Source organism: Lasiosphaeria miniovina (assembly GCF_030549165.1).
Source record: "Lasiosphaeria miniovina strain SMH2392-1A chromosome Unknown B0T26scaffold_6, whole genome shotgun sequence".
In the NCBI taxonomy this organism is placed as follows: Eukaryota; Fungi; Ascomycota; class Sordariomycetes; order Sordariales; family Lasiosphaeriaceae; genus Lasiosphaeria; species Lasiosphaeria miniovina.
The window spans coordinates 2,204,504-2,463,442 of NW_026848225.1; the positions used below are offsets into that span (position 1 = coordinate 2,204,504).

Genomic DNA, 258,939 nt, shown 5'->3' on the forward strand with positions numbered 1-258,939 from the left:
TCTCAAGCGGCCTCTACTAATTGCAGGAGTGACATGTACATTAAAAAAAGGGAGGTCAGGACCTAATTAGTTTACCGTCGTTGGGTTGGGGTTTGTAAATCGGGTTGGTCCAGGGTCCGCGTAAAGTGGATCTAGGTTCTCACCTGGCCACACCACAGAGCCTCCAACGGGCCCACCCGCGCCTAAGATCCAAAGGCATGCTGATGATCTGATCCATAAACTCGGCCATTAATTCGGGACAGTCATCCGGGTCATCGATCCGGGTCGTCAAACCGGGCCATGATCCCCTGCCCACCACCACCCGCCGCATTCATCTAGACCCGCTCTGTTTCACAACAGAATGCCTGGAATTGGAAGCCGCTCCATCGCAAAGAAACGGACTGTAAGAGAAGAAATGCTCAAATTCTTGAGACCCTAGGTACGCTTCGTTCGCACTCAACACCCAAGTACCAACCGGCTTAATCCACAAACGAAACCCGACTGCCCTAGGGCCACGCAAAAACGCCGTTCTGAGCTCACACCTGGCCGAAATCGCAGTAGTTTTCGTGATCCTGAATAACCCAAAACAAGTTTTCTGTTGCCCGCGCCGAGACGGAATGAATAAGATGTTAAAACTACAAACTATCCCAACATTTGACCCAACCGAAGCAGTTCAAGTATTCTGAAATCGAAACGCACCCGCTCCTGCCTGTTCTTCCCCCCTGCCAGCCCCAATAATCAGCAGGTCACAAAAAGTTGCCGAAATCAATCGTCAAACTTGATGCCGCCCAGGGCATTGGTATTAATGGGCCCGCCTCGGTAGCTGCCCTTCTTCTTCTTGTTCTTCTCCTTGGTGAATCCCTTGCCCTTAGTCACGATTAGGTCCTCGTGCGCCTTCTGGCCCCACTCATGGCCCGCATACGCATTGGATGCTAGGCGCGGGTCGACCTGGATGTCCTTGCGGACGCGCGAGAATGGCGTTATGGTCTGCTTGTCGCCGTCCCCCTTTTTGCCTCTATTGTTTGCCTTGATGGGGTCCGGTGGGAGCGGGGCGAACTTATCAACTGGAAAGAATTGAGGTGAGGTTTTGCCCAGTGTCGCCGACGAGTCGGACCCGTTAGTGGGAGAGGTATCCTTTTTCTTGGTATCGATCTTGGGCACCTTTGCCATCGAGCCTGAATCCGAATCCGAATCCGAATCCGAAGAAGATGAGGAGTCGCTGTCATCAGAAGATGAGTCGCTGTCGGGCAAGGGGACCTGCGCAGCCTTTTCGTCTGAGGCCGAAGACGATTCGGAGTCGGAATCCGATGAGTCTGACGAAGATTCAGAAGGCTCTGAAGAAGAGTCCGAGCTGGAGTCCGAGGCCGATTTTTTGACAATTTTTGGTTTAGTGGCTGTCTTGGCCCCCGAGTCCAAGTCTGAATCGGAGCTGGACGAATCCGACGATGAGTCGGAGGAAGAACCCAGTGCGGAGGCGACCACCTTCTGCTTCTTGGTCACTAGAACCTCATCCTCCGAGGACGATGATCTACTCTCAGAAGCAGCTTTCCGCTTTAGAGGATTTGCCGCGGCTGCCTTCTCAGTGTTGGTGGTTCTCGCGGCTTTAGTATCCTCCTTTTCACTCTCGCCGTCGCTGTCCTCACTGCTGCTCGATTCGGAGCTTGACGAGTCGTCGTCCTCTGCGACGTCCTCCATTTCTACGTCGGCATCTGCGTCGCTGTCGCTATCTGACGAGTCCGAGTTGCTGCTTCTGCTGCTGCTGCTGCTACTACTACTACTCTCGTCCTCGCTGCTGCTGACCTTGGTGACCTTCTCAACAGCCGCCTGTATGCTTGTTCCGCTACCGCCATTGAGGGACGTCTGCCAAGTCTGGAAGACAGTAACCAGAGAGGGATGGTCTACGCTGGAAGTCTTATCTGCCCCCTTTTGTGATTTGACCCAGCCCTTCTTGGAGCGCTGCTTTGTAAATGCGCGGTGGGCGTCGGTAAAATCGTTTTCAGTAAGGAAGGTTTCGACAAGGTCCATAAGATGCGCGGGGGGCTGCGTGGATGAACCAACCGACTTGCTAGCCTTCTCGGGTTTGGTAGCCTTACTTTTCGTGGCTTTCAGCTTCTTGTCCTTGATTGGCGCCATGGTCGTCGGCGTTGGGTCTTGTGAAGAGGACCCCAGATGTTTGCCTCGACTTTTGTCCTCGGCGGAACCTGGATTGTTGGAAAAGAGCCACGAGGGAGGCGAGGGCATGGGCAGGATATTCGTCGAGAATTACCCAGTCCTTCGAATATCGACTTCCTTGATGTAATGCGGAGACGGGAATCTTTCGCAGGATGGTGAAATCTCAATCCCTTCGTTCGAAAAATTCTGGGTGTTGGCTCTTTCCTTCGCCGCTGACCGCCTTAATTTTTTTCTGCCAGGAATCGACCTAATTGACCCTTGCATGATGTAGTGGGGCTCGTCTCTCAGACCCACCCTTGTTTTTGTTCCTGGGAGAGGCGGCCAGAAAAAAGGGCAAGTGGGGTTAACGTCCTTACCATCGCAATCAACCTGCTACGGCACCTTTAAAGAGAGATTCGTCTGAAGATGAGACGGAACCTTAAGCTGGCAAGTGCTAAAATCCTTTTAATACGAACATAAGGCACATGATTTGCTTTTGCGTGGACCTTGGGTTCGTTTGCCTTAGACTGGATTGTTTACCAAGTCGCAAGTCGGTGATGTAGTGGAATTGGGAAAATGGTTACGTCACTTTTCAACCCACCGGGTTGCATCCGGGTTGTAAGACTTTGCATAGCTTTATATTGGTACAGATCTCTGTTTTCACTGGGACGTTATGAGTGAGATATTTGGCGTTTCAGGATCTAACTCCATTTGAATCCCTCTATTGAGATGCTGTCTCGACATTGGATATCATATTGCCCACGCACCCCGAGAATCCTCTAGCTCTTTACCACATCGATCCCACACCTCGAGGCCCGTCAGAGCGGTGCTACCGAGCATAAGGACGCCGATGGGGCCTGGGGATAGAGGCGACCAACCGACGACAGATCCCGGGACCGAAATGTCCAACACGTCCGCCGTGAGTCGGCGTAGAATCTTGCGCGCCTCGTCTTTCTTCTCCTTTTTCTTCCTATTCTCCAGCTCCGTCGCTACGGCGCTGTCACTGCCCTTTTCATCTATTCCCTTCTTCTCCGACTTCGAGTCGGACACACGATTCTGAGCACGATACAACCCAACAAGCCTCAGCCCCCCAACAATAATCCCGCACAACAGCGAGAAGAACCAAAACCGGTTGGCCTCGACGCGAAGCATCGCTGCCCGCTCCGTACCCCAGGGGCCGTCTAGCCCCTCGACGCCGAGGCCTTCGATGAAGGTCAGGCTCTCGAGCAGCAGATACATGCCGTTGAAGGAGCGACTCGAGATGGCGAGCCACGTCTCGAGAGATTTCGCCGTCTTCCCGGCAGGGGAAGCAACGAAGGAAGTATACAGGGTCCATGCAGCGCCAAAAGCCTCGAAGAAGCGGAAGAGGCGGAAGTAGCGCCTCGTCAGCGCGCAGCTGGCGCGCAGGCGTTGGAGGACTTCAACCGACAGCAATGCCGGATAGCCTGCTGCTGCGGACTGGCCTGACGTAGAAGAGGAGCACCAGGCCGGAGAAAGGGTGCAGGCCACGGAGGACAGGCTAGACACTGTGTAGAGGGCAGCAGCGCGGGCAGGCGCGACAAAGATGAGCACCTGCGCCAGCGCCTGCAGCCATCGCAAGATGCGCTCGAGGCCAGCTGTGCGACGTTGACGCATTAGTATTCGTAGATATCACCCACACACACGCACACATAACGCCGGTCCTGATATCCTCCACATCCCAAGATGGTGGAGGAGGAAGGCCAAGGGGTATTAAAACAATAAAGGGTAATAAAAAGAGAACCAAACTCACTAGCATCCGTCACAAACTTGACAAACTGCTCGAAGCCGCCCACAGGCTCAACCATGCTCATCTGCACGGATTGAGACAATATCTGGGAGCCTAGCACCACGACAACTGCCTGCGTGAGGTGGTCTGTCCCTGGGCCCCTCAGTATGTCCACGCGTAATGTACTCGAACTTTCCCCTTTCCCTTTCCCTTCGAGTTAATTAAGACGCCGAGTCAATAGAGACCGAAATGATAAAAAGTTGTCATACAAAATATTGAGATATAAAACGATCGGCCGGTTGACTCTAACCAAGGTAATTAATCAACGGCTCGTAGTTTTCGTTTGGGCAGCTATTCGCAGGTTAGGTACAGTACTGTTACCTCACCTGGGTGCTCTAAATGTATGGAAATAAAATGCGGGGACATCTCATGCTTGGCATTCTGCAATCTGACCAACAACAACTTGCGACTCCTGTGCCCCATATCGTATTCCTTCACAGACATTCAACTAAGGATACAAATATTCATCAATTTATTGGACTCTCACCCCCCCTCTCTCTCCAAAATCCAGAACCATTTTTGCAGCGCGAGACAACTTGCAAAAAAGTTTAAATACAATGTAGCCCTGTAAAATCTGGGCCAGTCTACGGACCACGAGATATGCACAATGGTACATTACAGGCATTTTCTTCTCTTAAGGAAGCAAGCCCGCAATTCTCTATAGGACTCGCGGCAGTTGCCTTTGGGCAAAGAAAATGCGCCTACCCATTTCTATCGTTCATCCGTCTCTCACATTCCCGGAGATATCAGCTTGCCCTTCTCTCTTGCGTCATGCTCCCAGCCGCCAGATAGAGCTTCACCACCCGACTTCTTGGCAAAGCTTTGCATGCGCGCTTCGAGTTCGGGCCGGAAGTGGCGGATAAGTCCTTGGATCGGCCAGGCAAAGGCTTCACCGAGGGCTGCGGATTTGTTAGCAACCGGCCGGCATTTTCGTCGTTGGGTCAGGTAAAACTTACCACAAATAGTGTGTCCCTCCACCTGCTTCGTCAACTCCTGGAGCATGTCAATCTCCCTGTCGCGGCCGAGGCCCTTCTCAAATCGCTGCATGATCTGCTCGGTCCACTTGCTGCCTTCGCGGCAGGGCGTGCACTGGCCGCAGCTCTCGTGGCGGTAGAAGTGGCTGAGGCGCGAGATGGCGCGCACTACGTCGGTGCTCTTGTCCATGACGATGACGGCCGCTGTGCCGAGACCTGACTGGCTGTCCTTGAGGGCATCAAAGTCCATCAGCTGGTCATCGCATACGTGCTTCGGCAGGATGGGTGTCGACGAGCCGCCGGGGATTACGGCTAGCAAGTTATCCCAGCCGCCGCGTACACCGCCACAATGCTTGTCGATCAGCTCGCGCAGGGGGATGCTCATCTCCTCCTCAACCGTGGCCGGGTTGTTGACGTGGCCACTGATGCAGTACAGCTTCGTGCCCTGATTGCGCTCGCGACCGAAGCCGGCGAACCAGCTGCCGCCGCGTCTGCAGATGGTGGGCGCCACCGCTATCGTCTCAACGTTGGCCACGGTTGATGGGCAGCCAAACAGGCCCACGGCGGCTGGAAAGGGCGGCTTGAGGCGCGGCTTGCCGGGCTTGCCCTCGAGCGACTCGATCAAGCTAGTTTCCTCGCCGCAGACGTAAGCGCCAGCGCCGCGGTGGACGTAGACGTCAAAGTCGTAGCCAGATCCGCATGCGTTCTTGCCAATGAGCCCATCGGCGTAGGCCTCGTTGATGGCGTTCTGGAGAACGGCGGCCTCGTGAATGAATTCGCCACGGATGTAGATGTAGGCGGCAGAGGCGTTCATGGCGCGACCGGCTACCAGACAGCCCTCGACTAGCTTGTGGGGGTCTTTGCGCATAATCTCACGGTCCTTGCAGGTGCCCGGCTCGCCCTCGTCGGCGTTGACCACTAGGTAGCGCGGCTTGGTGTCCTTGTCCCAGTCCTTGAAGTTCATGAACGACTGTGGCGAGAACGGCTCAGTTAGTCAAAAAGGGCCAATTGATGCCGGACAACAGCGGCAACAGAGCTACGCACCCATTTGAGACCCGAAGGGAAGCCAGCTCCGCCTCGGCCGCGCAGTCCTGACGTCTTGATCTCGCCGATGATCCAGTCGTGACCCTTGAGCAGAATCTCCTTGGTCTTGTGCCAATCGCCCATCTTCTTGGCGTGCTTGAGGTCCGGGGGGTAGCGGCCGTAGAGGTTCTGAAAGATGCGGTCCTGGTCCTTGAGGCCACCATAGGTGCGCTTCGGGGCGGCCGTGTCCTGGACCGTCGCAAAGGAGCGGCGACCCGGGGCATGGTGGGCTGGAGTGGCCGAGCTCGTCGATGCCGATACGGCTACGGACGCGGCTACGGCCCGCGACAACGTCGACGACGCTGTAGACGCCCTGGCCGGCACCGTGCTTCGTGACAGCATTCTGGGCGGCTTGTGTCTGCTCGGCAGAGCAGAGGTGGGATGCCAATTGGCAGGCGAATGGGTTGGTGTTTTCTTTCGGAAGACGAGGTGGTCGAGTTGCTGCGGGTCTGGGCTCAATTCAGCGGCACTTTGGAGGGAGATTTGGATTCGGGCTGCGCTGATTGGCCTGCCGGCTGTGGCGAGCGGTTTTGTGTCGCATGCATGCAGCGAAACGAACTGGCTGCCAGCTGGCAAGTAACGCACTCGAGCTCTCCTCAGTGCCAGTGTGGGGAAGCTCCTGTATGTATAAGCTCGCTCGGTGGACCTGGAGCTCCCGTTCTGTCCCACCTCGCTCTAAGTAGCAGCCCAACAGTTGCGACGAGAAGAAGCAGGTCTTACCGCGACAGACCGCACTGCAGCGCACTTTCACGAGGAAGCTACGCCCCTGGCACCTCATGGACCGGGTATTGCACTTGCCCCCTCGTTGATAGACAGGCACATAAATCAACTCATCATTAACTGCGCTATCAATTGGAACCTGACCTTCGCGCTGAAGCTGTGAACGGGACAATGCGCTACCGCCTGAGCCGACCATCTTCAGCACCCCAGCGACGCCACCCACTCTCCCGATAAAGCAACCCGACGCAAATTCTTCAACAAGTTCTACACGTCTGTATTGCCCGGTTAGATTCAGCGATGGCAGCCCCAACCTCGACTTCTGCAAGCAGCAGCAGCAAGCGGCACTCGATTCTCCCGTCAGTGTCCCAGGCAGGCCCGAAGCCGCCGGTACAGTTCTCGTCATCCATCACGATCGCCGACTCGGCGCTGCTGACGGGATCGCACATGATTGTGGTCGGCTCTGAGAGTGTGATCCACCCTCGGGCGCGGCTGGATTCGAGCGGCGGGCGCATCACGATCGGCCGGCGGTGCATTGTGCACGAGCGCAGCATAGTCGGCGGCAACGCCGCGACGGTGACGCTCTCGCCGTCGCGAGGGAGCAAGACGTCCGACATGCTGCTCTCGCCGCTGCCGTCGTCCGCGGGGGTCACGCTGGCCGACTATGTGCTGGTGGACGTGGGCGCTGTGATCGAAGCAGGCGACACGGTAGTGGGCGAGGGCACGACTGTCGGGGTCGGGGCCAGGGTGTGCGCAGGTGCCGTTGTTGGAAAGGTAAGAAGACGACATATTACCTGGACCTGCTTGAAGGAACGATGTTGACAAAGAGAGCAGCACTGCACACTCACTCCACACACGGTGGTTGCGGCGGGCGATGTAGTGCCGGACTTCACCGTCATCTACTCTAAGGGCCTGCGCCGGAGAGACTTGCGCGGCGTGCCGGAGCTCAGGAACAAGGGACAGGCGCGCCAGATTGAGGTGCTACGGAGAATGATACCCAGTAATCCAGGAAAGTTCAGTAGCTAGAAATAGTTTTACTCGCAACTCTTATTTGAACAAGTGTAAAGTCTACATTGCTTTTCAATTTTGCGTCTCAATATTTCTGTCGCGCTGTTGAGGCCGATCAGGAAACCAGGGTATGGTGGTACAGGATTGCGGTTGTAGTCAGGACGGCCGTTAAGTGACAGAACCATTGGCACGTAGATACCCCTTTGACCACTGGTATGATACCATATGTAAACGCATTCGACAACCTCAATACACCATGTGGCTGGGACAAACGCCTCAGAGATACCTGATCTTCATCCATTCACTCGTGCCCAGCCCTAGGTTGAGTCCGTTTTCAGCCCACCACCTCCTCACCTTGGTCTGGTCACCAAGCGAGTCCTCGAGCGCCTCCTCGACATCCATCGTCTTGTACTCGACACGTCGGCCCTCGGTCATGCCCGGCAGCTGGCCATGGGCATACCTATGCCACCACTCGAGAACGGAGATGTGGGCGTGGTATGTAGCGTCGATAAGAATCTGGTTATCAAACTGTATCTTGTTATCGCCTCGTAACTCACGCCAGAGGTCTAGCACCTTGGTCTGACCCCAGCGGCTCGCCATTCTGCACACGCCGTCCTGGTTGCCGATGGGGATCCCGCTTTCCTCCCACCAGCGGATAACATCGACCTGGCCCCACTGCGCTGCGAGGAGAAGCGAGCGGCCAGGCTTGGGAGGGACGGCAGGGTCCTTTGATGCATCTCGCCACCACTCCAGAACGTGCAGGTGGCCCTTGGAACTCGCCATCTCAAAGGCCGTCTCTGTATACTTTAGTGGGAGCCCTGAGCGCCGCCACCACTCCAACACGTGGACAAAACCTCGCATGGACGCGCCGTTTATAGCCTCGGTGTCGTATTGCTTCTCGAGAAAGGAGGGCGACCTCGCCCACCAGTCTAGGATGGCGGTCCGGCCGTAGTATGCAGAGGCTTTGGTTGGTATCGTCTTGCCGTCAAAGCACTTGAAGATGTGAGGGCAGTTGGACTCGATGTACGAGAGCACACCCGTCAGGGAGAACTTGAAAATGAGGTGGACAGCCAAGGCGGACAGGTCCTGAAACGACGACGGCGCTTCCGCCAACTTCTTACAGATGACGTCGGTGATGGCCGTAAGGAGTGTCCATTCAAGCTCGTGCATGAAAACTTGGAGCGGGTCATTGGGGTCTCTGGGCTCGAGCCGCCAGCCTTCGCTTGTGGGCATGGGGAGATTCGTGAAGACGCCGAGTGACGTCGCCAGCTCCCAGTCGTTGGTATACTCCAAGATGATGCTCCATATCTCGGGGGGTAAGCTAGAGTTGGGCCGTTTACCGGCGGCGAGAGCGATTCTCTGCTGCACGGCGGCAAATTCCACGTTGTGGCCGAGCTTGAGGACGTCAGCTTGGTTCTTGACAATGCCTAGTAACTCGTTGAAGGCGTCCCACTCAACAACGCGCTTCGGGTTTGAGCCGTCCTCGAAATGCCAGAGAATAGGCGGCATAACCCTAACCCAGCCCCACTTGCGATGCAGCTTGCTCATCTGCCGCCTGGTGACGGGGTTCTCCCACATGTGCGTGGTCATACCGGGAATCAGGAGTATCCTCTTGGAGGCGTCCCAGCCCCTTAACACCTCGAGGAGCAGAGTGTCGGATATGCCGCACATCATCTTGGCCAAGGAGTCGGCATCGATGGGTGCGAGGACAAGCAGGTCGGCCCATTCTACCAGCCCAAAGGCCTGTTGCTGGCACGTCTCGATCTCCTTTGCGCTCGAGCCGTCAGCGCCGCCCTTTTTCAAGCTCCGATTCTGGAACACCATAATCTCCTGGGCCAACCTATGGGTCATGTCGTCGACGATAGCACGCGTGGTGATCTGTGAATCCTTCGAGAGGCGCACGGCAATCTTCTCTGCGCAGGCCACATCTTTGGGGCCGTTGGCCGCCACCAAGAGACGCAACTTCCGAGGGCGCTGTATCTCGTTGATAGACGGGGTTGAGGGCCCACGATCGAGGGCCAGACGGCGACTGGTCGTGGCGCTAGCCGTGGGGGAATCGGCGGCCATATTGGCAGAAAATCTATCTCTGCCCCAGACAGGGAGATGGCGGTTGGTTGGGGTTCTCGCCAAGCAATTAGGAGCAAGGCGTGCCTGGGCCGATCGAGGTGCGGCTAATCTGGCTGTCCGAACGAGGTGAGCTGCAGGCGTAACGTCTTGCTCCCGTCAGGCTTGAGGAGATGCGTAGAGAGTCGTGCGTCCCGGGCCTAGCAAAGGGCTCGATCGGTAGGCTGGCGGTCGATTTGTTGGGTCGCTACACTTGGGCTAGCGAGAGCACGCGATAGAAAATAGGAGAAGCTCGAACTGCGCCCGTCGCAATTCTGGGGCACTGTTGGTCTGCTGGAACTAGAGACTCGCGTCTTGGAAAAATTGACAAGTTGGCGGCAGAGAAGACGGTATCGCGGGAGGAACACGAGCTGATCTGTCGGTGAGCTGGAGGCGTGGATAGGTCAGGTTGGCGCTCGAATTCTTGGTCTGACGTTGCTGTTACCCAATGGCAAGCAGCGCAAAGCCAATCGCTGTGCGCTGTGCCACACCCCTGTCTCGGGGAATCGTGGTCTGTTAGCGTCTGCCAAGCCCTGCTCTCCAATGGGTGGGGTGAGCGGGGGTGGTGGGGGATCATCCAGATCTTTCCGCCTCATCACTGCCAACTTTCCAACGACACGCCTTAGGTAATCATTGATGCAGTCCAACTTCAAAAGACGCAGACAATTGATCGAAATTCTCCTTTTTCGAAACTTTGTGCTCCGTCTCTCTAGTACTGCTGCCAGTATGCAGCTGCCTGCATAGGCACATATACTGTCTCCAAATTCTCATTATGTCCTCCCTGACTTGCGGATACCAACATTCGATTCAATTGCAAAAAGACGGGGAGAATGCCGTGAAGCGGAATCTCGAGGATGTACTCTGACAAAAATGCCTAACTGGCTGTGAGTTTTAAACAGAGGAGGGAGAAGAACGAGGTTTTCTGCGGACGTGCTGGTCGCATGCGTGTTTCATCCGGGGCCGGAGTCCGCCGTTATGACTCGCAGGGACCCTCAACCCTTCGGCTTAGGGGTTCCGGACTGAGAGCGCAAACAGATTTCAGTGGAATGACTCGAAAAGCTCTCAACAGCTATGTCTTACGGGGAAGCAGACCGGCGGTGTACGGGCCAAGTCTTTTGACCAAGACATGTCTGTCACCGGGGCCTTGGCTCATCGGGGGACCAGAGAGTGCATATTCTAAGAGCAATGCGGCCTTTTAAATGTTTCGTGTGTTTTGTTAGGGCTAGCCTGGTGGGCTGGGTTTACTTGCGCTTCGCTTGGGAGCGAGGAGCGAGGAGCGAGGAGCGAGGCTCCCAGCTTGGTTTGATAGTTAGGTGCCCTCCACGGATACCTGCTCTAGGGCTGGAACAGGGCAGGTATTCGACCGCACACGGCCAGGGCTGAGATGCAAGGTAACCTGAGATACTGGGAACGCTCGGGAGGCGGCGTTGCCGGCAAGTTAGCCGTCAGATCTGCCGCCGCCGCAGATCAAAGAGAGCAGGTCCCGCAGTCGGATGCAGAGTCGGCTATGTTGCATGGTGCCAGTCGTGATGGGCAGTAAGGGCAGCTCCCGGTATTAGGTGTATGGATAATGTCCAGCTGTGACCACAACAGGAACAGGACCAATCGAATGAACAGCATGCCGCCCGGATCCCTCCCGATTTGCCCTTAGCACCCCTGCGTTTAAACAATGGGGAAACCGGGAATGCACAAAACAAGGTTTAGCTAGGTAGTAGACCCTGGTCTGTCTGTTACTATTGTTCCTAAGATTGTCATTCCTTTAGCCCGCTTCTAGATCAATTCAAGTTCTAGGTTCTGGCTCGCCTCACTTCTCTGGGTCCGGGGAAGGCCATTGTACAACAACACAAACTTGCTGCGACCGGGGAAGAGGAAAACACCATTCCGGCAGCAAAGAAGACGCAGAGTTGGACAAAAAATCCTCACGGGGTCTGTATTCAAGCTCATCTTATATATATTTTCTTGTCGCCTTTTCAACAAGCCCTCTTCCATTTCCACACCCGCTCCGAGCTTAATAGATCGGCCACTCTCCTAACCTAGCTATTCACTAAGACGCTGCTAAATACCTTTTACTTACGTCCGTAAGCTTCTCCCTCGGCCCAAGCCACCAATCATCTAGGAGATCAAGGTTTGGAGAAAAACTTTCTTGGTCCTCGTGCTTGTTGCGACACCCCCAAACCGACTCCCATTATCCAGACGAGTTTCCTGCTATTTGACGGCAAAGTGAGAGCAACTCCAAACTCACTAACCCGGGGACTTCTCGGAAAAGAAGGATTCCGAGAAGGCTTCTGGACTCCGGACACCACTTCATCCTCTTGTTGTGCTTCTCCGGTGCCGGGACGACGTCGTTAGGTGGATTAGCTCGATCCAACCTGCTACCTCCCACAACCGACCAACGCACACACAACAAAACATTCTCAGTTTCCGCGATGCACATTCAACAAGTTCTCTTGGCTTCCAAAATGCGGAAGTCAAACCGCGAGCTCGCCGACGTCGCGCGCGAGGCAGAGTTGGAGCAGTCCCTCGAATTCCAACGGTGGGATTCAATCTGGGAGGCCCACGAGTTCATCAAGGCCTTTGTCCAGTCTGGCTGGGCCTCGTACTCGTCCTCCATTACCATCGACTGCGACCTAACCCTAGACGACCTCCACCAGCTCGGCTACCTCCCCAGATCCCAGGGCACGCGGGCGTGCCGACGCCTTGTCCGGGTGCCCGTCATCAACGAAGAGATTGGGGTCGCGCTCTGGCAGAAGCTCAAGGCCATGGTCGCCGCCGTCGACGGGGCGACAAGTGAACCAGACAAGGCAGAGAGAGCAAAGACGAACGAGAGCCTCAGCAAGAGCCAAAACGGAAACAGTAGCAATGGCGAAGACGACAGTAAAGTTTCAGCCAAGATCGCCCGCGAGCGCCTGAAGCAGGAGGTCAAGGCCATGCGCCAGGAGCATAAAGAGGAGCGGAAGAAGAAGCAGAACAGTCGCCGCCAGTCACAAGACGAGCAACCAGCCGCCCGCCCACAGCCAGTCTGCGTATTTTGCCGCGAAGGCGGCACGGGGTCGTGCAAGATCCCAGCCGAGATCGTCGTGTCTCCAAGCTCTCCGCCCATGGCGCCGAAGCAATCCGGCAACCAGCAGGAAGCACGAAGCAGCACCAACTACCTGTCGCCAAAGCTCAGCCACAGCCAGCAGCAGCAGCAGCCACAGCAGCCCCCGAGACGGAGCGGCATCTTTCCCCGCCGCCGCAGCAGCGGCAGCCGCGCCGGCAGCCGCACCGGCTCCCGTAGAAACAGCTGCTCCGAAGCCCCCCAGGGCATCTTCTGGCAGCGCGAGGAACCTAAGACGAAGACGGCAGCAGCAACAGTGACAACCACACAGATATCGGCAGCGGCAATCGAGTCCGGCAGAGCGGCATCCGCAAGCTCTGCCGACGGAAATAACGAGAAGGACGCGAGCAGCAGTAGATGGGGCTCTACAGACGCTGGAGCCGACGCGGCTGAGGCAGCGCAGCAGCACGGTTCGCGGCTGGGAAAGCTGACGGACAAGCTGCGGTTTTCCAAGCTGGTCGGCAGCCTGAGCATGTTTGGCGAGAGCATCTCGTACGGTTACGGCAACCGCGTCTATCCCATCCGTGCGGCGGCCACGGCGTAAAAGAAAAAGAAGACAAAATGAAGTCTGGAGAACTTCATGACGGACATATTAATTTAAGCTACCGCGGCCTTTGAGTATTTTCCTTTCGGTTGCATGGCATGGGAATCGGTTGTAGTCAACCAAAGCGATCATAAAGAAACGAAACCAGAGTGCCAAGGGGGGGAGGGAGTTTATGACGAAGACGAAACAAAGACGACGAAGATGATCACCTCTGCAGCCGAGCAAGCGAGCGAGCCTTTGGACGGATGAATGATGAGAGTGGGTGTGGGGGCACGAAAAAACATAATAATAGGAACTTCATACCCCATGATTGCATTCCCACTTTTATTACCCCTTTCCCTTTTCAGCCTTGAGAGCCGGCCAGACACACCTTGGGTGACACCACACATCTGTGGTGATACAAGGGATACACATAGACACAGCACACACACACACACACACACACACACTATGCAGACTACCCAACGAATGACAAATTATGACTACACAGAGATGTCGCTTTTGATCTTGTTCTCTTGTCTAGCATGAAATATACTAGGTTCTCCTCCCAGTAGTAGATATTATTCTAACCCCAGCCCGTCAACGCTGCCTAGAAACTCGCCCTTGACGCCATGGAGGAGCGCCTCCACATTAATGCCAGTAAGATACTTCTCGCTGACGCCCGTGTTGATGCGCGTGGCGAGCATCTCGCGCAGGGCGGCACGCAGGGGGGCTAGCTCGGCCTTGGTGAGGGCACGGGACTCCTTCTCCTTGGCGCGCCGGCCGCTGCCGCGACCGCTCCACTGGCCGGCGTCCTCGAGCTCGTCCTCGTCGTACTCGACGCCGAGTTCGTCGGCGGCCGCCTTCATCCACGCGTCCTCCTTGTGGCCCTTCTCCTTGGCGAGGCTGGCGTCGGTGATCTTCTTGGACAGCGCCACGCGCTCGCGCAGCCGCGACACAAGCTTGCGGTCGATGTCAATGGTCTGCACGCAGTGGTCGCCGCTCTCGCCCGCGACCTTGCTAGCGAACCGCCCAATCCGCGAAGACCTGCCCGCCGACGCGTGCACCTTGGCTATGAGACGCTGCGTCGGCACTGCCTCCTTGGGCCCGCACAGCATGACGCTAATGCCTAAGCTGGACGCGCGTGCTGTGCGGCCGGACCGATGAACATAGTCGTCAGCCGTGCGCGGGACGTGGTAATGAATGACCAGGCCAATGCCGGGGATGTCGAGACCGCGGGCGGCCACGTCGGTGGCAATCATTATGGCCGACGAGGATGGGGCGGAGGCGCTGCCGGCCTCCTTGAAGCGCTCAATGGAGCGCATGCGCGCCTTTTGCGCCATGTCTGAATGCAGCGGGAAGGCGGGCAGGTTGAGATTCTGCAGGAGTGGAGTCAAGCGCCGCACCGAGTTGATGGAGTTGGTGAAGACCAGGGTGCGCTGGGCGGGCTGTAGCAGTAGCACGGCGTACAGGTACAGGTCTTTCTCCATTTCTCCACACTGGAGCAAGCCCTCCTTCAGCCCCTCTGCCATCTGCGACACGGGGTTGGCGTCGATAAACTTGGGCACCTCCTCTCCAAAGTTGAGCTTGGCGAGTAGGTACTCCATTGCATCGGAATCGCCCATCAAGTTGTCCTTGTTGACGCGAGCTTTGCCAGCGAGTTTTTGCTGCAGGTTCTTGTTGAAGGTGGCAGAGAAGACGAGGGTTTGCCGGCGGGGAGGAGAGTCATCAGTTTCTTCCTCTTCCTCTCCCTCTTCGTCGTCGTCATCATCCACCTCTTCCTCCGATGCTCCTTCTCCGCCATACCCGCCGCGCTCATTGGTTGTCGGGGGCCTGTCTAGAGCCTTAAGGATTTCCTCGGCCTCTTTGAAGAGCCCGTCCTTCAGGAGTCTGTCCGCCTCGTCAATGACGAGAAATCTAATATTCCTTAGCGACTTGAGGGTTGAAGTGCTTGTGCTCAGCACTTCCCACAGCCTTCCCGGGGTTCCGATGATGACGTCTGCCTTTTCAAGCTGCCTTTCCTGCTTCTGCATGGACAAGCCACCAGTAACAGAGCAGATATAAGGGGAGTTTGTGAGACCGAGACAGAGTTGTTTGAAATGGTCTTTAATCTGGTGGGCGAGCTCACGGGTGGGTGAAAGAATCAATGCAGTGGGATGGTGGTTTTTGTCACTGGGCCCCTTGGCTGCCATCCTGGACAGCCAGCTTTCGACGATTGGAATGCCGAAAGCCAGGGTTTTGCCTGAGCCGGTTGATGCTTTCCCGACAACGTCGTGGCCTTCCATTATTTCGGGAATGGAGCTCGACTGGATTGCGGTCGGCTTGGAGAATTTCATGCGAGCTAGAGAAGAAAGCATTTCAGGAGAGAGGTTGAGTGAAACCCACTCGGACATGTCGATGTCCTCATCATCGCTAGCGTCGGCCAGGTCCCCGGCCTTGGAAAACAGATCGGTTTCTAACTCGGGGTCGTCTTGGCCCTTGGCATTGGCAGGCTGTGCCTTTTTCTTTTTCTGGTCCTTGGTTTGCTTCTGGTCTTTGGAGGGCTTTTTGTCCTTTGAGGATTTGGGATCCTTGGACTTTTTCTGTTCCTTGGAACTAGCTTTCGCCGCGGTGCTTGCGGGTGCTGGTGTAGCCGAAGCATTTCTATTTGCGCCTTTCTCTCCCTCAGAAGCCACAGGAGAGTCATCAAAGCCAAGGAACTCGTCGCTCTCTGCAGCCGACTCCTTGGGGCCACCGGCAGCCATCTAACACGGTTGTGAGCACGCGGTGGGAATAGCAGCTCGCACGAGGGGGTGGGACTGACAAATTTAACAGTATCTCCCTCCTTGATTATCTCAACACCGTGGACCTCTTCCAAACCAAAGAAGCCCTCGGCATCATTAAACATCTCGGGCACATCGACCCTTGCCCAAGCGAGGGCATTGACGCTGAGGGGCTGCTTTGGCTTGGCCTTTGCAGCTTGTGTCTTTTGCCGCTTGGACTGCCTCGCCGGCGTCTTGGAACTCTTACGTTTTTTGTTGTCCGGACCCATGCTAGATTTTGTGGTCTGTGTGTGTGTGGCGGGTGTGGTATTTCTCAGTGTGTTGGTGAGATTCTGCCCCAGCTTGCTCGATGAGATCTTGGGCGACGAAAATTGCCAGTCGCCGACGCGAGGTTAAAGCCGTTCAGAACAGGGAATTCTGGCCCCCACCCTTACGCCTTGGATCCTACATTCAACCCTAACCCTCTACATCACGCTTGCAATTGCTTTTCTCACCGCCTGCCAAAAGCACGCATCACACGCTACCCACTACCATTGATTGGGACGTGGGGCTTCAACCACAATTCGACGAGGTGAAAGCTTCGTATTTTCAGCAACAGCCACCCACAGCGTATCCCGACAGCCGACTCGACTCAGAAACTCCAGAGATAGTTGCTGCATATCCGGGGAATATCGCACACACTGCCTAACTGGTGAAAAAGAAAGAAAGGATCCTGATTAGTGAATTTGGCTTGAAGTCGTCTGCTGCTGCAGAGCCCGTGGGACTGTGCTACCTACCACGCTCCAAATTTCTTTGCTTGTTTTGGCAGCTGAAAGAACGTCCACACTCCCGCACGATGGGGAAGTCATCAAAAGACAAGCGCGACGCCTACTACCGGCTTGCGAAGGAACAGGGATGGCGGGCGAGGAGTGCATTCAAGCTGCTCCAGCTTGACGAAGGTATCACGCACTGCATCCCATCTCACAGTGCCTGGCTGACAAGCTGCTAGAGTTCAACCTCTTTGAGAATGTCACTCGCGTCGTCGATCTCTGCGCCGCCCCTGGCAGCTGGTCGCAAGTTCTCTCGCGAGTGCTCATCAAGGGCGAGACATTCGGTCGGTCCGCATGGCATGACCGCGACGCCAAGTTCCGGCAGCGCATGCTCAAAGTCTCTGCTTCTGCTGATCAGGCAGAGGACAGCATCCGAGAGCAAGACGCGCCGTCATCTCCAGACGCCAAGCCGCGGAGGGATGTCAAGATCGTCGCCATTGACCTGCAGCCCATCAGCCCGCTCCCCGGCATCATCACGCTGCGGGCCGACATCACACACCCGGCCACTGTCCCACTTCTGCTCAAGGCCCTGGACCCCGACTACGTTCATGAGAATACCGTGAATCAACAGCAGACGTCGCACCCCGTGGATCTAGTCTTGAGCGACGGTGCTCCCGACGTCACGGGCCTTCACGACCTGGACATCTATGTGCAGTCTCAGCTCCTTTTCGCCGCCCTAAACCTCGCCCTATGCGTGCTCAAGCCGGGTGGCAAGTTCGTCGCCAAGATCTTCCGGGGTCGCAACGTGGATCTACTATACGCCCAACTCAAAATATTTTTCGAGAAGGTGTACGTTGCGAAGCCGCGCTCATCCCGGGCCAGCAGTGTGGAAGCCTTTATCGTCTGCATAAATTTCCAGCCACCCGAGGGGTACAAAGCCAGCCTTGAGGAGCCTCTGGGCTTTGGCAACCGTCTTCCAGAGATATTGGCAGACAAACAGGCACAACTTCCTATAACTGCCCCAACACCGGCCATGCAAAACTATGGCACAGGTGCATGGGATGCCGCCCCCGAACGGCCCCAGCTCTCATCGCAAATCACTGCGATACCAGATGAGGATGGCATCTATGATATCCAGGTCCAGGACCTGACCGTCAACCGCTTCCAAGACATTCGGTGGATCGCCCCATTTGTTGCCTGTGGTGACCTGTCCGCTTTTGATTCAGACGCGTCTTACCGTCTGCCGGATGACCACGTCTCTCTCGATCCCGTGCAACCGCCCACGGCGCCCCCTTATAAGCGCGCTATTGAGCTCAGACGAGCAAATGGCGGTGCATATGGCAGGAAACCTCTCGTGACTTGACAACTGCCCTTTGGCTCTGCTTTTCGTCTTTTAGACATCGAGATATCATCCTGGGAGAATTAAATCCCGAATTTCAGGCTATCTACACGTGCTGCCCTTTCTCTTTATCTACCGCCCATTAGTGCTTCCCACACCTTACATACCACTCACGAGCCTGCCCAGGTAGCTGCCTAGTGATGATTCTTGGGCGTGATAGCCACGCGACCGGGCTTCTCCATGATAAGGAGTCCCGAACCCGTCCCCTTTTCGCACACAATATTCATCCCGAGCGTCGACTCGTACATCTTCGCCGTTGTAGGGTTCCCCGCCATCAGCATACAGCGCCGCAGCCTCGGCCATGCGCACACCACCTCATCCAGACACATGGTCAGCCACTGGCCCAGGCCCCTGCCCCGGTGCTCCGGGAGCACATACACGTCCGTCAGCCACCCAAACGTTGCGTAGTCGGTGATGAGCCGCGCGAAGCCCACCATTTCCCCCGTCTTTCCTAGCGGCGGTGACGACGGATCTGATGCGCGCCGCGGTTAGTCACATACACAGTTCCCCCGTTGAACAGGTATGGTAAGAAGGAAAAGAAGAAGAAAAAAGGGGGGGAAAAAAACAAAAAAAAACGCGCGAGGGCTGCATCATGACCAGACCTTCGTTCCCTCCGTCCGCCGTCGTCTGCCCAATCACGTAGAGCCCAAAGCAAAGCGAATGCTCCACCGTCCGGCGCAGCTCGTCCTCGGCCAGCGGCTGCGCCCACCACAGCATGTCGGACGCAAGCGCGGCGCCGAGGGCGTCCAGCTGCACCAACTTGGGGTCCGTCGAGCATAGGTAAGTGGCGCCGTCGTCTTCGGAGTGCCGGGTCCAGCTTCTTATTTCGTTTTCCGGTGTCATTTTAATTCCTTTTTTGTGTCCTGCGTTGTGATTTCCGCGGTTGCTTGTCTTTTTCTTTACTGTCCCTGCTATCGTCCGTCAATATCTCTCGACTTCAGCGAAATGGCCTTTTAACACGAATGATGAGTGAGTCATCAGCCTCATGGGTCCTCCTCGCATTAACTAGCTAGGCTAGCAGCAGCCATCTGCCGCGCCAGCGGCTTTTCAGGGGAACTTCCCCAAACCTGCACGGCGTGATACTGACCTTCTATAACAGGACTAGACTGGTGCTGGTGCATTTCAACGTCAACACAACTCGCAACATCCCAGTGGATGATTGTCCCCGTCTTTGCCAGCTACCCCTTTTCCTCATGTCCTCGTCTGCATTTCTCTTTAATAAAGTCAAATTAAATGTGGCTATGGGAGATCAAGCAGATAAACTCCGTCGCGCTATGCAAGTCTCATATGTCCACATGAATACTCAGATCGGCTGTTTTGCTGTGGTTTCTCTCGTTGGAAAGTTTGTGGTCCTCCTTTGCCGAGGATATCCATTCAGTCACGGCATATCCCTTGTCCAATATCGGCCATTATTTTATCTCCCGGAGAGATCATGATAAGCTCGCTGGCGAGAATGGCGGGCGTTGAATGATGCTCTCCACTTTATCTTTAGACTTGTGCCGTCCAGTCACTCCCCCGCCTCTCTCTCTTGGGCTCCGGCGTTGTTCGCGTTTGTTCATCCTAGCTAGGCGCGGCACGGTGGGGTTGGGCTGTGCTCGGAGAGCTTCTTCTGTTTTGGGTTGTGTGCCACTTCCTTGCATCTGGTTTGGAGAGGCGCGGGTGGTCAACCTGATGGAGTCGACTGGCTTCTGACGAGTTAGCTTTTGCGCAAGGTCCGGTTGCTATATGGTCCAAGTGGTCAATGTCTGGAGGGGGTTCATTCGTAGCCCTCACTTACTCGGATATCCAGCCTCGCGCCAACCATGGCACGCATCGCGCAGTCTTTCTTATTCCCACTCAAAGAATGTTTCGCGGACCTCCTGCGCCGAGCCTGTGTACTCTCTTGGCCAATTTGTTGGTAAAATTCTGCCCCACCACGACTTGAAACTGAGCTGTTGGCCTGGCGGCATTCTTGTATTCACCCAGTTCAAGTGTGGCAACCGGCCGGTACCCTTGTGGTGCTCGCCGTCCTTGCGAAGCACCTGCATGTCTCTTACGCCGCAGAACAGGCCGCTGCGGCCGACGCGCTTCACCAGCCGCCATCCGCCGTCGAAGATCTCCTCCACGAACGGCTCACCCTCGGCCACGGTGCGGTACGGGTTGTCGGCGCGCGACGTGATTAGGCTCCTGAACTCCCATACAAAGACCCACAGACGCTCCCAGTACTTGACGAGCGGCAGCCACCGCAGCACCTTCTCCGTGTAAGCCACGCGCACGTAAGGGTTCATGACGATGCCAGTCCTATGGCCCTCGCTCCGCGCTAGCTGGCCCAGGTCCGCCGAGAAGAGGCAGCACTCGCAGGCGTCGTAATAGATGCCCGGCTCGTAGCGGAACCGCACAGGCGCCGTGACGTTCCGCGGCATGTCCGGGTCGATGACGTGGCCGTTCACGGCCGAGAAGGCGGGCGACGGCGGCTCGCACAGCAGGTTCTGGACGTATCGTGCCTGGACCGCCATCATGCCGCCCCAGCACGACCTGGCCGGCACCGCGTCCGACTGGGCCAGCACAGCCGCCCGCGAGCGGCCCTGGCCCCGTCGCCCGAAGAAGGGGTACGTGTTCTGGTAATAGGCATAGCCCTCGGCGTCTCGTAAAGCGTATATGTCGTAAATGTTTGACGGCCCGAACCAGTCGACGCCGCACGCCCCGACGTAGTCAGCGCGGCCGTTGCGCCCCTGGTTCGTGTTGAACAGCAGGTGGGCGGCGTCGATAGGCTCAAAGGCGATGTCGTTGAGGAACAGCACCTTGTCGTACTCGACGGCACCGCGCTCCTCGCGGAAGGCGTCGAGCGGCCGCAGCGCGCGGTTGCGCAGCTCCGACAGGAACGCCACGCGCTTGGTCCGCTGGCTGCCGTCCGGGAAGGTGATGTTGTGGAACTGCTCGACCGAGATGTGCTCCTCGCTGACGATGCTGTGGCGGCAGGGCACGCGCTGCTTCAGGTCGGCCAGCGCCGCTCGGCCCTCGGGCCCGCTGTCGTTCTCGTAGATGCTCAGGAAAACGTTTGGCGGCCCCAGCAGATCGATCAGCTTTATGAGCCGCTCACCCCATTTCCCGCCAGACAGCTTGCCGCCGCGGTCGTACAGGATGATGGAGATGAAGACCTGCTCGTTCAGGGGGTTGGCGCAGCCGACCTTGCGGCGGCCGGGGTCTTCGCATCGTCGCTCGAGCTCGCGGTAGTGTGGTGGTGGGCGCGTGTATGAAGGCACGAAGATGGGCATGAGGGCGAGCACCGCTACGACTATGATGGCGACATACTTGATGGCGAGCTGGACATAGCCCGACCTCCGAAGCGCGCGTAGACAGGAGATAGTCCACGTAGCCACGAGAGTGATGGGGTGCGGGGGGCTACGTGTTTCGTCTTTTTTGCTGAAAGGGAGTTGTGGTGTCATGGCTGGTGCACAGATTATACGATGTGGGTGAGCGAAGCTCTCTGGGTTCACCCCCCCTTTGCTCTCGCAGTTCTTGGCACAGGCTTACACGCTCGGATCTCGGTCTGAATCTTAAACTTAAAGTTTAACCAGCAGACAGAGCTTATTTCCGGGGCATGGATGGGGGATAGAAGATGTTAAAAGAAGACTAAGGAGGCGAATCGTCACAAGAGAAATGTAATGGCATGGGACGGAGGGACACACACACATACACTGGAGACGAGAGACTGAAAATGGGGGACCTGCGGGAAGGGGGGAATAGGAGTGGTAAAGGGCTGGGAATGTTTAAGGAGAGGGGGGGACGGGTCTGGGACGGGGGGTGGGTCATTGGCGACCTAAGAGGGTGTTGGACGATGATGACAACCTGCTCTTCGTGCTAGGGCCTAGTTTAGAGGCGTGGTATTTAGAGTCAATGTCAAGTAGTACGGACGTTGTTGGGACCCCTACTTAACCGTTCATGAGGCTAGCTTATGTGTGTGATGTGTGCGTGTGTGCGCGCGTGTGTGTCAGGGGGAGTGAGTGTTTGGTGCCGACCTGAAGCGTCGATACGCTAGCTCCGCCTCCCCCCCCCGTCTTTGTCAGTGTTGTGTTGTTTACACGGCCTCTCTCGCTTTCCGCGAACTTCGCGGCGAGGTCGTAGCAAGCCAGCCCACTCCTCTGGAAGCCCTGGATGTAGTTCGCTTCGGCCCTGGTTGGACGGGCGGGAAGATCGCGCCGCAACTGAGGAGGAAGCGCCGTACTATGGGATGGCCCTGCTCTGCCAGACCGCCGCCCATGGTCTCTGGCCCGTACCGTTCAAGGCCGTCTCCGTGAGGAGGACAATGGCCCGTATATACCTAAGGTTCTTCCTTGGGGGGGGGGGGGCTTTGTTGGTCGACGACGGGTCCGGCTTTGGGACCTCAGGAGCCTGTCATGACAGCAAGCGAGTTAGAAGCGAAAGGTTCATTCACAATGCTTCCCTCCATTAGATTATATGCCGTATATAGTAAAGTATAATGCACGGGCATGGTGCCCGAAAAACTCAAGACATGGACGAAACCTGGCCTCACGACGTTTCTCGACACCCTCCAAGACCACGGATCAGGCGGCCACACGAGTAATATTTGATTTTAGAATTGGCACGACATGGACTTTCGCGAAGAAAGCTGACTTCCGTTCAGGTCCGTCTCAGATTCTTCCCGCTTTGGGGGCGTTGGCTGACAAGAGTCGGCCGGCAGGAACGTTTGGTCGATCGTGGATTCCGGCCTTTGGGTACGGTACTATATTCGTACACTTTGTATCTGTCAGATTTGGATTCCGCCCTTGTCGGCACATTTCGAACTTGGGACGCTAATACTGATGGATAAACCACGGCCCAGAAGCTTATTCGAGGCTAATCATTGTTGGTCTGCACCTAGTTTTGAGCGGCACTGCTCTGCGAGGTGTGTATTGCCCGTGTACACGGTCTTTCGGCGCCAGGGCGGGTGTTATTCAGCGTTTGGACGTCTAGTCCCATCTTTTTGAAAAGCGTATTCCTAGCGGCGTAGTAGGTAAGGTACGTAAACTACTCGAGTATCTGATGCCAATTCCAACAGGTTTTTAAGTGTGATGGATGTTGGCTCTTTCCCCGGTGCCTTGACACGGAGGTTGCGCGTTTCCTTTGAGTTATCGGCTGTGAGTTATCGGCAACAACGAATCTACGTAAGTGAGATAGGTGCTCGTTCGCTCCTTCTGCAAGGCGCCACCTCTTCAATCCCGTTCCGTCTCTTGCAAGAAATCCAAAATGGGACTGGCAAACCAAAACGGGCTAGCAGCTACGGTTGTGTGACCATCTAGCTCAGAGACTGTTTCTAAAATGTGAAACGCCTAGCAAAGCAACGCTTAAGTGACAACCAACTCGACTCGGACTCAACGCAGCACTTTCTAAGCACGTAGCCTGCTGCTATTGGGCCGAAAAGATCTCTAAAGGAGAGGACAGTCGCATTTCGCATCATGTTCTTTCCCAATACTAGCCAGATATATCACTGGGACGCGCGTCCGAAGATGGAAGGCATTCTTGAGGCTTGGCATACATATATGATTTTGGAACGGGGTCGCTCACTGGGTGGCACCAACCACAAAAACACCCCCTTGTTCCCTACGGCCGGCTTTGTCAAGCAGCTTCATGCCCGGAAGCATCGCTGTTGGCGGTATTCCGCAGTGCGAGTTTGATAATTCCGAAAGGACTGAATGGCTGCTGGGTGAAAACAAGGAAAGAAGGGAATATGCGTGCCAGGGCCAGAGATTCGCAAACAGTGTCCATCATGATAGGAATCCGCTAACGCGTAATATGCGTTACGGTATTGTTCTCGAAAGAATAGAGATTTCATATTCGGTACTGTATGCATTACACAGCCTGTGTAGCTTGCAGGGCGTCCGTCAGGTCTAGCAACTACGGCTCTCGGCACCGCCTCCACGCGCTTTCGGCCTCCACGTTTTGACAGTTGGGGGCGTGGGTTTCTCCACCTTTTCAGTCTGATGAAGGTCGGCCCCACACTCTCTCATTTCTCCTGTTTGCGCTACACCAAAGCTCAACCTGCGATTGCGACTGTGACGACAGACCCTCTTCCAGCGTCCGACATGTCCTAGCCACGACCTTTTGCTATTGCCCCATCTATCCAGTCTTCCAGCGCACCTATATGTCAAAATCGAAGTAAAATTGTATTGTCTGGCCAGCATACAGCAGAGGGCAAAGCAGCATATCCCAACAGTCTTGGGGGCGGGCCTCAACGATAGACCATGGTGCCACGCAATGCCTATCGACTGCTCGTTATCGTGTCGGCTGTGGCTTTGACATACGTTCTATCTCCTTACCTATACCGCTTTGGCGACTACGTGCGGCAGACGAACCCGCTTTCAGGCCAGAAATGGATTGAGCAGGCTTTCCAGCCGACGGAGCCGGAGCTCGCGTGTCTCCGCGGCCAGTCTCCCGCCGCCGACCACAATGCAGCCGCCGTGCCCTCGATCGATCCTATACCCAACGTCGTGCACTTCATTTACGGACTCAAGAACCCGCTGAATAACCCCGGTGCCGGCCGCTTCGACTTCCTAAGCTACCTAGCAGTGCGAAGCGCAATCGTGTCGCTCCGGCCCGATGCCGTTTACCTCCACTACACCTACCTCGCCGACCCGCCATCGCCCAATGACGACGCCGACCCCCTGACGAACCCCTGGATCCGCCGTCTGTCTCCGCACATCAAGCTTGTCCACCACCCCCCCTCTTCCACCAAGGTTCAGTACGCCCATCTGTCCGACACGATGCGCCTAAATTTTCTCCTCAAGCAGGGTGGGATCTACTTGGATATTGATGCCTTCGCCTTGCGCTCTTTCGACAAGCTTCTCCAGCCGCCCCATCCGCATGACGTGGTGCTCGGTGCAGAGGGTGGCAATCGATGGGGTCTCTGCAATGCCGTTATCGCTGCCCGTGCCAACAGCAGCTTCATAGAACGCTGGCTGGCTTCGTACGAAAACGTCGACTTCAGCCGCGAGTGGAACTACCACAGCGTGCTGCTCCCCAAGGACATGGCCAGAGATCACCCCGAAGAGGTGTGCACCCTCCCCCCCGACGCCTTCTTCTGGCCCACGTGGACTTGGCGCCACATCGACTGGATGCACCAGCCCCTATCCCGCCAGCAGGCCATATTCTGGCAGGGCGAGATCGACCGCCACGGCGGAGGCCTCTTCGAGAACCAGCGCGCGTACCACGCTTGGGGTCAGATGGCCTGGGATCGCTACCTCAAAAAGCTGACCCCGGCCGTGGTGAGGACAAAAGACACGCGCTTCAACCTGTTAATGAGGCGGTTCATAGAGAAGGATCTATAGGACAGATGTTTTCTTCTGAAGCTCTCTTAACACCACTGCCGACAGACGATAGATTTAGCTCGGCCGCTCTAGGTTCATCTGGATTAAGTTGTAGCTTCCTGCACGCCGCAGATGTAAGATATGTACGCCACCAGGCCTTCAGCAGCCGGGACAGGACCACGGGAAACAAGGGTAAACAGGCGTTAGGGCGGTTTGCCAAAGGGATAAATTGGCACACGGGAAAAAAGGAATAAGTGCCCATGTTTGCATACGTTTTGTTACATTGTTCTCTCTTTTTATTTTTCTTGAAATCATATAGAAAGCGCTCCAAGTTCGAGTATCATACCTGGATCACGTTACCATTATACGTAGACTTTGTATGCTGTGCGAATCTGCATTCGCCTCATGTTCGGTTCTTTGGTCGGCTTGGGAGGAGGCTTGTGGATGTACATATATTGGAAAACGGACCTTCATTCATCAATCTTGGGTACTTGGTGGAACAAACAAACACATACAAGCACACACCGTGTTGAATTGTAGGTTATTCGTTTTGTATATGCTATATGGATGGATGTTTGTGTATGTGTGGGCTGGTTTGTGGCGTCTATACGATACACGGAAGAGAGAAAATCACGAGTAGGTTGGATACAGATTTTTACATGGAGTGATCGTAATACCACACTACTACTTGACTGAGTAAAACGGCAGCAATTAGGAGAACAATTCAACAAAAACACCGAAATAAAACAAATAAGGTCTTGTCTGCCACGCCCTATATTTGTATCCAGTAGATAGGTATCTGTAGGTACCTAGGTATTTAAGAAATACATATCCACAAAACTATATAAACAAGTGAAAACGATCATCATAACTTGAGGGGGTATCCGAGAAAGCCACTTGCATGCTACCGCTGAATGCTGTTATGACAACAAATGACCAACACATGCTTCTCCTTTTTTTGCAACAGCAACAACATTAAAACGTCTTCCAGACATCACATCTCTCTCACACACACCTCACCAGAACCACGAGTAGAGCCAGCCGAAAAGGCCGAGGCGCTGCGTGGTGTTTGGCTGGCGCAGGCGCTGCAGGCAGTAGGTGGCGTAGTTGCGGGTCTTGGAGCCGTCGCACTCGCAGCGGCAGCCGATGCCGCCGGGGCGGGCCGGCGACCAGTTGGACGGGTCGCCGTTGCCGCCGGCATTGAGCACCTCCGACGCGGGAAGCTGGCCGCCTGGCGCGTTGGCCGGGCACTGGTAGTACCAGTCGTGGCGGTAGCCGAGGTCCTCGAAGTGATGAACGCGCTCAGAGGGGACGAGCATGGCGAGAGCGAGGGCGTGGACAGGAGCGTCGCCCCACTGTGTTTGGAACGTCAGAAAAATATATCTTCAAAAGAGAAAAAGATGACAGGAACAAGGTCGGAGCCGGAAAAGACAAAAGATCAATGAGAAAATGCAAACACATACCCGCTCGTAGTAAAAGCCACCCGATCTCTCTAGGTGCTTGTACAGGTCTTGGTAGTTTTTGCTCCGGAAGAAGTCCAGGTTGGCAATCTCGAAATTGCTCCAGTAATGGCACATGTTCCACGCGTCGCCGTCGCGGTTGCGGTGGCTGAACCGGCCCATGAACGAGCGGAAGGGCCAGGGCACCCACGAGGGCGCCAGCATGGCGCGCCAGAGCGACGTGGTGGGCAGGTCGTGCTGCTCCTTCCAGTCGGCCACCTCGCGAAAGAGGCCCGGACAGGTGCTCGGCTCCTCGTTGAGGGCGATGGTGAAGCCGTAGACCTTGTTGTTGCGGGCCAGCTCGACGAAGGGGTCGTAAGTGATGGAGCAGTAGAAGTCGACGTCGGGCTCGATCCGCCAGTACCACTTGTAGTCGCGCAGGGCCTCGAGGTTGTAGAAGGCGCCCGAGTAGAAGCGGCACATGTGGTGGTAGGTCTCGAGGCCGGCATACAGGATGCCCTGGCGGCCCTGCTCGGCGATGCTGGACTGGGCGCTAGACGTGTCCATCCATGCCGGATAGGTCCACTCGGCCTTTGGTATGACCTCGAAGCGGGCGCCGCCGCTGGCCGTGGCGTTCATGGTGGCGATAAAATCGGCGCCCCATGGCTCGTCATTCAGGAAGACGATTGGGTAGTGGTACCACTGGTTGAAGTGGCGCTCAATGCTCTGCACCGTCTTGAGTGCCGCGGCCAGGTCCTTGTTGCGCGCCAGCATCACCAGCGCCGCCTTCTCGCGCGGCTGGTCCACGGCGGGCTCCTGGCACGACGTGGCAAAGGGCTCGTCCAGCTCGTGCTCGGGCTGCTGCACCGCCAGGTGGCTCCTGTGGAGGTACACCTCAAACAAGGCCGCCACAGCCACCAGCAGAAGCGGGATCCGGCAGAAGTGCGACACCCATCCTCGGACCGTGGACCGCGGCCACGCTTTGCGTCGCGGAGGCCCGCGGACGAAGCGCCGGAACATTGTGGTTTGGCGCAATCACGGCGGCTTCAGTGAGCCACCAAAGGTCCCGGGCTTCACCCTAGGGCGGCGACAGGCGCCTGGCGCAAGAGATGTTGTGGAGACCCTTCCCCCACCCTATGTTCTGCGAGACGGTTTTCTTTTTTCTTATTTGTTTTCGTCTTCGCTTTCTTTTCAAGCTTGCGAGACCGAGGACTTCGTTCCCTCGTTCCCCTCCTCTTCCTCCTCCAAAGCTTGACGTCTGCTTTGCGAAAGCGACAGGCCTGACCGTAAAAAATGACGGGCGACGAGGGGACTGTCGCAAGTCTGTCCGCTGGCGGCAGCTAGCTGAGGCGTCGGAACTGTCGGTATTCGCTTTGTATTGCGACTGACTAGTCGTAGCTAAGGTTTACCGTCGTTAGCATGGCGTCGTTTGCGGGGATTGGAGCTGGCTGTGGAAGAAATTCAATTGTATAGCTCGAAGTCTTGAGAGAGAAGGCTAGTTGTTACTCTCCCTAGAGCGGAGGCCATGGAGGTGTCCTGGTCTGTTCAGCCCTGTCCAATCTAGGATGCTGTTTTTTTCCCTTAGCTCCACGTCCAGCTGGGTGACATCTGGGTCCGCTAAAGGAGCTTCGCTGCAGCGCCCCCCCTGGAATTTAATGCGGCTCCTTCACTAAGCTGCATTCGGCCAGATACCTACGCGCAGATTCATTGTGTGAAGTGAGTGTGGTAAGGTGTGTGTAACAGTGGTAACGTCAGTACATATTACGGAGATTTGCATTTGTTATCGTATTAGAACTGACATTTCGGTATAGTATTGAACCAATATGTCAAGAGACTTACGTAGGCCCCCATTTTGATCCGTGACAGGAAGGCTAACCAAGATGGACCATATATACGGTTGCATTTATCCACATGAGCCAAAACACTCTTGGTAAATTCCTATTTCAACCACATGCAACGTTTTCCAATGTTTTCCAATGTTGAATTGTGCAAGAGTATTTGGGACCTCAACACCTGTACCTCGATTCCTAAGGCCACCTGACTCAACCCCGAGTCCTTCAAGGGATGCTCTTGCTGGGAAAATACCTGTGTTGGTTTGCTACCCACGTTTCCTTCATTTCTGGGGAGACGTAACCTGGGAAGTGAAGTGGGCGCTTCACGTAGTGTTTCCGAGAATGCTGAGGCAAACTGGTGGCACAAGCGTCAAGACGCAGGTCAATAACATACGGGGCCTGATATGGATTACAAGGTCAACACAGTACAGCACGATGACGGCAACTCCCTCCGCAAAAGCCTTACTCCGGCCCGGATGCAACGATCGATTGGTCGGGCAAGGAGATCTTAACCAAGCTTACCGAGACTAGCAAGTAATGAGCAGTTGACAACATGTGGAAATAAACGGCAGGCTGGAGAGGCGGGCTAGGTCCGAGAACCAGGCATGGCAAACACGTTATTGGCTCGACTATGGGTGCTTGAGCATGGCCCTTGTGTGTCGAGCATTTGTGTACGTTGCTGCGGTGCACCGCGCATTTCATTGGTCATGGCTGGTACTTCTAACCAAAAGGTCCTTGATTTTGTCAATTTCATTCGTTGAGAACTTTGGGAATTGGTGGTACTATTATGGCATATTCCATACCCACCCCCATACTACGGAGAACAGACGATAGAGGAAGCTCAACTGCGTGTGCTTCATAATGCTGTAGCACCTACTCTGCAACACGTACTCTTATATCAAACTAATGCATTGCCTCTTGGCCACGAAAGCCCGAAGCTGGCCCTAAATATTGACGCCAGCGGGGGCAGTGTACTCTGACGAGCAGTTTCATTGCCGTGGTTAGTCCGACCGAGTGTGCTCCCAAGGTACTGACCGAGGAGATATTAGGTTTCGTCTCAGATATTCTCTCGAAGAACACAGACGGGTTGTGTATTGTCAAGGAATAGACTGTGCCCAATCGAGGGTATAGGTCTTAATCAACTAACCAAGAAGAGGGATACCACATACACATCGAGTCCTTTCCCTCTCCACTAATTAGGTAGATAACGACAACATGCAATTCGGCCCCCAAACTCGGCCACATATCAGGGAAAGTCAGAACGTTAGACCTAACTCACACGTTACAAGATAGTAAAAGGACCAGAAACATTAAGGAATGACTAACTTACCTCTCTTCTTGTTGTCTAAACACTCTTGACATCATATTGTTACAAGGCGGCTACAAAAGCTGTATTTTAGTGATTGATCTCATCACATCTCTCTGTTCTCAGTGTTAGGCCAGAGCCCAGAGGTGGCAGAAACATCTGAGGTCAATATGAGCAGACATAATAGTTCTAGCCGGGATAACGGAAAGTCCAAAGATGGATAATCCGCTTGCTTGGGCTCCCCGAGCTAACTGATAACGACTAGACCAGAGACCACGCATTACATGGAACTCAAAGTAAGAAATGAATGATCTGCGATCTCTTCCTTACCGACCTACGGCGCGCGGAAATTGCGCCAGACTGCTCAATATGAGCCCGCGTGCTTCACTTGGCGCGCTCAACTAGCCACCGAGGCCCCGAAATAAAACGCGTCGTCGCGGACTGCACCTGTAAAATACGACGGCCGGCATCTCAGTAGTAGAAAGAGAAGCAGAAAACACACTGCGTTGGAATTGAGAAAAACGCTCTGAGTTGAGTGACCCCAAAGTGCGCGAGATCTTGCGGACTTTTTGCAGACCAGGTCAAGTTGAAGCTCGGAATAGCCTCAATCTCGAACCCCACACTGGGTTAATTTTTTTTTGGTCGTGTGGGGTCGCCATCCGCCCCAGAAAAACGGGTGTGGCTCGGCCGTTTTCCTGAATGGGGGTGGGGCAAAGCAGCGCGAGCCGCCTGTCGGGCCGGGCGCGCAAACTTCGGTGTAAGTGGACAAGCAACCTCCAAAGCTTTGCGAACCATCAGGTGCCTCTACGCGCAAATGCCATTTCCCATTCTGCTTCAACTCCAAATCGCTTTCCTACCCTCTCCGTCAGCTTGCGTAACACGGATTGGAGATGGGGGACAGGTTAGCGGCAATGCGCCGCAGTAGAGTATATGGGGTCAACGGCCCTTTTCTCTTTGCGCGGCAGGTTTCTGTTAGATGTCCTTTTTCTTGCTTTTGCGCCTTGGAGTTTCTTGTCTCATTCTGTCTAGCAAACCAAAGTTGGGTTGCCGATGTGAAGCCAAAAGAGGCGACTCGCAGTCTGTTTCATCTGCCACGTGTTAGGCCCCCTCCGTCCGAGACAAGCTGACCTACAGTCGCGCGGCTATGGAACTTCTGGGAGCTTAAACCACGGGGTCTAGAGCCCTCTAGAGCCCTTCGTGCCGTTTAATGGAGGACGTCTCGAGCCATGCGTGCAATTTCAGCGGCAAACGCAGTTGCTTTTGAAAACCAGGGCAGCAGCTCGTTGGCACCACGACTAGTCCTAGATATTAGGGTCTTGCTGGGGCAGGCCGTCCGTTGTAGGGAAAAGAGCGCGCGTGGAGGAGGCGTGGAGGAAGAGGAGAGGAAGAGGAGGTGCTCGGTGGTGGTGGTGTGGTAGGGTAGGCTATTGCTCACCCCAACCCCGTTGTTTTTCTGCCGCCCGCTTTGTTTTCCTTGCGACGTCTTGCCCTCACGACATCACCTTCCCCCCTCCTTGACCATTCCACTCTGCCAAAACGCGCTTTTCAAGCTCGAACCATCGCATACCTCATTGTCGCATTTGTTCCTGTAACAAAATTTTCGACTTCACTTTTGTCTCCATCCCGTAAGTCAAGCTCCAACCTAGCGACGAAGCTGGCGCCCGCCCGCCCCAGCCCGCCCGCCCGCTCGTTTCGCGCGCGCGCGCGCACCGTCGATCGCATTACGCCTTCGCAGCGCCCGCCGCGTCGCATCTTGTCCATCGGCCTCCAAAGTGATGCGCGCTTGGGTATTGCCACATGCTTATACGTGCGCACAGGCAATCGCTTCTAAAATAATCAGAAATGGCTCGCGAAGGAACACGCTCGGCCACTGGGCACTCCAAGCCTCGCGTATTCCCCGTTGTTGACACCGCGCCGGCTGTGAAGCGGACCAAGGCCAAGCCCGCCGCCCCTAAGAAGGTGGCAGCACCCAAGCCCGCCGTGCCCAAGGCTGCCAAACCCACAGGTGTCACTAAGAAGAAGGCCCCGAAGAAGGAGAGCGCCGTGGCGAAGAAGGTATGAGCGCTCCCGGCCTGATGTTGCCGCCGGCAGGCGAAACTTGCCTGCCTCCGGCGCGTCTTCAACCCCCTGAACCCCAGATCCCTTTGTTGACACAGATGCCAGGTCAAGGCTGTCGTGAAGAAGGCTGAGAAGAAGGTCGACAAGAAGGCTGACAAGGCCGAGAAGGCTGTCGAGAAGACCGAGAAGGTAATTTCTCCCTCCCCTTTCCCCCGTTACCCACCGCCTCCCTCTCACCCAAATCTTTTTTTTGTTATTGCGAATGCCCTCTCCTCGGGGCCTATTCTTGTGTGCCCACGGTGTCGAATCGTGCGGATCGTGCCTCCTAGACACCCACCTTCGCGCCTGTTGCTCCTCGCCCTAAGCAATTGTCCCTCCGCTCCTCTTCCCCCGCCCTGTCTCGCTTTTTTTTAGTCTTCGTTTTGACGGAGAAGGACTCTGTACTGACTCACCCGTTTACAGGAGGCTAAGCCCAAGGCGGCAACTAAGAAGGAGAAGGCTGCTGCCGCTAAGTAAACACGAGGCGGCGGTCGTTTTGCATTTTTCTTGTGTGTTGCGGACCGGGATGGGCGAGGTAGTTCGGTATGCTGTTGTCTGCACTTTGTAGCTCTCCTTTCTGTTTTGGTAGCTCGGGATTTTTTTGATCTCCTTTTTTCGTTGGTTGGATATCCTATATTCCGTATGACTGTAGCGTTGGATTTCTTGGTTTCCGGGAGGGGACGAAACACGGTCCTGCCCTTGTGTATGTATTGATGATGTTGGATAACGACGAGCAAGATATCGGGGTGTTTCTTTTGACAGCGTCTCCGCGCGCCGCCGCTTTTTGTTTTACCCTCCACGTGATGACGCCCGTTCGGTCCCTGGATTGGCATAGCAGGGAAGAATGTAGTGCCCCGCCCATGAAGTCTCAAACAAAGCCCGTAATTGACTGAGCATGGTAGATTGATTGCTTGACAACCAAACCAGGCCGTATCAGTCTGGCTCTATTCCGCACAAATACCAAAGTAGCAGCGACCGGTTTACTTTGGCATGTATGAAACTGCCGTTGTCACGATCCGGGCGTCGCAGGGGATTTTCTTGTTTCAGCCAAAAATAAAGCACAAAGAGCGTGCCCGACTGTTTAAATTAAAAAACTAGGTATCTTATATATCGGGAAACCGTATTCGTTGTTTGTTATCCTTTTTGCGAGAACCTATAGTGAATGCTTGGGGAGATACTATCCCTAGATTTGTTTCCCGTTGAGTTGAGCAAGTGTCACCAGGAGCTAGAAGAACCCTGCCGAGTCCAGACCTTCTCCATGGAAGGTTTTCTACAGTAGGGTGGAGCTACAGGGGAAGAGCCAGGGAGGTGGTCCGTACTACGGATACCCTCCCGTTGATGGTGTAAGAATTCAACCTGGAATGAGTCCGTACTCCCGGGTCGTTGGGTACTCTAGAAGACGCGCCTTTCGTCGTGCGCTGCCGCTCAACAACACAAGAAAGCGCAGCAGTTTAACGCCCACTAATCAGCTCAAAGCGTACTGGTCGGGGCTGCATTCGACCTCTAGGAGACTGGCTTTAGGCCCTTGGTACCCTGAAGATCCGCTAACGCACTCAATGGGCGTAGCAAGCGAGGTACGGAGCACGTAGAGCACCACCTAACCTTAACGTGGTGCGGGCGGAATGACAGGGCGTCGCGCGCCCCACGCCCCAGAAAAGGGACCCCACAATGAGAACCTTGGCCGTAAACGCAACGGCGGCGCATTTCATGTCGCGAACATCTCGCAAAAAAAAGTTCGGCCCTCGACTTCCACGTCAGGACGGGCCTCGACATGACTAGGCCGCATCCATTGACATTCCTTATCCGTAATGCATCTCATCAAGCCTTCTTGGCTGAGCCATAGTGGTGAGTGTATATATCGTCGCTACATTTTGCTGCCGCCCAAGCAATCGCGCGTTAGGGTCGTTCTGTATCTCCAAAGAGACACGCTTGCTAACATATCTACCATCGCGTCGAGCAGGCGAGCAGAAGGATTTCGAAGTCTACAGTTGCCACGTCTCTCCCGATGGAAAGCGCCTGGCTACTGCGGGCGGAGGTGCGCGAAACCCCGAATTGAGTTCCCCTCGAATGTGTCGTCGATTTGCTAAAACGAAACGAGGACAGATGGCCATGTTCGCGTTTGGTCGACCGAGTCCATCTACAACGCGAACGACAAGACATATACGAAGCCGCGCCAGCTCTGTAATATGAGCCATCACCTCGGTACCATACACTCCGTTCGCTTCTCACCCAACAACCGCTATCTCGCCTCGGGCGCAGACGACAAGATCATATGCATATACAAACTCGACCACAACCCGCCCTCGCACACCGCGTCATTTGGTATGGCTGCCTTGCCCGAGGACCGTGCAGGAAGGGACTACTGGTTGCTGGTTGACTGACCGAAAGTACAGGGACAAATGAGCCGCCCCCCGTGGAGAATTGGAAGACGCACAAGCGTCTAGTCGGCCACGAGAACGATGTCCAAGACCTGGCCTGGGCTCACGACAACTCGATTCTGGTTTCGGTGGGGCTTGACTCCAAGGTTGTGGTTTGGTCTGGACACACGTTTGAGAAGCTCAAGACGCTCGCTGTGCATCAGAGCCACGTCAAAGGCATTACGTTTGACCCGGCGAACAAGTATTTCGCCACTGCGAGCGACGACCGAACCATCAAGATCTTCCGCTTCACCCCACCCGCGCCGAATGCGACTCAGCATGACATGGTCAACAACTTCATCCTAGAAACCACCATCAACGCCCCTTTCAAGAGCTCTCCGTTGACTACCTACTTCAGGAGGTGTAGCTGGTCGCCCGATGGCAACCACATTGCCGCCGCCAACGCCGTGAACGGCCCCGTCAGCAGTGTCGCCATCATCGAACGGACGCGGTGGGACAGCGAGATAAACCTGATTGGGCACGAGGGTCCCACCGAAGTTTGCATGTTCTCGCCTAGGTTGTTCTACACAAAAAAGCCTACCGAAAGCGCAAATGGCCACAACCCCTCGGCGGGCCTGGTAACCGTCATCGCTAGTGCAGGCCAGGACAAGACTCTCAGCATTTGGAACACGAATACGTCCAGGCCGCTAGTCATTGTCCAGGACCTGGCTTCAAAGTCTATTTCGGACCTGGCATGGACACCGGACGGGCAGACACTTTTTGCCTCGAGTCTAGACGGGAGCATTGTCGCCATCAGCTTCGAGTCAAGTGAACTCGGCTGGGTTGCTAAGCCGGAAGAAAACGATAAGGCGTTGGAAAAGTACGGCGGTTCGAGGAAGGGCATGGGGTTTACCGAAGATGTTGACGGGCTCCATCTGGAGAACAGCAGCAAAGCAGGGGAGATGCGGGGCGCCGAGTCGAGGATGGGTGCCTTGATGGGCGACTTCCAGCCCACCCAGAAAGAGAACGGCAAGGACACTGGGGCCACTACCAACGGCGTGAAGTCGACACCGAGGAATGGCGAGACCAATGGCGATACGGAGCCGAGGCCGAGCAAAGAGAGCGCCGCCGAAGAGAGCGCTGCCAAGTCTACCGAAAGAATCGCGCAGCTTAAGGCACGCGTGACCATTACCAAGGACGGCAAGAAGAGGGTTGCGCCCCTCCTCGTATCCTCATCCGGTACTGGCCTGTCATCTTTACCGCAGTCACAGCTGGTTGGCGCAAGTTCTACAAAACCTGCGCAAAACGATGTTCCACAAACGGTTATAGACCTTACGAAGCCGTGGGAGGGACTGCCCAGGGGTGGAATAGCAGCGTTGCTTCTCGGCAACAAGAGGAAGGCCGCTGCCCTTGAGGGAGACGAGGACGAAGAGCCTTCGGGAAAGAGGACGGCTACCGGGTTTGTCCCCATCATGGTAAACGGCGTGGATGGCCTTGAACCCGCGCCCCTCTCCGCCCCCGCCCACGGCGTTGTCCCAACGCCAGACTTCATCCGGCCCGCCGTAATAAATCCCTCAATCGCCATTTCTCAGGTGAGGCTGGCCGTCCCTAAGATCAGGTCGCACATCCTGAGACCGCTCGAAAGGGGGGTTTTGCAGGGCGAAACCAGCCTGGAGGAGGCATCAAAGGTCCCAGAAAACATCATTCTGGAGGCCAGGAACCCCGGCCAAATCCGCGAGCCTTCGCGCATCACGGCTACCAAGCGAGGCGCTCTCATGTGGCAAGACTTTTTGCCGCGCGCCATCGTCCTTGTGACGGGGAATAAGAACTTCTGGGCCGCGGCATGTGAGGATGGGACTATTCACATCTGGACGCCGGCAGGCCGTAGGCTCACGAACGCCATCGTCTTGGAATCGCAGCCCGTCATCATTGAGTCGCGCGAACATTGGCTGCTCTGTATAACATCCTCTGGCTTGTGCCATGTCTTCAATGTTCAGACAATGGCCGCAGCTCACCCGCCTGTGTCTGTCGGGCCGATCCTCGAAATCGCCATGGCATCTCTATCGCCCCACGGCGCAACCCCTGCGCCTGGCATTACCTCGGCACACATCAACAGTATTGGCACCATCGTCGTGACGCTGAGCAATGGAGATGGGTTCTTCTACTCGTCAAGCATGTATACTTGGCAGCGACTGTCCGAGTCTTGGTGGGCGGTCGGAAGCCAGTACTGGAACAGCAACGATTCGTCGATCAGCGCGTTACAGACAACCGCCGTTGGTCCCGCGACCGTGTCAAAGAGCAAAGACATGGGCGAGGTCAATGTGTCTTCTGGCATCATTCCATTCTTAGAACGGCATACTACCAACGAGTTCCTGCTTAAGGGCCGCGCATACACGTTGCAGAGACTAATCAAGACACTGCTCTCCAAGGATGGCTTTGAGGGCTTTGAGAGCAGCGTCAGCATTGCGCATCTGGAGAACCGCATCGCGGGCGCGCTGTCTTTGGACTCAAAGGAGGAGTTCAGGCTATACCTCTTCATGTATGCCAAACGTATTGGTGCCGAGGGTCACAGATCCAAGGTCGAGGAGTTGCTCAATAGCCTACTGGGGGGGATTCTCCAGGACAAGAAGGGCGACCGCCTGATCGGTGACGGAAAAGGCTGGTTCAGCAAAGACGGCACCTTGTGTGGGTGGGACCGGAAGGATCTTTTGAAAGGCGTGGTTCTGATTCTAGGCAAGTTGGTCCCGTTGGCTAGGAGTCCGTTTTTATCATTGCATGCTAACTGTGTGTGTAGGAAAATTCCGAGACCTCCAGCGCTTGACTGTCCAGTATGCCAGAATCCTGGACATGACCGCGGGCGAAGACGAGGACGACGAAAACAGCAGCCGCAACGAAGAGATGGAAATCGGAGAGTAGAAGACAACCCCGTATCTTATTAGACACTGCAGAATAGGGTGAAGAGCAACGCCAAGTGGGTTGGTGGCCGACTGCTGCCCCCTCTCCAGACAACTTATCCCACCCCTACCTACCTCTCAGCACGTTCATCAATCCTCCGTCTGGGGTAGCCCTCCCTACCCCATCAACGATACACAAAATACCATTAGCAAAAGAATCCTATTTCCTGCGGATTGGGCCTGGGGATATAGGCGTATCGGGCGACTTTTTTTTTCCGGGTTGCGTTCTTTTATTTATCTTTAGCGTAGGCTATTTATGGGAAAGCGAACTAGAGCTTGGAGCTCGTGTATAAGTTATTCATGTTGTATCAGTAGAATTGAGCTTAAAGCTTAGCTAGTGCTCTTCGATACAGCCACGGCGCGTTTTAGCGGGTATCCGCAAGACAGAGCAGCGTCGTCTCGTTGTCTTCTCTCTTCCCTGAACAATGTCCTGTGAGATGCAAGATATCAGCTGAAAGTACCTGCAGAGGAGAATGGGGCCGTCTCCACCCCTTTTCTTCGAAAATACTCCACGGGGCAGCGTGCTGGAATACACGACCCGGCGTTTATAGTTTATGCCTCCGCCTACCTGCCTCTGCCTCTCCGGGTCGATTGCAGGAGGCTTGGAGTGGCTGTGAGATGTTAGACGTCACCTACCCGCGCCCTGGTGGCCCTTCTTCCAGTACATAGAATCTTCATTCCATCTCGGCCATTAGAAGCGCCCCAGGAATTCAACCTTTTAAGGTTTATATTCGATCCCAGCTTGGCTGTGCCGGGACATGGGCTTTTTTCCCATTTCACAGTGGACGTCTTGATCTCCGTCTCTCCTCGAGGTATAGCAGTAGAAGAATCTCGACTGCAGAGGCCAGGGAAGCCAGAACGCCTCTTTCTGCGGATATTTAGTCTGTCCCGCCACTCGTCCGGTCACAGTCCCAGTCTCTCGTGCCCGTGGTTGTCGGCGGCATGTGTGCCATCCCGTCCTGCTGCTCCTCTCTCGCGTGCTCATCAAGTCACGGCCCCCGGCTCTATTGGAGTCTTGTCTGAACCTTTTTTTCCTCGTCTCATTTCCACCCCCGCAATATTCCAACAGAATCCAAGCCTTCAAGTCACTCCTCCCCAAAGGACAGGGTCTACCTGATCTAGCAGTTTCCCTTCTTTCCACGTCGCCCCTTGTTCGGGACTCTCTTTGCCAGATTCTGCTGGACCAAGCGGGAAGCATTTTCCCGCCTCACATTCATTTCCTGCTTTACCCACTTGCCGCTCATTTGCCCATCACATCTTGCTTATCTTTGATTCCTCGTTATTGAAGCCGCTGCACAGGCTTTCCCTCTTTTTTACGGACCGAGCCCAAGAAGACTCGCCTTGACTCCAGGTGATAGATATATAGAAACGCACACACGCACGCACGCACGCACGCACACACACACACACACACACAAACACACGCACACACAGGCAGCAGAGAAAGACAGAAAGAAGAGACGGCAATGGGCACGATGACGGACACGCTGCCCGTGACCTACAGGTTCGAGGCCTGGTACTACGGCGACCCGAACGACACGGGTAACCGCGACCGAGCCTTTGTCAAGGCGCTCCAGAAGCGCATGCCGTCGAAGCGCTGGAATGTTTATTCAGTCAACATCGAGACCAATCAGAAGAAGGCCAAGAAAGCTGCTACCCAGACTGCTCGCAATGCTACCAAGGAGGGGGCCATGCCTAACGTCCCCTCGAAGGATGTTTTTCTCTGCCTCGAGGTATGTCTATGTCCCTGGTTATGTCTATACTAACCCGGTTTCACTTTATTTTCCACTTGCGTCCCCGGGAGAAAAGGAGAGCCAGAAGCCTGATAATATGTGATGCTCACACCCATTGATGACCGGCAGGTACATATGAGGACGGATCTGAAACGAGCAAAGAAGGCCGTCATCTACACCAACACCAGAGACGGCAAGTACCCCACTGCTGAGGGCAGGGCCTACGCCGAAGTATTTGACAAGCTGTACACCTACCTGGTCCCCTTTATTAGTGAGCCCAAGTTCGCGAGCGACGTCGGTCTCAACAAGCCCTTGTGCTGGAGCTTGTCGTCGGCTAATCTAGAGTGCAAGACAACCGGGGGACACCGGAGGTATGGCTTCCCTCTTCCTCGTTATCTATTCCCTAGGTTGCCACAGATGAGCTTGCGTGTCTACCTTCCCATCGGGCTTGACTAATTTTTTTTCTCTCCCCTCTCTTGCTGGTGACAGATGGTGCCTGATGCCGCCGGGAGAGCCGACTGACATGCCGGCGAAGAAGATTGAGAAGACTCTATACGACGTGAGTTTGGTCTCCTCGAGTCTCCAACGGCGAGAATGACCGAGTCAGGGGAAGAGCTAATATTTTCCCATGCAGCTCGCGAGAATCAACGTAAAAAAACGAGACAAAGCCCACAAGCTTTGCGGCGGCGGCGGCGTGCTAGAATGCATTGACAACCACCTCTACCGGCAGAAGCAGACGTACGACCTCCTGTCTGACCTGATGTCCAAGATGGTTTCCAGTAGTGAAGGTATGTATTTCTCCGCCTGATATCCTCGCAGCAGGCAGGCCTGGGCAAGCAAAACTGAGCACAGCAATCCTAACAAAAAAACAGTGACTCCGGAAATGGTCGAGGACAACGTCAGCGCCATCGAAGGCGTCGACAAGGCCCTGACGACCGTCGTGTCCATGTTCCAGCAACACGTCGGCAGGTCGCCGGCGCCCAGCAGCCGCTGCGGCGTGTTCCGCGCCGTGCAGAAGATGTTCCAGCCCAAGTTTGGCGCCATCGCCATTGACGACGATGTCATTGAGGAGCTCAAGAAGAGCAGTAAGCAGACTCTCCATTTTCCTCTATGAGCTATGTTGGAAAGAGGCGTTGGTCTGTTGACATGACCGCGTAAAAGCACGCCTTGAGCTGGGCCAACTCCAGCGCCTCGCGCCCGTCCTGGCCGCGCATGTCCGGCTGCAGAAACCGGAGAACTGGTATGTCTCCGTCCTGGTCTTCTTGGGCAGGAGCCTCGTTTTCCCCCCTTCCTTCCCTCGCCGTCTTTCGAACTTACCCCCTATTCTTAAACTTAACCATAAAACCACACAGGAAAAAACTAAAAGCCGACTGCGCCTCGGCGCTCGAGGGCGACGAGCGCAACGTGATGCCCGACAAGATGGGCATCTCGAGCAAGTGGCTCGGCGACATGGGCGAGCACGCAGCGGCGCTGCGCCTCGTGCGGGCCCACTACGACATCATCTATAACCGGTTGCTAGCCGACATCGAGGCCCTCAACAAGGCCGTCGGCGCCGAGTACGTCCGCCGCGGTGCCACGCTTTTTCGTAGTACTAGCACGCCGCGCAACGGCTGCCTCGTCGAGGCCCGGCTGCATGGCCTTGAGCCGAAGAGGAGCTTGTTTGCCGCTGCCGAGGAGTGTGAGAAGGTGTGAGTGTGCCGGGGGTTTGGGTGGTGGTGGCTTGCTGGGGTTGTCAGGCCATCTTAGTGAGTAGGGAGACTGACTCTGGCACGAAGCTGGGTGAAGTAGGAGGATGACTTATATCTTTCCGCCTTTCCTTTTTGCTGTTGCTTTAAAAATGTTGGAGCTGGAGAAAATGGTCTCGCTCTTTCCCGGTTTCTGGGGAGTTTGGCACTCATCGTTTGCCTCTCATCGTTTGCCTCTCTCTCCCACACCACATCATCATCGAGCAAGAGTTACGCGCTTGCGTTGCGGCAGCGGCGGTTGGTTCTTTGCTATAACCTTTTGGGTGTTCCCCTTACTCTTACGTTTACACGTTTCCTTTATCGACAGCCGTTCTTACTTTCACCGGCTTTGCCTTTGGAGGAAGCTGGAACCTCTAGTCCCTCATTATTTTATTTCTATCTACTCTTGCTCTACCCCAGTTCCAGTGATACTTGTGGGATTTGGTGTATTTGGTGTAGCATTTTTGCAGTTAGAGGTCTTATGACACCACCAGACTTGTGTGCCAGGGTTTCCGTGTAGTGACAATGGAATGAGCGAGCTTTGTGATCATGCCTACATACCTAAGGTACTTTGACTACGCAGCTTGGATGAGTGCATAGAAATAGAGATAGAGGGGAAAAGAAAACCACGTCCATTTCCACTAGTTATGTATCGTGATCTTGATGGCTTGAATTCTGCGAATATTCCCGAGAATTAGCACTCATATAAGTTACTTGTGTATGTACACCCAGAAGCCACTTCAATGGAGAATAATGGAACTAGTACATGCCGAGGGCTTAACTTGGATATGCTCTCGTGCTGTGACGAGTCTTGAACGGCTGTACGGTGGCAGCCATGTCATGCCTCTGGCGGATCTAACCGAAAAGACAAGAGAGCGTACAATCAGAAGCGCCTCTAACCGTGTGGTAGTTGCATCTACCATCGGTGCTAGTCTGATTTAATGTAGTGCGGACGGCATCTTCCCCAACACTAGCAGGCGAGGGGGCTTAGCAAGTTGCGTGATTATCGCAGGATTCCCCACTGCAGGGAGACGGAGAGAACTACGGAGCACAACTCCCAAATCTCGACATGTTGACGTCTCCTATTTGCGAATTGCCGCTGCCACGCCGCTGCCATGCCGCTTGGCAGAACCTTGCATACCAGAACCGAGGCTACATCTGGCCTCGAGATACGTGCGGCTTAGCCCGCGCAAGTTCCATCTGTCCAGGGGAGAGACCGCCTTGCTCGTTCTAGCGCGGTCAACAGAGATCAAGTACCAGGCCTGCCCGTACACCCTTGGTCGTGTCTCGTCAAGCCAGGTAAAACTATAGAAGCTCTCGCCCCGAGGCTGTTGCCGCCTGGGCACGCGGACCTGCGTCTGCGCCCGCCTTCCCCCCTCCCCTTCAACCGGCAGCCAAGATGAAAGTTAACACACTCTTCGCGGCTCTTGGCGCTGCTCACGCGCTCGCCGCCTCAGGACCCCAGCCTCCGCCGTCAGTGGCCACCAGCCGGCAGCCGTCAAAGACGATTCTGCCCGCGCTGTCAGAGATCCTCGCCGTGCAGGCCACGGCGCGGCCGGCTTCGCCTACCTCGGATGTCAAGGGCGTGGCCTTTGACCGCATCGTCCAGATATGGCTCGAGAATATTGACTTTGAGGTGAGCCGACGCCCGTCGTTTTGACTTTGTCGACACCTCGACAGCACCTCGTTACTCGCAAAAGCCTAAACAATACCCCGTGTAGGACGCCGAAAATGACCCAAACATGAGCTGGATAGGCGACCACGGCCTACTTCTCAGCAACTACTTTGCCGGTAAGCTCTACACTAGCTACAAGCCGGCCGTTGTTTGTTGCCCTGGACAACGCCTGCTTGTTTACATACTAACGAGCACAACAGTGACGCACCCGTCGCAGCCCAACTACGCGGCGGCCGTGGGCGGGGACCACTTCGGCATGGACCACGACGAGTTCATCAGTATCCCCGCGAACGTGTCGACGGTGGTCGACCTGCTGGACACGCGCGGCATCTCGTGGGGCGAGTACATGGAGGACCTGCCGTACGCGGGCTACGACGGCATGAACTTCTCCAACCAGGCCACGCTCGAGGACGACTACGTCCGCAAGCATAATCCGTTGATGTTGTACGATAGCGTCGCGCACAACGTCACGCGCACGCGCCAGATCAAGAACTTCACCGGCTTCGCCGACGACCTTGACGCCCGCACGATCCCCCAGTGGAGCTTTGTCACCCCTAACATGGTGCGTTTGGCGTGCTACTGGCCTGTTGTTGATATGGTTAGCTGAATGTCGTCAAACACAGACCAACGATGCCCACGACACCAACATCACCTTTGCGGCGAGCTGGACGCGCGGCTTCCTGGAGCCTCTGCTGGAGAACCCGTATTTCATGGAAAACACCTTGATCATCGTTTCGTTCGACGAGAACTGGCTCTGGCCGAAGCCAAACAGTAAGCCAAGCCAACCCCCCAATCCCCCCTTAAACAGCAAGCACTGACCAGATCCACCAGGAGTCTTCACGGTGCTGCTAGGCGGGGCCATCGATACATCACTTCACGGCGCCGTCGACGACATGTTCTACAGCCACTACTCGACCATCTCGACCGTGTCGGTCAACTGGGACCTGCCGTCGCTCGGGCGGTGGGACTGCGGCGCCAACGTGCTCGGGCCCGTGGCGGCGAAAGCCGGGTACCGCAACACAAACATATCGCTCGACAGGCTCCACTTCAACGCGTCGTACCCGGGCCCCGTCGCCGACTTCCAGCACACGCCTGGCTGGTGGCCCGCGCCCAATACGCGCGCCCGCTGCGCCTCTGGCCGCGGCGTCCTGCCCGCTGTTGCTGCCGTCTGGGGTGCCGACCAGCCCGGGTCGTATGATTACACGAACGTCTATCCGTACAACGGGCACGCCGGTGTTGACGTCGGTGGTACGCCTGTCGCGGGAAGCGCGGATGCGGCTTCTGATGGCGGCGGTCCTGAAATGAGCGAGAGCTCCCGTTGCCATCCTGCTCCCGTTAGCGCTGCAGGTGCTGCAAGGCAAGATACGGCGATTTTGGCTGCGCTGTTGGGTGTGGTTATGGTTGTAGTTGCGCTTCTGTTGTAGGTGAGCATTGTTTGGAGCGCGGGCAGTGTTTACTTGCGAATGTTTCTTCAGGGGAGATGGAATAGAAACTAGACAAGGTCATGACATCCTTTTTTCGTTTCTTTGGGGTCGGAGGGGCAAAGTTGGGAGCTGGCAACTTTCGCCATACGCTACTACCTTCTAATGCATCTGTCAGGCTGCTGGCTGCTTGTGTACATGCTAGAAACCTAGTACTAATTCTCAGTAGGAAGTAGCAGTTGATTCCACATGCCAGTCACAACTTCCATTTTCGCTCTTTCACTCCGCATGTCTCGACAGTCCTCATTCTACTTTATTCAGCCTAGTTAACAAGTGCTTCTCTCAAATCTGTGCAGTGACTGAAATGGCAATAGATTGAAGAACCGCTACCTGAGCGAAAAAGGGGGCGCTTCCAGCGCGCTCCAAGCCACAACAAATTTGCCATTTCACCACAACCCTCCGTGATTCAGACTCATTCGCAATCCCTCTTCAAACAGCTCAAGTGCCGGGATGAGCATTGCTATTAATTATTTGCCCAGAGTTGCAAGTTTGGCAGGCTATGTACGATTTTCCTATCATCTTGTGACCATCGGGATGCACCAGGAATATTACCATCAGCTTCAACTTCGAAGTACCCTCAACTCCCCTTGGGCTTTCCATCACCCTGATAATCCAGAGATCGAAGTAACCCACAAAGCCGTCTATTGATATCCTGTGCAACTTGCAGCGCTCGATTGGTTTGTTGGTGATGGGTAATGGATTGCTGCCTATGTTATTTCTATGCTCACTTCCGCACGCAAAAGTAGACAGCAGGTTCCCATACGGTCCCGAAGGAGTAGACTTGCTCTTAAAATAAATTCTCCGCTATTCATCTTGTTTCAATTCATGTTTGAGATCCTGCATCATAGACTATACCGGCCGACTTGGTAAAAATACGACTTTCTTTTAGCTCTGCGCAAAAGGGACGTGGTCAACACACATCCCATGAAATATCTCCCTCTGCTGAAACTTCGAACCTATTCTCTTAACCATTGGCATCAAAATAACGGATCTCAACCGGAGCGGTGTCATAAACCACCCGAGGAAACATGTTGGGGCTGGGCGATGTCTTTAAGGGGTACTGCGATGAAAGATCTTCTAGTGAAAACTACTTTGGCGAGGGGAGCAGTGTTGAGGCGAGAGAGTGAAGTTCTTAATCACGGCATCGGTTATATGGTTTATAACTACTATGAACTAGAGAAAGAAAAGTAACCATGAAGGTCTGAGGCCGCTAGGTCGAGACTTTGTCAAACACTTATTGGCCGAGACACTACTCTTCAAACAATAACCCTGATGGACGGTCTTTGCTGGCACATTTCGCACTTCCAAATGGTGGCTTTCCGCGGATGCGGAGTGGAGGCTGTCCGCAGATTCTGGCCGACTCCGATGGATTGGAGCCGTCAGCAAGTGAAACCCGGCCCGGGCCGCGGCGTCTGGGCCCCGAAAAGGTTGAGCGAGCGAGGCGACTTCCGGATTGAGTTGTACAAAGGCCGCCACTAAAACTGCCGGGTTTCCGTCCGTCCGATCAAATTCCGTGACCAGCAGTGTTACAAAAGCCTGAAGACTGACTGCTATCCCGATTGCGAGCCAAAGTCTTGTCAACTGGTCTCTGTTGAAACATGGGCTTGACAACTGCAGCAGGCCAGAAACGCCACCATGTCCACTTCTCATCGCCAAAACGAAGCGGTTAGGCTTGACGGAGCAGTTGCCAGTGTGAACTGAGGCTTTTTCAATGTCTTTGAAGTTGCAGGGCCGTCCTTCAATATTTGCTGCCTGAAAATTAACACACCGGCCAGGTTCGCGAGCATGCCATCAAGGTGAACTCCTGAGCGCAGTCAGCTCCAGGCAATAGCCAGCACCAGCACCAGCACCAGCAACAGCACCAGATTGCATTCTGAGGCAGCGAGCGACAAAGGAGGCAAGTTCCGTCTATTGTTTTCCGAAACACAGCATGACGCACCTGAAAACCGAGCAGTGACAAGGGGCGTTCGAAGCCGTCTTTGTGCGTATTTGGGACAATGTCATTCGCCTGGCTTGCCCCTGCCGCCTGCTCTACATTAAGAGCGCAAACAACAAAGAACCCGCCTACCATTGTTGTAGCAAATATCTATCACCCCAGACCTCTCTAGTTTTGCCCGCCACTTGAAGTAGCCGGGAAAGTAAGACCCATGCATTTTCTTTCCCAGACGGGTTTCTAGACGATCAGATTATCCTGTTTCTCTATTTTCGGAATGTTTTTCTCAAGAAGATCCCCAACACGCCATCACATCTCAAGCCCGTCGATCGGGCAAGCAAAAATTCTCATTCGAGACACCTATCGGTTGCTCCCTCGCATTGTCACGAGCGAAGCGAGACGAGAGAAACGCAGAAAACTCGACATGTCCTTCGTCAACATATCGCAGTGCGGGAAACAAAAGAGCGCGGCGCCACACCGGCACCACCTCCACACACACCAAGCCGCCAACAAGCCGCCAATACAGGACCTGGGCGACAACCTGATCCCGCCGCTGGTCATGCTCAGACTGAGCCTGTCCCGGCACCTCATCCGCAGCATGCTCGACCGCCGGCGCAGCCTCAAGGCCGAGGAGCGGCGCACGTTCGACGTGGCCGCGCAGGTCGAGACGGCGTGGGAGCTCGTCCGGGACGGCTACGCGGGCGAGTGCGCGCGCAGCCCCTTTTTCGCACGCCAGGCGCGCCGCGCTGCCGCTGCTGACCCGGCCGCCGCCGCAAAAACCGACTGCCGCGGCCACGGGGACGAGCAGCAGCAAATCGAGGCACGCCACTACATGCTGCACCGGCTGCAGCGGATCACGTGGGCCATCAAGGAGGTCGACGGGTTCGTCGAGGGGCTCACCGTGGACAAGTATGGCTACCTATCGCACTACCGGGCGCTGTCCACGCAGGCGGCGCTGCGCAGCCGCCGCACGCGCGATGTCGGGTCCCGCGCTCCTGCCAACAGGATGGACGCTGATATCTGGGCCGACGGCGTCCGCGTCGCCGTGCTGAGGGGCGAGCGCGCATGGCCGGGGCAGTGGTGCTTTGAGCAGTATAAGCGGAGGAAATACGAAAAGTAAGGGGGGGTCTGTGCCGTGCCCTTTACCATCTGTTAGAGGGAGCGAGTGGAGTGGGTTGTTTGGTATGTGCCATGCAGTGTTTGTTACGGAAGCCTCACTGCGTGACTGCAGCTCAGGGAGTGGCGATGGCATACCCTGGATGACGAAGAAACACGGCCGCGCCCTTAGGAGGAAGACAAAATGTGAGGGAGACTGCCGCAATGCCGGTCTCAGCCTGCGACAAAAGCAGTGGTGACAACAAATAGATAGATGCTGCCATAGACTGCTTGCCATAGGCTGCCACGTTTTGTGTTAGTTAGTCAGCGCAGGCAGCGGAGCGAGTGTTTTACTGAGTTTTATTCTCTAAGCAGTGATGATTGCCCCTCTCGCGGTTTGCAATAGACCAGAGTAGACCTAGACGGCCAACATTGCTGTTTTTTGTTTTGAGACAAGACTCTACACGGATCGGGGAGAGTCTGAGAGAGCCAGAGCCGCATTGAGAAGCGAACTTGAAGCCAGCTGTTTGGTGTCAACTCGCCGCGACTCATGTCAACATATAGACACAACACACCACTGGGTCAGCTCCATTGACATTAAGCGGCTTTGTTGTATTCTCTCGACTTCGTCTTCCTCCCCGGCGCCTTCACCCGGCCCAGTCCCGTTGTATCACAAGGACGCCGTAGAAGAGATGAGGTCGTTCTGGACGACGAACCAGAAATAAAACAACAAACAAGAAAAGTAAAAGATAGGAGAGGGCAGGTTTTGTGATATTGTCATGTCTAAAATGAAGAGAAGGCATTTTCCGTTTCTGGCCCCCTTTTTCGAGAGGTCAAAATAGAGGAGGAGGAACAGAACGCCGCAGTTTATGGAGTATCCATACGCAACCTGGAATAATGCTAGATTCGAGTCGCGCAGGCCAGCACTGCGCTTCATCTAGCCTGCGACAGCGTGCAGCAGCTGTGGATATCGTGTACAGTGGAGTAGGTATATACGTACTAGTATGAACAGGGGTTCGTTTTACGCCACGGGCGAATCACAAGCCCCTACATCGCCCAATTCGGCAGGATATGATGGACCAGGAAAATGCAGGGTTAGCCGTAGGCAGGGAGCGCCCCGAACCCAGGAGGATCTAGAAAAACCGCCCTAAAATAGCCTAGCCAATAGGAAATATTTGACCACTGCCCAAACATTCTTGGATCCATATTTGGTTGAATTCGACCTCAAAATCCGAATATATGACTGACAACAGGGCTATATGTCACGAATCCCTGTGGATTCCCTGTGGTTATGCACAAAGGTGGGGCATGCACTTTTGGCGCGAGCCAATCAGGAGCGTTCCAGGATTCCGAGCTCTGGAGCTCGGGGGCGCGGGACAGGTCCGGCCGGGCGGTGACCCGGACGCGGGACCACTGGACAACGGAACCACTGTTATTGGTTACGTAGATAGATATATACGACGATCGTGTCCACGGTCTTAGATAGTTCTTGCTTGGTTCTTCAAGCAAGCAATACACATTCACTGCACTCATACACTTTGAGTGGCATTCCGATTTGACTGTATTACCCGTGCGATAGGAGCTTGCCCTTTGTTCTATCTTCATAATTACCAACCCCAGCATTCTGTGGAGCCCGTGCTCCCTTACAGACAGACGACCCTAACAGTCGAGTGGTTTGTAATACTATATTTGATCGTTTATATTTGACGATATTTGATTTGGTGCTAGCGCTGAATCAAGCCGCCTCATTCATTACTTGGTCACCTGCCACCCCACTACACACACCTCCTTGACTTCCCCGCATGTTTCTTACTACTGTTATTTCGCTACCTGCCAAGACCATATTTGCTACTATCAAAGTGTATGAGTGCAGTGAATGTGTATTGCTTGCTTGGAGAATCAAGCAAGAACTATCTAAGACCGTGGACACGGTCATCGTATTTATTTAATTATGGCGGGCCAGTAAGAGCGCAGCTCTTACTTGCCCGGCAGGAAGGAGCTGCCTGGCGCCGGGCACTGCTAGCGTGCCGGGCCATTTGCGTGGTGCCAAGACCCTTCTTGGCACCGGGCCACCTCTGATTGGCCGTCCTTCCTTTTGCCTGGTGCCAAGAGCCCTCTTGGCACCGGGCACCGTCTGATTGGCTCTCGACAAGCGGGGCCCCCAGTCTTGCCTGAGGCGCCTGCCTTCTGCAGCTGGTCCAGTACGAACCAGGTTCGTCACAGAATGCCGATCTTGACAACGACTATATATCCTTTTTTCGTACTAGTATTCGCCTGGTATTACAAACCACTCGACTGTTAGGGTCGTCTGTCTGTAAGGGAGCACGGGCTCCACAGGATGCTGGGGTTGGTAATTATAAAGATAGAACAAAGGGCAAGCTCCTATCGCACGGGTAATACAGTCAAATCGGAATGCCACTCAAAGTGTATGAGTGCAGTGAATGTGTATTGCTTGCTTGAAGAACCAAGCAAGAACTATCTAGGACCGTGGCTACGGTCGTCGTATATATCTATCTAAGGAGGACCAATCAGAGTTCCTGACTCACATGCTCAGTCGTGCTCAGTCCTAGATGCACTGATCCCTACTGAGCTCTCCGCTCAGTGCGCTCAGTGGGTCTCGGCACTGATCCTACTGAGCTCCCCGCTTAGTGCGCTCAGTGGGTCTCGGCAATGGCCCCACTGAGCACTCCCTCATTGGATGCACCTTCGAGCGAGAGCCCCCCACCTTAAATGCTGTTCCAGCCAATCCACAGAAGGCGGGCAGCGCCCTCTGCACCTTTGAACCAGGATCGTAACACCTGGCCATTTAGATGCCAAGAAAATACAGTACATTAATAGAGAGAGCCCAGCTTACTAGGCGGCGAGAATATTACACCCTGGGCACAAGAGGAAGTAGGTAGATGGGTTCTTGGGAGAGGACCAGGCCAGGAAGGCATATAGGGCATGCCGTAATCTATACCAGGATGTGTATGCCCCGGTCGTCATCCCGGCGCCGGCACAACCGGAAGAGGCACCCCTCAGATGCCCGGGGACTCTTTTTATGGCTCACTACTACTACGACGCGCCTAAAGACCCCAACAACAAGGATAAACTGGCTAAATACCTCGCAGAGGGTGTCAGGCCGGTAAGTAACATACAATCTTGGTAGTTTAGTCGTCTGGATCGTTGGTCCCGGTTGCCCAAGATAGCTTTGGAATTAATGACGATTCTGTGAGGGTTTGGCCTTCCGGGCCCTCCCAAACGCACTGACCAATCAGATGCCAGCTAGAGGGATCCACCCGACTGACCAATGAGCTCGACCAGAGCACCACCTCGACACGCCCTGGAAGAGTCTCGCGATGGGAGGAGGCTTTTGAGATTCTTTTCCCTTTTTCCCTTTAGTTTAGAATCTTCGTCTTAGCGCCCAATAGAGAGTTCCGCCCTCATTCCAAGCCGGCCGTGACACAATTCTAAACTCTCAATTCTCATCGCTGGCTAGCGATCAATAAATACGTCAACCCCTACAAACAACCCACTACGTCGGCTGTGCACGACGATAAACCAGGCCACAGAAACCCCCAAACACAGCGTCGATGTCCAAGAAGAAAGATTACGGACCGCCGATACGCCAATCCGAACGCCTCTCCCAGCCGAAAGAGCTAAGCGAACGGGCCCAGGAGGAAGCGAACTTGAAGACCGAAGAGTCCGACGAAGAAGTCATAGCAACCCCCTCGAGCACAGAGCCAAACGAGCCAGTCACCAGTATAGAAGTCGACGCCCCGATAGACAACATGCCGGGAAACGAAACCCGCAGCGTATCGGGTGACCACGGCGCCCCGAGCGCCGAGGATTATCGAGTTCTGCTTGCTCAAGTGGCGGAACTCAGGGCGGAGGTAGCCGCCCGCACCGCCGACGGCGTCAATCGCCGGGCCCGAACTGTCACCCCCGCAGAGAGCGCTTTCAGTGGGGACAGCTTCAAACCCATTGGCTTCGCCGCCCTTCCCGCTTTCAAGCCCTACGGTCACGACCAGCACGCAGCCAACCAAACCTTCGACCGGAAGGCTCGCAAGGCCGGTATCGACCCTGGAGTTTTCAAGGGTGTTGACGGAACTTTCGATAAGTGGATCATAAAGGTGGCCGATAAGTTTGTGGAAGACGATACCACTTTCAAGACAGAACGTAGCCGCATGGCGGTTCTGAACTCTCTTACGGAGGGATCCCCGAACGACCTGCTGGAGAGTCGGTACAGCTCTCAAGAGATGCCCTTCCGCAACGTCGCCGAGATGGTAGCCACGTTGTCGACTGTCTACCATGATGACAACCAGGCCACTAAAGCCAGGACCGACCTAGCCAAGCTCAAGTACGATCCTGCGAATAAGGACGTGACTATCCATTCATTCATTGGGTTGGTCAATAGCTTGGCTGATAAGGCTAATATTGCCGAGTCTGAGCGCAAGACCCTACTCTATGAGCATATTCCCGCCCGGCTGGACCCCCGACTCTTGGGAGACTCAAAGAACCCGATAATCTCCTACGAAGCTTTTGCTAGCAGCGTCGCGGATGCTGCTCTAGCCCACCAGCGTGCTTGGGAGGAGAACCGAGAACGCAAACGAGAGAAGAGGGATCGCCGGACACGTTCGCCAACCACTCACAGCGAACGGACTTATATTAGGGAGTCTCGGTTTGAGAAGCCGACTCCCTAGCTAGCTACAACCAAAGTTCCCGAGGGTAAGAAGGGTGGAGGAAAAGACGATACTTGTTTCATCTGCCGTAAGGAAGGTCACTTTGCCCGTGACTGCCCCGAGCGGAAGACTATGGCCAAGATGATGCTAGACCTCGACCAGGATCCTCCTACCTCCTCGGAGTAGTCATCCTCGTCGTCTAACGAATCGGAAAACTGCTAGGACTGTCGGAAGTCTCCTCGACAGTCCGTATACCACGACTAGCTAAAGTGAGCAGATCGTCTGGATCAAAAACCTTCTTATTCCCTATTCAACTCCAATTAGAAGGAATTAGCCTCAAACCAAAGCTCTTTGTGATACCGGAGCAGATATCTATTTGTCAATGACCCCGAAGATGGCTAATAAGGCCGTGAAGCTACTAGGCGCCGTTCGAGAACAACTATCTAAGCCCATCCGCCTTAATGACTTTAATGGGGTGCTCGCCGCCAAAGCCACCCACCAGATCCGTCTCTCCCTGGAACTCGACGGACGGAGATTTCCACGACAGAAGTTCCTCATTATCCCCACTGCCGACGATGTTATTATCGGACAAGAATGGTTCATTAAATATCGCGTTGACCTTTTCCCCGCCACGCGAACCATGATCTGGCCTCAAGATCTACCAGCGCTCGCCAAGTATTCGCCCACCGTTACTATTCCATGCTAGACTAGTTTGCTCGACGTACAGGCTCAGGCAGATGCGGTACGTCGCGACCGCCTAATAGCTGAGGACGAAAGGCAAGCGAGGGTCACCAAGATTATCCAGCGCCCTTTGAGAACGATAAATCCAGTTTTAGCGCCCATCGCCCTTTCTAGCCCCAGAGACCAGGACAAGTCCCCCGTGGTCAATATTGCAGCTCTCTGTAGGCAAGTGGAAAATGACCCCCGGCAACCTAGATGGGCTTGACAGAACATGCCTGATACACCTATTTCTTTGAACGTCGTTGCGCCTCGTCCAAACTGGCAGAGCCACGACGGACAGCCGATTCCTTTCCCTGCCGGCGAAGATTCCGAACACGTCAAAAGAGTTCGCGATAAACTCCCAAAGGAGCTCGCCCATCTCGAAGGCTTCTTCTCCAAGAAAGCTTCGACCGAGCTGCCGCCGAGCCGTGAAGGGTTCGACGTAACCCTAGACTTGGACCGACCTTTGGAAGGGAAGCCCAAGAGGTTCTATACACCCGGTCACCTTCTCCCTCTGGAAAAAGAGACGGTAGACGAGCTTCTACGGATTGGATTCGTGGAACCCTGTATGGAGGAGACAGCCGCTTCGACGCTATTTGTACCAAAGAAGGGTACCGAGGAGAAACGTTTCTGTGTGGATTACCGATGGGTCAACCAGTTCCTGAAAGGACGCCAGTTCCTCGCACCCGATATCCAAGGAACGCTTTCCAACTGCCGTAACGCCCGCCGCCTGACCAAGATCGATATTATCCGAGCTTTTAATCGTCTACTAGTCCACCCCGACTTAAGATTCTTGACGGCCTTCAAGACCCGCCAAGGAACCTTCCAGTGGAAAGTCCTACCGTTTGGACTCAAAGTCGACCCTGCTTGGTGGCAAGCCTTCAACGCTCAGCTGAACGAGCTCCTAGACAACTTTGCCAGCGCCTACGCCGACGACGTTCTCATCTATACTCAGGAGAACGAGCCACACTTCGCACACGTGGAGGAGGCCATCTATCGTTTGTATAAGGCTGGTCTACAGGGAGACATCAAGAAGTCTAGCTTTGACGTGGAAGTCATTGACTACCTAGGGTTAGTCCTCGAAGCTGAGAAGGGCGTACGTATCGACCCGGAGAAGATCAAGGCCATCCAGAGCTGGAAGTTTGAGGACCTACGTTCTATACGCGCCGTCAAGTCCTTTTTGGGCTTGTGCAGCTATGTCCGAGTCTTCTGCCACCACTCTAGCGATGCCGCCGAGCCCCTGTCCAAGCTATTGAGGAAAGGTAGTGAATTTATAATGGGACCCGAGCAACAAGCGGCCTTTGAGAAACTGAAGAAGCTGGCCACCGAGGCCTCAGTCCTCGCCTTCTTCGTCCCCGGCCGCCCGACGCGAGTGGAAACGGATTCTTCACGCAACGCCACTGGAGGCGTGATCATGCAACAACAGCCCGACGGAGTCTGGAGACCCGTGGGCTACTCGTCAAAGAACATGACTCCGGCCGAACGTGCGTATCCGATCCAGGATCAAGAGTTGCTCGCCGTGGTTAACTGTTTCAAGGATAATGAACCTTCTCTTCTCGGCCAGGAGTTCTTCGTGGTCACGGATCATAAAGCCTTGATCTACTGGTCTACTAAGCGGTTGCTGTCAACCCGTCAGGTCCGATGGTCCGATTTCCTAGGCCAGTTTGATATCACCTTCCAGTACCGCCCGGGACAAGAAAACGTGGTTGCCGACGCTCTATCACGTAAGACCGTCGACTCGCCTACGGTTAAGGCACGAGAGGAGGAAGATCGAACGTTCCCTTTGATCCCAGTGGAACGTATCCAACCAGTCCTAGCGCCTATCTCCCGAGCGGTAGTGAATCCGGATATGCCTCGCGGCGCTGACCTGGTAGACCTGATCCAAGAGGAAAACAAGAAGCAGAGTCTGGGCGTGGATAACGGTCGTCTCGTGGTACCGGAAGTCACGTCCGACGGAGCGGTATATCTACGAACGGCCCTAATCGGAGAAGCCCACGAGCCGCCTATCTTCGCACACCCAGGCCAGAACAAGACTATCGCGCTCCTCAAGAAAGACCTTTGGTGGAGTACCCTCCGACGGGATGTCAAGAGGTATATCAAGAACTGCCGAAGCTGCCAGAGGAACAAGACCCGTCATGAGAAGACCCCGGGCCTCTTACACCCTCTGGAGGTGCCGAATGAAGTCTGGAGCCAGGTAGTCGTCGACGGAAAAGATATGCCGAAGGATCGTCACGGCTACGACTACGTTTGGGCCTTTATTTGCAAGTTCAGCAAGATAATGGCTACGCTCCCTGGACACAGGAACGATACCGCACCGGATCTGGCGAAGCGCTACTTCCACAAGGTATACCGTTTCTTTGGTATCCTGGCGGTCTGGATTAGCGATAATGCAGGACCGTTTATCTCGGAATTTCTGGAAACAATTAATAAGCTGACCGGGACCAAACACCGTCACGGCAGCTCTCGCCACCCACAGACGCAAGGCGCCGTGGAGATCACCAACGCGGATCTAGACCAACGAATGAGGCCTTACCTTACCAAGTACCAAGACACCTGGAGCGAGTACCTACCGGCACTCGACTTCGCCCATAATGTGTCCTAGCATTTGAGCATCGGCATGGCCCCGTTAAAGGTCGCGTTGGGAGCCACCCCACGGAACCCCCTCTATATTGATATCCTAGACCTCGATACCTCGACCGACCCGTAAAAGAAAGCATTACAGCTCGTCACCCAGACCAAAGCGGTACAAGACCTAGCAAGGAAGAATGCCTTAGAAGCTCAAGCGGCCCAAGCCGTCCAAGCGAACAAGAAGCGACGTCCCGTCGACTTCACTATTGGAGACTTGGTATACGTGAGCAAGAAGGGTATGAGGACAGAGGCCCCGAGTACGAAGTTGGATTCACAGTGGGCAGGACCGTGGAAGATCGTGGAGGAACGAGGACATAGCTTTGTGCTGGATACTCCGCCCTATGTCAAAGGCACGAACCTCTTCCATGCAGATCGGCTACGTAAGGCTAATGACAGTCCCCTACCCCAACAGGCCAGCTTACCGGAACCACCTGAGGAGATCAACGGGGAGCCAGAGTGGGAAGTTGAGAGGATTAATGCCTCTCGACTGTTTGGCCAACGAGAGACCCTACAATACCAAGTTGCCTGGAAGGGGCACGACCCCGACGATACTTGGTATAAGGCAGAGAATCTCAAGAATGCAGCTATGGCGCTAGATAGTTTTCATCGAGAATACCCCGAGGCCGCAGGACCTCTAGTGAGGCTGCGTGATTGGATAAAGGCAGCAGCAGAAGACGAATATCCTGAGGACCACGAAGAGGACAACAAGGCAGAGCACAAAGGGTATAAGGCAAGGCAAAAGAGGAAGTATACTAGAAGGCACGCTTAAATCCGATCTTCAAAGCCACGACCACCGTCTGACGGCAGCCGCGGCTTGGAGGGGGGTAGTGTGAGGGTTTGGCCTTCCGGACCCTCCCAAATGCACTGACCAATCAGATGCCAGCTAGAGGGATCCACCCGACTGCCCAATTAGCTCGACCAGAGCCCCACCTCGAGACGCCCTGGAAGAGTCTCGCGAGGGGAGGAGGCTTTTGAGCTTCTTTTTCCTTTTCCCTTTAGTTTAGAATCTTCGTCTATAGCGCCCAATAGAGGAGTTCCGCCCTCATTCCAAGCCGGCCGTGACAGATTCCGTCGATATCAACAGACCCGGAGAGGGCATTCAGCGGAGGAAAACTCGTCATTGACACACAGAGACATAGTATGGTTGACGATACCTTCAAAAACATCATGTATTTGAAGAATTAGGTACGAAAATGAGCTTTCCCGGGCTTCAGGTTTTCTTTTCCATCTCAGGGGACCATTTTGAAGACTTTTTACCTATTTGTGGCGGAGCGGAAGATGCCGTCAAACATCACCAAATAAGACCCACTCAATCAAATCGAGCCTGAAGCCAGTCAAATATCCGGTTTTCGTGGTCAACTGCAAACAAATATGGCCTCATATTCGAGTTTTTTGAGTTGTTGCCAGCGCTGGCTTGATTGAAGGTGCTGAGAAATCAACTGGGACCTGACTGGTAATAATGCCCAATTGGTGGGATTTCGGTTTCTCAAGACACAGACGCAGCAGCCCATTCGGTATGTAAAATGTGCATGTGAAAGCCAGGCTGGCCCGTCTAGTTTGCGAAGTGCAATGATGCCCGAGGCGGCAACGCCATGATGTTTCCCGGAATGAATCAAGAAAGAGCCGATGATGGAACCGTGGATCGAACCAGGAGACGACAGCGGTCAAGCAGCAAGTGTAAAACCCTAACCCTAGATCTAGTGCATCATGCAGCAACATCCTAGCTCAGCTCCCGCAGCCTCCCCGCACTTTCTCTTCCACCCGCACCCCAACTGCCCAACAAGAAACATGCGGGGAAGTCAAGGAGGTGTGTGTGGTGGGTGGCAGGTGACCAACAACATTCGTCGTCAGCCGCCGTCGCCGCCGCAGACGTTGCGACAGACAGCTCGGTTTCGAGAAAACAGATATATTCTGGTAATTCCATTGCGCACTCTTCTCCTACCTCTTGCTGCTGCTTGTTGTGACAACGATAAATTCTAATTGGTTTTCTGACCCTGCCCTGCTTCTCCGTCAAGTGGGTTGATTCCCCGTCATCTGCAGCCAATTGCCAGCTCCATATTTCCATCGTGAAAGTCACTGGGTATTTTGTCCATCGAGGTTGTATCCAATGTCAGCGGGAAACACGGCCCTGGGTCCTGGGCCCAGGCCTGGCCCTTTAGGAGAGGTTCATATCCACCCGCAGTCGACGCCAGACTGGAACAACCTCAAGGTCATCCATCGGAACACGCTTCCGCCTCGCAGCCACTTCTTTCTGTACGAAAACGCCGAGGATGCCCTCTCCCGCGATGTGTCTCGGTCCAAGAGCCAGCTTCTCTCCAGCGACTGGTGGCGCTTCAGTCTTTCCAAGTCCCCCTTCGAGGGCGATACCGACTTCTATACCCGGTCCTTTTCCAGCCTGCTTTCCGATCCTAGCTGGAGCAGGGCCACTGTCCCTAGCATGTGGCAGCGCGAGGGCTTTGGGAAGGGCCCGCAGTATACCAACATCAACTTTCCCTTTCCCGTCGACCCGCCTCGTGTCCCCATTGATGACAACGAGTGCGGCCGCTATGTGACGCGTTTTGAGCTCGGCCCCCATGACCAGGACCACCAGCTGAGGCTGCGCTTTGAGGGCGTTGACTCGGCTTTTACCGTATGGGTCAACGACCACCAGGTCGGCTATTCCCAGGGATCACGGAATCCAAGCGAGTTTGATATCACCAGTTTCGTCAATTTTGACGAGCCCAACCTGCTGTACGTCGAGGTCTACCAGCGATGCGATGGGAGTTATATAGAGGATCAAGTACGTTCATTCCCATGGTTGTCATGCTTCCCTTATCAATGCGCGAGAAAGGACTTACCCATGATAGGACCAATGGTGGCTAAGCGGAATCTTTCGAGACGTCTGGCTACACAAGTTCCCAAAAACTCATTTCGAGGACGTGCACGTGCAAACCATCTTAGACGATGACTACAATGACGCGAAGCTGCGCGTCGATGTTCAACTCAGCAATGACGCCAACGTCAAGTTACGGCTTCTGGATTCCGGGGGCGATGAGGTTGCCAGCGGAACCAAGTTAGGGAAGGGGACCTTGACTTTTGTACTGCCCATAAAAAACCCTCGCAAGTGGACGGCCGAAACCCCCTATCTCTACAAGCTGGTTCTGGAAATTCCGGGCTGCGCGCTGGCCGAAAGGGTGGGCTTCCGCCGCACCGAGCTTATTGACGGTGTTTTTAGCGTCAATGGGAAACCCGTCAAACTCAGGGGCGTCAACAGACATGAGCACCATCCAGATGGGGGACGGACGGTGCCATTTGAGTTTCTCAAACATGACCTCTTGCTCATGAAAAAGCACAACATCAACGCGATCCGGACGTCTCACTACATCAATGACCCCCGCCTCTACGAGCTCGCCGACGAGCTGGGGCTGTGGATCCTGGACGAGTGCGATCTCGAGTGCCACGGCTTGTTTGTCGTGGGGGGTAATGGTACAGGATTTGCCTCTGACAACCCCGACTGGGAAGAGGCGTATGTAGATCGCGCGCGCCAGATGGTCATGCGCGACTTCAACCGCCCGAGCATCATTCTGTGGTCCCTGGGGAACGAGTCCGGCCACGGCCGCAACCACGCCGCCATGTACAAGTTCATCAAGAGCGTCGATACGAGCCGTCTCATCCACTACGAGGCCGACTGGAATGCCGAGTCGGCAGACATCATCAGCAGGATGTACTTTTCCGCCGGCGACATGGAGGGCTTCGGAAAGGAGCGTTCCTGGGACAAGCCCGTCGTCTTGTGCGAGTACGTCCATGCCATGGGGAATGGCCCCGGTGCCATCAAGGAGTACATCGATATGTTTTACAAGTATCCTCGCCTGATGGGAGGTTTTGTATGGGAGTGGGCAAACCACGTAGGTTTTTTTTTTTTTATTTCTTGTTTACCGTCGTAAACTTTGCAAGGTGCCCTGCAATCTTCAGTCGCTGACATACTCCCAGGGACTGAGGACAAAGACTGCCGACGGTATAGAGTACTTTGGGTACGGCGGTGATTTTGGAGACGACCCAAACGACTACAATTTTGTGTTGGATGGGCTTTGCTTTTCGGACCACACACCGACACCTGGTTTGACCGAGTACAAAAAAGCCATCGAGCCGGTCCAGACCTGCGGAGTCGAGGGCGGCGACAGGGTGCGCATCGTTAATAGATACGACTTTATCAGCCTCGAACATCTCACTGCCAGATGGAGCATTGTCGCAGACGGTCTGGAGATTCCGGGCGGTAAAGTGGAAATTCCAAAAGGTAGCACAGTTCGCTCAAGTTTACTCAGCACTGCTCCTCGCTGACCCGAGTCTACAGATATTGAGCCCCACGCCGAGGCGCTGTTGACGATCAAGGGACTTCCAAAGACTTACCCACCAGATTCTCACCTGAATCTAGAGTTTACCCTTGGCAAGCAGACGAACTGGGCTGAAGCTGGCCACCTCATCGCCACCGGCCAAGTTCAGCTTTCGCCGCCGTCAAGCCTGCAATTTCTACATGAACTCGGCGCACCTGAGGGAAAAAGGCCAACGGCAACGCTTGTCAACCCAACTCTGTTGTCAATATCGGGCAGCGAAGGGTCGCGATGGGAATTCGACCTTGCAACAGGCTCGCTGTGCACCTGGACGCGCGCCGGCCGGGGCTCAAAGTCAAACGTCCTCACGGAGCCGCTGAGGTTCGACCTGTACCGGGCACAGACGGACAACGACCACGGCTGCGACTTTGGGCGCAACTGGGACGACCGACGGCTGCACCAGGCCAAAGACCACGTGGTGCAGGTAGCGTGGCAGCAAAAGGCCGACGACGGCGTCGTCGAGATCACAGTGCGCAGCCGCATCGCACCGCCCGTGCTCAACTGGTCGCTCGAGACGACGGCCGTCTACCGCTTCACGGGCGACCGCATCGCGATCCGCGTGCGCGGCAAGCCCACCGGCAACCTGCTCCCGCGGGCTTGGGCGCGCTTCGGCCTCGCCACGGCCCTCGCCGGCTGCGCGCGCGCGCGCTGGTTCGGCCGCGGGCCCGGCGAGAGCTACCGCGACAAGAAGCTCAGCCAGCGCGTCGGCACCTGGGACGCGCCCGCCGCCGACCTAGCTACCGACTACGAGTTCCCGCAGGACAACGGCAACCGCACCGATGTGCGCTGGGTCGAGTTTCTCGGGGGCGCTGACGAGTCACTGCTGCTGCTGCGCGCGCGCTACGGCGACCTGGACGGCGCCAGCTTCCAGGCCCTGCCCTACACTGCGCGCGACCTCCAGGAGAGCAAGCACCCGTTCGAGCTGGCGCGGCGCGGGCGCGACGACACGGTCGTCCATCTGGACTGGATGCACCACGGCCTCGGGACAGGGTCGTGCGGGCCGGAGACGTTGCCGCAGTACACGCTGGATGCGTGGCGTGAGTTTGATGTCAGCATCATTTTGGAGTAGGGAGGCGTGGAAGAACATGACGGCAGAGAGGCCAGGTATTTTTTACGTGTCGCTTGCTTAAGAACTGAATTCTTATGCTATTTTGAGGGTGTATTTCGAAAGCAACGTATTGTATTTTCCTTGCATGAAAGTACATTGGCATTGAGGAATATATACGATATTCCCCAGAAAAACAGCTTGATGGTATAAACTCTCATTTGAACACCCATCCACGCCCTAAATCCCAGCGCCCGTCAAGAGTTTACTTGAAGGAGAGAGCATACGCTATGATCGTAAATAAAAAAAAAACCGGGTAGGTAGGCAGGTAGGTAGTGATACAGCCCCGTCTCTCGTCCTCAGTCCGTTCTGAAAATCCAAATGTGATGTGAACCCCAAACACCATTCCAAACCAAAGATGCAACACCGCCAGTGTATGATAGGTATATATATTTCCCCCTCCTAAGTGGAAAGAAAAAAGGGGGGGGGGGGGGAGGTTTCGACGCCGTTCCCAAACTCCTTGACATGACCGTACCTAGTTAACGCTTGAACGCGACCTAATCACTGACCAACCAATAACCAATAAACAATATTGTTTCTTAAAAGTAAATAAAAGAAAGACAAAAATATGCTAGATGCTGAAAAAGTTGAAGCAGGAGAAATGAACGCAAAATAAACCAGATAAAGCAAGTAAAGCACAGCCATGCAATTCGCGTGAACGTGTGCGCAATGTAGTGCAGTGCAATGCAATGTGCATGTGTATCCTTTTTATTCCACTTTGAACCAATAAACAAGGGGAAAATACACATTACGTGAATAGGGCATATTTAAGGGCCGATGAATGACAAGGAGAGCGGCAAGAGTAATGATGGCGACGGGGCTGGTAGTAATTATGGTTGTGCTTGACAAGAATGCGGCGTTTCTAACGCCCTCCACCATTGCCGCCACCGCCAACCCCGAATTTATGGGCCCATCTGGTCAACCTCGAGCGAATGCCTCTTCCCTCCACGTGTTGGGCCTTCTCATTTCCTCCCCCGTTGCTGCTGCTGTTGATGCTGCTGCTGAGAGCAGGGGTGGCGGTGGCTGGCGTTGTGCCTTGTTTAGGTGGTGAGTATGCGGCCTCCGTCGGTGGGAGTGGTGGTGTGGATGGCCCCTTGTTAGGCGGGAAAGAAGCTGTTGCTGCCGACATTGGCGGCGAATCAGCCTTTGCGCCGAACACGCGCGGAGCCGAAAAGCTCCTCCGCTTGCCGCTGCGGTCGGGCGACTCCTCGGACTCGGATGTCGTCTGCATGATCCGGCGTTGCATGAATGCGGCGCCGGTGCTGGTGGCGCGGCGTTGGATGGGCCGTGGGGTGAAGGGTGCCGGGGATGTGAGAGCAGGGGTGTATGAGCCTTGCGTACCCGGCTGTAAAGGCAGGGAATACCGCTTCTTGACACCGAGCTCAGGCACTGTTTCCGTCTCGGATAGTTGGGGCGTCTCGCCGCCCGCGCTGGGTCGGCTCATGCTACCCCGCCTGCTGGCCCGTCGCGGCGAGCACACCTGCGGCGATTGAGCTTCGCCGTGGTAGTATCCATGTCCGTTGCCGGACTTATAGGTGGGAGACCACCCAGAACGCAGCGCTACCCACATGGCTGTCACGGCGATGAGCATCTTTGTCACATCGTCGATGTTGTGCACGGTTCGCTCATATTCGGGTTCCGCCGGAGTCATGGGCAGTCCAGAATCGCTTTCATAGTCTGCTGTCGAGCCTTGAGACAGCCGCTGAGGCAGCCGCTGAGAGGCCGCGCCGTTCGAAGCGCCTTGTATTGATGTCACAGCTGTCATTGAGAGGGGGCGGCCACCGGTTCTGATTGCAGGCGGATACCGGCCATAAGATGAAGAAACTGACGTGTAAGTGTCCTGAACCTCGAGAGTAGAATGTGTTAGAGTTGCCATGACGGGATGGCGACGTGACAGAGGATTGATAACGCTGAATGTGAAGCGGGAGTCCGGCACGCTCGCAGCTGGTTTTGTTGCGGCCCCGCCGCCATCTACAGATGCGCCACACGATGAGGCAGCCTGCGCACTCCTCCGAGCCCAGCGAGCCGTCGTTGTCTCGCCTTCGGCGCTGATGCTGACGAAATCGTACGACCCGTTCGCAAGTGGCCGGGCTAACCAGACTGACCCGTCATCCAGCACAATCTCGGCGTCGTCCGAGTGCTTTAGAGGGCTATAGACCGCCACCAACCTCCTCTTCTCCAAATCTTCGTCGCCGTCGTCTTCGCCATCGAGTATGGAGTCGTTATCATCCCTCCGCACGAGAACGAGATCGTCATATCCAAGCTGCCGCTTGACACCAAATATCCCTGGGAATCGCTTGGCCAGACGGGGCGCTATCACAGGGCCGGCAATTCGCGACGAGGGAAAAATCTCGAGTATAGGGCGCGAACGTCCGTCTTCAGACATTTTTTGGAGCTGCAGCAATAGGCGGGGCAGAACCTTTTGGATGACTTTGGTCTTGCCTAGTATCTTGGGGGTAGGATATCCAAGGAAATACATGACGCTCTTGCGCTGTACGCGGCGTCTGCTGCGGCGGCGGCGAGCGGACCCCCCTATTGTGCCATCAACGGACATGGTAGTATCGCTGAGCTCGGACTCGGAGACCACATCGTCGGGCATCACGGGCACGTGGATATCTTTCACCTCGGGCTGACGAAAGCGAACAACGGACTCTGTCGCCCGGGGTATGTACTCTGACGCCGGCCGAGTTCGGAGGGCGGGTGCCGGCGCAGGCTGACCATCGACAGGCGCGGTGCTCACACGGGTCTTGGGGGGCCCAAGGGCGGATAAGAGAGGAGACCGTAGGTTGTGAGCTGGTTGAGGGGGGGAGGAGATTGGAGGGCGGTTGGAGTATTCATGGCCATGAAGACTCGCTCCCGAATGGAGAAACATGCCTCAACGAGGGCCCGCGGGACGAGCTCCGAAGGCTGGTGAGGTAAAGGAAACAACGATTGGGATGCGGAGCCCAGGTGATAGACGGATCGGCAAGAAGATTAAAGTCGTGGCAGAAAGCGCGAAGGACCAGCTTCGTTCCGCCTCGGTTCGAGTCTTTGAAGGACCCGGCTTTTTGAAGTTGGGGGGCTCGGGAAGGGAGGCGGAACAACAGCGCTGCCACCCGACCTGGTTGTTTGGCTATTTGATTATTTGGTGGTGGTCAACTTGTGTCGGGTGGGAATGCGATCGACAAACAGACAGCCCTTGGTGGGCTTATGGGGCTATTTTGGCCCAGTGGCAATTGCCGGACAAGGCGCCTCAAGGCCGTCGAAGGACTTAGAAGGTTGCCATGAATCGGTCGTGAATTATAATGTAGCCTGGTGGGTACGTAAGCTGGGGGGTTTGGTTGTTGGCGGGATCTGCGAGCCGGGCGTAACGGAGCTCTCCGAGTGGATGCGGTCACACGACGCCAAAGCTGCACTTTCTTCTTGGTCCAAATAGAGCCGACGCGGGTGAGGAATTAATCAGAAATGTCTCGGTCGTGATCGGATGAGGCCGGCGTACAATGGATATCGCAATCTGTCGTCCGTGTGTCGTGGGGTTGTAAAAGAGTGTAGCGAAGAGAACGACGGGAGAGGTTGTTGGTGTTCTGTTCAGCATATACAGCTGCAAGACGAATATCGAAATAAGGGTGGAAGAGCGGCAGAAAGGAGATGGAAGCCAAGCTCAATTTATTTGGCCGACGAATCCGTAAGCCCAGGCTGGAAGGGAGACAGGGTGTTGGCGCAAAGGCCAACTAAATGGTCGCCAATGGGAGGCCAGCCGGTGAACGTATGGCGGACGCCTGAGCGACCCCTCGATGCCCACGGGCGAGTGACTTCGTGGCCCAGCACTCAGCACCCAGCAAGCCTCCTTGCCTTGCCTTGTGGTCGGTGGAGCCTGGCGGCTTGTTAGTGCGCAGTAGTTCAGCACGCTTAGCCTGCGAGGTGCTCCTGCCCTTGGTTAAGGTAGGGAGGGTATGGATGGTGAGGTAGGGGGGAGGGGGAGGCGCGGCCGCGGCAGATCCTGGCAGCTGGAACGGTGGAGCACTTGTCAATCAGGCGCCGATGATTTAGGACTGGGATAATGGATACCCTACCTACCTACGGAACAATCCGACGCGGTAGGCCAGAACGACTGACTAGACGGGAACAATTGCCAAAATGCACCTCCAACTTGGGAGGTAATCATCAAAATAGGCACCTCGCACTCGCATTCGTTCTCCCAGCTGGTTTCCGAAAGTGCCACGCGGTACCCTGCTTGCAACGACCAAAAGGATGACCAGCAGAACCTCAATGACGCTGGCTTGAGGATCGGGCTTGGCGTCGCGACCAGAGTTACTCTGAGCAGATAGATACCTTGCAAGACAGTGACCGAGCCGGCACCTTATATCACAGGAAGATCTCGGCAACAGGGCCGAGTGGGTTCGATGGAGACGTTAGAAGACCGAAATATTTTCAGTAGGGGTTCTTTAGGCGGTTTTGAGGCGCCGAAAGACAGCCAAAGCCCTGAGAGAAATCCCGAGGGGTGGAGCTACCTTCAGCCTCGGCTGAGGGAGAAAACCACACAACAGAAAAAAATCGGTCTGAATGCTTGGCTGGTTCTTGTGATGTTTTTGAAACTACAGGGAGACGGCGGTGAGGAGAGTGGGGATTGATTGTTGGGTTTGTTTGCGAAACCAATGACCTGAAGAACCACCACGCCTTGGGTCGTGGCGGAGGGTCGGCGCTGTCGAGGCGGTCACGTATCTGGGTCCTCGAGCCAAGACCTAGGTCTTATTGCTGTGGTTGGGCCGTGGTGTAGATCAATGGGCAGATAAATAGGCCATCAAACTTCATACGTCGAGGAGTGCAAACTGCTATTATGTATCATGTATGTGGGTTAATTGAAGTCACGGCCGGCAGTCTTCTCTTTGTCCCGGCATGTTCGGCTTCGATGATGTCTTTTCGATGCGCGAAAAAAGAGAGACCGTGATCGAGTGAAGTACCTAAGAAAGGTTTAGGTCGTCTATGATCGCTCGCTTGTTGCTCATTCATTCGTCAGTACACGTAGATCCGCAGGTTTGCTGGCTTGCTTTTGTGCTTGATGACTTGATATCTTGCCATGATCCATCCGTTGGTCTCGCCTTGGCGCGCCAAATGTGTCCTGGTCGGCCTGCAGGGGTGTTGAGTGTGTCACCGCGCCGCCTCCGACCCAGGTCTACCCCTCCACCCCTCGCCCGAATCGGGGCGAATGGGAAACCCGAAGCCCGTCGGATCGGACGCCGGAGGTTTTTTGCGCCATCCGCGAGCGTGCCTGACTAATTCAAGCCTGCTGGCCAGACCGTCAGAAATTTGGTGTTTAGCTTGCATGCTGGCGAGTTGCGACCGCCTCAATTCAGATCCCGCGCGGGTGCTTTTCTCATCAATTCCGTAGTTCGAATTGCCGCTGACACCCCAATCCGTGCGTTTCTGGGTTTGACTACCAACGCTACTAGACGGGCAGTTAATCGTGTCATGCCGTTGGTACCAGGCTGTCTAGCTGTCAGCTGATGGCTGTGCGCTCGAGCAATCATATCAGGCCAGGCGTAGGATTTACTGCTGGGTTTGTGTGATTCCGAAGATGATTGACCGGATTACCCCATGACGGTAATCCATGGCGATAGGGCTGATAGGTAATCCTGAAAGTGCTGCGAGGGCGCGGCTAGGGATCGTTATTTGCTGTGCCCATGTACATACTTCGTACAGACGAGACAAACGTAATCCGCAATTACGCCTAAATGACTCCATACTCCGCTGGTCTTGGCAGCTTATTGCAGTTCTCAAGTTTGCAGTCTCGTCGAGGTTGTTGAAACTATTCGTGGATGTACTACGTATACTGTCTACGTTTTAGCTATCAGAAGCACTCCAATACCGTAAGGCAGGTAGTCTCGGTGCCATACTTGGAGGAATGCAAAGGAGGATCGCGATTGGGTGCGAAAGACAAAACCTCACAGGTATCGGGACAAGTGTCGGCTGATGCGCGTTTCTGGAAATTGAAACACGCTCCCACCCAATTGCAACCCATGCAAACTCCGCAGCACTTTGCAGCTCCCACAAAGTTATAACAAAGTTACAACCACGTGCGGAGGTGTTTTTGGAGCCCAACTCACCAACTGCATTCGCCAATTCCACTTGACGAAGGGAAGGGGTGCTCTCATGACTGTTCCAGTGGGAACTCCGCCTGCAACATGGAAGTCCGCCCTGCAGCGTTGGCTCTGCTGCCGCTACAACTGTTGATAATCGGGAACGTTTGTTTGGTGGTTTCGAGACGGCGGGGGGGGGGGGGGGGGGGGGGGGGGGGGACCCCGGAAACAAAATGTTATGTACCTAGGTACGTACTCACCGTTCCGCTAACGGCGGGAGACGGCGGAGGGGGCCACCCACGCCGAGTGACAGAACAAGCTAAAAGTTACATGCAACAACCCGGTGCATCCCGATGCGCGTCGCACAACGTCCATCAATCCGAACCACGACGAGCAGGCCAGGCCAGGCCAGAGAGACCAGACCAGACCGGACCACGACGCGACCCCTGACCTAGCCAAGCAACCTAAATAGTTATTTTCAAAATTAGAAACAGGACGAAAACCGGAAGATCCAGTCCAGTACTGTACAGAATTATCCAGTCAGAAAGCCCGGGTCGTACATACCATACCCACCAGTCGTCGTGGTCGTCTGGTTAGGTTGCGGTTCCTACCAATGACCTGAGGTGTGACCGCCGCGATGCCTCACCTTACCAACGCCGACGACAATATCAACAACGCCGCCAACAAGACGAACAGCAAAGACAGTCGCAAGGCTCACAGCAACAAGAAGCAAAGTATCAGCATCGGCCCCTCTCTGGTCCTGATAGCGGTCTTTGTCTCCTGGAAGATCTTCCTCTTCGCCATCGCGGCCGGCAGCTACGTCGTCGGCAATGCCTATGACACCTCTGGGAGCCTCGCACTGCTGGGGACCACCAATTCTGGCCCCGACCTCGGCAAAAACAGCACTGGTATCCACAGTCTCACCCTCGCCGGCAGGCTGACTGCGCGGCTGACCAGCTGGGATGCCATCTATTTTGTCAGCGTTGCCCATCGCGGCTACCGCTTCGAGCAGGAGTGGGCTTTTGGTACCGGCCTGCCTCTAACCATTCGAGCTATCGTACAAGGTGAGGTTTTTTCTTTCTTTCCCTCCTCTATGGCGCGTTATTTTCTATCTTGTCGCCAAGACGCAAGCTTGAACGTGACCGATCGATGATGACTTGTTTGTCCTCGTTGCTGTGCCTGCCCGCTTGACACCCCCTACCCACACAACACACAACTCGTACCTCAGACCCCCCCGCATATCATCTCCATTCCGGTCTATCCCCACCATCGTCCAACAAGAAACCAGTCCAAACACCGCTGACTTCATTATCATAAGCTCTGACTAGACTTGGCTTCCTCGGCCGGCAGCATGCCGCCCTCGGGTTCCCTGGGGGTGTGCGAGGCGATGTTGCTCTTACCAATGGCCAACTGCTGCCAGAGGTTATAGTAGGGGTGGTCCTCGCCAACACGGCTCACCTGCTATCGGTGCTCGTGCTGTTTCGTCTGGGCCTGCTGATCTGGCGCGACCGGACGTTCGCCCTGGTGGCCGCCCTCCTTCATGTTTTGTCGCCCGCAGGCCTGTTCCTGTCGGCCCCCTACGCCGAGAGCCTCTGCTCCCTGCTGTCCTTCACAGGCTATCTGCTGTATGCTAAGAGCTGTCGTGTCTCGGACGAGGCATCATCGCCAGCAGCCGCGGCCGGGGGTTTCCGAGGGGACGCCTACGTGGTGCTGGCCGGTGTCGCCTTTGGCCTCGCGACCGCCTTTCGCAGCAATGCCATCTTGAACGGCATCCCCTTTGCTTGGGAAGTGGTGCAGCTCTTGCTCGCACTGCTGCTCCGCCGTCCGTCCGAAACCGTGCTGCCACTGGCGCGCCGGCTTCTCGCGTTGGGCGTCGGTGGCGTCTGTGTGGCCGCTGGCTCGCTTGTTCCCCAGGTTGTGGCGTACCTGCGCTTCTGCTCTCTTGCTTCCGGCGCTTCCGGTAGCGCGGTAGACCCACCTCCTTGGTGCCATGCCTATCCTCCCAGTATCTACACCTTTGTCCAGAAGCACTATTGGTACGTATGGTGCGGTGCGGTAGGCCTGATGACTCGATTCTACACCAAACTGAAGATCTCTAGCCCCCTCTTTCTCACTCTTTCTCACTCAACTATGCATCACGCAGCCATTGATTGGAGTTCGATTGCTGCACCACAATGAACGAAAGATTACTGAACACCTACTGACACTTGTTTCGGCGCTTCGCGCAATTAGGAACACTGGTTTTCTCCGCTACTGGAATCTCCCGAATGTCCCGCTGTTCCTGCTAGCTGCCCCCATGATCGTGGTCCTCACCAGATCTGGACTGGACCAGTTCCTATCACCATCGCCATTACCGGCGCGATCGCTTCCGGCAGTCGGTCCTCGGAAGTTGTCTACTAGCGAGAAGACACCTGCCGACGCCCTCCTCCACTCTGCGCGCTTGACCACCCTCGTTCGCTCCGCTGCAGCTGCCCAGCTCGTGCTCGCCGTGCTCGCCGTCCTCATGTACCACGTGCAAATCATCACGCGTATATCGTCGAGCTACCCGCTTTGGTACTGGTGGCTGGCGGGTGCCTTGATGCGCGGCGACAAGGCTGGCAGTCAGACTGTCATGTTTATGGTTACCTATGCCGCGGTCCAAGGGGCTCTGTTTACCTCGTTCTTGCCACCGGCATAAAGGGGTCCAGAGTTCCGAGGCAATCTGGCATATATAATGTAAGTATGTACACACATTTGTGATGAGGATATTGTCTAGATTGCTCTCTGCATACACGTGTTAGACACGGAAGGTTTATATATTACAAATTAACATTCTAGAACTCCTATCTACTAGTTTCCTGCTTCAGCCTGTTCATCTCTGCACGTACACCATGACTCCATTCTATGCATGCATGCTTTCTTTCCCTACTGTCCCTTTCCGTGTCCTTTTCTAGTGTCTTTTCCCAGTGGCAATTGACGGAAGTGCTTTTGGTAAAAACTGCAAGGGGTATCTCTAATAACCAAAAAGAAAAAAAGAAAAGAAAGGCCAATAGTTCCTAATAACTCCGATCCGTCACCCTTTATGTAACCGCCTATTCAACGCTGGATGCTATATGCTGTGTGTATGATGCTTGCTTGGCGTGGATATTGGTGAGTGAGTGTGAAAAGCTAATTCGGCGATAGGTGTTGGTGAGTGGATGTGAGAGGATAGTTCGGCCACATAAGAGGTTGTGAGCCGGCTGGGTGGGTGGGGGTTTTCCCCTCCCCCTTTTCTGTTCCCCCTAGAGCCGAAAAAGACACATCACCCCCTGCTTCAGTTTTCTCCAGGCTCATTGCACGACCTGCCTGGGCGTCACGAGTACTTCGTTAGTACGCAGAGCCCAGCCGGCGCGGGCGAGCCAGAACAGGGCAAACGGCGGGGTCGTCAGCAGCGAGAGCAAGCCTCCCAGGATGAGCTTGAAGACCTGGGGCACCCAGGTCTTGTCGTAGACCCAGTCGCCGCCCGAGCGGGTGCCGAAGGCCGTTAAGACGCCGACCGATATGGGCCACAGCAGGGCGAAGCTAGGCACTGCCACCAACAAGGCGCGCAGGACCTGAGACGCCATGAAGCCCAGCCAGTGCGCCGCGGATCCCGGACGCGCCGTCTCCGTCTTCCGGTCCAGGAACAAAAACCACCGCGCTGGTCGCCACTCGGGCGGCTGCAGGAACCCCACGGGCGCTACCGCCCCCTTGGCCAAGTCCCGGTTCACAAGCACCAGCTCGATCAGCCACGTGATGATGCACTGCACGATGATGGTCACGGCTGCATCGCCCGCCAGCGTGTTGGGCAGCTGGAAGAGCCGGATCGGGTGCCGCTCTGTATCTTGATTGGTGTACATTGCTACGCGGGTATTAGCCTTTGAGGATGTGAGATATATAAACGGGTGTGAGTGTGTGAAAGTGGGATTGCAAGTGAGAAAGGGGAATCAGTTGCGTGACAGAGAATGAAACACAACAGCACGCGGCGCCAACTAACAGGCATGAGAGAAAGAGAGCAACTCATCGTGAGGCAGAACTCTGACTAACAACGAATCCAGATGTCTCTCGCCACACACCCACCCCACATGAGACAATAAGAGAGAGAAAAAGAGCTCACCATAAGCAATGGCAAAATTAATGCCCCCTGAAAGCACCATGGCACCAATGCCATCGATAATGAAGATGTAGAAAAATTGATGGCGCGTCATGGCGTCGGTGGGTTTTTGCAGAAGCAGCGGTGGCTCTTCCTCGTGGTCGTCATTGTGAGTGGCAACTATGGATGGGGGGGGCTCAGGCCGTACCGTTGCTGACGACGCAACCGACGACACACCCCTCTCGAGATCGCGACCCTGGTCGTCGTCGGTGGCCGCCGGGGTTGCGTCTCCTTCTCCATCGGATACGGGGCCGGCGCCGGCAGTTGTGGCAGCAGACGCTACGAGCGATGCTGGCTCTTGCTCTGGCTCCGTCGCTGGCGCTACCGGCGCCTTGAAGAACGGGTTGCGGCTCCACTTCATGGTGGATAATGGGCGGGCAGTCGGACTGACGGAAAATCTCTTTTCGTTTTTTTTTTTTTTTCGATTCCTTCCCAATGTTCGGTTGGCGGTCAGGCGAGATTATACCCAACTAGATTTGAGCATGCAATTATATCGTGCGTGCGTGCGTTGCGTTTGGCTTGACGCAAGGCGACGTGTGGTGCGCAGTGGCATGCGGCGCCACAAAGTATTCCGTGAGGTGCTGAACCCTAAGTGACGTGAGACAAAGGCAAGGGCAACGCGGTTGCACAAGGAAATGTCAATTGCCTTGGATACCTGGGAGGCGGGCAAGGTATTTCCTTTCTGAAGCTCAACGTGGGGTCTTTGTCTTCAATTAAGCATGAAACCCAACGAAAACCAGTTTTAGGTACCTAATTACCGGATGAGAAATCCCCAGTGGAGGCAATCGAAAAAAAAAAGGGCGTAGGGTAAGCAAGCGATTAAAGCAGGCCCCGAGTTTCAACGGCGGCAGCCAAGACAACAATAAATATTGGACGCACGCAAGCAAGGATTGACGACTCCCGAGAGGGAAATGGAATAAAAAGGAAGAGAAAGAAGAAAGCCAAGAAATTGAAAATCAAAAGCAAAAAGGAAGAGGAAACAATGAGAGCGCGACGTGGTTCGATTAGTGGTCGCCCCAAGGAACCGGAGCGGAAGGAGGCGCGGTTAGTAAGTGACAGTCCGCCGGACCCCTTCAAATTGAATTATTAAATGGAGATCCATCTCGCTTCCCCAGGGCTCCCGCCGCTCGCGGTTCGATTCGGGAAGCTGCTGAGCTTATTCAGTTGCGCTAGCCCCATTCTGACCCTAGCGCATCCGTCATCGTCACCTCGAGATTAAGGCTCGCCATTTACATTGAAAACTCTTCTGCAAGAGTGCTTTGTTAAAGTTATCGATATAGCATGTCAGCCGGGCTGTACATGTGGAGCTTGAGGTTGTGGATCGAACGCAGAGGGAGGTGTTCGGGGACATTGGCACGCCGAAGGCAAGGTAGGTACGGAAAATAATGTTGAATTACATAGGATTTCCAGGAGTCGCTGTTCTGTAATGCGGGCCAGGGGACAGCGGGACACTGGGAGCCTGGGATGTACTTTAGGTATTCCCGTCAAGGAAGCGGCGCCTATAGTCCAATCACGGAATGATAGGTTGTGGGCGCGGCACTTGGCACTTGTGAGGAATAATGAGAATGGATGTATTCTAAGTAGAAAGAAAGGCCTCTAGGATTCTATAGTAGGTGCTCTAAGATCTACGGCCTAAAATGGTCAAACCATATGCACTAGATTTGCTGACGGATTTGCCTGGTGCCTTACCTTGATGCCCCACACTTACCTTACCTGCCTTATCGAACCCCACACTTCTAGCGCTCTTCACCATACCGCCTGACCTGTGGTGAATCCTGCAACAACACCCCCACATTGCATGAGACCTAAAAACTCTGCTTTCCCCTCGACGCTTCTATCAGTTCAGCCGTAGACTGCGCGCTGAACATTGCTTGCTAAACGCTGCTTTTCGGTTTCTTTCCTTGGCTTGGGCGTATTGGGGCACTCGCAGAGTCGACGCCTTGGCCAAGAGCCACCCGCTGCCTTCTTAGGTAGGTACCTTACCTTGACTACCGGAAACAGTCGCCTGCCAGAACCGTGAATTCTCGCCCAAATAACCCGACTCTCTTTCTCAGTTGTTACTGCTGCGTACTACTCCAACACATTCCTTTCCTTCTACGAAGTAAAAAGGGCCTTGCATATTTAAAGATTGAGAAAGAACGATTGTTAACTCTTTTTAGCATCGCCCGAATGTCTAGCTCTTCGCAGTCCGGGAAGCCGGGCCTCGCCAAGCTAGACCTCGATGCACGAGCCTCAGAGCTCAAGCAGAGACTTCTCGAAAGTCGTGGCCAGAGCCAGTCGGCGGCCCGCTTCAACTCTTCTTTGTCTGCCAATGATGCTGCCAGAGTGACTGCCAGTGCGCCTACCCCGTCACGCAGGGCTCAATCTAATACCTCGGCGTCCAAGCTGGGGGAGCAGCCGACCGTCGCTCACTTTGTGCCCCATCAGATACCCCAAAAGCCGCGTCAGATGTCGCTTCGAGCTGATGCGAATGATATTGCAGCACTAATTTCTTCTATATCCGCCAATACCCCTACCGTATCGGCTCGTACTGAGGACAATGGTGCGGCCAAACAGGAGGCCAAACAGCAGGCCAAACAGCCAGTCAACCCACAGCCCAGCTGGAACAAGAATCCCACGACAGGTTCGGCGTCTTCGCACACGGCTTCTCCGAAATCGGCTGCTCCACCATCTCAACCGCGCCGCTCTGCGCCTGAACGTCCGGTACTGACCCTTAAAGTGGACGGCCAACCCCTTGCCCGGGACAATAAAAATCACAACCAACCGAAGCAGTCGTCTTCTTCCACTTATCAAGAGGGCGAGGCCAAGGCAGACCGCCCGAATGGAGACGGGCGTTCGGGCTATGAGACGCCTCTGCCCACCCCGAAGCAAGACACCGCTTTTTCTACAGGTGATATCAGGGAGAACAGAGCTCGACCTGATTCTGCTGGCACGAAATCAAGCGCACAGGTCTACAAGGCAACCGCAACCGGACAGCATAATTCGACCAATAGCAATGGAGCCCGCATAGCCGATAAAATTACCGGAGGAGAGAAACAAGTTCAGAAAATGCCCGTCGCGACAACTAACCATATATCCGCCAGTGAGGCCTTGGAGCGGGCTCTTGAGCTTGATAAAGAGCTCGGCGATTGGCTTGTTCTTACAGACTACTATGATGTTGAGTCTCGCACACGAAAACTCGAACGTCACCGCAAGGTCAAGGCTCTTGCTGCCGAGAAGTTGAGAATTGAAAAACAGGAACAAGAATTGATGGAAGAGGAAATGCTTGAGATGGGCATTCGGCGACCAACCGCCGGCCACTGTATAAACACGATGCCTGGCGCTGTTCAAGGCTATAACAGCCCTAATATCCCCACCACAGTGATCGCAGAGCCTGTGGCGACAGAACTTGCGGCGACAGAACGTACGGGAGCACACTTGAAGGAACAGGCGCCCGCAAAACCAGCAAATATTCTCGACCAGAAGTCACAAATCATTCCGGAAAAGAGATATTATGACGAGACTGGAGATAACGCCCATAAAGAGAAGCAGGCCCGAATGGAAGAAGCACCCACCCGTCCCAAAGAAGTCAATGATGGGTTCGGGGGAGGTAACCAGCGAGAGAGGGATTTGCGTCAAGACTCTCGCCATGAGTTCCGTCACGAGAATCGCAATGAACTCCGCTATGAGCCACGGTCGTCAACGTTTGACAGACGCCCTTCTCGCTTCGGAGGTCATTCCCCGCGTCGATATAATCACCCTCCACCCTATCAGAGCCGGAGCCGGAGCCGGAGCCGGAGCCCACCAAATCGTCCCCGCAATTCCTCGCCTCTACGTATCTCGCGTCCATATGGCCCGCGAGGCCGTCCTGATCATGGCGAATTCCTCGACTCATTTCCCAAGTATGACAGTTACAGAGGAGACGGCGGCCAGTATCCGCCTTTGCCCCGTGAGCTTCGTCAACGCGACAGTGGACAGTTTTCTCCCCCAAGTCACAAAGCCTTGGGTCCAAAGGGAGGTCAGTCCTATCTACCTTCCCGCCGCTACTAGCTCTTTGAGTCCTCTGCCCCATCGAGCCGGCAGAATCGTAAATTTTAGAGTAATGTCAAAAAAGACAGCGGCCCGTAAGGCATTGACTTCACGTCTGACTCCGAGTGGATTGCCGCAAAGACATACGCTGTGCCTTCCGAGCCGCTAGCCTTTGTAGGAACTCAAGATCTTCTCCTATCCTGACAGACTATTTCCGTCAATTGCGCGAACCCGTTTTGAATGCTTGTTAATGTTCTGCCAGACGCTCGGTTCTTCATTGTCAAATCGTTCAACGAAGACAATGTCCTCAAATGCATGGAAGATGTGAGTATATACACTGAGTTCGCCCACCTCAAGAGTACAACCCGTGTTACCTACGTGGTGGGGGTGGGCTGGTCTGCTGTCGTGAGACATGGATGCTAAAAATCCGGTCTACAGGGTGTATGGGCAACGCAGGTACAAAACGGACAAGTCCTCACCAGTGCTTTTGCCAATTGCAGAAACGTCATCTTATTCTTCTCGATAAACAAATCGAAGGCATTCCAGGGATACGTTAGTTCATACCCTTCCGTGTTCACGGTTGGGGCCTCCACTTTGCTCACAACGGACTAAATAGGCACGAATGGCTACTGCCCCTTCTCCAGACACGCCTCGGCCCAAGTGGATGAACGGGATACACTGGGATGTGTCCCCTCCATTCCGAGTCGAGTGGCTGAGCAAAGTGCCATTCGAATTCTTCCGCGCTGGGCATCTCAAAAACCGATATAACGAGTACCTCCCAGTCCTCGTTGGCAAAGACGGCCAGGAGATTGAGGAAGAGTGCGGCCGACAGTTGCTGCTCGAGATGGAGCAGTTTGCCGAGGCCAAGGCTGGCGTGGAAGCGGCTCGCCGCGGAGCCAAGAAACCCATTAAGCGAGGATAGTATGGAACACTGATAGAATCGTGCCCGGTTCCGTGCCCGGTTCCGCCGCGGGTTTGTCCACGACCACAGCCGTCAAAAGCAGATTTATCAAGCCCCTTGACATAACGGCGCCCTAGATCGAGCGAATAAATATATAATTCATAGCAGCCAGACTTGATAGAGCGAGAACCTACTGGCAGCAGTAGTATATACGAAAGTCTCCCAGCCGATTAGGACTCATCTATCGAGAGGTGAGAGGCTGTAACTTGCTTCCGAACTGTGTCGCCAGCGGCCTGAACGTGCACGCTCGATTAGCAGCCTCGAGTTTTATTTACTGCCCAGTCCAGCCGGTTCGCCAACCATGGTAGATTTGGTGCACGGTGCAAGTGGGACTACATTGTTTGGTAGCGATTTTGTGAACCGCGCTGCCGGGTCCGGATTCAGGGCGGCTCTCTCTTCTCTCTGGTAACTCTGAAAATCCGTGCCCGTTTCCGGCCAAGGAGGTTCCAATCGAGGTGGAATCGAATCTGCCCTCTCCAGATTGCTCTCAGGTCGTTTCTACAATGAGTGCAACACCACACGGAGATGTGGGCAGGGGTGTTCGGATCTAAAAAAAGAAAGAAAAAAAAAAAAGGAAATCAGATGAGCGATGACGCGGACCTAGTCGTCTTGTCTCCACGTGTTGGTGTTGGTGTTGGTGTTGGCGTTGGATGTTGGACGTTGGCGGGCCTCGAAGCGAGCCTGTTATTAGCCCCTTACATACGGATTCTTCCTCATTTAAGGAGAGTTCTGGGGAATGTTGACCTTGCCAAGGTTGCCCCTGAACTCCCCGCACCAGCGAACCCCCCACTTCGGACCCATCACCGACTTCGCTCTTGTTTCAGGCGACGAGCCTGGCGATAATCTGATGCGAGGCGCTAATACGGTAACGCGAGCCTTTGGTTTTGGCCTGCCCAACAGTGGACGAAGAAGGCTCCTCGGGTCATGCCATGCCATGATCCATGCCTCGCATCCATCCTTCCCAGCGGCAATATGGCATGGCATGGGTTGATGATTTTGATTGTGATCTTGGCGACCCCTCTCGTTCTTCTCTCTGCTTTGTTTCTTATGTCGCTTAGACTTGCCCTTGGCGAGGCGAATGACTGACTTCAAGGCTTCTAAGTTGTCCGCAGCGCGATGTTCCTCCACCATACGTGCATCCCCTGTTTTGGTCGCCAACAATGTCGTGATCCCTACTTATCCTAGACCAGGTACAGCTCCGCGCGCTTCTTGGTTTCGCTGAAACGGTTGGCTTGGTCTGGCGTCTCTTCACCTACTGCGTATCTCCCTGGGTCGTTAGTGATCTTGTCGTGTCTACAACGGGCCCTGTCTACCCTGTCGGCGAGATGGAGTCACGGCCGTGTCATCCGCAAGGCATGGCAAGGTGCTTTTCTAACTCGTGGCATATAAGAGGCTGCTCAAGCCCACGGTTGGGTGTCAACTCTCTTCTCAACCATCTGGCGAGACCATTCATTCACTTCTTTCGGCTTTTTTCGTTGTCTACATTCATCCGCTCACTCGCATTTCCATTGACTGGAGACTGTTTTGTTCCTATCTCTTCTCTCCATACCACTGTCCTTTCGAAGCCTCCGCTCTTTTCCGCTAGCCGGCCCTGTTCAACCTGACAGACACTCGACCTCGACCCGATATTTCCCAACATCAGTTCGAATAAACCAGTCGTCCAAGATGTCTTCCCTGTCACTCAAGACCCTCCTGGCTGCTTTTGTCGGCCCCTCCCTGGTTGCTGCCCACGGACACGTCAAGAACATCGTCGTGAACGGCCTTTCATACCAGGCTTTCGACCCGTCAACCTTTCCCTACATGCAGAACCCGCCCAAGGTCGCCGGGTGGACTGCGGCAAACACCGACAACGGATTCGTCGGGCCAGAGTCCTTCGCCGCTGGCGACATCATCTGCCACAAGAGCGCCACCAACGCTGGGGGCCACGCCGTGGTTGCCGCTGGAGACAAAGTCTTTATCCAGTGGGACACCTGGCCGGAGTCGCACAAGGGGCCCGTCATTGACTATCTGGCCAACTGCGGCGTGGCTGGCTGCGAGACAGTCGACAAGACCGCGCTCCAGTTCTTCAAGATCGACGAGGTCGGCCTGGTCGACGGCACGACGGCGCCCGGGACCTGGGGGTCGGACCAGCTGATCAAGAACAACAACTCATGGCTCGTCGAGATCCCTCCCACCATTGCCCCGGGCTTCTACGTCCTGCGCCACGAGATCATCGCGCTGCACAGCGCCGGGCAGGCCAACGGCGCCCAGAACTACCCGCAGTGCTTCAACCTGCAAGTCACGGGCGGCGGCAGCGTCGCCCCCGCCGGCGTCAAGGGCATGGCCCTGTATACGGCCACGGACCCGGGCATCCTCGTCAACATCTACACCCCGCTCGCAAGCTACAAGATCCCCGGCCCAGCCCTGATCGGCGGCGCCGTCAAGATCGCCCAGGGCTCGTCCGCCATCACCGCGTCGGCCACCGCCATCACCAGCTCGGCGGCGGCGTCGCCCGTCGTCGCCACCACCACCGCCGTCAAGCCCACGACGTCGTCCTCCACCAGCAGCAGCGCCGCCGCCGTGGCACCGACGACCGCTGCTTCGGTGCTAGCGACCACCAAGCCCGCCACGACAGCTGTTCCCCAGACGACCGCGGCTGCGGTGCCGGCGGCAACCACCAAGCCCGCCACTACCAGCAGCAGCTCGACTTCGAGCAAGCCTTCGACGCTTTCCACCTCCACCAAGGCCACGGCAGTGACCACCAAGGCCGCGGCAGTGCCGACGCCCGCAGCGCCTGTCACCGGCGGCGGGAGCTGCAAGGGTGCGCCTGTAACTGGGCAGAAAGTCCGCGTCCACCCGCGCGACATTGCGGCCAGCTAGGCAGGCTTGTTTTTCCCATGTCCCTGCTTTGGGAAGCGAATGGGGGTCGGTTACTTGGCTGGCCGCTTGTGGTTGGTTCCCGAAGCTGTATGTATACGGTGTATGTTCTTGTTTGGCGGCATCTCTTGGACAAACCACTTCTGGACAGATAGAAGGGATTGGAGATTTGGATTCACTTCTTTCCTTTTATTGTTATATTTTACTCTTACTCTTCTTCGTACTTGTACATACTTAGTTTGAAACCCGAATCTATATCTTGTTTTGATGGGATTATTGTTTCTTGTTCATATCATCCTTCTTGAGGGATGGGACGCTTTCGATTTGTTTCTATTTCCTGCCTCGCCTGAGACTAGAGAAATCGCCAGCACTCCAGAATAATAGATTGTAGATGAGCGTGTAGAAGAGTCTAAGATATGGTAGGTTACCGCCCCAATCAGGTATTGAGGGAGGTCACATCAACGGGTAAGGGGACTTTACCCGCAATATCGAGATCCGCCAATCACTCGCTACTCCCCAAGCCGAAGCAATACCCGCCATCTCGGTTCCTGGTGAGGAGTTGAACAACTATTACGGGTCAAGGGCGAGCGGGGGAGGGGCCGGAATAAACAGATCGCGTGTTATGCGTACCTGGTTTATTCTCCGAGGGGTTAAATGTGGACGATGCGAAACGACGTGCAACAAGATCTCTCGCGTGGTCCATAGAAATCTACCGGACATGGCAGAAACATGAACCACCACGCACATCATGAGACGAATCGTCGCAATTCTCCCACTGTTTGCCCCCGTGCTCGCGGCGAACCGAACCGTCGCGCCCCCTGGATGCATCACCGTGTCCAAGTCTGGCGGCGAGGCCCGGCGCTCCTATAGCACCATCCAGGCCGCCGTCGACGCGCTGTCGACGGCATCCGCAGACGCGCAGTGCATATTCATCTCGCCTGGGACGTACACGGAGCAGGTGCTGGTGCCGGCTCGCCGAGCGCAGCTGAGCGTGTACGGGTCGACGGCGGACACTGGCGGCTATGCGGGCAACGAGGTGACTATCACGAGCAGCAAGAGCCAGGCCGACGGGCTGTCCAACGACGGCTCGGCCACACTGCGTGTCAAGGCGGCCGGCTTCCGGCTATACAATGTCAATATCAACAACGGCCACGGGCGCGGTAGCCAAGCCGTGGCGCTGAGCGCCTCTGCTGATAGCGCCTACTATGGCTGTGCGTTCACCGGCTACCAGGACACGCTGCTCGCCGACACGGGCACGCAGCTGTACGCGCGCTGCCTGGTCCAGGGGGTGACGGATTTCATCTTTGGCCAGCACGCGCCGGCGTGGTTTGAGAAGTGCGATATACGCGTGCTTTCCGCCTCGATGGGATACATTACAGGTGAGCAGACACGTCTTCTTGAAGGGGGGTTGATGGGATGACTGACTTAAGCCCATCCATGGGGGGACGGCAAACTAGCATCGGGGCGGAGCTCCTCTTCGGACCCAAACTACTACGTCTTCAACAGCTGCAGCATAGCGGCTGCGGCTGGCAGCAATGTTGCCGACGGGGCCTTCTATCTCGGCCGCCCGTGGCGGGCGTATGCGCGTGTCGTTATGCAGAAGACGTCCATGACGAGCGTCGTTAACCCAGCGGGCTGGCGCATATGGAACGCTGGGGATGAGAGGACGAGCAACGTGCTCTTTGGCGAGCACGCCAACACGGGTGCCGGAGCAAAGGGCACCCGCGCGCCGTTTGCCACCAAATTCAGCTCGGCCGTCGCCATCGAGACGGTTCTGGGGAGTGGGTTCACTGGCGCAGGCTGGTTTGACTCGGCTTATCTGTGAGTGTACTTGGGGCGTGATCTTCAGAATTACGAGACGCCCCCTTTTTCTCTCGCGCAAATGGTGAACAGTTGCAGCTATTCCAGACGAGAAGTCGTATACGTGATCTCGTTTACCCGGTACCCTATGTGAATTCCAGAGATCGAGTATTTTAGTGCCTGTTTCCTCTGAACAGGGAACTGTGTGATCTCGCAACTCAAATTCGCTGGTGTGTACACAATGGCTGCTTCTGTCTGCGGGATACGGGGCAGAGCCGAGTGTCAAGGCCAGAGAACGCCAGGCCCGAGACAACATGTGGTGTGCAAAGTGGCCGTGATAAGACACGAGAAAAGGACGACGATTGAATCCATGTCATGAACCCCATTACTGCCGATTTCTCCGAGTCTTCTCATCATTCCTATTATTAGCAACGGTCCTGATGGAGTTCAAATGATCAATCACCAAACGTGCCACGCAGGTCCACACATCTCATGCAGGCCTTATCCGTGCTTAGATTATGTCGCGAGACTGAATAGAGGTGAGGGCCTCCGAAACTAGACAAAATACATTAGTAAGACTTACATGACAGTTGTCCCGATTGACAAGCTGCGTGTTGTCTGGGGATTGTTTTGCCCCCACACCGCCAGGGAGGCGCAATGAGGGGGCAATGGCGAGGCTGAGTGTTTTTCCTTCCTTTCCTGGCCATTGGCAATTTTGCCAATCTAAACCAGCTAGTGGAAACTAGAAAGAACAAATTGGATGGATTTATAGCTTTTGAGCCTCTTTGCTTGGGCACTGCCTGGTTTCGCTGCCCGCGGCCCACTCCATCCAAGCGGACAGGTAGGTGGGTAAAACTGGAAGGCGGATGAGATGGAGCCATTAAGGAGGTTGCACCGCTCCTTCCTCCTAGGTCGCCTTCAATTTTGCGTAGCACCGTCTCGCTCGTGGTAGGTGCGGCCTACTTCTATGGTTCATGGGGAAGCGGCATTGCGCATTTGGGATTCGAGAGTTATTTTTGTCAAGTTCCATCTCTGACCTGCGTCGATGAAATCGTGGACCTGATGTTAAGCAAAGACGAAATAATCCTTTCCCAACTCAAGTTACACGAAACCCCTCGGCTTGACCACCCTCGAATCTAACGCAGAATTTACGAGTGATGACCGCCTATTGTGGCTGGAAAATTAACATGATGTTTTCGCAGACCCATCGTTTCACAGTGTTGTTCCATCCGCCTTTTTCCGCCTTCATGTTTCCCGGTTTCGCCTCTCCCGCTCATGGCCCGGTGGAAGTGAGCCCCGATGAGGCAGATAGTCGGAAATGCAGGAGGCTGAGATCGGTCGTGCAAGGCCAATCTAGCCAACTGATAAAATGTTAAACTGAGGTGTGAGGCGCGAGGCGAGGGAGCCAGGAGTTAGTCGTGGCCAAGCGTCTTTCCCACTATAGCCAAACATAGGTACTGTACAGATGGAGGCTTCTATGCGTCTGTCTGCAAGTTGGCGGTGGTTTGGCTTTTTTTTTTCGGCGGGCTGTATCACTCAATGGCTAGATCTCCCACCAAGTTGATTCACCGTCTACAACATGTGCTCCCGCTCAGTTGAGGATCGAATCAAAGGTGCCTACAGGACCTCCCCTCTCCCCCCCTCCCCCCCCCTTCCCCCCCTTTTCCATGACTTTGCGCTCCCTGGTGGAAATGGACAATCGGTATTGAGCCTTTGCGTTATCCAACAGTCTGTTCTGGCCTACTGCTGTAATATCATTTCTTTATCATTCTAAGTCCGACTTCCCAGCCACAGTTAATCTCTCCTTCGTTCTCTCATCTTTTCCACACGTCGTTACCCATCTAGCTGGGCTGAGATATGCTGGAGTCTAAAGTCTGGCCTTAAACTCTTGTTACGTTGTCCCTCACTGCACCGAGGGTGCAAAAGGTTATTACAAACTTACACAGCCTCAGATCAATCCAGTATATTTTATTTCGCCAATATTGTTTATTTCGCCATATCCGCCATCTCCGAGTCTTGCCTGCCACGCCATATTACAACGCCTCGCCTCTCTCCTTCCAAACCGAAGTCAAAAGACCATGCCCGTGGTCAATATCCCAGCTGGCCCCAGCCCGACGGCCCCCCCTAGATTCCTGATTTGGGAGCACACGAGCGTGGAAGCACCTCCATCAGAGCCACGAAACTCTCCTCTGACGCGCTCAAATGCTGTCCACCACAGGCCGAGGAGTTCCAGTACCTTGGGAGAGCTGCTTGCTGCAACAAACCCCCTAGAAGGACGGCCCAAAATTGTCTCCCCGAGAGTAGTACCGTTTTCAGCATCCCAAACAAGGGGTCAGGGAGACGTCCGCCACGAGATTAAAGATTACCGCCATGATCAAAATCACCCAGGCCGTCGAACATGGGACAATCTTTTTGACGGTTGTTATACGGGGATCCATGAACCATTTTGCCAACATCTGCAGGGTCAAGGTGTCAGGCAACCCCCCCAGGGCTCATCCTGGCCCGTTCAAGAGGAAAGCCGGCCACGTGTTGACAGCTCCCCGGAGTCTAAGAAAAACCATTGCACGTTTCGGTCACGGGGCGATAATTTGCGAAAAGAAAACATGTTACTTAGAGCTCAACTGATCGAACGCAACATCGATCTCAAACATCTTCGGGAAGAAAGTGTTTCTCTAAAAAGAGAAATCAACAACAAAAAGGACAAGCTTCAACAAACTGATGCCATCTTGGAGGCATTGGCTTTGGAGTTCACAAATCTGAAGCAAGGAGACATGATGGACCACGCAGCTATCGCAGGAGACGTCACGCTGCAGCTGAGACAGCTTAAGAGTCTGTATTCGTCTATCGGGAGCGCCTTGACCATCCGAGGAGTTCTTACCCTTCAGATGCTTCAACTCGGGCCGCCAAACTCGCAAGCACTAGAGCGACCCCCTGCCAACCAACTCACGAGCCATCACGGTAACCTTGATCACGTCCTTACGCTAGACCGAGCAGTTAGACTCGCGGATCGCCTAAATGCCCACCCGGAGCTCCTAGCATCTAGTTTAACGTCGATCAGAGTCTGCTCGCTCTGCAACGCTCCCAAATTCCTGAGTGCGCCGGTCCTGCTCGCCCCTTTCTCGGAACCCCCTAAGAAAGACCCCAAGACCTTCAGTGAATTTAGCTCATCACCTCACGGGGAAACAACATGTTGTTTGCAGTTTATTTGCGACTCATGTTTCCTGCCATCGGTCGTCTCAAGCATTACAACAGATTGGTGGGACAACATCGACTCCGACTGTTGGATAAAATGCCCCTTTCCCTCCTGCCGTTCGACTCTCCCAGTACAATACAATGTTGAGCTCGCGACTCTGCTGCGTAAATTACGTGACGCCCAGGCCCTTCACCATATCATGCAGTTCGAACGCGCCACACGCTTGCGCATGAAAATTGAGGGCATCGATCCAACTCCAACGGCCGAGGCACTTGGTCGTGCAGCAGATTTACACAAGCAGCTAATTGATCATGGTTTTATGCGCAGTATATTTGACCTCAGCCAGCCCCCTAATATTGGAATCGAGTCCATGTCATTAGACTCGGCCGATGGACGCCGAATTCTAAGAGTACCAATTCTCGTCGGCCTCTTCAACCAGCACAATCCAGCCTCTGACGCAACTGAAGCACCCCAAGATGGATCCAATTCCGTACAGCGTGTACTCCGAGAGTGTATGGTTTGCGCAGAGACACTACTAGATGTTACGGACGGTACTCTCGAAGAGGAGGCTCTGTGGGAAGCGGCCATCGATGGATTCCCCGGCGACTGGGCATGGCAGTCTCGACCATTTCCACCCCAATCTGTCCTCTCAACATGCAGCGCTCGACATCCCCTCAACGTTTGCCGCACTTGCATAGGGCAGCATCTTGCGTCGCAGTTGGAGACTCGTGGCCGTGCCGGCTGTGAGACTTTAAGCTGCCCCTTACCGGGTTGCAGTCACCTTTATTCGCACAGCGAGATCCGCACCCTTGCGTCAGCTGAGACGTTTGCCATGTACGACAAACTACGATTGCTGTCGCACTTGGCAACCCTACCCAACTTTCGTTGGTGTCTGCGCGAAGGATGCGGGATGGGCCAGATACACGACATTCCGCCTGACATGGGCGAGAATGTTGCCGTGCACCGACGGCGCAACATGATCCTGTGCGACAGCTGCGGCTTCGAGATGTGCTTCGGTCACCAGATCCCCTGGCACCACGGGCACAGCTGTGCCGAGTACGACACGTACCAGGCCACAGGCGACCCGGCTATCGAGGCGACTCGGCTCTGGCTGAGCACCCACACCAAGCCATGCCGATGTGGCGCTCCGGTTGAGAAGAGAGGGGGCTGTTTCCACATGACGTGCCGGTCGTGCGGGTTCGAGTTTTGCTGGGAATGCCTGGCCGACTGGAATTATATCCATACAATAGACCCGCTGACGGGAGATGCGAGGTACGAAAGAAGGGGCCACAACCCGGGGTGCTACTTCCGCGAGGACTCGGCTCCGCAGGCAACTAGGGTTGCAGGAAATACGGTAATAGAGGCCATTGGGATGCTCTAAAGATGCCAGATCGTGCCTAGTAAGGCATAGAGGGCCCGCTTGAAGGGCGTAACTATCACGTAGATCAAAGAAAAAGACCAATTTCTGCAGCAGGTACTCCTTTGAGCTGGTGATATCGCCCTTATACTATGCATGCACGGTTATCGTGTGCCTCCTCGAGCGCCATGTGTTGTTCGTGCCTTTTCGCAGGCCCCCATCTCTTCCCAAGAGCGGGAACTGAGGTATTAGTAGGGTAAATTCCGCACACTGTCCATGCTAACCACTATAACTGCAGCCCGATGACTACTATTAACTGCCGTGTGGGCAGCGTTGGGAAGCTGAGACGACTGAGTGGTACGTCCAGGACAAAGTTGGCAATATCACGGTTCCGCTGAGTGAAACAACTATACTCTGCCCCGTGTCGATTAATTCTCTAATTGACTACTGGGCTGCTGTCTATTTTTCTCGTATTTTGCCTTTCCAGGGATGTATAATTAGCTAGTTCTCCAAGAAGCTTTCTTATTACTTCTCTATTTGTAAGAGTAGAGCTGATGTATTAGTTTAAATATCCTCGAGGCCAGTTGAACTGTCTTGGGCATTCTTCTGCATGTACTGAACGGTTTCTGTATCTTTTACAAGAGGTTAGCTTGGTCACGAGTTGTCCAAGGTACCTTGGTTAGGACTGTTCTTCAGCCTCCGTTAGCTACCCTCGGAGTTCCCGACTAAGTAATGTGTCACGCGCATTCACAGGGCAACGGAAATGAAGCATTTGATGCGGGGAGGTAAGGCTTGAATTGTCTGAAAAGGTCTAATCTCTTGTTTCCTTTGGCAGGGCCAAAAGTCTCTTTTTTATAGTTATGAATAGTGGCAAAAGCTGATGGCGAAGAATCACATAGCAGCTTCTAGATATTTCTTGCTCACTAATCCCAATATTGTGACATAATGGTTATCATCACACAGTCAGTTGAGATAACAGAGAATTTCTCGTTCATAATCAAACAACTACCTTCACGCTGCAATTCCTGTTTACAGCTGATCAATATGCAGCACATAATCAAAAGCAGATTGGTAGATCAAGGTTCTCCTTTTCCTTACTTCTTTGGCCCATTTTTTATGTTTTCACTCATTCTCTCCCTTCCGTGCAGGTAGACGGGTTTGTCTCCGGCCCCTGGGAGGCTCAATACCTTGTGAGACACGAAGTCTCACATGTGCTACACTGCATATTAGCTGGTCATCATGTCCATAGTGTCAACCATTAATTATTTCGCAACAATTTTCTGATTTGGGCCGACAAAGCTGCAGTGGAACGACTGGACAGGGGTAATATCAAAAGAGATAGGTACCCATTAGCCAACTTAGTCTAGAATAGTTCTTGTCACTGACTGTTAATTACCTAGTTATAACTCGAGAGTCTTGAGCTTGCTTTCTCGTCTTTGATATGCTCGCGATATCTGAATTACACATGAATCTCTATGCATATATTCTCAAAGGGTAAATCCGTCTAGGTGGTATCTAGAACCCCGGCTTAGTACTTAGGTAGGCTTTTATTTTCAGTCTGCGTTGCCATCGTCGAAAGCGCTCATCCAGCATTAGATAAACAAAAGCAATACCTCTCGTTAACTGCCCGTCGGTATCATCCGGCTCGTGGCGTCAGCTTATCGTGCCCGCATTCTAGATCTTCTACTACCTAGTTCTCCTGCTTCTTCATTTCATTCTTTTTGAAATCAAGAAACCGAAAATGATTTTCATGTTTTGATCAAGCTAGTTAGGTAGATTAGATAACATTCTTAGTTGATATTCATAACATAGGACAGTAGCATTTAATTGGCGCCATGGCCTCAGAGAAATATCACCACTTTCATCAACACCAGCTGTCATTGAAGTCTCGGCATGCACCACTTCAGGTTTGGGTATGGTCAACATCAACGCCTTACATAAGCAATTCTCCGGAGGCTAGGCGCCGTCAATTTCTCTACCGTAATTATCGTGTTTCTTCCTCCGTCCTGCAATCCTCAATTTGTTTCTCGTACATGATCGGGTTGACTTCTCGGCCTTACTTTGCCTTGCCTCCCCCTGAAAAGATGAGCAGATTTCCGCCCCCACCCTTCCCTCCTTCTCGTTTCAAAACAGACAAGGAAACGTGAGGGAGAAGATAAAAAGGAAAGCAGGGAAAACGGTTGGTCCAAGCTTGGGTGTGGCTGCCGAAAGCCGAAGAAAAAGAAAATTCCCGGCAGGTGGCAGCCACTAGCCAACGTTAGTGCTTGTTGAGCTGTCATTTTTATTTGCTTCTTCGCCCACCACTGTCGAGTCCCGAAGCGGAAAAGAAGCAAGGAACAGGGTACGAGGGAAGTGGGGGGTTCGCGAAGTGAGAGCGGAAGTGTTGCAGTGCTACGACGGCATTCTCCAGAATGGGAAGCAAAAGCGAGATCGAATGAACGGCAGGTCTGTGCGAGATGAGGCTGGCTGGACAAATGGAAGGAATGAAGCCTCGCGATTCTCCAAAATAGCGGGCAGGGGCGAGGCAGTTTCGAAGGCAAGATCGGAGAAGCTCGGGCACCTGGCAAGGTTTTGCGGGGGTGGGTGGGATGCAAAAAAGTCGAGGTGGGGTGTTTCTTCCTCATCTCCCTCCTCCTCCTGGAGTCTGACCACCAAAAGGAACAAGACTAGAAGAAAAAAAGAGCTCGTCGCAGATTTCTTGTGTACGCGATCTCGTGAGCACTTGGGTATCTTTTACGAGTTATTAATAAGACTCTTATTATTAACTCTGTATGTAAGATGGTTCAAGTGACTCGAGTGCATTTCGTCCGGAGGTTTGCATGTACTAACTGTACTGTACGGATACCTGAAGACGTGAGTGATGGTGACATCAATACTCCGTATGCCTCTATAAAAATAAAAAAAAAGAGCCAATTTGATGCGCCTTCTTTCTAATCACATCTGGCACTTAGCTCCTGGTTAGTCTAACCAGTTGTAGCTAGAACTAGAGATAAACGTCGTCCCTTCTGTCGTGCGAAGGTCCGGAAGCAACTCGCATCGGGATTCGGAAAAGTCGGGAAGCACACGGTTATGCCCAATCGAGGCCGGTTTCGCTGCTCACGAAGCAGAATCTGGAAAGACGCAACCCTAGGTTGGCAGGCAGTTCTGGTTTCTCCGGACAGATGCGGAGTTGTGTGGGCAATACTCACTGCTACCGACTTATCCGCGCGCCCAAAAGAGAACTCACACCATGCTGGACGGTATCTCACCGCAACACTGCACACTGTCCCGCCTTCACCAAGTGCACCCTCCAGCTCCGCCAGCGATACCAGACCGCTCAGCCCGGGTTTGCATGCCGGCGTCTGAAATGTGGGTGGGCCCTTTGGCTCAGCCGCCAGTTCTCTTTTTTTGTCCAACGGCCGCTTTCCTACTGAGAAACCCTGAATGTAGCTCAGGACGTCCTTGGCATCCGTGGTAGGTCCGGCTACCAGAGGGGCCGGGAGCCATCATACCTTAGCTATCAACCGGTGCGCTGTATCAGACCGTATCCGGTCCTCTGCGGCCTCCAAGCTGCCCCAAACAAGACTAGACGGCTGCTTTGCACCAAGTCTGGCCGATGTCGAGGTGGCAAAGAACACCACAAGAACTAAGGCAACACACTACGCTCGAGCCTGAGGATACGCTATTTGCGTCGATGTCACGGCGGCAGACATAACGCGACGCTCGTCTCTGAGCTCTGTCATAGCATGCGGCCTCGACTGCGACCCCGGTAAAGAAACGAGTGGCCAGACGCTCAACCGAACGCACCCTCGGTCAGTGCTTTGTTCCTATCAAGAGCTTCGTCTTGACCTCGTCTTGATAGCCCGCTGCCCAGGTCACGTCAGATGCGAGGAAGCCGAACCGGGGTCTCGATATTGAGGTTTGCCCTTGCGAGACACGGGGAGGGGAGGGGTGCTGTGACTGCTTCTTGCCTCCTCCTCCCAGGCTCCCAAAGCCAAGGCTCCTCCGCACCCCAATCCCACTCATCACATCACATTGGACAATGGATGTCAATCCGGCTGAGGTGCCGGGGTCAAGCGACAGGTTTTACTATGTACAGTAGTGAGCTTCTAGCATCTACCCTTCACCCTTCACCAAGTTCCTAATCTAGCACTCCAATCGGGTCCGTCAACGTGGTCTCTTCTCCGCACTGAGACTCTGGCCGCGCACTCGCTTCCCCTCACTTGGACCCCTCCTCTACTGATGATATGCGTCGATCCCTGGTATTTGACTCGCCTTCCACTTCTCCAGTTCGGGCCGCTTGTCAGATGACGCCAGAACGCTCATATTTCTTCATTTACACCAATGTACAATTACATGCGTTCACGGCCCCATGCCCTTCCCTGCGCCTTAGGTACTAGGTATTCCATATAAAAACATGATGTTGTCCTTCGAAAAGCTGCTAATTTTACACGGCCAAGCCAGCCCTGAGCTCAAGGGAGTGGGGCGTGGGGCGTGGAACGAAATTGACAACGGTCTGCAGACCAGGGGGGGCGTGTCCTTCAAGACGCATGGCCAGGGGTCCAGCCTCTACTTTTTGACTTCCGCGAGCCGTCGTCACATCGTGCCAAACTTTGTGCGAGACCAATCACATTGCCGAACATGGCTACCGGGCCGGGAAGGGCCAGTCAGAACAAACGGTCCCCGCGGCCCATCTGACCTGTTTTCCTGTTACAGTGACAAAGATGGGCGGAGGAGGCCTGGAGGGGCCACGGCTGCGGTCGTAAACGCAAGCAATGGATCCAAGCCATTAAACGGGCGGGAAAGACTCCATCTAAGAAAGGAATCGTCGATACAAGCGCAACTATTCCGTAATTATGCAGCTAATATTCCGCGTAGCTCGACAAAACACCCATGCTCTCTCCAATTTTTCCAAAAATCCAAATCGGTATGCCACCCTGCCAGGTCTCATGCACATACCTGGTAATAGCTCTGGGGCTGTCACGGGTACTTGATGCCGGGGTCGCAATCGTTGAAGGGCGGCCGCACTTCCCAGGTTCCGATAGCTCCATTCGGTACCGGAGTTTGGCGGCCAACCCCTCGCTGCCGTGTCCAATGGTCGGGTCCGAAAGCCCTTGTCACATTCTCCCCAAGATCCAGCCCTTTGAGGTTCGATTGATTTTTGACAGCGCCCGCCCACAAGTCCAGCAATTTTTGTGCAACTCAGAACCAAGGGGCTTCTACCTTTCCCAATCCCAAATGGGGTCAGGTGACCAGGTCGGAACTATGTAACCATGTCCATACATGGGAGAGGACAGAAGGCCCTGGCAGGCAAGTAAGCATCATTAATTAGTAGTGATGTAAAGTATGTGCCATGGCTTGGTTTCTCGTCGAATAATTGTGATGGCGGTGGCGTAATAAGCAAACAAGAAAAGACTTGTGTGATTAAATTGAATCAGACTGGACAGATCATGGAACGGACAGCAAGGGGAGGCAGTGCTTGTAAAGTCGTAAGATGGTTCGTGGGGTGGATTAACATCAAATGCTTCAATCAGCTGTTCACTCTGAAATAATCTTTGAAGTTTGGTCGAAGTATGTTGCGGTCTTCTGACCCACCAGCTGGTGGTCAGCACGTTAAGAAGACCCAATTCAGGGTTTTTTTTGGCAACAAGCTAAGTAATTGAGGGAGGTAATAAACTTCCCATTATACCGCCGTTCGGATCAAGGACACGTGAACGTCAATCTCCGAATTCATAAAATACAGTGGGAGCTATTGGTGCTCGAGGAATGTATGCCATCGCCGGTCGAATACAAGGAGGGAATTCGAGGCGCCAACGTCGATATTGAAACTCTGTACAGTGTTCGTACACGCAGAGGCGATGCACGATGCACGCCGTCAAGTCAGAAAGTCAAGGTTGCTGTTGTCGATCACCTCAAGGTGCTTGGACTTATAGTGTCAACAGATACTAACAAGACGAAAACTCAATCACTTAGGTAGCTGGTCTATATGCTCAAGAGGAATAGAACTTGTAAGTATTAAAGTATCTACCAAGAGACACAAGACTTGGGTAATTCAAAGATAACTGCAGGGTCAATTTCAAATCTTTGCACTTCTTAACATCCTGGAAATTAACATGAATACGAGTTCTAGCTGAATATTGTTTATAAAGACGATTGGTACTTCGGTAGACAATTACGCAATCCAAAACAATTTGATTTGTGGATATGGCGCGAATTGTCGACAGACAATAAATAATAGCGGGTAATACCAAAATCTTGAGACGGAAGAACCGGAGAAGAGATCATGTGATGGTCTCTTGATTCTGTGAAACTACCTAGATAATTACTATCAATGGGTACATACCTTGGGAGAACACAATATGGCCGCCCCCTATAACACCGGTCTAGTATTGCTACAACCACCACGAGGGACATGGAGGGTATTTATTCTAAATAGAATGTCTCGAAAAAACGATTGCACCACACCTTTCTCTCTCGTCTCCTCCTCACCTCCGCTTCCCCACCTCAGACCTCCCTCACGTTCATATGTACAGAGCCTAGAGGCCACGGTAGTGTATTTCGATCAAAGTCAGCCAAGCGGCGCACATGAAGGGAAAGTCGGAACAAAACTGGGCACGAGCGAACCGAGCCGAATTGACGACGCCACCATTTTCCACACCCACGCGCCCCGCCCCTCCCTCACATGAAAGAGGGTAGAGGGTCATGGCAGAACGGAGGAGAGGGACAGGGCACGGAAAACAAGCATAAATTTTCTATTTATCAGTGAGCCCCTCATCCCCCAATCAGAGTGAGAGACGACCCCCATCCTTTCCTGTTGCGTGCTCCTGTGCCCCGTCCGTGCCGTGTTTAGACTGACCGGCTGCAAAGAAGGGAAAAAAAAAGGAGAAAATAGGGGTGTGGCTGCGAGTAATCGACTGGAACGATAACAGAGAAATAGCAAGAAAACGGACCGAAGACGCAAGGAGAAAAAGGGAAAGCCCGGAACTGGTTTGCGTTTTTTGGAGATACCCTCATATAAGGAGCCTCACATATACCTCTTTTGAGTGTTTTACCTCACCGGGCGGCAGCGGAGGGAAGGGTAGGCAGAGGACTTTGGGTAGGGTAGCTAAGGTAAGCTAGGTACCTGGTACAGGCCAATAACAGGACCTTGGCATGCACCTGGAAAGAGGGTCGCTTCTTCCCGGCGCGCTTCTTTCCATCATTTCTTTCACGTACATTTTTAGGTATCGCCCATCGGCCACGCAACCACCAAGGAAAAGCATGTCTGTGCGTGCTGCACTAGGTGTAATCCGTATGCAGCAACAGCCAAAGAAGAAGCAGCAATCTGAAACAAGCCCGCCAGCTCCAACGGCCAGCCTATCGTGGTGGGAAAAACGATGTTGCGTCGCCACTAGCGCGCAAAGCACCTCATGTACCTCACCTGAAACATGTGGCACGCATGCGCGCGCAAACAGAAAGAGGCAGATGCAGAGGCAGAAAAGGGAAGGGAAGGGAGAAAAGAAAAAGCCCGCGGGCGGAAGAATAAACGAACATGCGGCCACGTTTGAACGGGGTCTAGACTGGGCGAATTGGCTAACCACCTCACTCTGCAGACAACCGCCGCCCCGCCATCTCTGACCTCTGATGAGCATCTCATGACAATAGGTGAACGAACCTGGCTCATAGCCAACGCCGAATTTGTACTCGCTCGAATAAACCCAAATTTTTAGTTCTTGACGCATTGACTCTTGTCGTGCAGTGGGCCGTCAGCAGAGGACCGTGCCTTGAGCTTGCCCAACCAAACATGTTTCAAACTAGTTTTGCCGACCTCTTTTGCTTCCTTCCGCTCGTTTGTTGTGAGTTAGTTCTTAAGAGTATCGGTTAATAGGGGCGTGCGGGTGTGGCGAAGGGAGAACTTTGGGTCGGCTGCGGGGTGGTAACTTACTTGCATTCCTAGGTGCCTACCTCCCTTACCGGGCACCTCCCATGCCTGCCCAAGTTGTGCTGCTGCAGCTGTCCGCGAAATTCCAAGCTGAGCAACGCTTGAACTCCCTGAGGTCCAATGTAAATAATTACTTCCCCTGAACAAGATAAACATGTCTCCTTTTCCGGCTTGCGGTTGCCGTCATATCAGAATTTAGTACCCCGCTGCCGCTCTTATAGAGAAGCCTTTGCATGTAACGAGTGTATAAAACAAGGACAATAGGTTCTTCCTGAGAGACAAATAAAGACCGAGATAAGACAGCTCAGCAGGATATGCCTGATCAAGGTAGAACCCCGTATCACCACCACTCACCTGGCACACAAACAATACTCGGGACAACTAAACCCGACTGGCGAGAATCTGAGAAGGGGGGGAAAGTGGGGAGAGGGATCAAAGCGCAAAACCGCACGCACACACTCACAGCCCACACTCACACACAACACACGTGCACCAGTGACACAAAACCACCGCCAAAAAATGAATAAGAACATCAAACTCATCTTAAAACGGGATGGGGAAAAGGGGGGAATGGGAGAGGGCACGTACCCCTTTGACAAACTCGTACATAATACCGAGACAAAAGCTCAATAGAGAGCTAAAGTTCGCAGTCTGATATAAAAACAACAAGCTATAAGACCGCCCGTTACGATTCCGTGGTACTGTACATATTCACATAACCCATCACGATACAGACCTCAACCCACACCGTCAACATGTGCTATTACATGCTGCGTGCGTGCATGCATCGTCCGCTACCTGCGACCCACGTGCAGGCGGGCCACTCATGATATAGGTCGCTGGCCATTAGACAGCGCGGTACGTACGTAACCTTACTGATAGTTACAGAAACTTTCGATGTTGAAGGGGAATAGAATGCAGAAGGGGCTATAACTAATGAATATAAAAATTGCTTGAATATCTGCAGCAATTGAACCAACGGGATATCAGGTCTAAGATATGAGATCAAGAAAGCCGAAAGATAATGACAGGTCTCGGGGGTTGGGCAGGAACATTGCAATCAACAAACAAGCTCACAAAACTCGCCATCTCAGGTCTGAAGCGCGGTACGTAAGTTCGCATCCATACGACGATACAGAGACAGCGGGCAGCAGCGACACACCGCGCGGCGACGAACGAATCCGCTCCTCCTCCTCCGCAAACCTCCAAGGCAATGCAGTTCATTATGGCAGGGGAATTGAGGAGGGGGGCCGGCCCGGCCCAGCGCCAGACCCAGCCACAGCCACAGCGATTATACGGTACTTTTATTATTGGTATTATTATTATTATTGCGACGCCAGCAAGGAACATGGTTCGACAAGAGACAATCACGCGCTCGGCAGAGATACGAGAGGGCGTAGAGACCGCATCGTGGCCTGGGTTATGATCTAGGAGGGGATAGGACCGGGAATTTCCCGTCCCTCTGTTCTGATCATTCGGTTGTCATGACGGGGGGGCGGGAGGGGGCATTGAGGCCTAAGACCAAAGACCAAGAAGCCAGGACAGGAGAGGATCAGCCAGGCCAGGCGTAAGCCCACCACAGAACCAGCTCTTTGCCGGCCGGCCATGGTCGCGCGCGCGCGCGCTCACCAAGTCTGGGGAGTAGACGCGACTTTTGACCGGCCGACGAACCTTTACGGAACGACCTGCCGAGTTGAGCAGCTACGTACGGGGTACCAAAGGTCAAGACGAAAGGGATGGGGAGGGGTGGTGTGTGTGTGCGTGCGCATGCGTGCGCGTGTGTGCTTGTGTGTGTGTGTGGTACCGGAACGGCCAGGTCAAGTGACGACTGGGGGTGGCAGGGGGGGGAAGGGGGGCGGTTGAAGAAGCAAAGCGACAAGTCGCTGTGTGGAGTCGAGAGCCTAGAGGTCCAGACCAGGGATGATGGCCCGCCACAGCCGCCGCCGCCGCCACTGCTACTGCTGCTGCTGCTGCTGCTTCCAGAGACTTCGGCGGGGCTAGGGGAGAAAAAGAAGACGCTAATTGTCAGGTCGGTACATGCCTGTCCATATACGTACATGTATACACGAGAGTATATGCACGTGTGGCGAGCAAGCGCGCGGCCACGGAAATGTCTGCCAGGTACTAGTGTACTGCCAGAAAGGGGAGAAGGGGAAGAAGCGTGCGGTTGACATTGAACCCAAGTGTCTTATTAGGACACGATAAAAAGGGGCTGAGATACCCCATGGGGCAAGCGAGAGTAGAGCGGCAGTGTCGTTCCACCCAAGCCGAAAGAGCCTCAAGGGGCTCTCAGATATCGATATTGATATTGGTTGATTTGCAGGGTCCAGCGGGCGGCAGGCAAGTACGATATAATAATATCGACGTTGTTCCCCCAAAAATGTGTTATTTTTGGCCCGCGAGACGGCCGACGCGGGGAAGGGAGGAGAGGAGCGGGCCGCGGAAACAGACGCAAGCGAGAAAAACAAGGGCTTTCCCACACAACACAAGTGCGAGAGAGAGAGAGAGGTGGTATTCCCAAGTTCCTTTTCGCGCGGACGGGTCGTGGCCGCAGGGCCTTAAGAGGCTTACCATACAGCACGGCCCGCGAGGTTTAGTAGAATGCGGGCGGAGGACAGAAAAAACCCGGCACAGGGAAATTGTTGGCATCAGGACCAGGTAGGCAGAGTGTCTCTCTCCCGCTGACCGTGAACGACGACCCCGACTCGTTACCCCCTCGGCAAAATCAGTAGCAAGACGAGGCCGCGCTGCACCCCAAAGTCTTGTATCACGTTTGTGCGACATTCTCTGAGCCGCGTTAGGGCCCAGAGTCTATATAGCGCAGATGCAAAGCGCATTGTGCGAAGGGTTTGGGACGCGAAAATGGAACCACGGGGAGTGACGGCTCCACCGAAATGCAGTGCGGCCCGGCCGTCTGGCAACATTGCGTTGGAGGGATGAGTACCTGGGGCCTGGGAAAGGGCAGCAAGCCCCAACCAGGCGCAGCAGATGTGAGAGGGCGGGCCATGAGAGTCGAACCATGGCCGCGGTGTTTGTTGGCATGCAGAGCGGGATCAAGCCTTTCAAAGGTCATCCACGGTCCAGTGTCCTCAAAGGCGATTGAAAGTTTGGACACCTTTGGGCGCAGGTTTCAAGAAAAATCGCCGTCGTTTGCAAACATGAATATCATAGACAATAATATGAATAATCACCTGTCTCATACATAGGCCGCAGAGTGGATTATTTGCTGGGGAGAGCAATCCGGGAAAGGCATGCGGGAACTTTGACGCACCAGATGGGGGCCAATTGCAATGAAATTTCAACTACCTGGATTGATTATAGAATCAAAGGAAGGCACTCAAAGCAGCGGGTATAGCGGTATAGTCCATTCCGGGTGCGGGATGGAGGCGATCCCGGAATGCAGGCTTGTGGCAGAGAATTCTCTGGCTAGGTTTGGCCTGCGTGAGAAGCTAGGGTGGTAAGTCATTGGCAATTACTTCAACGCCATGAGTCGACAAAGTACCTGTTGCAAGCTGACTATAGTCCCGTATCTAGTCTGCTTCCAAAAGAAGACGTGAGGTTGACATTGACTAATTATTCATCATACTGGTCGCATGGGGAAGGCTTCTAGATGGCCATGGATCCGCAACCTGAGACAAGACCGGCAGCGAAAAGTTCAATGCGTGCAGGACGAAGGAGAGGTCGGCTTCGACTCTCAATCGGCGATTGGACAGCGTCTTTTTCCGGCCCAACGGCACATCCGAGATCAGTTGCTCACCCGGATCATCATTCCAACACCTTGCCAGCTTGAGAGGCCAGGCGCGATGCCATCAAGACGAAGAGCGCCCAATTCGACAAGACTTTAGACGCGCAATCAGGGAGCAGGCCAAGTTTCAGGACTCGGAGTCGTGTCTCCGAGCGAATGCGCCTCTCTTGATTTCCCACCCACCCATCTTGGAAGCGGGAGAGGAGAGGCGAGGCGAGGGAGCATAAACCGGGGAAGCTTGAGAGGACGGCACGGGTGAGCCCAGCAAATGAAAGCCTGGGAAGTGGCGGGCGCAAAGTTGGGTTGCCTTAATACATTTGATATAGGGGGGAGGGATAAGGGCCCTGCCAGTCATTGGCCGTGGTCTCCGCTTTCATGGCTGTATTTGGCCAAGCGAAACATCTCCCTCTTCCGTATTCAGATGCGGCACGTACTGTAGATTATGTATTGTACATACATATTACATACATACACATGGTGGGACGGCCGTCCTCAAACCCGAGGTCAGTGCTCGGAATAGATTCTGCGAGGGCACACAAGGCACCAGTCTGCAGTGCATTGTGCAGTTCGTCCCGCTTGTCGCAAGAAAACCGACACGTGGAGCTAGTGCTGTAGAGCGAAATAGCGTGAGTCTGGCGGGAGAGCACAAGATGGTGTGAAGACAGCGTCAAGGAAAGCAGCCAGGAACCCGGCAGCTGTAGAGAGGTGGCACATGTTCGATTTGCCCGAGGAAAGCCCTCTGTCTGTCTGTCTGCGTCACAGAGAAATTGGCGAGGGAACGTAGCTCCTGTTCAGCGTGGCTTGGGAACGCCACCAGACGAAGGGAAGGGCTCAGGAACCTGAAGACATTTGATGGCGTCCGACATCATGCATCGAGGTCCTATCCAGAAACACACTGCTCAGTCAATATCCGGTTCATGCCGCGGCCGATCCTTGGTTTCAGGCGATGAGGCACGGTAGGGACAGGCACCCTGCAGATCCAGAACTCGCACCGTTGTGGCATCAACGCGCTAATGTACTGGACGCGTGGGTTGTCAATTCTCGAGATCACCTTCATCTCTCGATTGGGGGAGCGATTTGCGCCCGGACAGAAGTAGAATCTCAATCGAAGGTCCAATCGAAGCACCATCACGGGGGGCATTTACGGTGGAAAAGCGTGGCGACAGGGAATTATCCTTGGTCCGCCATGTGTGGTGAAGGTGGCCAGCCTGTGCGCACTGCGCGATGATGCATTGGAATCTTTGCATGGCATGTTGGAGGATGAATGGAAAAAGGGGTCTGTGAACATCTAGAAGAGGGAGCAAAATGTTCCGCGCAACGAGCAAGGCTGGGTGGGCAGAACGGAATTGGGGGAGGGGGGGGGGTCTTTGACTTCGCTCCACACGGACTAACAACAACACCCCAAGAAATAGCGCTGCCGCCATCGCCGTCGCTGTACTAGAACTCGACCGTTGTCCAATGTGCGGGTGAAGACGGGACCCTGGCCGTTGAAGGGTTGCACGTCGTCACGATAGGGGAGTGCTCACCCTGGCAGAAACTGGATTGCCGTTGCCGTATTGTGACGAGGCGCCAGACGCAGCTGGTTGCAAAAGAAAAGACGACACTGGGTCAGAAGCAGACCTGGTTCATCAGGAGCCCGGCTTCTCCGGTACCGGGCGGGAAGAGGCGAGAAGACATGTGCCATAGTATAGCGTGCGTAACCCGGGATATGGCCTCTCGCGTCGTCAACTTGGTGGTGATGATGGTAATCCTGGGCGACTGAAATCCAGGTAAACAGTTAAATTGACGCAGGACGCGACTGACGAAGGACGCGGAAACCCCTTCACTAGAAACTCGGCCTGGTCTTCTGAGACGAAGCAAAAGGCACCCGCTGCATGATGGAAAGTGCCGATCAGAATCGCTTCTTGGCGGGTCCGGCACCCGGGCGAGCAAGTGTGAGCACGATATTACGGCGATCAGAAGCCGACGTTGACGAGTCTGATAACGTCTTTGTTGGGTTGGGTGCTGTGTATGTACGTACGTACTGTACTACACGCACATCACTGGGCAGTTGTATGTCGTATGTATGTACTGTACATACATCTTACCTCCCAAGTATGCACATGATCATATGCGATCAGTGTGGTCAACTGAAGCAGTAAGCACCACTAAGAAGTCAATTAGGTCGGATTTGAAGCCTCCAAAGGAAGACCCATCGAAAGCTCCAAGTTGTGGCTTTTGGCCCGCGCGCTTCTGGTCTTTTTTCGGATTCATTTTCTTTGCTTTTTCTTGTCATCTGAAAAGGAAAGTGAGCGATGCGATGGGAAGCGCGGGAGGGGAAGGTGCCGATTGGAAGCTTCCTAGGGCACTTGTGAGTTCGGCTAGATCCACCGAGTCTTCAGGAAGGGGCTTCCGGTTTGGGGTTGGAGGGGCAGAGAGGGGCTCCAACTGGCTGCATGAACGAGTGCCGGGCTGCGAGCTGTCATGCTCCTCGCTCGCACTAAATCCTTCGTTCTGTACGGAGTATCCGTATACGGAGTAGATCTGAGAGCGCGAAGTACCGAGTTGTTGAGAAGCGATTCCGACAACCAGGCATGCTGCACCCCATCTTGTCTGCGTGTTCCACAAGCGAGCGTCATAGGGCTTGACATCAGATGATTTGGGACAATGCTGCCTGGAAGAACTGCTGCCTGCTATGCTATGCCTGCATCGAAACAACTTGTTTGCAACTCGGACCCCTGGGCCCGGATTGATGGGAAGCGGCGATGGTGTGGCTTTCTGATAAGATCGGACCAACTGGTGGGGCGTGTGGACAAACTGGGCTGGCTTCCTTGTCAAAGCTTAATCCCTGCTTACGTACCTGGCCTACCCCAGTTGTCTTGGGTAGGTTTCCAATGCTGAAGAACACAATCCACCCTACCTGAAAGTTGCCAGGAACCTGTTGTATAGGCCCGTACATACCTGCTCGGTATTGTAGGTGTCATTTCGGGACAAAGAGTATAGCGCTTCTTCTCAAGAAGACTGCAAACGAGCTTGAGAGCCAGCCAAGACAGCCGGTTGGAGATTCTCGTTTGACTACTCTAGTAGCAAGGTAGTTAGCGTACTCATGGTTGGTATAGCCAGTCTGATATGGCCAAACTCGTTTGACGGGCCGATTTTGCTGGCGCCCAAACGACTGTGCACACGGGATGGGATAATTGCTATAGCTACCATATCCTGACTATTAGAGGGGGAAATCCTTACGATGACGATGGCATGGATGTCGACAATACGTACGGAGCTAGGCTCCACGATCTGGTCCTGGGCACGTCGAGCTAGTCTGGGTAGGCATCTTGCTGGCAAGCCGGCTCTGAGCATTCTACCGACGTCTTGGCCAGCCGCCTGGGCGAGATTGAGAACAAATCGACCAACAAGTCGGGCCTCAGCAAACCTGGGCAGTCGAGATTCAACGCAAATCCGAGCCGGCATTTCGGTGCAATATTTGTTATTGCTGTTCACCCTCAAGTGCAACAGCGGGACAAAAAACCTAACGTAGGTAGCCATTACTACTGTCCTGACATTTCTGCAGCGGCACCCACCCACACCTACTGCCAACCTAAATCCAAGCGTGTTTTTTGTACCAACGGACGGCATGGTGCGGCCGATGTCTGCCATCCCGCCCCTGTCACGGTTGGCTGGCACATGGGCAACCAAGATTTGCAAAGGAAAGGTTGCCCGGGCCAGAGCAAACCCCTTCTCAAAAAGAAAAGAAAAACCGTTTGTTCGCGTTCCGTGGTTGGCCATAGAACGGGTCTGGAAAAGAAGCAAAAGGACGAAAACCAAGAAGAACTCAAAACAAAAGGCACGTCTGTCCTAAACTTGGACGCAGACGGAGTTGAACAAAGTTAATTAAACAAAACGGCTTCGTTGGAACTGTTTGCTCATTTCTAGAGACAGTTCCAGGATGGCAAACGAGATTTCGCACGCTGCCCACTCAACCTTCTTCGGAGCAGAAACCAAATGGGAGTGTCTCGTCTCGGGGGCGGAATCGAGATTACTCACATGACATTCGGTTCCATCGAGTCCAAATTCCGGCGTCCTATACCGTTTGGCGTTCAGTCATCAACGTGAACCAGTCTCTACTCTACTCCCACCTTCACAGTCGCTCACACACCCACACCCACCCATATCCGTATCAACTCGCGTATTCCACTACGTATGCTAACAAGTATTGACACTAGGTAAGTGCAGTGTAGGCCTGATATTCCCCCGCCAGTCTGCGCCCTTCTATGGGTTAGGCACTTTACTACCTAGGCTGCTGCGTATGCTCTTGTTGTTCGATGCGCGGGCTCTGAAACAAGGCCATAGACAAATGGCGCTCCCCCATCTCACCATCCCGCCTAAGAGCTCGTGTGGAGCTGCCGAATTGCCTTTTCGTTTGACAGCGGACGACGAAGCTCGCATCAAGTCTCGGGCCCTGATCCCTGCTGGTGCCCGGCTGCTACCCCTGTCAGTCGTAGCTGTTAGTCACCTGGAGTTCGGTGCGCCGTTCGCTTTGACCTCTCTTTGGAAGATTCTTCAGACATTCGAAAATGCCAATCATCAAACATGGACTTTGGCGCGCTCGGTCGACTGTCGCGCTCGAGATGAATCCTACCGCCTTGACGTTTGCTGGACGGAGCATTGGCGGCTTTCGATTCCATCATCAAGCCATTTTCCTCACGCCCACTTTTTGCGGATGCAGGCACACCTCCAATCACCCCTCCCGGGCCGGTCTCGCCCCCAACCCAAAGAGGCAGTCACCAGGCCAAGGGACTCGAAACTCAGGACCACTTGCAAGTGCTTTGATCCAAGTAATGTATCCCGATACGCCCACAAATATTCATATTATTATCTGCTATTGCTCAGCAGTCTCAGCGAGCTCAACGAAAGGCCGCCTCCAGATTGAGCCCGCAAGCTCCTCGCCCTCCCGTTGGTCCCAGCCCCGAGTGCATGCGTCTTGATACACCCTGGAACCAATTAATATCAGCATCCAGTCCAGCAAAGGAAGGATTCCCGCTATAAAAAGGTGGATGCGTAATTGCGGGCAGTGTTCTTCCTGGACGCTAGCTATATCGTCACCCTGATGGGGATTAATTGCCCATGTAGCATTGGGGTACTCCCACTGGGCGTAGGCCTAGTCGGAAGCTGTCTTGATAGAGGTCTCTCCATCTCTTTTCTCTTGTTGGATATCAACTCTAGTGTGCATTGGTCAGCACTCTAGAGAGACATAGAGATGAAGATAAAGACAGGAACAGACATACGCACACAGTTTCTGTGCAGGTATGGGTACCTTGCCCAGGATACATTCTGACCAACCGCGTCTTGATGGCGGCACCCTCAGGTCCAGAGACAACGAAGGAGCACAACACCGTTCGGGTCTGTGAATTGCTTGGCAACTTCCACCAGAGCTTCTCCTGCATTAGCGGACTGCTTCTCTCTGTTCCTGAAGGGAAAGAACTACATCTCTTCGATGTGGCACCACGTCCAGGTGCACGCACTCTCAAGCTGATGCAGGCGGGATTCCGTTCCGTTACACCAGGGAGACGGACAGGTTCTCGAAGGGGAGGCTTGGGCGGACAGACCGGCAAGGCCACGTTTTCAGCACATGACGCAAGTACATACATACACTACGACATGCTCATGAGGCCCTATCCTGTCTTACCAGTCGCCACCCGACTATCGCAATATAAGTGCCGCACCTACAATGACATACAAACAAATGGGATCGAATCCGACTGTGCTAGAACTTCTTTGGAGGTTCTGTCAGTAAGATTTGCTCCCTGAGGTAGCGTTACCTGAGGTGGAGCGAAGACAGCGGTGCGGGGAAGTTTGGCCCTGGGTGCCCTGGTCCTGGCTAGGCAAGCAAGGGCCCCCGAACTGGCCGCTCTGTGCCCGGTCAGTGAAGTGTATGGATGCTGGATAGGTGTCCGGGCATACAATACTACCGCACATACATACTGTGTACACGGGAAACCGTCCAGGTGGCCTAACGAGAACAGTGTCTAAGCTTGCGTTCTCCAACAGCAAGCTCACTCTTTCGGGTGGGCTGGTGTCGGTAGCGTCCAACTGGTGCCACAAATTGGCGGGAGACGCGTCTGTATTCATCCGTTCCGGGGAGACCAATGCCCTGAGATTACGGGATGCTGGTCATGGGAAGATACGTAGGTACTTTCCAACCTTGGAACCCACAAGATGGAACAGGCCGTCTCCTTAAGGGCCGGGAGATGGCTTGCCTCATTTTCCCCAGCGTACGGAGTACAGTACAGTATGCTGTACTCGGTCCCGACAATGGAGGGCTAGGAGTTACGGATACAGAATACAGAAAATGATCCTGACGGGAATCTGTACAAACAGAACAGCAAAATGGCTCTGCCCGGAGGTTTATGAGCTCGGGTATTATAATGGGTGTCCTGGCTAATCGATGGAACCAAAAGGACAGATGAATTTGTTCAGCAAAACCCCGAACCTAACAAAGCTCTGGAAAGTTGAACGGCCAAGGAAGGGAGAATGAGCCTGGAAAAAGAGAGCCTTGCTCCGTGTTTATGCATGCATGCAGCGCACAGACAACAGAACCCAGAACGGAACTGTCGGACACTGCGTCGTTCAATGCCGGGACAGGCCGTTGTTCGAGAAGAATGCACTTGCCTCTGCCTGAGAGCCTTGACTCTCGAGACGCCGCTCTCGCGCGCCGGGATAAGGAGCAGCAGCAGCACTAGAAGCTCAGAGAAGCCATCAGGCCTCGCAGGCATTGGAGAAGAGCAGCCACTGGCGCTTGGAAGCCGAGGAAATGAAGCCACCAGTTGCTCCTGTGCTTCGTGATAAGAGACCTCACATCATGCGCCGCCGCCAGACACATGGCCCACCTTGGGTTAGGCTGTCTCGGGGTCGCACAGAGGGGTAGACTGCAGAGTGCATCATCAGTACCTGAAGAAGACAGCACCCGCGTCTTGCATATTTGTGAGTTTCAGTACTGGTTGGCGCTTGCAGACTAGCGTGCTCCACACTTAGACCACAATCTTTTTTAACACCCACCCCGCGTCCTATTTGGGGCAGGCTCGAGTACGGTACAAGTTCTCCTTGCAACAGGTACTATACACAACTGGAAGAGGCAAGTCTCGGAGCATTCCATCTTTGCACAGACCATCGTGGTCGAAATGGGAAAGGGACAAGATAGCGGGCGCATTTCTCAGCGCGGTGGCGCTCGCTGGGCATCGTGTTGGCCACTTCCGGCAGTGGCTGACATTTATCCAGAATGGCCCTCTGCGCCTTGGCGGGTACCGGGTACCTTGCCTTTGCTGAACCGAGACACTCGAGCTTTCCCCAGGCCCACGCCGCGGCGCGCGCGCGGGCGGCTTCAGGACCTCGAGCTCTTCTCGTGCAGGCCCTTTGCTTTTTTTTCTTTCCTTCGGATCGATTTCTCCAAGTTTTCCCCACCACAGCAAAGCCAAAAGCTTCAAGCCAAGCAGCAAGCCACGTCTCTTGGGGTTGCTAGGTTGCGCCGCGTAGGAAGAGGGGGAGGGAGCTGACTATTTTTTTTTTAAAAAAAAATTAAGAAGCACCTAATACCTTACCTAGCACCGCAGGGCAGCTTGTCTGTCAAGTCAACCCACCACCTACCTACCTAGCCTACATTTTTTATGTGATGGGGCGAAATAAAGTACCTGGCCGGACTAGTGGTTGCGGAGGCGGCGGCGGGTGCAGCTCGCGCAAAGCGCACCCCACGAGAAGGAAGAAACAGAAGGATGGCGCTTGGGTTCGGGCATCTCAAGCTCCCCACGCCGCCGACTGTCTTCATGCCCCCGTGAGGCGTCGGACCCAGAGCATACCCAAGAGACGTTTGGAAGAAGGAGAAAGAGAGAGATTCAAGGACCGCCGACGCCGCCAAGCAGCTCCAGCTCCCGCCAGTGGGTGTCAAGTCGAGTCGAATCGAGTCGTGTCGTGTCGTGTCGTGTCACTGCGAAAATCTCCTGCGGCGTTGGCGTCTGTCGTCCCATCTCTCACGCACCCTGGTCGGCCCTGCCCGCTCTGACCACCCTTGTCTTGACAGTACCCTACCCTACCTGGGAGGTAGGGTATGTATCTGCTCGACTTGTCTGCCCGCCACCGTCCACTGTCGTTTTACGTGGGGCGCCATCAGCCGATGAGATGAGATATGGGCTGCTGCTAGCATCTGCTGCTAGTATCTGCCCTAGTGTTAGCACAACTCAACGGTCCGCCCGTTCTCCATGTTGAGCAAGCCCGCAGAGGTTGCCAAGCTATCCGTATCCATTCTCGAGCTGCACCACCTTCTTCACCACCTCCGTACTATGTACCCAAGGCAACCTCTACCAGTACCTGCCTTACCTACCGACCTTGCCTACTACCCAAGCACATGGACGTACCGTATTGGACTTGTGTACAACACATACACGTCCGTGTATGTGTGTACAAACGCCTAGGAGTGGAGTGTGTCGGAAGAGGTAACGGGAGGTAATGGGAGGTAAGGTATGTATTCGGATGTACATAGTACGGGGTACATTAATCCATTCTGGATTCTGTTGTCTTTACACTAAGGCACCTATCGAGTCTAGCCCGTTCGGAACGCCCACCCATGTATCCCGTCCATATGTGCCCCAGATGTGACTGTTGGCTTTCAATTCTATCCGCCTCCGGAGACTTCAACTGCCTTACGCTACAGAGTTGTCCAGGGGCCCCGGACGGCGGATGGGTGAGGCCCTGGGCCCTGGAAGCCTTGGGAAACCCTGCTGGAGGTGGAGGGAGATATGCCCTTGCTGAGAGCCCCTAGTAGCATCTGGTCTAGACATCGTCCTTCCTCGCCGTCAATCATATCACGCTCCGTTAGCCAGTCTATTATTACTGCCCGCCCACCACTCTCACTCGAGTGTATGCATACTGTATGTACATACAAAGTACAGCGGCCCTGACTGTGAGGCACTCCGACCTCGTTCGCGCCTTGACTGCGACTTAGCATGCCGATATAGCTATATCTCGTCTACCACCCCCATCCCATTTCGTCCGTCTCATCGCACCCCCCCCCCCCCCCAAGCCCTTATTACGTGTGACGGGTTCCAGAAAATCATCGCCATCTCAACCAGACATTCCGGCCAGCCTCCTTGCTCCACTTGCAGTGTCCTCCACCGGGCGGCCAAGCCTCGATCTGCACACCACACACTCACGCACTTATTTTTTTCTCTCTTTCCTTCTCACACACATCACGCATGCACAACACTAGCATACTCGCCCACCCCACGTCAGACACGGCATTGTGCCCTTGACTGGCTATCCCGCTCTCCGCTCTCCGGATTTGCATCGCACCTGCGCCATCTCATCTTGGTTGTGCCTTAACCCTGGCTGGCTGGCTTGCTAGGTAGCTTGGTTGGCTGACGGACTGACTGAAGAATACATCCTGTCTGTCGGTGCAGTGTTGCTTGCTTGCTTGTCCTGTCCTGTCTGCCTGTCCCTTCTTCGGCCTTCAAAAGTCCTGATTTCCCCAAGAAACCCGCGGACCAGGGATCCCCCTTCGACACATCTACCTACCTGCTTTGGTCCCGAAAACGAATATCGACGACTGCCAAGCACCTGGACTTCCATCCAAAGCCGCCCTCGAACCTTGTCCCGCCCTACCCTGCCCTGCCCTGCCCTGCCCTGCCGCTGCCGCCGCAGCTGTCACTTGTCACCTAACTGCCCGCCTCGCCGGACCCGGACCCAGACCCAGACACTGCCAGACCCAGGCTCCCCATACATAGCTCTCCACACAGCTCCCTAACGGCACCGATCAACGCTCACGCTATCTAGCTTTTGGCTATTTGACGTGTTGCGCCAGCCTGAACACTAGACCTATCCAAGGTATGTACACACGTCGAATCGTCTTGTTGAGTTAGCCCCTTACTTGGCTTGTTTGCTCCGCTTGGTGGTGTGCCGGGACCCAGCACTCGGTGGTCGGAAGGCAGCTCGATTGGGGACCGGAGCGAGGCGGGCAGGAGAGCACAAACAAGACCAAGACCTCTCTCCAGGCATATTCCGGGGGTGGAGAAGGGGGGGCAAGGGACACCTCAGTGGCGGCCATCCTGAGCACCATTGCAATCCCTTAGACTCTTACCTACCTTGCCTCGGTCCCAAGGGCTCTGTCCCTTGGGTTACCCTCCTACCCTGGGCGGCGGCCTGCCCTTTGCTACGTGAGCTCCGTCTCCCGCCTGGTCCCTTCTGCCGTCCGTCTCCAAGTGTCCAGTGTCCAGTGGTGTCCATCCAGTCAGTCAGTCAGCCAGTCTGGCTGGCTGGCAGCACGTCTCCAAATCCGGCCGCTTCCAACCCTCCGCGACCCGCAGCCGCATCATCGCCTACCTACCCTTACCTGATACGTGCAGTTGCACTTACACTTGCATTTGCAGACTGCAGATACCTGAAGCATTCCATCTAACCGTTTGCCTGTCCGTCTTGTATGTACAGTGCCCTCCACGATCCGACGTCAACCTCTCTCGAGGTTTGCTTGCCGGCATTGTCCAGCATCTGGCCCTGCCTGCCTGCCTGCCTACCTGCGAGCAGTCCCATCCCATCCCCGCCCTCTGAGACGGCCGACACTTCGCCCAAAGGACAAAGCTACCGTACCTCACGCGCTGCATTACACCACGAGCCCTCGGCAGAGTAGGCCCCACCTTGACCACGCCCCCTTGCGGACCTGCATTGCTTACTTGCTCCAGTCCCCCTCACCCAATACGTTCACGCCCTTGGTGCCCACGTCTGTCCTTCTCTCACCCACTTCCTAGCTCTCTCTCTGCAGCTTTATTATACCTCCTCCCCGGCGCCGCTCCCCTCCGTGTAACTTTGTTGCCCTCCTCTTGGTTGTCAACGTTCTTCGACTATAAGCCACCTCTCGCAGCTCCTGTCTGTCCTTTGCCGTTGAAACAAACCAGACGCTCCCTCTCCACGTCTCTGGAGCCTGTCGATATCTCAGCTCTTCACGCCACAGTAAATAAACATACCGGTATAAGCCGGAGCACTACCCGGTGCCAGCGGCCTCGGTTGACACGCCTTGGAACCCGAAGTAACTGAGTTTGGATTTTTGGATTTTAAATTGGGCCTCTTCCCTTGCGACAAGAGTCTACAACAACCGAGCCTCTCAACTACTGGAGCAATAGGCACATGCCTACCCGCTCACTCAACCTCGAAGCACGAGCGCAGACTTGAGAGCCGGCGAGAAAGAAGCGAGCGAGATCGCGTCATGCCACAGCCCCAGTTCCGAACCTACCTCGACACCTCTCTCGCAAACAGCTGAAGGAAGGCGCAAATTTGCTTCCGCCTCTTAGCACGTGTCTGCCACCAAGGTTCCTTCTTTGTGGCCAGCAACTGGTCTTGCCAAAGTCAAGCTTTCGGGTTAGACTTTGTGGCGCCTCTCAGCCGTGGGTTTCCCAATATCACGATCAACCTTGTGTTCTCAACAGGACCCGCCATTCTTTGCCAAACTCGTGGCAAGATAAAAAAGAGGTTCGTTATAGTTTCAGGCTCGGAGGAAGCTCTGTGCATTTGATATCAATTTTCATGTCGGCTTTTCCTCGCCCGTTCCAAACTCTTGGAACTTGTTGTCCTCATACATCACCATCCACTGATTACCTACTCAAACTCTGAATACCACAACGCCTCCCAAAACCAGTACTAACAACTTGGTCCTCGTGTCTAGCTTTGCCCCGCAGCAGCCACAGATATCTGAACCACGGTTCTTTGAAGCAGGACAGACGACACGTTTGGCGGACCACCCAAAAACGTGCCTCCATTGTCGGCGGCATGGCGTATACACTCCACGATACCGACTACACCCTGGTGGTGCGGCAACAGCCCGAGAGGGCCCGGGTCGCCATCGGCAAGGAGAAAGGTATGATTGCCCACCTACCTCCAGGCCCCGTCCCGTGCCTTTCACAGGGAGGGCCACGACGACTTGGGTGGGGAGCATCTGTAAACTAATTTTCAAGACGCAGACCGCAAGCCGATCGACCCCTATCCCATTGTCCAGCTCAACGTCAGCCCTCGCAAGGACCCGGGCAAGACGTTCCTGCAGAATCCCTACCTCATGTTGACGGCGAGGCTGCTCCGCGCCCACAAGGACGGCGAGAGCCCGCCAAACGGCTCGGACCTGCTGCCCGAGGCCAAGGAGAACGATCTCCTGGGCACCGTCGTCTCGTCTCTGTACAGCCTCAAGGACACGGACAACACACAGGGCGGCTTCTTCGTTTTTGGAGACCTCTCGGTGCGAAAGGAGGGCATATATAAGCTCGAGTTCATACTTTTCGAGCTCAAGATGAGCACGCGGGAGTGCCTGATGCGGGCGCGGACCGAGTCGAAAAAGTTCAAAGTCTATCCGCACAAGGAGTTTCCCGGACTGGACGAGTCGACGTTTTTGACGCGGTCCTTCAGCGATCAGGGCGTGCGCCTCCGCCTCCGCAAGGACTCGCGGAACGTGACGACGAGAAAGCGCAACCTCAAGATTGCTCACACGTTTGGCGAAATGAGAGACTCGGCTGCGCACCAGCAGCAGTATGGGCCCAACCACGGCAGCCCTGAGGTGAGCCCCATCGGGCAGCCGCACCACCTGCGCCGCTCGAGCAGCCTGCACGATTCGGGGGTCGCCGTGGGACACATGGACCGGTCCAGGGGCTCGATGGGCCCGCAGGGCAGCCCCTACTTCAGCGAGTCGCCGCAGAGCATGCGGGGCGAGTACGGCGGCGCGTACGGCTACGCGGGCGGCTACGACGAGCGGTCCAACAAGCGGCAGCGGACAATGGATTCTGGCGACGGCAACCACAACTACGACAGCGGGTACTCGCCCTACGCGCAAGCCGGCCCGCGGACGGTGCCGGATCCCATGGCGCAATACCCCATCTCGAGCAGCTTCGCCGTGCCGCCCACCCAGACCGCCATGGCCGGCCTGCCCATCCCGAGCCATCCCACACACTACAGCAGCGCTCCGAGAACACACGATGGCCAGCTCCACCCGGAGCGCGGCGTCGAGCTCCATGTCAACACTTTCTCGCCCTACACAAATTTCCCGCCAGACTCGCAATTATAGTGTAGCCACTGCTGCTACCGCAACGGCTTTTGACGCCTCTAATATACCCGTCACCTTTTTCTTTTTTTCATTCTCGTATTTATTTTCCTAATCCACCACCCACTCTGCTCTTACTGGATAGCGCGCCACGCGCTTGTTTGGATTCTCCTTTGCATAATTCACTCCCCAAGCACTATGTCGGGTACAAAATGGTTGTCGGAAGTGCATAGCAGCCCAATTTGGGTGCCAGTATTATTTTTGGCGTTTCCAAGAATTGCTCGGAAAGCATTGACGCGGGCCTCGAGGGCGTAGGGAGACAAAGACGAAGCCTGGGAAGAAGATTGTGGTATACAATAAGCGAGGTCGGCCTCTTCGGGACTCGACGAGTCATGTTCTTGTGGGTTAGGTTCTTGGGCTGGGCGGCGTTTTCGAGGAGGGTTGGTTGGCTGGGACTCGACGGAAGATACTTCCGAAGCGTTGCTGCTGCGGCGGCGACGGCGGCGGCGGCCATCTTGCTGGGATAATTGTTGCTTGCCTGGCTGGGTCGGCGGTGTACCCAACAGTGGTACAGAATGTTGCTGCCGGCTTGGTGCCAGGGAGCCAATGGCGTCTTGTTCTTTTTGGATTTTCTCATGCCCCTGTTGCTCGTTTTCTTGCTGTTGTTGTTCGTGATGGTTAATCCTCGGCAAGGACGGCTCAGCAACGCTGCTCGAGGTGGTGGTGGTGCTAGCTTGGCTGTCCCAAGCGGGTAGCAGCCCCAAGATAGAGGCTAATTTTGCATATTCTGGCTTCATGAGTTCGTCGTGCCGAAATTTCACGCTCTCGCTAGAGCATAGGCGACCGAAGAGGTCGGCAATTATGATGTCTGGGGTTTAAAAAAATTAGATTATTATATCCTCGATTTCTTTCGCCCGATGCTTTTTTTTCATGAATTGAAGGTGTCATGTTTTTAGCTGATGAAAAGATGGGGATTAAACGTAGCTAATTGGAATAATACTTGCGTTTTTCGTACCACTCGGCTGGCGAGACGGTGCATGGCCAGACATCTCTGGGCCGGAAAGCCCCAACGAGATGGCACAGCTCCTGGTAGGACGAGTGTCGAGAGTAGGGGAATGTGATGACGCTTGGCAAGGTCTCTCTTTCTCTGTCGTTGTCGCCTCCTATTGATTCTGGGCGGTCCTGCTGGTATTGGTTGTTACTTTTGCCTGTCGAGGCCGGTAACTGCTGCTGTCTGTAGGGCATTGATTTCTGGGCGATGTTTTCGAGGGCGGCCCGCAGTTCCGTCTCGTTGTTGTCACTGAAGTTCGAGAAGCCAACGTCGAGTGGGATTTTGCGGCCGGCTGCAGCGGCGTTGAGTAGGAAGAGGCGAATCTGTTCCTTGTCCTTGGAGTTCTCACTAGCTTCGTTGTCATTGGCGGTGGTGGCGAGAGAGGACGGGGTTTGTGGGTTCTCGACAGCATTAAGGGAAATTCTGTATAGGGGGTTAGTTGGTGAGATAATTGGTTTGGTGTCTTTTCTTGAACTGTATCAGAAGTTCAAAGGAAGGGGCAAGTAAGAAACAACGCGGCTGAGATCTAAGCAACTCACATGTCGAGAAGAGACTCGATATCGGAGGGAGAGAGATAATCCAGCTCAACCTCGCGCTCTAGGTCGTCGCCGCCGCCGCCAACGCCGACCTCTGCAATGTCCTGTCCGTCGGGGAGGCGGGCGGTAATGGGCCGAATCCAAACAACACCCCCGCGGCTGGACTGCTCCACGACCGTCTGGCAGTAGTTGCCTTTCTCGCAGCTGTGAAGACGAATACGCTCCCCGTGAGTGTCAACATCGTGGAGCGTCGTCAGACAGCCGGAGTGGTGCGTGTTGCCGTAAATGAAGCCAACCAGCGGCGCGGCTTCAGGGCACAGGTGGAATTGCTGTTGATGTTGCGGTAGCCGTGCGGTTCCAGTGCTGATGCTGGTGCCGTCAGAGCCCCCTTTTGCTACAAGGGAGCTATAAATGAGCATTTTGTACTCGTCGACGTGGATCTGTATTTTATTCGTCAGCTCAATTGACAATACACTTTTTGTACATGGCGAGCGGCCGTAGAGAACACACGTGAGCAGATAGACAGATTTACCTTGCTATTTAGAAGTTTGGAGAGAGCAATCCAAACATCTTCGTATCTAACATACGTCTTAGCACGGGCTCAGAGAGGAGCTTAATATGTCAGACATACCCATAGGTCCAGGCCTGGAAATGAAAAATGGTGTCGGCAGGGTATCTGGCTACCTTCTCCAGTAGCTCACGCAGGCCGTCGGATTTGGGTGGGAATTCAACGTCATCGTCAATGAAGGAGGTGTCGAGGTATATGGTGTCAATGGTTTTAAAGCCGTATGAGTACTCGATCAACGAAGGCGACCTCACTAGCGTGTTTACAAACCACGGCTCGCTGCGGATGTCTCCCGTGTAAAGAGCAGCCTTGCCCTGGCCTTCGAATACTGTTCGATCACCAACAGTTCAGTACATACTGCCGCCGTGCCAGGTATTGCGAGGTGGGAAAAGACGTACAAAACATCACAGCTCCCGGACAATGGTTGGCGTTGAAAAGAGTGACCCGGATATGGTTACCGGGCTCAAGCTCCAGGGTCGTTGGCGTATCCAACGGCAGCGGTTTCTTTACACTTTGTGTTAGCGATGGTCATACCGATTATGCAGGATTGTTGTTGGATGTTATCCTACGAGCAAGGTTTTGAGGTGCTTATATCTCTGGATCCGGGCCTCCAAGATGCCCTTAGCATAGTTTATGCGGCAGGGGAACCTCTCAAGGCGGAGAAGCATCTCCTTGGTGGCTGCAGAACAATAGACGCTACCGAAGCCAGTCAGAAGGCTTCTCAGGACGCTCACCATGCGAGGGTAGGCATAGACAAGATTGCATAGTGTCTCCAGTGTCTTACAAGGGCGACCGCAGGCTCTCAAGACCCGCGAGGTGGTCGCTGTGCACATGGCTCAGGAAACATGCCAGCGGTGGGCGAAGATGTGCGTGGTTACGAAAAAAGTCAACTGCAGCACAATACGGGTCTCGTCAGAAACCGAACTCGGGCATTCCTTGCAAGCGCGAAGAGCGGGAAACATGCCTCGGATATCGGGAAACTCGGCCACCAGGCCGTTGAAGGTTGACATGGCGAGCAACAAATCCGGTCCCGTCACCCAGAGCCCCAAAGGTATTGGTGGCGTCGTTGCAACTGCTAGTAGCGGTCGCGCGGGTGCAACCAAGCTAAATCGTGAATGAGGTACGTAGTAGGTCTGTACGAACAAGGTGTTCGTACTAATAAGCACTTTGTCTACTTCCCTTTCCCTAGCTCTCGAGGCTTTTAGATGAATCCCAACTTTTCCGCATAGAATACACATGTCCTAAGCAGAATGTGAATGATGAATACTGAGGTGCGTGGAACTTAGCCAGCCTCGGCAGCTTCCACCGTTAAAATTCTTTAGGTCGCGCTGTTGCCTTTTCTGTGAGACGCACGAGCAGGCGGCAGGTCCGCCCAGGACTAGGCATTTAGGCCCACAGCGGAGCGCTGTCAGGTGAGTCCGCTTGATGTCGTCACCCCCAGGGGCACTTTTAGCTGTGTTTCTGCCCCGATCTCTCCTTCTTAGTACACAGTACCTTGCATTGGCTTCCAACTAAAGATCTAGAGTACATACAGGCATTTTGTCACAATATCGGGAGTGAAAGAGGAACAGGTAGACAATTACCTGGTAAAGAGAGACCAAAAAGAACAAAGCCCAGTCCATCTTCAATCCACCCCTCGGTTATCTGACCCGAGCCTTTAAAGATGCCGAACCCCGCTTGGCCCCCCTCCCCTCCCCCCCACACACACATCCATTTGGATTCAACGGGTCTCCCACGTTGACGGAAAGTTTGGCTCTAGGTACTGTACACTGGTGGTAATTTTGATGCGTGAAAATCCAGTAAGGTAACTATGCTGGTACTGCACCCATTACCGATAACTCCAAGCCTATCAGTGCAGGCACGGTCCGCATTTAACTTGTTGATGGCGTTTCATGGAGACATGGTGCCTTGCTTCCGGCGCCTCGCCAAGACTTTCCAGGGCTGAGACATCGACAATGACCCGTGCTTTGGGCGGTCTTCCTTCAGTTGTGGGGGCTTCAAACCGGGGGTTCGCGCTATAAACCGCCCGTGCACCTCCAGTCCTCCACAGCCAGCTAGGTAAGGTACCCCTGTCGTGGAGCCAAGCCGTCTCAGCTTCGCTGGCCAGATGGGATGACAACCAACGGGGCAGTGTGCTTACGTTGGAAACACCAAGCGCTCGGCCCGCGATGGGATGGAAGCTCGACTTCTTTTTGCTGCGTGCTCAGCCAGCAACAAACACACGGAAGAGAATACACGGGAACCTGCCGATAAGAAGCTTTAATTCGACTCAATCGGCCTCGGGAATGACGGCAGCTGCAGCCGCTAGTCCATGAGATGCGCGCCATAACATCGTCCATCAGCTCCCAGCTGCTCGAGTCGCTAACTCTTGGCCGCTTTGTCTGTGTAGCCTTCGTCTTCACGATCACCTCTTTTATCATCGACTTTACATGGAAGCCTCGATACCCCAAGTCGCTACCCCGCGTCGGGAACGGCGACGGCATCTTGGGCACCGTCAGGAACTGGTTCGGCTACATAATGCACTTCAACGAGTGGGTTGACGAGGGCTACGAGAAGGTCAGCACGCTCGCATATTCTGCCCCTGATACCACGCTTTTGACTCAAGGCACTCGACTTACAACAGCGCAGTATTCGAAAAAGAACCGTGCCTTCGTTGTCCCCTCTGCTCCGAGCCGCCCCGACGAGATCGTGGTCCCCCGCTCGCAGACTGCCTGGCTCCTCGAGTTTCCCGACCGCATCGTGTCCACAAAGGAGTCGCACAGGGATTTGCTATACAACGACTACCAATTCTTTGGCGTCGACGACCAGTTCCCCATCATAACTATGCACAAGCACCTGGCAAGAAACTTGGTGGGTCTTATTCCCGGCGTCCAGGACGAGGCCAGCGGCGCCATCGATGCCACCTTCGGGACCGACACAGAGAACTGGAGGTCGCTTAATCTGTGGGAAGCTTGGCTCGGCATCGTCCCCAGGGTCACCAACCGCATACTAGTCGGCGAAGTGACATGCAAGAATCAGGAGTTCCTCAAGAACCACGTCGCCTTTGCCGACGACGTGGTGCGGAACAGCTTCATCCTCAACATGTTCCCCAAGATTCTGCAGCCTTTCGTCGCTCCCCTTATAGTTCTGCCGAACCGGTGGCACTGGTACAAGACATACCGAGAGGTGAGGCCCCTCGTCGAACAACGCCTGCACGATATGGAGCGAAAGCTCGCCGGCGACCCCAAGTACGACGAGTGGGAGCCGGAGGAGGACCTCGTCACGTGGCTGATCCGCCAGGCTCATGCCGATGGACGGGTCGAGGAGCTAAATGCTTCCATGATTTCCAAGCGCCTGCTGCCAGTCGAGTTTGCCGCCATCCATACGACCGTCATCACGGGCCACGGGATTCTGCTGGACCTCCTCTCCGCAGACCCAGCCAAGGGGTATCTGGACGCCCTTCGGGAAGAGACGAGCCGCGAGCTTGGGGCCGAGGGAGGCTGCTGGTCTAAGAATGCCCTGTCACGGCTTCACCGGACAGACAGTGCCATCCGCGAAAGCATGCGCGTTAGCCACTTTGCCACAGGCTTGACCCACCGCAAAGTCATCGCCAAGGAGGGTATCACGAACAAGGTCGAGGGCTGGCACGCCCCGCGCGGCTCGTACCTGATGCTAGACTTGGCCGGGACGCACCACGACGCCGACTTGTACGAGAACCCTGATGTTTACGACCCCTTCCGCTTCTCGCGAGAACGTGAGGAGTACAAGGCGCGCCCGCAGGACCAGAAAGACCCGGCCGAAGCGCTCCGCGTGCAGAGGCTGGGCATGGTGACAACGAGCGACGAGTTCCTGGCTTTTAGCCACGGGAGACATGCCTGGTAAGACCTTTTCCCTCGCTTCTTTTTGGTATTGTTTACTGACAGTGCTCTTTCTTTCGGCTAGCCCTGGACGGTTTTTTGTCGCCCATGAGCTCAAACTGATCTTGGCATACCTCCTCGAAAACTACGAAATCAAGCCACTGGCCGAAAGACCAAAGCCGTTGTGGATTGGCCAAACCATCATTCCCCCAATTGACGTCAAAATTGAGATAAGAAGGCGCAAGGGCACGGTTTGAATAGACAGGCACTTTTAGATCGAGACCTCAACAACATTTAAACGGTGTTGCATCGCTGTCACATAAACAGGTACGCATTATATATCGGCGATCTACTCATTCGGCGTGTCATAGATGGGCTAGCAGTATGTGCATAGACAATCAGGAAGATTTGTGTGGCTCTTGGAAACGTCCTCGGTCATAGAACTGGCCCTCTGGTATATACCGCCACTTCGAGATGTAGGCGGGCGTTGTCCCGTTCCCGCCATTGCTCGTGCAGTACACGCCAAGGATTGTTCCTATGTGCAAAACGCAGTGTCAGTTCTTCCTGCCTAGCCATATCTTGCTCTTCAATGCACGGCGAGTAGGGGAGTTCAACAAAAAGACGGCCAATAGACGACGGGGACATGAGCATAGACCCTGGACCCATCGTGGGCAAGTAAACAAATAGCAGCCATGCATACCTGTAAAGCCCCAGCTGACGGCATCGTTGGGCGCCGACGCGATAGTCTGCATCGCCGACCGCGCGCCCGCCAGCCCCACGGAAAACATAAAGTGCGTGGTGTTGGCCGCCTTGATCTCCAACGTCAGCTCCAGAGTCGCATTGCCGCCGCCGCCGCCGCCGCTGCCGTTGCGCCACCACGCCCTCGGCAGCCGAGCCACCACGGGCCCCGGCACCGCCGTCGACGACGACATGCCGCGGAACCGCACGTGCGGCACGAGCTCGCCTGCCGCGCCGGGCTCGTCTTTGCCCTGTCCTCCTGCCGGCCCCGGAAACGCGGTCGTGCCGGCGGTGGTGTTGGCCGGGAGCAGCACGACGCCCAGGTCGAGGTGGTGGTTCTGTGTCAGGAACGCCGTCACGCCCGCCTCCACCCCTACCTCTCTGTCGGACGGCGGCGGCGCAAACGACACGTCGACGCTGAACGAGAACAGCGTGTCCTGCTGCCGCCGCCCCACAAACGTCTGTCCCCCGCCCGGCCCCCCTGCGTAGTTGCCGTTCAGCGCCGTCAGGTTGAGCGCCGACGGAAGCAGCCGGAGCGTCCCCGGCCGCTCCGGAGGTGATATGGTGTAGGCGCCGCCGCGCGGGAAGCGCCAGTACGTGAAGTGCGGTGGTAGTGAGGAGCCGGGCGGGAAGAAGGTGATGAGGTCGCCTTGGTTGATGTATGGTCTGGTTGGTTGCAGTTAGTTGTTTATGTGTTCTTCTTTTTTGTGGAGAAGGTAAGGGGAGGGCGAACAGCGGGGGCTATTTTCTTTTCTTTTCTTTTCTTCTGCCTTTTAAAGGGGGGGTAGTTACCCTGTCCCACCAATGCCATCACCGCCGACGTCGTCTCCCGGAGAGACACGAGCCGGCAACGCCCAGCCACTCATCTCACCACTGATAGACGAAAAGACTGGCCAGTCCTTAGCGGAGGTCCACTGCACCGGAGTCAGGACCGTCTCCCTTCCCATCGGGTAGTTGACGTATTCTGGTCCCGACCGGGTGGACAGAGCCGCGGCCCACCTTGGTGTTGTGGCCTCACAGGTAAGCACAAGTCCGTTCACGTTTTGTTGACTCTGGCGGGCGGTTCTCACCAGTTTCCAACGTGGTCCTGGAACAGGTCGGCATGGCCGACCGTCTGGACTGGTGATGACAAGCTTGTAAGCTTTTGTCTTCTCTGCTGGTGTGGGAATAGCGCAACGTACAGTAGCTGGTCGTGTTGGCATTTGTCAAGACGGGGTTCGCTGGGTTCGCCTCAAACGGCCCACTGATGCTCTTGGACCGAGCCATGGTGACCATGTGATTCAGCCCGGTGCCTCCTGTACTCGGTGAAGTGACATATCAGTCAGTTTGAGACGTTGAGCTTGGAACTCCCGGGAAAACTCGAACCTTCTGCGGCCAAAAGGTAGTAGAAGCTATCTCTCCGGTAGATGTGTGGCCCTTCAGGAGCCTAGATAGCCATAGATTCGGCTTCAGCACGTACGTAATCAAGTTTGCTGTCAAGGCCGTGCATCTGGGCTTACCAGGCCGCCGGTTCCGTTCCAGATTGTGCGCCACTCGCCCACTTTTCCCGTGTCCAGGTCAGCTTCGGCTTGTTGTATTGCCGGACTAAAATATGGGAGCATAACAGGGGGTCAGCATGTTTACTTGTTCAAAGATAGAGATGAAGGAGCCGCTCACCCAACCTGCCACGCGTGAGCACCCGTGATGTATACTTTCCCGTCTACATCCCAGAACGGCTCGGTATCATAGCCGGTGAAATTGAAGTGGACTGGGTCAGACCAAGAGGCCGGCTTGAACGGATCCTTTGCCTTGAAGATGAGCTGGGCTAGTATGTCAGCTAGAGAGCTATCTTCTGGGGCTCTGCACAGTGGGGGATTCGGTTACGTTATCCCATCTGGAGAAGTTAGACTGTGGGCGGTCGTCGTCGACCAGGGTTGTGACAACCCAGAAGGTGTCTTTGTGGAATCTCAGGGCCGGTGCCCATATTCCGCTTTTGAGTCCGTTTGTCAGTTACGTCACCTAGGAGAGCACACCCAGGCTTATGCCACGGGGTGCCTGTGGTGGCAGAGCCTACCTAGTCGACCTATTAGTCTCACTGAGTCTTGGAAGCTGCTCTAGCCGGTCCAGAACATGGCCGATCAACTTCCAGCTTTGCAGGTCCTTGCTTGCGTGGATGGGGATTCCGGGGAAGGCGTTGAAGCTGGACGAGGCGCAGAAGAATGTGTTGTCGCGCTCGGGCACAAAGATGCAGCTGGGATCCGGGTGGAAGCCGGGCAATATGGGGTTGTAATACGTGGAATTGGCTGCTGCGGCTGTTGTCCCTGTTTCTGTTTCTATTCCTGCATGACCCAGCGATCTGGATATGCCGGCCAAGAAACACGACAGCAGCTTGAATAGGTGAGACAGTCTCCCCTGGTCCGTCATCTTTCTACCGGTCCAAGATGCCCCAGGTTGAATCCTATCGTCGTTCTAGCCACCAACTGCGAAGAGAAAAGGGATTTAAATACCCCGGGCTACCTATTGTCAAGAAGCTCTAATCCCGCCCCGCCGAGGAGGCCATAAAGGGGAAGATATCGGGCGTTGCATTGCCGGGTAAAGAGCTGGGGTAAACAAGACTCTGAAAAACACTTATTTCTGGCCTAAAGTCCCTAGGCCGAACCGATTAGGCACCTGGCTAAGCAGGCGTTGTATAGAGATTGTGTGCTGCCCTTCGCCAATGTCCCTTCTATTTTGGGGGTTTGGCCTCAACGCAATCTTGACTCTCGACTTTATTGTTGCTACTCGTGTGCACATACCAGCTAGTTTTTGTGCCTTTCCCTACTTTTTATTTTTTAAACCCCAAAATCGCCCATGATGCTGCAGCCCAATGGTGTTTCTATATTAAATATCTTCACCGAGAATTTTGCTTGTGGCACGCGTATCGTGAACTTTTGTTGTTGATGTTGGCAGTGAGTGGCCGCCCCTTTATTATGAGCCACTAAAAACGGCAAAGGGGCTTGGCGTAACCTAAATGTCTTGCCGCCCTTGGACAGCTGTTCGAATTGGAGATCAGCTGCCTGCTAGTGGCAACATTCAAGGCTGGTTTGGAAGCCGCCACTGAAACTTTGGTTGGCCACAGGCCGTCCCACCTCGGAATATTCTACACCCAAACCTAAAAGCGGCTACGAGCTGTGAGGACGTGCAAGAAACCGTTGCGGCCAAGTTTCCGTTTCCTCCCAGGCCCTCAAGCGACCCAAATTCTGGCTGCGCTGCTGGCTGGCGAAAGCAATGACGAGCCCACATCCCCCGCCGTTATGGACATGACAGAAAAACCCGGCACCTAGAAACAGTAGCCGGCGAAAACGAGCATAGCGACGAACGCGATCCTGCCGCAATCCATTATTTCGACCTTATCTTCTAGATATCCGACCCCTTGAACTTTCAGAGACAATTGGACATTCGCCAAGATGCAGGGCTTTAATATGGGGCGCTACGTCCCGCCGGACCAGGAGGGCTTCGTGTCGGGCAACAAGCTGAACAAGAAGCACGCCCTCGGCGCGCGCGCAGCCAAGCTGGCGTCGCAGGGCATCCTGACAGTGCGGTTCGAGATGCCGTTTGCCGTGTGGTGCGAACACTGCCCGAAGCCGACCGTCATCGGCCAGGGCGTGCGCTTCAACGCCGAGAAAAAGCGCGTGGGCAGCTACTTCACAACGCCAATCTGGTCCTTCCGCATGCGTCACACAGCCTGCGGCGGCGAGATAGATATCCACACGGACCCCCAGAACACGGCATACATCGTTGTATCGGGCGGCAAGCGTCGCGACACGGGCGGCGACAACGACGACAGCCTAGTCAAGGCGGGCGAGTTCGCCATCACGACGGCAGCGGAGCGCGCCGAGCAGCGCGAGACGGCGTTCGGAAAGCTCGAACAGACCATTGCCGACCGCCAGCGGCTGCTCGATGCAACGCACCGCGTAGGCGAGCTTCACGACGCCGCGGCGCGCCAGTGGGACGACCCTTACTTCCAGAACCAGCGGCTGCGGAAGGCGTTCCGCGTCGGGCGCCACGAAAGGGAGAAGGACGCGGCGGCCACGGAGGACCTGCAAGACCGGATGAGCTTGGGGATCGAGCTACTGCCAGGTACCGAGGACGACGCTCGACGGGCCGCCCTAATTGACTTTGGTGGGCCTGACATGGAAAACGACGGCCCAGTCGCAAAGGCCCTGGCGCGGCCGCTATTTGAGAGAACGACGGCAACTGACCGCCAAGGGAAGCAAAAGGTCGGCGATGAAGGAAGACGAAGTCGCAACGTCGCTCTGGAATCGAAAAAGACGGCGCAGAGAAAGCTGAAAGCCGAGATGGCCGTTTCCAAGATGCGCGAGAGCCTCGTCTCGGAGATCGTCGGGAACACCAGGGCAGCACGGGATCCCTTCCTCGACTTTGGTCACAGCAAAGACAAAGATGCGCCGAAAGGGACAGTCTTGATCCCGGGGCTCAAGAGGAAACGGGCGCCCGAAGAGGTGCCGGGCCGCCCTCCAGATGGTGCCCAGGAGCCTCCGAAAGTTGTGGCCGAAACCACTACTACAACTACCACTAACGCACTGGTAAACTATAATTCTGATTCAGACTAGGTCGAGAAACGAGTTAATGGCGACCCTAGACTAATGACTTTAGATATTTTACTGCTCTTTTATTATCGTGTCATGTATATATACATATATAGGCGGGAGACGCAAAACAATGATACCCATGGGCGGACTATTACGAGGTTATTCCATCATTCACTCGAAACCCAGCTCGAGTTACCGAAACTATCACCGCTCTCGTAGGCTGAAGTAACAGGCATATTGACAAACCAGAACAATCCTTCAAGGGATGGGATGGGATAGGGTCAAATATGTGTATATATCCATCTACCTGGCCTTAACACAACTTGTAGGATATTGTAGCCGCTATCTTGGCAGTATGCATGTAAACACGACACGAACACAAAATTCTGGTATTTGGGTGCGTATTGCTCACCACAAAAAAGAAAACTCCCCACCAAAACAAGAACAAGAAATAAAAGGGGTGGAGAGTAACTGATGGATGAGTGCGCCCCAAACTAGACCACCCAAATCACTGCGTACCTAGGTACTGAGCAAAGATCTAGTTTGTACAAAACGAGGAGTGATAAAACACCCTATGTTGATGGTTCACAAATGCTAGAACAAAAAAATACCTGCCCTGGCTTTAAACCTGAAACCAAAACCAAATCCATGAATAACGCCCCCTTCGATAACCATTGCCCGGGAAAGAAAGAAGGAAAAAAGGGGGAAAAAAACACCTGTTCCCATGAAAATCCCAAAGAAACGTATGTTGCCAGGCTGTCAGTCCGCCTCTCCATTTCTCTGCAGGTAATGTGGTACTCAGAAAAGCAAGAAAAAATACCCAAATTGCCGTGGGCATACCCACCGTCACCACAAATCATACGTCATCCATCTGTCCTGCTGCTTGTTGCTCCTCCTCGTCGTCATCGTCGTCAAAACTTGCAACGGAAGACATTTCGTCGTCGTCCTCGCTCTCGGCGCCGGCCTCGTCGGCCGCTTCCTTGCTCGCGTATCTCTGGACGTATTCTGGACTCAAAGTCAGCCATTACCGTTTCCCCTTCACATCCATATTCATACCTTTGACCTTGATGTCGTAGCTCTTTGGCTCGCGCATTAGCAAGGCAGCTGCCTCTCCGTTCAGCGGGTCGGTCGGGTTCGGGTAGCGCAGCAGCTGCGGCAAGAACACCTCGAAGATATTTATCATCTCGAAAATCGGGGACCACGTCTGGTTAATGACGTCCAAGCAGACCGACCCAGACCTAGAATAAAATTCCAACTCTTAGTCCCGGTTCGAGTTTCCAAGCTTCGACATTGACTTGGGAGGGTGAGGTGTTGAACGGGCGGGTGGACAGGCAAATGGACTCTTGTTCCTGCCATGCCGAATTCGTCTGGAAACCACTGTAGGCATCTTCTGTTCCTTGCCCTCCAGTTTTCCGATTCCGCCCCCACCCCCCATGTGCTTTTCTTTTCGCTTCCGACCTGGTATTTTCCAACTTACAGTTCATCGATGTTTGGGTGGAAAATGCGGTTCACGAAGCCGATGCTGGGTGACTTATATGGGTACTGGTCCGGCAACTCAACATGGACTTTCCAGACCCCGCCTTCAAAAGGAGCTATGACATTCGCGTATAAGCAAAGAGGAACTGGAATCGGCATGGCTGTTATGAGGGAACCGACTTTCGGCAGGGCCCTTGAATCGCACATAGAACTCTTGCCTGTAGGCCGGGCGGAGTGGTTAGAAAGCGTGGTCGCGTCTTCGGATTATTCTTGGTTGGTGTGGCGCAATGGCACGGCTGTGGAAATGGCGGTCGGGCATTTGCTTACACTGGTGGATAAGCAAGCACTAGTTAGCTAAATCCGTCGCATGCCGTAGAGGTGAACGCCCCCGCTCTCGGCAGTCTCAAAGGAGTGTCTAGACAAGATTCCGGGACATACTGTTATCGTTGACCAAAGTAACCTCATAGTCGCTCATGAGCCTGGGGAGTAGTTGCGACGTCAGTATATATGAATCGTCGAGGGTATACGGGGACGGGCCGGCAATCCGTGCGGCGGCCTTGACTGTTTTGCGCTGGGGTCTGGGGTGCCATACATCTTCATGACCTAGAGTTAAGAAGTTGAGTTCGCGGGTTAGCTTCGTGAGCATGGCGGAGGCTGTGAGGGAATGGCAGCCTCGGGGTTTGGGTTAAGCCTCAGTTCAAAGCTTACGTCTGTCTCTATGCGGCGTCGTGGAGAGCTCATCTTGACTACAGGCGATGGAGCTGGGTCGTCTGTGAGTAGAGGGGCGATTAAGCATTTTGGTTAGTTCAAATTGTTGTGAAGGGCGACCGCGGACGGCGGGGCTTAGCGGGCTTGAGGACTTTCGGGACGACGGAGGGGCAACAGAGGCAAATGGTCGGCAGGGCGAATATGGAACTACAATGAACTTAAGGTAATACTTTACCTTTAAAGAACTCTGTAGATGGAGAGCTAAATGACAAGGAGAAGATCCGCTTGCTTCGGTACCTGGTGAGAAGGAGGGGGGTCGAGGTGAAAGGGTATGTAGGTAATTAACGGCTGGAAGGGAGGTTGCGAGAGGGAGGATGGGTGACGGGTTTTGACAGTGACCGTACACCACGGCACGACGTCAGGCCTCTGTTCGGGTGCTGAATGATAAGCCCTTGTACGAGCGATTATGCACCAGCGGGCACGATAAGGATTCGCTCCCCAGCCTATCCACTGAACTCCACCCCTGCTGCCCGCTGCCGACCAGTCAGTCAACGACAGCTGTTTCTTCGTGTTTCAAGACACCAAGATATTATGGGATCGAATCGAAGGACTGGGTATTTGAGGAGTCTAAGCTTCGACGAAAGTGCGTCAAGTTCAACCAAACTACACATTTAACGGCGGAGGCGAACGACACGTGGTCACGCGGCCAGCCGTTAGTGGGAGCTTAGGTGGTCAGGCTCAGCCATTCCTCGCGTTGGATACCTTACCTTACAAACCTGAGGTTTTGAAGAACCTGACGTCGCATGTTCACGCTGGCCTCTATCCTTTGTCCCAGCCGCTGAATCCGGCAACATCTGAAGCCCGTCTTTTTTCACAGCAGCTGGCCTACTCCAGCACGGTCTAGATGCTGTCTGCCCGGTCAGCGCAAAGGGCAGCCCTTATACATGGATTGATCCCGAACTATCATAAGAGTTCGGCTTCCACTTGCAAGTTTTCACCTAGCTAACTTAAAGTTTGAGAAAACGGTGAATTTCCTGCACACTTGCCTACCTTACGCTATGCGTCCTCAGCCTGTCCTGCCAAAAGACCCAAGCGCCGCTAAGACGTAGAGGTGAAATAGTTCGGATAAAGAGAATAGGATGGTTACGCGCCTTGGGGGAACGGCAGTACTAGCCTCTGTCTTATTCTGCCCTGTATCTTTAATTTGTGCACATCGCTCCGTATTGCCGTTGGCTACGGAGTATCGAGTTGGCATAATTCAGGTAGTTGCTAGCGTGACTCATGCAAGTGCCGACGAACCAAAATCAGCCAAGAAAACAATGTTGTAATCTAGAAGCCGAGATTCACGCTGAAGGTGAACATTAGCACTATTTCCACACCCAAACTGCAGTTGCATTCACTGAGGAACGAGGCTGAAGGGATTGTGTGGAGAGAAGACAAAACTATGGAGCTGCAAGCGATCGCCAGTGCTAGCACGTGTGCCCCACTAGCCGATCCCCAGTTCCTCGGTCCCTCAAAAATCCACCCCAGCTTGAAAAGGGCTGTGGCGCCGCGGCGCGTGGCTTTCGTCCAATCAAGGGCGCCAGGGACCGCGGCTTAGTGCGTACCGAATCAACCGAGCGAGGGCGCCGGCTGGCTGGAGTACTGGAGAACTCCAAGGAATTTTGAGAGATACTCAATTGTACGCAGCAAAAACCATCATGACCTTTTGAATAAAAGCTGCGCAAATTCGCCCCAACCATGGTCTCCAACTATTTCCCTTTTCTTTTCCCGCTTGAAAGTGCAGGCTGCGAATTATTTCAGAACACCAAAAATCCAATTTTTCCCTTCCCTTTTTTCGTTTTCTTTTTGGCGCATAGACTGCCAAATTGCAGAGGCAGTACCCAAGTTACACATGCACCTCACGTCAATAGCAAGGTCGTGTGCAATTCTGCCCAGAAGCACGCGACCATCTCACCATGCACTGGCTAGGCCTCTCTTTGCTCTATCTCAGACCAGACAGAGCTCACACTCTCCCATGGGCACGCCACCGGCAAATCCGAGGAAGAAAGTCACCATTGGTACACTCCGCTCCTTGCACAAGAGAGGTGAACCTATCACCATGATCACTGCCCACGACTTTCCCAGCGCCCACGTCGCTGATGCCGCAGGCATGGACATGGTCTTGGTTGGCGACAGTCTCGCCATGGTCGCCTTGGGCATGGAAGACACAAGTGAGATCGTGCTAGAAGAGATGTTGCTCCACTGTCGGTCCGTTGCTCGTGCCACCAAAGCTGCATTCACTGTATGTATATTTATGTCGCCTAGCTCCCTCCCAATCACTGACCAATGCGTCATCTCTCAGGTCGGCGACCTCTCCATGGGGAGCTATGAGATTGCTCCGCAACAGGCCCTCGAGACGGCGATCCGCTTCATCAAGGAGGGTCGCATGCAGGGAATCAAACTCGAGGGAGGCAAGGAGATGGCTCCCACTATCGCCAAGATTACCACCGCTGGTATTCCTGTCCTTGGTCATGTCGGCCTGACTCCACAACGGCAGAACGCTCTTGGAGGTTTCCGTGTCCAGGGCAAAACGGCGCTTGGAGCCGTAAAGGTACTGGAAGATGCCCTCGCCGTTCAAGAGGCGGGATGCTTCGCTGTTGTCCTAGAGGCCGTCCCTGCCGAAGTCGCGGTTATTGTGACTCGCAAACTGTCTATCCCTACCATCGGAATCGGCGCTGGCAACGGCTGTTCCGGGCAGGTTCTTGTTCAGGTCGACATGACTGGCAACTTTCCGCCTGGGAGGTTTCTCCCCAAGTTCGTCAAGAAGTATGGAGACGTCTGGGCCGAGAGCCTGAAGGCCATAGAAGCGTACCGAGACGATGTCAAGAGTCGGCAGTACCCTGCCCCTGAGCACACGTACCCGATTCCTAAAGATGAGTTGGTGGTATTCGCGGAGCATGCCAATAAGGTATAACGTTAGGACGGTTGGTGCGGCATTCGTTAAGTTTTGGGAATATTAATGGGTACAGTATAGCGTTCTGGTCGCATTGCATCTATGGGCGTCTGGGGAGGAATTCTGAGAGCATCTTTATCAATACCATTTGTCGATAGTTAGCATCATTCCCATTTAAGACCCGGGCCTGGGAAAGGGCCTTGTGTCAAGGTTTTATTTGATAACAGATACTCTTGCGTCCGCGAGGGCGACGAATATGATGAGGATGCGGCGACTTACTATCCAAATGCTGGCGTCATTGAGTACGATATATTGAGTTGGTTATTCGAGTCTTTGAAGCACTAAGAAATGCCCGTCAGTTGATCGGGATACTCTGGGCTCAACCAAACAGAACTCACCATCCAGAGGTTCCCAATAATCTCGTCCAGAGCGGGCGCAAAGGTACTGTTCACGTACAAAAACACGCTCTCTGTGTCTTGTACTCTCAACTTCTTGCGAACATAGCTCACGGCTGCGCCGAAACTCCACCCGCTATTGACCGTGACTACCTCAACTGGAAGGGGGAGAGCAGCGCCAACCGGTCTGAAGCGCACCCTGACCTTTTCCTGTGGAAACCCTCCTGCAGCTGCAAGAGCGGCTGTTGCATCGTGCGGCAAGGCCATCAAAACGGTGGACGCAGACATAGTCAAAGGCAGGTCTGGCGAGTCACGTCCGTCGAGGATAGGGGAAACAGTCGGCAGCGCGTCAGACTCGCTGGAAGGTGATGCCATGGCGTTTGAAGGTGGGAATGCCATTTTGGTGTCGGTTTGAAGTAGTGAAGCTGGTCGATCTTTCGCTCTGAGGAGAAACAGGAGTACGGACAATGCGCCCGTGAAATGGAATAGAAAAGTGATGCAAGGAACCGACTCGATGAGGCCGCAGATCTGCTGGTTGCGGGGAGAAGTGGGCGAAGCCACTGCCTGCAGGGTTCGCTCTGCGGGTTGGATGTGGGGTGACAAGGAGTGCTGCTGGGTTAGGGTTAGAAGTCTCCGAATGACGGGAGCCTTCTAATTTAGATTTAAGTCTGTACGGAATACCTTGGTAAGACTTTCCATACCCAATCATAAGTTAGTTCACCAGTTGAGTACAAGTAGCTCGTAGCCGAATAGCCTGGTACAACAGGCGATAAGAATAAGTGTAGTTGAAGGATTGCTGATAATGACAACAAGCTATCGATGTATCATAAGCTGTTCTTTTTTTTTCGGATGTTTGCACTTGGGGTTTCTAACTCAGGTACGGTGCTGTTCCTCTGAACTCTTAAACTGTACTTTGAGCACCTAGTTCCTCGATTTTTCAAAACAACTTAGCATCATTCCAAGCCGAGACCGAGCACCAACCCAGGCAACTTGGTTACGGAAAATCAAGAAAACCCGAGGTGACGCAGCGACCCCAACTTCGAAAGTCTAAAGTTCTAGACCGTACGCCAAAGTAAGGCTGACAGTGACTGACACGGCGCAGACCCAATCAGGACGAGCCGTTAGGAAGCCACTGCCGTCTTGGCAGTGGGGCCTTGGAAAGGCTACGAGGGGGGCTCTGGACAAAAAGTGGCATGATTCCAAGAGCAAATGGGCTCAAAATTAAAGATTCTGCGTCAAGGTCCTAGACCCCGATTGGTTTTCCGCGCCCGACTCCCCCAGAGGAGCATCTTTGGGTGAACTCCTCATAGCAGCAGTCAGGCCATCTCAAGTTTTCTACAGCTTCTAAACTGCACGAGCCCAATCGGCTTCCCGCCTTCTTTTCGCGCTGGTCCCTTGCCCCCGTTTTTGGTGGGACTTGATGGGACTTGATGGTCGATTTTGTCGCTCTTTCCCCCTCCCCCAGGGCCCAATTCCAACCCTCGGGCTTGCGAGCGAGCAGATCAGACCTTAACGGCGCGCCAAAACCACCCCGTGGTGCCGTCCCGAGGAGTAGACTTACTTCTGGCTCTGTTACAAGGTACATGCATACCTTACCTTAGGGGTACCTCATTTAGTTGGCAGGTGCTTCTCGGGTTAGCAATAGTTTGTCTAGGATGCCGTAACTTCCAGTCCTGACTACCTCTCTATCGGCTGCCCGCCCTTCCCTTCCACACACACGCACGCACACGCACACGCACACGCGCAACACATACACATACCCGACCTTCCATTACATATCGCACGCAACCACTTGGTACCTGGACTACCTTACCTACATCCGCTCGACCATACCAGTCCCGGCCGGATACCCGAACTCAGTCGGGTAGGTACCTACCTTGCCTACCTCAGCTCCAATCGCCCCCTCGGCCAACTGCCGCTGCCTTATAGCGGCTGGAACATCCTCCTCCGGGTCATCACGGGAGTCAGCTTCTGCAACGGCCGCCGCCGCCTGTCTGTCTGTCTGTCTGTCTGTCTGTCTGTCTGTCTACTTGCTTATCTGCTTTTGTTCGCGCCGGCCTCGTTTTTTTCCCGGAGTTGAGCTCCCCTGTCGTGTATCCGTGTTCTGGTCTTGCAACCCAACCGGCACCTCACCGCACCGCATCGCAGGTCCTATCTGTCTTGTCCTACGATACCCTTCCGCCCTCATCACTACCTGTCCTCCTGGCTTTTCGGGTTCGTGGGTCTTTGACCAGCCAACCACATCAAGGGGCGCCAGCTTTGTGACCTTGTTACGCGCAGGTCGGCTGTCCCGGTTGACCTAATCAGTTTATTCTCGGTCGTCCTGCATACCGTGATCCCGTCGCATACCGTCTCAGGCAATTCGCTGTTGTGTGTTGAACAGCCAGCTCATGACATCGGCCTCCCGCACTGCAAGTCTATGAATGTCTTAGCAGTCGCCACTTCTATATCCTCGCCCTCGATCTACGGCCCAAAACAGCTGTGATCAACATTTCCTGCTCCTGCTCAAGGCCCTAACGCAATACTCATCCTGCTAGTCTTCATTGAGAACACCAAACTGGTTTTCGTCAATCTGCCCGGCTCGGTAATCCGGTCTATCTCACGCTCTCGGTATTGGCTGCCCCCGTGGGCCAGCCCCTGTCCAGAAGCAACCGGCCGTCTGCGGCCCACCGGCCTGGGCTACGACTGGAGGTCCCTGGACACCATCTTCATAGAGTCTGACCAGACCGACGCTGCACCTCCAAGTCTCTCTTTCTCACACCCATTCCCCCATTGTGTGTTAAAGGGGCTCGGTGCGAGATTTTGAAGCCCGGGAAATACCCAAGCACCGTCGTGCTCGCTACCTCACGCCTTTTCCGCAAGCCGCGCCTAGTCGGGATGCTTAGGTGACGATGGATTCAGATCCACTTAGACATCTTGAATTCTTCTCGGTACCTAACAATCAGGTATGGGTATTCCGATATATGCGGCCGAAGCCCCCCAGGGGCGAACTCGCGAGTTAACACTCCTTAGACGATCAATCCCGTCGATCAATCCTTTTCCTTGTCAGGAGCTCGTCCCCAATCGACAAACGTATGGGATGCACCGACATCATTGAATATGGAGGCCGGCCTTTCCGGTCCGCCTTCGACGGCGCCGACGTCCCTGTCGTTAGATTCCCTTGCTCAGACATCTTCGTCAACTGGACTGACAAGCTTGTCGCCGAACCCTGCCTCGACACCACGGCCACCTATATACGGCGGTCAGTCGAGGCGAGCGTTTCCTTCAAGAGCATCCATATCAAGGGAGGGGAACGAGAGAAAACGATCAAGGGTGAGGACAGAACCGGCCCCCTTTGACTCGGTGGATTACTGGATCCAATTCGACAACGACGACTCCCTTGCCGATATTCCTGAGGGCATGGAGGCTCCTAGGCCAGATATCAAAGGGAGGAGGAAAGCCTCTTCGACTCAGCGGTAAGTGTAGATGCGAAGATAACGATGCCGCAAACTATATTCTTTTTGCCGCATTTGGCTGTTTCGTGAAACTGACATACTCAGGCCGGCTCCCCCTGCCCCTCGTCGGGCAAACTCGGCATCATCGTCCAGGAGAGAAAATACAACGACGACCGAGGAGTTCTTCGATGATAGTGCCTTGGATAATGCTTTGTCGGATTACGATGACGACGAAGACGAGGGCTTCTCGTCAATGAATCTTGCCGACCATCTTTCTAAGATAGACTCTGCACCGCCCACCGACGTCCCGCCCCGGGAAGGTCTTTACTCGACACCTTTGAGCTGGGAGAAGCCTCAGCCCGGACTGCGGATGGACCCTTTAATCGGTCTCAATAGTCCGGCCCTGAACGAGGCCGAGCAGCGACGGCTGATTGCCATTGCTATGAACCCTGGGCCAAGCATGGGCGGGCTTGGGTCAAACCTCAACTTCAACTTCGGTGGAATGAATACCGGTCTCAACACGACGCTTGGGATGGGTTTGGGAGGCTTGGGCCAAGATCCAGACTCGGTATCGATGCAAAGGCCATTTGGAGCGCAACAACGGCCAGCACCGCCCTATCCGCCAAAGAGGCAAGGTAGCGTGAGCGAGAAAGGCAAAGAAAAGCCAAAGCTGGGTGATCGGACGGCACATAACGACATTGAAAGGAAATATCGGACAAACCTGAAGGATAGGATTGCCGAACTGCGAGATGCCGTCCCAGCGCTTCATACAATATCAGAAAATGGCGGAGATGATGATGGGTCGCAACCTTCAAGGGCGGCCAAAGTCAGCAAGGTTAGTCTTCTACTCGAGCCCCGTCTTATCTGAATGTTTGGGCTCTCTTAGCTGCAAGGTGTGTAAGAAAGCTAACAACCTGAAGGGCACTGTCCTTACCAAAGCAACCGAGTACATACAGTATCTTGAACGAAAGAACAAGCAGATTGCGCAAGAGCACCGAGAGCTCTCGCGGAGACTACAGGCGTTTGAGCAGCTGCTCCACGCGTCGGCGAGAGCAACGTACCAAATGCCGACTTATAGCAGGACCCTGTTTGACCCAAGAGGCTTCTGCTGATCCTTTGGCATCATTCTGCTTTGCTAGTTTCCTACAATGGCTAGAGGCTGAAGGTCGTGTCGACCCGAGCTTTGCAAGCATACTCGCTGTATCTCAAAGCTAAAAAGGGCCGAAAAGATCTTGTACATATTAATCTGGGAGTTTTGCTCTGGGGTTTTGGTGGTTTTACATTTCATGAGCATAGATTCCAAAATGAGGAATTGGGGGAAGGCCAATCTCTCAAATCTGCCAGGCCAGCCGAGCTCTTGTCGCGACAGGCCCCGAACATGGTATTTCAACGTACATCTTTTATTACTCGCCGGCGTTACGTTTCATTTTTACCGCGCGCACTGTGTAGGAGCATACATAAGCAGTCAATAAACAGTATCTAGCATCGCGAATATTAGTCGATTTCATGCGGCTTTCAGTAACTACTATTAACAGGACGAAAGGAAGAAAGAATGAGAAAAATGAGACGCGCACATCTTTGTCTCGGTGATATACGCGTGATAGTGAAAGGGAGCAAAGGACAAGTTAGGGCAAAACTTAACGGGTTGTCATAACGGTCTTTCAGAGGTTATCTAGGAAGGAGCGCAATATTGAGATGGTAAGCGAGTGGTTTCAATGGAGGCGAAAAACTGCTAGGGAGCAAATACGCGATATGAATTGTTATCTTTTTACGTTGCCCAAATCCTGAACATTTCCCTTGTATTTTTCTTTTCGGGCGATTATATTTAAATCACTCTTGTTTAATTTAGTTATATACAGAAGTAGCACGTTGTACATACGCCTTCTATATGGTTACAGATTCTTTAGGTTAGTAACCACAGTAGACAGCCAGGGGGGCCTCTGACAGAGCAAATGGTGTATCACTTGTTCCTCAGAACCTCGATGTCGACGACCTCCTTGACTGCCTCAACGGTCAGGTTCAGGGGCGCGTCGTCTAGAACGCAGACACTGTCCTCGATTCGCACGGCCAGGCCGCGGAAGTGCTTGGGCCATCGCTCGTCGTCGACGGGCACGTAGACACCCGGCTCGATGGTGACGCAGTGGCCTGTGCGGAGGACGCACGACCGCCCGTAGCCCGGCACATCGTGCACGTCGAGCCCGACATAGTGGCCGACGTGGTGCGGGAACAGCACGTCGATGCCGGCCGACATGGAGAAGTCAAAGCCCAGCTGCTTGAGCTCGTCTCGCAGCGCCTGCGCCGTCGTGTGGTGGATCTGGTCCAGCGTCAGCCCGACATCCGCGCGGCAGAGGCTCACGCCCGTCCGCTGCACGCGCAGCACGGCTTCGTAGAGGTCGCGCTGCGGCGCGGAGAAGACGTTACCGCTCCCCCCGCGGCCCGTCGGCCACACGCGCGTGATGTCGGCTACGTATCCGCCGTACTCGCCACCCGCATCCACCAGCACCGTCTCGTCGGCGGCGAGCTGCGCCGTGTTGTGCACGTAGTGGATCTTGCACCCGCGCGCCCCACCCGCCACCACGGGCACGTACGCCGGCCCCGAGCACCCGTCGCTGTGAAAGCGGTACTCGAGGAAGGCCTGCAGCTGCGCCTCGTCGGTCCACGCGCGCCGCATGGCGTCTGTCAGGGCCCGCCCGGATACCCGCCCAGCCTGTCGCATGTTGGCGATCTCTGCGGGCGATTTGATGGCACGCAGCTGGTTGACTAGCGGCTGTAGCGACTGGGTGTTGGAGGTGTTTCTGGAGGTTGCGTGGTGGGCGACAGTAGCGGCGACGGCGCGCGCTGTCGTTGACTGCTGGTGGTAGCGCTTCGCAGTGCTGTTGAGATCGATGTCGGTGTAGATGCGGTTCGCGCCCTGCAGGAGCTGCGGCAGAAGGGTGTCTAGCTGGGCGATGTCGCCGGCGACGTCGGCGTTGAAGACGTCCTCAGCAGCCTGCAGGCCGCTCCAGGGGCCGTCCCACTGCTCGGCGCGGGGGTCCTTGGGGCGGCAGAACAGGTGGAAGAACAGGTCGCCCAGATTAGGACCCGTCCGGCGGATCACGGCTACCGAGGACGGTTCTAAGAACCCCGTCAGGTACATGAAGTTGGTCTCTTGGCGGAATGGGAAGAAGACTGCCCCGGACCGGTACAGCAGGTCAGCCGACGCCAGCACTGCCACGTCGCCGTCCTGCGGCAGGTTCAAAGCCAGCGCGGCGCGCCGGTCGGCGTACTCTTGGGCGCTGATGCCGGGGGTTACTAGGAGAGTTTGTGTCAGTTCCGGTTTAGTTTTTTTTTTTTAAAAAAAATTTTTTATCTTGTTGAAAGGGGGACATACTTTCACCAGCTTTGAGAATATGAGGGTGGGTTTCATGCACGGGCTGGCCAAACTCGAGCTGGGCTGCCGAAACAGTGGTGGCGGTGGCATAACTCCTCCTTTGACCTGGTATTCTCGCTCTGGCCAGAGGTGGTGAAGAGCATGTCCGCCATGACGGCTTGACCTGTCCTGCTGATGCGCTTCTTGCCGCCGCCGCTGCTGCTACTCTAAGAGGCCCGTGTTTATGTCGCCGCGCGATTACGGAAACATGCCGCAAAGCGGCCTGTGGAAGCTGCATGTCAAAATAATAAGATTATATGAGCAGACGTGAGACTCCACGTGAGAATAAATCTTGAAGTTGACCAATCTAGTGAGCCGGAGGTGGCGCGGGCGTTCGTCCTTGTCTTCAGTAATGCAAAAGGCGCCTCTAAGGCAAGAAATTCCCCGTACCCATCCCCCGAATTGCCGTTTTCTCCCCTTCCCGGAACTGACAGTGCACACTCCTTACAAAGACAACCTAGAACACACAAAAATTATTGTAAACAAATCAATTGGGGTTCGATACTAAAAACTTCTGGAAATATTGAAAGTTGATTTGTAGCAATATATTTGCTTCTGGTTTGACCAGACACTAAAAAGACACCCAGGGAACAGGTTGATTGACAAGACCTGCCAGTGCCAGTAAGTGTCAGGAGAGCCAAGAGGCGCCAACAGCGGGTCGTTGCTCTGCGCGACGGCAGGCTCACAGCTGGCACCGCGCATGTGGGGCAGTTTTTGTTGTGCTGGTATGAAGCGGGCTTAGCTCAGTCAGTAGAGAGGAGCTCGGACACGGTTTGTTGCTTGCTTTTGATGTCGCTGGGCTGCCCACCAAAAGTCGCTCCCGCCCACACACACCACTGAAGGAAACCTCTAGACACGCCTCTCCCGACTCTTCTCTCCGGTCTGGTCTGAGAGGCTGCCGGTTGGCTGTCGTGTGCCATTGAACGCCCTGGTTGCTGCATCGCCTGCTGCTCTTTCCTCACGACTCGCTCAATGCGCTGCGTGTGCTAATTTTCCTTTTGGTTTGGCCTGCGAGACTCGACGCGTTTCGCTTGCCCCGGTTTTCGCGTGTCTAGCCAAGGGCCAAGACCAGCGCCAAACCCAGCCAACCCCTCCCCAGCGACCAGCAACCGTCCAGCGCCGTGTGTTGACCTACTCTGTCCATGCCCGACTCGCACAAACCACACGACTAACCACCAAGGCTCGCCACCCCCACCACTACCCCCATAGCATGCTGAGTGGGAATACATATGGCAACAGTATCCATATCCCCCGTTGCCGTCCAATTTTCTACCATGTCGTCGACTCGGAGAGTGCCTCTCTCGAGCAATCCTAATGCCGCCAATTCCCCCCTCCGCGCACCACCTCTGTACTCACTCCAGGCCAACAAGAAGCCCCGTTCCCATGCCGAACTTATGCGCGAGGAGGCCTATGGACAGCCGCCTCCGGCAAAGCGTCAGATGGTCGACCTGGGCATCCAACGCTCGACCGTCTCTCCGTCGCGCGCGAGGCCGGCTAGGACCATCGTGCACCGCGCTGTCTCCAAAGCCTCAGCACTAGGCACAGCAGCGGCAGAACGGGCCGCTCAGAACGCCCCGGCGTGCAAGCCCTCGGAGAAGGAGCTCGATAACATTCGCCAATGGCGGACGCAGATTCGTGCTCGCTTCCCTAAGATGGTGTTCTACTTTGAGAGCATCTCCGACGAGCAACGCTCTAAACTTGCCAAGCAGGTGACGCAACTAGGTGCTGTAAGTAAATCGTGCTGGCTCATTGGCCTGCTTGAAATTTTGGCGATATGGTAAAACTGAACTGTACTTCCTACAGCGCGAAGAAAAGTTCTTCTCCATCAACATCACCCATGTTGTCACGACCCGGCCGATCCCTCCCGCAAAGGCGAATAGGGACGAGAACGAACCCGCGGCTGACGGCCATGCGAGCGTCGAGCAGCTCAAGACAATCGATCCGTCTCTTCTTAACCGGACGGCAGATCTAGGCATACCGTCGACGTCGACGACCTCGGTCAGGAGGAAGCTGCTCTTCGATACTGCCTCGAATCGGAGGATCCCCTTGCAGGCTCAAGAAGATGCTATCAAACGCCCCAAGGCACGTAACACGGACGTCCTGCACCGTGCTCGCGAGATGGACAAAAGGATATGGTCACTGGAGAAGCTGCAGAAGATTCTAGACATGGTCCAGGAGCCAGACCCGTATAAAAGCGCGGTACTGGGTCAGTGCCGTGGGACCTCGCAAGGCGGCCCCAACGCCAAAGCAGCGGAGCAGTCCAACTTGCTCCAGCTTCTTCAGAACGAGCGTTTCCATGGGCCGTCGGACCGAGATCCTACCGTGGCCAGCAAGGACCTCCATATCTTTAAGGGTCCTTATATCTATGTGTACGATGTAGAGGAGAAGTTGAAGCCCATCATGGTCAGAGAGTACGCCAAGGTCGCGGACAAAAAATACGGCGAGTGGCCCCAGTTTCGGGTCGCTTCCCAAGGACGCTGTCCATTCGTCGAGGACGAACCTGTGGATAGGGAGAACCGTGTGCAAACACGGACCAAAGAGCGAGCTGCAAAGGCCGCCGTCGAGGTTGCTGCGCCGAGCCTAAAGCCCCCCCAAGTTGAGCCCCCGAAGCCCGTCACGGGAAAGCGAACTCTGGCAGAGATGGAAGAGGCACAGCATCGAGTTGCCCCGGTAGCTGTCATGACTGCTGCTGAACCGTTTGACCACGTCAAACTTTCCAATGCTCCCTCGCTGGATTTCAGGACCCAGAATGCATTCAGGAGCCACGCAAAGACTGGGCGTTTTCTGGCGGGAGAGCCCGTCGCGTCTGGTGTGCAGCCGTCGAATGTGACGTCGGCAATCCGCTCTCAGATGATTTCATCTACCACGGGCGTGCTTGGAGCCAAAGCCGGCACGAGCAAGGAGATACACGGACTCCAGCGCAAGGTGCTGCAAAAAGCCAGCACGCCCGCGGTATCTCAGGACTTGAGCTCTCGTCGGCTGGCGGAGATGAGCCATGATAGCAACACGTTCATCTGGTCTGCAAGCCTTGGCAGGGCGACGCATCGGAAACTAGATGCGGTCGATGAAGACGAGTCGGCGCAGCAAAAGGCCAAGCTCCGGAGGACGGCGAGTGTCCCTGTTCCCCAAGCCAAGCAGAAGGCGCGTGACCCCAAGCCGGGTTACTGCGAGAACTGCCAGGACAAGTTTGAGGATTTTGATGATGTAAGTGTGAAGATGCTCGCTTTTCTAATTTTGGTAGACGACGTACTGACACTGGTTTCTTTAGCACATCGTTTCTCGCAAGCACCGGAAGTTCGCGGATAACAACGATAATTGGGCCCAGCTCGACGCTCTCCTCAGCCAGCTGACGCGCGTGCCTCGCTACCAACATGAAGAAGAAGACGAATGGTAATCAATCGAGCTCGTTTCGTCTTTCCTGTCTGTCAGTACTCTCTACATGCACATACATACATGCGCGCACACACATCCAACACAGTCCGTGTCCTCCTGTCCAGGGGCTCGGTGCTGCCTCGCTTTGCCAACCTACCTACCTGTGCTATATACAACAAACACGATGGCATCTGTCGCTTTTCTGTAAGGTTCTTCGAGAAGGTCCTTGGTAGCACATGGCTTGCTTTGTGCACAAATCTTTTTTTGCTTCTTATACGGCGGATAGCCTCTATCGGATAACAAGTTTTTATACCATTTCTCAGTTTTTTATTTTATATATAACTTTCTCGTCTGGCTTGCAAGTCCAAGGAAAAACACAACCAGCAGCATTGCATCGCGCGGCATTTTCTCCGGCACGGCGGTGGGCATGGAAAGGGTTTCGCGAATTCTTGGGGGCATTTTTCTGCGAAAGCAACAACGCACAGGCATTTGGCATGGTGTTAACCGGGATCGGTTTGGTATTTTTAAGGGCTTGGTGAGATATTTCTCACGCGGCCTCTTTTTTTTTTTTTTTTTTTTAAAAAAAAAAAAAAAAAAGTTCTCGTTCTTGACACAGAGCAAGGCTATGGAGATGTCACCAAGTGTCTCGAGAGCTGGGTAGACACAGAACTGGGAAGCATGGGCAGTTGGACGAGGCGGGTATGTCCGTGCTATGGCGGTGGTGCCTTGCGGGATGGACGCCAGAGTAATGCTTGGAATACAACAGTACGAAGCAGATGGAGGGGGTAACTGACCGAGTAAAGACTGGGAGAGGAGAGGAAGGGGAGAGTATTATGGCCCGAGCACGGCGGAGCGATTTGTAGTTGAAGACAAACACTACTAGTTTACTATAGTAATTGCTCTATGCATTGTGTATATGTACTGTACCAACTCGCGCTTTCTTTTTCTTTCGGTGTCCTTCTGGACGGGATTCCGCACCAAAGCCGTCGGGGCGAGTTGATTCATTCCGCCTATTGATCCTTGGAATACGCCCCTACATGGAAATAGGAACGAACATAGCGCGCTTCGAGACATTGTTTCCGCAGGCATGTACTCTGTATCCTACAACGGTACTGATTACTCATTGGCGGTTGAATTGGAGTGAAGCCAGCCACCATCTCGAGCCATCTGGCCTATCACGGCCGGCGAAAAAGTTCCCGCTCTAGCCTAGCAATTACGATGAAATGGCTTCCATTTCCGGGTAGCTGTAACACCTCGCTGCCAATGGGAGTATACCGATACATTATATCTCTCTATTAGAATAGCATATATAACTCCTCGGTGTCGACCACCGCCCACCTTTCCTCAATCCAGGACAGCCCACCGTGAACAGCTTAGCGTTGTCGTATCTCACGCGCCGAATGACAGAGTAGATGCTCTAGTCTATTCATGATATTCATACATTGACTAGCTACTTTTCATGTAAGAAGCTTTTGTTTCGCTTTCCACCCTTCGTCCCTTCGCTGGCGAGCCGAGCTGATCAATGGCAAACAGAATTAATCCACTCGGCACGTCGCCTACACCAACTTGACTACACTTTGTTCCCCGTCGGCGAGGACGAGACGAGACGAGGGCCAAAAATGGCATCGCTGTTTGGCGCGCTCCAGCGCAACTGGAGAATGATCAACCCTCCCACGCCGCTGCCACCAAAGGCCGAGAATGCATTGCGCATTGGCATCCTAGGTGCAGCCAATATCGCGTAGGTTCCTTTTTTTTTTTGTTGTTGTCGTATTTGCTTTTGTCTCCGTGGCTGATACAGCTTCATAGCCCCGTGGCCCTGATCAACCCGGCCAAGCTCCATCCCGAGGTCATCGTACAGGCTGTCGCTGCCCGCGACAAGACCAAGGCGGCTGCCTATGCGAAGAAACACGGCATTCCTCAGGTCTTAGGCAGCTACCAAGGTTTGTTTCTTTTTTTCTTCTTTTTCTTGAACCTTCAATGCCGGCCCTCGCGGCGACACAGACACCATGTAGTAATACTAACAACACCTCCCTTCAGAAATCCTTGACGACCCGTCCATTGACGCCGTCTACATCCCGCTACCAAACGGGCTGCACTTTGAGTGGGCGCTCAAGGCCCTGGCCAAGGGCAAGCACGTCCTGCTCGAGAAGCCGGCCTTCTCCAACGCGGCCGAGGCCGAAAAGCTCTTGCAGTCTCCCAAGCCGCAGCAGCAGCCTGCCCCGGTCCTCCTCGAGGCTTTCCACTACCGCTTCCACCCCGCCTGGGCACACTTTCTATCCTTTGTCGACCAGCCCAACATTGCCCATGTCACGGCCAGCTTGAACCTTTCCTCAATGTTGTTCGCCAAGGACGACATCAGATTCCGCTACGACCTGTCCGGCGGCGCCCTCATGGACCTTACCTATACCATGTCGGTTCTGCGCGGCGTCTACGGCACTGAGCCCGAGGAATGGTACGTGTGGTTTTAATTTTGGATCCGTCTTGTGACTTGGTTGTCTTTGTTTTCTTGCCTTCGGGGGTTGGTTACCTACCTAGGTAGTTGGCCTGTGAGATGGCTCTAAACCGTGCTTACACACCCACAACGGAAAATAAAGGGGGGAAAAGCTGACAAAAACACTACGGCGTCAGCACGAGCTGCGAAGTGGGAACTATGGACCCGCCCAACGAACTCTGCGACTACAAGTACGACGGCACGTGGCGTTTTCCCAACGGCGGCACAGGAGAGATGCACGGTACGCTGCGGGGCGGCCTGGTCCAGATGCTCCGCAGCCTGCCGTCGGTAACGGTGACGCACCGGGCCGTGGCCGTGGAGCCGCACGAGTACGCCAAGTCGTCATCGGCGGTGGTCCCGACCGCGGGCCAGGAGACGGTGCGCACCCGCACGGTGACGCTGAACAACTACATCATGCCGACCCTGTGGCACCGCATCGACGTCGTCGACGACTTTATCGTCCGCGACAAGACCACGCTCGAGCCCATCCACCGCTGGAGCGCCAAGCAGACGGCAAAGGCCTACACGCGCCGCGACGCCGGCCTACCCGAAGATGACGCCGCCGCCGCCGCCGCCGCCGCCGCAGCCAGCCCGCCGTCGTGGTCCACGTACAAGCACCAGCTCGACGCCTTCGTCGACCGCATCCGCGGCCGCCCAGGCACCGGCGCCTGGGTCACCGCCGAGGACACCCTCAACCAGATGCGCATGATCGACATGGCCTACAGCAAGGCTGGCTTGGCGCTGCGACCGACCAGCAGCTTTAATCCGACGCTGGCGGTGTAAGGGAGCTGGTGAGAGGGCGGATTGCCTTTTTTTTTGGGGGGGGGGGGGGGGGGGGGGGGTGGGGTGTATATTATCGTCACCGTATACTCATGTTCATGTCGGACCACCCTACCACCCCCCGCCGATAAGGCAGTTGATGAAGTTAATGATCCAGCAGAATACCGAAGAGACTGTGGTTTATAGGGCTGAGCCAGCAGTATTATTCCATTATAATGGAGGGAGTGTAAACCCGTGGGGGGTGGTGGTTGGTTTCTTTTAATTCGCTGGCCTCACTCATATATATCCCAATGCACATATCTTGAGGTCCTAACTACCTACAACGCTGAATCCGCCGGAAGTAGTGAATTGGCGAATACCTGTCACCAGCTCAAAATACGTCGTAACTGGTGAGAACTGGTTTTTTTCTCTTTCAGCGCCAACTCAATTCTCAAACAGCCAACGTCGCAGCCCACGCGCCTCCCGCGCCGCCACCGGGTAAACCAGCACTGCGCTCGTCCCACGAAAGGCCACATGTTTCATTCAGCACCTTGTTATTATTTCTATCAGAGCCCCCCAAAAACGTATCTCATGTAAATTTTATTTTCCCTGACTTCTTAATTTGGCCCGCCTGTCGATTCGCTGGGCGAGAAGTAGAGGAAAGGGGAAGAAGCAAAAGGTGTGAATTTGTTTATTCGCGTACGCTGTCTCCTTTGACATATACCCAAGCTGGATTGGACCCGAATAATTCATCATGGAAATCTACACGCTCAACCTGGCCGGCCTGCTGGTTCTGTGCGGCGCGCTGTTCGCCGCGCAACAGCGGCAGCAGCAGCACAGGGCGAAATCCAGATCAGAGTCGGCAGACAATAGCAGCAGCAGCAACAACTTAAACAAGAAAACCAAGACGACGACTCCCGAAACACCTCCGCACTCCCGCCGCTCCTTCCTCGCCATCTACGCGCTGGTCATGGCCGCCGACTGGCTGCAGGGCCCGTTCCTGTACGCGCTGTACCGCGACGAGCACGGCGTGGCAGCGGCGACGGTGCCGGCGCTGTTCACGGCCGGGTTCACGGCGGGCGCGGCGAGCGGCAGCGTGCTGGGCTCCGTGGCGGACCGGCGCGGGCGCAAGGCCGCGTGCCTGTTTTTTTGTGCTGCGTACGCCCTGTCGTGCGTGCTGACGGCGTTCCCGCACCAGGCGGCGCTCCTGCCGATGCTGTTTGCTGGCCGCGTGCTTGGTGGTGTTGGGACGAGTTTGTTGTTTACGGTCTTTGAGAGCTGGCTTGTGGCTGATTTCCATCGTCATGCCGGCGCCGGCGCCAGCGCTGGCGGTGGTGGTGGTGGTGGTGGTGGTGGTGATGGTGATGGTGATGGTGAGGAGCTGGCTGAGACGTTTGGCCTCATGAGCACCCTCAACAGTGCCGTCGCCATCCTCAGCGGTGTTGGCAGTGAGTGGCTGGTGGCGGCGACGGGGACGAGAAAGACGCCGTTTGCGGCCAGCGTGGTGCTCCTGGCCGTGGCGTTTGGGCTGATCTGGACGCAGTGGGTGAGTTGTTGTCTGCTATTGTTGCCCCTTGCTCTGTTTGTGCCGGACTCTATGCTACCATAGCGCAGAGACGATATGGTCTGTCACGACACGGGAAATAGATACAAGTCACTAACACCAGCCAGCGCGAAAACTACGGTGAAACAGGGCCCGCCACGCAGTCTTCGCCAGGACAGTCTACACACAAACCCCCAAAAGACAAACAGCTATGGACAGTCCTGACCAGCCCCAAGGTGCTCTCGCTCGGGCTCGCCTCTACCGTGTTCGAAGGGTCCATGTACATGTTTGTGTTCTTCTGGACGCCAGCCCTCAAGTCGGCGCGCGCGTCCTCGTCGCCGGAGATAGACCTCCCGTACGGCGTGATATTCGCCAGCTTCATGGCGGCCGCGCTAGCGGCCTCGCTAGCCTTCGGCATGGCCACCCCGGCCACCACCACGGCTGCCCGCCACGCGCACCTGCTAGTGGCCATCCTCGGCACGGCGGCGGCTTGCTTTTTTCTCGTCTCGTCCCGGACCGTAGCGGCAGCAGCAGCAACGTCATCCGAGCAGACCACCTTCTGGATCTTCTGCCTCTTTGAGGCCACCGTCGGCATGTACTGGCCGTGCATTGGGTGTTTACGCGGGGCTGTCGTCGACGACGCCGTGCGAGCGCGCGTCTACGGCGTTCTCCGGGTGCCCTTGAACATTTTTGTCGTCGTGTCGCTGCTGCTCACCCGCGCGGGCGGTGCAGATGCGTTCAAGAACGTGTTTGCCGGGTGTGGGTTGCTCTTGCTAGCGACTTGCGGCTCGTTTTGGCTAGGGCAAGGTGCGAGAGAAGGACGGACTAAGCAAGTGACTAGCAGCCGATGAGATCGGGCTGAGGCATATCATGATGTGTACTGCGCTTGACGCACGATAAAATATGCCAAGGGGATACGAGCGGCGGTCATGATAGAATTACACAAAATGAGTTCCAGCAGCCTGGAGACTGAAGACAAAGGCGTCAAGAACACACCATCTCTAACAGAATCGGACCCCTCAGCTGCAATACGTCCCATCCTTTCGCGGCTGCCCAATCACGGGCTCGAGCAGTTTCGGCAGCAGCACCGCGGCGTCGCCGGCAAATGCAAAGTCATTCTTCTTCAGCTTGGCAAGGTTCTGGGGCAGCTCTGCCTCCAGATTGATAGTTACGACACTGGTGCTGCCGCTGCGGGCTTGTCCGGCATAGCCCGCGGCCGGGTAGACGACGGCGCTGGTGCCGATGACGAGAACGATGTCGACCACGTCTTGCTTGATCCAGGCATCAATAGCGTCCAGCATATTCCCGTCAAGGCTCTCGTCGAACCAGACGACGCCCGGGCGCTGTAGGCCGTTGGAGCACTGGGGGCACTTTGGGATCTCGGAAACCGGTATTTTGGCCAACTCGTGGTCGGGGTCCAGCAGCGGGAGCGTCTTGTCCGGCTCGACGTCCTCGGCGGCTGCGGCCAGGGCAGGGCAGAATGGGTCGTCGAAGTTGTCATGCTGAATCCAGCCGCAGCCTTCGCCGTCTTCGTCGTTCAAGTCGATGCATTTGATGTCAAAGAGGGAGCCGTGAAGCAGCTTGATCTGCTCCGAGGGGTGGCCAGCACGTGGGTGGAGATCTGTTGTGGTCAGTCTACGACAGATATAAAAGGGGCGCCTGTCGGCCCGATCCATCATCCCCTGCCCGATAGAGTAGGTAAGGGGGAAAAAACAGTGTAAATAATACAAATCACAAAACATGGCCCGAGCTGATGATCAAGCCCAGGGCAGGGTTCCGAATACGATAGAAGATGCTTCCTTGCGAGCGGTCGACTGGCGCATACCAAGATGACACAATCAAGAACAGAAAGGATAAACTCACTGTCCACATTCTGCGACAGGCACAGAAATTTGCCGTTCTTCCTTGCGAGCGCAGCCAGCGCAAAGTGCCCTGCATTCGGCGTCGCATTCAGGGCCATATGGCGTCTCTACGATCGCTCGCCGGCAATGCGCCAGGGGTCAGCCAGCCCGTTACTCTCATGACAATACCCACACTCACTCGAACCCAAGCCCTTAGCCCAACAAAATGCACGAAAAAACGACAACACAGAATCAAAACACGCACATAGGCATAGAACAACCAGACCAGGCCGGGGTCTTTGACGAACGCCGTCGGCGTCGCGAGGTCCGTGGCGCGATGGTTCCGCCATAGGCCGCCGGCGCCGCGGAAGGTGGGCAGGCCCGACGCCGCGGAGAGGCCGGCGCCGCAGACGGCGAGGATGCGCTTGCTACGAGTGAGCTTCTCGTGGAAAGCGCTAATGTCGTTGTACTTAGGCATGGCCGTGGTTTTGGTTTTGGTTTTAGTTTTGGTTCTGGTTCTGGTTCTGGTTCTGGTTTTGGTTTTGGTATACAGCTAGGAAGAAGCAGACCCAGGGAAAATAAGAAAAGAAACTCCCAAGTTGTTGGAAAAGAAGAATGAAGAGGTAAAATCATAAGAAATAACTGCCAGCAGGCTGATGGCAATAACACATGATTAGATGCCTAGAAAGAACTTCGGCGAGGAAGTCTGAGGAGAGAGTTTGGGCACTCTCCGGTCCGTTGCCCCTCACTAGACCGACGACATCCGCACATCTTACAGCGATCTCGCCGAGGCCGCATGCACATGCCAAGACTAGGTACATATCTCGGCTGGTGACTCGCCGCCGGAGCGAGATCTGGCTACCTTATATATATACCAAATGTATCTAGGTATCTTATCTTCTCACGAACTGCAAGTCTGATTTCCAAGCTGTCTTGCACCCGCACTAGCTACCGGTATCTTCGTCAAGTCAGACGAGAAGTTGGGCGGTTTCAGAGAACATCGGCACAAGTACAGAGACCAAGACATGTAGAGCATAGGTAACAGACTTTTTGAGAACCATGCTTCGCTTCCATTCTCAAAAAAAATTTGCTAATTCGCTAGCAAGAAACAATTGAAGTATCATCTCTCTAGACGAGAGTCCCCACCGCCCAAACATAAGAAAAGCCCGACTAAAAGAAAAAGCTGTCTCTCCGACATTTGTGCAATGTCCATCAATGATACCGATGCCCGTATCATATGTTAGAGGTAATGTATATATATATATGAATGTCCCTTCCGACCGCAAAACATGCAAATGCAATTAGCACACACGGCTAGCCCCGTCCCGTTTCGTCTCTCTCCCTCCCATCGAGATCCAACTAGTATTAAACTTCGTATGTCATAAGTGACTTCTCTTTTTCAACGACCTAGCCCAAGCTTGAGCATGGCGGGGCGTGGCTAGCAACAAGCCCGTCATGTTCATCATCGAGACCATGCGAAAAAACGTAAAACGCTTCCATGTCCGGTTGGCTGGTCTAGTAAATGATTGTGGGGAAAGCGCAAAATAACTCGGTGTTGTTGTCCGAAAAGAGGGAAAGAGAATCAACAGTTGGGGCTCGGAATTATGTTTGGCCTTTTTAAAGCGCCAAAACACCAACGAGGATGGCCGCACCCATCACAGCGGCGTTTCCGAGCGTCAGAGCAACCTTGCCCGCCGCACTCGGTGGCGCGGAAGCGCCGTTCTTCGCTGCTCCTGTTGTCTGTGCCCCTGAGAGCGTGTTGGAGTTGGAGACGGTGGTGTCAGTGGAGCTGGTTGAAACCGAAGAGGAGACCGGCGACGACGAAGTGACAGTCGTTAGCGTAGAGTGGGTCGAGGAGCTCGAGGTGGTGCCTTTGGTCGAAGTGGTGGCGGGAGCCGTGGTAGACGACTTGGTGGTGCTGCCAGACGAGGAGCTGCTGCTGCTGCTGCTGCTGCTGCTGCTGCTGCCGCCCGTGCTGCCGCTACCGCCAACGACCTTGATGCTCTGCCAAGTGCCACTCTTGTCCGTGTACTGGTACTCGCTGGCGTCCTTGGGGCCCGTGACGCCGTCGCCACCCATGTAGTCCTGGATGCGGATGGTCTCGTAGGCGCCGACGAAGGGGGCGTTCGCAAAGTTGGCCAGGCCGCCAGCCCATTCAATAGTGCCCGGGGCGGCTGTCTTGAGACCTCCAACCCAGGTTCCCAGCTTGATCTGCATGGGCGTCTGGGGGTAGCCCGAGCAGCCGTTAGCATTAGCTGCGTTCAGTGTCCGCACCACCACGCCATTGATTTCCCAGTTGAGCCTCGTGGGGGTCCAGTCGATCGAGTACGTGTTGAAGTTGGACTGCGGGTTGGCGATCGGCGAGAAGCCGCCACGGTCGTAGACTGTGGTGCAGCCTTTGCTGAAGTAGTTGGTCTGGGCCTGAGCCGTGTCGCTTCCAACCCACTCCCAGTCGATCTCGTCCAGGTCGTCCGACTGAAGGACGAAGCTAGTAACAATTCCTGCCCCCGGTGCGGCCCTGACCTTGACATCGATCCTGCCAAAGAAGATGTACTTGTCGCCGCTCGACATGGTCGGGGCATCACTGTCTTTGTTGATGGTGAAGATGGCGCCATTGTCCTTGTCGTAGGTGACCTTGGTCCCTGCAAGGTTCTCCAAGAACGCGTTCTCGCCCTTCCGGAAATCGATATCGATGACCTTACCGCCAACAGCCTTGGGATTTGGGCAAGCTAATGTTGAGCCAAGTTAGCTTACCTCATTCCTGGCCACCCCCAAGCACCAACGACACACCAAAACGGCAACCACAGCAGTAGCAGCAACCACACAGCTATAAAAAGTTCAAGACTTACTCTCTTTTGTTGGATTACACGCAGTAAACGTCTGGCCCGAAACGAGCGTTGCAGCCAGAGCGGCCGTAGCGAAGAACTTGTGCAGCATCTTGCCTGAGCTAGACGGTTCGAGCTGTACGATAGCGTAATATCAAGAGCAATGCAAAAGCCGAAGTCGACAGAGTTGGGGTTCTATGTTTGTTTTGGCGGTGAGCAAGTGTGGGGGGAGCTTCTCGAAGAGGCAGTCGGCAATGAGTAGCGTAGAGCTGGTGGGCGGTTGCTGCAGTAATAAACAGAAGGGGTTGGTCTGACTACTGGTCTGTCTGTCGAGAAATCGAGAAGGCGCGAGTGGGTAAGACCAACAGCAACAACGACGAAACGACAAATACAAACTGCTAACGGAGCGAGTGTGTGATAGCGAGCAAGCAGGTCTAAGAATGAAAACGAACGATGTCTTTAACGAGAGACTGAATGTTGCTTCACAAATAGGGATAAAAAGGTTCTAGACGAAGATGCGAGGAGACGCCAGGAGTTATTAAAGATCTAGGGAAGGTGGAAACGAGCCTGGGGCATGGGGGAGGCACAGCCCGCCCCGGAGAGGTCGCTGTCATTTTTTCGACGCGCCGGCGACCAGAGCAGCCCTGCCCGCCAATGTCACCAGGCGATGCCGCCAAGGGACCCTCCTGCACAACACGAGAGCGTCCGCCGGCCAATCGGCTGCATGGCTTGGCCGCTTCAAGGGTCTCATTTGAGGAATGCTCCGTCAGTGTGGCGCTGCTGACCCTTTTCAATCCCCACCACGAATGCATCCCAAGGGGGGAAAGGAGGTTTCCCCTTGGGCTAGCAGCCTGTGTGGTCCCTTGGCCTACCGTCAGAGTTAGTGCATAGCCCCCAACCCACCTAATTTCTGGCGTGACCGACACGAACCAAAAAGAATCAGGAGGCCACCAGCCATTTTACCATCGAGTTTAAAATACGCGAGAATGCAGTTGAAAGAAAACGGCCTTGGTTTTCTTAGACAGCTGGCGGCCGACCGACTGCGTGCCGTTGGGATATGAACCATTTTCGAGATGATCTTCTGTGCCCCCAGGATTGTGCACCTGGGTTTGAGACATTCCGCATGTGTCCAACAACAAACCTAAACCGTTTGCAGCTTCCCCGGGCTAGATCCGGTTCAAGTACGGAGAACTGCGTACATGTATGCACCCTAGCAGCAGGGTAACGCACGTAGGACGATTACTGTGCAACCCACACTACGGCAACTGGAGGGCCTGGCAGTCGCTGGCAGTTGCTAGCATGCCCTACACAGCGTTGAAACTTCCGGATCCGAGTACGTTTTGGATGATGTAGTTAGTGGCATGTTATGATGTTGTGCCTGGTGAGTCTGACTGCCGCAGCTTTGCAGACCGCCTACAAGATGAGATGCTACTTGATGAGGCTCCCGTTGCCTTTTTTGAGCGCCATATTATTAGTCATCGACACAGACGCCCCGTTTTTGCAAAAGCGAAATTCAAATCCGTCCGAGGATCCGAGGCAAACAGCTGGTAGATTGTCAACGGCGCAGCTGTAATGGCAAAGGGCATGTGCTAATGTTGCGTCCCTCGCTAATTCTAAATGCCTTCGACAGGATCGGCATGTGTTCAAGTTTTGGGGAAAACTTGCGGTTCTGGGTTCCGCCAGGTTGAGGCTGCACCAGATGCCGATCTACTGATTCCGATTCCGGGTGTGCTCTGCTTGTCTTTGTCCAGGAACCGGGAGAAAATGATCGACCAATCATCCGCCTTCTCATGTCAAGAAAACGGTCCAGCTCGCTGGTTGCGGGGCAGCTGAGGACGGCAGGGCAGGTGCGTATAGCCAAGGTAGGGCGAGGGCATGGCAACCCAGGGAGTCCCAGGGCAACCAACCCGAAGGCCGCCCTCAGCCGGCCCCTCACCGAGCAAACTGGGCGATCTCCGTTATGCGAAACAGGAGCAAGCCGTGGCCGGCCCGTTTGCCTGTTGCTGAAACAGGGGGAAACCAGCAGGCGCCACCAAAGCCGTCTTCGCTTCGACTTGAGGGCCAGCATCAGATCTACTAAATTTGTATGGATTTGCCGGGTGCGCGAGAAAGAACATGGAAGGGAGGAAGCCGGAAAGACCTCGAGGCAAAAACAGAGCCGGAGGGTTTCCAAGCCATGGCATCATTTGGCATCTTTGGCCATTCTGTAACACATCGATCCGAACAGTAGAGAGATGGAAAAAATATTAGGCGCTGACGTGTGCCAACTCGGCGCTGTCGGGCGTTCGTCAGTGACCCGGCCGAGAGGCTCATGACTAGTTAGCCACCACGTTTGTTTGCGGCGGCATGACACCATCACCTATTCGCAACGTTCCATTTCCCAAGTGCGTGCTGACAGTGCACGATGCAAACCTTAAAATTTCTGTGTAGACCGAGTAGGTACGGACACTACACCTCCACCGGGGAATACATGTTAGCTTGGTACGTTACCTACTATTAGTATCTTCCAGGGAAATCTCGCTAATGACTAACTTTGCCACCTTCCCACGCCAACATGCATTACCCTGGAAGAGTGTAGAGATATTTTAAGCACCTAAAGTAGGTATCCATCCGCACGCAGTCTTTTCCCGCCTCTCGGGTATTCGGCGTCTACCATAGCCCAATCCAATAGCTCCTGGCCTATTATTCACATTACTTACCAAAGCAGAAGTCATTCGCATTGCCGGGAGCAGAGAGGCGAGATCCGGGAGCCAACGGTTTTTCGTATTGGCAAACCCGCCAAATCATGCACCGTGGCTGAGCACGACAGTGGGGGAAATAAACTCCTCCACATCACCAAAAGACATTAGCAAAACCAGCTCGTGCTTTTGCTTTCAGTATACGAAAGGATGATGCCTCCCAGCCACCTGTCTAGACTCGCGCTGTCGGCATATCCGCCTTCGTTTGCCTTTGACACGAGATGGAGCCTTTCGGCTCCCTTTGTCACGTTTCCGACTTCGCCGGCTTCCGTGCAGGGATTGGCGTGCAATAGACAGGAAGCAACCGGTCGGCCCACCACCCGGTTGACCTGGCTTCGGGCCGCTGTACACATGACACCTCGAGCCACGCAGCCAGTTGCGGATACTGTCTGTTGGGTTTAAGTTCTACAGTAGCGTCTATAATTATTTGCCACGAGGCAAAGCCGTCAGTCGAGTAGGTACTCGGTGGCGTCAGCTGCACGGTGCCCGTCAGACAGACGCCTTTTGAGATTCGTTACACTGCAAATATTTTCGCGTACCTAGGTCTTGCCCAGTGTCTCATATCTTGATGTTGAACTCATCGACAAGGTCGCGCCAACCAGGGTTTTCCCCACCTATAACTTTTAGATTGCTCTGGAATATCCAGCATGCCTTGGGAAGCCGTCTTGGAAGTTCATGATGGGGGCGGGAGACAACTACGACCAATCCACCCGATTTTCTGTCTCCCTCGGTGTGCCTTGCCTAAATGAACAAGATCCCGCTCTATACGTGCCTTGGGTGTTTACCTTGTTATTACTATGCAAGTTACCAGGATGCCAAGCCGCCTGCCTCTTTCCCAAAATCCTACCAACAATTTCCTAACTCGGCTCTGCCACTCCTCCGGCTTTGTTGGTAAATACCCCGGAGATCCTACGGGGCGCTGCTTTGCTTTTCTCACGGGGGATGCAGCAGGCGAGTGACACAGCTCTCTAGCCCTCAATTTGGAAGAACAATAGGGGCTTAATGATAAGTCCTGGCATGCGAATTTGGGGAGCCAGTGTTGCTACGCCTTACTTGCCTAGACAACGTGAGGTCTTTTGGCGACAGTACTGTTTACCGTGTTTAACTCCCGTCTTCCCGTCTCCTCCCTAACTTCTACGGCCCGTGCCTCTCTCTCTAGAAGTCAGAGTTTCAGTCTGTAGCATGTTCGACGGTGCTGTGTTTACTCGGGTGGTACTGCCAACAAAAAAAAACAATTATATGCTTCCTAAAAATCATGAGCAAGGTAGGTGTACTGCAACAACAACAAACAAACCCTTGTTAAACAGTCCATTTGCCCTCGTTGGCGGTCTCAACTGGGACCAGAAGTGAAGGGGTTTCTTAATGTGAGTCTGTTGTCACGGCCACGACGCGAGGGGGCTCGGAACCTCCCGCGGCGCTCCGTCTGTCTCACTTATTTTGTACTCCCTCACACTGCCGCGAAGATGGCCTCCTGAGTCGTCTCCAACGGCGTCTCTGTCGGCCTGCTGGGGGTCATGAGACTCGCTCACCGCTTCTGTGGCCCGTTGAAGCAAGGAGGCTCGATCACGTTTATAACGAGCGAGATCACGGTATTGAAACCTCCCGTCTTAGGTACAGTAGGTACCTAGAAATACTGAGAATCATGTCTAAAGTTATCGAATGAAGACTGCACACATAGGGCACCTCCCTAATTGACTTCAACTACGCGGTCGTGTTGCAGTCACATTCATTAACTTAACTCGTCCCGAGACTCAATGAGCTGCTCGAACACCAAACCGAGAACAGAATCTCGCTGTCCAAGTTTCGAACCGACTCTTCAAGCTCGCCACCAAAGCTCGGCTACGGAAGATTCTTGGTGGCGGCGGAGACGGCGTTGACGATTGAGGCACTGGAACCACCGCTGGACCACATTGTAACTCTGTTATCTGTCAGCCGAGGCTATGTTCAGCAGGTACATTGGTTGTGAAAGGTAAAAATCCCTAGTACTTCACATCACAATTAATTATATGGAGCCTCGGATATATACGGCATCTTCCAATGCCTCTTTTCGGAATCAAGCAAAGCACCGAAATAGGCTTGGACTTCCATTAAAAACTTAGAACCCTTAACCCCCTTTTGGGGTTTACAAGGTCATTTACATGGAGTGAGAGAGACACCAAGTTCCAACGGAATAATCGTTTTTGCAATCTTGTATATCTTCCTTGAATCCGAATGCAACAAAAAAGGAATGCGACTGACATTGGCCAAGGTGCCGGATGTGTTTGACCAATGTAATAACCAGGAAGACGACATTACTTAATACACCCCTACCAATAGAAAGACGAAGGGTTAAATATCTTGGGCACGGATGTCTGTCAATATATTCGCTCGATGCTCCTCGTCTCTCTCTCTACCACACATGTCATCGCTTTTCGTTAACCCAAATCCCACACCAAACAGCAAAACAAAACAAAAGAAGACAAAACTCCCAGACATATCGAGTTAAGCGATACCACACCGCTCTTTTTGCACGCTTTTTAACCCCGCACCAACTGTCCTCATCAGACTCTTCCTGGCATTCCCTGGTCCATTCTATATCAAAGTATGAGCCGATAATTTATGGTATCGGCCATCTCGCTGAGACCAGCGCTCCGTAGTCGCCTTTGGGGGTCGACAATCTCTACCGGTTTGGCACCGACGGCCATCCTTGAGCCGTCTGCAAGTGCCATCGCCCCGAGGAGGGATATATGCCGGTTGTTCATGTGTACATAGTACCAGCGGAGCAAGAGTGACAAGACAAAGTTGAGAAACATGAACGCCGCGCAGATCACCAAGCCCTTGGTGTAATGTGGACCATCATAGACCGGGAACATCCTCGTTCCGAGTAAGGGCCCGGCCTGGCTAAGGTACCCAAAGATGGACATGCCGGCACCACGTGCCGTGTCGGTGGGCTGGTTGTTGAGGGACCATGGGAGGATGTTTGCGATAGCCGAGAACACGCCCGCAGCGGCCAAAAAGATAGACGCATAGCGGCCAAGCGTGTTGTCCAATGGCAGCGTAGCCAGGAGAATGTAGCCCAAGCTACCAACCAGCGAGAGTGCCGCGATTATATAACCGCGTTGCTTGAACTTGTCCGCAAACCACGTGCTGAGAATGCAGACGACAAAAGCAAATAAGTACGGAGGCGCCGTCAGCCCCTGCGAGGCGACTTTTGAGAAGCCCATGGTCGTCAGGATGGTCGGCAAGAAGACGGGCAGGGATGCAAACGACACGTTGCAGCAAAATCCCATGAGTCCGTGGACAATTGTCTGTGGGTCTACCATCGTTTTCCATATTTGTTTTGGTTTAATATTATTCCACCCCATCCTGTGTTGGCCGGTCTTGCCGCACTGCATAATTGTGCGCTGTTCGGCGATTTTCTTTTGGTACGCTTTCAAAAAGAAGGCTTCCTCCGGCGACTTAGGTAGGAAGATAGCGAGAGCAATGGCTAGAAGGACGGGCGGAATTCCTTCGGCGATGAAGAGTAGCCTCCACCCAGCAAGGTACGGGCTGTGCAAGTAACTGACAATGGCGTAAGCGAGGAGCCCTCCGAATGATGTTGCCAGGGGTGCGGCCGACAAGTAGATGCCGACCCGGAGGCCGATTTCCTCTCGCCGGTAGAAGTAACTCAGAATGACTGGGATCCCGGGGGCAAAGCAAGCTTCGGCAACGCCGAGGAGACACCGGCAGATCATCATGCCTCCCCAGTTCTTCACGACACTCTGGAGAGCCGATATTGAACCCCTATTGTGCCTGTAAGCGTACGATCTTACCACGTGTGGTATATACACGTGCTTTCGTGGATCGTGCATACCAGGCGAAGATCATAGCAGCTGCCCAGAAACCTATGGCAGGTGTCAAGTAGTATGATAGTTAGCCGTGAAACTGGCTAAAGCTTGCAAGGGATGTCGTGAGAACGGGAAAGGGGGGTGGCTAAAGGAGAGAAAATGCTCACGCATCTGGGGTCCCTGCCACAGAATATGAAATCCCGAAAAGGCAACTATGTAGAAAAGTCAAATCTCAAATCAAGCCTGATTTGTTTTCTTTTGCCGTGGCAGATGGGGCGAGGCAGCCGTACTGTAAGGGATATAGTAGATTGTCAAAAGCCACTGCAAGTACCCGAGTTAGATACGAAGAGTCTGAACAGCCTTGCAGTGCCGCCAAATAACGGAACAGACGAGAATAACACACCTCAAACTGGCTGTCGTCAAATCCTAAATCGGCACCCATGCCGCCCGTCTGGGCATTGCCAATGTTGGAGCGGTCGAGGATTGCGAACATGTAAGACAGAAATACAATGGGCATGATAAAGCGGTCGAACTTCCTCCTCACTTCTTTCTCCACGACGGGATTAATTGCATGGACCGTTAGCAAGTACTCGTCATTTGCCGGGTCAGGCAACATGGCAAGTTGCTGGGCAAGTTGCTGGGCTGACTTCTGGGTTGACTGTTGGGCTGGCTGCTGGGCTGGCACAATGGCAGGTTGCTGGGCAGAGTGCTGGGCTGGTTGGCTGGCTGGCATAATGGAAGGTGGCTGCCAGGCTGGCTGCTGGACTGGCGTAATGGCTGGCTGCTGGGCTGGCTGCTGGGCTGGCACAATGGCAGGTTGCTGGGCAGGTTGCTGGGCAGAGTGCTGGGCTGGTTGGCTGGCTGGCATAATGGAAGGTGGCTGCCAGGCTGGCTGCTGGACTGGCGTAATGGCTGGCTGCTGGGCTGGCTGCTGGGCTGGCACAATGGCAGGTTGCTGGGCAGAGTGCTGGGCTGGTTGGCTGGCTGGCACGATGGAAGGTGGCTGCCAGTCTATCCGCCAGACTGGAGGCTCGGCCGGTTGCTGGCCGGGTTGCTGGCCCGGCTGTTGGTTCGTGTCTTGGTCAGGCTCCTGCTGCCCCGGTGATGGCACCAGTTCGTCATGGGTCGAGTCATTGTCTTGTGAATTCACCGCTTTCGAGGACCCGACGCTGCTGAAGCTGAATTTGGAGAGACGGCGAGCCATGGTTGTTGCCGGTGCTTCTGCTGTTTCGACTTCTCGCAATTGTTCGGGACTTAGATACGTGCCAAGGAAGACTTGGTACAGTCGGTAGGTGCTCCAAGGCACAAAAAACTGCTTCCAACTTGCTCTTATTCTTTCGGGAACAAGGCCGTCACGGCGGCAGTAAAGTATGGGAATGACACACTGATAATGATTGACAACGAGCGAGAGGAGGATATAGATACCTCAGATAACAGAGTATGGGAGGCGGTAGCTATGCTCCTGTGGGGCGAGATGATACAAGCAAGAGAAAGGCAACCAGAAAAGAAACGAAGAAAAAAGGCGTTGTTGGGGAGCACAACATACGAGAAGCGTCTTGACTATGGATTTTCCGCCCTTGCTCGGCTAGTTGCGCCTCCTCTCTATGCTGTATTTCCAGCGAGTGTAAGGTACGTCGATCTTGGACCCGGGCGGCGACCACTGGTTCCTCCCCCAGAAATGGCCCACCTCGTCGTGGTGGACGTGTGGGATGGGCTATAGCCATCGATGCTCTTGCCATCCATAGAACTTCCAAGTTGGCAGTGAGTCGGCATGCTGTTGTACTCGCTACACAACGAGAACTGATAAAGTCTTCGATTGGCACTGGCAGTTAACCCAACCTAGGTTAAGGAGGTAAGGTAGGTAGTACCAACCTCGCTAATGGCAGCCCCGGGCCGTTCCTTCCCCGGAAAATTGGAAGCCGAAGACGGATGAGGTCGTACAAGCAACCTAAATGTCTACCTTAGTTCTAATAAAAACCTGACCAACGAATCAGAGGGGCGGCAGACGCTTGTTTGGGCAACTGCGAGGCAATCCAGACCCACACGTCAGGACCGACCTGGCCATCCAATGTTCCCGTCAAGCTGCCGCTGCGGTGCCAGGCACAACTGGGGGGGGGCACTTTCCCCACGAACTCTTCCTCGGCGGGCCGGCCTTCGTGAAAGATCTTGCCAATCCCCGCATTGTTTCTATCAGGAAGCGGCTTCCATTCTCCAGCTGCTAATCGTGCCAGGGCACCTTTGAGCACAGCAGAGTTTTGTCGCCAACGGAGAATAGACCGGCCATCCTAAGATATACATATAGGTCTATGCTACCACCGGTTTCTTTAAAACGATGACCGACGAAATATTTCTTCCGGCCCAAAACATCTTATTACTACTGATTAATTACCTGCTCCATCTATGGGTTCATATACGGGCTATCCACCACCCCTTTTGCCTGCGGCGGGGTCCCTTATGGAAGACTACCACTTGGGATGTGTCCTGAGGGCCATTGCAGAAAGGGTAGCAGAACTCACGGGCAATCACACAGACCCTCAGTACACGTCGGACACCCGTTCCTTGGCAAGCTTTAGGAAAATGAAAGCATGTTCTTTTACCACTTCAGACAGCTATCATATGAACCCAGACGTTTACGCCAAGCGCACCCGCTCTCACGAAGCCAACGCTATCTATTGCATGCAGCCCCACGGAATGCCAACACCACAGATATTGTCCTACCACCCAGTCCCGGAACTAAACTGCTACTTCATCAGCGTAGAGGAGAAGAGGGGATGGAAATCGCTCAGGTAATTCCTCGAAGAGTGTAACTTCTACGAGGCCCAGAATATCACGACCGAGTTACGCAATTATCTCTCCCACATGAGAACAATCTGTGACTCTTGGGTTGGGTCCCTGAACAACACTGATATGACGGCACATGACGCTGCCGGCCCTGTTCGAGACGCATGGTTCCACGGCCTTGATCCCACAACGGATAGTCAGTTACGCACGTAGTATCCGGACGAACCCAGCTTCTGGATGGGCATCCGGAAATGCGTTGAGACGAGGGGGGCGGCGAGGAATCCGGCGATTGACAGAGCATTGGCCTTTATGGACATCTCTCCGAGGAGCGATCAACGCAGCCATATCTGCTTTACAAACGGCAATAGTGCCCCAGACAACATTATGGTCGAGAATGGCAGGATTCTTGCTATCCCGGACTGGAGCGAGAGCGGCTTCTATCCGGAATACTAGGAGTATGTCAGGGCAATCCAAGGCAACCTGGACTTCTATTTCGCTTCGCATCGAAACATCATCATAAATTGTGTCCAGTAGTACGTAACAGAAGCGATAATCCTGGTACAGCCCATGACACTTCTGTCAAATTCACAGGGATGAGGGGAAATCCCGTAGAAAGCACGGAAAAGAGACCGAAAACCCCCATGCTATGGTGGTGTTGTGGAGGTTGAAGAACCTCCCATCAGCGTATCAGCTTTGCCCCTTTCTTCTTTAGATATGGGTACGGTTGCTGCACAACACAATGCCAAGATAGCGGAATTAATTAGATCATAGACCCAGCGACTTGCCACAAGATATTCCGGACAGACGGGCAGTAAATTCCCAGAACGGTCAATGATAGCCCGATTTTTTTCTTGTCTTTTTGGTTTTCCGTCCAAACAAAAAGCAATTCCGCTGCTACTTTTAAATATTCTCTGTCGTCTATCCTATTGGTGCTGATATCTCTGACCATGGCGGTACCTAGGTCCATGTCGGCTTGGGTGCGCAGATGATGAGTAAGACGCCACGGCCTTCCGGTGCTCACTTCTGGCACACTACCAGTACCTCACTCACCTTGAGTGCCTCGCGAGGGATACGAAAAAAAAAAGGTACGTACGCCCCATATGCACAAGTACTTGGTTGCGCACAGTGTAGGTATGTCGTGTATGTATTACGTATGGTACACCATCCCACGGTTGAACGGTATGTATGTACTTGTACCTAACGACTGACGTGCCCATCCGTGTTTCACATCCGCCGCTGCTTGTATTGTACATACCTAAGGAGTCTGTACTGTCCAGCTCGAAGGAGCCTTGTATTCCTTCACACAGAACCGGAAGCGTACATACATGCACCTTCTTCTGGGGTCGGTCGTAATAAGAACGAGAAGGTGCTACTGGCAGTGCTGTTGGCTGTGTGTCACGGCTATGGTGGTTTGTGGGATAGTATCCGTGTGTATCCTGAGGGAGTGTACAAGCGAAAGGTAACGGTAACGTAAGGCACGGTAAGGTCGCTGCGGTTGATCTGTATCTTACTTCTGCTGGTATGTATGTACTTGCGTATGTGCCAGGGGAATAAGCTCTTCGGCTAAAAGAAAAAATAAGAATGATAATGGCAATAATAAGCAGCCACAATTACTACTACGCCTTGGCTTGCCTTCCCAGAGACCCTAACCGGCAGAGTGGCACAGACACAGAGAGATAGGATTCAAAGTTAAGAGAACGTTTATCGTGCATCACGCTACGGCAGTGTGGTAAGACAAGGCATGGTGTCTGTGTGCGCGTGCGTGTGTGTGTCATCCGTCGCCGCCGCCTCACTTTCCCTCAACTTTTAAACTACCTACACCCGTCTCTTGGGGTAGCATTGTACCGCCACAACCGGCCGGCCAGCCCAGCCTTGTTTTGGTCCCCCTTCTCCCCTGCCCTGGGTTTTCCTTGTCTGGCTGGTGGCTGTCCCTGTACCTTTATGACGTACTGTACGTACACAAGAGCGTAGGGAAGGAATGTCTGTACAGGACGCTATCCGCCCCGTGGGGGTCCGCTGCGTTTCCGCTGAGACTGGGATCTGGGCTTGTTTCCGATGGAATTTGACCGCTTATCATCCCCCCCCCTTGCTTAGGGTAGTTGATCAGCAATTTACCCCTGTGCTTGGGAAGGAAGTTGGTCTATTTTATTATTTTTCTTCCTCTATTTTCCCTCCCTTTCTCTTCACACGAGGACGTTATTCCCCCTTTTCTGTCCTCCAAGGATACTGTCAAGTCACTCACAGAGTTTTTATACGTGCCCCTTATATACGTACTCCTTTTATACGTACTCCTTATCGTATGTAGACTACCCTAGGGGGACAGGCACGTGATGGTCAAGGCCGGCTATGCATAGCAGCGTTGTGTACATCCTTATTCTGTGTAGTGTGATGGTTACGCCGCGGAATCACAAACTACAAACGCCTCAGGCGCTGCCATGCAAGAAGAACTAAGATCCACGGAAGGCGGGATGTAACCGAACCAACCATCTCAGCCCAAAGCCCGATGTCTGGATTCTCGGGTCTGTTTGCGTGTCTGTTTGTCAGTCGGGCTGTCAGTCTCTCATCGGAGGTTCAGAAGAGTAATATGATAGTTCGCACTGACACACACACCCACACACCCATCGGCACACCCACCAGCTCTGCACTCTGCAGCGAGGGGTGGGGGTCGTTTCTCAAAGTTTTTACCCGGTGGCTTTGGTGAAAATGACAATTGAGCTGAATCAAGCAAAAGGAAAAAGAAAAGAAAAAAGTAATGCAGAATCGAACCACAAACCCGGGATTGCGATCCTAGGTAAAGAAAAAAAAGCACAGTGTCATGACGTTGGCGCCTGGCCGTCCTCTCACAATCATTTCCCTTCTTTTGGAGCAAGACACCGGAGGCGCCCGGTGCGCCAAGAGTTTGCCCTGCCCTGCCTTGTCGGTGACCGGCCGTTTGGGGCGGCACCCACGACGAAGTGGGGAAAATGCCGTCCAAACCGGACCGGGAAACCCTCTCCTTGCGTAATTCGTCCCCTTGCCTTGGTCCTCCCGACTCCGACCCCGCCCCCCTCCCTCTCGACCCTCTCTCTGCCCTTGAACGTGAGCTGCAAAGGAAAAGCAAGGAGCGCGCAAAGGAAATATTCGGACGACCTACGCTCACCCCCTTCCCTCCCTCCCTTCTCGAACATTTTCTCTTCTAGTTCCCGGCTTCCCGCTCTTGTGTCATGTCATGTAGGTACGGGCTGGACGGCACCTGGCCTTTTCATCAGGCCCGCATGCAAGGTGTCCGACTTTGACGCATTGTTGGGGAAATTTTTGCGTCGCTCGTGACATGCTGCAGCATGTATTTGCAAGCCTGCGTCAGGTCAGGCAGGCTGGGTCTGTCCCCTCTCGCGCTCAGCGAACCTTGTTGATTTCTTTGGCAGCCTGGGCAAGCTCGTAAAGTGGCGGTGTAAAATCGCAATGGTGGTGCATGACAACTTGGAAAGGAAAGGCGAAAAAAAAGGTCCAAGGCCAAGGCATGTAGGTAGAGGAACTTGTCAGACGTCCGTATAGATGGCGCAATGTAATTCGCTGAGCAAACGAGGGAAAAGTGGCATGGCTAAATACTTCCCGCTTAACCGAAACGGGCAATGGAAGTCGGCCTCCCCTTTTATGTGCTGCAGTAAACAAAGCAGTGAAGATGAGAAAAAATCCCCCAGGAACGGAAAAAAGGGAAACATGCAACAATAAACTTGTCTTATAGTAGACCCCTGAGTAGCGCACAATAATCGGCTGCTTGTTGTAAGCAGTGGATTTCGGACAGTATACAAAAGAGAGGGCCAAGGAGAAGATCTCCTGACGCCAAGTTACTTCTCAACCTTGCCCTCGACACAATCCCGGTGCTTGGTGTTCGCGGTGATGGACTGGCCGAGACGCAATCAATTCTGTAAATTCCAGACACTAGCCATGTCAGCGTTGCATGGTACGTATTTGGGCTCGCAGCTGATGATCGACTCTCGCCTTGGGGGTTCGATCCTGCTTACCGGGATATGGGATCGGGTGCGGCGGCAGAAGATCAAATTGGCATCGCGCCTTGCGCGAGCAGAACAATGAATCATTCGCCCGGGACAATATCCGTACCAATAGGGTGGCCTGATATAGTTGAAGCCCGACAGAGGCTGGGCTCAAATGGAGACGAGGCACCGGCTTGCACTGCGCAGTGCGACCAGTATCGAAACCTATCATCTTCGGGTATAGCCATCATATGACAAATCTGGAGAATGAATAAACGCGACCCCCGGCCAGAAAGGTGACGGTAGGAGAACACATTATTCCTTCATCGAGGTTGGCTGTTTGTGTGGCAAGGGTGCAAATCCTGGCTCCGGAGTAAGGGATATCTCGAAAGGGTAGGTCTTCCGAGCACCGGGAGTTATTGAATATCCAGGAGGTGTTTAACTACGTAGCTGAAAGGGCGGGCAGCTTCGACAGACAACTGGGTTGAGTATGGACACATGACGCTCGTTTCCGGTTGCCTTGCGATGCCTACAACTCCCGAAACCGCATCCAAGCTCACTTTTGGGAACCACGACGATGAGGTCTAGGCGAATATTGATCGTGAAAAAGAGCTCGAAATAGTGACATTAGCTAGGATTAATCTCCAGCGACAATCTTTCTTGTCTTGATACGCGTGTTTAGCTGCGGGGGATTTTATATTATCAGTCTTTGCATAGTGGCCAGCCATTATTTTGGGGGATTAGATCCTGGCCTGCATTCGGCAATGGTTATTGGAAGAGAGTTGGAGCAAGCCAGCCACGGTTATAGCCGGGCAGGTTCGGTCTCGAGGGGACTTTTGACATGGCTGCTGTCCTTGCCCATTGGATGCTGAACCTGTTGACAACCCCAGGTCTGCCAATACGCGCCGTGGACAAAGACGAAAGCCTCGGCAACGAACAGCGGGACTAGCTGGGTCAAATATCTGGTTCGTCCCAACCTACCCGACATATAACCGCTCGGCCACATCTGAAACACCCCTCCAAGCCACGTGGAGGAACTCTTTTGGTTGCTAGGGAGCACGGATAGCTCCCATCCCGCCGCGTCGGATGAACTCCGCCGGCAAGCCTCGGCCACCTCGTGGGCCTCATTGGCTCTGACAGGGAGGAGAAAGGGGGCAGTCTGAGCGCATTCCCCGCGCTGACACAACCAATGAGGAGGTAAAGACGGCGCCGAAGGCCTCGCCGCCGTTGCTTAAATCGACATGTTCCCCCCGCGCCCCCGTTCTTGCCAGTGGGCTTGCGCTCGCCTCGGCCTGTCCTTGTTGAATCCCCGTCACCCCTCAGCTGTGCGGCTGGTCCGTAGATCTGGGTTCTGGCCTTGGGTCATGCAGACGGCTAAGCACAGCGGGAAGGGCTCCGGGCAGGGGTTCTTGGTTTACTGAGAGGTTGGTCAGGATGCGACAGAATAACCAGGGTGTCTGGGGTTGACACACCGAAGCCAATGTATGACATGTTTATATTCTCCTATTGGGCCGGCCGGCCGGGAGCTGTGCTCGATGCTGTTTATGGGATGAGCTGCACCCCCTTTGCCCCAGCCAAGGGCCTCGGTAAGTATAGCTTGGTGGCGGCTGGTGCTCCGTACTAGTCGGGCTGATGCCGAATTGACGTTATGCTTTGAGGCCAACGATTGAGATAACTGAGCACAAGTCACTAGGCGGTTTGGAAAGCGACTGGGCGTGGCCGGCCCAGATTACCACAGTGATGACTATCAATATGATGGCTTTCCTCTGGGCTCGAGCACTCTGGTCCGCGCAGGATTGTTCTCGTCCCCTCGTGTTTCGAGCATCGTGCCCTGCTTCTCTGCTCTGGGAGCCATAGAGTCGAACATAGTATGAAGTTTGATCCAAGGCACGGTACGATTGTGGGGAACCCTGCTGACATGCCTAGCATGGCACCATGATCCATGGCTGCATGCAGCGGTGCGGTCGAGAGCAGGTCGGATGATGCGTGATCAAGAGGGGTAGGACAGAGACTACGTAGTTACTCTCGTATTGGAGACGGATTAATAGGAGGCAGCCGAGATGGTAAGCCGCCAGCAAGCGCCAGCAAGGCCATCGCAGTAGAAATGAACCAAGAAAGAGACCCAAAGCGGTCGGCGGCAGCGGACAAGAGAAAATAAAAAGTTGCCTCTACCTTGTCGAAGTGGAGCCTAGTCATTATCGGGAAGAGGAAGGCTCGGGTAGTATTGCCAGTTCAGTCTCTTTGTGAGCAAGATGACGCGACCCAAGAGATGCCAATTGGCTGGAATCGACGGCTTGCAACTTTGGAGGGCTCGAGATTTTGAATCCTCTAGGGTCGATGGAATGAGCAGATGGGCCGACGGATGCATCGAGCTAAGGTCGTTTAGACATGCTCGGGCAAAGGAAAAGAAGAGAAGAGAGAAGACAGCTGTCGTGGCTGCCCTTGAGTCCATCTCGAGGGCTCGTTTTTTTCGCGTAGCGTAACGCGGCAACCGTTATCCGGTACGGGCTTGTTAGTAGTTCTAGGCCAACGAGATCCAAGCTGTCGGAACCTGCTGTGGCGGCTGTGGCTTGCATCCCTCTCCCAGTTGTTCTGGAAAATCACTATCCGTACGAAGACGAACTCGCTGAAGAAGGATTGCGCGTAGGTTTGCCGTTGGAGGAAACCGGTATGGGCGCTGTGTTGTGCGACGATCTAGTATCAGTTCAGTCGTGTTGGTATGTATTCTACATACGGGTAGGACGGAGTACAGTACGAAGGACTCTGTAGATCTATCCGTATGTGGGTCATTGGGCCCTTTCGCGGAATCTTGAAATACGTAATTAAATCAACGTGGGGGTTGTTGAAGATACCAGATACCTTCGTTAGTTCCACTTTGAGTTGTTCTGGGCGGAAACAGCGTCCAATAGTGTAATAAAAGCATTGCCTAGTACTCCCTCCGTACTGTACATGTGGTACCCGACCGGGCAGATACTTCCATGACGCCAAATAACCTGAACTTCGACCTCCAAGTTGTCTGTCAGCTTCAAGAACTGCCCAGGGGCGATCTACGAATCCGCACCGTCTACTGCAGCCTGGGCAAGGCACTTTGCACTTTACATTTGCAACTTCATATGCAGTCACAGCAACTTGGCCTTAGATTTGTGCTTATTCCGTACACGAATTGGAAAGCGCAGGACAACGCACGTCAAACGTCCACTGTGACAAATGCACAGTGCAGAATGGCGTATGAACTGTACAAATCAGAACAAGGGACCGAGGTACCGACATGGGTCGAAGAGATGATGATGTCTCAAATGGAGAGCTAGAAAAATAGCCCATCTAGACATTATTTTTGCGCAGGTACCATTTGATTGATCCATTTTCGTGATATTTCTCTTTTCCTGATTCGGGTTTATTTTCATTTCCCCCTTTTGTCTTTGGACTTGCTGAGCGAGCAGTGGGTGATAGGACATAGTGAACTAGGCGGTGGCGACGGGGAGTTAGTCGAGGGACCCCCACCGAATTGCCGCGCTTGAATTCCCAGATCCCAGAACCACGTTGCTGGACCCGGGCGTTTGGGCGAGACCTGGGGATTCGGAGTGGGAGCAGCGGAGCGCACTGACCTGAGCCGTGACCGATTTTTGCTGGCAGGCATGCGGGAGGTGGGGGCGCCCAACCAAATCGCAGTTGGCCGGACTGCCCAGCCAGATTTTCCTCGATTGCCTTCTCAAGGTCCCCTTTTCCACGTCTCTGGCCTTGAAGATCTATTGTCTCTGGCAGAGACTCTCCGGAGAAACGCTAGGCTCTCATGCCCCCTTAGCTCCTCACTTGTGTTCTTTTCCCGGGCATGTTTTTAAATGCACCATATAGCACCGTTATTATTAGCATTGGGTACCGCTGGATTTGGAAGGTCGACGCTCGAAGTCTCATGTGCCTGCTGCTTCCCTGACAACCAACGACGCGCCTGCCTTCCATGCATGGAATGAGATGACAATGACGGGAGCGTGCGGACAAGAGAAAAGGACTAGGTCCTAGACGATGCCGCTAAGTCCCCACAAGTCATCCTCGCAGCGCAAAAATACAATGGATGTACAGCATCGAGGCGGAAGCAACGTCAGGCAGGCGGGCAGCGAGCTAGACGACGACGAGGATATTTCCATGCCGAGAACAGCGACTGATGCAGGCTGAGTGGCCGACAAAAGCGGTTCAAAAGTGTCACCTGCCCCTCCAAAAGGCTGCCCCCCCTGCTTGCCCCTCCATGCGCCTCGCTACTATGCCACTGGGGCTCCTCATTGACCAGTCACAGCGCACGTCCTTGTTGCAGACGAACACGGACATCCATGGAGACTCTGACAACTCGAGGCAGGCTCCATCGCGCTTCCTCCCTCTGGACCGACTGGCCAGGCGCCTGCCTCATTGACGTAGTACATACAGTACATACACAGGGTATACAACGGGCTTCGTGTTCTTCGCCTTGGGCCAAATTTACAAACGGACCAAAGACGGGAGATGGTCAGGCTGACCAGAGTAGTTCAAGTCTACACTCCAGCCGCTGACGCCTCAGGACTGATTTCGCTACTTGGCACATCATGATGGACCCCCGGCCATGCAGCTTCCATGCGCGTAGTTTCGAACTGGGGTATGGTCTGCCTGCCGTCTCTGGGCGAGGGGCCGTCGTTGTCGTAGTCGGCACGACTCACTAACATCAGACGAAAGCCAATCCAATCCCGCCGGCACTACGAAGCACTCGGTATGCAAATTGGTTTCCTGAATCAAACGTCTCCGGTATGAAACAGAACATGCACCAATCGCCTGATCCTGAGTCTCTCAATCCCTCAACCCGTCCATGGCACACGCAAGGAAGGCCCTCTCTTCAGGTCTCGATTGGCGCTAAGCTGTCCAGATGACCATCACGACCAGCTGTTGACAAACCGAATCCATCAGCCGACCGTTGGCTTACAGTTCGTTCCTACCGTCCTCGTTTTTCCCTAATTGAGGTTCCCGACCCAGTGGATATGGCCCTCAGTCGTCTGCTGGCCAATGAAAGAGTCCCTAACCGGTCCCGGATAAGAACACCCACCAGAAAATGTCGCCCAAAGCCAATTGAGCGGGAAAATATTGGGCGCCGGTTCCGCGGTTGAGCCTCCACAGGCACGACACAAGACTCGCTCATCCAATTATAGGTCGATTGATGGATCATGCTGGAGAGCCCCGCCATAGATATTTGGAAACATCTCAACTACCTCCATCCTGTCTGATGCTGGCGAGAGAGCCGTTTCTCCTTCAGTACCTCCCCAGTATCCTATGGGCGGAGAGACACATCATCCCGGGCGGTGTTACCCTTCTTTGGAACCGGTCTGACTTCTTACGTATTCTCCGGGCCCGTCGAAAGCGCTTTTCATGATAATCGGGCTCCTTTTGGCCTCTCTGTTTACACTACCCGGGTTGGCCTTGAAGTTGGAAGCCGCCAATCACTTCTTCGCCGCCGACTTGTAAGCTGCCCAAACTTCTCCATGGCTACTCTGACTATAGAGAAAACAGTCAGACATTCACCTCTCGCGGCGGCCTAGAAACGAGGGCCATTCAATTTCATCTACCGCGTGTACCAAACATACTTGATGCCGACGTGGTACTGTGCGCTATGTGCGTGTAAGCTCTGTTCTGCTGCGTCAACACAGTATTATCATGAGTTCTATCATGGATGTACCTACGTGGTGTTCAACGGTCCTGCACATTCCCGCCAACTGCAATTCCGTGCGGTAAAGATCTCCATTCTGAAGTCAACAGGCTCGCCTGGTGACTGCAACAGTGTGAAACATGACAGGACAATTGCAGGATTCGGGCCCGCCTGTAATGCACCGTTGGTTTAATCGACAGTGATTTAATCGACGGTGACCCAAAGCAGGTTCGTCCAACTGGACTGTGTTACGTACATACACGCACGCCTGTACAGATCTAGGGAATATGATACGAAGCTTTTCCAAGAAGCCTCATCAGCCAGCAAGGCCGCCGCCCCGCGACAGCGGCGAAGTTACCTGACTTGCGGAGCGGATCCCGCGGCGTGCCAAAACGTGCTTCTTGTTCGGGAACAACCGGATGATGTCGTGTCTGCTCGGCTGGAGATGTCAACACTCGCGCGAGGTTCGGCTGTGTGTCCCAGTCCCCATGAATAGGGGCCGTCCCGGTCGGAACAGGACATGGACATCTGCAGGTGTTCCCGTGCCCAGGTGGCCATTCTCCGCATTGAAAACCAGGTGGAGTTGGAGGCAATCATCCCCAGCAGCCGAGGTGCCATCGCCATTTCCACCCATGCAGCGGTGCCTGTCATGCTTGTCAGGCTAACCCCCACACAGCAGGCCGCGTTTTCCTTGACAGATCCTGGATCGTGTGCTCCGCCGTGCTCGAGCCTCTTTTCCCGGACCCGCCAGGCTCCAGACAAACCCCCAGGTTTGGTACCTTTGTGGCAAGGATGGCTCCTCGCGAGCCCGCACTGTGCGCTTGTAAGTATACGTATACAGTACACTACACTCCAAGGAAGAGGTGGGCGGGCGGCTTTCGCCCTATGCAGAAACGACGGCCCTCGCGTCAGTTATTCCTGGCTTCTCAGAATGTCTAGCGCTCAGCTCGCCCTGCCCTGCCCCCCGGAGCTCCAGACGCTGTCCTGTCCGTGGTTCGGAGTTGGGCGACAGCGGGCTACCTCATGCCTGGGCCCTGGAGTCCTCATGGAACGCCACCAAGCTAGGGAGGGCTAAGGCGTCCCAGGCGAAAAGGAAAGAAGGGGGGAAAAAGAAAAATTGTTGGAAAAAAGAAAATACATTACTATCACCTCAACGCTTCCGGCATCGACCCATTACTTGTCATCAACTACCACTCCCTGCCTCGTCTTCCTCGGCTCATCTGCCAGATCTCCTCTAGCTCGTCTTATACATATATCCTCCCCATCCCCCCCCAAAAAGCCCGGATGGACTTTTCTTGTCTTCTGCCAAACTCACACGCTTCTTTGCCATCTTCGCTTCACACGCGCACTTCCACACGACACCACCCATTGTGCACTTCCAACCAGCCTCATACTTCACCATGTCTCCCCACAATGACGCCCCTTCTCCCACAAGCAGCTTCACGGCCGGCTTCAACAGGATATCATTCCGCTCTACGGCTTCCTCGTCCCTCATGACTGGACATCTTGCTCCTGTTGACACACACTCGCCCCTGAGCAGCTCATACAGCAGCAGCTCTCTAGACGCATCGACTTTCCACATGGCTCGGCCGCTTGTACCCGGCGTCTACGTGCCAACCATGTGCTTCTTCGACGAAGACACTGAGGACGTGGACACGGCCACCATCGCGCACCATGCCGTACGGCTTGCTCGGGCCGGTGTGACCGGGCTTGCCACCCAGGGCTCCAACGGAGAGGCCGTTCACCTCACGCACTCTGAGAGGCAGCTAGTCACGGCTACCACGCGGAAGGCCCTCAATGACGCGGGCTACTCCCACATGCCAATCATTGTTGGCTGCGGCGCCCAGAGCACGCGCGAGGCTATCCAGTACTGCCGTGAAGCATGGGAAGCGGGTGGCGACTACGCCCTTGTGCTCCCGCCATCCTACTACGCCCCGCTGTTCGCCCCGGCCTCGCAGACCATCGTCGATTACTTCAATGCCGTAGCGGATGCCTCGCCCATTCCCCTAATCATTTACAACTTTCCCGGCGCCGTGGGCGGCATGGACCTGTCGTCAGACATGATCATCCAGCTTTCCGGGCACCCAAACATTGTGGGCGTTAAGCTCACGTGTGGCAACACGGGAAAGCTGAACCGCGTTGCTGCAGCCACGCGCAAGCTCACCAAGAATTTCGACCCCAGCAACCCCGAGTTCCTGGTTCTCGCGGGCTCCGCAGACTTTTCCATCCAGTCTCTTGTGGCTGGCGGCCATGGAATTCTAGCCGGCCTGGCCAACATTGCCCCCAAATCATGCATCCAAACCATTGAGCTCTACAAGCAGGGAAAACAGACCCAGGCCCAAGAAGTACAAGAGATCGTCTCGGAAGGTGACTGGACCGCCATTCAGGGCGGAGTTGTCGGCGTCAAGGCTGGCCTGCAGAGCTGGATGGGATATGGGGGCTACGCGAGAAGTCCCCTGCCCAAGCCAACTACCGAACAGGCCAAAAAGTGGAAGGAGGGCTTCAGAGACCTCGTCCTATTGGAGAAGTCGCTGTGAATTCGCGCTCCTCGCCCCTTCACGATTCATGATGTCCATGAGCTACCCCAAACATCGGCATTAACGAGTCTTCTTGTTCTTTTATCCTTGTCGTTTCCTTTTATTTTCATTTATACCCCCCATCAGACAAAGCATGGCTTATGTTCTTTTTCTTGAGCTTTGCCGATGAGAAAATTCAGCATACACAGTGACGCCCATGTTTCGGGACGGAAGATGGCATAGAGGAACCTCCTCAATTGGGAAGAGAAGGGCACGATTTCGACATTTTTTTTTCTTTCTTTTCTTTTCAGAGTGTTCCATTTCAGTAGCACGGGACAAAGTTGGGAAAAGAAAAATAGAAAGCTCGTCTCGGCGTTTATAAAAGCAAGGAATCATCACATGGGTCCCCTCTTAGGCCGATGCTGTCTTTGCGGTACAACCAGCGGTCTGTGTATGACCAGGGAAAAAGTACAGCCTTTTCACGGAACTCAGTTTCACGCAGTGCTCCGTCACCTCCCCTCCCCTCCCCTCCCAACTCCTTTCTTACCGGAAGTTATTTGCCTGGCTATTGTTTCTCTTTCCCTCACCGCCATATACTTGTTCAGATTTCGTATGGAATTCAACAGAGCCATGCTTCTCATAACATTTTGAGAATTATCCACCCATGACGCGCCCTGATGCTTGTTGTGTTTGACATTCTAGCAAGGTATTCCTGTCCCTCGACGAGGTATTCAGACTGGGAGGTCGCCCGGCGAAATTAACAAAACAATAGCACTATTGCCGCCGCCCTCACTAGTTTCGCCGCACCGCCATTTCACTTGGTTGAGATTATTGACATCCATTTTATATTAACCCACACAGTTCAGGGCTGATTCACCACGACAAACCCGTACCCGAATTTTCGGGGGGAAACAAGAACCTACAACCCTACCCGCAACCTCGTCCATCAGAGTCATCCTCTGAACGACAGCAACTATTTTGTATAGCCTACCACCTCAAGGATAAGGGCCACGCCTATGCCGGATTCCTTCGCGATTAACGGAACGGCTCAAAGAACCGTTCAGCGGACCAGTCTAGCGTCCTGGTTTGACACCGAATTTCGTAACGACTCATGAACTCTCAAGGTTACAGAGTCAAACTCCATTCTGCGGCGCGGAAGGCCTATCAGCCCCTTGAGCTGTTCCTAGGAAAGGTGTGCTGGCCTCTTCCGAAGTAGTGGCACGCCGTAGGGAACACAGCAGCAAACAAACATGGCCTACCCACGCCAAGTCTTACCGCACATCTCTGGGTACCGGGATGGTGAGTTCTCAATGTTACCCAGTGTCACCGAAAAGCAAGACACCCGCTCGTGCAGCACGAGCTAGCCGGGCGCCTTGCTTGCTGCATCCGCCTGCAGAGCTATCCTTCCGCGAGACAAGCCGCTCGCTCACGCCATGCGCTCTGCCACGTATCGGATGGCTCCAGTGCTTGCTCAAGCACAACATCTTTGTTGGAGCTAGCTATTTGTGAAAGAGGCGTTTTAGCTCGGCATGAAGGGCTGAATTCGTTCGACGGAAGCTACCTCCAGAGACTTGGAATGCGGGGGACTAAGTCTATCTTGTGGTGGTGGTTCCTCGACTCTCACTGGTGAGGGACAAGAGGGGAATGTTTCTTTTGGCTGTGGCTTCTGCAGTCTGCATCTCTTTTGGACACAGTCAAGAAGCGGGGTGAGAGAGAGGGAGAGGAAGAGGTGAGAGAAAAAAGGCCTCACTGTCGGACAATAACTGGACTACCCTCGCACTCTCTCTGCAACGACACGATGTCCGCGTACGACCAATGCACTTGGCTCTGGCCAGGCGTGATATCCGGCGTCTTACGCGGATAACCCGGGACCGACAGATGGCGGAAGTAGCGCTTGTGCCATGGCCCGCCCAGACAGGAACGCATGAGGAGGCGCAAGCCACGCTTGCCCGTCGGGCTCGATACCGTTGGGCGCCTTGTTGGGCTCCATCCTTTGCTTGCTTTTTTTTGTTTAAAGTGTTAGTAATGTCAAACCTCCTTGCATATCGCCAACATCCATTGACTGATACGACAACACAGATTGCCCCCCACGAATTCCAGAGAAAGAAGGACACAGAAAAAAAGAAACAACAACTGTCATCGCCAGCGATACCGAGAGTCGAGAACCGGGCTGAATTTGCCATATGCGGGAATAGCGGAAGAACGAGGCTTATCCGCCCCCCGCCCCCCCTCCCCTCCCCCTTTTGGCTTCTTACCGCCATGGCCTCATCGTCAATAAGGGGCGGCCAACAGCAGCGCGATGACGAAGGTGCTACATCCTGTCTCACTCAGCAGCGAGATGCGAATTCCCGTCCGGGCTAGGGTGTCTCCCGGCCCATGGACATGCAAGTCTCCCGGGGGCCATGAGATTACAAGCGCCGACCCTCCCTTGGGGGAAGCGTGCATACGACGATCACCGCCGCGTTGAATGTTACCAACAAACTTGCTTCTGGCCAAGAATGATGTTCTCTGTGCTCCCCTTTTAACTTTTCTCTCTCGGTGCTCGAGACTGCCCATTGCTTCTGCAATCTTGTGCTCGAGTGGCCACAAAGTTGGTGATACTGTTACCAAGCAAGCACCTCCGGCAGCGACTTGGTTCACCCGGCCGTGTGTGCGCGTGGGTGATGCCGAGGCTGAGAAAAATGCAGGCAGGGAGGGTTTGCTCTTCTAGGGAAGGGTGGGTTTTCCGGTTTTGCCACCCTTCTGATAAAAATGGAGAGGCAGCCCGTCCTTCAGCCAAGCCATTTTCACGGTTGACGGCGGTGTAGCCTGCAGCTCGCACGCGCACGCCTCCTTTCTCCTCTTCATGCCCGACTTTCTGCTGCATTTGCGGCTGGATACCAATCAATGGCGGGCATGTGGAGGAACGTTGTCGTCTTCTATCTTGTTGCGGCGACGGCTCTCCCGTCGTCGTTGTTGGCGGCGGCGGCTCGAGCGACTAACACGACTGCCACTACCCCTATTCCGGTAGTCGGCGTCAAAACCGGCATTGAGGTAAATACAGGGAAGCGACCGGCCAGGCAGAACATCAACAAACTATACGCACGGGGAGGGCCGCAGTGGTAAAAAGAATCCCTGACTCACAACTCTGAACAAGGAGGGCGGAAAGGAGGCTTTCTGATTTGCCTGCTTCCCCTAGGGACCTCTACATCTTGGCGTTATCAGCGCTCCAGGCTGTCGACGAAGCAGACGAGCTCTCGTACTTTCAGATAGCAGGTAAATGTTACTTACCTCGAGATTAGCTCTTAGCCTCGACCCTTTCCGCGCCGAGCTTCCTCTTCCCCAAACTGGCTAATGCGTTTATTCTAACCTTTTCTTCTCGGAGGTATCCATGGACTTCCCTACAGTGCGTGGAACGGGGTTGGCCAGGTCCAAGGCGCCCCATTCATCGGGTACTGTCCTCATGGAGTAAGTGCCTCCCTCGCCTTATCTCTCTTCAATAGCAGAAACTAGGCAAACTCTTTGCTCTCATCTTTCGTCATCCAAACGGGGGTGCATGAAGCTTTACCGGTGGCACGCGCGCTTACCGTCACAAAAAAGGAACTTCTCTTCAGTACATGGCACCGACCCTATGTGGTTTTGTTTGAGGTACGAGGGAACCACTTGCCCGCCCCCTTTACCCCAGCACCAGCCATGTTCCATAGTCCGAGATAACCGTCTGTGCTCACTCGGCGCAGCAAACACTGGTCTCTCACGCTCTCGGAATTGCCGGCCAATACCCCCCCAATGTTGCCCCGACATATCTGGCTGCCGCCCAGACGCTCAGACAACCCTTCTGGGACTGGGCATCAGACCCTCGATTGCCAGACGCGGTCACTACCGCAAACACCACCGTGAATGGGCCGAGGGGCAAGCTTACCCTGCGGAACCCGCTGTATAGCTACCAGTTCCAGCGGCCGGCCGTCGAGGCAAGCTTTGGGGGGCCGCTGACAAGGTATCCCGAAACGATCAGGTGTATTGGCCAAGGGGGAAACAATGCCACGGAATCAGACCAGTTGCTCGGCTCGGTTGCTGGGGGCCTGGTCGGTATGGTTGTATGTGACACCTTTCCCTCCTCCTTTTTCCACCCAAGATGGCCAGTTCTGGCCGTCACCGCCACCGAGATGGAGCTGACATTGGAATCATCTCAATCATCGACAAACAGTACGATGTCTTCACTCGCACAAAGACCTTTGAAGCCATGGCGTACGCCAATCGCAACTGGTCGAGCTTCGAAAGCCCGCACAACATGATACATTTTTACTCGAGCTGTGACGGAACGCTGGGACACATCGACTGGTCAGCGTTTGATCCGCTCTTGTAAGAGAATCCCCAGGCTCCTCACTTGACGGCTGATACACTACTTCATATCTAACGGCGAGTTCACTAGCATGCTGCACCACTGCAACATCGACCGCCTTGTTGCCATGTGGCAGGCCATCCACTACAAAGACGCCATGTTCAACACGACGGGGGTGTCCACTGGCGAGTTTGGAACTCCTCCGGGGACGCACATCACGGCGGACAGCCCGCTGAAGCCGTTCTTCGACGAGAACCTGAACCTGCACACGAGCAAGTCGGTGGCAGACATCCGCGTGTTTGGGTATACGTACCCCGAGCTGGACGAGGACGAGCCGACCACTCCGGACGGGCTGGCAGACCACGTCCGCGCCCAGGTCAACAGCTTGTACGGCAGCGACACTCAGGGGGCGAAGCACCTATCAGCCCCGGCGCAGCCCAAGCCGCCGCCAGCGTGCTACTACACGGCCGAAATCTCGCTCGACCGCGCCCAGATCCCGCTTCCGGCGACGGTGAATCTCGTTGTGCACGGCGGCCTCGTCCTCGGCCACATGTCCATCCTGGCGTTGCCGTGCGAGGGCACAGCCTCAGCCAGCCTGCCGCTGCGCGAGGCGCTCCTCCGGGGCAACCTGAGCCTGCCAGACATGACGCCAACCACAGTGATTCCGTTTCTGGAGCAGAACCTCGAGGTCCTGATTAGCACAGTAGGCCGTTCCTTTTTTTTTCTTTTTTTTTCTTTTTTTTTCATCTTTTTCTGAGGAACCAAGCTTGTTACATTCCGGGCCCTTTAACTAAACTTACGTAGAGTGACGGCACTGACATTCCCATCCTCACCGCCCCGAGCCTCCAGCTCGCGGTGCAGAACATTGGGTTTGTGCCGCGGACAAACGACTCGACCTTCCCCCACTTCGGCGACACAACGAGGTTTTGGGCCATGCCGGTGCGCCAGTATGACGGTTGCTAGATCGTGGGGGGTGGAAGGGTTGATCATGTCTGGCTCGATTCTCTACAAGTATTTCTTTTGCTTTTCTCTTCTGGAGCCGTGTATGGCCAAGGCAAGAACGATATTCTTCTTTTTATAAGTTGGCGGTTGACTGTTATTCTTGTTTCTGCACTTTGCTCTACAGAAATCTTGCACACAAAATCTAGGGACGCATCATATACTCCCAGGTAAATGTAGTGTATTCTTTTGTTTATGGCCGATGATGATGTTCGAAACAAATGGCCACGTGTTGAGAGTTGTTGCAGGAATTATGAACCGAGGGGGGGGGAGGGGGGGAGGGGGGGAGGGGGTTTTACAATTTTCGAGATGCCCTAATTCTGGGACGGCGAGGAAGGTGTAATCTTCCTCAACGACATGTCGTACGTTTTTTAAACCAACACAGCTCACTACGGAAGGCGCGATTCAAACCCATCCGCCGCCAAGTCTCGTGACAACTCCTCCCAGACCCCCTGAACAGCCAAAGTGACCCACCCCAAATCTCCCCCCCGGCAATTGTTAGATGGGCAAACATAAACACATGCTTCGAGAGGTTGTGCAGCTGTGTCTGGCAACTGGCATGGTTTGATGGACAAAGTGGACATGTAGCCCCTTTCCCAAAGCGGTAGCACAACTTGATCTCGTGGGAGGTTGTGGCCAATGCTGTTGCTGACGTCCTTCGATTTATGCCATTGTCGTTAATGAGTGTAAAGCCAACAACTACTGCATAGCTACCTGGCTACTAGTGCAGCGCAGTCAATGATAGCGTAGAATGTCATCATCTTAGGGGAGCTCGGCGATGAGCGCGGAGCACTGTTGTAAACCCCGAGGCATGCCGCGTCACTACATGCCGTTCGCAAAAGTCGAAAATGGAATTTGCTGCTCGGTGCGAATATTGTCTTGGCAAAGTCCGAGTCGAGCAGGGGGCCGTTCCAACGTGGCGGCAAAAGGAAAGATGATGAAAACCGCATTCCTGGTGTGTCTGCCTGTGTCTGTCCCAACCAAGAAGAGTGCCACTGGCAGATTCTGCTTCAAGCGAGACTTCAAGTTTAGAGTTGAGTCGTTGCCACTTGACAGGTTAGGCGGGGCGGGATAAATGGAATTTGCTGAAATTCCAAGTCTGTTGAACCCCTCCACCTCACCTTGCGTCCCCCAGCTCCCTCCCCAAATTCTCCCCGCACAGGCGGCCAGCGGCCCAGCTTAGCCCCAGGGCTGGCTCCGTACCGTCCTGGCGGGTCCCTGGGAGCTGACGACAACCCGTCCCCTGTCAGGGCGGAGGGGCCGAGCCTTCCATCGCTGGGCCCCGTCTGTTAGCTCCGAAACCACCGACGGCAGAGCCAGCAGTAAACAGCTTTCTTCCCCCAGGATTCCGCATTTGGCATTTTCTCTTCGTTGTTATCGGTGGATGCAAATCCGCGCGCACAGGACGCGCATCGATGCTCCATAGTTATCTATTAACAGCCCGGGACCCGCCATTCCAACGACGGCCTGCAGGAGAAAAGGCGGTAACTGCCTAAGCTTTTGGCTTGTCTGGTCTCTTCGCCTTCTCTTTTACTCTCTGCTGCTGCTGCTGCTTTGCCCCTTATAAAAACGCCGCAGACGTAGCAGCAGCAGAAGTTGCAGCCGTTGCGAGAACCGAATAGAACGACCACAGTTTGTACCCAACGCGCAGAAAGACGAAGAAAAGAAAAATGGCTGGGCTAAAGTCGTTGATCAACAGCGCCAAGAGGCTAGCTATTGGCGACTCGGGCACCAAAGCCGGCATCGACGATCTCTTCCCGGCCGTTGACAAGGCCGTCGACGGTGACGACTGCGACCACGACTGCGAGAGTTGCTCGGTGCACTATCCCAAGGGCTTCAAGATTGACGAGAGCGACGAGCTGTTTGGCCTGGTCAAGGGCTGGAGCACCCACGTGCTGGTGGCCACAGGCAAGACTGACTGGGTGCGCGATGTGGCCGACGAGAAGGGGAGCGTCATGCAGGCCATTGCCAATTGCAAGGGGCCAAGCAACGGGGTAAGCACCTTAGTTTTCTGTGCCTCGTCTGCTGCTTGCGCTTTGGATGCCGAGCTCTGACATGACAAACTTTGGCGCCTATAGCGCCTGATGCTCTCGGCGTCGAACATTCCCACCCCGCACCACACGTCCGAATACTCGGAACCGACGCGGGTGCTGCTACTACCGGCCTTCACCATCATCGACAATGTGACCCCCGCGACGGCCCCCGCGCTTATCACCGACGTCATTGACAAAGCGCCGACCAACAAGTCGCCGCTGGCGCCCGTGGAGCTTCCGGCCTCGCTGCCAGCGCCGCTGCCTGAGGGTACGCCGGCTGCTATCCGCGAGCTGACGACGCGGCCCTGCCCCCATCACGCCCTCATCCTGCTGTGCAGCCAGAAGACTCGCGACGCGCGCTGCGGCCAGAGTGCGCCCTTGATCCGCAAGGAGCTCCAGCGCCACCTGCAGCCACTCGGCCTGTACCGCGACCTCGACGACGAGCGCCCCGGCGGCGTCGGCATCTACTTCATCAGTCACGTCGGCGGCCACAAGTACAGCGCTAACATGATGATCTACCGGCGACCCGACGCTTTCGGGCGAGACGCGAAGAAAGGCGACGGCGACAATGCCGCGCGAGAGAAGTCAGGGCAAGGAGAAAAGGGGGAGCAACAAGAACAAATGGACGACGTTGGCGCGGCGCAGTGCATCTGGCTTGCGCGCGTGCGGCCCGAGGACTGCGAGGGCATCGTCAAATTCACCGTCCTGCAGGGCAAGGTCGTCAAGCCCCAGAGCCAGCTCAGAGGCGGCTTCGATCGCGCTAGGGGGCTTTTGAGCTGGTGAAAGTTGTTGACGTGCCCGCCCGCCTGCCACCTAAAACTCTCTCTACCTACATAACCTACCTACTATATATCAAGAGTAAGTCATGCGGGACCGATTGCATGTTAAGCGAACAGGGCAGTTGAAAGGTGCATTATCTAGCGAAATTTAACTAGACTGGGCATATTTATATCAATTATTTTCTAGACGGGGAGTTGTCAACTGGGCAATACTTACTATCTGTCGTTGCGCAAAACCAGAATAGTTGGTTCTTCTATTCTTGCTGACTTGGACAGCATTGCGACGTTTAGACACATTCCTAGGTATCCGTATCTACCGTATGCGTCAAGAGGCAGTGAGTCTGTGAAAAATGGCCAGGGTTACGATAAGTGTCTATGTAGGTTTCGGGTGAGCCACCTTGAGTTTGACTAGAGAATGCGGATGCGTGTAGAAATTGATTTTGAAATGCTTGCACGCTAGCTGTCGTTGTTGTCGTTCGTCGCAGTTGCCGCCAGCATTAAGACCATTTTCAATTTTTTCCTCTCCATCCCTTGCAAAAGGCCGCATATGTTGTTGCTCTTTTTGTTGCGGTAATCCAAGGTACGAATTCCTCCACATATATCTCCCGAGGCGTCAAGTTCTTGACTCGTCAGCGACGACTGTTGGTTGCTCCACTATCATTTTATGGAGTTGAGGTTGGCTCTGGCCTTGCCAAGTCCGGTCGCGTCACTGGTAGTACCAGAGGGAAGGGTTTTGTGGGCGCGGCGCGGGGCAGCAGAAGCAACCTGCTAACAATTGCCCAGGCAACGGCAGACCCCAATCGCACCCACCACCCCCCCTTGGTAAACAACGCGCCAATTGGCTACGCAGCTGCTGGACTCTCAGTCGAACCTTGCTGAACTAAACCTGGGAAACTATTCTCTGGACACACACACACACGCACACACACACCCAACGTCTCTTTTCCTGTTCTCATTTCTATTTCAAATACAGAAACAGAGAGAGGCGAGACCCGAGTGCGATTGGAATCGCTTTGGGTTTCCTTCAGCAGTCAATTCTCCATACCCGGCTTCTTGTTTTCTTTTTGGGTGCTTGGCCATAATCATATCCCTGTGCCTTTGGAAAGACAGCGGCCATCCACACAACTGAACTACAAGCACGAAACAAACGACAGCTTTTACGCTTACGACCGGCAATGGCATGAATTGAAGAGCATATCAGCAACAACGCATCAGCATCGGCATCGGCATCAGCATCAGCACCGGGGAGATCTTGCATTGTTTAATAATAACCAGCCTCATTAGAGCACATTGTTTGGCATCTGGGCATCGGGCATTATTGGGATATCTTGTTACAACGACATTCTTGTACGGCCAGCTCTGGAATCCTTGTGTCTCTAGTAATCGCTTCCTTCGTTCCAAGCCTAGCAACGAACGAAAACACAACAAACAACAGCCAACCATGCCTTCAGTGGCAGCGGGCCTGAATAGCGGCGCGGCGCCGTCTGCAGCACCGCACCACCAGCGCACCAAGTCGTCAGTCCTGCGATCAATCATGGGCGGCGGCCACAGGCGGAACAACTCGGACGGCGCCGGCCTGCCAGCATCGTCGCTGGCGGCTGCGTCTACGCCCATGCTCAGCAGTGCCCATGTCACCGTCATGCCGGGAGGGCAGGGCCTCGCGCCCCGAATCGACTTCAACGGGGGCGCCATGGGGTACCACCACAATGCGCCTCCTCCGCAGGCTCTGAGCGAGCTCCGCCAGCAGCCGCAACCACAGGCACAGCAACTGTATCAGCAAGAGAGGTCGCCCGAGCGACATCGCCACCGTGATCAGCGTCAGCAGGACCGCCAGCAGCAGCAGCAGGCAGCAGCAGCGTCGCCGACAAAAACTGGTTTCGCCACCATCTCACTCAAAGCATTCGCACCCGCTGCCAAGGAACCAAGCTCCCCCACCAAGGCCTCCAAGTCGTCGTCTTCTTCGTCGCCGACCAAGCCCAAGAAGGCCAAGTCATCCACAAACCTGGCCGCGCTCTTGTCGCGGCCCAAGTCAATCAAGAATCTCAAGCAGCTGCTGTTGGACCAAGACAGCAGCTCAGCCGCCGCCGCCGCCGCGGACCGAGCCGCGGACCGAGCCGCAAAGGACAAGGAGAACCGCACGCCGCCCAACTCGCTGGGTGGGAGCGACCACGTCAGCGTCCCCATAATGAGCGCCGCTCCGCCACCTATCTATGCCCAGTTCGCGAGCCAACAGCAGACGAGGCCGGGAGACGACCCGTTTAGTACAGCTAACAGGAGGCCAGGGGGTGGCGGCGGCTCCACGGAGCGGTCCGGCGCGAGAGGTAGTGGCGAGGAGAGCTTCCAGAAGCTGCAGCCCAAGTCATTCCAGCCCTACGCCACACGGCCAGTCGAGGACTCCAACAGCAGGTCGCGCGTGGCGGCAGGAGAGTCAAGGAATTCACAGGACGACACGAGTGCCCGGAGGGGACAGACATGGGGAAAGTCGGACGGGGACAAGGGTGCCATGACACGCAGCGGCCTCAAGCAAGCCTTTTCTGGGTTTGGAGGGGGGGGGACCAGGGGAACGAAACCATCTACGACGTCTCTGGCGGCCACGTCGTCAGCAGCAGCAGCAGCAGCGGCGGCGGCGGCGGCGGAGCCAGTCTTGTTCGACCCCAAGGACATTGACGAGCACCTCGAGGCCATGCTGGACCGACGCAACATCCCCGAGAACCAGCGGTACAAGATGCGGAACCTGAACAAGACAATCAAAATGGAGTTTGTGCGGCAGGATTGGGCCGAGACGCAGCAGCAGCAGCAGCAACAGCAACAGGCCCAAAATCCGGAACGCCCGGGAACCAACGGCAGCGAGACGTCAGCAGCGACAGAGAGTGGTAGTGGTGCAGCAGCAGCAGCAGTAGCAGCCACATCCACGGCCGCAGGAGGGGGATCCGATCACGACGGCAATGGCAGCAACGGCAAGAAGAAAAAGCACACGCGAGGCAGGAGCCTAACGCTAGTCAGAGGCGGTGGCGGCAGCAGCAGCAAGAACAAGTCCGCGTCGTCTTCGCCGACTAAGAAGCTCAAGACGGACAGCAGCCTAGGTCGGCATTTCCGAACAAAGTCGACAGAGAGCATCGCGAGCGAGCATGGCGCCTCGCCGTCGGGCGAGATGACACCGAACGGCGGCAGCAGCAGTAGCGGCGGCGGCGGCGGCGGATTTGGCAGTGGGATATTGGCAAAAGTCAAGGGCCAGCAGGGGCCCGGTGATTTCGTGCAATACTTGCGCAAGGTGCAGCAGCCCGAGCTCGTCGAGGTGGGGAAGCTGCACAAGCTCCGTCTGCTCCTCCGTAACGAGACGGTGGCCTGGACCGACGAGTTCATTCGCCAAGGCGGCATGAAGGAGATTGTTGAGCTGTTGCAGCGGATCATGGCAGTCGAGTGGAGGTAAGAAGACATGACATGCCCTCCTTCCCACCCCCCTCCCCCCTTACCCGGTACCTATCCCCATGACTGCCTCGATTCTGTCTCTCTAGCGCCAAAGGCTTGGACTGACTTGTCCCTTTCCACACTCTACAGGGAGGAGCACGAAGACGCCTTACTACACGAGACGCTGCTGTGTCTCAAGGCGCTATGCACCACGGCGCTGGCACTGCAGTACCTTCACTCCATCCAGGCCACGCTGTTCCCGGCGCTTCTGCACATGATCTTCGACCCGGAGAAGAAAGGGCCGAGCGAGTTCACCACCCGCAGCATCATCACGTCCGTGCTGCTCACGTACATCGAGTGTGCCCCACCAGAGGAGCGCACGTCGCGGGCGCAGACGGTGCTGCGCTATCTGCGCGACCCCGAAGCTAAGGAGGACGAGCGCCCTCTCGACTTCGTGCTCGAGATGCGTCGTGAGCGGCCCTATCGGGTGTGGTGCAAGGAGGTCGTGTCGGTCACCAAGGAGGTCTTTTGGATCTTCCTGCATAACCTCAACATTGTTGCGCTGCCGAAGCAGTCACAGTCGTCGTCGGCGTCGTCACCGGCGTCGGACAAGCCGCCGACCCATGCCCACCCCACCTCCACCCAGGATAAGACCCCTGATGCCTCGTCGACAAGGGTTCCTCCGGGAGGTGAATCATCCACAACGACGAGCACACATGGCCCAGCACCGCAGACGACGACGACGACGGCTGACCCAGCGGACGGCAACTCGCGGCCGAACACAGGGGGGGGCTGCGGGAAGGAGCTGGACAGCCGCCTGCTTGCTTACATGGCACGTCACTTTCCCCAAGAACGCCCGCCGGTACCCGCTGCCCCCTACGTAGGCGGGGTCGAGTGGGATGCGACCAACTATCTGGCCAGCCACCTGGACCTAATGAACGCCATCGTGGCATGCACAGGCCCAACGACCCACGAGCGCAACGCCCTGCGGGCTGAGCTGCGCATCTCCGGCTGGGAGCGCTGCATGGGTGGGAGCCTCCGCCTGTGCAAGGAGAAGTTCTACGGCTCAGTCCACGACGGCCTGCGCACCTGGGTGGCCGCCGCCGCCGAGGACGGCTGGGCAGTACATGACGTCAGGTATGGCCCGCCTCCTGAGAGCCGAAGCACCTCGCCCGTCAAACGAGCTGCTGGCTGCGGCGGCGGCGGCGGGGCGAAGAAGAAGATCGAAGATGTGCCCAAGCTCGAAATACCCAAGCTCGACTTTGGCGTTGGCAACGGCCATACCCAAGAAAGCAACGACGCGTGGCTTTCTTGAGCACGAATTATGAAAGAGTAATGAATCAAACAGAAAAGAGAGACACGAGGCTGGGGAATCAGGTCTGGAACACACGGGTCTTGCCCACGACCATCACGCGACCCAACCTTCCCTCATCTCGTCGAGGGCATGCGCCAAGCTTGGCTGTATGGAGCGAGGAAACCGGCCAGAAATCCGCAGCACTCTTTTGTCGGTTGCCATTGAGTCGATTGGCCCCCCCCCCCTTCCCCTGTTCCGTTGTCTCATCTCGGCGTTGGAGCGTTCATTGTCCAGGAAATGGATTTAGGGTTTTGCTGTGCGTGCTGTGCTCGGGATATAGGGTTCCTCACTTTCCTCGCTCTCGCCGAGTTATCCCCTTGGTCTGCCCGTGGTTGGCTGTGAATGCTTCTCTTCGGGCCTCGGGAAATGCGACCGGGGTACACCTGGCCGCGAAATAACTCTATTCTGCGGCTTCGTAAGACCCTCCGATCGTGGTGGCAAGCTTTCCAAGCATTGAAGGGCGTGAATATTCGGAAAAGAAAAAGAAGAAGAAAATGAAAAAAATACGGGAGGCTTGCCAGGGATGTTTGGCTTTCATGGTGGCATTTGTGCCCCTCTCTATACGAGTCGACTTCGCTCATTCGAAAGGGAAAAAAGCCACAATCGGAGGACGCTTCTCTTTTTGTCATCCTAGTCCCGTATCAACAGCAATCTCGGGCCAAAGGGGAACGTCGAGGGTGGGGGGGGAGTTAATGATGTTAATTTATGACTGTACGCTGAAAATGAATCACCATGGCACTTTGGCCTTGTTCTTGCGCGATATCCACGCCGCAGTCGTTCCAAAGGAGATCTAGGACCTCGAAAAGTAAGAATATATGCAGATTTTGATACACCCCACGCTTGTGGCACCGCGAGATGAGAACTCCCCTTTGTTTTCTTCAGACCCGAGGTCGCTGACGTGGGACAAGGTGTAAGTGTGTCATGTATAGATGGTCAATTGGGGTCGCTATTTGGTCCGACGTGTGACCAGAGGCCACGAAGAAGACAAGAGAAAGCGAGGAGGGGCTGGGGAAGGATTTCCATCCGTCAAGCAGGTGAGCCTGACCTAAGCAATCCTGATCCCGTCAGCTGCAAACTAAATCAATATACCTGTACTGTACTTTCCCACAGGCACCGTTTCCGGGCGGCGTCCAATCGCACAATAAACAAGCTCACCAACGGAGTAATCATGAGGGGTCTCTGGTCGGTCACGAGTTTCCCATACCTCAACCCCCTCTCTTGATTGACTACTCACACGACTTTCCCCTTAAGCAGGGGCGGCATGCCGGGGGACTGAGGATGCCTAGAGAAGCAGTCATTGTCCGTCTCGTTCGACTAGGCAGTCGGAAACAGATGTGGGAATAAAATGTGGGTGGCGGTCCGGCTAGGGTAGGTGACATATCACTCCGGTGAATCTTCTGCCGAATGCAGAGTATCTTTCTTGCCTACGGAGTAGTAAATGTTATGAGCTGGCTTTGTCAAAAGAAACCTTTCCACGACGCCGTTTTCACCGCCAGTTTCTTGGACAAACCAGCCAAAAGCAAGCTTGACCGCGTCGAGAATTGTCCCAGACATGTTTGATACTCGCTGGTGGCGTGGAAAGTGACCAGGGAGTGGACTTCCATGACCAGGCAGTAGCCTGCTGTGCCTAGGCCCTCACTTTTTGCCCCTAGACTGACCGCTTTATCAATTCGGTTATTCTGTTCGGGGCCCCGAATCACTCGTAGTTGCAGACAGTGCTCCGAACTGCCGTATGATTTGCCAACGGAAACATCATCTCGACGTAACCACATACTCTTGGCCCGTCGTCGAGGCCGGACTTCCAGTCCAAAAAAAACCTCCCCGGCTGCAAACCAGTAGTAGGTTGCTGTATGCTACAGCTGGGGGCCTGGGCTGTCATTCACTGGAACCAGGTTTGCTCTTGTTGATGGGTATGGAAATGGTGCAGGGATCTCCTTCCCAACCGCTTGGGAATAGTCGGCCAAGTTGAATCGAATCGAATCGATATCAGCCTGCATTGAGACCAAAATTCTCTGCTTTGGGTGTAAACCATACGCACGTGCCCAGGTATGGACGTACCATGCCAACGGTCTCATTCAGGCGGCGCTGTCGACCTGTGGGCTCGAGGCGAGAAACTCTGGGACAAAAAGATGCTTTGACCGGCTTCTTTCCACGACGGAGAACAACTCTTGAGGCGTGCCTATTGTTGTAGCCTCGGTCAATCCCAGGTCCTTCGAGACGCAGAGCACGTCCCTGGGCGAGTAGCAGCCCATCACCACTACAGCCGTGTTTGGAAGTTACCATCTAGTTGGCCCCGGCTAGCAAGTGTTCCAGTAAAGACCAAGCCGTTTAGCTGAGGTTCCTTGGGCTAAGGGTGTTTGCCCCGCGAGCTGCCATTGGACGACGTTGGAATGTTCGGCCTTGGAAGGAGCGTAGACTGCAGACGCATCCGATGAGAAGGTGGCACTAGAGGTGCCGAGACTGTGGGTACTGGGCCTGAGATGCTATGTAACTAGACTTGACAAGACACTGCGACTAACTACTGCAGCCAAGCTAGAGGTGGGGAAGAGGACGAAGAACCTAACGTAGCTATCCGTACCGAGTACTAGATAGCCAGTCGTCTAGGCCACGGTGCGCTGTGCGTGTGGTACGGGTACGCTTTTCAAACACCAGCCGTCCTCGATATATGACAAGCTCGACATGTGTTCCGTAGCGGCCGGTGTCTGAATTCATAAGAGGCTCAATTGCGCGGAGGTAAGGGCGGGTCAGCGGACAAGCCAGACCAGACAGCCGGTAGCGAGTCCAACCTAACGGGCGGGCGGGCGGGTGGCACGGGCGGCTGGGTGGCGGCCAGGTACTAAGCTACGGTAGTTGAGGAGGTACCTAGACAGTGGCCGTAGTTTTTCCGTAGCTGCTCAGCCGAGGATTTTACATAGCTCGAGAAAAACACTGTCGCCTAGACCGCCGCCAGCCCCCCCCCCCAAACACTGGACCTGGAAGTCATCCAGTCCTCCGCACAGCAGCAGCGTCGAGATTCAGGAGTTGAAAGCGGCATGGCCGGATAAGTAGTGGGGGTTTCCCATCTAGGATTTGGCACGCTTGTTTTCGCTTTCCAAGTTTTCACTTGGCCCTATTATGTATGCGAGTGGCAAGGGGCGGTCGGATAGAGCTATCGGGGGACAGTGGCAGTCTCGTCGCCGCTTTCTCTCTGTGCCGTGCGTGCTCGTCGTCGGGCGGTGAGGCAAGTCGGGACCTTGACTGTTCGGGCAAGCCCCACCGAACCCCTGATGCTCGGTGAGCAGAGACTCGGCCTGATAGGCCTGACACGGGGAGGGGGCAAGGAGGGGGGGGCAAGGGGAGCCGGCGAGTTGGGATTGTCCAGGGCGGAATAGCTGGAGTCGGCCGTCAAGGAGTCTACACTCTACAGCGCCTCGCAGCTCGTCATCTCGGGTCATCTGCAGTGGCTGGCTTTGGAGGGGTCGGAGGGGGCTGAAGGGTGACCGGCGAGCGGGCGAGGAGCAGAGAGCGGTCCTTGCGTCTACGCCACGGCGGCGCCCGCACTTATCCATCATACCACCGCCAATCCATCGTTCGTTATCAATATCGGAAAACCCCAGCAGCCCATGTTCCTGTGCTGTCTCTGTCTGGTTGCTGCAGAATGCAGACCGGTCTCGCGTGCGTCAACACTACGGTCCAACCGACGCACTACCTTGGCCTGAGCTGCTAGCTGCGGAAGACCCCGGCGGCGTTCCTGGGAAACTGCGCTGGACAGTTGAGGATGCTGGACAGGATGCTGGACAGGATGCTGGACGGGATACCGGACAGGGTACTGGATAAGGTCGGGTACTGGGCAGGAAAGTGGACAGTCAGGTCACTCACTGCTCGGAGCACTCGCTTCCTCGCGACTCAGTGCTTCCGAGACAGTGCCAGCGCCGTGACTGGTGCTGGTGCTTGAGGAATAAGGACAGGCAGGTCCGAGACTCGTGGAGCGTCCGGTGCAGCGTATCCCGGGATGAGAGGTCGTAGTGCGCACAACAGGGCTAGGAACCTGGAATAGGTGCAGGACACGCCCTGGTCATGGAGGACCAAATATGAACGTCTCGTCGCCAGCTCTATTCCCGGCCGGTTGGAACTTCAGCTTGATGGCACGGCAGCCCTACTTAGTATGGGACGCAAAGAAAGCCGCTGGTAGTGACAGCTCGGGGAGGGTAGAGCCGTTCACCTAGGCCGCTTCTTTCCATCGACAGAGCTTGGCAATCGCGGGAGCCAAACGTCCATGGTCGTAGTGGGCAGGTTCGAGCACTCCAATGGCGCTTCTATATAACATCGAAGCATTCCATGTATGCACTGTGCTGTACATATGCAAATGCGTAAATACAGAGACACGATACATGGAATCGACCGGGATGAACTTAATGTATCATCATGTAGGGCGACCAGGGTGGCCATGTTTTCTTTGACGCATGGAAGGTCGGTCGGGCATATGAAGCATGCAGATGTAGATAGGTAAGGTAGGTTACTCCGTAGATTGGGGAGGAATACGGACGAGGGCGAAATAACTCGACAACGAATCGCCTAGTGGCTACTTTCGATGGTTAAAATTCGCCAGCGGCGAGAGACGGGAGGGAACAAGACAGCTTAAGAGAGCTTGACGCTGAGCTTCCTGTCTACCTTACCTTCCGATGCCCACCTTAGGAAGGTGCCTACAAGCTCCTTTCGCCACTCTTGGTTTCCTGCATTCCCGCCAATTGCTTACTCAGGTGTCGTGCTCTACTAGCAGGTAGCACCTTAATTATCTTAGAGATTTAAAGTACTGCACTGTAATCTGGACACTGTCGTGGCGATACTCTGTACCTTGTGAATCTATGAATGGATATATCGAAGGCAACAAGAGCAGGAAGCAAATACGGATACCTCAGGTCCCAATACCTAAGGTGGTACCCAGTACATGTACGTGGTATCTGCGACGGGAGGTTTCAGACATTTCCTGCACGGATACGGATTTCGCCTTCACCTATAAAAGCTTGGGATTCATGGAGCAGCACCTCCCCTAAAATGTTTCTCTTCCTTTGGGCAGTCGTGAATTTGGTAGTCTTTAATTGAGGCCTTTTGGTTTATTATATTACTGCTCTCTATAGGTGGAAAGGCTTGTATCTATATGGATACCTTACCTATTCCATTGGATTTGCGGTGCTGGATACTTGGTACCTTGAGGCAGCTTACCTGGTATCATTCTCCCAAAGATCTAGCTGGCAGGCGTCATTGTGCAAATTGGACCCACCCAGCGCTGGTTCCACTCTCTGTCTGTAAGAACAGGACCCACCAGCCCCCCCATTGGCTGCGCGGGGTTTAAGGCCTCTAACTACTGTCAAGCCCACCCACGCCACGCACGCTTTGATCGGGGGAGGCGGGACTGCTTCGACCCCTCCATCATCACTCCGTCCCAAAGACGTCTGAGGCTTCCCGAGCTTTGCCTCCGTACCGTCTGTACAGCACCAGATTTGTTTCCGTTACACAAACTCCGTTCCGCATGTCAAACTAGCCTGCGACCTGACTGACAATCCCGAGCTCCGAACTCGAACAATCTAGCTACCTACAGTACCTGCCCCCATCTTGTATACCCCTCCAGTCCACCCACCTACTTCGGGCATCCACCCATCCCCACCACGGCGCAGCAAAGCAGCCAGCAGTGCTAGGTGGGTAGATAGGAAAGGTAGGACGGCCTAACGAAGCTGCGCACTATCACAACAGCAATCCCAGCTTGGATCGTCTAGACGGTAAACGGCAATACGGTCAACTGTAAGTAGGTATGAATGTAGCTACCTACCTACATACACTATACACTCCCTATGTACCTTACCACCCACATCATCCCAGCCTTGGACTGTACAAACCTTGCTCCAAAGGAACCTTGAGCTGTCAGCCAGCCCTCCCGCCCACCTCGCCGGATCCACCCCCATCAGAAACCCACGGCCACCCGGCGTCCTGTCTGCCAGATCTCGGCTCTGCTGCAGCACGACTTGCGGACGAACCACCCTCCCCCCCCCCCCCCCCCCCCCGCTACTGTGTCAACCCTTGCGAGTGCGGCGTGCTAACAGAGCAGCGAGTCCAGAAGCCCCCGTCAAATCAAAGCTTCCTGCCGGCCAAGAAGAACTCGGCCTTGCTGGCCCTCCTGCCACCCACGCTCCCTCAATATGTCAATAAAGTGCGTCTGCCTTGCCCTTCCTCGGCTGCCCATGAGCCCATCTCCTTTCCCATCCACATCCCCTCATCCCCATGTCCATGCCGCCTCTCTCTCCCCGCACCCGAGCCCAGACAAGGGTCCCCCTTTCTCTCCCTGCATCATTCTACATTTCCCAATCCCGGATCACCTTGTTCTCTTCTTGCTCTTCATGTCATGGCCGATCAGTTCTTAGTCGAGCGGCACTCCTGGACCCTGGCCCAGAATGCCCTGGCTAATGAGGAGGACAGCTGGGTCATGCTGACAAGGGATGGCGAGATCGTACCCATCCCTGGCGAAAAGATCCTGCACACTTCGAGAACCCGCGTCGGCCTTGAGATCTCAACCCCGCGTGAGCTCCAGGTCACCGAGCCCTTTGGAGTCAAGAGCGACAGCGGGATTGTCTACATAACCAACGAGAGGGTAAGCACGCCTGGCCCCCACCTGGCGCCGGGCCCTATCCGAGCCAGCTGGACAGTTGTTAAGCTCACTGCGATGGCAGGTCATATACCTTCCGGCGAGACCCACGGATGATTTCAAGTCCTTCTTCGCCCCTGTTTTGAACTTCAGCGACACCCATGTTCAATCATCATGGATTGGGCCTTGGAGCTGGGGTGGCGTTGTCAGACCTGTCCCTGGTGGAGGAATCCCCATGAATATTCCCCGGATAGAGGTTCGATTCATATTCAGGGACGGCGGCCACAGCGACTTCCAGGGAAAGTTTGAGTGGCTAAAGGAGCGTTTGCACCACGCACAGGAACTAGGGATTATTCCGGGCCAGAACGTTGAGCCACCGCCTCCTTACGATTCTGTTAGTCCGTCCGGGCCGGGACCATCGTCCGGCGGCTCCGCCCCCTCTCCCGGCCCCACCCCGGCCTCGGCCCCGGCGGCGAACGCGGGCTCGGCAGGCCAGCATCAACCGCCGCAGCCAACACCCAATGAACCTCCTCCAGACTACGTTGAAGCGCAAACTCAGGCTATCGCAATGCAGTACGAACAGCGCATGCGGGATGAGGCCGAGAGGGATTGATTGCCCGAGTGGCATAGGACGGCGGTGCTATGTGCGATTTCACCTACCTTTCTGGCCGCCTATGACGTCATTGGTCCTGAATAGCATCTGCATACCGCTAGCCCCTTTTGAAGAAGAGGAAATGGCGGGAGACGAGATGTGTGGTTTTGCTACATTGTTGAATCGGAGGAAGATTTTTGTGTGGAGTGTGTTTTGTTGTTTTCTTTTCCTTTCGGGTTTTCGTAATCATACCACACCAGTATCGGGCCTACTCGAATGGAGAGTAGACGAGTTGTAAGATTGGGGCAGATTGATTCTTGGTTGCCAAAACAAATCATTTTTACAATTCATGCATTGCTTTCTAGCGCGGGACCGTTGATAAATTGTCAACATGGCGGTTTCCTTTCCGGTTTCGTAATAGAAGTTGAACTGTCGCGATACGGTTATAGAGGCACGAATATATTGGCCTGCATTCTTACTTTATCTGCTTATTTATTCTTTGACGAGTCTGTGGTCGAGACCGTGGTTGCCGTACGGGAACGTGGTTTGGTATCCGAAGAGTAGGTATATCTTATTAAACAGCAACGGTTCTTGCCAGCCTCCTTCTCACCGTGTTCCAAACTTTACAAACTGTCAGGTACCGGCCCGGTTTTCTGGAGAAAGCTGTCGGGAAGATCCCTACAAACGCTCTTAACACGTGACCGCGGAACCAGCCGGAAGACAAGCTCCGGCCAATCGAAATCCCGCAATTGGGAAGACTGGACGATTTTCGCTCCCCGAATTTTGCCAGCTCCCAACGTCGCGCAACGTCAATTGCCCGAGGAAACCTCGTCCAGGCCCCTGCGAACTTAGCCATTGATACTACTCCCCGCCCCGGCCGATCACCATGGGTATCTGGGACACTATAACCGACCTCGTCGAGGCCGCCACGCCATGGACGACCGCTGACGCCGAGGCTCCCGCGCAGGAGGAACAGGTAGGCCACCTCGAGTTCCCACCCTCAAAGCGTCGAGGTCCCAGCCATTGCAGCATCCCAAGCTCGACCACAGTCTGGCGAGATCGCGCATCGTCTACTGCGAAGGCGTCAGGCAGGCTTGCATCCTGTATCGAGGATAACCGCTGATCGTTTTCCGTCATTCCCACAGCAGGAGGAGACTGCCGAGACCAAGGAGGACGAGTCCGAGAAGGCTGAGGAGGCCACCGAGGAGCCGGCCGAGGAGGAAGAGGCCGAGGCCGAGGCCGAGGAGGATGACGAGGAGGAGGAAGACGAGGAGGAGATTGTCGACCCTAAGGAGAAGTTTGAGGAAGGTGGGTTGATCTCCCCAGAGAGAGAGCGAGCGCTCTTGCGCCACGGTCTCGTAGACCGGTAGTCCCGCATCCCCTCCGATCCCTCATCACTACCGCGCCAATTCATCGCCATACTACGACTCTCCGGGCTGCCCACCGACTCAACCCTCACCTTGCCGTTTATCTGGTTGGGAATGCTGCTAACCAGCGGGGAATCCTGCCTGCAGAATGCCGCGAGTCCAAGCAGTGTGCTCCCGCCAAGCACCACTTCGACGAATGCGTCGACCGCGTCACCAATGCTTCGTCCAGCGACGGCCCCAAGGAGGATTGCGTCGAGGAGTGTACGTGTTTTCGAATTCCTGTTTCCCCGCGGAGGTCCCCGTTGGCCTATCAAACCTTTGAGTACCTTCTTACTGACATTGGAATTGCCTCACGTCGCACAGTCTTCCATCTTGCCCACTGTGCTACCCAGTGTGCTGCTCCCAAGCTTTGGTCCGTCCTCAAATAAATGGCTCGCCTCGGTCTATCTCCCGGTGGAGCGGCGGCCCCAACTCTTTGCGATCGACAGACAATTTCGGATTTTGAGACAGAGTCGTCGTTGGCACGCCCGTTTTACTCTTTTCCCTCGAATCTACCCAGATAAACAACCGAGCGTGAACGACATAGAAAGAACAGGGACTGACGGCTTGCCTCGTCGGGAGGCGGATGGGTTCTGTCGCGACGCATACACATCTACGGTAATGGGGCTGAGGGAGCGCTTCCTGTATAATGTTCGGCCTTCATAGGGGCAAGCTTGGTGCAGCACTCAGCTCTGGGCAGTACATCCATGCCGTTCTGGTCCTTGTCTGTATCATAACCCTTCCCGTCACACTCGAAAAGAATAATTTTAGACGTCGTGATTTCTAAGAGCTCTCTCTATTAGTGCCGTATACCTCGCCTACGTTTTGAGTATCGGGACCCTTGCACGTGTTCACATGCTAGAGCACGAGGCCTCCTCTGTGATTGGACATCTGGCCACAGGGAGGGAGAAGAGGGGCCTCGCATCTGGCTCCAATATCATAGGCATGCTAACCTCGGTATCTTCAAAGCGTCACACAAAAGAAAGACTTTATAGAATCTGGAACGAAAACATACGAGACAAAGGGGGGGGCACTTCTATACATCAAGACGAAAGACCAAATGGCTTTTAATCGTGTCGTGTTTACGAGAAACCTCACAATAGACGAACAGACATCAAACACCAGGTAACGAGCGCAACGAGCGCAACGAGCGATACTTCTGGAACGACCTTTTGGTTTTCATTTTTCATGTTTGCCGCACGACAAAACAAGGACAATTCGATTGTCGCTTGTAAGATGAAGAGGTGGGTTGTGTGGTTTGAGGTTTATGGAGGTGGCCGAGATGTTGCTTCAGAATCACCGAGACAGACAAATAGCCCGAGTTAGCAAGAACCTGCTTCCTGGAACATCATTGGAGAAGCGGAGATAAGGTTCATCTCGCCCCCTTGCCATTAATGCGACCGCTTTTGCTCACGTTGGCTTTCCATACGTAGGCCACGGATTTGTTCAGCTGTAAATGTCTGATAGATAGCAATCCATAGCAATCCCGTAAAGCGAGCTTTCCATGTGTTAGTTTCTCAGAGTCCAGAGGGCGGCAGCTGGACGTGCCGAGTGCCGTGCTCGAATAGTTTCAGTGTGAAGTGTGAATAACCTAAAAGAGAGACATTGATTGTGTGGTGTTGCAGCGGTGCGGTCTTGGTGCCAGAACGAGGTAGGCGCCCGGCTAGCCCTCTGCTTGGCGGTGCTTGTGACCTGGCCGCCCTCCCCCCTTCTCCAAAAAGGAAGAACGCCAAGCGAACATGGAAGGAGGGGAGGGGCAGGCAAATGAACCTCGGGTGTGTCGTCTACAGGCGAGACGGCGCCGCTACCCAAGGTATCTAACGTACCCGTATCTGAAGAAACACTGGCGAGGGGGTGTTGGTGTGAGTTGGGTTGCCCAAAACACCACAAAAAAAGATCCCGCGGAACAAAGGGGAAATGAATTAAACTCACACTGAAGAATCCGGGCCCACCCTTGAATGTTTTAAGCACCCCGATCCCAGCAGCTGGTCAACCGCTGGCCTGTAGGCGTGCATTCCGCGGAGAGCCCTGCTGAGCTCGGATCCCAGCGCCGCGCCCCGCCGCGCAGCATATCACAGCCAGGTGGATACAGTCAGCTTGCTTGGATCCCATTTGGCGGGATCAGATGGCTTTCAGCACCAACAACAGCAGCGATGAAAAAGGCGGCAGCGGCGGTGACGACAACGGCAACGGCACATCACCCTCACTGCGGCCCCAGCAGCAACAGCAGCAGCAGCAGCAGCAGGACAAGGAACAGCAGCCAACAGTGCCGACAAAAGGTGCATCAGCGCATGGGGCCGAATTCTCAAGTGAGAAGCCCCTTGCTCAGCAGCAGGCGGGCGCATCTCAACAAACAGGCGGTGTCGGTGTTGGCCCAGACACCACCAGCAACACGACCAGCAGTGGTGGCAACGCAACAATGGGCGGCAGCATTTCTGCACCCAAGGGGCCAGGCTGGCAGGCGCTAAAGGGCGACGAGGATGAGGCCGTTGTCGGCGGTGGTGGCGTTGTTGCGGAGCAGCGTGTTGCTGCTGCCGCTTCCGCTGGCCCCGACGAGGACGACGAGGATGACGACACCACCAGTAACAAGAAAAAAGGGCGCGGCTCGTCTGACGCGGTTGCGGTTCAACATGAGAGGGGAACATCCCACCACCTGATGATGCCGTACACAGACGCCGTGTCACCCGCGTCCGCTGGCGGTGCACCTGCTAGACCCGCGTCTCTGGACGTGGGTAGTGCCACTCCCGAGGTGTTCAAGGTATACAAGCGTCGGTGGTTTGGCTTGGTGCAGCTAACGTTGCTGAATATCATTGCCAGTTGGGATGTAAGTCACCTTTTCCTGCTTATCTCCCTCCTCACAATTCAAGCTATGCCCTGCCTCCCTGAGTCCCCCTTTATTCTCCAGCCAAGTATTTCCTCCAGATAACAACGGCGGGCTTGACGTTGAAGCACGCCAGCCGTTACGTGGCAGCGGACCGTCTTGCATCTCCGCGCCGTTTATAGTTAGACTTGCATCGGGGCAACGGCCAACCAAAATTTCACTGAGAGCGTATTATGCGGTTCCGAGAAAGATGGGGTTTCTGAAAACGTCTGGATATGTCTTCGGGCGTTGAGCTGTGGGGAAGAGGAAAAGGGGCCGCCGCCCAAACACTAGCTGACATTATATCCAGTGGCTCACCTTTTCGCCTGTTTCTGGTCACGCGGCGCATTACTTTAGCACCGACGAGACTACTATCAACTGGCTGAGCACGGCGTTCATGTTCTCGTTTGTCTTCATCATGCCCCTGGTTATCTACGTGCTACACCTCGGCCCGAAGCCGTCCATAGTCACGGCCGCGGCGCTCATCCTGGCCGGGAACTGGGTCCGATACATCGGCTGCCGTGCCGGCGCAAGATTTGGTCTTGTTATGTTCGGCCAGATCTTGACAGGCCTCGCCCAGCCCTTTGTTCTCGCTGCGCCGACCCGTTACTCGGACCTCTGGTTCACGAACCGTGGCCGCGTGGGTGCCACCGCCCTGACTACCCTCGCCAACCCCTTTGGTGCAGCCCTGGGCCAGCTCATTGTGCCCTTCTGGGTAAACGCTCCCGGCGATATACCGTCCATGGTGCTGTGGGTGTCTCTGATTGTAAGGAAAAAATCTCTCCCTTTTCTCTCCTAGCCTATCCTCCCTTCAGAAGTGTTAATTCGTGTTCTCAGTCGACCGTTTCCGCGCTCCCCTCCTTTTTCATCCCGGCCGCGCCGCCAACACCCGTTGCGCCCTCAGCCGTGACGCCTAAGCTTGGGCTCGGCGCCTCGGCACGGATTCTCTTCGGCCAGGTCGAGTTCTGGCTGCTGTTCGTGCCGTTCGCCGTCTATGTCGGCTTCTTCAACAGCGTGTCGTCGCTGATCAACCAGATCATGGAGCCCCACGGCTACTCGGACGAGGAGGCGGGCATTGCCGGCGCGCTGCTCATCGTGGTCGGCCTCGTGACCTCGGCCGTCACCTCGCCCATCATCGACCGCACCAAGGCGTTTCTCCCCGCCATCCGCATCGCCGCTCCGCTCATCGCCCTCTCGTATTTGGTCTTCATCTGGATGCCCACCACCCGCGACGCCGCTGGCGTCGCCGGCCCCTACGTCGTCCTCTCCGTCCTCGGCGCCGCCTCCTTCTCCATGGTCCCCGTCGTCATCGAGTATCTCGTTGAGCTGACCCACCCCATCAGCCCCGAGGTCACCTCCACCATCGCGTGGAGCGGCGGCCAGCTCCTCGGCGGCATCTTTATCGTCATCTCGGGCGCCCTCAAGGCCGGCTCCGGCGCCGCCCCCCCGTACGACATGCACAAGGCACTGGTGTTCACCGCCGTCGTCGCCATGGCTGTCCTGCCCCTCCCGCTGTGTCTCGGCTTGTTTGGTCGCGCCGACAAGCTGCGGCTCAGGCGCGTTCGCTCAGACGAGTTGGCATTAGCCCGGAGCCGGGAAACCGTATAGATAGGTTTGATCGGGGTCGAGGGATACATATACATCTGGGTGTGGCGGTTCGTTGGTGTCTTGGATACTTTCGGCCTTTCTTCTCACGACCAACTTGGCGAGAGGGCAGTGAAGAAACCCGACGGGTTTCACTTGTTTAATAGTTTTTTTGAGCATCTCAATAAGTGCGTCCCATGGCTCTTTGTCCGCGTACTCTGCCCGCGTATCTTTTTGTTCCGCATGGGATACAGGGTGTGGAGTGTGCGTGGACGTTTCTTGGTGTGCATATCTCGGCGTTCAATAGCGTGAATATAACCAAGCCCATAAGCCATCCATCCATCAACTAGTCAGACAAATGAACGGAGCCATCCACATTTAGGTAAATGTATTTTGTCTTTCGTCTATTCTGGAAGCGACTTCCACATTAGGTAGTTATACATGTGATCCGTGGACACTGTGTGCCAAGGAAGCACCCCATTAGTTCCGTCTCCCAATTTCGCACTCCCATCCCAATCAATTAAATTATTATTAGGTAGATGTATGAATGTAGAAGAAAAAGAAGAAATCTAACGGTATATGTTACCCAGAACAATTAGTTTGACGTGCTCTTCTGGATACGAACTTCCCATTCTTTTCTCAGCTCATCCATCTTCCGCCAGCAAGCAACGCCAAGTGCTTCGAATTCTGCCCGCTTTCCCTCGCTCAGTTCAGTGGCGCCGTGCTTCCGGCCAGTGGTCTTGCCCAGCAGCCTAGTGTCGCGATCCTTAGACACGGCGACATTGGGGTCCGCAACGCGGCCGTCCCACCCCCACCCCTCAACCTCGGACATCTTGACCCGGTCCTCGCCCGCCCAGGTCGTACTCGACCCGTACTTGATGCGCTCAGCGCCCACCGCATCCAGCGCGCCCTGCTCCTGCAGCGCCAACCACACGGGCGCGCACGCCCCCTTGTAAGCCGTGATAGGATGCCACGGCGAACCGAGGAAGCGTGACAGGTACAGCACCACGCGGTACCAGAAGAACAGGAAGGCGTTGAGCGGAAACATGGTCGTCTGCACCACGCCAGGGTGCACGACATAGACTTTTGGTGGATTTGTAGCGGCTGCTGCGGTAGGATTGGCCTTCTTATCGGGTTTTAGCCACGAAGACACGAACGGCCAGGCCGCGGGAAGTGACGAGGTAAGTGCTAGCAGATCTGTCACCCGCTTTGAGCTTTCGTATGCCGCGTCCGTCTTGATGCCCTGAAAGTCATCCAGCGACAGGCTGTCCCAAACAGGTTCAATACTGCTCTCCCATATGATGCGGCCGGGAGGAAGCGGATCAGAGTCCCGCCAGAGTAGCGGCGTCACCGCGTGCACAAAGAGGTAGTGGCCGAACACGTTGGCGCAAAACACCTCTCCAACCCGAGGTTGAGGCTGAGGCCGTGACTGTGGAACAGGAACTTTGGCATCCCTTTGGTCTGCATTCTTCTTCGCAGGGAGCGGGTTGATAAGGTAGCCGGGAGTGGCAGCCTTGAAAGTTGGCCAAGTCGTCGCCTGGACGATCCCCCGCGTCAGAATGTTGTGGACAACCTTGGGCCAGTCGATGCCTGTCCAGCCGCCGATGCCAGCATTAAGAATGACAGAGTCAAGGCGGGGAATGTGCACATCAACGAGCGGCTCGAAGAAGTCGGCATCGTCGTCGGCACCACCCTCGTTAGGCGGGCCGCTCAATGTGCCGTTGACGAGCTGGTCAGCTGCCTGTTGGACGGTCAAAAAGTTACACAGGTCCAGCTGGACGCTAAGGATATGGATACGCCGCGTGGTTTGCCGCGGATCATAGCTGGGACCAGCGCGGGCGCGGAGAGTGGTTGAGGTTAGGGCGACCTCCTTGGCATGCTGCCGGAGCGCGTAAACAGTCTCATTAGACTTCTTGACGTTCCGGGCGGTGGGGATCAACACGAGGTGGGCTGACAGCGAGCGTGTCGCAAGGTATTCGCTGATGAGACGCTGGCCAATGCCCAAGCCAATACCGCTATTTGCAAGGAAGTGTTAGCATCGGGCGGCACTAGACGGACAATTGACGGTCGAGGACTAAGGTAAGGCATGTAGGAGGCGGATGCGGAGGCGGATGCGGAGGCGGAGACGGAGGTGGGATTTCCGCTGCCCGCAGTACGTACCTGCTCGCGCCCGTGACCAGAACAAACAAGGTCTCATGCCTTGGTACGATCTCCCACGGCGCTGGAGCCATGTCTGTCAAAAGATACCGTATACGCGTAGTTACCGTACCTTGTTTTAAAAGTTGGGTGGTCTCAACGCAGCGGGAGAATGCCGAAGTGAAGTGGAGAATTTGCGCCGCTCTCTCCCAGCTTTTGACCTAGAATTTCGGATTTTCGGGGATTCCATATCTAGCTAGAGTGACTTCACGCCGTGCGGAGTTCACATTTCCGATCTCCGTACGGATACATTAAGTTAGGTAAGGAAAGTGGGTGATGAAAAAAGCACTGGCCAACGGTTTAGCGCCGGCCCGTTGCGTTTAGTGGGGATCGGTGGCCCGAGTTCACGATGCCCCTTGAGAAATGTTGGGCATGGGCAGAAATGCCATATCCATTGAGCGACTTTTCCTCGGTTATTGCAGGCTGCTATTCCGTACGAGCCTAAACAAGAGGACCAGTTTAAGCAAACCAAACAGCATGTCCGGGTGGCAATGATCGCCTTAATTCTGCTCGTTGTACTTGTGTATACTTCATCCTCTGGCACGTGCATTATGTACCTACCTACCTTACATAGTATGTTGATGGGCTAACCTCCTTCCAAGGTTGTCAAGGCTGTAGACATGCGGGTGGGGGGATGCAAGATGTGTGGACCTTATTTTTTCCCGATGATCGCCAACTTGAGGAGACGGGTGAGACGACTGTTCCCTGCCCTACGAAGCTAAACTACGTAGCAAGCGTTTGGGGTCTGCCGACCCACACACTTGTCCCAATCAGGTTTACAATCCCCCTCCAATGCCCCAGGCCAAATGGAGGTTGAGCGAATGTGCCGTAAGAATCTAATGACGCGGAGTTGATCAATTTCGAACTCTTGAAACCCTCACAGCTTGGATAACAACATAAGACGCCGTTTCAATCCAACCTTATTACCCCCTGCTTGTTTTGTCCACCCCCAGAAATAGGGTTTTGTGTTGGCAGACGGGCAGGTTCCGATTTAGCACAGTCTGTGTAACCGGGGTCAGGCTCCTCCCGCGTATTAGACGGGTGCAGTTCCCGGCCACAGTGTCCACTGCCTGCCAGTCCAGCGCGCATCTGCCACACCAGTATTGAGGCCCGCCGACCGCGCCTCCTTACCAAGGCTCAATCTGCTTGATCTCATGCCACCGGCTAGGATGATAAGGCGCGCTTATGTATAGAACTTGTGCAATACCGGCTATATATTACAAAGCTAGGTAGGACATGAGAGTATGTACATTACCTTACTAGCTACCTACCCGTACATACCTACCTACCTACCTACCTACGTACTTAGCAAATAAAGGAGCCGTTCCCACTTGCTGGCTCCGAACAGCCTCCGGAACATGGTTCCCCCAAAATGCTATGTAGGTATGATAATGAGATTGCCCTGCCACACGAGTCCCGTCAAAATACAGTTGGCCCCGCCCAAGCACGACTGGACAGGATTCTCGAGTCCACCTTACCGCATATGTTTCACTAAGCCTGTTGGTTGTAAATATTCGTCGAAGGCTGGGGGCCTTTTTTGGATGACAACATGAGAACACTCCATATCATTTAGTTGGTACAGTTCTGTGTACTGTACGGCTGGATTAAGGTTGGTTGGGTATTATCAGACCCTTAAGGCCAGGTACCTACCTGGTGTACCTTGGATTCGCCTGAAGCTGTTTCGAGTCCAAGCGGCATGGCTGCCATGCCTTGCTTGGCAGGAAGGCGAGATGAACTGGACTACGTGTGCTTCGTTTGCTTCCCGTCTGTTGTATGTTCCACGGAAACGCGAGATGAGCCACAAAGCTCCCAAGTAAGGAAGGTAACTTCCTTGCCAACGACTCAGGTCCCTAGCCGTGGCGACTTAGGGAGATACCTTACCTGCTGGGAGAGGTGGGTACCTTGGGTTCATTGGTAGGTTCTTTTGACAAATACTTTACACCATCCTTCGATGAACACGCAAGCGGCCCTCGTGTTGAGACGACCACAAATGCTTCCGGACGACGTCGTCTAAAAGTTGTGGAGATCAGTGGGGCAGAGAATAAACGCCCCTCTAGACTTTAGACGAACCGCCCATCTGCCGCCCTAGAATTCACCGATTGTTGCGCGAGGTGGTCCGCTTCCTTACAGCTAATGCTCGAGACACGTCCCATGGTAAATTCCCTACCTCAACGCTAGAAACCGGCGTACGTATATAGCTCATTCGGCTAGAGCCGTACGCACTAGATTACTACACGATGTGCTAGATGTAATACCTTGGCACTAATAAAATCGGGCTTGTATTGTTGCGCATGATGCTCGAATAGCAATTTAGGGTACTTAGGGAGGTAAGGTGGTAGGTGCTTTACATTCTCGGGGACATACGGAGTCCAAATTGATTTGTTAAGCGCAGAATCCCAAAAAAGTGGAGGAAAGTTGGCCCGCAAGCCGCGGCCTGAACAGGAAAGAAATTCGAAATGGATCTGCTGTTCAGGGCTCCCTCCCATGCATTATCCTTACGTACGTAAGGTATGTACTACCTCACCTAGTTAGGCTACGTGAGCTGGAGGATCACACAACCACCCTCGCGCCGTCCACAAGCACTGTGCACAAGCAGCTTGCATCTCCACCGTGCCCTTTATTACACGCATTGATTTGCTGGCTTCTGCCCCCGCGCATCAGCCCTATCCCAGGTAGGGAGCGGCCGCCTCATGTTGGCAGAAACAGTGCGCGACCCCCTAGAGCCCGGCAGCCATGACCCACTCTTATCACGTCCAATGGTATCGAGCTTATCCTCTTTGTCGGTTGGTACCAGGTTGGTTTAGGGGAGGGCATTCGTCCACTACTCCTTGCAGACAACCTAACCTCCAGTCGGTATCCACTAGTCTAAACTGCAGGGACATAATGTGCTGAACATAGTCGAACCTAGCCAGGTCCATCCATACCAGCTTTCGCCCAAAGCTATCTCGATTAGCCACATTGGGCGAAGCATTTGCGCCATGCCATGGGGTGTACCTACAACTACTGTAGCTAAGGTGCACACTGCAGTCGGTAGTCGGTACAGTACCGTATGCGCCACATGCCCACTCTCGGCATACGTTGTTTGAGTTTCACTAGCATCCATCTCGTCACATTCGCATTCAATTACACGCGCACAACATCACGAGCACGGTGGTACAGCTTAACCCTCGAGCCTCTTTGGCAATGGCCGGCCGCGTCTTGATCTTTGCTGGCGCGCCTGAGAGCCACGCGCTTGACTGGCGGTCCTCTGGGCTCCTGGCCGACTTTGAAGACAGCGTTGCTCCATTCGCTGGTGTCAAGAAGGCCGTGTCCCTGACATCACTGAATCCTACAATTGCTGCTGCTGCTACTGCTGGCCCTGGCGCTTCAGAGGCGGAGGCGGAGGCGGAGGCAGAGCCGGCGGGGGTGGAGACGGAGACGGAGACGGAGACGGAGACGGAGACGAGCTCTTTAGCCGTTCCAAAACATGCCATGTGGAGGTCTCTCCCTCTGGAGCAGGCCAGATACCCTACAGATACAGCCATGACTGCGGTTACAGCTTCATCTACATTTGTTGTTCCAGACCAAATGGCAACGGCACACCTGTCCTCGGACGTGTCCCAGCTCATCTCCGAGCCAACTGGTGGTGGTCGAGGCCTTGATGGGCTGGAACCCCAGTTCTTCACCACCACGTCTCTGTCCCTGGCAGCGGTCGACTTGCCAGAAAGGGGCAGTGGCGGACCGGTTCAAAATCAGGCAGCAGCAGCGCATCAAGAGGAGGTAATCTCCCAGTTCTATGAGCGCTCGATGGCGATCTACGAGCTCAACGAACAACGGTTAGCTCCCTCTCAGTTTAGCACTACGGGCGGCTCCTTTGCCGACTCCCAGACCGCTTCAACCTCGTCGTTTACCCATGCAAATGACACAACGTCGTTCCTGGGCGCCGACGGGAGCGGCAACGGTGCGGAGGCTATGCTCGTGAGGGAGCCATTATCGTTCCGCGGAAGTTCCCACATGAGCGATCTCAAGGACATCCCATCAGCTGCCTACCTCGTCAAGATCTTGCCCCAGACAATGTCGTGCAACCTCATCGTAGGCATCATCTCTATCTCGCAGCCGCGCATGGTGAAGACGCGGTGGGGGTCCATAAAGTACCTCGTTGAGGTCCTCGTCGGCGACGAGACACGGGCTGGTTTCGCCATCACCTTTTGGCTGACGTCCGACACTGTCGCCCAGAGCGTGTTGGCGGGCTTGCGTCCGCTGGACGTGGTGCTGCTGCAAAACGTGGCCCTCAACGTCTTCACGAACCAAGTTTACGGGTCAAGCCTCCGGAAGAATCTCACAAAAGCTCACCTGCTCTACCGGGCGCAGCTCGATAGCCAGGACGTCCAGGGGCACTATGGCCCGTCTGATTTGACTTCCGGCAAGCCCGCACACCTGCAACTCGATAAGACGCGGCTCGTTCGCGATTGGGTGCTTAGGTTTGTTGGTGATTCAAGAAATCATCAGACGAGCGACGGTGGCAGTAACAACACCAGCGCCAGCAAAGCCAGCAAGACAGGCCCCACTCGTCCAAGATGGCATCTCCCACCTCTAGACGATACCCAATAGTGTCCTCCCGGTTTCTCCCCGACAAACAGGTCTGTCTCCTCGGCAGCATCTACCTGCCTCTGTGGGAGGGGGAGTGGGGACGGAGCGCTGGGGTGCCCCAGCGGGTGGGTTGAGCCGTGATGCTTCCGCCCAACTCTGGGGCATACACCAGTGTCCCGCCGGGTTTAGGACTAACGGCTTGGGATTGGGGAGGGTCGGGTTTCTCGGTCAAGCCGTCGGTGTTAATAGCCGGCCTGGCCTAACGTGCGAATACCCCCTTGGCACACTCCTCTCCACACCCTTCTCCAGGCGTCGATGCGGCGCTAGCGTAAGCAGGGGGGGTGGAAGGGGCACCCGGACATCAGACGCGCGCATCTGCACATCTACCCTACCGGGCTATCAAGCAAAAGGCCCTCTAGAGCGCCCAGAACTCAAGCAAAGCGACTGCCAACGGCCTTAAACTAGTGCGCAGCCTGGAGGCGGGGTATGTTGGGTCGTTTGTTGGCCGCTACAATGCGCATGGGACGGGATGAACTGTCGGTTGACAAGGCCAAGGAGGAGGGCCCATTGGGCTCGGCCCCTTTTGGCTTTTGAGTCGACGGAGATATATATCGCGAGGCGGAAATCCGCACCCGCGGTTTCCGATGAAGGCACACGACGCATGCACGGATCTTGCAGTCTCGGTTCCTAGGAACAGCGCTTACATTGTATTCTACATTTTCCCTAGCCTTCACTCTAATCCCGCGACCACCACTCCACTCGTGACCGAACAAGATGATGCGTAGACGACATAAGAAGTCCCGCCGGGGATGTCTCGAGTGCAAGAGACGCCATATCAAGGTCCGACCCGCACCTTCGGTTGCTGTACCCTCAAGCCCCCAAACCAAACAAAATAGAACGAGACACAGACCAGAACGAAGCTAACATTTTTAGCTTCAGTGCGACGAGACTCGCCCACGATGCATAAACTGTGCTACTGTCGAGAGGGATTGCTCGTTTCCCCCGACCAGCGAGGGCGGGGAGTCAGTGGTCTCGCCGAGTACCAGGACATCGCCTTCGGGATCCATCAACGGACTTCATCTTGATGCCGTCTTCACGGAGCTACCGCGCTTCTCGCCGCTGGCGGAACTCCACCCCCGGGTCGACATGGTCCACATGGAGCTCCTTCACCATTATCTGACCGAGGAGGGCACCATTTTCCCACCCATGGTCGGTATGCCATTGGCCATCACCATGCGGCACGCCCTGCGCGAGCCTTATTTGATGTACCAGGTCCTTGCTCTGTCCGCACATCATCTCAGCATCCTCAGGCCACTGCAAGAGCAGTTCTATCGCAATACGGCGATCCAGCTGCAGACGCACGCCGTAACGCTTTTCAACAATATCGACCTCGGCTATTTCGACAGCTCCTTCACCAACCGCATCCCAGTCTTTATCTTCTCCTCGGTGCTGGGGTTTCATACACTCTGCGACACCCTGTCTCACCGGGACGACTATTTCCCCACCTCTCTCGCGCGGTTCATGAGATGTCTGCATCTCCACCGCGGCGTCCACAACAGCACGGCTGGGCACTGGGAGGATATCCAAGGGTCCGAGCTCAAGCCCGTCATCGACGCCGGGCTTGAATGGTACAACGTGCGCGGCGTGGGTCCAGAATGCGGGGATATCCAGCAGAGAATCCTGTCCTCAGGCCTGAATCCACAGGAGCTCGAGGCGACGCAAAAGGCCCTCGACCTGCTACAAGCCGTCTTTGACGGCAGACCAGCCGTCTTTGATGAGAGGCCCAGCTCTGTGACCCATATCCATGCGCTGTTCAACTGGACGACGATGCTCGTGCCGCCCTTTGTGTCAATGCTAGATGCGGGCCGGCCAGAGGCGCTTGCCGTCCTGGGCTATTACTTCCTGGCTCTCCATCACTGCCGTGACGCATGGATGGTCGGCGACTCAGGCCAGTTCCTCCTCCGATCCGTTGCCGACTACCTCGGCCCCGACTGGTCGGCGTGGATGGAGCCACCGCTGCAGATGCTGAACGAGTTATCTGCGGAATCAGCGACGAGTAGTTCCTCCGGCATTCGCCAGTACCCCCCTCACACCCAGTCTATTGCATCCTATTAGATATGGTATTCTATGGTGGTGGTTGGGGGGGGGGCTCAGTATGCGCTGCTTCCTTGTGATGCATCTGAGCAGCGAATAGCTCGAGTCACCTGATCTATTTCCTGCAGGCTGGTCGCTTACCGATAAATTTTAGGCTTTTTGTTGAGCTGGAGAAGTGAGTATTTCTTGTTTCCGCCCCCCACCACCATCACCGTCCCATCGTCAGCGCCGATTTTCTTGGAGGGTCTAGAAATGGCTAGGAAGATGGATCTCTCTCACCCGGTGCAGGCGGATGCGGCACGTATCGCTGAAATACACCTGGCCGCAATGGACTCGAACCCGCTTCTTCACGCGCAATTCCCTAGCCCCGGCAGCCTCGAAGGCCTTGGCAGCTTTTTGGCGTCGCACACAGCCAGCCAGCTGTCTTCATGCGCGCCTGCCGAGGAGCTAGCGGCAAAACAGACGGCTGCTGTACCCGAAATCGGGATCCTTGTTGCGCGAGACCCCGACTCAGGCTCCATCACCGGCTTCGCCAAGTTTGCGTCCCCGAGACATCCAGAGAAGGATGGCAAGATCGAGGAGATGGAAGGCTTGTATAAGCGCGCCGCCGGTTGCCGTCGCGACCTGCTTGAAGGCTATGCGTCCATCGCAGAGGATGCCATGAACAGACTGTTTGGAGACCGGCCATGTTATCGTATGTTAAGTACCTCAACCAACTTTTGTCGACTACCTACCTCCTGCCTCCGATAATTTATTATCGAAGAGGGAGCAGGGCCCTGCTTTCCTTTGCCGATTCCAGTCATCTTTCAACGCTGCTTTGGGAATTTCTGGGAAATATCTTTTATTGGGGTCGATTTGGGACTTTCAGACGCTTACTAAGTTGGTTGTGCGACCCGACAACAGAGTTATCCTTTGTCTGCATAGACCCGGTTTACCAAGGACGAGGAGCTGGTTCGCTGCTCACGCGAAGCGTTCTCGACATGGCCGCAGCCGACGGACTGCCCGTGTACATTGAAAGCACGCCGGTGGCAGTGCCCATGTACAAGAAGCTCGGGTTCAACGCCCTTGGCTCCTTCGAGATCGAGATCCCCCAAAGGGGTGGCCTGACGGGTGGCACGTCGGGGGTCTATAAGGAGACATGTATGGTGTGGTACCCCTAGAGAGGTGGAAGCCCTCGAATTTTCAGTATCGAGGGCTTAATGTTATGAATGGGTATGACTAAAGAGGGACTTTGCTGGACCTTTTCCTTGCACAGAGCGGACAGAGAATATACAATACAAATTATCCACGAAATCCTTGTAGTCAAATACAAGTAGAGCCGGTTGTGATTTTGTTGCGCATATTTTAGCATTGAGAATCCAAGCCGTGCTCATAGGATTCTTGTTCGAAGTACGAATACATGTAGCTGAAGCTGTTTCTTGTGCGGGCAGTGAGAGTACAGTACATGTACTGTACATAGAGGTTACACAAACGAAAAGATCGAGGACCAACAGAGAACAGACCAGCTGGTGTTGGAAGGAAGATGAATAAGAAAGAAAATACGACCTGAAAAGACGCCCAACCCGACAATACTTAAAGTAGACGGCAGGTGCACGGCCAACAACATTGTTTTTTGTCGGGCCGCTCCGACCTGGGCTGTGACACCCGAGCTGTGTTGATTTTTGAGGGGGACCCTGTTCCCGTTCCGATCCTATCTCATCTCAACTATTTTTTTATGTACAAAGGATCTCACCCCCTCCACGCCAAATGCTCCGGCCCCCCTGCCGCTCACTCGGTAATAGAGATGTGGCGGGTTTTACCTTCTGACGAAGTGCTTTTACCTTCTGACGCTATGTGAGATTATGGAAGTGAGAACAAATATCGAATATTGACAAATAAATCACTCAGCAGGGAAAGGGAGACAAATAATTATGTAAGAAGTGATAAATCTTGCAGCCTGGAAAACCCTTTCCGGCCACTGTCGTTTCTCAACCACGCACATACATGCACACGCCCACGCCCACGCCTGCTTCAATAGAAAGTTCCCGGCATAGGTATCGAAACTGGGAAGCAGAGAGCGGGAACAAATGCCATTCTCAGCTTCCATGGGGCGAAGATCCAATCAAATGCAGACCAGCCGTACTGTCATTCAAGAGCGAGCGATCACACGGAAGGTAAGTGGTTGAAGAGCGAGCGCCCTGTAAGCTGTCTGTTTGACAACCCCCGCGCCCGTGGGAGGCAAAAAAGCAGTGAACAAAAAAAAAGATGCACGAGAAGCGTGTCCTACAAGGGTTATAATATAAAAAGCGCATGGACAGGACAAAAGAATGCCGCTCCTTCTTTCTAACCCCCACAACAAAGGGCCGGGCGAAATGCGCAGCCCCCCGTGTTTTGCGACTGCGGGGGAGGAGGAGGTGTAGGTTGTCAAGATTTGGAGAGAGGTCGAGGCCAAACAACCAACCCTGACCGCTTTGTTCCTTGATTGTGTTGAGTGTCTCTGGAAGGATGGGAAAGGGGAAAACCAACTGACGGGGATTTGTTTTGCGCCTTTTGGGGAGCGGGGTCGGGGCTTCGTTTGGGCTGGGTTGAGTTATACTGTTTACTACACTTTGAAGACGCTACCATGATACCTAATACTGACTTCGATACTTCTATATTCTCCGCATTCTCTCTCTGCCACTCCGTGTCTCCTTTACCACTTTTAGGCTGAGGTGGTTCGTCTATCAACCTGGAAGTTTGCCAGCACGTAGTTTTAAACAACAACGGAAAAGGCATACAGGGGAGCTGCTCCATATGCCCCAGCGGCGATAGTGCAAAAGCCGGGGGGACATCATAGTCACGGCATTCATAGGTTGAAGCGTGTTGCGCTTACCAAGCGAATGGAGTCAAATATACTAGGTAGTAATTATCTTACTACGTATTTCAGGTTATTTCTATCCGTAGATCGGTGACAATGCCCTCGGCCTTGGCTTCCGGCGTTGTACAGGTGGTATCACTTCTGATACTTGGCAAAACGACACCTCAGACAACTGAGGTATCCGCTCGCAGTCATTCGCTCCCGGGCAACACAAATGACAAGTCGGGATCGAGAGATGGAGACCCGGGATGGAGGTGCATTATCACGGTCGAGTTAATGTTTCACACGGCGAGAACCGATTGATAATTCGGAAAGGAGCACAGGTAATGTTTCCATGTTCCTGACACGGGTCGGGTTTTCTAATCCAAGGGCCCTGTACAAAATAAACGCAGTGTGTCACTGTGTCTTCCTATCTGTGGCTTGGCCAAAAGGAAAAGGGGGTGCGTGGGTGAGCCATTACGTTAAATGTATTCCCGAAAGGGCCGGAAAGCCGTTTTCATTTGGTAATGGGGCTCCATCAACGGCAACGGTCCGGCTTCGCGGTGCACATGGCGCTGCGAGGGACGGCTCCGCCGGTACCGTTGACATGAGAACTACTTTGTCGTTCCTTCTCTCTCTGCCTCTCCTCTAAATGCGGTCCGACCTGTCCGGTTCCGTGACTGGCTGTAAGACGAGGGTTTGTGTAACCTTTCCGAGCCAAGGAGCCCCGGGTTGTTGGATCTGCTGTGGGGGAAGGGACGTTAATGGGGGGAATCGCTGGTAATGTCCCGTAAGCTCCTTCAGATTCCCGGGTGCGACTCCACAACCCCCAAGAAAGAAGCACACGCGAGTCTCGGGAAGGTACCATGGAACCTCGGCTTGTTATCGCTCGCTTTACTATTAGGAATTTCAAAGTTAAATCTCAACCATGATAAGGTCAGGCTTTCTCGCTATCTATCAATCAATTTACGTGTCTCTGCAATCTGACAGCAGCAAACGATATGGGACGGTAACGAGGAACGTCATTGTTCCACTCTCGACCTGGGGCAGTCTGTCCCTTCGCGCAAGGGTCCCACCTTGTTGTGCGTGGGCAGGCGGTGCTGGGCCACTCGCTCACGTTGGATTTCGCATCACACTACCGCCCTGTTAACGATTGAACGCCCCGATTGCTCGACCCGGCGCCCTGCATCTCGGTACCTCTCTAAAAAGCCACTACCTTGCCTACCTAAGCAACACGGGAGAGAGGCTAGGACGACCGCGTACTGCCGCTTGAAGGTTGAGGAGCACGAGCACAGAAAACGGGTCTCGACATTTGCTCTGGCCTTTTTCTTTATTGCCGATCTGCCGCTAAACCAACGAAACCTACCTACTCTTTTTTCCTCCCTCGAGTCAAACTTCAACGTCCAAGAGTAGACGGCATTGATATAACGCTCTGAACACATAGACTCGAGACAGACGCAGTCAGACGCAGCAGCTGCGTGCCATCAGCCATCAACCCACGCGACCACCCACACTTCATCGCCAAATGACGAAGATAAGCCAAGCTTATCTTATCCTAGTCTCGATCGTCACCTAGATCCCCCAATCCGGGCAGATCATCTGTATCCGCCCTCCCGCTCTCGCACCCGCAAAGGCGCCCTCCGAGGACCTACCTCCGGCCGGCCGTACCTTTATCTCTGGCGATACACGCCCCTCTCCCCTCTCTCACCAACCGCCATCTCAGCTACCCTGTTCCTCGTTTCTGTCCTGTCTGCGTGTGATCCCCTGTGGCTCTAGAACTTGCGAGAAGATAGAAGACTCGTGACAAGGCTTTCGACGCCTCAAGTAGCGAGCCCCGTGCTGTTCTGACTATCTGGCCGGAAAGCACCGCAGCGTGACATCGTGGGAGTCGTTTGTTTGTATTTTCTTCTTGTTGTTGTTGGAGATACTGCCTGGGACGCCGGGGGGTGTGAGTGTGAACTGCGCCCGGCTGTCGAGTCGAGCATTCAACCTTATCTCTGGGTGCGGGCTGTCATCCTTATCGGTCCCAGAACATCCGCCCGCAGCCCACTCGCCGCTGGTATTGGTGTCGAGACCGAACGGTCCAGACAGGGGAAGGCCATCTAACCAGATCCTGCGTCTGCGAGACAGCATCTCGTGGACCCTGTTGTTCTTTTCGAAGCCTCCACGAGCCGCTCTGTTTGGTCCATTTCACGAGACCGGGCATCGCCACACCCACCCAACTCACTTCCCTGGGACTTAACGTTAGAGCAAGGGGTGAAAAAAAGCTCCGAGCTGGGTGTGGGAGCTTCCGATATTGGGCTATCGTCTGGGTGGCATCTGAATCTTGCGGCACTTACCAGCCTGTGTGTCGTTGTCTTGGTAGCGTGCTGCAGCCTTTTGTTGGGTTGCCCGAGACTTTTACCTGCGCCATGTCCGCTCCCAGCGCCGTCGTAAGGACGGCTCCCATCGCCATCGCCCCCAAACCACCGCGATTCCCCCCTAGCCGTCAGATCAGCATCCATCTCGATCCATACCCTAGCCTCCGCAACGGCATTGACTCCCCAGACTCGGACTCGCCAAGCGGCCATTCGGCAGCGATCCCCTGCGAGTCTTGTGTCCGCCAAAGGCGCGATTGCGTCATGAGCGATGAGGAGGAGAGTTGTATCGCCTGTCTGGTGAGCGGTACTGATTGCTCGTTGAGGGAGAGCCCGCCCCCGCGGAAAAGGAAGCTGAACGGTGAAGCCGACGACGGCAACAGCAAAAGAAGGTGAGAGGGCTTTACTTCCCTCTTTGTTATTCGCCCCCCTCCACGAAACACATATATCAGAGCAAGAGGCAGAACGACCCTGCAGATTGCCGCTCCCCCCTTTCAACATTTCTCTGTCCCGTGGCCCTCCATTTATGCACAACCCAATGCCGGCTGCAGACACTTGACACATGGTTTTCTGACATGTGATTGGCCGATGCAGTTCGCCTGGCAGGTCTGATAACAGGAGGCGGAGGCACCAGCAGCTCAGTTACTCCAGCACCACGGCTAGTAGCTCATTAATTGAGGAGATGGCCAACTTTGGCGGCCCGACGCTCCTGAAGCGCACCCTTGGCCTCCAGTCGGACAGGTACAGCCAATACATAGGACCGACGACAGATTTCGAGCCTTCTCTTATCAACCTCTCCTCCTTCGACCCACACGACGAGAGCCTGCTCACTCGCGGGACTCTTAGGAGAGTTAGTGACAATGAAACGTTTCTCATGCTCCCCGACTATAACACGCCTGGATTTGAACATGTCCTGGACGACGTGGATGAGATTGAGAGAATTGTCGCGCCACACAGCCGCCAGTTGATAGACCTATACTTTCGTGTGGTGCACCCCGGGTTTCCCATTATTCAGAAGACAGTCTTTTTCGAAAAGTATGAGCGCTCTTACCGTGAGTTCTCGCCGCCGCTCCTTGCCGCCATTTACATCCTGGCCATCAATTGGTGGGAACACTCAGAGGAGCTGGCCTCCTTGCCACGCCCCAATGTGCGCGAGCTCGAGAGGCTGGTTCGGACAACGTTAGCCGACGCCATGTATCGACCCAAGCTCTCCACAATACAGGCCGGCCTGCTCCTGTCTCAGCGTCCCGAGGGAGATCAATGGGCACCAACAGCACAGCTCGTGGCCATCGGCCAAGAGCTTGGTCTGCACCTGGACTGTTCCAGCTGGAAAATTCCGCCTTGGGAGAAAGGGTTGAGAAAACGACTGGCATGGGTATGTTATACCGCATCCACTTAGATCCTCATTCTGTTTCGGTCGGACAAGGCTAATACAAGCAACGTGTATAGTCCCTGTATATGCAAGACAAGTGGGGTGCTCTCGTTCACGGTCGGCCGTCACATATCTTCTCATCCAATTGGGCGGTGCAAGCCTTGACGCAGAACGACTTCCCTGACGTAGAGTGGGACGAGAGTGACCTCGAAGAGAGACTGGAAATTGAGCGCGGACGTACGCTGTTTGTTCAGATGGTGCAGCTGTCGCAAATTCTCGCCGAGATCCTCGAAACATTTTACACACTGCAGGCGACGCAGGCTGTGGTCAACGCCGGTCCTCAGGGGACGCAACTGGTGCTGTCGCTAGCTAAGCCGATTCAACTCAAGTTGAAGGAGTGGTACGGCGCAATACCCGCAGCGATTCGAATGGATTCGACGTTTCAAAGCGGTGGCATTTCCAGTACCGATACATCGTCGCCGACGACTGGAGGAGGCACGATCACGGCCAGGCTCTCGAGCATCGGGTACCTCCACCTAGCCTATTTCGCCACAGAAATAACGCTCCATCGCCGAATTATCCGCTCCATCGACGGCGGTGTCGCGGTAGGGGCGACAATGGACCCGTACATCCAGCACATTTGTCGCAGTGCGGCCAAGGCGCGTCTCATCTCGGCCATGGACTTTGTCAACCGCCTGACGCCCTCTCACCTACGCGCATTTTGGTACTTTGCATCCAAGACGAACTTTGCTCTCATCGGTACCTTTGGCTCGCTGCTCTGGGGTACGTCGCCTGGCCGCGAGGAGGCCGAGTGGTACCGCCGCCGCCTTGGCGAGTACAGGTGGACTTTGTCCGTCAGCTCCAAGCCTGGCGAAGGCAAGGGTCTCACCGAGTTTGCCATGGGCATGCTCGACATCACCACGGGCTTGCTTAAGCAACTGCCCGAAAAACCATTGCTCAGTCGCCACGGGAGTGCTGTGGACATTGATGCGGCGAGGCGCCAGAGCATATTGGCCTTGGGAGGGAGCACGGGAGGGGGGTTTGGCGGAATGGGCACGGGTATCGGAGTGGGAGTAGGAGGGAGCTGGAGTAACCTGAGCGGTATTGTAGAGAACAGCGGTAACTATGGCGGCGATCTGCCCACCAGTGCCGAGGCCAGCAACATGCATAGCCCCCGTAGCCCACGGGGCGGTGGCGGCAGCGAATCCAGCGATGAAGGCATGTACGGGTTCTCGGCTACGGCGGGGATGGCGGGGATGGCAGACTGAAGTGGGAGGGTGGAAGGACAAAGATAAGGTTGAATGAATGAATGAAAAAGAATTAATGAAATAAATATTTTCTAAAATATATACTAGTTGTGTTCCTTGTGGATGCGGCTGGGATTTCGAAGGCAATTTTGAAGTGAGTTGATGTCCATGAAAGTCTGGATGGGGAGAGGCGTGGCGTTAGGATGAGGCGTCAGGACAGACTGAAATGGAAAACGAAGAATAAGACGAAAAAGAAGCCATTCATTGAATCGACTGTGCCCTGCCAACAACTGATATTGTGTTTGCACGGGGCACTCGTAATCACACTTGCTCCTCTACACGATGGTGGCTTGGGAGGAAACGAAGGAGGTTAGAATAGAGACGGACTAGACAGATGTGGACGTGGCAGACAGAGCAGACATGCACACATTTATTTGTATGTATTAGAACCAAAAAAAAACAGGCGCCCCGCGGAGATACTTGGATGGATGCGCCTAGCATCCTTGAATGATGGCGTGCCCGAGCACGCGATCTACGGCATTCATCATCTACCCTTCGGAAACCACCCGGGGTGCCTTTGGGCGGCACAGCACAGCACAGCATAGCACGGAGCACAGACCGGGCCGGCGGGCTGGTAAATGGGCGAATATAAAGGGCCCAAGTGTGGTGTCGTTACCGGTTTTTTTTTGTTAATTATTCTGACTTGAGTAGGTAAGTACTGGGCGGTATGTTGTTTGGATGTGTGTTGGCTATCTCCACTCCCTTTTCCCAGTCCGTCGGCCAGGGTAGTTATTTGCGGCTTTCCCCTAATATTCTCAGTGGATGTAGTTTGTGTTTGACATGATTATTTAGAAACAAACACAGCTAATAATCCAAGCGAACGGGTAACTTGTTATTCCCCTGAATGTAACAGACATTCAACCTTGTCGTCGGCAATGTTTACATTCAAGGCGTTGCCAGATCGCCACAGGAAACCGGATAAGGTAAGGATACACCAAGAGTAAGTGAATGCTGCGTGTCATTACAGCACATTGTCTGTGATTCTACCTGGTGTCTGGGAAAGGGGAACGATAATTTGCAAAAAAAAAAAAAAAAAAAAAATCGATGATACACACGGTCGAACCGCGAGTAACCTCAGTCACGTATACGTATGTCAGGTACCTAGGTATCTAGTTAGTCACACAAGAGTCCGGAACCCCGCCGTACATTTCAGAAGCGACGATTATTTGAGTTGCTCCCCTGGCCACTCCTCTCCCGTTCAAGCATCGCATCAAACTCCCTTTGCGCCTTCTCCTTTTCGCTGGCGGTGTTTCGTTCCTGCGTCGAGTACACATACTCGTCGTCCTTGGTAGAATTTTGCTGCTGCTGCTGTTGGCGCCGAGCTGCCCAGCTTTGTGATGCGCCGGCCTCGGCCGCCGGATTCTTCCTGAGCTTTTCCCACGCGGACCCTGTCTGTGGGGCGCTCGAAGCCGCGGCCGGAGGAGCGGACGGGGCGACGAGGGAGGCGTCGTTAAACAGGTCTGCGTCGTCATCGTCCTGCGTACGGCGCCGCACCTCCGCCTCCTGTTTCTGTCTCTGCGTGTTTTCCCAGCGCGCCTGCCAGGCTGACTTTCGAGGTGCCGGGGCACTAGTTACTTCTGAGGCGCCGCCGTATGACGAGTATGTTGCTCCTTCTTCTTCGTCTTGCTGGGGCTTCTGTGGCATCTCGCCCATCCCAGGAATAAAGCCGCCAGCCCGCTGTGCTTGGTGCATCTTTAGTTTCTCGCGGAACTCTTGGAGATCTTCGTCGCCCAGGAAGCCCGCCATGGTGACAGCGCGTCCCCAGAAAAATATGAGAGGACCGGTGATGGCGTAGTGGGTTACGCCTCCGTAAACGATGAATCGCATGGCTATCCAGGCCAAGCGGGCTTGGGGCCCGACAAGGGTGGGCTTGGCTATGCTCGGGAAGGAGGATATATTGTACTTGGCTGGGTCGGGCCTCCAGAAGGGGAGGCGCAATGTGGCGCGATAGCGGCGCTCCATGAACCACGCCGAGGCGATCCAAATCGGCGGCTCGTATGTGGCCTGCAGGTGGAAGCCGGTGGCCGTGTGTTCGGCTATGGCCCTGGCCTCTCGAACGTCCAGCGGACGGTGTATTGCCATGGCGGCGTACCGGACAGCGTCGCTGATTTGGGTCTGATACCATTGATTGGTGAAGCCGGAGGCGAGGGCCCAAAAGGGCAGGCTCGGGGCCGTGAAGATGCTGTTCAGCATCGACGGCTCGAATTTGACGCGGTCGCCATCGCCGCCGCCGCCGGGAAACATGGCGCCTCCGTCGTCAGTCGCCATGGTGGGTGTCGGGATTTGTTGGCACGCGCTTCGTTACGTTGATGGCTTCCCTGAGTAAGCTGAGTTCGGGAGAGCTGCGACTGGGCGGATGTCGCAAGCTGCAGGTTGACGATGATGTATGTACGGATATCCACTGGGCTGCTCCAGAGTGTGGGGGGGCGCATTAGTGGAGCGGGTGCTGCGGCTCAGAGAGCTTGGGCGTTGAAAGAATGACGCAACGGTTCCTGGACCCCTGTTGCCTCTTCCCCTAAAGGCTTAGGTCCTTCATACACAGTAACTTTTCGCCAACGAATCAAGTCAGTTCAGTCCGGCTGGCGCAATGGTAGCGCGCAAGACTTCTACCGCTGGATGTTTCAGAACATTGAATCTTGAGGCTGTGGGTTCGAGTCCCACGTCGGATGCAATTTGATTTTTAATCTTGTGAATTGATCATTTTGGTTCTTTATGCTTTTGCATCCAGTCTTATGCTTTATTTAGCCCCTTCTTGCATAGATAGGTATCTGCATTTGTTTCTTTTTTTCTGCACATAACAAGTACTACTAACCCGGGAGTCCCGCAGAGTTAATTGACCGCCCCACTTTGTGCCGTCGTTTCCCGCCTTTTAGAGGGCGCATTCAGCACCTGGAGCCCCTCTCAGCGCGAATGCTTCAGTCCTCAAATTCGCGACGAGCTACACCTGTTCGGCAGCCCATCGCAGCCGCGCTGGACTGGACAGCATCTATTTCGACACGTGTCGCATAGAACCATCTAGTCCCCCAAGACCCAATCCAACCCTTTCCTTCCTCGACGCTATTACAAACTCCTGTTCCTGGCTCAAGACGACGCTCTCGCTTCCGCTTTCTAGTCTCCTCGCGTCCTTTCGCCTACCCATCATGTCGACTCAACAGCAGGCCATGGTCATGGAGACTATCGTCGCCATCAGGAAAGCCCTGAAGCGCAAGGCATATGGTAATCTCCAAAATTCCTAAGCATAAACGCTCCTCTCTTGGGCTTGACGTTAACCGGCGTGTTCGGCCGCGACAGACTCAGATTCCGACTCGTCCATCGATCACACCACAAACCGAGGCTACAAGCTAAAAAAGAGAGCAAGATTTGTGCGCCAGGGCCGGCTTGCGGCTTCAACAGGTGCTGCTGCCTACAAGGATGTGCGTTCTGTCCCATTTGTGCCTTCGTCGCCAAACCCCTCGAACCGCGTCCAAGCTAACCAATGCACAAGGTCGCCGAACACGCTGGCTACCAACGCACCATCATAAATCACAACCCGCCGCTCGTTGATGACGAGGGGTACGAGCTGGACAGCGATGACAACGAGGAGCATATTCAAGAGGCGATTGCGTCGGCCATGGAAGAGAATCCCTACTCGTCCATCCACTTAGAACGTCGGTGCCCCTCCCGTTTTCTGTCACTTCTTGGCTTGCAGGGCGCGCGATACTGATCTGAACTAGAACTTCTTGCCCCCCTGACCGCTGTCACCGACCTGCCGAACCACCCGACCCTCTCGCGCCCTTACATCTCTAAAGCACTGCCGGACCTGGTGAAGCAGGCCTCGAGTCTGATGCAGAAGGAAAACGCGGCGCTATGGAAAGCCAAGCCTCTCCTGACCAAGCTTATCGGCGATAACACCTGGGCGCCTTGCGGGGTCATGATCCAACCCAACGATCAAGAGCTATTCACGAACACGGCAAGCTTCCTCAGGCGCCGCGCCTCCCCGATTGGTGCGGACGCTATACCAAACGCAAACAAGGACTCATCTAGTGGCTCTTTACGCCAGGACTCGAGACCAAAAAATCATATCGATGGCACTAACGAGCTTAGTCACACTGAAAATGATGCTCTTGACGATAAGGTGACGGACGGAGAGGCGGTCAGAAATAAACATAAAGACGACACTGACGGAGAAAGGCCACCGGGAAAAGCCGATATCAATACCAGTGAAGCCAGAGAGCAGGGAGATGCAAGTTCTAGCAAAGAAAAGCTAGAGGACAAGACACAGGTCAATGGCCATGCACGCCCGCGCGAGGGCGGGAAGGGCGGCAAGATGCCAGCAGTCGACGGTCAAGACGATACGGAAATGGCTGAGGCAGCTAGCGAAACGGGTTCGCTAGATGATTTCTTGATCCATCCACTATTTTTGGCTCCACGTTCGGCGCAGCCAGACCGGGACCTTGGCCTCCCAGAGCAGGAGGCAGAGGATGTGCGGCGGCTACTGCAGCTTTACGTGCAGAAGCAAGAGGAAGTATGCCGAGGGACAAGGGCTTTGTACAAGGGCCTTCTCAAAGCGGACCGCTACCGTAAGACGGTATGGCAGTGGGCAAAGTCAGAGGCCCATTCGGGGGCCAACCGCGACATGTCGGACGGCGAAGACTGGTACGACAAGGAGGAATGGGGCCTGACGGAGGACCTCAAGAAGGGCGCAGACGAGGTTGAGGAGGACACGTCCCAGACACAGAAGAAGACGCGCAATCGCAAGTAACGCGCCTATGCCCCTGTAAAAGGAAGCCAGATTCGAAAAAAAAAGTTTAGCCAAAGCAACACGAAAAGCCACGCCCTCGACGAGACAAGTAAGTAGGCGAAGACTAGGGAAAGATGAAAATGGATTTTAAACGATTGTGATGATGAGATATTGTAAACGAGATACCGAAGTAGGCCAGTAAATATTATTGTTATTATTGTTTTTTCTACCTTGACCTCTGCGATTGATCTCCATCGGCAGCGATCTCTATCGTCGGCGAGGCTACATAAGAGCGGTGAGGCTATGTCAAGAGGGTTGTTTCTATTTCGGTCTCGTCATTTTCTCTACCTTTTGTTGCACGTGCTTGTTCGGGTGGTGCATGAATGAGCTGAAGACCAGATGGTGTTCTGTGCGGCGCAAAGACCTTGCTTGCGGCGCCCGTATTCCACGCCTCTCGGACGGTTTCGAGAGAGTGACTTGGCGCTGTCACGAAGTGCTTGCGCTGCAGCTGTCGACCTAATCGTTGGCACGTGGCTAATGGACATTTGCATCCGTCATCAGTCTCGTGCGTTTCATCAAGCATGCTCGTGGGAACGTGGCGCTCGCATGCCATGGGCGCATCTGCGGGCACTCTGTGAAACTGTGAGCGCCCGGGCCTGGCGTGTCTTAAAGTGCTTGTACGGTGCATCCGGCGCGAGTTCATGTGCACTGTACGGAATACCGGCTGCGCGGTAAGCCTTGCATGTGGGACAGTCGATCCAATGGTTTTATTACGTATGCTGTTGGGATGACTGGTCGTTTCTTTTTTCTCTACATGGCACGACACCGCACTCCGGACGATATGCCGGGCACCGAGTTGAGACGGATTACCTAGGTATGCCAACAGTCGACGGCAACTGCCGCTCTCAGCTCTCAACTCACAGCCTTGTCTCTTCGCAGGGTCGGTGGGGAAGTCTACGAGCCGTTGGTTGAACCGTGTTGGGTAGTACTTGAGCTGGCGGGCTCCTTTTACAACTGACGGTCTGATCAAAGGCTGAAGACGGCACTTGTTAAGGAGGATGTGGGGTAGGCAATAGAGTTTGCCAGGGAGCATATTCTTGGGGATATCATGTCGAGTTTATTTATTCCGTACCCGGGGAATATTCTTGCCTTTCATATTACTTTGTTTCGACTCTTCTACTTTTTGATAGCGTTCCATATATATATGCATACATGACCAGAAGTACAGACATGCTCGGTGCTCGGCGCTCGGTGCTCGGGTGCTGCAATCTCCGGCCCCAAAGCCGAGTTCGTTCTCTTGAACGTCCCCGCCTTGACCCCCCTTCCTAGCGGCTGGTATCCCGCTTTCCAGAAAGAGGAGAACCTATCCACAGGCTGCAGCGCCTGCAAGAGTGAATCTATGAAGCTAAGGTTGTATCTCCTGCTGGAACAGATGCACACCAAAACCGACGATGGTGTGCAGGGATTGTTAGCCATTTATATTAGCGAACCGGTCCTCGGGATCGGGAGCAGCTGAGTCGAGAAGACGGCAGGGAAGAAAAACGGAGAAGGGCAGCGTTGCGATAATTGTTGTTAACGAAAACGACTCCCCTTCTTGTTCTTCTTCCCTTCGACGCTCCCTCGCCAAACTCTCTCGGGCGCGCGTGCGTCTTTCAATAATCACTTGTCGTTTCACCTGTTTGCCTTTTGTGGACTCTTTGTCCTAGTCTTTCGCCGACTCCCGTTCCTTCGTGGGCATAGTCTATCGCTTCACGTTATATCCTACAAATTCCCCATTACATTTGATCCAGCTTCTCTAATCCTTTTTTATATCTTTAAAAATCCCTTCGATAGTATATCGTCTAGTTCGGCCTGTCTCAGAACCTGCGTTTCGTCACCGCTCAAGGGAGAGACGGAAAAGACTTGTGAACGTCGACAACACCGCTCGATAGTTGGTCTCACTTATGCATGCAATGACAAACAGGGAGAAAAGCCAGCGCATTTTTGTTTGAGAGTTAGACTTCGGTCTACTCCAAGGTTCTTCCATATTGTGGTTGTGGGTGTGGTTGTTGTCGTTGTTGTTGTTGTTGTTGTTTAACATCCACGGCCAAGGGAAGAGCGAGGTGGCGAAAACTATTCAACCGGGGATATTATCACTTTGTCAGACTCGCAGACCCCCTTTTTTCGACACCACATCGACGGCTAAATATAGCCGCATTACAAAAATACGCATTGCACGGCCCGAATATCCTGCCAAGACCCGGCCCCCGTGGGTCGCCCCACCGGCCATATTAATAGCGAAACAAATATGGCGGATCCGTCAGATTCTAACACGGAGCCGGATAAGAAGCCGCCCAGGCCGGTCTCGCCCCCGGCGGCAACGGCAACGGCAGCGGCCCCATCGCCCGCTAGTGGCGAGGACCTAACCGTCTACCCCCATGGCGTCAAGCTAGTCACCATCATCGCCTCTCTCTGCTTGGCCGTCTTCTTGGTGGCACTGGATCAAACCATCATCGCCCCGGCCCTGGGCGCCATCACGGGCGAATATGGCACCGTTGGCGATATCGGGTGGTATGGATCCGCATATCTCCTGAGCGCCACGGCGCTCCAGCCGTCTTACGGGTCGCTGTATCGCAATTTCAACGTCAAGTACATCTATCTGGCGGCCATCTTCATCTTCGAGGCCGGCAGCCTGGTGTGCGCGCTGGCACCGACGTCCAACGCCTTCATTGTCGGGCGCGCCGTCGCCGGCATGGGCACGGCTGGCCTCTTCTCGGGGTCCGTCGTCATCCTCTCGTACACGTTGCCGCTGCGCAAGCGCCCGGCCGCCTTCGGTCTCATCGGCGCCATGTGGGGGATCGCATCGGTCGCCGGCCCGCTGCTCGGCGGCGCCTTCACCGACCACGCCACCTGGCGCTGGTGCTTCTACGTCAACCTGCCCATCGGCGGCCTCGCCATGGTGGCCATCTTCTTCTTCCTACGCATCAACCGCGTCAACAACCCGCTCAACGAGACGTGGGTCGAGCGCCTCCTCAAGCTCGACCTCGTCGGCACCGCCATGCTCATCCCCGCCATCGTCTCCCTCCTGCTCGCCCTGCAGTGGGGCGGCACCAAGTATGCCTGGAGCGACTCGCGCATCATCGGCCTGTTTGTCGGCTTCGGCGCCATGGCCGCCATCTTTGTCGGCATCCAGATCTGGAAGGGCGACAAGGGCACCCTCCCGCCGCGCCTCTTCAAGAACCGCAACGCTCTGTGCGCCATGATGTTTGCCTTTTTCTTCGGCGCCGGCTTCTTCCCGCTGGTCTATTATCTATGTAAGCCTGCGGCCCCCTTACCCTCTGGTTAATATCGACGATCAAATATTCCCGAGCAAAGCGCAACAGAAGGGAGCGCGAGCGCGAGCGCGTCTTACTAACTATACCGTAACGTCAACAGCCCTCTACTTCCAGGCTATCCACGGAGACAGCGCCGTGCAGGCCGGCATCAAGCTGCTTCCCATGCTGATATCGGTCGTCGTCACATCCGTGTCCGTCGGCGGCCTAATCACCGTCATCGGCTACTATAACCCGTTCATCCTACCGTGCATGATCCTGTTTGCCGTCGGCGCGGGCATGATCTCGACGCTTTCGGTTGACAGCCCCCTAAGAGAGTGGTTCGGGTACCAGGTCATCTGCGGCCTCGGGGTCGGCGTCGGCTTCCAGGCTGGCGTGCTGGTCATACAGAACAACATGCCGCTCGAGTGGATCGCGCAGGGGACGGCCTCGGTGCAGTTCTTCCAGAGCCTGGGCGGCGCCGTCTTCATCGCCGTGGCGCAGGCCGTGTTCCAGAACGGGCTCGCCTCGGGCATCGAGCGCAACGCCCCGTCGCTCCCCGCCGACGCCTTCATCCACAGCGGCGCCTCCGAGGTCCGCCACGTCCTCGTCCGTCTCCACGCCGAGGACCTGCTGGACACCGTCCTCGCCGCCTACCTCGACGGCCTGCACAACGCCTACTACATCAGCGTCGCCGCCGCCTCGGTCGGCTTCCTCGTCGCCTGCTGCCTGAGCTGGAAGAAGATCAAGCGCCACGGGAAGCCGCTGGCGCCGGCCGGCAACAAGACAGACGACGTCGAAGCTGCTGTCGCTGATGATGCCGTCAGCTCTGCACCTGCTGGACTTGGTCCGGCCGAGAGCAGCGACAACGGAAGCAACTTGAAGGAAAAGTCATGACACCCCCCCCCTCCCCCCCGCCGCCCCCATCTACAATCTACATCCCCTAATACTGGGCCTTTCTTTAATAACTCTACTCTCTGCGGTTTCTAGGAGCATAGGTAGCTTTGAGCCTTTCAGTGAAGATATTAAATATAAACACAACTCATCTATAGGTAGTCGGGGCGGTTTAAACTCTTAATTATATGTACATTTAAATATTTACAAGCCGGGCGGCTTTAGTGCATGCCTTGCCATGCTTTCTTGTATTTTTCTTAACCAAATTAGTTGTACATGGCGCTTCTCGCCTAGCTACCGGGTGAGGAGACATGTATAGGCACGTATGTACATCGCGAGGGAGGATTGTTGTGTCCTAGGTAATTTGTTTCGTTGTACATAACGTTTGTCCTCCAGCCTACACAAGAGTGGTCCAGATGCCGCGCTGGACTTTCCCGATGGTGCGGGGAGCAAGAAGATTGTCGCTCTCGTCCGTGTTCGTTACTTTGTTCTCTCTTGGCTCTTATGTGCCCGGGCATACTGTATCCGCAAACACACCCTCTACTTGAATAGGTGAGGCAAAGATACCGACCAATTCAACTCGTCTCGTCTCGCTGTCCTTCTATTCCCTCGTCCTTCGCCATCCCAAAAGCATGTAATCACGCAGCTTCCAATCGCCGTGTCCAGTTCCCTCAACCTAAACAAGGATGAAGAGAACAAGGAAGAGGAGGAGAGGATCGAGAGAAGTAAGGAAGAAGTAATATCCAAAATTAACTACGTGCCCAAAAAGAAATATAAAGAAAATAAATAAAGAAAATAAATAACGGAAAACCCGGCCCCATTTGCACGCGCCAGTATTGCCTCCAGCACCAAGAACAATAACAAGTCGTCCCATTGCCACCCTGCCAGCCTCTCTCCTGCCCTCTCCCCGGTCCCTTCGGGCCCAGAGCTAATAGCTCTCCAGTAGATCATCTCCGCAGCCCCTACACACTGCATTACACAATACACAAGAATAGAAACGAGCGCGGGCATAGTCTACGTCTCCTTCTTCCTCGCCTCATCATACAAGCCATCTCGTTCGTCATCGTCATCATCAGTGGCATTAGTCTCAAAGAAACCGCCGCCGCCACCGCTTCCCCTCGACGCCTTCGAGCTCTTGCGTCTCCTTATCTCGCCGCGCTCCCGCATCGCCTCGCGAATCTTCTTGCTCGCCTCATCAAATCCCTCCTTTGAATCCAGCGTCGTGAACTTGCCCACCGGGAAGCCTGCCATCGACCCAAACCCGCTGCCTGGGCCGCCGCCGCCGCTGCTGCTGCTACGGCTGCGATTACGCGAAGGCGGCCGCGTCGCGAACAGCTGTACTTGGCCAATGTCGGAGAATGACTCGTTGCGCGGGATGGCGCGGCTTGACTGCGTCGTGGCGCGACGTGAGAGGGAGAGAAGTGCCGACGATGACGATGTCGGGCTTTCCAAGCCGCCAACGACGCCGGGCGTGCTGGGCGACGACATACCGCTGTGTCCGCGGCGGTGCTCCTTGGAAAACGTCAGCTGCGTTGGCGAGGACTGGTCGGCCGACGCCCTGGTGGTCGCCGTCGGGCTATGAGTCGAGGGATCAACGAGGCGCGTGTGCTCGAAATCGGGAAACATTTCGGGCCCCAGAGTGTTGATGACCTCCGTGACCTGAGCGCTTAGCTCGGCACGGCGCTCGCGGAGCTGGTGTATGTTGTAACTGCTCGATGGGTTGATGCACATCACGAGTGGGCGGAGCGACTTGAGGATATCCATGCCGACCTCACCAAAGCGAAGGGCAGCAAATGTGATAGCCGGGAACACGATCCACCCAGTCAAAAATACCATCCAGATGGGCACCCACTCAGGGACTCGGCCCCATAGACGGTCCTGATAAACCTTGTAAGCGAGTAGCGAAGTATAAAAGTTGTAGAGCACAGGTGCGAAGGCCATGGCTACTAGCAACTTCCACGTTGCCATGACGTCCTTGCCCTCGATCTTCACCGAGGACCCGGCCAAGGCTGTCTTGGCCTTTTGCCGGCTGATAATCTTGGTGGCGATAAAGACAGGCCCGAAGAGAACTAAGCCAGGGAGGACGGCGGCCGACAGGAGCAGCAGCTTGGTCAGTCGGTAGAAAAACGCCACCACCACCTTGGGCCATGACATCTTGGCATATTGGACCTGGTGGTCGCGAATGTTGAGGTAGCGAAGCTGCCTGTTGTACTCCTTCACCGATTTCTGTAGCTTGACGATGCGGGTGTCGTCCTTGTACTTCTCATATCCCATGGCGAGTCGGCGGTTGAGCTCCACCACCACGGGTAGGGGTAGCTTCTTTCCAGTTGGGTTATAGAGCCGCCTCGCGGCCTGAATAACCATCAAGGTATCGTAGTCGGGGGTCGAGACCGTGACGGCGCTCAACGCTTGATGCACCATGTCCAGGAGCTGGCCAATAGCGTCTCGTCTCTGGTTGTTCTGGTACATTTCGACAATCTTTGCAGGGACTTCGAATGGCGAACCAAACTCGACGACGGCCCTTGACCGAAACTTGTGGGCGTGGAAGTAGTTCATTCCGACGGGCACAATCTTGAGCCCGCAGTCTGGGGCACCGGCAAGGGTTCCGAGCGCCATGATGGCCACTCCCGCCTTCAGGGGTAGCAGCTCGGTGCGATCATGGCTGCCTCCCTCGGGGAAGATACCGACGCAACCGCCGGATCTGAGGCGGTCGAATACGGCTTGGTAGACCTTGGTTTGGTCTATGTGGGGGGCGAGCTTGTACTTGGTACCTGCAAAACCTTCCTTGCTGCCATTCACCTTCTTGTTTTCAAAGTTCCCGTGCTCGTCGATGTCATCGCGCCCCGTCAGCTGCAACAGCGAGATCTTGCCCTTGAAGGGCCGCTTGATGCGCAGCTCGTCGGGTCCGATAACTTCGGCGATGTCGACGCTCAGCCCGCTATGCCCTTTGATCGAGGGCAAGAAGATCATGCCACCCACCTCGGCGTCCTTTGTGAAGTTTGTGCCGACGCCCCGAACAAGGGTCGGGTCGTCGATGGGGTCGGGTAGGTAGATGGTGCCTTTGGCCGGCTTGGCCGAGTCTTGCGCCCGCCCGACCGGGACGGAACCGACCTGACGTGATGCCCATCCGATAAACCCGTGGACTGACTTTTGCGCAATGAGCAGCGAGACTCGTCGTTTGGCCTCGTTTCGAAGCGTCCGTTGCAGGATCAGTGCATCGACAAACTGCAGCCGCCAGATCGTTAGTGTCCGGGGTCCTGAGCGTCCGCCTGCACAGAAAAAAACGTCGCAAAATAAGGAAAAAAGGGCTTTGCCAACCTGATTTGCATGTGGTGCCGCCACGAAGAGAACAGGGCCGTGGCGAGGCACCTTCCACGAACCGCGGGGGTGCACCTCGCGGAAGAAGAGGTCGGCAAGGATCGACGTGGTCCACAGTACTGTGTCATATTTCCAGTTACTCATGGGATAGAGCTCCTTTCCGGGCGGTCGAGAGATGGCGCTTTGCGGAGGCGCATCTCTGTTCTGCGCTTCGGTATCGGCCATGATTGCGGAGTCGGGAGTGGAGGGAATGCTAGCGGGAGGGGAGGGCGAGGCGCAATGCGGTGCAGCCCTGTCTTCCCTTGACGTTGTCGCGACTCGTTTCTCGGCTCTGTCAACCCAGAGTCCATCGACGATTGCCCGCAAAGGAATGCGCTGTAGTTGCTCGACACCGAGGGGTTGTCGGATTAACGAGGTGGATGGCCGGCCCTCTTTGGCGGACGGACCCGTTCTCCCACCCGTGGTGCAGTTGCGCGGGGGGGGGAGAGCACAAAAGAAGCTGGAATGTGAGCTCCAACTGCTTCGCGTAGTCAAGAGACGCTGGCCGACTTCTGAAGAAAAAAAGGACGAGGACCAAATCAAGGTTTCAGGCTGGCCAAACGAACCGCGGAACGTGGTTCGGGTAGCGAGGATAAGTTTCTGATAGCTCGTCTCGTAATATTTGATCAAATTCCAGCGACGACGCAAGGCATTTTGGGGAGAAACAGGTGCCACAGTTGCGGCAAGGCTAGCTTTTTTTTTGGTAGTGATGGTGCCGATGACGATGCTCGGGCGGCTTGAGGGTTGTTTCCAGAACAGGTTGGCGGGGTCATAGGAATGGAAGAACACTTTAGGTAGGTATATAAGGCAGACAAGACGATGAGCTCGTGAGGGGAAAAATAAGGTCCGGGTATTGGGTATTCTTTTGTTTCCAAGAGAAAACCACGCTGCCCTTGACGCTAGTGATGGGAAGTAGGTAGCATCGAGGGACTCCCTGATTAAGAGCCGAGGTGAAGGCAAACCCAATTCGAAAGCAAACAACCTAGAAGCCCAAGCTGGGGAGGGCCGGTGCAAATACAGTACGCCGTACGTGAGAGAATAATTCCAGTGGAAGCTGCAAAGCATAGGTAGCTAGGTATCCAACCAGATGTGGGAGAAACCCCCTTTCCCTCGTTTCCCCCTCGCACACTTTAACTGAGCTTGGGATGAAACGGTGTAACCGAAGATGTCATTCTTGCTTGTGAACCGTTCGACCGGGTTTTCTTTGGCAGGTCTCCAGAACCTCTTTGGCGGCTGCAGCTCAAGGGGGGTTTTGGAAAGCCACAGTGGGCCCAAAGCGCCGGCCCTCAGTGGGCATTCCCGGTCTAATAATAATTGATCGAGAGCTGGCAGGCAGCTCTCGGGCAATAAGTTCTATCTTAGGTGTTTGCCCTGCCCTGTCCTGATTGGGGCGCATCTAACATTCCCTAGTGCACCCCACCCAGAGCCTGGAGATATGGAGATATCACTCCCGAAATTTGGTAACCAAGTAGCAAGATGGCTGGTGGACAGCTTTTGGTCGCATCTTAAGTCGCATCAAAGCACTGTAACTTCCCATGCATGCTGCCATGTGACAGAGCCAAGATCAGAGAACGGATACTCCTACCATAGTGCAGTATGCCTAGAAGCTAGCGTTGAGATGGCTCCATGCCTAGGCATTCAGATGGCCGAAAGATCGATTCCCCAAGGGTCCGCTCACTTATTAAAGGCACAGTGGCTGCCAGGTACCTTCCCTCTGAGTCTACGCCATATGTATCTTTACCTGTGGAATACCTTGATAGTTAGCGAAAGGGGTGTTCATTTGCACGGATCACAACATGAGGTGGTTCACCTCAGTTGGGATTGACAGACGGCTCAACACCCCCCCACACCGCGCTCCGACGACAAAGGTCGCTTTGAGATTGACGTCCTATCTCAGACACGGTTGTAATTCCCAAATATCTACGCTTTCTTAGACTTGATTATCAAAACGTCCGCCGAACTAGGTGCTTGATACTCGGCAAGTCTATGCTAACTGGAGTCTTGCTGTCTGATAATGATGTGGATTTGAGATGTCAAAACCACTCGCTCTCAGCCGCCGAGTATAAAATCAGGGTGGCGGATTTTCATTTCTTGCCTTTTCCCTTCCCCTTCCCCTTTTTCTTCTCTTCCGGCAAACTTGCAGAACCTCCTTCAACCTCGTTCTGCGTTATCTTGCCTTCTTTCTCAAGCTCTCGCAGTTTCTCCTGCCCGCTGATGAACATGGTGAGGTCTCTGTTTGTCTCCTTCATCTCCTCGTTTTCAGTTCGCAGCTCTGCAAGCGCCTTGTTGACATTCTCGGCCTCCTTATTGAGGTGCTCGATACGTTTCATTAAACCCCCACTGACCTGCTTCTCCTCTTGAAGAGACTTACTCAGGTTGCGCGCAAGCTCAGTTGACTTGTTCGCTCGGTTCCGCTCGCGCGTGAGCTCACGCTCTAGCGACGGCACTGTTTCTTCTTTGAGGACCCTGTGTTCTTCCTTTAAAGCTGCCAGCCCGTCGAGCGCCTCGTGTGCCTTTGTCGACGCCGCTTCGGCTGCTGCCGAGGCCTTGGCTGCCTTGTCAGCCGCCTTGTTGACCATTTCCTCAAAATAAATCCGCTGACTTTCGAGCTGGCTCGTCAGCAGATGCGTGTACTCCATGCCAATTCGGTCAAGCTTGGCGCGAGGCACCACGTCTCCATCGCCATCCTCTTCAGGCCCCGTGCCAGCCGCCCGCCAACGGGTTGATGCGCTATTATTACTGCTCGGGAGCTCTACTACCTTGCCGTCGCCCTTATCACGGATTAGTCGATGCACCCACATGTCGCCGGCGTAGTCCCACACGTGCTGTGTCTCGAGCTCCAGGCTGAAGCTATGTGCCGTTTCCTTCCAGTGATCTTTGGCATGACCGCCCTTGTACCGTCCACAGCCAACGTTGCCACAAATTAGGCAGATCCACAGGTCCGACGTCGAATCGCACACACTGCATATATTGGACACACCGGAGCCAAAAGGCTGCGAGTAGGGATTCTCTGGGTTGTAGACATCCTGGCTGGGCGCTGGGTTAGTCGCCCGGCATACGGGGCAGCCAGACCCTTTCCACGTCTGTAGGCATGTGCAGTGAAAAACATGTTGGCAGAGAATGGTCATCAAGCCGGCCGTGTTGTCCATCCGTTCTAGACACACAGGGCAGGTGGGGAGCTCTATGAGACTCGGTGTCGGGGGGGGAAAGGGTTTTAGGGAGTTGACAACCCCGGGAGAAGTAGGGGAGTAAGCGTCCACGGTAGCTTCGGAGCCTTTCCTCTTCCCTGCACTTGTCTGGTCTGGCGTTTCGAATGTGATTGACTTGATGTACGTCACATGGCAGATTTCGGTCTGTTGATGTGTTCGGTTAGCGCAGGGGTTCCAACGTGAGTAAGGAAGGCTATGATAATCGCCGGCACGGAGAACAAAACTTACCTCTATACTGTCAAAGGGCTTCCCATCAAACTCCTCACGCCACTGGCTGGCTTTCCAGTGGTCCCGGAATTTCATGAGGACCATGTACCGGCTCAGTTTGCTTGTCATGACCATCCTGTAATGACTCACGTCCCCCCTCCACTTCTCGCCGACGAAGCCAAGGAAGTCGCTGGCCGAGAGGTAGCTGGGAACCGCAGGAATGCAGAGAATAGTGCTGTCATCGTCATCTGAGTTCCCGCCTTCGACTCCGCTGCCGCCGCCGCTCCCACTCGCGCTGCCCTCTCCCTCCCCAGCAACATGTGCACTCGGCAGTGCAGCACGTGGGATACTGGACTCGTCACCTTCTCTGTAAAGATGGACAATTCCCCATCCAGCTTCGGTGTTCTTTGTCTCTAGAGGCAGGTATCTACCATTGGTCGCCAGCCCCATGCCTCCGAGGTTGGGGCCCAGGGAGGCGGCTGGTGCGGCAGCATGTGCGCCGCCGCTATCGTCACCTCCGATAGCCATCTTCCCTGCCTTACTTGATTCCGGCTCTCCTGTGCTCGATATTTCGCCGCTGCTGCCACCGCGTTGCTCTTTGGAAAGGTCAAAGCTCTCAATGTTGACCAGGCCGAAACGCCAGTCCTTAGCTGCCGTACGCGGCCCGATACCAGCAGAGAATTTCGGGGGCGGGGAACTGCTAGAGCGCGCTCGCCACTGACGCTCGCTGAGGAAGACGACGTTGCGGTCGCTATCGGCGCCGACCTGGGAAGTGGCTCGTTGTGCCCCGCAGTCGATTACAACCGAATTACGAGCTCGCTCGCTAGCGCGGCTGATGTCGCGAGACGAGTGTCGCGGAGGTGAAGATTGTTGTTGGCTGCGTGGGTGGGAAGGTAGATCGGCAAATATGTTCGATCCGGGCAAGGCAACCCAGATATCGTGTCCGATAGAGTCACCGTCGTCGTTCCGGCCCGCCGCCGGATCAGGCGTCGAATAAAGCTCGAATTTCAAATGATACGAATAGGGAGGCATAGCCTTTGGTGAATGGCCACTGGAGCTTTGCTGGTAAGCAAGCCCAAGAGGCTGTGGAGCGTAAACAGTGTTTGTTTCGTGCGTGCCTCGTGCGGCTTCCTAGATGCAAGTGTTTCACTTCTACTAGGACGATGACACCAGTGCGATCAAGGCAAAAAGCTCTCCGGTTCTCGAAGCTCCCAAGTCCCACCCGGTAAGCACCATGGCGGATTGACCTGCCGCATTAGTAATTCGTGAAGGAGGGAAAATCGAAAATATGAAAAGGATTAAAAGATTATCTATTGAAAAAGCCGTCGCCGAATGCGTCTCTCCATTCTGAGCCACTTTGATCAAGTGGAGAGTTTTCTCGTGGAAGGTGCAGTTCCATGCGATCATGTACTGTATTCGCGGGGTAGTTACAGCGAGCTTGACCTACCCGTCCTAGCGCCTGTGAGAGTTTTACTATGATTTGTCACAAGCCGGCAAATCATTCAATCATCGAGTTGCACTACAGAGTCGTGGACAAGAAAAGGATGTAAAATTAGACTCCAAGAGTCAAATAGACATTGCTACTTGGGGTGAGCTGTGCTCAGTTACCTAGCTATGTATGTCCGTTCCGGCGACTATCCGAAATCGCTGAACGCCGTTGTGTAAATCCACCCCAAACCAATCCCAAACAAAAAAGAACCGCTTACTGGCCGCCGCGAAGACGCAGCACCAAGTGGAGGGTGCTCTCCTTCTGGATATTGTAGTCGGAAAGAGTCCGACCATCCTCAAGCTGCTTTCCAGCGAAGATCAATCGCTGCTGATCGGGCGGGATACCCTCCTTGTCTTGAATCTTGGACTTTACATTGTCGATCGTGTCCGATGACTCGACCTCCAATGTGATCGTCTTCCCAGTGAGCGTCTTCACGAAAATCTGCATGCCACCACGAAGCCGGAGTACCAAGTGCAGGGTGCTCTCCTTCTGAATGTTGTAGTCAGAAAGAGTCCGGCCATCCTCAAGCTGCTTTCCAGCGAAGATCAATCGCTGCTGGTCGGGGGGGATGCCTTCCTTGTCCTGGATCTTCGACTTCACGTTGTCGATTGTGTCTGAACCTTCTACCTCCAATGTGATCGTCTTGCCGGTCAGAGTCTTGACAAAGATCTGCATGCCACCACGGAGACGGAGGACAAGGTGGAGAGTGGACTCCTTCTGAATGTTGTAATCCGAGAGGGTACGGCCATCCTCAAGCTGCTTTCCGGCGAAAATCAGGCGCTGTTGGTCGGGGGGGATGCCTTCCTTGTCCTGAATCTTCGACTTGACATTGTCGATGGTATCCGAGGATTCCACCTCCAGAGTAATGGTCTTGCCAGTCAATGTCTTGACGAAGATCTGCATGCCACCACGGAGACGGAGGACAAGGTGGAGAGTCGACTCCTTCTGGATATTGTAATCGGAGAGGGTGCGGCCATCCTCAAGTTGCTTGCCGGCAAAGATTAGGCGCTGCTGGTCAGGCGGAATGCCCTCCTTGTCCTGAATCTTCGACTTGACATTGTCAATGGTATCCGAAGACTCGACCTCGAGGGTGATGGTCTTGCCAGTCACTGGAAGGATGTGTTAGCTTTGATTAGCTTCGGTCGGGGAGGGCGCCCGATGACCGGGAAATGCCACAGCGCAGTCCTCGTAGACAGTGCGGGGTAACTTACGAGTCTTGACGAAGATCTGCATCTTGACGAAGTGATGTGAGATCTCAAGTGTGGTGTTGGAGGTATCGATAGGATATTTGGGTTCTTCTTTGTGGAGGATTCCTAGAAGAGGGGAGATGGTTGGTGGTTGTAAATGGAAAAGAAAGTGGTGAGGGAAAGAAGAGTGGTTAGAGGTTAAATAGGAAGGCGAGAGAGTTGGTCAGGCCGCCACGGAGGGGTGGCTGAGTTGGGTGTGTCACAAAGGCGCAAGGGCCGCTGGTTGGCTCTTGCAAGGGTAGGGAAGCGCAGGGAAGGGTCTCGAATGGCCGCGGTCCAGTCAGGTGAGCGTATTCGGATGGCCGGAGCGGGGCAAAGAGGTGTCCTAAGAACCAGCCTCGCACGTCGCACAGTCGTCCACTGCCAGTGATTCCGACTGCGGCCGAGGATGAATAATTCACATTCGCCCAACCTAGGCTCAGTCAGCCCTTTTCAGCCTCACCAATTATTCCAGCTCCTCATTACTTTTTTGGCTCATTCTACAGAGTACGCTACTGAACGAATCTTTGGAGGTGGAATCATGAAGTGAAGGGCCCCTTGCCGAGCCTCGCCCTCTCCTCAACCTTGCCGGTTGGTTGGCCTCCACAAGGCGATCTGGGGGCGCGCTTCCCGCCCCGCCTGACAAGGCCCACCACCTCACTAAGGTAAACGGGTTGTCCCTGTTGCATGATGTGAATGAATTCACAACTAAAAACATATTGCAACGCAATCGTTAGAAAATTTGAGTTCAACATCCAACATCTATCGTATGCTGTAAATATTGCGTTAGTTTGTTCAAACTTGGAGGAGCAAATCCACCGATTATTAGCGCCTGCCTGTCTTCTCAATGCACCCATCCGCTTGTCGAGCCGCCACTTAGCATCTGGGTGGCTCGCCGGTCAGCAGGAGCGCGACAAGGGGCGAGACCACGCGGGCGCCCAGGCCTCGCCTCTCCGGACCAAATCCAAAGTGGGCCTAAACTGGCCGAGAGGCCGGACCGTAAAAGTGAGTGCTCACGGTCTACGGAACACGTGTAGGTAGCACCTTGGTACAGTTGCACGTGCCGAAGACCACCTTAAGTGTTCGACCATTTTGCTAAATTGTCTTCTAGCCACCTTCAGATCAACTCAATTGTCTTGCTCTCGCAGCGGGCTCTGCGAATTAATGTGTCGCTCTTATCGCACTGCAGCAGCTGCTCCACAATGCCGATGGGAAACCAACAACCAACCCCGCAATCATCGGGTGTTTGAAGATGCTGCGCTGCTGCTGCATCAAGCTAAGGGCCAAATGACACCACAAAGACAATCGCTGTCGCAATGCATTCGTCAGGAAAATTCACATCACCCATTTCAACTATTAACACATTCTTTCTTGCATAGTGTAAGGCTCCCTAGTATTCGGCATCGTGCACCGAAAGACTTGGCTGGTAGTGTTTCAACCAGGCGAGTAGTAGGAAAATAAGCTAAGCGGCACAACCGACGTCATCGTTTCCTCGGTTGGTGACAGGCGACCGACGGTGCCTAATTCTCATCAGCACAACAAGCGGGGGATATCCAATATCTGTTCCGTCGCGAATCTATTTTAGTATGAGCGCGCAAATTGGCTTTTGTCCTGAGAGAGACGCTGAATAATCCGTCTGCATATTGTAAGGACCAGAGCACATCGGGAAAATGATGAGCGTGAATTTGGAATAGGTTCATGGAAACGATAGAAGGACCCCGTCGCTGGAGGAAATTTCAGAATTTGAAGGTTAAAACATGGACTAAACGTAAAAGGCGTCGACATGTTCTTTCGTGGGTTTTGAATCTCGCTGGGGACACGTTAGGACTGTGAAATAGGCTTCGAGGAATCGAGATTCCGTTCGGTGGAAAGATCAAGGAGTGCTGATTCATAGAAGCTTACCCAGATACTGTGGTTCTTGCGAGGGATGTGGTCGCTTTCGATGCTGGGAGTGAGCCACCTATCTCAAGCTGCCTCGGCAAAGCACACCAACTTCTGTCCATTTCTCTCTTTGATACAACAACTCCTTACACAACATATACCCATAAACATGCCACAACTACCTGTTCAGTGCTTTAAATCTCATGAAATTACTTGAAAATTAAAGGATCTTAAGATTAAAATCCCAACCTCGCTTTTCTGCAGCTTGTATCGAGCTGAGTATTTATTTGGCTTTTCTATTTTCTTCACTAGAATTCTTACCCCCATCTCGCTTGTTGGCCATCACACAAAGCCGTCCCGCCCTAGCAACATGTGTCTTGAAGACTTCGTAAGCCTCTCAAACAAACGCCAATCCCATGCATATTTCTATATGCTCTGTTCTCTTTCGTGTGCGTATCGTAAGAGCATTCCGTCGTTCCCATGCGCCCGTGTCCTTGCCATCGGGACTGATGTTCTGATTCAGTCGTACAGATCGTTGGGTAAATCATCAAAAGTGTCATAAAATGGTCCGTGATAATAGACGTCGGTTTAAATCGAAACGTGTGGCAGCTGCCAGCCCGAAAAAAAAAAGTAAAGCGAAGCAGTCATCATAAGAGTTAAGTCGCAAAAACGCCGTCGCTGAACTGAAAGAAGAAGGAATCCCAACAACAAAAAATAGACAAAAGAAACAAAAGAGGCTCTCGCGAGCAGAATGGAATGTTTCCGTCCAAAACGGGTACTGTAATGAGACATCATGTTGCGACAAGAGGCGGTCCTAGTTGGCTCGAATGACCAGCTTTGACAGCAGTTTGTTGGATAACGAGTCAAAATCATATCGATCGAACTTTGTATCTTGACGCGTTCTCAGGTAGGCCTCTGCGATTCTATGTCAGTTGCAAGTTCCAAGAAAAGAAAAGAAAGGATTAAGACGCAACACCACTGACCATGCTTGATGACATGTTGTCTCACTTCTGTCATTGCCTCACAAACAGCTGGGTTGTTGTTGAGCAGCTGACCGTGTCTCCGGGTATCCCACTCGGTGAATGACGGGAGTTTCTGCGAAATTGCATGGAAGAGGCCGACAATGACTCCAACAGGTGTTGTCTCCATGTCGGTGCAGAACTTGTTGACGGCAACCGGGTCGGGAACGCGGTAGTGGCAGTCAAACTGGATCTCCTCCCACACCGCCAAAAGGATGGAAGCGAGCATGTAGATAGTGGGCCAATTTTTCAGCCGCTCTCCGCTGTAAACGCTGGAATAAAGAGCTGAAAGTTCCTCAAGAATATCTTTCTGAAGTTCGCGCCACATGTCGGCCATGGCGCACTTGATCTGGAAATTGATCATGACCGGAGCAACAACTTTGCCAAAGTACTTGGAATCTTCGTCGTCAATCTGGCCCTCCATTGGCTCCTCGGTAGGCGGCTGCTCTACCATAGTGATGTGGAGAGTGAGATTGTAGGCCACAACGAGCTTAAGGGCCTTCCGGATAACAGGGAGCTGCTCTTTGACGTAGAAACGATATGCTGTCTTGAAGATTTCAGTGATGAAGGGGGTTCCTTCGAAGTGATCGTCGATGAATCTCTCAAATCCCTCGTCGATGTGCTTGTCGAGATATTCCGAGAGCGCCTCTGGTGAAACACCTTCATGTCCAACATCTAAGCGCTCGGTGCGAATTTCGAAATCAATGGGCTCCTGGTCTTGCAGCGTTGACTCGACCCAGTCCAGCTGGAAACAGCTGTCATCCGCAACATACACCTCGCGAACCATAACAGGAAGACAGAAGCCATAGCCGTGAGTGATCCACATCAGTGTTTCCTTTTGTGCAAACCCCTTCACATTGAAGACAGACATGCCGCGGCCGAGATGCCGCTCGTAGTCGGCTTTCCAGTCCTTCATGAAATAGCCGATATCTTTGATGTCGATCCGGGTGCAGGGAACTTGCCACAAGCGGGCGTGAGAAGGCTGGCAGCCCGCACAAGGCTCGCCTTTGTCGCATGTCTTCTTGAGGAACTTGCAGCGAAGACAAGCTCTGAGCTTTCTAATCTCACTGGCCTGCTTGCGTTGCTCCGGGAGAAGTGGGCCACGGCGTCTTCCCACTTTCTTTTCCCCAGTTCCATCCTTCTTGCCAGTGGATGTTCTCCGGATGACGGGCTTGGTGGCCTTGGCAATGGGGCTCTTCCGCTGGCCGGAATTTCTTCGGACCGGAGGAGAAGCAGATCCGGAGCCGCTGGCGACAACAGGCCTGCTAGACGTGGAAGCAGCCTTGATAGGCATAGGAGCGACAGCAGCTGAGGGACTGATGAGCTCGGTGCTTGGGTGATGATGCTCTCCCGGGAAACAGTTGCGGTGATTGGCCGCAGGGTCCACCTGGGTGTCGGAGCCGGGCGAGTAGGGGGAATAAGGGAAATTGACCTCGTCGTAACTTCCAAACTCCTGCGAGTTGCCGTCGGATTGAGAGGAATCGGAATTACTTCTCCTCAAGTGCAATGTCTGGCTCGGGTTAAAGATGGCAGCGTTTTGCGAGGCTTGGTTTTGTTGGTAGGCGTCGTAGTTTTGAAACACATCCACCGATGCCCAGCCATTGTCGCTCCCCGAATTCAAGGACAGAACCTCTAGATATGTACCAGTTGGCGAGTGGCTTCCTAGACTTCCGATTCGGGGAAGTCCGTCAGGCTGGAAGAGCATTGCAGGCTCGAAATCCTGCCAGTTTGCCATGCCGGCTCCCCAGTGCATTGCCTGAGCCGTGTCGTCGACGGGAGAAATTGTGCCGAAGGTGGGTTCCATGTGAAGGCTGGTCTCAAGGGCGGCCTGGGTCGTTGCTGGAAGGTACTCAAGCGGAGCAGGCTGGAAACCCGAGGTAAATGGGTTGTAATTTATCAAAGTAGCCGAGTCCTGGATGAACTGCGCGAGGTCCGGGGTGGCCTGCTGTTGAGCCTGCAGGGACAGAGACCAATCCGCAATTAGAGAGGAAGTGTTCGGGTGGGCGGCCGTCTGGAACGGAGAGTGCTGGTGTTGCAAGGGACTTGGCATAGCACTGTGATGGCCAGGGGACTGGGCGCTTTGGTCGTCGGGAGACGAGGAAGTCGCGCTGCCGGAATTGGGCGAGTGCATCGATACAGGCGCACCCACTCTCCCCGACATGTCGAGAGGCAACCATGATGTCCCCGGACTCAAACTCAAACTCTGGCGGTTGGCTTGCGACATTGTGACGAGGGCGGTCGAAGCGGGGTTTCGCGATGGGGCAGCCGTTGAGACGGCAGGATACGAATAGCGGTCCCGATGATCGAATCCAAGCTGCTCCAACAATGCGGCTTCTCCCCCGGCGGCGTTGAAGTCGTAGGTCATCTTCACAAGACAGACCAGGCAAGAGAGAAGAAGAGAAACGACGCGTGCGAGAAGGGATTGGAGGGATTCGGTAGTATTGTAGCTGGCCGAGGGGCGACACCGCTCTTTCTCGACGTCGAGTCGGTCAAGAGAGGGTCATGACAAGCGTTGCGGAGGAAGAGGCACTCGCCGAGGTTTGGAGGCTCGCACTCGTTTGGTCGTGGGATGAGGTAGCGAGTCTGGGGAAAGGGTGCAAAGAACTCGCATCCAACGTGGGAAAGCGTGAGAAAACGCTTGCTCGTCGAGAGAGATCGCTGGACGAGGCGAGGTGGAGAGCCCCCTAAGTCCAGTGCCGCACCTCACGCAACTCGCTCCCGTCCACCGCTGAAGAGGCGGTGAGAGCGCTTTACAATCCTGGTCCGACAGCTTGCCGCTGATTGGGCTCAGGCCCACTCGGGCATGCGACAGTGGATAGTTGCATGGCGGGTGTGTCCAATCACTACAGCAGATGAGAGGCCACAAGGGCAGCCCAGGACCGTCCCAAGCCAGCCCCGCCGCACTGTAGCAGGGCCTCTCGTCCCCTCTCCGCCTCCCCCAGCCCCTCTCCACGCTGTCTTCTGCATCAGGCAGGCGCGAAGAGGCACAGGCGGCCAATAGCTTCTTCAATGACAGGAGAAGCGATCCATAAGTACCTACCTACGAAATACCACTGTCAAAATTGTTGTGCGAGTTAGATGAGGGTTGCTTTGCCCAGCTAGGTTATGGAGCCCTCACTCATCAACATTGAACTGTGCCAGACACTCCCCAGTGAATGCACCAACGAACTCGGAGATTGAGACTGGGGCGCGGCGCGGCGCCTCTTTTATAGTCTCTCGGGGTTGTGTGTTCGATCGGTTATAGTAGATTAAGAACAAACTTTGCCGTTTTATTTAGTCTGGTCTGGCCTGGTTGTGTTTTGTCCCGCATCCGCACCACCCGTACCCGCACGTCCCGCATCCGAAACTCCGTGTCAAACGTGGAAGCTACCGAATAATCTTGATAGCAACAACGGAATTGCTAAACAAACATTTACGCAAAGATCATCACAAGCCGACAGTTGATGGCCGCTCCAGTTAGAGTGAGAAATTCAAAAGCCCACCCCTTAGCCTTGCAGGAGTGCATTCTCCGCAGTTGACAGTGACAGGATTGCCAATGTTGCCATCGAGAGATGCAGGTGGATTATGAAGTCGGAGTGGCGTGCTGCACAACACTCTTTCGAGTTGCATTACATTGACATCCATTGACCACAAGAAGCTAAACTAAAGGGAACTGTGTTTCCATGCCGTCCCTGCGTACTGGGCGCTCGGCTTCTGCCGAATCATTAATCAGTTTGACACATCCTCAGCGGCTGAATTGATAGGAAGCTCGTGGAATAACGACGGGAACCAAGAACCTGAGGGTCCCCCCATCTTCAAATAGCGGGCCTTCACTAATAGTAGTCCATCCGTACTCTGTACGAGTATGACAGAATTAAAAGTACATTGCGCCCACCTTGCGTCTTCTTGGAAGGAATCCTTCGGGTAGCACGGAGGCACATCTTCTCAATAATGGGTTTCTGCCCTTATCAGTCATCCATCCCATTGATTAATACTGTGGCTGTTCCAACGGCCCCCCCAGAGTTGGAGCCAAGTTTTCAATAATTCCTCGCTGCTCAAAACAGGGCGCACCCCGACCGGCTGAGGGCGGCGACTTTCAACGTGTGGGGAAACGAGCTGCCCAGTTAGAAACGAGGATGGTGGGTTGATGATGGGATGGTTCCGATAGTCTGCACAACAACCCTCCGGGAAGATGCGCAATGCCGAGCGGCCGGCCACAAAAAGAAAGCAAGTACTCCCACAGTGGGAAATGGGAGTCTCCAAACGCACGGCAGTTTTCGGTTCCAGTGGTTGCATTCGACAAGTTTGGGTGGGCGATTAGGAATATGTGTGAGAAGGAGCCTCCCGTGACACGGGCTTCTGTGCCACTGCTACCATGCTAGCTGATCCCTGCCCATTTCCCCACAGCTTATCAGATCCCGATTGCGGGCCCATCAGCTTTCTTCCTCCACTAGGACCCTGAATTAGGACGCCGTTGAAGTGGTTGGTGTTTGGCCACAATTGGAGGCAGGTCTTCTTGAAGTTGCGATGGCTGCTAGCTATGGTGTTAGCCTTGAAGACACGATGAAGCTTTCTTCGAGAAAATTAGCAGATTACCCCTACCTCCTGCGCAATTCGCAACCGGGGAAGCGCCCCTACGAGGCATGTCAGCAGCAAAGCGGGTTCATATGCGGGGTCGACATCCGAGCCAAGGGTTGTCGGGAGGGCGCTTGCGAGGGGTTGTTGACGCGATGCCAAAAAGGTTTCTTTAGAAGGACTTGCAGATCTCAAAACACAATGGAAAGACCCGACGTGCACGCCTTGGATTAGAACCTCCCAAGCCTTCAAGGGAAGTTATCGGTTGTTAGGGTATTGTTTGGCCGTGTTCTGGGTAGACGAGTGAATATTCTGAAGCCGGCCTCGTCTTCCACAAAACAGACCGCTAGCGAGTGCGTTCCGTCCCGGAGTTTCGCCGGCTTGCTTGCTTGCAGACGGCGGACATGCAACAAGCGCCGCAACTGCTGTCTCGCCATACCGTACAAATATGTGGACTAGCCAAGGCAACGATATTTCCAGAGGCTAGGTTGGTCAATTTGGCGAGTGGATTTAAAGCCGGCGTTGTTCTCTGTCCTGAAGGTAATTGTCACTTCTTGAACGAGTGAGCGATCGGCTTTGAGACTGCCGCTTCCCACGACTTCGGGAGAGTTGATATATCATATTCTAGACTCTGAGAAGTAGTCAAAGTCGATAATGCACGCCCCATGAGAGCCGCTGTGCTTTGATAATTATTGTTCTCTTTGAGCAACTTGACCTCACTAACTCGGGATTCTGCGATTTAAAGCTGCGCCGAGGCGGCCGGTGGCCTTGCTGGCACTCGATCTTCCGAGTTGACACCGGCAGAGATCGCAGACAACGAGAAACAGAGTCGGCGGCACCAATCGCGGTCCGTCTTTGCTCTAGTATAGGGTGGAGGCGAGATCTCCCCCATCGACCACAGCAACCAGTGACGAGTCAGGATGTGCGAAAACTGTGCCTGCGATGCACCAGTTCCCGGGAGGACTACGTACACAGTACACAGTAGTGCTACCAGGAAGCAGGTAGGTACAAAGTGCGGAAGGACAGAATTGGTGTGCTCGATCAGCCGTAACTGCATGACAGACGCAGTGTAAGATGTGCGCGAGTCTGGTAGTATGGATCTAAATCGACGATCGATCATCTCCGCATCCGTTTGACCGAGGCTTGAAAAACAGTTGAAGACATACGTGACAAAATGCTTGATACCTAAGGTACTCTTTATATGGCCTCCTCTCGGACTTGAACTCGGAAATCTTATCGGAGCAACTTCGATCGGCTCGGCAGGGTCAGTTGAGGAGCGGGGAGGTGGGGTTGCTCACTGCGAGGCCGAAGCTGCCAGCCGGCTGTCGGTCTTGGATTTTTTGGGTTCCAGGATTGTCAGTGCTCGCCATCCAGGGTGATATCACCCTCTCTGTACGGAGTAACCACGGCTGTTACAGTTGAGAGTAGCAAAAGAAAAAACCACATACGTAGGTAAGGTAGACAGATGAGTTTCTTGGGGCCAGTTAATTCCATGGAATTGCACACCTTTACTCCCAGTTGGTCGCTAAAAACTATGACGTTTCCTGTAAACTTTTCTCGCTTGGCAGTTGGCCGCAAGCCCGACCACCACCTGGCAGGCAACCTTCCAGGTTGCTTTCTTGACCCGTAAATTTGGGCTTCAATGGCGGCCGCTTTTCGACAGCAACGCTGCAAACATCAGTCTTTTCATCATGTCGCCCAACTGTTGACTGATTTTTGCGACACCTAAACAATACTAAGAGAGGGGTATTTTTAATATTGTTCTTGGGCTCTTTCTTCTGCTTTTGGCCTCTTTCCATGCCGCTGCGGACAAAGGCGTTGCGGCATCGAACTCGAGTTGTCTTCAGCCGAACCGGCAACAGGATGGCGCGGCCGTCCAATACCCCTTCGCCGTCAACCCGCAACAAAAATATCGTTGACCAAGCAAAGGGAGGAGAAGAGGAAGACGAAGAAGAAATTGTCGTCTCCCACATCTATCCTTCCTTCATGATTCCAGACATTTTTACCGGGTACCCTCCCGTCAGGGATGCCCTCGTCACCGACAGCTCTGTCGCCCAGGACCAGATTGCCAACGAGTGTCGGCATTTCGTGGCCGGTGAAGATGATATCCTGGAGTACAATGAGCACGGAGTCCCACGACTGAGCAGGGACAAACACATCAGGTTTCTTCACCTAGCCCTGGGCGGACTGCCAGGCCGCTTCGTCGCCGTGGATGCAAGCAGGCCCTGGTTTCTGTACTGGGCCATCTCAGGTCTTACAATCCTCGGCGAGGATGTGTCCCGCTACCGGAACGCGGTCGCCGAGACAGCGCGCTCTATGCAGAACGACACTGGAGGTTTCGGCGGAGGCTGCAGACAGCTTTCCCACATGGCCACTTCCTATGCAGTGGTCCTGGCTCTTGCCTTAGTGGGTGGAGAGGAAGCCTTCGAGGTCATTGACAGGAAGGCAATCTGGAGATGGCTCTGTCGCCTCAAGCAGCCCGACGGAGGGTTTCAGGTCTGCCTCGGTGGTGAGGAAGACATCAGGTATGTCGGAACCGAACGCTGCCCAGACGACAAAATGGCGAATTGCTTCTCTCTGACACACTGAAAAATAAAAATAAAAATAGGGGCGCGTATTGTGCGGCAGTCATAATCAAGTTACTCAACCTTCCCCTGGACTTGGCGCCGGAGTCCCCAGCCTGGACGGAGGAGGGCGACAAGAACCTCCTCACCGGGCTAGGAGACTATGTCCGACGATGTAAGTCAAATGAGACCGGGTCTATACCCAGAACCCCAAAAGATTAATGCTCACTCGCTAGGCCAAACATTCGAGGGCGGCATCTCTGGTCAGCCAGACGCCGAAGCCCACGGGGCGTATGCGTTTTGCGCCCTGGGTTGCCTTTCCCTGCTTGGTCACCCTAGCCAGGTCATCCCAAGGTAAGTAACAGCGGCTACATGATTGCATTTCTCCTACCCACTAAGGAAGTGACAAGAAGCATCACATACTAATACATGCCCGGGATGCATGGCAGATACCTCGACGTTCCACGACTCATTGCGTGGCTGTCGTCGCGACAATATGCGCCCGAGGGGGGCTTCTCCGGCCGCACCAACAAGCTCGTCGACGGCTGCTACAGCCACTGGGTTGGCGGGTGCTTCCCACTAATTGAAGCGTGTCTCAGCGGCGCTACTACCGGTGGTGCTGATCTTGCTGCTGGCAGCCTTCCACCTGCACCGGAAAGCCTATTCAGCCGGGAAGGCTTGATTCGGTATATTCTTTGCTGTTGCCAAGACCTGACCAGAAAGGGTGGGTTGCGGGATAAGCCAGGAAAGTGAGTCGTTGTCTGAGTTGGCGTACCGTGCCATTCCCACCTTCTCTTCTTCTCTCTCTTCCTCCTGCCCTGTTGCCCTCTACATTCTCTCTTACGGAAATACGTTCCGTCTCTTACCCATCTGTATGTCTCACGTCTAATCCCGGGTTCCGGAAACTTAGGTCGCCCGATGCCTATCACTCGTGCTATGTCCTCTCGGGTCTCAGTTCAGCCCAGCATCAATGGGAACTAGTGCCGCCCGAGGAACAAGAAGAAGAGCCCGCGTCTGCTGGGACTGAACCCGCGACTTCAACGACAAGATCAGTAGCAGCAGCAGCAGTAGCAGATCCGCTATGGGTCGTATTGCCGTATTTCGAGGGCGTGCAGATCTTTGACCAGAGGGACCGGGTTCGACCAATTCACCCAGTCTACGCCATCCCCCACCGCAACCAGCAGGCCATCAGGAATTACTTCCTAGCGAAGGAAGGCTTCTAGTGATATCATCCTGCCGCTGCTATTTGTATGTGGTATATGCGCCCTGGGTGCCGCATTATACTAGACTATACATACGCCACACGTCCTGGTGGGAGGAAAACAAAACAAGCGAAAAAAAAAGTGTCAAAAGCATCCAGGCACACCATGTATGTTCTATTGTCGTCAATTCCATCACGTGTTGGGTCTCGGGATTCTTCACGTTTCTCTTTCCCCACCCACCCCTGGTCATGAAGGGACCCAGCGGAGGACTGATTGGCAGCCCACCTTCATCCTCACACCTGAGCCGTCCCAGTTTGCTGCTCACTGCTATGCATGCCCAAGCCTGAATAAGATTGGGGGCGGGGGGAGGGGCCACTTTTGTGGTTTCCTTTCTCACCTTCACGGTCTCCCTCCGTGCGCCTTTGACAACTCATCATGCCTTTTCCCCCTTTTTCACTTCAGACATGGGGGTTGGCCCGTTGGCGTTTATGTGGGCTCACGGGCTCGGGATGGAGGGCAGGTTCAGCGGGAAGCTAAACCCTTCTCAACTCTCGCTACATATGTTGCGCATGTGTCGTACGTTAAGTGCCTGCCTATTGGGTTTTATCTTCATTTCGTGGTTTCCTGGGTTCCGGTTGGGTTATTGGCAGTCCATGTGTATGGCGTATAGTTCCGTATGTCATCGGTAGGGTGTATAAACTAAGAAATCCAGCAAGCAAAGTGTCTCTGGTGGATGATAAGGTGCAAAATAGCCCAAGGTAAGATGTCGAACGGTATATTCACGAGTCCGAGGCTGTCAACGACAAGAAAAAGAAAAAGAAAAAAGCGTTTGTCAGGGACTAGAAACCCACCCATGTCAATGCCGAACTAAGAGGCAGGGTCCGACCTGCGTGCTTTTCTATCCTTGCTCTGCGGAAGGCAGGTGCATGGGCCTTTTGCCACCTTCCACGACTCTGGTTGACTTGCTTTTTTCCCTCTTCATGATCTGTTACGGGACTTGTCGGTTAATGGAGGCGAAGAGGATCGACTGTCTTCATCGTCCAGAATTAGCTCCGCTTCCCTTCCGCGGAGTCACAGATGCAGTACATAGACACGGAGCCAAGGGTCAGAGGATGTTCTTGTTCGTGGCCTCGAGAGAAGGAAGAGTTTGTACATGTACACGCATACGATAAGGGTGTTTCTAGTATTTCGGTTAACCAATTCCCTGATAGGCATTCATGACCGAATAACCGTCTAACGGTCTTTTACCTGTCAAACTGTAGTGCAAGTCCATAGTTCTAAGTCATTTCTCCTTCAATTACTCCGTGATGATCAACCTGGTCGTAACAACGGGCCATGGCCCTAAACAAGTTCGCGTAGACGTACAAGAGTAATATCAGACAATTTCTTACAGGGACGGAGTGGAGAGGGAAACCAGGGACATGACGAAAAGTGTCTCAACGAGACAAAAATAGCGAGCTTCTTACTATCAAAAGCCTTGGTTTCGTAGTTTTCCTTTTATCGATGCCTCCCCCCTTAGTCGTTCCAAAGAACATTTGAGAACTCGGGTAAAAAGCAGACGAGCAATCACGTAACAGGGGCCTTCATAAGAAGCAACCCGAGGGACAAATGTTTGTGTATTGATGCTTAGGTAGGTACCTTAGGTTGGTTTCAGTTCGGTCCATGCCGCTTTCTCTGTCTCGCTCTTGCTACAGACATGGAGGTGAAGGAGAGGGGCGAGATACCCACGATTGTCTAACCTTGTTCGCCTCGGCCCCTCACCCTCTAGTTTGGTATGGTACGTTACGGTACAGCCTTCTTTTAACGGGCACTGGGTGGAAGATAATAGCGGTGGCTTACAGAGATTCGGAAGGATGACGTTCAAGTGGGACGCTACGCTACGCTACCATGCAATGCAATGGAGCAGCAATGAGGGGTTGATATTTGCCCCTCACTGCGTTTTGACTTTCTTTGCCCTTTCAACTTTTTTTGGTTCTTTGCTCATTGCGGGGTCGGTAAAACCGTCCCTCCTCATTTCTGTGTGAAAGAGTCTCACAAGAAAAAAACATTTCGATGTACGTTACGGGCAACTCTCTGGGCGGAGGCACGGTCGAAAGCCTCTCAAGCTGCTCAAGCTCTGCTGCTTGTCTCCCTTGGCCGAGAGAGTTTTTCTGTTCTCTCCGGTTAGCCCGCTCGCGCCCCGAGGCTCACATCATCCGTCATATGAAGCGCATCAATCAGAAGCGTTTGATGGTGTCATGTTGATGATGTGAATGACCCAAGCCTGCGAATGAAACGGGGCCAGCCACAATTTGTTTTGGTGGTGGCCTTTGACCTTTGCCCGTGCATTCATCGTCGGCGCGTGGCTCTTGCCAATGGCCTCTCTGAGGGCAGGCTTGTATCTTTCCAGAATTATTCTTAGTGCTCACTCCTTCAAGTACCTACCTACAGTACCTTAAATGTATCACACTTTAGGTTTCCGGGACCTTCTCCCTCCACTTATGGCGACGCCATCCTCGTCAACTCGCCGTAAGGGTTGCAGGATTTCTTGCGCCCGAAGCAGGATGTTTGTCTTCAATTCGATCATAGTGTTTTTTTGTTTTATTTTCCGTTTTTCTTGTCCAACATGGATGGTTGGTAATTCCACCGAAAACTGGCCGTGGAGTCCAACGAGCAAGTGTCTTAAGCCGAGGAAAGTCCAGACAGAAGGGCTCCACATTAGACAGGTCTTCTGTATCTCTAGCTAAGGTAAGGTTTGTCGTCGGGAAAGTACATAAAGTAGACTCAACCAAGGCCGTTGGGGATTCCGCTACGCACCGCTACGCGGCGTCCAATGTGGACAAGTCACCTCCACTCGGCGATGTTGCCCAGCATTGCGGATGGGTCTTCTCCTCGCCAGTCCTGCAACACGACACGGGAACTCCAGCCTCTCCGTCTCCTCTCTCCTCCCCTCGCCCTCCACCCCGCTTCTTCGCCCTCCCCGCTCGCTTGGGCGGGCGAGGGGGCAAAAATGCTCAATGAAGATCTGGATCTAAGTTTGGTCGTCGGTTGGTCGTTACGGTCGAGGAGATGCTTGAGCGATGCAAAGGGCTGCTACTACGAGGTACATACCTTACATACTTACGGATACCTCGACACACATTCGTCAGTAACGTTAGCGTGCATCGAGTCGGAGTTGTCTCTGGTCTCGATGCGCTCCCCCTCTAGCCCGACCCATAGCTGGGTTCTTGTTTTAATATCCAGCAGCAGTGCCAACTCATCATTGCATGACGAGAGTCGAGGTCTGCTTGTGCCTAGTTGCCTCGCGACCCCATCCTCCATTCAGAAAACGCCGTTCGCGGTTTAGGGCCACAAGCAGGGCATGCAAGGGTTTGCCGGCCCCAGCCACTGTTCATGCACCTCATTCTGTTCACCGACTTCGTGGTATGGCCTCAAGCCAGTCGTTCAACCTAGGCGCTTTTTTGGGGTCCGCCGACGGTCTGGCGATGGGAGAGAGGGCCACGGCCGCCATCCCTCCATATCTGTCTGTCTGTCTGTCGGTCGGTCGGTCCTTCCTTCAGATTGCCTGAATGGGCTGTTGCTCTCCAGCCCAGCCCTTCCTGTCAATTTGGGTCACCTTGATTGCTTTAGCAGCACAGCACGCACTGAAGCTTCTCTAATCTGAATCTTCCCTCCCCACTTTCCCCCGACAAGCGCCGGTTGCTTTCCCGAACTAGGGTGGGCTACTTGTCGTCCCGGAAAACCCAATTGCCCCGTTTTGGTTTACGACATTCGTTGATTCTACCCGCCTAGAAGAGCGACAATGGCATGGGAGACGGAGACGCGAGTGCCCGGCGAATCGCCCGTGGATATGGACCCGGCGGCATGGCCCACAATACGACGTCGATAATCCGCCAGCATCGCGCATGCAGCTTGGCTTGGAGTTTCTTTCTCTTTCTCTCCGCCCGTCGCTCGGCTACTGTATCGTTTCGTTTCTCCAGACCTGCCTACCTGGTCCACTAGGCGGGCACCAGTATGTAGCCAGCCACTGGACGACCCTCGACCCCGACCCCCGGTTTCTCGTCCCTCGCCGTCCTTGTTGGTTTCTCGTCCCTCGTCCACGTCCCGCGTCCCCGTCCGGTCCATGCATTGTACTGTACGCTTGTATGTTCATTATACTGTATGTTCATTATACTGTATGTACTGGGACGGCAAGTCCTGCTGCTGGGCTACAAGCCGTGGCAGGCCGCGGCGGCAGCATGACAGGTGGATATGCATGTCTGTTGACTTGTACCGCTCGGGGCGTGTCGTCGTCGAGAGCACAGTTGCACTACTAGGCAATACATTCACATACACATACTCGCATCGCTGCAGCTGCATTAGTGGCCGCCGCCAGATGAATCTCGGAGACAACAGTCTCCGCTTTCTGCCCCCTTTCTGCTTTGCTTCGCATAGTTTGCGAACCAGGCACGTCCCTCTCCCACTGCGGTCTTGTCTCCGGGCTCACCCAGAGCACGGGTCTCGACTGGGTGCCCGGCAGCAGACCAAGCCTGCCGAGTCCTCGAGTGAGAGTCCACCTCGCGCGAGCCCGCCTGCGGAGCAAGAGATTGGCCTTCGGCGGTTCCATTTTGCCACCTCACTATGCCTGGGTCTGCATAGACAGGCGCTTTTACCCCAAGGAAAAAGCCTGCAGGTAGGCACGCCCGCAGCCCAGTCTCGGACAAAAACACGCAGCTAGCGGAGGGGGAGAGGAGCGGAGAGAGAAAAGATAGCAAGTTGAGAGGCCGGACAAGGCAGAAGGTAAATAACAAAAACAAAGTACCAGCTAGCGGTGCCGTGTCTCGTTGCCAGGACCCTTGCCACTCGAGATCCGTACTCCATATTGGTTCCGATCCAAACTGGCCCCGACTTATCAAAAGAGATCATCCCCTCCCCAAGATGAATGCATCCCCCATGTGTAAGGGTGGAGTTGGCCGGGTCTCAGCGGGTTTATGAATGGCAACGACACGCGCCAGCACATCAAGATGGGTCACACTTTGAGCCGCATCTCGACAGTCGGCATGCATCTTACGAACCCTTCCCTCCTGTCCGTTTAGCTTTTCTGTCATTTCCCTTCTCGCGTCTGTATCTGGACAATTTGCCATCCCCTGCCCCGCATTAAGTCTCCTGGCACCGCAATAAAGACACATGTCTCGCCGTTGCTGGCTCAGAATTTCCTGCGTCCGAGCCTTGAATACGTAGCATATCAGCCTTGACTTCACCACCCACAAACCCACAACACCCTCTTGTCTGTAGGACAAGCTTCCATCACCGGCACTGCCCTACTTTTTCTGTGTGCCTTCTATACCACATTGCCCCTAGGTTGGGCTCGACTGCATCGCATCAAACGGAGTCCGGATCCCGTCCCGCGGCCTGCCTGCTTTCTTTCTCTCTATCTCTCTTCTATTGTCTGTTACTGCTTCCAGCTGTACTTTGGACTTCGACGGCATTATACGTTCCCACTTTTTAGCTTTGCCGTGTGTGTCCGTCACATCTTGACCCATTGGGGGGTCAATTGACAAAATGAAGGGATTCTACATCCAGTACTTGGAAAGTAAGTCGTCAATTGAGTCTTTCTGGTGGTGATGGGCCGACCTTCCTCCCTGCCATCACGATGCCCCGATCCCACGTTGTTCTGTTGTGGTGGGGTGTCGTTTACCAGGCATGTCATCCGTCCGCCTCGTGGGTGGTTCACCCCTGCACGACATCTCCACGACATACAGCTGCTCCCGCCTGTTCCTGCTTCAGTTTAAATCCCGACCACCACATCCCAAGCCCCCCGTCACCTGTTGATCCGAAGCACCCTACCCATCCCACAACATTTTGTAGGGCTGAGGCGGCGTCATGTTGGGCTGTCATGCAGATTTCTTCACGTCATCCCGGTTCGCCCTGCCTCGATCCCATGCAGAAAGAAGGGGGATGCGGCGGGATGGAGGGGGGTGCCAGCCCCAATTGACAACGAATTGGGTTGTTTCCAGCATCACATAGCTAACCGAGGCTTCCCCGTAGGTCTTTGTCGGCGTCGTGGGTGGCAGGACCCCATGTACGAGTGCCACCGTGACTCTCACGGCTTCACCTGCCTGGTTCTGGTCAATGGCCGTGAGTACCAGACCGATTTGGCATACGAGTCAGACAACCTAGCCCAGGAGAACGCAGCCATGCGTGCCTTTATGGTTTGCCGGAACTTTTCCGTCAATGGAGGCATGTTGGCCCGCAACGGGATCGTGCAGGGACTCCCAGCCGACGACACCACCCGTAGGCCCAGAAAGGGGAGCCGCCACACTTCCTCTTCCAATCACTCACACGGCCGCCGATCTGGACATCACTCAAGCAGCAGCTCTACTGCTTCGCTAGAATGAATGCGAAAAAGAACTGCACCTCTTTTTGTGGAAGGGCATCATGATTGGATCCGCTGGGTCCCCGATCTTCTTGGATTCCCACTACTACCAGGACCAATCCCAAATCGGTGGAAACCGAGGAAACCCGAAGAAGCCCAAGGCAGCAGCTGGAAACTCCGGGACCGTACATTCTGATATAAAACTGGAAAAGGCTTCACAGCAACAACGGAGAGACATGGAGCGAGCGAGAGAGATTCGGCACTTATACCCCGTTGGTGGCATCCAACCCGCAATTTCCATGATCAAGGAGACACGGGAGCGAGCGAGCGAGAAACGAACGAGAGATGATGCCAAGCGCACGTACACCAAAACATTTGCATTTCCCACGATATGAATGAACGAACGTAACGACCTAGACCATATTGCCTTTCTAACGACTTTGACCGACGACTTTTGGTTTTTTTTATTCTGCCTTCCTCCTTTTAATTGGATTTCTTCAACCATATTCCAGGAGCCTTTTCCCGTTGCATCTTGCTGCATTTTGTTTCTTTGGATTTCTTCGTCCTATTTCGAAGCACATTGGATGGCCTTGCTCCTTGTTCCATCTCTGCCGGCTGGGTATCACAGGACCAGCCTGGGAGAAGATTCGAAGTCAACATGGACCGGCTCCGCAGAGCACGCAATATTCTCAAGAGGCAACTCTGGTGGACCAGACACCACAAACGCATATATTGGACAGTTATTCTCTTTTTTTGCCCCACGTTGATCTCTTTGGTTCATCATTTCCGAGGGTTGCCCAACCCACGGGTGGACTTAGCCCGGAAGGGCTGGTTTGAGCTACACTCACACGTCTATTCGCCCTTTGCCAGACGCAGAAAACGGCCGGAAGTTTGGTATCGATATCATGGGAATGCCCGTTTAGACAGCGCCATATTCTCGTGGAATCAAGTGGTGTGTGTTGGCAAGCAATCTTGGCCGCTTTTTTGTGACAGAAAACAGGGGGTGAGGCTGAGTTAAAATGGATTTTTGACATACCTCTTGGAGAATATTCGAGAGGTATTCTGTCCTCCTCTTTTGTTCGTCCTTGATTTTTAACATTGGCAAGAGGCAAGGGCGAATTTCATGAGCGCTTGAGTTGGGATGGAAAAGAGAAAAGATTCCGGGGGAAGAGAAGGGCGGGCGGGAGGAAGGATGGTCAAAGACGGACTTATGACATGAACGAACAACGTACCTTTTTATGACGAAACTCTCATGTCTCTCAGGAGATTGAGACCTATGATGATGATGAAAGAAAATACACTTCACCCCCTTATTTTCTTTTGCTTACTTATTGGCGACCATTTATTCGTAGATGGGCACCTTAACTAGATAAATTGCAATGGAGCCTACCATATCGAGCACCCACATGGGAATAGTCCCTCGCTTGCCAGCGTTTACACCAACACGTTCCAAAGACCCAGCTAAAATGGAATAACCCAGGGTAAGAAGGGTTTTCTATTTTGAACTTGGGTCAAATATGCCCAACAAACGGATACCTAGATTATATTCGGCTGTGTGGTGGGTCTTGTGGCCATGTGTGTCGTTGGATATATTTGTGCACAGCGTTCCAATTTGGAGTTGCAGATATTGTCTTTGTCGTTCCTCTCACCGGGTTGAATGAATGGGGCGGCTTGAAACCAGCTGCGTGATCGCCAGGCAGGCAGGCAAGGGTACTCGGCCAGTGCCGGTGGGCAATCAGCACTTTAAAGAGTCTGAAACGGACGAACTAGCTGGGGTGGCTCATTGTGGCTCGGGGCGAGGTTGTTTACTGTAAATACGGAGTACCGAGTCCTGAGGGCACGTCCATCTTTGGTGCCTGAGTCGGTCGTGACCGAGGGCATTCAAGTTGACGTCATACCACTCACTCACTTACTTACGCACCACTTGATGAACGGCACGGTGTCGGCTGAGAGGCACTGGAATCTGCGTGTTCTCATTGCTGCATTGCTGTGGAAGGGGAATGCACCGCCTTCCTCTGTTTCGGTGTGCAGAGCCAATAAATCCAGGCCATGGGAACCCGTGACTTAAGCAATCCAATTGAACTCTCAACTGCTGCCCAAGGCAACCGTTCGAATACCTTTACGACGGCCGACAAAAGGATGATTAGACTTTGTAGAACCGACAGCGGTCGCCAAAGACGGTCAGTCTAGCTAAGCCCGGTAGTGGGGAGATGGGAGGGAAGGAGGGAGCAGCAGCCATCCATCTCATCTGCCCGTCCAGCTGGAGCGCAGGGGAAACGGGGGATATGACTAGGTACCTACTTAGAGACTCGAACGATGAATTTACTGTGCGTCAACCTATAGATTCGCCTCGTCTTGTGTCCCGAAGTACGGGCCGACGGTCAGGGCCAGGGGCACACAGAGCAAGGTAGCCAGCCAGCCCTCCCTGATCGACTCGACGATGGCGCCAGCCCTCCACTGCTGCACCCCTCCCCCCACCGCCCGATCCGCGTGCACCCCTCCCCCCTTCCCGCAAATTTCGCAGGGAGATTGAGCCAACTGCTTGATTGGCTGAGCGCCTGGCATTTGGGTTGATGCTGCCCCATCCCCTTTCACGCAAAATGGCGCCGGCCCTCTTTCCAAGTCCGGGCAGCAACCAGCCAAAGAGCCTTCTGAATCTGGGCTCGTGGTTGCGCAAGCTGTCTTACATTTACTGGTTGATACACTTAGCTGCCAGTGCGCTCAGGTCAGGGGCGGTGAGGGGGGGCCTGTAGTAATTGAACGAGTAAAGGGGCGGCGGACGGGAAACGAAAACGCAAGAGGCACCCCAGAAAAAAAAAAGCTTCAAAGTGTCGTGTCCTCTTTCCCCCTCTCTACTGCTGTAAACGTTAGCTGCTGCAGCTACCTACCATCCGTATTGCGCTCCCTTGTCCGGAAAACCGCTTCGCCACCTTTCTTCGAGCCCTTTTCTACCCCGTGATCGTATTCAACTTCCTCGGTCTCTAGCCTTGGTCGTGACTGCTTTCCTGACGACGTGAGGGCATTTACGGGAAACCCTTGAAGAAGAAGCCCTTCCCCCTCGCCCCTTGTTTCTTCCTTCTCCCTTCTTACACTCGTTCAACCATCTTTTTGCTTGTTCCTGTTCAATTCGCTCGCTCGTTGCTTATTGACTTTGTCCCCGAAACGCAATCATGAAGGGTAAGAGAGACTCGGCTTTTTTTTTCGGGACGTTGCTGCTACTGCCTCTCTTTACAGCAGAAGCTGTTGCTACTCTTCCTGCATTGCAAAATGGCTAACCAGCTTTGTCGCCTGCAGCTCTTATTCTCGTCGGCGGCTTTGGCACCCGCCTGCGTCCTCTTGTATGCCCACCCATTCATTCATTGCCACCGTCCTTGCAGCGTCCCACCGGTCGGAAAGCGCAACCCGCGCACCTACAGTGTCGCTTTTGTGCGCCTCGAGGCTATTCGCTAACAATGTTTGTGGCAGACGCTGACGCTCCCGAAGCCCCTGGTCGAGTTCGGCAACAAGCGCATGATCCTGCACCAGATCGAGGCGCTTGCAGCCGCTGGCGTCACCGACATCGTCCTTGCCGTCAACTACCGCCCTGAGATTATGGAAAGGTACTTGGCCGAGGTTGGTAGCCCTCTTGCATTTTCGGAAGTCTGGCGCAGACGGACGGTTAAACTAACACTGCCAATCACGATAGTACGAAAAGCAATTCGGAATCAACATTTCCCTTTCCATCGAGACCGAGCCCCTGGGCACTGCTGGACCGTTAAAGCTGGCCGAGGAAACCTTGCGAAAAGACGACACCCCCTTCTTCGTCCTCAACTCGGATGTCACTTGCGAATACCCATTCGAGGACCTCTTGGCCTTCCACAAGGCGCATGGCGACGAAGGTACCATCGTCGTGACCAAGGTAGAGGAGCCGTCCAAGTACGGCGTCATTGTCCACAAGCCCAACCACCCGTCCCGCATCGACCGCTTTGTAGAAAAGCCTGTCCAGTTCGTCGGCAACCGCATCAATGCCGGCATCTACCTCCTCAACACATCGGTGCTCGACCGCATCGAGCTACGACCTACCTCCATCGAGCAGGAGACCTTCCCCGCCATGGTTAGGGACGGCCAGTTGCACTCGTTTGACCTGGACGGCTTTTGGATGGACGTTGGCCAGCCCAAGGACTTCCTAACGGGCACCTGCTTATACCTGTCCTCCCTCACCAAGAAGGGCTCCAAGGAGCTCACACCCTCCTCGCAGCCATTCGTACACGGCGGAAACGTGCTGATCGACCCATCTGCCAAGATCGGGAAGAACTGCAGAATAGGACCCAATGTGACGATTGGCCCCGACGTCGTCGTAGGCGACGGCGTCCGCCTGCAGCGCTGCGTGCTGTTGTCTGGCTCTAAGGTCAAGGACCACGCGTGGATCAAGAGCAGCATAGTTGGCTGGAACAGCACTGTAGGCAAGTGGGCGCGTCTGGAGAACGTGTCGGTTCTGGGTGACGATGTCACCATCGGAGACGAGATTTACGTCAACGGCGGCAGCATTCTGCCGCACAAGACCATTAAGACCAATGTTGACGTGCCAGCCATTATCATGTAATACCCCTTTTTTGATGCTGCTGCTGCTGGTAGTGCTGGTGCTACTGGAAAAAACCAGAATACGACCAGGGAGAAAAATACCCTCCATCTGGCTCACTTCACTCTTTGATATGTGTTACTATTACTATTATACCACTTTTAAAAACTCACCCACTACGTATTATATAATTTGTCCTCGTACATACTATACTGAGTACAGGGTGTAGAAGCCTCTTTTAATTTGTATTCGAGAACACGGTGCTGCACGATATGGGAAAGGCGCCCTCCCCCACCTCTGACCCCACGACTCCATGTCCTTCCGCTCAAAGATAAATAAGAATCCCTCCCTCCGGCGTCTCTTTCTTGTATTCTTGACCTTTTGTCTCTCTGCGACTGGTCATGCCACAGTATCCGACTTCTCGCCCGGGGGCCGCAAGTCGACGAAGCGAGGAGTTGCTTCTATGCCCGGCGAACCAGCTCCTTCCCAAACAGACGACGACGTCCAGCCCCTAACCTTGACGGAAGTAGGAACCGAATGGGCAGTCGAGAAGACCCTGGGAGCTAGGAAGCAAGGAAGAAGCAACCAGGTACTCGTCATGTGGAAACCGACGTGGGAACCACTGAAGACCTTTCTCGAGACGAAAGCACTGCACGACTACGAGGAGCAGCACGGAAAGATCGCACCTTGAAGACACGACACTATCTGATCTGGAGCGGTTGCCGGAGCGTGATCGAGAAATTCGATCTCGGTTGTTGGTACGAGCGGGTTGCGATCCTCGAGGCGCCCCGGATAGTAGTATTGTTAGACGAGTTAAGCTACGGACCACACTATAAAACAGTTCCCTCTCGGGGAACTTCACTCCCCTAGCAAGTAATTAAGTTCATTTTATTTATAATAACTACCCCTTTTGAAAAGACTCTATAATAGTGAATCTGACTGTATGAGACGCCTTACCGCCACCGAAATCCGTCAGACGTACGGCACTCTCGACTCGGTGGCTTGCTGCCGTCCAAAGTCTGCCAGTGGTCTGCGAGGATTACTTAATTTCTTGTTACGGAATGCTGCGCAGCCGATTTCACAAGTTCCCAACTTTCAAGTCTGCCTAATTCCCGGTGCTAACGAAAATCCCCTACTTAGCTACCATGGTATACGTTATATCGGCATTACAAGCAGCTGTCTTGGCGGAGGAAGATCACGTACGCACGCAAGTGACATTCTCGGAATTCGTTGCTGCTCGTGAAACCAACGACTGATGTCATGCCGAGAACATGGAAATGCCACTGAGGAGATATCCATCCCCGCATCTTGCTTCGAATTATTGAGTAAAATATATTTCTTTTATTGGCATGTAAACTAGTCCGGTCATCAGCTTTGGATAGTTCCCAGAAATATTTACGTCGCATAGCAATAGTTCGGGACCTTCATATCAATCAATGTGCACTGCTGCAGAAAATTCATAATAGACAGATTGACTAAGGCTTTAGAGATACTTTTCCTTCGCCTCATTGTACATCCAGTTGAGCAGGAGTTATAGAGAGACATTAACAGCACACGTATATCGAAATATTTTTAGGAGAGATAATTGTATCTTACCTACTCTACCTACAAGATGTTTCTCGGGTACCTTACTTTCAGTTTGGAGAACGCTAAATGAACTACACACGAACGAGAAGATCCACTGTTATAGCAGAATCAATGAAGTATTAAATGTTATATATAAATAAGAATGTTATCATACACATGGAAAAGTAAGTAAAAAGTACAAAGGAAGAAACGGGAACAACGCCTGTGGTATCCTCGCCAAAAGGAGTAAGTAAGGGACATAGGTAGGTAAGTACGTACGTAAGGTATTTGAGAGGGATGAAAAGGAGATAAAGAGGAAAAAGAACGCTCGGTATCAAAACGCCCGACAGCTATGCAACAACGCCATCAAAACCTTTCACACCACGCTACACGCACTCTCTGGTTACAGATGATCACTCGGGATGATCCTTCATCCATCCACGACTCATCTCGACGGCGCGTTCCCAGTTCTTGAACAACTTGGCGGCTACGGCGGGTTCCATCTGCGGAGTGAACACTTTCCTGCCAGTTTGGCCAATCTCCCTGAGGTCTTCAAAGTCGGACCACACGCCCGTGGCAAGGCCAGCAGCTATGGCTGCGCCGAGGGCTGTCGTCTCGCGCATGGCCGGCCGGTCCACGAGAATACCACTGATGTCAGCCTGGGTTTGCATACACAGGTCCGAGTTAGACATGCCGCCGTCGACGGCGAGCGACTCAAGCTTGTGGTTCGAGTCCTTCTCCATGGCGTCGAGGATTGCCTTAGTCTGGTAGCACGTCGCCTCGAGTGTTGCGCGCGCAATGTGTCCCTTGGTTGTGTGGTGTGTAATACCGACTATTACATTACCCAAGTCAGTAATTTAAACTGAGGAAACTTACCGATGCAGGCGAGGTCTATTCAACTTACACAGCGTCCCCTTGGCGTCGTCAATCCAGTACGGGGCAAAGAGTCCGCTGAAGGCTGTTACGAAAACCACGCCGCCATTGTCTTCGACCTCCAGGGCGAGGTCTGTAATTTGGCTTGACTGTTCCATAAATCCCAGGTTGTTCATCAAAAAGTTGACACCGGACCCAGCTACTGCTATGCTCCCCTCCAGGGCGTAAACGGGTTTCCTTAGTGCGCCGAAATCGTAGGCGACCGTAGCTAGCAGGCCGTATTTAGATATGACGGGCTCGGAGCCTACGTTGTAGAGGAGAAAGCACCCTGTTCCATATGTATTTTTGGCTCGACCGGCGTTGAATCCACACTGTCCGACTAGTGCGCTAGATTGATCGCCTAGACACCCGGCAATGGACACACCGGCGAGCGCGCCCGTTGTCAGCTTACCGAAGCACTTGGGATCGGACGACGGCACGATCTTGGGTAGTTGGATCTTGTGCTTATCGATCCCAAAGAAGCCCAGAAGTTTGTCGTCGTACTTTAGTGTGCGTAGGTTCATAAACATGGTCCTGCTCGCATTCGTGCTGTCTGTGACATGGATGGGTTTCTCCGCCTGTGCGCCGCCGTTGAGTCTGTAGATTAACCATGAATCCACGGTCCCGAAAGCGAGACGGCCCTCTTCATAGGCCTGCTTGACGACATCAACATTCTGCAGGAGCCAGAGCAACTTGACGCTGCTGGGATACGTTGATAGAGGAAGCCCACACAGCTCTGTGAGAGTGTCGGCCAACTCGCGCGACCTGAGTTCTCGCACCAGATTCTTGGTGCGTGTGTCCGGCCAGGCGATGGCGTTGTAGAGCGGCTCTCCGGTATTGCTGTCCCAGACTACTGTTGTCTCGCGCTGGTTCGTGATGCCGATGGACCGGATGTCGGCCTTGGAATGCCCCAGCGCCTCAAACTTCTGCACTGCTCCGTTGATGCATTGCTCAACCGAGCTAAGCAGGTCAAGCGGCTCTTGCTCATGCCAGCTTTGCGACAGGCATCCGTCAGGTGGTTGTCATAAAGGGTAGAGTTGGAAGTACGGCGCATAGGAAACAATGGGGCAGCGTAGAGGTATGGGAATGACTTACCCTGACTTTGGATAGAGGCTCCCAAGTTCTACCTGGTGGCTTGCGACTGGATCACCCTCCCCGTTGAAGATTAGGAAACGCGTCGAGGTGGTGCCCTGGTCGACGCTACCCACGAACCAGTGCCGCTTCTTTTCCTCCTCTGTCTCGTGTATTCCCTGCGGAAGCGAAGAATGGTCCTCGTGGTGGTTAGGGGTATCGACTGCGTCGTTCGACATAACAGCCAGGCCGTTTGCCGATAGCTCTGTTGCAACCATCATGCCCGCCAGACTGTTGTCGGTAGGAAGCTGGAGTTTGGCAGCATCGATCTGAGCCACCCAGTCAGGCTCCCCAAGTTCGCCCATGGCGGGTAAAGGTAGCGGGGGGGTGCGGGGGTGGTGTAACTGTCGACAGCTTGACTGGAACATGCGGCGTTGGAACAAAACGGCGGCTGTGGACGAGAACGATGCGAGCGAAGGACCGGCAGGAGTGCTAACAGTAGTAGTAGGAGTAGCACGTGGATGATAATGGTATTGGCGATTATGCGAGGCGAACCAGAGACGGAAGAGGGGCTGTGGTGGTGGTGTTGTTGACGGTGGTACATGCACCTCAGTCGGTCTCGGTGTCGCTACGTCATAAAAGGCGTGCCCCTAGCTGCTCCAGTGAATCTCCTCTTTGGTCAGCCACCGACAGATCTGGAGGGCCCCTTTGCTTTTGTTCCCGATTACGGCTGTCCAACTGGGAGTCGTTGCTACACCAAAGGCGATTTGGCGAGGGGGGCCCCTCCGTAAGAGGATCTGCTTCAACATTTGGGGTGTATTGAACTTTTAACTCCCGGCATAAGCGTCCGCTGCCTAGTTTCGTGTGATGGCTGGCTGCATGCACTACTGAACGTAAGGGATGCGTGCGTTCGGTGCAATGACGGACGGGTTATTTTTTCAGCGCTGAAACGTGCATCTCACATGCGCGCCGGAGAAGAATCCAGCGGACCTAGGCGTGCGAAACTTACGGGGCCTGCTCCGTATCTGTTACATTATTGGTGGAACAATCGGAACTTTGCGGGGTGCGGGGTCTTCGCGTCTTTCTCACTGCACCCGAACTCTTGCAGGGGTGCTGTACCCTCTGTGGGGCAGATCAAGTTGGGGTTGAGAGGGACAGGCGAAGGGCCGAGATCGATCGATCGGTTCCCAACAGCGTGAAAGTGAAGCCGGGTAGGTGAGTCGCTTCTCTTTGCAGCGAACAGATCGCTGCGCAATCGCGGCATGATTCCAGGTACAGCTGGGCTTGCAGGCAAGTCGCGGGGATGCGCAAGCCTTGCACAAGTCTGAACAAGTCAGATACCTTACCTTCATCGTGCCGCAAGTCTATCGTTGACGACAACCGCTCATCGTCCGCCCTCAGAACAGACTCTAAGTGCGAAACAAGATTAAAACCATAATCCGACTCCGGCTCAAGTGACGAAAACAAACAGGGCAGGACCTGCTTGCGAATTATCAGCAAGAAGAAATCTATAGAGTACGAAAACAAATCGCAAACTGTAATTCAACGTAGAGAACGGAAATGGTCCTGAAAGACTTACACTGGGTTAAAGAGAATCCTCCGAAATAAAGATTACCGTAGATCCGCCTCCACTATAGAGTAGATGTCGTATTTAGATGATGCGAATTAGGGTTTATGTACTCCGTAACTTGCACTGAAGCTTATGACTTGTTGTGTCAAGTCCAAAAAGAAGAAAAATCCAAAAAACTAACTCGCCGCCGGGAATTGAGCCCGACGTGGGGGTCGAACCCACAACCTTGAGATTAAGAGTCTCACGCTCTACCGATTGAGCTAGCCGGGCGAGATTCTTGATTTATTGAAGTATGGGACACCAATTTTATGTTATAGTCCAACCATCGCCCCCACCAAGAACAAATACTTTGTTTACCGCCACACCAACTTACAGAGATCTTCTTCTCCTTTCCCATGTCTACCTTAGGTAGCTACATAGGTCATTCTACACTATAACTCGCTTCTTTTACTGAATAATCGAGCCCATTAGTAAATAGTTCGAGTCTGTTAATATTTCATTTCGCCCGTCTTCTTGTTCTTCTCTCTTTACGGCCCGGTTGCGTATGTAACTCCCTCTCTTACAGAAAAATAAAGAAAACAATCCCACACCATCTAAGACATTTTATTAATGCACGGAGGACATCGGCTATATGTAAGGGAAAAAATAGAAAACAGCGAGGCTCGGAAGGGAATTTCTTAAACCTTCTCTTCGTCACTTTCCAACTCAGCAACAATTTTAGAGCGACTCTCTTATTGGCTGTGATATAAATAAATACTTGTCGATCCCATGAGTTTGTCGCTCGTGACGGCGTGTTTGAACGCTCATAGCCTAGAGCATAACCAAACCACTCATCCCGAACAGACGCAAAACTTCGGCACTCTCGAGACGGAGCTCCTAAGAACTGATGGTAAATGCCCCCGTTCGTCAAATGGGTTGCCCTATTTCCCCGTAAATACATGCCAATGCTTCCTTGAATGCCCAGCGTATCGCCATCGCTGCTAAAGATTTCTTCCCAAAACGCTGAGATTTTATACTGACTCTGCTCTTCTCTTATTTGGGTATTTTTCAGCGGGAAAAACGAAGCGACGGGAGGCTATTTACCCACTATACTACACAAAATCTAAATCGCCACACCTTTTTCTCCTATCGACTTTGTTCATCGCTCGTCTGCTTCTATATCGGTCGGCGATTGCGATATCGGGCTAGACGTCACCGGGCTGGACGGCATGGATGTTCTCCTTACAAGCTGGAACATGGCGGAATTCATTGTCGAGCTTCGAAAAACGGTCGGGCTTGCGGCCCTTGGCCAAGAGCGAATACCGGTTCGTCTCTCCTCTTCACAGCTCACGCAAGGCCCGGGAAGGTCGTAGATGTTGTATAGCGAACGAAACCGCGGGTAAAGCTGGTGGGCGTAGGGTCGCTCATGGTAGTCCTTCTGCATCATCCCGCGAATGTGTGGAAGCACCTTCAGGACAGCGTTAACTGATGCTTCACGGCCCGGCTTCACTGCTAACAACTCGTCCCTAGCACTTCGCGAGAGCGTCGCAAGGTACTCATCCAGTCGGTCCAACGACTCGCTGTACTTGAATTCTCTCCCTTCGCCGCTGTCCCTACTACCACTGGCGGCTGTGTCGTCAACGAGCTGGTCCTCCGCAAACATGGCCGGCTTCCCTAAGATGACTGTCGCTATCTCCAAGTATACGCAGCCGAGTGAAAAGATATCAGAGCGTTCGTCGCGCTCGGTCTCTTCGATGGAGTCTGGGTCGGCATATTTGAGCGTCTTGTCCGTTGGGCCATTTGAGGGCTGGCCCGTCTCGAAGTGTTTCGCAAGCCCGAAATCGGTCAACACTGGAAGGCCAAACTCGTCTATCACCACGTTCTCAGGCTTTATGTCTTTGTGGCGAATCTGCACGCCCGATTTATGCAGATACGCAACGGCCTGCGCAAGGCATCCGAAGTACGTGTGCATAAATTCCAGCATCCAGGCCTCGTCGGGAAGGCTAGTTCTGTTCGCCTCGATCATGAACACTTGCAAGTTGCATTGGGCAGGCGGATACATGGCGATGCCCAGGATGTGAGCTTTGATCTGCTCGCGGGGGTGATATACAGCCAGGGCCTTCCCACGCCGTTGGCGGATCTTCTTGGTCTTGATGCAGTAGTCCTCGAACGACGCCACATAGACGACGATGTGCGGATGCCGAATGGTCGTCATGTTTCGGACCTCTTCCAACGCGAGCTTCCGCACATTGCTCTCCGGCCCCGGGGGACCATGCTTGTCCTTGCACTGGATGATCTTGAGCGCCAGTGGCCTGGAGTAGGTGTGTCCTACTGGGGACAACACCTTGTACACTATCGTTGATCCAGACTGGCCAAGCTGGTCTTTCTGGACAAAGGGTGTCGGCGGGTTGAGGTATTCCTTGTTCGAATGATGGAACACCTTGTGCTTCCTCTCATCGAGCCCAGCCTCGCGAACGGGATCTGTCCAGTCTCCGTCTCGCTCCCGGGTGGCATCATCCCAAACAAAGTTGTCGTCGTCGCGCCCGAGCAGGTACTGGTGCATGCGGATCATGCCGCCATCTGAGTCTTGTGACATGATGGTACCGGTAGAGAAACCCCGGTGATGTCCAGTTGGGTTGAGAGCCCGAAAGTAAAAAGGCCGCGATATTGAATGTGGCCGAAAGGTACAAGGGTACCAGCTAGAGCTCAGATCTAGATGAGCGAGTGGTACGTCGGACCCGGCGACCAGGCACACGCCGACCACCGTCCAACAGTTCACCTTATACAGATTCAAGGGGACGGCCAGGTGCCCATAAATGGAAGGCAGAGAAGTGAAAAGAATCGCCGAACGCTGAGACCATGTGTACGGGACTGCTCAGACTACCTTTAACAGCCCGATCTTTGAGATACCTGGTGCCTTT

General features: G+C 54.5%; 75 protein-coding genes and 2 non-coding genes across 77 annotated transcripts in view; 44 read left to right on the forward strand and 33 right to left on the reverse strand.

Annotated features, from left to right (window-relative positions):
- Nucleotides 1–744: 744 nt before the first annotated feature.
- On the reverse strand, nucleotides 745–2,112 carry B0T26DRAFT_679016 (SRP40, C-terminal domain-containing protein; the record flags this gene model as incomplete). The annotated part of the gene is made up of 1 exon (XM_060440305.1): nucleotides 745–2,112. One exon carries the CDS (start codon nucleotides 2,110–2,112, stop codon nucleotides 745–747), a length of 1,368 nt encoding a protein of 455 aa, XP_060292934.1.
- A 768-nt stretch (nucleotides 2,113–2,880) lies between these two features.
- On the reverse strand, nucleotides 2,881–3,962 carry B0T26DRAFT_754803 (peroxisomal biogenesis factor 11-domain-containing protein; the record flags this gene model as incomplete). Its single annotated transcript, XM_060445868.1, has 2 exons — nucleotides 2,881–3,746; nucleotides 3,902–3,962. 2 exons carry the CDS (start codon nucleotides 3,960–3,962, stop codon nucleotides 2,881–2,883), a joined length of 927 nt encoding a protein of 308 aa, XP_060292935.1.
- Nucleotides 3,963–4,292: 330 nt separating this feature from the next.
- On the reverse strand, nucleotides 4,293–6,524 carry B0T26DRAFT_722314 (uncharacterized protein). Its single transcript, XM_060442583.1, has 3 exons — nucleotides 5,956–6,524; nucleotides 4,894–5,881; nucleotides 4,293–4,836 (listed from the first exon to the last, which is right to left on the reverse strand). The coding sequence occupies exons 1-3, from the start codon at nucleotides 6,334–6,336 to the stop codon at nucleotides 4,667–4,669; spliced, it is 1,539 nt and encodes a 512-aa protein (XP_060292936.1). The 5' UTR covers nucleotides 6,337–6,524; the 3' UTR covers nucleotides 4,293–4,666.
- Nucleotides 6,525–6,673: 149 nt separating this feature from the next.
- B0T26DRAFT_722316 (trimeric LpxA-like protein) lies at nucleotides 6,674–7,783 on the forward strand. The gene is made up of 2 exons (XM_060442584.1): nucleotides 6,674–7,485; nucleotides 7,546–7,783. Exons 1-2 carry the CDS (start codon nucleotides 7,012–7,014, stop codon nucleotides 7,735–7,737), a joined length of 666 nt encoding a protein of 221 aa, XP_060292937.1. The 5' UTR covers nucleotides 6,674–7,011; the 3' UTR covers nucleotides 7,738–7,783.
- On the reverse strand, nucleotides 7,784–10,249 carry B0T26DRAFT_722318 (uncharacterized protein). Its single transcript, XM_060442585.1, has one exon. It carries the CDS (start codon nucleotides 9,784–9,786, stop codon nucleotides 7,996–7,998), a length of 1,791 nt encoding a protein of 596 aa, XP_060292938.1. The 5' UTR covers nucleotides 9,787–10,249; the 3' UTR covers nucleotides 7,784–7,995.
- A 1,534-nt stretch (nucleotides 10,250–11,783) lies between these two features.
- On the forward strand, nucleotides 11,784–13,463 carry B0T26DRAFT_786022 (uncharacterized protein; the record flags this gene model as incomplete). Its single annotated transcript, XM_060446778.1, has 1 exon — nucleotides 11,784–13,463. Exon 1 carries the CDS (start codon nucleotides 12,249–12,251, stop codon nucleotides 13,461–13,463), a length of 1,215 nt encoding a protein of 404 aa, XP_060292939.1. The 5' UTR covers nucleotides 11,784–12,248.
- Nucleotides 13,464–14,023: 560 nt separating this feature from the next.
- On the reverse strand, nucleotides 14,024–16,473 carry B0T26DRAFT_653818 (P-loop containing nucleoside triphosphate hydrolase protein; the record flags this gene model as incomplete). Its single annotated transcript, XM_060438495.1, has 2 exons — nucleotides 14,024–16,186; nucleotides 16,246–16,473. 2 exons carry the CDS (start codon nucleotides 16,471–16,473, stop codon nucleotides 14,024–14,026), a joined length of 2,391 nt encoding a protein of 796 aa, XP_060292940.1.
- A 277-nt stretch (nucleotides 16,474–16,750) lies between these two features.
- Nucleotides 16,751–18,404, forward strand: B0T26DRAFT_414767 (uridine-2'-O--methyltransferase TRM7). Its single transcript, XM_060434887.1, has 2 exons — nucleotides 16,751–17,142; nucleotides 17,193–18,404. The coding sequence occupies exons 1-2, from the start codon at nucleotides 17,040–17,042 to the stop codon at nucleotides 18,314–18,316; spliced, it is 1,227 nt and encodes a 408-aa protein (XP_060292941.1). The 5' UTR covers nucleotides 16,751–17,039; the 3' UTR covers nucleotides 18,317–18,404.
- An 82-nt stretch (nucleotides 18,405–18,486) lies between these two features.
- On the reverse strand, nucleotides 18,487–19,195 carry B0T26DRAFT_654421 (uncharacterized protein; the record flags this gene model as incomplete). Its single annotated transcript, XM_060438542.1, has 2 exons — nucleotides 18,487–18,824; nucleotides 18,955–19,195. The coding sequence occupies 2 exons, from the start codon at nucleotides 19,193–19,195 to the stop codon at nucleotides 18,487–18,489; spliced, it is 579 nt and encodes a 192-aa protein (XP_060292942.1).
- Nucleotides 19,196–19,932: 737 nt separating this feature from the next.
- B0T26DRAFT_786034 (cryptococcal mannosyltransferase 1-domain-containing protein) lies at nucleotides 19,933–22,240 on the reverse strand. The gene has a single exon (XM_060446779.1). It carries the CDS (start codon nucleotides 21,775–21,777, stop codon nucleotides 20,179–20,181), a length of 1,599 nt encoding a protein of 532 aa, XP_060292943.1. The 5' UTR covers nucleotides 21,778–22,240; the 3' UTR covers nucleotides 19,933–20,178.
- Nucleotides 22,241–24,573: 2,333 nt separating this feature from the next.
- On the forward strand, nucleotides 24,574–25,656 carry B0T26DRAFT_654036 (uncharacterized protein; the record flags this gene model as incomplete). Its single annotated transcript, XM_060438510.1, has 1 exon — nucleotides 24,574–25,656. One exon carries the CDS (start codon nucleotides 24,574–24,576, stop codon nucleotides 25,654–25,656), a length of 1,083 nt encoding a protein of 360 aa, XP_060292944.1.
- A 995-nt stretch (nucleotides 25,657–26,651) lies between these two features.
- On the reverse strand, nucleotides 26,652–28,094 carry B0T26DRAFT_743019 (nucleotide-diphospho-sugar transferase; the record flags this gene model as incomplete). The annotated part of the gene is made up of 2 exons (XM_060444198.1): nucleotides 26,652–26,990; nucleotides 27,099–28,094. 2 exons carry the CDS (start codon nucleotides 28,092–28,094, stop codon nucleotides 26,652–26,654), a joined length of 1,335 nt encoding a protein of 444 aa, XP_060292945.1.
- Nucleotides 28,095–32,054: 3,960 nt separating this feature from the next.
- Nucleotides 32,055–32,786, forward strand: B0T26DRAFT_754813 (uncharacterized protein; the record flags this gene model as incomplete). The annotated part of the gene is made up of 3 exons (XM_060445869.1): nucleotides 32,055–32,267; nucleotides 32,376–32,459; nucleotides 32,733–32,786. The coding sequence occupies 3 exons, from the start codon at nucleotides 32,055–32,057 to the stop codon at nucleotides 32,784–32,786; spliced, it is 351 nt and encodes a 116-aa protein (XP_060292946.1).
- Nucleotides 32,787–33,995: 1,209 nt separating this feature from the next.
- On the forward strand, nucleotides 33,996–37,768 carry B0T26DRAFT_414886 (protein hir-1). Its single transcript, XM_060434888.1, has 5 exons — nucleotides 33,996–34,154; nucleotides 34,270–34,344; nucleotides 34,413–34,631; nucleotides 34,703–37,399; nucleotides 37,461–37,768. The coding sequence occupies exons 1-5, from the start codon at nucleotides 34,118–34,120 to the stop codon at nucleotides 37,580–37,582; spliced, it is 3,150 nt and encodes a 1,049-aa protein (XP_060292947.1). The 5' UTR covers nucleotides 33,996–34,117; the 3' UTR covers nucleotides 37,583–37,768.
- Nucleotides 37,769–38,967: 1,199 nt separating this feature from the next.
- On the forward strand, nucleotides 38,968–41,288 carry B0T26DRAFT_874672 (uncharacterized protein). The gene is made up of 7 exons (XM_060448037.1): nucleotides 38,968–39,353; nucleotides 39,483–39,724; nucleotides 39,843–39,912; nucleotides 39,988–40,141; nucleotides 40,226–40,438; nucleotides 40,515–40,593; nucleotides 40,706–41,288. The coding sequence occupies exons 1-7, from the start codon at nucleotides 39,087–39,089 to the stop codon at nucleotides 41,043–41,045; spliced, it is 1,365 nt and encodes a 454-aa protein (XP_060292948.1). The 5' UTR covers nucleotides 38,968–39,086; the 3' UTR covers nucleotides 41,046–41,288.
- A 1,188-nt stretch (nucleotides 41,289–42,476) lies between these two features.
- Nucleotides 42,477–44,352, forward strand: B0T26DRAFT_874673 (phosphoesterase family-domain-containing protein; the record flags this gene model as incomplete). The annotated part of the gene is made up of 5 exons (XM_060448038.1): nucleotides 42,477–42,713; nucleotides 42,799–42,868; nucleotides 42,953–43,314; nucleotides 43,376–43,523; nucleotides 43,584–44,352. The coding sequence occupies 5 exons, from the start codon at nucleotides 42,477–42,479 to the stop codon at nucleotides 44,174–44,176; spliced, it is 1,410 nt and encodes a 469-aa protein (XP_060292949.1). The 3' UTR covers nucleotides 44,177–44,352.
- Nucleotides 44,353–46,590: 2,238 nt separating this feature from the next.
- On the forward strand, nucleotides 46,591–47,521 carry B0T26DRAFT_679031 (uncharacterized protein; the record flags this gene model as incomplete). The annotated part of the gene is made up of 3 exons (XM_060440306.1): nucleotides 46,591–47,282; nucleotides 47,323–47,348; nucleotides 47,403–47,521. The coding sequence occupies 3 exons, from the start codon at nucleotides 46,591–46,593 to the stop codon at nucleotides 47,519–47,521; spliced, it is 837 nt and encodes a 278-aa protein (XP_060292950.1).
- A 9,530-nt stretch (nucleotides 47,522–57,051) lies between these two features.
- Nucleotides 57,052–61,186, forward strand: B0T26DRAFT_835472 (glycoside hydrolase family 2 protein). The gene is made up of 4 exons (XM_060447504.1): nucleotides 57,052–58,049; nucleotides 58,117–59,154; nucleotides 59,240–59,543; nucleotides 59,601–61,186. The coding sequence occupies exons 1-4, from the start codon at nucleotides 57,378–57,380 to the stop codon at nucleotides 60,704–60,706; spliced, it is 3,120 nt and encodes a 1,039-aa protein (XP_060292951.1). The 5' UTR covers nucleotides 57,052–57,377; the 3' UTR covers nucleotides 60,707–61,186.
- Nucleotides 61,187–61,604: 418 nt separating this feature from the next.
- B0T26DRAFT_743023 (uncharacterized protein) lies at nucleotides 61,605–63,614 on the reverse strand (the record flags this gene model as incomplete). The annotated part of the gene is made up of 2 exons (XM_060444199.1): nucleotides 61,605–62,482; nucleotides 62,525–63,614. The coding sequence occupies 2 exons, from the start codon at nucleotides 63,612–63,614 to the stop codon at nucleotides 61,605–61,607; spliced, it is 1,968 nt and encodes a 655-aa protein (XP_060292952.1).
- A 3,944-nt stretch (nucleotides 63,615–67,558) lies between these two features.
- On the forward strand, nucleotides 67,559–69,475 carry B0T26DRAFT_600808 (GPI mannosyltransferase 2; the record flags this gene model as incomplete). Its single annotated transcript, XM_060435734.1, has 4 exons — nucleotides 67,559–67,898; nucleotides 68,183–68,834; nucleotides 69,031–69,129; nucleotides 69,199–69,475. Coding segments are annotated over 4 exons (1,368 nt in total), but the record flags the coding sequence as incomplete, so codon positions are not given.
- A 631-nt stretch (nucleotides 69,476–70,106) lies between these two features.
- B0T26DRAFT_743025 (uncharacterized protein) lies at nucleotides 70,107–71,003 on the reverse strand (the record flags this gene model as incomplete). The annotated part of the gene is made up of 2 exons (XM_060444200.1): nucleotides 70,107–70,657; nucleotides 70,913–71,003. 2 exons carry the CDS (start codon nucleotides 71,001–71,003, stop codon nucleotides 70,107–70,109), a joined length of 642 nt encoding a protein of 213 aa, XP_060292954.1.
- A 4,055-nt stretch (nucleotides 71,004–75,058) lies between these two features.
- Nucleotides 75,059–76,250, forward strand: B0T26DRAFT_415356 (YTH domain-containing protein). Its single transcript, XM_060434889.1, has 3 exons — nucleotides 75,059–75,280; nucleotides 75,395–75,508; nucleotides 75,573–76,250. Exons 1-3 carry the CDS (start codon nucleotides 75,197–75,199, stop codon nucleotides 75,876–75,878), a joined length of 504 nt encoding a protein of 167 aa, XP_060292955.1. The 5' UTR covers nucleotides 75,059–75,196; the 3' UTR covers nucleotides 75,879–76,250.
- Nucleotides 76,251–77,315: 1,065 nt separating this feature from the next.
- B0T26DRAFT_786253 (glycosyl hydrolase family 61-domain-containing protein) lies at nucleotides 77,316–78,776 on the forward strand (the record flags this gene model as incomplete). The annotated part of the gene is made up of 2 exons (XM_060446780.1): nucleotides 77,316–78,650; nucleotides 78,738–78,776. Exons 1-2 carry the CDS (start codon nucleotides 77,583–77,585, stop codon nucleotides 78,774–78,776), a joined length of 1,107 nt encoding a protein of 368 aa, XP_060292956.1. The 5' UTR covers nucleotides 77,316–77,582.
- A 745-nt stretch (nucleotides 78,777–79,521) lies between these two features.
- Nucleotides 79,522–80,598, forward strand: B0T26DRAFT_743028 (family 8 carbohydrate esterase; the record flags this gene model as incomplete). Its single annotated transcript, XM_060444201.1, has 3 exons — nucleotides 79,522–79,613; nucleotides 79,644–80,152; nucleotides 80,231–80,598. 3 exons carry the CDS (start codon nucleotides 79,522–79,524, stop codon nucleotides 80,596–80,598), a joined length of 969 nt encoding a protein of 322 aa, XP_060292957.1.
- A 1,660-nt stretch (nucleotides 80,599–82,258) lies between these two features.
- On the forward strand, nucleotides 82,259–85,286 carry B0T26DRAFT_722409 (uncharacterized protein). The gene has a single exon (XM_060442586.1). The coding sequence runs from the start codon at nucleotides 82,652–82,654 to the stop codon at nucleotides 85,145–85,147; it is 2,496 nt and encodes an 831-aa protein (XP_060292958.1). The 5' UTR covers nucleotides 82,259–82,651; the 3' UTR covers nucleotides 85,148–85,286.
- A 10,348-nt stretch (nucleotides 85,287–95,634) lies between these two features.
- On the reverse strand, nucleotides 95,635–96,192 carry B0T26DRAFT_722418 (uncharacterized protein). The gene has a single exon (XM_060442587.1). The coding sequence runs from the start codon at nucleotides 96,094–96,096 to the stop codon at nucleotides 95,821–95,823; it is 276 nt and encodes a 91-aa protein (XP_060292959.1). The 5' UTR covers nucleotides 96,097–96,192; the 3' UTR covers nucleotides 95,635–95,820.
- A 166-nt stretch (nucleotides 96,193–96,358) lies between these two features.
- Nucleotides 96,359–99,129, reverse strand: B0T26DRAFT_722419 (uncharacterized protein). The gene has a single exon (XM_060442588.1). It carries the CDS (start codon nucleotides 98,190–98,192, stop codon nucleotides 97,803–97,805), a length of 390 nt encoding a protein of 129 aa, XP_060292960.1. The 5' UTR covers nucleotides 98,193–99,129; the 3' UTR covers nucleotides 96,359–97,802.
- A 432-nt stretch (nucleotides 99,130–99,561) lies between these two features.
- B0T26DRAFT_722420 (uncharacterized protein) lies at nucleotides 99,562–100,109 on the reverse strand (the record flags this gene model as incomplete). Its single annotated transcript, XM_060442589.1, has 1 exon — nucleotides 99,562–100,109. A coding segment is annotated over exon 1 (277 nt), but the record flags the coding sequence as incomplete, so codon positions are not given.
- A 609-nt stretch (nucleotides 100,110–100,718) lies between these two features.
- B0T26DRAFT_415536 (uncharacterized protein) lies at nucleotides 100,719–101,915 on the forward strand. The gene has a single exon (XM_060434890.1). It carries the CDS (start codon nucleotides 101,051–101,053, stop codon nucleotides 101,672–101,674), a length of 624 nt encoding a protein of 207 aa, XP_060292962.1. The 5' UTR covers nucleotides 100,719–101,050; the 3' UTR covers nucleotides 101,675–101,915.
- A 4,480-nt stretch (nucleotides 101,916–106,395) lies between these two features.
- On the reverse strand, nucleotides 106,396–107,200 carry B0T26DRAFT_722428 (uncharacterized protein). The gene has a single exon (XM_060442590.1). The coding sequence runs from the start codon at nucleotides 106,844–106,846 to the stop codon at nucleotides 106,646–106,648; it is 201 nt and encodes a 66-aa protein (XP_060292963.1). The 5' UTR covers nucleotides 106,847–107,200; the 3' UTR covers nucleotides 106,396–106,645.
- Nucleotides 107,201–108,546: 1,346 nt separating this feature from the next.
- Nucleotides 108,547–109,825, forward strand: B0T26DRAFT_754828 (velvet factor-domain-containing protein; the record flags this gene model as incomplete). Its single annotated transcript, XM_060445870.1, has 2 exons — nucleotides 108,547–108,634; nucleotides 108,738–109,825. 2 exons carry the CDS (start codon nucleotides 108,547–108,549, stop codon nucleotides 109,823–109,825), a joined length of 1,176 nt encoding a protein of 391 aa, XP_060292964.1.
- Nucleotides 109,826–109,879: 54 nt separating this feature from the next.
- Nucleotides 109,880–110,789, reverse strand: B0T26DRAFT_415726 (uncharacterized protein). The gene has a single exon (XM_060434891.1). It carries the CDS (start codon nucleotides 110,596–110,598, stop codon nucleotides 109,984–109,986), a length of 615 nt encoding a protein of 204 aa, XP_060292965.1. The 5' UTR covers nucleotides 110,599–110,789; the 3' UTR covers nucleotides 109,880–109,983.
- Nucleotides 110,786–112,963, reverse strand: B0T26DRAFT_754829 (beta-lactamase-like protein; the record flags this gene model as incomplete). The annotated part of the gene is made up of 8 exons (XM_060445871.1): nucleotides 110,786–111,275; nucleotides 111,392–111,828; nucleotides 111,921–111,966; nucleotides 112,020–112,281; nucleotides 112,352–112,457; nucleotides 112,523–112,649; nucleotides 112,738–112,776; nucleotides 112,845–112,963. 8 exons carry the CDS (start codon nucleotides 112,961–112,963, stop codon nucleotides 110,786–110,788), a joined length of 1,626 nt encoding a protein of 541 aa, XP_060292966.1.
- Nucleotides 112,964–114,269: 1,306 nt separating this feature from the next.
- On the forward strand, nucleotides 114,270–116,046 carry B0T26DRAFT_679042 (cytochrome P450; the record flags this gene model as incomplete). The annotated part of the gene is made up of 2 exons (XM_060440307.1): nucleotides 114,270–115,810; nucleotides 115,875–116,046. 2 exons carry the CDS (start codon nucleotides 114,270–114,272, stop codon nucleotides 116,044–116,046), a joined length of 1,713 nt encoding a protein of 570 aa, XP_060292967.1.
- Nucleotides 116,047–116,187: 141 nt separating this feature from the next.
- B0T26DRAFT_786255 (glycoside hydrolase family 43 protein) lies at nucleotides 116,188–119,401 on the reverse strand (the record flags this gene model as incomplete). Its single annotated transcript, XM_060446781.1, has 10 exons — nucleotides 118,581–119,401; nucleotides 118,391–118,496; nucleotides 118,184–118,326; nucleotides 118,027–118,111; nucleotides 117,893–117,953; nucleotides 117,709–117,822; nucleotides 117,598–117,646; nucleotides 117,320–117,526; nucleotides 116,490–117,193; nucleotides 116,188–116,324 (listed from the first exon to the last, which is right to left on the reverse strand). The coding sequence occupies exons 1-10, from the start codon at nucleotides 118,928–118,930 to the stop codon at nucleotides 116,188–116,190; spliced, it is 1,956 nt and encodes a 651-aa protein (XP_060292968.1). The 5' UTR covers nucleotides 118,931–119,401.
- A 158-nt stretch (nucleotides 119,402–119,559) lies between these two features.
- On the forward strand, nucleotides 119,560–121,370 carry B0T26DRAFT_722449 (CWC16 protein). Its single transcript, XM_060442591.1, has one exon. It carries the CDS (start codon nucleotides 119,953–119,955, stop codon nucleotides 121,114–121,116), a length of 1,164 nt encoding a protein of 387 aa, XP_060292969.1. The 5' UTR covers nucleotides 119,560–119,952; the 3' UTR covers nucleotides 121,117–121,370.
- Nucleotides 121,371–121,990: 620 nt separating this feature from the next.
- Nucleotides 121,991–123,312, reverse strand: B0T26DRAFT_629032 (putative ubiquitin carrier protein; the record flags this gene model as incomplete). The annotated part of the gene is made up of 7 exons (XM_060436239.1): nucleotides 121,991–122,100; nucleotides 122,152–122,333; nucleotides 122,573–122,687; nucleotides 122,752–122,789; nucleotides 123,006–123,050; nucleotides 123,164–123,174; nucleotides 123,280–123,312. Coding segments are annotated over 7 exons (534 nt in total), but the record flags the coding sequence as incomplete, so codon positions are not given.
- A 1,984-nt stretch (nucleotides 123,313–125,296) lies between these two features.
- B0T26DRAFT_743035 (ketopantoate hydroxymethyltransferase-domain-containing protein) lies at nucleotides 125,297–128,248 on the forward strand (the record flags this gene model as incomplete). The annotated part of the gene is made up of 6 exons (XM_060444202.1): nucleotides 125,297–125,563; nucleotides 125,624–126,229; nucleotides 126,574–126,621; nucleotides 126,656–126,685; nucleotides 126,719–126,909; nucleotides 128,233–128,248. The coding sequence occupies 6 exons, from the start codon at nucleotides 125,297–125,299 to the stop codon at nucleotides 128,246–128,248; spliced, it is 1,158 nt and encodes a 385-aa protein (XP_060292971.1).
- Nucleotides 128,249–129,500: 1,252 nt separating this feature from the next.
- Nucleotides 129,501–131,155, forward strand: B0T26DRAFT_652193 (helix-loop-helix DNA-binding domain-containing protein; the record flags this gene model as incomplete). Its single annotated transcript, XM_060438346.1, has 5 exons — nucleotides 129,501–129,554; nucleotides 129,622–129,749; nucleotides 129,804–130,064; nucleotides 130,149–130,878; nucleotides 130,964–131,155. The coding sequence occupies 5 exons, from the start codon at nucleotides 129,501–129,503 to the stop codon at nucleotides 131,153–131,155; spliced, it is 1,365 nt and encodes a 454-aa protein (XP_060292972.1).
- A 472-nt stretch (nucleotides 131,156–131,627) lies between these two features.
- Nucleotides 131,628–134,022, reverse strand: B0T26DRAFT_722475 (aminopeptidase-like protein). The gene is made up of 2 exons (XM_060442592.1): nucleotides 133,414–134,022; nucleotides 131,628–133,334 (listed from the first exon to the last, which is right to left on the reverse strand). The coding sequence occupies exons 1-2, from the start codon at nucleotides 133,688–133,690 to the stop codon at nucleotides 132,004–132,006; spliced, it is 1,608 nt and encodes a 535-aa protein (XP_060292973.1). The 5' UTR covers nucleotides 133,691–134,022; the 3' UTR covers nucleotides 131,628–132,003.
- Nucleotides 134,023–134,726: 704 nt separating this feature from the next.
- B0T26DRAFT_754837 (Dfp1/Him1, central region-domain-containing protein) lies at nucleotides 134,727–136,846 on the forward strand (the record flags this gene model as incomplete). The annotated part of the gene is made up of 3 exons (XM_060445872.1): nucleotides 134,727–135,179; nucleotides 135,256–136,656; nucleotides 136,721–136,846. 3 exons carry the CDS (start codon nucleotides 134,727–134,729, stop codon nucleotides 136,844–136,846), a joined length of 1,980 nt encoding a protein of 659 aa, XP_060292974.1.
- A 1,597-nt stretch (nucleotides 136,847–138,443) lies between these two features.
- B0T26DRAFT_754838 (uncharacterized protein) lies at nucleotides 138,444–140,098 on the forward strand (the record flags this gene model as incomplete). The annotated part of the gene is made up of 4 exons (XM_060445873.1): nucleotides 138,444–138,562; nucleotides 138,631–138,764; nucleotides 138,862–139,276; nucleotides 139,453–140,098. 4 exons carry the CDS (start codon nucleotides 138,444–138,446, stop codon nucleotides 140,096–140,098), a joined length of 1,314 nt encoding a protein of 437 aa, XP_060292975.1.
- Nucleotides 140,099–140,473: 375 nt separating this feature from the next.
- B0T26DRAFT_874691 (uncharacterized protein) lies at nucleotides 140,474–142,454 on the forward strand (the record flags this gene model as incomplete). Its single annotated transcript, XM_060448039.1, has 3 exons — nucleotides 140,474–141,620; nucleotides 141,746–142,363; nucleotides 142,419–142,454. Exons 1-3 carry the CDS (start codon nucleotides 140,829–140,831, stop codon nucleotides 142,452–142,454), a joined length of 1,446 nt encoding a protein of 481 aa, XP_060292976.1. The 5' UTR covers nucleotides 140,474–140,828.
- Nucleotides 142,455–142,636: 182 nt separating this feature from the next.
- B0T26DRAFT_743041 (putative SIR2 family histone deacetylase) lies at nucleotides 142,637–143,936 on the reverse strand (the record flags this gene model as incomplete). The annotated part of the gene is made up of 3 exons (XM_060444203.1): nucleotides 142,637–143,238; nucleotides 143,481–143,586; nucleotides 143,724–143,936. 3 exons carry the CDS (start codon nucleotides 143,934–143,936, stop codon nucleotides 142,637–142,639), a joined length of 921 nt encoding a protein of 306 aa, XP_060292977.1.
- Nucleotides 143,937–145,075: 1,139 nt separating this feature from the next.
- Nucleotides 145,076–146,374, reverse strand: B0T26DRAFT_604866 (concanavalin A-like lectin/glucanase domain-containing protein; the record flags this gene model as incomplete). Its single annotated transcript, XM_060435804.1, has 3 exons — nucleotides 145,076–145,366; nucleotides 145,451–146,187; nucleotides 146,308–146,374. Coding segments are annotated over 3 exons (1,095 nt in total), but the record flags the coding sequence as incomplete, so codon positions are not given.
- A 1,713-nt stretch (nucleotides 146,375–148,087) lies between these two features.
- On the reverse strand, nucleotides 148,088–148,541 carry B0T26DRAFT_722493 (uncharacterized protein). Its single transcript, XM_060442593.1, has one exon. It carries the CDS (start codon nucleotides 148,467–148,469, stop codon nucleotides 148,242–148,244), a length of 228 nt encoding a protein of 75 aa, XP_060292979.1. The 5' UTR covers nucleotides 148,470–148,541; the 3' UTR covers nucleotides 148,088–148,241.
- Nucleotides 148,542–151,385: 2,844 nt separating this feature from the next.
- On the reverse strand, nucleotides 151,386–153,443 carry B0T26DRAFT_860609 (major facilitator superfamily transporter; the record flags this gene model as incomplete). The annotated part of the gene is made up of 5 exons (XM_060447739.1): nucleotides 151,386–152,783; nucleotides 152,854–152,884; nucleotides 152,995–153,039; nucleotides 153,118–153,148; nucleotides 153,231–153,443. 5 exons carry the CDS (start codon nucleotides 153,441–153,443, stop codon nucleotides 151,598–151,600), a joined length of 1,506 nt encoding a protein of 501 aa, XP_060292980.1. The 3' UTR covers nucleotides 151,386–151,597.
- A 4,580-nt stretch (nucleotides 153,444–158,023) lies between these two features.
- On the forward strand, nucleotides 158,024–159,179 carry B0T26DRAFT_416734 (uncharacterized protein). Its single transcript, XM_060434892.1, has one exon. The coding sequence runs from the start codon at nucleotides 158,312–158,314 to the stop codon at nucleotides 158,915–158,917; it is 606 nt and encodes a 201-aa protein (XP_060292981.1). The 5' UTR covers nucleotides 158,024–158,311; the 3' UTR covers nucleotides 158,918–159,179.
- Nucleotides 159,180–166,641: 7,462 nt separating this feature from the next.
- Nucleotides 166,642–167,778, forward strand: B0T26DRAFT_754843 (uncharacterized protein; the record flags this gene model as incomplete). Its single annotated transcript, XM_060445874.1, has 1 exon — nucleotides 166,642–167,778. One exon carries the CDS (start codon nucleotides 166,642–166,644, stop codon nucleotides 167,776–167,778), a length of 1,137 nt encoding a protein of 378 aa, XP_060292982.1.
- A 2,865-nt stretch (nucleotides 167,779–170,643) lies between these two features.
- B0T26DRAFT_805332 (uncharacterized protein) lies at nucleotides 170,644–173,339 on the forward strand (the record flags this gene model as incomplete). Its single annotated transcript, XM_060447153.1, has 8 exons — nucleotides 170,644–170,858; nucleotides 170,936–171,012; nucleotides 171,122–171,204; nucleotides 171,337–171,384; nucleotides 171,474–171,830; nucleotides 171,941–172,095; nucleotides 172,166–172,778; nucleotides 172,880–173,339. 8 exons carry the CDS (start codon nucleotides 170,644–170,646, stop codon nucleotides 173,036–173,038), a joined length of 1,707 nt encoding a protein of 568 aa, XP_060292983.1. The 3' UTR covers nucleotides 173,039–173,339.
- Nucleotides 173,340–174,744: 1,405 nt separating this feature from the next.
- Nucleotides 174,745–175,890, forward strand: B0T26DRAFT_653164 (Sucrase/ferredoxin-like-domain-containing protein; the record flags this gene model as incomplete). The annotated part of the gene is made up of 2 exons (XM_060438433.1): nucleotides 174,745–175,068; nucleotides 175,153–175,890. The coding sequence occupies 2 exons, from the start codon at nucleotides 174,745–174,747 to the stop codon at nucleotides 175,888–175,890; spliced, it is 1,062 nt and encodes a 353-aa protein (XP_060292984.1).
- A 1,308-nt stretch (nucleotides 175,891–177,198) lies between these two features.
- On the forward strand, nucleotides 177,199–180,730 carry B0T26DRAFT_416966 (uncharacterized protein). Its single transcript, XM_060434893.1, has 2 exons — nucleotides 177,199–179,312; nucleotides 179,445–180,730. Exons 1-2 carry the CDS (start codon nucleotides 177,328–177,330, stop codon nucleotides 180,607–180,609), a joined length of 3,150 nt encoding a protein of 1,049 aa, XP_060292985.1. The 5' UTR covers nucleotides 177,199–177,327; the 3' UTR covers nucleotides 180,610–180,730.
- A 6,294-nt stretch (nucleotides 180,731–187,024) lies between these two features.
- Nucleotides 187,025–187,877, forward strand: B0T26DRAFT_743048 (uncharacterized protein; the record flags this gene model as incomplete). Its single annotated transcript, XM_060444204.1, has 2 exons — nucleotides 187,025–187,270; nucleotides 187,350–187,877. 2 exons carry the CDS (start codon nucleotides 187,025–187,027, stop codon nucleotides 187,875–187,877), a joined length of 774 nt encoding a protein of 257 aa, XP_060292986.1.
- Nucleotides 187,878–188,742: 865 nt separating this feature from the next.
- On the forward strand, nucleotides 188,743–189,651 carry B0T26DRAFT_653827 (ubiquinol-cytochrome C reductase hinge protein-domain-containing protein; the record flags this gene model as incomplete). The annotated part of the gene is made up of 4 exons (XM_060438496.1): nucleotides 188,743–188,832; nucleotides 189,002–189,164; nucleotides 189,371–189,484; nucleotides 189,587–189,651. The coding sequence occupies 4 exons, from the start codon at nucleotides 188,743–188,745 to the stop codon at nucleotides 189,649–189,651; spliced, it is 432 nt and encodes a 143-aa protein (XP_060292987.1).
- Nucleotides 189,652–191,293: 1,642 nt separating this feature from the next.
- On the forward strand, nucleotides 191,294–192,392 carry B0T26DRAFT_417741 (uncharacterized protein). Its single transcript, XM_060434894.1, has 2 exons — nucleotides 191,294–192,086; nucleotides 192,185–192,392. The coding sequence occupies exons 1-2, from the start codon at nucleotides 191,388–191,390 to the stop codon at nucleotides 192,263–192,265; spliced, it is 780 nt and encodes a 259-aa protein (XP_060292988.1). The 5' UTR covers nucleotides 191,294–191,387; the 3' UTR covers nucleotides 192,266–192,392.
- B0T26DRAFT_417742 (major facilitator superfamily domain-containing protein) lies at nucleotides 192,393–193,794 on the forward strand. The gene is made up of 2 exons (XM_060434895.1): nucleotides 192,393–192,888; nucleotides 192,960–193,794. Exons 1-2 carry the CDS (start codon nucleotides 192,520–192,522, stop codon nucleotides 193,728–193,730), a joined length of 1,140 nt encoding a protein of 379 aa, XP_060292989.1. The 5' UTR covers nucleotides 192,393–192,519; the 3' UTR covers nucleotides 193,731–193,794.
- Nucleotides 193,795–194,083: 289 nt separating this feature from the next.
- On the reverse strand, nucleotides 194,084–196,083 carry B0T26DRAFT_722552 (uncharacterized protein). Its single transcript, XM_060442594.1, has 2 exons — nucleotides 195,867–196,083; nucleotides 194,084–195,721 (listed from the first exon to the last, which is right to left on the reverse strand). The coding sequence occupies exons 1-2, from the start codon at nucleotides 195,935–195,937 to the stop codon at nucleotides 194,302–194,304; spliced, it is 1,491 nt and encodes a 496-aa protein (XP_060292990.1). The 5' UTR covers nucleotides 195,938–196,083; the 3' UTR covers nucleotides 194,084–194,301.
- Nucleotides 196,084–198,739: 2,656 nt separating this feature from the next.
- Nucleotides 198,740–200,699, forward strand: B0T26DRAFT_722557 (uncharacterized protein). Its single transcript, XM_060442595.1, has one exon. It carries the CDS (start codon nucleotides 199,086–199,088, stop codon nucleotides 200,490–200,492), a length of 1,407 nt encoding a protein of 468 aa, XP_060292991.1. The 5' UTR covers nucleotides 198,740–199,085; the 3' UTR covers nucleotides 200,493–200,699.
- A 546-nt stretch (nucleotides 200,700–201,245) lies between these two features.
- On the forward strand, nucleotides 201,246–203,725 carry B0T26DRAFT_652421 (uncharacterized protein; the record flags this gene model as incomplete). Its single annotated transcript, XM_060438365.1, has 4 exons — nucleotides 201,246–201,311; nucleotides 201,411–202,527; nucleotides 202,792–203,259; nucleotides 203,469–203,725. 4 exons carry the CDS (start codon nucleotides 201,246–201,248, stop codon nucleotides 203,723–203,725), a joined length of 1,908 nt encoding a protein of 635 aa, XP_060292992.1.
- A 4,066-nt stretch (nucleotides 203,726–207,791) lies between these two features.
- On the forward strand, nucleotides 207,792–210,377 carry B0T26DRAFT_652948 (putative specific RNA polymerase II transcription factor; the record flags this gene model as incomplete). Its single annotated transcript, XM_060438410.1, has 4 exons — nucleotides 207,792–208,129; nucleotides 208,332–209,112; nucleotides 209,187–209,559; nucleotides 209,605–210,377. The coding sequence occupies 4 exons, from the start codon at nucleotides 207,792–207,794 to the stop codon at nucleotides 210,375–210,377; spliced, it is 2,265 nt and encodes a 754-aa protein (XP_060292993.1).
- A 1,058-nt stretch (nucleotides 210,378–211,435) lies between these two features.
- Nucleotides 211,436–212,862, reverse strand: B0T26DRAFT_722569 (uncharacterized protein). The gene has a single exon (XM_060442596.1). It carries the CDS (start codon nucleotides 212,682–212,684, stop codon nucleotides 211,566–211,568), a length of 1,119 nt encoding a protein of 372 aa, XP_060292994.1. The 5' UTR covers nucleotides 212,685–212,862; the 3' UTR covers nucleotides 211,436–211,565.
- Nucleotides 212,863–212,989: 127 nt separating this feature from the next.
- On the forward strand, nucleotides 212,990–213,085 carry B0T26DRAFT_t197. The gene has a single exon. It is a non-coding gene; the product is annotated as a tRNA-Arg (tRNA).
- A 250-nt stretch (nucleotides 213,086–213,335) lies between these two features.
- Nucleotides 213,336–215,334, forward strand: B0T26DRAFT_722572 (RXT2-like protein). Its single transcript, XM_060442597.1, has 4 exons — nucleotides 213,336–213,632; nucleotides 213,708–213,829; nucleotides 213,901–214,063; nucleotides 214,130–215,334. Exons 1-4 carry the CDS (start codon nucleotides 213,557–213,559, stop codon nucleotides 215,155–215,157), a joined length of 1,389 nt encoding a protein of 462 aa, XP_060292995.1. The 5' UTR covers nucleotides 213,336–213,556; the 3' UTR covers nucleotides 215,158–215,334.
- Nucleotides 215,335–215,344: 10 nt separating this feature from the next.
- On the reverse strand, nucleotides 215,345–216,359 carry B0T26DRAFT_418142 (uncharacterized protein). Its single transcript, XM_060434896.1, has one exon. It carries the CDS (start codon nucleotides 216,227–216,229, stop codon nucleotides 215,438–215,440), a length of 792 nt encoding a protein of 263 aa, XP_060292996.1. The 5' UTR covers nucleotides 216,230–216,359; the 3' UTR covers nucleotides 215,345–215,437.
- Nucleotides 216,360–217,423: 1,064 nt separating this feature from the next.
- B0T26DRAFT_743056 (major facilitator superfamily domain-containing protein) lies at nucleotides 217,424–219,323 on the forward strand (the record flags this gene model as incomplete). Its single annotated transcript, XM_060444205.1, has 2 exons — nucleotides 217,424–218,429; nucleotides 218,551–219,323. 2 exons carry the CDS (start codon nucleotides 217,424–217,426, stop codon nucleotides 219,321–219,323), a joined length of 1,779 nt encoding a protein of 592 aa, XP_060292997.1.
- Nucleotides 219,324–220,334: 1,011 nt separating this feature from the next.
- B0T26DRAFT_653463 (uncharacterized protein) lies at nucleotides 220,335–222,863 on the reverse strand (the record flags this gene model as incomplete). Its single annotated transcript, XM_060438460.1, has 2 exons — nucleotides 220,335–222,545; nucleotides 222,639–222,863. The coding sequence occupies 2 exons, from the start codon at nucleotides 222,861–222,863 to the stop codon at nucleotides 220,335–220,337; spliced, it is 2,436 nt and encodes an 811-aa protein (XP_060292998.1).
- A 1,898-nt stretch (nucleotides 222,864–224,761) lies between these two features.
- On the reverse strand, nucleotides 224,762–227,125 carry B0T26DRAFT_653780 (uncharacterized protein; the record flags this gene model as incomplete). Its single annotated transcript, XM_060438491.1, has 2 exons — nucleotides 224,762–226,030; nucleotides 226,115–227,125. 2 exons carry the CDS (start codon nucleotides 227,123–227,125, stop codon nucleotides 224,762–224,764), a joined length of 2,280 nt encoding a protein of 759 aa, XP_060292999.1.
- Nucleotides 227,126–227,635: 510 nt separating this feature from the next.
- Nucleotides 227,636–229,002, reverse strand: B0T26DRAFT_835575 (polyubiquitin). Its single transcript, XM_060447505.1, has 2 exons — nucleotides 228,794–229,002; nucleotides 227,636–228,691 (listed from the first exon to the last, which is right to left on the reverse strand). Exons 1-2 carry the CDS (start codon nucleotides 228,813–228,815, stop codon nucleotides 227,796–227,798), a joined length of 918 nt encoding a protein of 305 aa, XP_060293000.1. The 5' UTR covers nucleotides 228,816–229,002; the 3' UTR covers nucleotides 227,636–227,795.
- Nucleotides 229,003–231,503: 2,501 nt separating this feature from the next.
- B0T26DRAFT_653278 (uncharacterized protein) lies at nucleotides 231,504–234,073 on the reverse strand (the record flags this gene model as incomplete). Its single annotated transcript, XM_060438444.1, has 2 exons — nucleotides 231,504–231,604; nucleotides 231,673–234,073. 2 exons carry the CDS (start codon nucleotides 234,071–234,073, stop codon nucleotides 231,504–231,506), a joined length of 2,502 nt encoding a protein of 833 aa, XP_060293001.1.
- Nucleotides 234,074–238,125: 4,052 nt separating this feature from the next.
- Nucleotides 238,126–240,049, forward strand: B0T26DRAFT_652869 (terpenoid cyclases/protein prenyltransferase alpha-alpha toroid; the record flags this gene model as incomplete). Its single annotated transcript, XM_060438407.1, has 5 exons — nucleotides 238,126–238,787; nucleotides 238,871–239,001; nucleotides 239,063–239,180; nucleotides 239,276–239,575; nucleotides 239,737–240,049. The coding sequence occupies 5 exons, from the start codon at nucleotides 238,126–238,128 to the stop codon at nucleotides 240,047–240,049; spliced, it is 1,524 nt and encodes a 507-aa protein (XP_060293002.1).
- An 820-nt stretch (nucleotides 240,050–240,869) lies between these two features.
- Nucleotides 240,870–241,856, forward strand: B0T26DRAFT_722597 (uncharacterized protein). The gene has a single exon (XM_060442598.1). The coding sequence runs from the start codon at nucleotides 240,955–240,957 to the stop codon at nucleotides 241,198–241,200; it is 246 nt and encodes an 81-aa protein (XP_060293003.1). The 5' UTR covers nucleotides 240,870–240,954; the 3' UTR covers nucleotides 241,201–241,856.
- Nucleotides 241,857–243,853: 1,997 nt separating this feature from the next.
- B0T26DRAFT_418545 (uncharacterized protein) lies at nucleotides 243,854–245,284 on the forward strand. Its single transcript, XM_060434897.1, has 2 exons — nucleotides 243,854–244,679; nucleotides 244,806–245,284. Exons 1-2 carry the CDS (start codon nucleotides 244,131–244,133, stop codon nucleotides 244,926–244,928), a joined length of 672 nt encoding a protein of 223 aa, XP_060293004.1. The 5' UTR covers nucleotides 243,854–244,130; the 3' UTR covers nucleotides 244,929–245,284.
- A 264-nt stretch (nucleotides 245,285–245,548) lies between these two features.
- On the forward strand, nucleotides 245,549–246,384 carry B0T26DRAFT_743062 (uncharacterized protein; the record flags this gene model as incomplete). Its single annotated transcript, XM_060444206.1, has 2 exons — nucleotides 245,549–245,579; nucleotides 246,035–246,384. The coding sequence occupies 2 exons, from the start codon at nucleotides 245,549–245,551 to the stop codon at nucleotides 246,382–246,384; spliced, it is 381 nt and encodes a 126-aa protein (XP_060293005.1).
- Nucleotides 246,385–249,494: 3,110 nt separating this feature from the next.
- On the forward strand, nucleotides 249,495–251,089 carry B0T26DRAFT_418695 (nucleotide-diphospho-sugar transferase). Its single transcript, XM_060434898.1, has 2 exons — nucleotides 249,495–249,974; nucleotides 250,048–251,089. The coding sequence occupies exons 1-2, from the start codon at nucleotides 249,873–249,875 to the stop codon at nucleotides 250,942–250,944; spliced, it is 999 nt and encodes a 332-aa protein (XP_060293006.1). The 5' UTR covers nucleotides 249,495–249,872; the 3' UTR covers nucleotides 250,945–251,089.
- Nucleotides 251,090–252,899: 1,810 nt separating this feature from the next.
- Nucleotides 252,900–254,708, reverse strand: B0T26DRAFT_653715 (glycerol kinase-like protein; the record flags this gene model as incomplete). The annotated part of the gene is made up of 3 exons (XM_060438482.1): nucleotides 252,900–253,318; nucleotides 253,391–254,391; nucleotides 254,494–254,708. 3 exons carry the CDS (start codon nucleotides 254,706–254,708, stop codon nucleotides 252,900–252,902), a joined length of 1,635 nt encoding a protein of 544 aa, XP_060293007.1.
- A 1,528-nt stretch (nucleotides 254,709–256,236) lies between these two features.
- On the reverse strand, nucleotides 256,237–256,309 carry B0T26DRAFT_t211. The gene has a single exon. It is a non-coding gene; the product is annotated as a tRNA-Lys (tRNA).
- Nucleotides 256,310–257,078: 769 nt separating this feature from the next.
- The window catches only part of B0T26DRAFT_418766 (kinase-like domain-containing protein), a 2,332-nt gene continuing 471 nt past the window's right edge, over nucleotides 257,079–258,939 (reverse strand). The window contains exon 4 of the mRNA XM_060434899.1: nucleotides 257,079–258,889. Within this exon, the coding sequence (XP_060293008.1) occupies nucleotides 257,178–258,889 (1,712 nt within the window). The 3' untranslated portion in view covers nucleotides 257,079–257,177. The remainder of the gene's footprint in view (nucleotides 258,890–258,939) is intronic.

Coding starts and splice junctions, on each gene's coding strand:
- B0T26DRAFT_722419 (XM_060442588.1), bottom strand. CDS start 98,192: ATGGCGGCAGCGCTATTTCTTGGGGTGTTGTTGTTAGTCCGTGTGGAG.
- B0T26DRAFT_722493 (XM_060442593.1), bottom strand. CDS start 148,469: ATGATGCCATGGCTTGGAAACCCTCCGGCTCTGTTTTTGCCTCGAGGT.
- B0T26DRAFT_722572 (XM_060442597.1), top strand. CDS start 213,557: ATGTCGACTCAACAGCAGGCCATGGTCATGGAGACTATCGTCGCCATC. Junction 213,830..213,900: donor GTGCTGCTGCCTACAAGGAT/GTGCGTTCTGTC, acceptor CCAATGCACAAG/GTCGCCGAACACGCTGGCTA. Junction 214,064..214,129: donor CTCGTCCATCCACTTAGAAC/GTCGGTGCCCCT, acceptor GATCTGAACTAG/AACTTCTTGCCCCCCTGACC.
- B0T26DRAFT_417742 (XM_060434895.1), top strand. CDS start 192,520: ATGTTCTCGTTTGTCTTCATCATGCCCCTGGTTATCTACGTGCTACAC. Junction 192,889..192,959: donor TGCTGTGGGTGTCTCTGATT/GTAAGGAAAAAA, acceptor TCGTGTTCTCAG/TCGACCGTTTCCGCGCTCCC.
- B0T26DRAFT_414886 (XM_060434888.1), top strand. CDS start 34,118: ATGCATCTCATCAAGCCTTCTTGGCTGAGCCATAGTG. Junction 34,632..34,702: donor CTCGCACACCGCGTCATTTG/GTATGGCTGCCT, acceptor CCGAAAGTACAG/GGACAAATGAGCCGCCCCCC. Junction 37,400..37,460: donor AGGCGTGGTTCTGATTCTAG/GCAAGTTGGTCC, acceptor CTGTGTGTGTAG/GAAAATTCCGAGACCTCCAG.
- B0T26DRAFT_722409 (XM_060442586.1), top strand. CDS start 82,652: ATGCCCGTGGTCAATATCCCAGCTGGCCCCAGCCCGACGGCCCCCCCT.
- B0T26DRAFT_786034 (XM_060446779.1), bottom strand. CDS start 21,777: ATGACACCACAACTCCCTTTCAGCAAAAAAGACGAAACACGTAGCCCC.
- B0T26DRAFT_414767 (XM_060434887.1), top strand. CDS start 17,040: ATGGGGAAGTCATCAAAAGACAAGCGCGACGCCTACTACCGGCTTGCG. Junction 17,143..17,192: donor GCTGCTCCAGCTTGACGAAG/GTATCACGCACT, acceptor ACAAGCTGCTAG/AGTTCAACCTCTTTGAGAAT.
- B0T26DRAFT_835472 (XM_060447504.1), top strand. CDS start 57,378: ATGTCAGCGGGAAACACGGCCCTGGGTCCTGGGCCCAGGCCTGGCCCT. Junction 59,155..59,239: donor TATGGGAGTGGGCAAACCAC/GTAGGTTTTTTT, acceptor ACATACTCCCAG/GGACTGAGGACAAAGACTGC. Junction 59,544..59,600: donor TAAAGTGGAAATTCCAAAAG/GTAGCACAGTTC, acceptor CCGAGTCTACAG/ATATTGAGCCCCACGCCGAG.
- B0T26DRAFT_722428 (XM_060442590.1), bottom strand. CDS start 106,846: ATGGTGCTCAGGATGGCCGCCACTGAGGTGTCCCTTGCCCCCCCTTCT.
- B0T26DRAFT_722318 (XM_060442585.1), bottom strand. CDS start 9,786: ATGGCCGCCGATTCCCCCACGGCTAGCGCCACGACCAGTCGCCGTCTG.
- B0T26DRAFT_722314 (XM_060442583.1), bottom strand. CDS start 6,336: ATGCTGTCACGAAGCACGGTGCCGGCCAGGGCGTCTACAGCGTCGTCG. Junction 5,882..5,955: donor TCCCTTCGGGTCTCAAATGG/GTGCGTAGCTCT, acceptor TTCTCGCCACAG/TCGTTCATGAACTTCAAGGA. Junction 4,837..4,893: donor GGAGGGACACACTATTTGTG/GTAAGTTTTACC, acceptor ACAAATCCGCAG/CCCTCGGTGAAGCCTTTGCC.
- B0T26DRAFT_415356 (XM_060434889.1), top strand. CDS start 75,197: ATGCTTGTTAATGTTCTGCCAGACGCTCGGTTCTTCATTGTCAAATCG. Junction 75,281..75,394: donor TCCTCAAATGCATGGAAGAT/GTGAGTATATAC, acceptor TCCGGTCTACAG/GGTGTATGGGCAACGCAGGT. Junction 75,509..75,572: donor CGAAGGCATTCCAGGGATAC/GTTAGTTCATAC, acceptor CGGACTAAATAG/GCACGAATGGCTACTGCCCC.
- B0T26DRAFT_418142 (XM_060434896.1), bottom strand. CDS start 216,229: ATGCTCCCTGGCAAACTCTATTGCCTACCCCACATCCTCCTTAACAAG.
- B0T26DRAFT_722552 (XM_060442594.1), bottom strand. CDS start 195,937: ATGGCTCCAGCGCCGTGGGAGATCGTACCAAGGCATGAGACCTTGTTT. Junction 195,722..195,866: donor CTGGTCACGGGCGCGAGCAG/GTACGTACTGCG, acceptor CCTTGCAAATAG/CGGTATTGGCTTGGGCATTG.
- B0T26DRAFT_722597 (XM_060442598.1), top strand. CDS start 240,955: ATGGGCCTTTTGCCACCTTCCACGACTCTGGTTGACTTGCTTTTTTCC.
- B0T26DRAFT_418695 (XM_060434898.1), top strand. CDS start 249,873: ATGATCCTGCACCAGATCGAGGCGCTTGCAGCCGCTGGCGTCACCGAC. Junction 249,975..250,047: donor TGGAAAGGTACTTGGCCGAG/GTTGGTAGCCCT, acceptor CAATCACGATAG/TACGAAAAGCAATTCGGAAT.
- B0T26DRAFT_835575 (XM_060447505.1), bottom strand. CDS start 228,815: ATGCAGATCTTCGTCAAGACTC. Junction 228,692..228,793: donor GCAGATCTTCGTCAAGACTC/GTAAGTTACCCC, acceptor ACATCCTTCCAG/TGACTGGCAAGACCATCACC.
- B0T26DRAFT_415536 (XM_060434890.1), top strand. CDS start 101,051: ATGCTCTTGTTGTTCGATGCGCGGGCTCTGAAACAAGGCCATAGACAA.
- B0T26DRAFT_874672 (XM_060448037.1), top strand. CDS start 39,087: ATGGGCACGATGACGGACACGCTGCCCGTGACCTACAGGTTCGAGGCC. Junction 39,354..39,482: donor ATGTTTTTCTCTGCCTCGAG/GTATGTCTATGT, acceptor GATGACCGGCAG/GTACATATGAGGACGGATCT. Junction 40,439..40,514: donor TGAGGAGCTCAAGAAGAGCA/GTAAGCAGACTC, acceptor ACCGCGTAAAAG/CACGCCTTGAGCTGGGCCAA.
- B0T26DRAFT_416966 (XM_060434893.1), top strand. CDS start 177,328: ATGCCTTCAGTGGCAGCGGGCCTGAATAGCGGCGCGGCGCCGTCTGCA. Junction 179,313..179,444: donor ATCATGGCAGTCGAGTGGAG/GTAAGAAGACAT, acceptor CACACTCTACAG/GGAGGAGCACGAAGACGCCT.
- B0T26DRAFT_416734 (XM_060434892.1), top strand. CDS start 158,312: ATGACAATTGAGCTGAATCAAGCAAAAGGAAAAAGAAAAGAAAAAAGT.
- B0T26DRAFT_722418 (XM_060442587.1), bottom strand. CDS start 96,096: ATGACCTTTGAAAGGCTTGATCCCGCTCTGCATGCCAACAAACACCGC.
- B0T26DRAFT_722569 (XM_060442596.1), bottom strand. CDS start 212,684: ATGGCGACTGACGACGGAGGCGCCATGTTTCCCGGCGGCGGCGGCGAT.
- B0T26DRAFT_722475 (XM_060442592.1), bottom strand. CDS start 133,690: ATGCAGCTTCCACAGGCCGCTTTGCGGCATGTTTCCGTAATCGCGCGG. Junction 133,335..133,413: donor TATTCTCAAAGCTGGTGAAA/GTATGTCCCCCT, acceptor AAACTCTCCTAG/TAACCCCCGGCATCAGCGCC.
- B0T26DRAFT_417741 (XM_060434894.1), top strand. CDS start 191,388: ATGGCTTTCAGCACCAACAACAGCAGCGATGAAAAAGGCGGCAGCGGC. Junction 192,087..192,184: donor ATATCATTGCCAGTTGGGAT/GTAAGTCACCTT, acceptor TATTTCCTCCAG/ATAACAACGGCGGGCTTGAC.
- B0T26DRAFT_415726 (XM_060434891.1), bottom strand. CDS start 110,598: ATGAAGCCAGAATATGCAAAATTAGCCTCTATCTTGGGGCTGCTACCC.
- B0T26DRAFT_722449 (XM_060442591.1), top strand. CDS start 119,953: ATGCAGGGCTTTAATATGGGGCGCTACGTCCCGCCGGACCAGGAGGGC.
- B0T26DRAFT_418545 (XM_060434897.1), top strand. CDS start 244,131: ATGCATTGTACTGTACGCTTGTATGTTCATTATACTGTATGTTCATTA. Junction 244,680..244,805: donor CCCAAGGAAAAAGCCTGCAG/GTAGGCACGCCC, acceptor ACAAAAACAAAG/TACCAGCTAGCGGTGCCGTG.
- B0T26DRAFT_722557 (XM_060442595.1), top strand. CDS start 199,086: ATGGCCGGCCGCGTCTTGATCTTTGCTGGCGCGCCTGAGAGCCACGCG.
- B0T26DRAFT_722316 (XM_060442584.1), top strand. CDS start 7,012: ATGGCAGCCCCAACCTCGACTTCTGCAAGCAGCAGCAGCAAGCGGCAC. Junction 7,486..7,545: donor CAGGTGCCGTTGTTGGAAAG/GTAAGAAGACGA, acceptor CAAAGAGAGCAG/CACTGCACACTCACTCCACA.